Here is a 283,954-nt window from a genome sequence, read left to right as displayed (position 1 = left end):
TAGAAATGTGCGCAGGATATTGAGGAGATGTAGAGGAAAGGGGGTTTCCAGCCTGAGTCATGAACCACATCCTGAAGGGGTGTACCTGTACAGTGTGTCAAAATCTTAGGAGTTAGTTCCATTGAGAAAGAAAAAGATTAGGAACTATAACTTTCTTCCTAGAGGTTTTTATCAATGAGATGAAAATTCAAAAGGGCACTTAAAAGTACAATACTTTTTTATAATTCCTGCTTTCCTCTGATGTCTGGCTTTATTTAGGACTTTGGTTTCAAGTCCTGCTTACCACATATTAATTGTATGATTTCGGGCAAGTTGCTTAATTTCTCTTCTCTGACTTTGTTTCCTTAGTGGTAAAACAGAATCACTAATATCTACCTTACAAGTTGTTGAAAGACTTAACATTCCATTAAGTCTGTTACTCTCTTCCCTGTCTTATTTACCATTGTACCTCCAGCACCTAGCTTAGTGCATGTTATTTAATAGATGCTTAATAGCTATTAATTAATTGAACAAATGAGTGAATGATGTACATACAGTGCTTAGCACAGTCCTCACCCGTAGTAAGCACTCAATAAATGGCAACTGTCCTCATCATCCTTGTCCCTGGTGGGTTGAGTACTACTTGGCTAATATAGAGAGGTCCTTTGCCCTTCGCATTGCACACATTCTGAATTTCTGGGTAAAGAACCATTAAATGCTGAGGTCAAAGATTTTCTGTGAGTATTTTTTTAGTCCAGTAAGCATCTCTGAGTCACCATGTTCTAATCTAACTGTGCAAATGTGAATTATATGGAGAGGCCTGGCTTTTGCCACTTTGTATACATAAAAATTATTTATTTTATTGCATGAGTAAAATAAGAATCATAAAGTTAGAATTGTAATAAAAGCAATTAGAAAAGAATGATTTTTAACAAGTTTAAATTTGCTCTGAAAATGAATTCAGAAATGTTTATGTGCTTAGTAAAGTGATGTTATCTAATATTTGCCAAAGTCTGGATTTGGGTGGCATCTAAGTAGCACAGGTCAGAGAATGGGTTTATTGTGTACAAACTCAAGGTCGAATTTTCCTCCTTGGATTGTGATGACTTGCCAGCCAAGTATCTGTGCCACTCTGACAGCATTATGCCCACATCTCCTCAAAAAGCCCAGGGGCCCCAAGGACTCCTCCCGAGAATTTGGTATAGTTCATATGATTCTTCAGGGATGTACAAGAAAGTCCATTCAGCTTGCTTTCCTTGCAGGCAGAGCCTGGGCCTTGTCTTTTTATCCCTTTCTTAGGCCTGGCGCAGAAGAGAGTTCAACCAGTGTTTGAAGAATGACTCTCAGTGAGTGGATGGGTCCATTGCCATTCTTCTCAGAGCTTCCTGATGACCACATTCTCCCTTGTGGATTGAGTGAGCCACTGGATTAAATATGCAATTCAGATACTGAGATTCTGTTTAGCAGGTACAGGGAGAGAAAAAAATGAGGCATCGTGGATGTAATATGGGTGGGAGAGAAGTAAGCGGAGGAGAAGGAGTAGGGATGACAGTCGGAGTGTTGCTGTCCATAAGCAGAACCGTGCCCCACGCCTGATGACTCGAGAAGACCGCGTTGTCAAGGTTTCTAAAGATGGATTCACAGTATTTTTCTTTGTTTTGTTTTGTTGTGTTTTTTGTTTGTTTGTTTTTTGAGATGGAGTCTCACTCTATCACCCAGGCTGGAGTGCAGTGGCATGATCTCAGCTCACTGCAACCTCCGCCTCCTGGATTCAAGTGATCCTCCTGCCTCAGCCTCCCTAGTAGCTGGGATTACAGGCGCGTGCCACCACGCCCGGCTAATTTTTTGTATTTTTAGTAGAGACGGGGTTTCACCATGTTGGCCAGGATGGTCTCGATCTCCTGACCTCAGGTGATCCACCCGCCTCAGCCTCCCAAAGTGCTGGGATTACAGGCGTGAGCCACCGTGCCTGGCCAATTCACAGTATTTTTCTGAATAATACTTACTGTAGTGTGTCAACACACAATTCTCCATCCTTTTAACTTACCACAGCCTTGCTGTACCAAGTGCACTTCTTCCTGAGGTGAGCAAAGACGTAAGTCAGTGGTAGAAACAACCAGTTTGGAGTTTAGATCACCCTTCCAACAGCAATCAGGTTACCTTTTCATTAATTATTTCTTCCTTTCCTGTTAGCACATCAGTCAATTATTCATTCATTAAACTGTCAGTCTCCTACTGTATGTACATAACTTCCTGCCCAGAGGACACTTGCAGTATAGGAGGAAAGGCAGCCATGGATGTGAACTCCTTGACTATAGCAAAGTAAATTATGTTTTATAGGATGTCACCTGCTTTGTTTTTTTTGTTTTGTTTGTTTTTGAGACAGAGTTTCCTTCTTTCGCCCAGTGGAGTGCAGTGGCGCGATCTCTGCTTACTGCAACCTCTGCCTCCTGGGTTCAAGCGATTCTCCTGCCTCAGCCTCCTGAGTAGCTAGGATTACAGGCACATGCCACCACGGCTAATTTTTGTATTTTTAGTAGAGACGGGGTTTCACCATCTTGGTCAGGCTAGTCTCAAACTCCTGACCTCGTGATCTGCCCGCCTCAGCCTCCCAAAGTGCTGGGATTACAGGCGTGAGCCACCGTGCATAGCCCAGATACCACATACTTTTTGAGCAGAGGATCTTATTAATTCTAACTTGAAAAGTCAGAGAAGACTTCAGAAATGAGGATGGCATCTGAGCTGGACCTAGAAGGATTAGTCTGATTTCAGCAGGCAAAACAATCAGGCAGGCAGCAAAGGAGGTGGCAGGTCCCAGCAGAAGGGACAGCTGGGGCATGGAGAGCTAGACATGCCTATGGAGAACCACGGATATTTTCATATAACAGGTGTTCCAAGTATAAGAAGTGACATGGTAGGAGACAAGCTTTATAGCTTTAGTCAAGACCAGTGGTGGGCAAAATTCCTATAGAGGGACAGATAGTAAATATTGTAGGCTTTTCAGGCTAAGATGCAAAATTAAGGTTATTAAGTAGGTACTTATATAACAAGCAAGAAAACAAATTTCCACCAAAATTTTATTGCTAAAGTTCAAAATATAATAATAATTATTGAATATAATCTTTTATAATACTGCTCTGCTAATGAGAATAATTTTTGGGGGGCAATAACATTTGCTGAATTGGGGTTCAAAGTTAGTGTTCCTTTTCATCAGGTTGATTGCAAACATTCATCAACAAAAACCATTCTTAGCTCACGGCGGAACAAAACAGACAGAGGGCTGGATCTGGCCGGTAGGCAATAGTTTGCCAACCTCTGATCTAGGTTATTGAGGACAGAATACTGTGTTACCAAGTTTCAGACTCTGTATTGAAGTAGCAGGTAACCCCCTGAGCAGAGTGCATAAGAATACTTGGTTCAACTGTACCTTAGTAAGCACATCACTCATTCTTCCAAAGTGACATAGCCATTCTCTTGTTTCCTTACAACTGAAGAGCAACAGGAAGCTGATGTACATGTAAGAGTCTCTTTGTCTTTATATATAATGGATAACCAACCAATCTCTCATAGCAACCAAGAATGCAAGGTACAGGAGTCACCATTGTGAAATACTGTTAGTCTCTGGCTACTATGACCATTTTTGTGTGGGGTTCCCTTCAGGGCTACAACATGGAATTTTTTAAAAAATAGACGAGAGATAAATGGTATTAAAAGGTGTACAGTGAGATAATCAACATACCAGGATCTAGCACCCAAAAATAGCACAGAAGAGAGAGCTCTACCATGAGGGACTGTTATGACACCTCACTGAAGCCCTGGTCCAGCATTTCTTCAGAGAGGGCCAAAGACAGGCTGTGAATTGGAGAAAGGCTTGGTAATTCTAAAAATCTACTCTAACAACACCGTTCTCTGGGGAGCCTTTTAGCACGTCATAGTAGTCCCAATTCAGACTGCATTTGTGAGAATGAGATTCTCTGCAAGCCCTTGGTAGAATGCATTACTTTAGTCATTTGTTCATTCAATTCATATTTGTTGAGCTCTTCCTACAAATAAGACTCTGAGCTAGGCTCTGGGGATATGACTATGAAATCCAGGCATTGGGACGTGCTGATTGAAGTAGGAGTGTCAGCTCCTACTTCAATAGTAGAGAGAAATGTGATGATGAAGATGGTGATGATGATGGGGATTATGGTACTGGTGGGTGAGGAAGAGAGGACAGAGCAGCAGAAGCATGAATGCTCTTAAATAAGTAAGGTCTTTAGGGTTAGGAGTGTGTGATTTAGGGGAGAAGTGTTCTGAAGAAAAGGTGAGGAACACAGGAGAAATTAGTAATCACAGCTACTCATCTGGTAGCCATGGTGCAGTGGACCCACCAAATGGCTTGGGATCAGAAGACCTCAGCTTAAATTCCAGCCTCTCCATTTACTATTTGTGTGACCTTGGTAAAGTTATTTCAAGTCTCTGAGCCTCAAGTTCCTCCTTCAGAAAACAGGGCAGTATGATACATGTCATAGGATACAGGATATGAACATGTGTAAACTCTTAGATCCTTGCAGTTGTAATTCCTAAATATTAATACTCAGAGGCGAGCGTGGAATCTGAATGCACACTAGTCTGGACACCAATAGAGCAGTCACTCAGGGAACAGACCCTGAACTAAGTTACTGGATTACAGCCATGAACAAGACAAAGTTCATCATGGAATGAGCAGTGTAATGACAGATAAGGTGTCAAGTGTGCATTTCAATAACTAATGATTAAATTCAGCTGTGATAAATGCTTGGCAGGGAAGGTACAAGGTGCTAACAGGGCATTTAATGGGAGCTGACAGGCTAACCTAGATGAGGAGCTGGAGCTGTCATCTGAGGAAGTGGTGTTGGAGCAGAGCTTAAAAGTTAAAGATGAACCTTGAGGCCAGCTTTGCCTCCTGTGTGATCCTGGACAAGTCTCTCCTTCCTGCTTCATTGTCCTCATCTGTTACTAGGGGTTGGCCCAATTTTTTGGGGAGTCCTTTCCAGCACTACAGTGCCACACTCAGAGATCCCTTTAAAGGCCTGGGTGCGTGATGCCGAAGAATGGTCTCGCGTTGGAGTGGGGAACACAGGAAGGAGCACGACTGATCTGAAAATCCGATGACATTGAAGAGGGAGGGAGCTCATGGCCAAAGAATCAATTCCATCCATTTGATACTGCTCTCATTCCCGCCTAAGTATCTGATGGTGCCTGCTCCAATAAATCCTCAAAGCATTTTCTGGTTGGTTTTTTTTTTTTGGGAGAACTTTAAAAAATACACCACTAAGAAGGGTAAAACACACATATAACATTTTATTATATTTGCGCTGGGTGCGGTGGCTCACACCTATAATCCCAGCACTTTGGGAGGCCGAGATGGGTGGATCACGAGGTCAGGAGTTGAAGACCAGCCTGGCCAAGATGCTGAAACCCTGTCTCTACTAAAAACACAAAAATTAGCTGGGCGTGATAGTGCACGTGCCTATAATCCCAGCTACTTGGGAGGCTGAGGCAGGAAAATTGCTTGAGCCCAGGCAGCAGAGGTTGCAGTGAGCCGAGATTGTGCCGCTGTACTCCAGCCTGGGCAATAGAGCAAGACTCCATCTCAAAATCAATCAATCAATCAATCAATCAATCAATCATATTTGCTTCTAGTCTTTTTTGTATTAAAAAATATTTTTTCAGATAAAGTTTTTGTGTGTTTTTTTTTTTCCCCACTAGGCCCAGACCCATTCTGCTTCTTCCTTTGCCCCCTGGGCAGTCACCACTGTTATAAAGAGGTATACTTTTTTGTATACCTCTTCATCCATGAGCTGTATAAGGCCTTGCAGTTATGTGTGCTTTCTGACATGGCATCCTATACTGTGTATCATTCTGTCACTTTGTTTTTTTCACCCAACATCACGTGTCTTGAGAAAATGCAAACACACACATATACGTAAATACCCATACATATACAGATCATTCTTTTTAATGGCTCTATAATCTGCCATCATATGAAAATATCACATATTATTTATTTCCCTATTTACTTTTAGGTTTTTGTACGTTTTTACTATCACAAATAATGTTGCAGTGAATATCCTTATACATGTCTAGCTGTGAATATATTAAAGGGTTAGAAGAGAAATTGTTGGGTGTTGGGTTATGCACATTTTGTATTTTATTAAATGTTGAAAAATTGTTCTTTTTACTGGCTGGACCCATTTATACTTCAACTAATAGCATATAAAAGTATCCCCTTTGTCTTATAATGTCAGACTTAAAAATTCTTGCCAATTTCATAATATGAAAATGTTGTTTTGTTTACATCATATTTCCCTGATTTTGAGTCAAATTAAGAAATTTTCCATGTGTTTATACACAATTTGCATTTCTTCTTCTGTGAATTGCATATTCCTACCCTTTCCCATTGTCCTATTCAGGTGTTATCTTTTTCCTGCTTGTCTACATTGATTCTGATTACTAATCTTTTTTTCTGTGGCTTGTCTTTTACCTTTGTAGTGTCTTTTGTCATGCATAAATTTTTCATTTTAATGTATTGAGTGGACTTAGTCCTTGCCTTTATCATTTATTTTTTATTGCTAATGTAAGAAATGCTTCACTATCCCAGAGTTATAAAGGCACTATTTTCTTCTGATAGTTTTCTGTTTATTTGTTTGTTTTTAGACAGGATCTCACTGTGTTGCCCAGGCTGGAGTACAGTGGTGGGATCACAGCTCATTTGTGTCTCGACCTTCCAGGGTCAAGCAATCCTCCCACCTCAGCCTCCTGAGTAGCTGGGACCACAGGCATGCACCACTCCACCTGGCTAGTTTTTAAAATTATTTTTGCTAGAGATGGGGTCTCACTATGTTGCTCAGGCTGGTCTTGAACTCCTGGGCTCAAGCGATCCACCTGCCTTGGCCTCCCAAAGTGTTGGGATTACAAGCTTGAGCCACTGCGCCCAGCCACTTCTAATAGTTTTAAAATTTGTTTTTCACATCTAGATGTGTAATACATCTGGAGTTCATTTTTGTATATAGTGTGAAATAGGGTACAATTTCCTGTTCTTATATGTAGGAAGTCAAGTATCCCAAATCCGTTATTTGTCTGACAGGTAATTCTTTTTTCCTTGATTAAAAAAGCTCCCACTATTATATAGCAAGTTTCCTCATTAGTTTCTGGATCTGTTTCTGGGCTCTCTATTTTGTTGGATTAATCTGTTTGTCTTTTTCTAAAAAAATGCCACACTTATTTGTCATAGCTTTATAATACGCTTTGATTTTTAACAGGACAGATCTCTCTTGGTTGTTTTTTTTTTTTTCAGGATTGTCTTGGCCTTTCTCAGATATTTATCCTTTCATATTTATGTTGGACTCAGTTTTCAAGTACTGCAAAAAATACTGTTGGGATTTTGATTGGCCTCAGGTTAAATTTATAGATTAATCTAAGGATTAACATCTCTATAATACTGAGTCTTTCTATGTGTAAACAAGATGTCATTCCCTTTACTCAAGTCGTCCTTTATATTCTTCAAAAAGGTCTCTTTTCCTTGGGATTTTTCCTATACGTTTTCTAGATTTTGTTGCTATTATGAATGAGTTTTTTTCTGTTATCGTTTCTAATTGGTTGTTGTGGTATATAGGAACAGCGTTGTTATGTCTTCTACCTGTGAACTTGCTAATTCTTTTATTCTAATGTTTTCTCCTTTGATTCTTTTTCTTTACTCCTTTTCGATGCATTTCTGTCTTCTATTGAACTACATTTTTCTGTATTCCCTTCTACGTGGCAGTTACATATTCATTTTTGTGGGGTTTTGTTTTTCTGGTCAGGTGGTTTTTTTTTTTTTAGTAGCTATTCTTATTTTTAAATAAGAATTAAAAAATAAGTTTCAGCCGGGCACGGTAGTTCATGCCTGTAATCCTAACACTTTGGGAGGCCAAGGCGGGGATTCCTTGAGGTCAGGAGTTCAAGGCCAGCCTGGCCAACATGGTAAAACATCGTCTCTACTAAAAATACAAAAATTAGCCGGGCCTGGTGGTACATGCCTGTAATCCCAGCTACTTCGGAGGCTGTGGCAGAAAAATCACTTGAACCTGGGAGGCGGAGGGTGCAGTGAGCTGAGATCATATCACTGTACTCCAGCCTGGGTGACAGAGCAAGACTCTGTCTCAAAAAAAAAAAAGAAAAAAAAGTTTCAAATCAATCAAGATCTACTGCTCCCAATTTCCATGTTTTTCTTGTCTTATATTTTACCTCATCTTTGCTTTATAAATCCTTGATTTAGAAACAATTAGTAATACAATTTTTAAACCCAATGCTTATTAGATTTGCCCGCATGTCTACTAATATTTTACTCACCATTGCTTCTTCTTTTTTTTTTTTTCTTTTCCGAGATGGAGTTTTGCTCTTGTTGCCCATGCTGGAGTGCAGTGGCGCGATCTTGGCTCACCTCAACTTCCACTTCCTGGGTTCAAGTGATTCTTCTGCCTCAGCCTCCAGAATAGCTGGGATTACAGGCGTGTGCCACCACACCTGGCTAATTTTGTATTTTTAGTAGAGATGGGATTTCTCCATGTCAGGCTGGCCTCGAACTCCTGACCTCAGGTGATCTGCCCACCTCAGCCTCCCAGAGTGCTGAGATTACAGGCATGAGCCACCACTCTTGGCCTTTTTTTTTTTTTTTTTTTTTTTTTTTTAATAGAGGGGTTTTCACCATGTTGCTCAAGCTGGTCTTGAACTCCTGGGCTCAAGTGATCTGCCTGCCTCCCAAAGTGCTGGGATTACAGGCGTGAACCACCAAGCCCAGCCAGCCATTGCTTCTTGAATCCCACTCTTTTGTGCTGAAAATTTGGCCTTTGCCTGAAGGATCTTTATCTCACTCTCCCGCTTTAGAGATAGTGTCACTGAGCGAAGGATCCTGGAAAGGCAATAATGTTTTCTTAGCACTTTGAAGATACCATTCTGTGGTATGCTGGCCTCTGCTGTTGCCTGTGAGAAGTCTGCTATCACTCTCATTGTTCTTCCTTCCAATGGAATCTTTCCTCTTTGTTTTAAGATTTCTGTCTGTGTTTGCTGTTTTGCAGTTCAGTATTATGCATCTAAGTATGGACTTGCTTTTATGGATCATCCTTGAGACTAGTTATTTTCCTGAATTTGAAGACATGTAACTTTTTCCATTCCATGAATTTCTCATCCAGTATCCCTGAATAATGCCTCTCTTTGTTTCTCTATTCTTTTCCCTAGAACTTGTATTACACATATTTTATTTCTTCTCAATATATCCTCCTTGTCTTTAAACCACTCCTTATTTTTCATATATCTTGTCTATTTGTGCTTCATTCTGGGAAATTTTCTCAGTCTTTCACTAATTTTCTCAAATAGGATATTTACCTCATTCAGTAAAATTGTAATTTCTATGATACTTCATTTCTAGAAGTTCTGTTTGATCTTTCAAATGTGCGTATTCTTTTTTCATCATGTCCTATTGTTTCACTATGCTTTCTTTTTTAAGTCTTTAAATGTTTTAAACACATTTATTTTATAGTCTCTTTTAGGTTAGATGTTATCTCAAGTTTTTTGGATGTTAATCCTCATGGCAGATCATTTCCTCATATGGTTTTAAGTTTTTATTGTGGATTGGGAAAATGGCCCTCTGGAGCAATTGTGCTTTTGTTCCTGAGAAATATTTCAGGGTTTCACTGGTCTGGGGTTCATTTTTACCTTAATTCCTCAGCTTGGAAATTCTGTACTCTGGGTACTGCAAATAGGGATTCCACACCCATGCATGACTCTCACTTAGGGTTCTGATGGATAGTGGCAGCTTCCCTGACTCCATCCCACCCCTACCCAGAACCCTAAACAGAAAGGGACATCCTTAGACTTCCCTGGGCCAGTGACTCCATTACACAGTGGGGCAACCTTTGTGGCCCTGCTTCATGCATGAGTTTCAGTTCCCACTCTCCATTCTACAGAAGGCCAGGTCTCTTCTCCTTGCCTTGCCATTAGAGCTGACACTGGGGTCCAGAGTGCCCTCTCGGCAGCAATGCAGTCACTTCTTACGTTTGCTGCTCTGACTCAGGGGTGCCTTCACTGAAATCCTTGAGATGAACTGGATGCTGCAATAGCTGCGCTCTTGGGTTTAGGTGTTGTTCCTTTATGGAATCCATGCCTAGGTCTGTGGCATACAATTTTTAGGTGTCTCATTCAACCAGTTCCAGAGGTATTTCAGCTTTTAGCCTTGATATTCCAGTTATACTGCCTTTACTGCTCTGATTCAGGGTTTCCTGCATCTGAAGATTCTCTTTCTTTGGAGCTCATCTATGAATGTAAGAAAGATTTTTATTATATTTTACTATATTTTATGCAGCATTTCTATGCATTTTGTGGGGGGAGAGGGGAGCTTAACTCAGTCAACCAAATTTTCTTTCTTGGATTTTCTATATAAATAATTGTATTATCTGCAAATGATGACACTGTTGTCTCTGCCTTTACAATCTTTCTTCCTCTTATTTCTTCGATTTTGTCTTATATCACTGTCTAGGAATACCAGTACAATATTGCAAAGTTTTTGTCATAGTCACAAAATAGACTATGAATATAGGCTTGATTACATTTGATTTAGGAAGGAAGTCACTCACATTATTGACAAACAAGTGTATTCTGACATGAATTTTTTTTTAACCAGAACATTTGTTGTGCTGACTAATCACTGAAATACTTGAGATGAACTGGATGCTGCAACAGCTGCCCTCTTAGGTTTAGGTGTGTTGTTCCTTTATGGAATCCATGCCTAGGTCTGCGGTGCACAATTTTTAGGTGTCTCATTCGACCAGTTGCAGTAGTATTTCAGCTTTTAGCCTTTGCATTCCAGCTATACTTTCTCTTGCGCTTTGTAGGGTAGCAACATATGCCACAGTTCAACTTCTAAAAGTGGAAGGCCTTAGCGCCACCACAGAAGCACAATGTGTGTCTTATGGCAAGGGTTTCCAAACAATGATGAATGGGATGTTCTCTTCATCGTCTTGCTTCTGTGCCAAGACCAGAGAGCCTGATGTGTATGTTGACTGATATTTCTGTTTGTATTAAGGGGAAGGTGAGAGAGAAACAATGAAGATGTATAAGGACATATACCAGAACTAGTTAGTCAATGTTGTGGATATCTTTGTTCAATCAGATAATAGTTTTGAATCTTAGAAATGTGGTTCCTTAATTTTTTATGCTATTTACAATGTAACAATTACAAATACAACCCCTTTTTAAGCCTAATCTACATTATTAACATTTACTCCATTACTTTCTTAAATCTAGACAGTCAACAGAGTGATAGACCTAGTGCTGATCTGTAACATTTGCTGATTTCCAGGGTGTCAGTATGCCCACTTTGGCAAATTTCAATCAGCCAACATGACCCTGAAGACCACAGAGTTGGGAAGAGCTGTACAGAAGCACATCATTGTGTAGCATTTCCACCCTAAGGCTACAGTAGATGCAAATCACCTCAAGAGCGTAGCTAATAGCAAATGTGCTAAAAGAATTAGGAAATGATGAGTTTTGAATATTTGTTTTTTTAGTTTTAATGTAATTTATTTAATTGCATATTTATATAAATTTTACATAATGGTTGTGCTTAATAACTGGCTCATAAAATTCCAGAAAATTTAGCTGTGGCTCTCTCGAGCCATTGTGAACTGGCTCCAGCACACTACTGACCTCTGAAATAGACTTGCAGACCAGAGGAAGCTTCCTGAAAGACTGACGTTTGAGTGGGACTCTGGGGGTTGAGTAGAATTCTGCTAGATGAAGTAGAGGGTGGCATCTCAGGCAGAGGAAATGAAGAGAACGAGGAAAGATACCCACAAGGTTACAGCATTAGCTTCACCTGGAAGCTTAACAGAAGTGCAGAATCCCAAGTCCTGCCCTGGAAATACTGGATCAGACTGAATTTTAGCCAAACCCTTATCAGCATTTTAAAGTCTGAGAATCCCCAAGCCAGAGCAGGCTTTCTCTCAAGTGGTCCAGACCACTTACGTTGGAATCACATGAAATGGTTGTTTACAGTGCAGATCCTGGGCCCCACTCAGGCTCCTGACCTTCTAAATTGGAATTTCTAAGGTTGGGCCCAGTAACCTGAAATTTCAGTGTGCTTCTGAGATTGTTATTAGGCATGTCAGCAGTCCACACTAAAAGACTTGGCCCCAAACAGTCATATTTGAATTGGGTCAGAAAAATGAAACTCCTTAAGCCCTCCTAGTAAACTATTCCCTTCCCTTTGTATGCAAAGCATATAGGTCATTGTCTGGCAGACAACAGGTGCTGTACCAATGGTAGCAATTGTTCTTGCAGTATTTGTGATATTTGAAACATCATGAGTTTCTTGTCAAGGCCAGAATTAAGCATGATCTAGGGAAAGACGTGTGTGTGTGTGTGTGTGTGTGAATGTGTGTAGGGGGGGTGGGGGTTGGTTGGGAAGGAGGGTATGCAAGGGACTGGATAATTCAGATTGTCCCCTCAGCCTGTTCCCCACTCTCAGTGCCGGCAACCATCTGCTCTAGGAGCCGCCTGTCTGGGAGTGGAGGGTATCCATGGTTACCAGTGTGGAGGTTGCCAAGAGGACTCTGTGGCCGCCAGCCAGAGGGGAGAGTGGAAATTAAGTGGAACCGAAAGTGACAGACTCGTGTGTGTTCAGTGGAGTAGGAGGCAGTCAGCTGTGAGAGCCACGGTGGGGCATGGGCACAGCAAAGCTAGCGCTTGGGCACCCAGAGGAAGCCTCTAGACAACAGTGACTGCACAGCTGTGCCCAGGAGGATCACTTTAGGCAGTCTGAACAGTAATCTCTCTCTGTGTGTGTCTGTCTCTCTCTCCTGCACACAAACCGCCTCCCTCCCTTGTTTTCTCCCTCCACTCCTAAGCAGATGCTTTAATTGTGGTGTTGGTTCATCTGTCTTTCTATATTTTTATAGGGTTGAAATCATGCACTTCCAATTCTGGATTCTTTACAAAAAGTTCCTTTGAGTCAGGCATTTAGCTTTGAGAAGAAATTATAGAATTTAGAGTGAGATGTCTCCTGTGTTTGCATCCCGCATCAGCCTGGTCAAAAATTAATGCTTGAGGCCAAAATGACAAGTTGGCCCAAAATGGATGTTCCTAAGTGAATGCTATTGTACATCTCAACCATTTTACTCATTTCACCAGTTTTCAAGTTGGGGTTTTTTTGTGTGTGTATTTAGCAGCTTTGGTAAAGCCTTCCGCATAAAGAAAAAAACACTTCCAACAGGAAGAAAGGAATGGGGGATTGTTTTACTTAGATATATATTTTTTAACTTTTGTTTTTATAGATTTAGGGGGTGTAAGTGCGGCTTGATTACATGGATATATTATGTAGTGGTGAAATCTAGGCTTTTACTGTACCCATCACCCAAATAGCGTATATTGTAGTTATTAAGTAATCCTTCATCCTTTACCTGCCTCCCACCCTACTACCCTTCTGAGTTTCCAAAGTTGTTATTCTACTCTCTGTCCATGTGTACACATTATTTAGCTCCCACTTACAAGTTAGAATATGTGGTATTTGACTTTCTGTTTGAGTTATTTTACTTAAGGTAATGACTTCCAATTCTATCTGTGTTACTGCAAAAGATATGATTTCATTGTCTTCTGTGGCTGAATAGTATTCCGTGGTATATATACCGTATTTTCTTTATCTACTCATCCATTGATGGACACAGATTGATTCTATATCTTTGTTATTGTGAACAGAGCTGTGATAAACAGCAGCAGCTATCTTTTTTATATCATGGTTTCTTTTGTTTTGGGGTAGACACCCGGTAGTGGGATTGCTGGATTGTATGATAGTTCTATTTTTAGTTCTTTGAGAAATCTCCATACTGTTTTCCGTAGAGATTGTACTAATTTACATTCCCAGCAACAATATATAAGCGTTCCCTTTTCTCCGCATCCTTGCCAGCATCTGTTATTTTTTGACTTTTTAGTAAATAGCCATTCTGACTGGTGTACGGTGGTGTCTCATTGTTTTGTTTCAGATATTTTTGAAAAGAGCATTCAGATGTAAAATGCTGTATTGATCTTGGAGCGTGACATTAATAGAGTGAGAAACATGTAAGTGGATCATTTCTCCTCATTTAGTGGTACAACAACAACCAGAGGCCTCATTATTCCTGTTACCCCAAGAGCACTAGAGATGACAGTTGGAGAAGTTGGCAGGAGCACCCCAAGGGCAGTGCCGAATCCTTAGTGACCAACCATGTTTCAGGGGAAAATGGGCGTTACCTGCCAGGGAGATCAAGATACCATTTCAAGCAGAATGTTTCTCAGATTCATCCATTGTCTAGATGAGTTCTGTTTCTGATCAGTTCATCTGGTTGTATATTATCTTGAGCAGGATACTTCATGGGAGTGGAAACAACCGCTAGGACTGCTGTAAGCCAGGCCTGAGGGGCCTGTGAGGAGAGCTCAGCAGAGCACCGGGCAGATCCAGGCCCAGTCAAGCCACCCTGGTGTTCTTGAATTTTCCCCAAGGCAATGAAACTCTTTATTTACATCATTTAAATGATTACATACTATTCTAGCATGTAGACATAGCACATCTTATTTAACCATTCCCCTATTATTGGACATTTCACTTGTTTTCAGGTTTTCACTCCTGTTAATTCAAAACATTACAGTGAAGGTAGTTTTGTCTGTCCTTCCTTCTTTCCCTTCCTCCCTCCCTCCCTCCCTCCTTTCTTCCTTCCTTCCTTCCCTCCTTCCTTCTTCCTTCCCTCCCTCCCTTCCTCCTTCCTTCCTTCCTTCCCTCCTTCCTTCTTCCCTCCCTCCCTCCCTCTCTTCCTTTCTTCCTATCTTTCTTTCTTTCTTCCTTAAGAAACAACTCCATTTCAAGGCAATAATTTTGATCCACTGATAGTTTCTTGACCAGAAGGAGTTTTATAAGTAATCTGTCCTGCCCTCCCATTTTAGAGATGTGACATCTGAGGCTGACAGCAGGGTTTGTGATTTATTCAGTGGCAAATCTACGGTGGGGTTCAGAGTAGAGAATTGGATCCAAGTCTTTTTGGACTCCTACTCTAGTGCTGTCTTCTCTCTCACCAAGCAGCCTCCAGCTCCACCTTTTCGTTTTGCCTGATCATGTATTTCACACCCCATCACCCAGAAATACTACAAAATTAGTCCATTCAAGACCCTATAAATAGCTGAGTTTATTTTATTGGATGTGTTTCTGCCCTTTTAAATGTTTATTTATGAGTCAATACTGTTTTCACGGCAAACTAGAAAGCAGGGACTGTATCTTTTTCAACTTAGTGTCAGTAAATGCTTTTCTTGCATGATTGAAAGGAGCGTGTGAATAATTCAACCACTCCATATATACAGTCTGCCATTAACTTTTATATTTTTGCTTGAGAAAAACATCAGTTTGGCAGCGGCTTGAAAATTGATTTAAAATTCTAACCTCGGCCGGGCGCGGTGGCTCAAGCCTGTAATCCCAGCACTTTAGGAGGCCGAGATGGGCGAATCACGAGGTCAGGAGATTGAGACCATCCTGGCTAACATGGTGAAACCCCGTCTCTACTAAAAAAAATACAAAAAAAACTAGCCGGGCGTGGTGGCGGGCGCCTGTAGTCCCAGCTACTCGGGAGGCTGAGGCAGGAGAATGGTGTAAACCCGGGAGGCGGAGCTTGCAGTGAGCTGAGATCCGGCCACTGCACTCCAGTCTGGGCGACAGAGGGAGACTGTCTCAAAAAAAAAAAAAAAAAAATTCTAACCCCAAAGATGAGCAAGATCACCAATAGAAGGCTTCGCTTAAGCTTCTTGACTCTTTAAATTAACTCAACAAATAGTTTTGGAACATCTGCAGTGAACAAAACACCAAGTTAATCTAATTAATAGCTGTTGAAAAGGGAGAAGGGCTTTATCCTCAGATTGCTTCCAGTTTAGTATGGGAGGCTGTTTTCAAATGCAAACTTCATTATTACTCATATATGATGAGGCCAGTGGATCAGGAGACAACTGCCATTGAAAGAGATAGTTCACTCCCAGGAGGAATATTGCGCCATGCAAGGCCACACAGGGAAGCACCAAGTTGGTTCAGGGGGCAAGAAGTATTGAGGGGGAATATGAATGAAAGGCTTCTTTGTAGTTTTTGCAGGAAGGAATGGATACGCTGGGGTAAGCAGGCTAAGTGGGCTTAGGATTGGCTAGTTTGAATAGTTTCGGCGGGTTCTGGGGCACAGGGGCTGTCCACAGTGGTCTGGTACCTGGCCCTGGGGTGATTAGGGCAGGGGAATAGTCGTCCAGGTGTGAGAGCCTGCTAAAGGAGGTGGTTGGGGAATGGTTATTGGGTCGGTTGGTTTGCATATAAAAGCACCCTCATAGACAAGTTGTTTACTATCTCTAAAAATTGTCTAGTCCTGGGGTGTATGTGGGGGCTGGGGAGCGAGGGACAGTTTTCAGAGCATCTCTAAGGCCCCAGATGCCAAAATATCAGAATAAAAAAGATGCACTTAATACAGAGGCAAAGTAGGTGCTTCATGCTAGCATTGTATAAGATGAAAAGCTGTAAGTAACAAAAGAGAAGCACTCTTTGGTTAAGAGGAAGAGATTATTTCAAGTATACTTGTTCTGGCACAGGCTTAATAGAAGAAATGGCTTTTCAGCAGGGCAGGTGAGGGGAAGGAGCCCAGTTCCCATCACTCATTGGCAAGTCACCCACCTTGAGTAAATTACTTGAACCCTCTGAACCATGTTTATTCTGTTTATATCCCAAGGTTGTTGGGCAGATTCAGTAAATATCTTAGAGTTTCTCTCAATGTGCAGCATCTGTGGACCTGCATTGGAATCACCTGGAGTGCTCATTTCAAGTGCAGCTTCCTGGGACCCAGAAGCGGACTATGGGGATGGGGCCCAGGACTCTGCATTCTGACAAGCCCCTCACTCCCACCCTAGGTGATTCTTAGGAGCACTAAAGTTGGGAACCAGCATGGAGAAAACAATGCCAGATGCATTCTAGGATCTAAAGGGTAAAACATTACGCTTGGGTAAAGAGGTTTTGTGTACTTACTATAAAACAACCGTAGCCTTTCCCGTGCTTCAGTATCTCATGCCTGGCAGCTCCTTACACGAGCGTAGGATCCGCTGAGCTAGATGTTAAACACACAGACACAATGAAGATACCTCCCCAAAGCCCTACCTCCTGCAGCTCTGGCCGGCTTGGGCCAGCTGCACGGGGAGGCTAACATTACAGATGTTCTGATATGGCTCAGAAAAGAATTAAGCCAAGGAACCAAGTCCTCAGACTGCAAGAAGGCTTGAGTCACAGCTTGGCTGCCAATGCAGCTGTGTGGTTTCAAACGCCATGTTTATCCCCATGAGTTTCTATTTTTACCTCAAAAATTTAAAAATATGAACCGACAAACTAATTGAAAGTGTTTTAGCAGTTTCAAGTAAACTTGAGTAAAAATTATTGAAAAATTGCTAAGTCTTTTGGCCTTGCCTAATTGGGCTTTTGGAAGCGAGACGCTGCCTGGCCTGGTGCTGATGGAAGGGGCTTAAGGAGATGAACACTTTGTAAGCACCAGATGCTGCTCATTTATCTTGGTGTTGATGTGTTTAACCCTCACAGCAGACCTAGGAGTTACATTTTTCCCTTTTCACTTTAATAAAATGAGGCTCAGACATGCAGGCCCCAGATTTCACAGGAAGTGAGGTGTGAACGAGGACTTCAGGCCAGCTCTGTTTGCTTTCAGAAGCTCCTTTATGTCCCAGGCAGGCTGCCTCCAAGAAGAGCAGAGTCCCCAGGGGAACCCAGAGGCTGCTCCTGCACCTCCTATTGATTGCTTTACAATACCTGAGTGCCATTGCTTCCATTTTATGAGCCTTAAACTTTTGGTTCACTGACTTTCACAGAGATAATTATTATCAAATCTCTGACAGAACAACCAAAATCCTGGCCGCCTATTTTGCTCCACATTTTCCTTCCCACTCCCCTAGTAATTATACAGTAATTACAACGTTGGTAATTACCTCATTAGTAATTTGGTGTGAGAAAGCTCAATGAAAGAATAATAAAAGGGCATCTCTTTATAGCTGCCAGATTACAGATGACAAACACAGTTTTAATAGCCCTTAAACACTCATTAATAGAAAAATAAATTTTCCTGCACAATATTTTGAAAAGTGTCAGCATCTCTCTTAACCCATGCATGGCTTTCTAAAGAGGCTGAGGCTTTCTCGTCTGAAGAGCCCATTTCCAAGCAAGCGAAGGTACTCTGAAAGTTCTAGTAAGAGCCGTCTCTGTGGAATTTGCTTTCACCATCCTTTGGCCATGAAAAGCCATGTGTCTCCCATCTTTGGTGAATTCATATCATAAAGATGAGACTTGGCCGGGTGCTGTGGCTCACACCTGTAATCTCAGCACTTTGGGAGGCCGAGGTGGGTGGATCACTTGGGGTCAAGACCAGCCTGGTCAACATAGTGAAACCCTGTCTCTACCAAAAATACAAAAATTAGCTGGATGTGGTGGCACACACCTCTAATCCCAGCTACTCAGAAGGCTGAGGCAGGAGAATTGCTTGAACCCAGGAGGCGGAGGTTGCAGTGAGCCAAGATCGTGCCACTGCACTCCAGCGTGGGTGACAGAGACTTTGTCTCAAAAACAAAAAAGAATAAAAAGATTAGACTCGTGTCTTCTTTGACATTTTTGTCACTGCTTCCACTTCCATAAAGTAGAATAAATCTTCTCATTTATGTGCTCTTAACACTGTTTGCATACTTCCTGTGTAAGATTCTTCATTCATTCAACAAGTTTCAGCAAGTATCTCTACTCAAGAGTCTCTTCTGCTGAGCCTGGGGATGGGGACGCAGCTACTCTCGCCCACCCATCATAATCTTTTGTCTGGACTATCGAAGGAGTCTCCTAACAGGTCTCCCTGCTTCTGCCTTGCCCAGCTAGTGTCTGTTCTGAATGCAGCAGCTGAAGTAAACATAAACCGAGAGTCAAATCATGCCACTCGGAGCTAGATCAGGTCTGTTCAAATCCTCCAGCCGCTCCCCATCGCACAGAGGATTAAACCAAATCCCTCTCTCTGCTATCCAAGGCCCTCCCGCTTCTGCTCGCCCTTCTCTGATCTCTGCTACTCCTTGTTAGCTCCCACTCAGCCTCACTGGCCTGTTCAGCATCCCTCAGACACATCCTCCTGCCTTAGGGTCTTTGCACTCTTCCCGCAGAAGCTCCACAAGGCTCACTTCCTCCAGGTGTTCAAATGTCACTTGTCAGAGAGGCTGTTGTTGACCCCAGGTAAGCACACATATACACACACAGCACATGTGACTTTCTGTCACCTTTATTACTCTTGTTGGAACTTCCCACCGCCTGACATACCAGCTTACTGGCTTGTGGTCCCTCTCCCTTCCCTGGAATGTAAGTCACTGCTCTCCGAGAGGGCAGGGACTTTGTATCCTCTGTCCTCTGTTGTATCCCAATGTCTTCGCACAGCACCTAAGTTAATATATGTTAAACAAAGGAATGAGTGAATTTTTGAGCATCTCTCACTATCATTCCTTATGAAATACTTACCCACAGAAAAATCCTAAGTTTACCCAGAGTATCTGTCAGAGGAGTGAGATTTAATTTCAAGTTATATGAGGATCAGCCTAAAGAACAAAAGGCACATGGACCTTTTGGGAAGATCATTTGCCTTCATAAGTCCTGTGGGATGGGGATTTATGAGCAAACCCAAGCAATTCAGAGGACATACTTAATGGAATAATTTCTAATGCCCTGTACATGGTAACTCGCATGAAATACTTAAGTAAAGGTATGTTACAAACAGTCAGGTTTTGTGGAGACATTGTCTATTGTTGTTTTTAATAACAATATACTATTAGTACCTTTAAAATACTGTCTCTTCTGGTGCAAAACAACAACAACAGCAACAACAACAACAAAACTAGACCAGGAAATGAGAAACTGGAATGCTGGTTCCAGCTCTGCCATCAGTTGCTATGTGACTTTAATGGAGTTATTTCCTCTCTCTCCATCTAATTTTTTCAATCTGTGAAAATTAACATATTGAATTAAATTATCTCTATGATGTCTGCCAGCTCTAAAATTCTAGGGTTCTAGGAATTACTGACTGGCTGACTGGATGGATAGATGACTCTAATTTCCACATTACACAGTCATAACAATAGTGATTAGTTCTAATCTCTTCTTATCACTCTCTTCCCACAATTCCCTAGTCCAGAGAATACTACCCTTTATCTGAGGTTATGTACATCTCTTACCCTTAGGTCCTTGTATCTATCTTCTTTGAATAGTGAACAGTTAGAAGCCAGTAGATTATAGAATCACACAAAACAAAAGTGGTGGTAACTGAAGGGTATTTATTCTGTGAGAAAGGAAAGAGGAAGATGGATGTATTAACTTACAACCAAGAATCAGGAAGGCATACAAAGTAGTTCATGCAGTCCACTTCACCATGCCTGTCTGTTTGTGAGAGACATTTCTTTACACACTTTTGCACAAATTATTACAGAGACTATACAGACATTGAATCTTCCCTTTGGTGGATTATAAACTCTGATGGCTGAACATGGAAAAACCTAGAATAACATCTGAAAAAGTGATCTTTTCCCCCTAATTTGCTGTCCCTGTGCAAGTCCCCAGAGTTGGAATGGAACACAGAGGAAGCCTGCCCTGAGCTCAGATCTACTTCTTACTAGCTGGGTGACCTTGGGTAAGGCACCCGCTACCCCCATGTTCCTGGAAATAGAATAGAGCTAATAGGGTTGAAGTGAGGATTAAACAAGAAGGCTCAGTGAGGTAAAGTAACTTGCCCCGAATGTCACAGAGCTAATCATTTGAATCCCAAAGCCATAGTAGGAAATGAATGTAAAAGGAATCAAAAGAGACTCCTATAATTTTACACTCTCTGTTGATTAAATTGATGGATTTAAAGTAAGGAATGCCTGTATGGGGCTCGCAGAGATAATTTCCCCATTGCTAGAAATTCACTTATTCACAAACTTAGTGTCCATTCAGCAAAATATACCAGAAATGTGTTCACTGGTGGTACTTGCTGGATGAAATTGGATAATTCCATCTAAGTGAAATAATTGTATACCCAGTGCCTATCTCCTGCGACAGCAGAAATGATCACTTTTCATTGATCTCCTTTTAGACCTGACCTTGATATTCCCTCATTTCCTCCTAAATATATCAAAGCACCCGAGGATATAAGTGTGCTCTGCTTCAGTTGAATTTCACTGGTCTCAGGTTGAGATTTGTGTTCTGAAGCAAGCACTTGATCATCTCATCACCAGCCTTTGAATCTGCTTCCTTTTCTTCTCTTTTTATGTTTGAGCTTCCTTAGCTAAGACAGCCACTTGACAGCCATCCATCACTGTAGCTGTGAAAGTGCATTTGTGCCATCTCCTGCTGGCCCTGTGTTACATGAGCCCATCTGGAGGAGGGGAGTGGGAGAGGGTTGGGCAAAGGGCAAAGGGCAATTAAGAAAAAAAAATTACACTGTATTTTATTAAATCTGCACACCACCACAGCAAGGTAGATGACATTATCGCTGTTTACAGATGAGGAAGCTGAGGCTCAGTGATAGTAGTTCTTGAAGTTCCACAGCTGATACACAGCATAATTGGGATTCCAAACACAAGCCCTTTCTCATAGTCCATGCTTTTTATTGCTGAGAATGAGTGGAGATTGTGGGAGAGTGACCAAGAATACCTAGATAAGCCTGCAGTCCTATCAACAATTTTTACCTAGCTGTAGCCCTGTTTAAGGTAATTTGCATTATGCTTCTTAAACCAGTCACATTGGCACCCACAGCATGCCACCTTGAGCCAAGTGGTGTGCCAGGCACTTTATTATAGACACAAATTACTTTATTCATCATCTTTATCCACAAAGTCCTGATAACTTTAAAGTGGTGTTTTTCAAAGTATGCTCCTCTGACCAACTGCATTAGAATCACCCAAGGAACTTGTTAAAATACAGATTCTAGGGCTTCAACCACAAGGGTAAGAACAGTGGAATTTTCATTATTAACAAATTCTATGATATATTTGGACAGTTCTTAAAAGGTAATAAGTCCTTGTTATTAACAAAATGCTTGAATCATTACCTTTTAACAAGCCTTTGTAAGTTAAGCATTTTGTATTTAAAATGTAGCGGTGGCTTCTTTTAATTAGTTATGAGTTTAGGGAGATACAGACAGGAAGCTGGAACTCAGTGCAGGGCTTAGTTGAATGACTGTTACCTGGTACCCAGAGACATTTGAAGGAATCTATTTTTGGGAGTGACTAGTCGGTCACATCTATGAAATTCAAGATCTGGTATAAATAGTCTGAAATTTGTACTTCAGTCTGGACTTTTGTAGTATTCTATGATATATCAGATAGAAGCCTCTTTTAAAAATTTACGTTAAATATTCATCATTAAATTATATCAGGTAAAATACAAAATTATAGAAACAGATTCATTACCTTTAATAAACATCAACTGTGAACTAGGTGCAATGGTTTACAAAAACAGTTAAGCCGGTGATTCCTGCCGAACATGCAAAGAAAAATTAATACCAATTTTCACAAACTCTTCCAAAAAATAGAAAAAGAGAGAACACTTCATAACTTGTTCTATAAGGTCAGTATTACCCTGACACCAAAACCAGACAAAGACACAAGAATTCACCAGTGAAGATGGGAGGATTTTAAGCCCAGGTTCCATGCTGGTTCTTTAACTGGGCGGGGTGGATTTCCGGGAGAGGGTAGAGTCGGAAAGCTCAGAAGACCGCAACAAAGACAATGGTGTGAAGGTGGTGGTGATGATAGTTACAGCAGCACATGCACACACACTCGCATCACTCATATGAACACAGATTTGAAATCCAGTAGTGTGTTTTATCAAGCATTCTTCTGTAAGGTAGGCCCTGGCCTTATCTTTGCTGTAGTTACTAATTGTGGTGGATATTAGAAGACATGAGAATTCAGTGTGTTGCTGATGAACAAGAACCAAGACTTTTGTTCCTGTGTCAATAAGACTTCCTCTCACTGCCTTCTTATTTTCTCTTCTCCTCTTCATCTCCCTCAGCCCACTCCCCTCCCGGCAATGCCCTCACTGTCCTTCAGTAAGAGCTCCCTCCACACACCACCACCCCTGTCAACATATCTATAGCCCTGTGTACAAACTTGCATCCAGACCTAGATCTAGTTATTTGGTTATGACACTGCAGTTTTTGTTAACCCTTTGACAAACAAGCAGGTGATAGCAGCTGTGGAATAAACTTTTTCCAATCCCTTTGACCTCAAAATAAAAGAATATAAGAATATAAAGTCAGTCTTTTGAGCAAAAAAAAAAAAAAAAATGTACTTCATATGCAGGATGCCAAAAAACTCCCACCCTGAGCACCACTTTTACTGGCGCAAGTTGACCTGTGAAGTCCCAAGCAGAGACACGGTAGAAAGACCCAGGCTTGGCAGGGGGTGGTGGCTCATGCCTATAATCCCAGCACTTTGGGAGGCCGAAGTAGGAGGATCACTTGAGACCAGGAGTTGGAGACCAGCCTGGCCAACATGGTGAAACCCCATGTCTACTAAAAATACAAAAATCAGCCAGATGTTGTGGCACATGCATGTAATCCCAGCTACTTGGGAGGCTGAGGCAGGAAAATCACTTGAACTCAGGAGGCGGAAGTTGCAGTGAGCCAAGATCGCACCACTGCACTCCAGCCTGAGTAACAGAGCAAGACTTTGTCTCAAAAAATAAAAACAAAAAAATGAGAGATGCAGGCTTTTTGTCCTCATGAGCCTGAGTCCCACTTGTCGACTCTGTGACTTTAGGCAGATCTCTTTACGTCTCTGAGCCTCTGTGTTCCAACCTGTAAAACAGGAGTAGTAACTTCTATCTTGCAGGGTTGATTTAAGATTACATTAGATCAAGTGTGCAAATCTATTATTAAAGCATCTGGCACATAGTAACTTTTCGTTCATTGTAAGTGTAACTTTCACTTTCAACAAATGCATCTCATCAGACATAATTGCAAGGTGATTTTACTTTTGCCTCCCACTATCCCTTTAAATTTATTCTCCAGGTCAAGTTCTTCCCCTCCCCTTTCACAAAATTTTGGATGAGTCTCATAATTTGTACAATATTTAGGGAAGTCTTGTAACTTGGCAAATGTCAGCAAATAAAAGTCCTCCAGTAATTTAAATGTTCAGTCCCGTGTAATAGTCCAAGTAGTCAGTCTATTTTTAAAGTGAATGTTTTTCTCCCTCCTGCCGTTCTGGCCTGCTGCAGAGGAGATGCCTACAGTGGGCTTCTACTGCCCTGTCTTCTCCTCCCCTAGCTCCTCACCTTTCCAGGGTTGGTATTCAGGGAGCAAGGGCAGGGAGGAGGCGAGCTCTCGCTTGGACCCGTGTGGCCACGGTGACTGCTCTCCCCCAGCAGGTGTTTAAGATAGGATCTTTCTCTTGCGGGTGCTTTGCTGGGTTCTTTGGAGGCCCCCACCCATCACTTTGGATCTCATCCCACAGTCCCTTGATAAATGTGAATCTCTCCAGCTGCTTCCATACTCCTTTTTCACCCCCAACATCCTGCAGTCCCTCCAGCTTCTTTCTGGTGGGATCTGTTTGCCACTTCAGCTGGCCCTCTTGACCCCATCTGCTCCAGGAAAACAGCACCGTGCATTCTTTGCTCCAGCAAACAGAGTACAAGCCACCCCCAACACAACCATTTCTCTCTCCCTCTGCTCCAGGACCAGCTAGCCAGCTGTCTCCTGGGCCTTTAGGTCTCTCAGATGAGTCAGCTATGGCTCCAGCACAGCCCCTGAGATGTGGGTGTCCTTGAGCCTCTCTCTTGTTTTCAGTAGAGGAGAGAAGTAGCCCCATCACAGCACATAGAACTCTTGCCAGTGTCCTCTCCCTCCACCATTCTCAGCCTTTCCTTTGAGGATCCTGCATTGTGACCTTGTGCCCACTTTGGTATTGTCTCAGTTCCTCAGCTGAATGTTCCATTTCAGTTCTGGGACATGGCTCTTAATTGTAGTATTTTTGTTTAATCCTGACATCTCTACTTATTGCTGTCCAAGGTCAAGACACAGAACCCCCTCAGATCCTGTTTCCTCATCTGTAAAACAAGGATGATAATAACAGTGTCTACTCCATAGGGTCTCCATGACGATTAAATGAGATAGTGAAAAAGTGTGCCTCATACAGTTTCTGGAACCAAGAAGTTTCTCTGTCATCTACCTTCACAGTCATCACCATTACCATCAGTAGTCTCAAAGCAAATGAGTTTCTCACTGGGACGGACCCCTTGTTTTCAGGTCCTTTTGTTACCAACCCTCCCTCCTCCTACTGTTTGGCCAGAGCACACACACACAAAGACACATACAGACACGGACGTACGTGCAAGCACAGCCGCATGTGCAGAGCAGAGGCCGTTTAGGCATGTCTTTGCAGCTGACGCTTCCACATCCAGCACTCTGGTGCCCCTTACTAACTGGTTTATCTCTGCACACTGCCCTCCTAGGAACCTAATTAAGTTGTGGGCCTGTGTGAGGCCAGCTGCTGCTGGACCATCAGCATCTCTCTCCCAGGACCCCTAGGTCTCCCCAGATGGCACAGAGTTCCCTGGGGCAGAAAGACAGGCTAATCCCATTGTTGGGAAGTCAGGTGCGGAGTGTCTGTGTTGAATGATTACAAGCATGAAGATGATTTTTGAATCTCACAGAGGGGTGCTCTGCATATTTCCTCTCTGCTTTCAGCCATTTCCTGGGTTATACACAGTTTGGCTCTGCTCCAAAAAGAGAAAATGTAAGTAATAGGACAGTAGGCCTGTTTTCAATTTGTAATGCATTTTTTTTCTGCCACCATCACAATTAGACTTCACTCATTGCCTCATGCTAGTGGTTACAGCCCTGCTCTGGGCCTCCTCAGCTCCCTCTGTTTCCCTGGGTTATAGCATCTCTGATATCAGATGACTCAAATAATTTGTTTTCTTTTTCTGCCCTTCACTAGCTTGTGGGCTTCTTGTCTTTTCTTCCCAGGGCCTGGATCATAGTCTCTCTGAGGCCCTAGATGAGTAACTTCACCTCTCTGAGCTTAGTTTCCTCATCCACAAAACAGAAAGTAATAGTGCCTACCTCAAAAGGTGGCTCTGAGGTTTAAATTAAATAATGAATGCAAAGCACCTGGTACACAGTGGGCCCTCAGTAAAGGGTGCCCATGTTATAATTGCTGCAGGCACTTAATAAATGCATTAAATAATTTATTAACAGAAGTGACACTAAGTTTGTAATTAAGATTATTATTAAATAAAACATACGTGAATCTGCAGCCTCTAGTCTCTCCCTATCCCAGCCTCTTATTGTCCCAAAGTGGCCTGAGTCACCAAAACAAAATATCTCCCAGGCCACATCATCACGTCACTCCTCTGCTCTGAGCTCTTGAGTGGCTCCTGCTGCTTCCAGAGTCAAGCCTGAGCTCCAGTGTGTGGTCCCTCCTCACCTCTCCACCTTCTTTGCCTCTATTGGCCTTCATATAATTCTTAGCTATTAAATGAAAGTGTTCAGATGTCTGTCCAGCTCTGCTACTCCGTGATTCTTAGGCAGTCATATTCACTCAGCAAGCCTTTTCTCAGTGCCTGCTCTGTGCTGGGCTAGGCTCAGATACGCTCCCATCCTCTAGGGCATCCAGTTCAGAGAGGATATATGCTTGTCAAGAGATGACTGCAGCAGACTGGGATGCCGTGTGGGAGCTGGAGTGAGAGTTTTCATTCCGTCTTGGGGGTCAGTGATGGCTCACAGAGGTGACACGTGTGAGGTGAAGCAAAGAGCATGGGGCCTGGGAGAGCATTCTAGAAACAGAGCAATATAAGCAAGTGTGGTTAAGCTGCTCAGAGGACGAGAGTGGGAGGCAATGGGCCTACAGAAGTGGGCTGTGCTGGACTGGATCCGTGGTCTGGCTGCAGAGTCTGGCCTTAATCCTCCAGAGGCGGAATTAGCAAAGGTCTTTTAATCAGGCCAAGCCTATTTTCAACCGTGGCAGAAGTGTGCCTCCCTTTTGGTAGTGTAATTTGTGCATGTGATTGGTACTAAGTTTTATTTTGATATTTAAGTAAGAGAAAAAAGTTGTGGGATTCTTTTTTTGTTTTTCGTTTGTTTGTTTGTTTGTTTTCTGTACAGAAACTGATTACTGTAGAAAAGTAGGAAAGTGTCAGATCTGAAGTTAATGGTTCATGCTTGAATTTGAGTTCTGGTCCTCCTGTTTGTTAGCTGTGTGCCCTTGAGCAAATCGCTCACCTCTCTGGGCTTTGGTTTTCTCATTAGAATGAGGGGAAGTCCCCGCCTGGTGGCACTGTGTGGGGATTGAGGGCATGTTTGTGGAGCATCTGGTGCACACTGTAGGCCCCAACATCCTCTTCTCTTCTGTCCCCCTCAGTCCCAGGATGCCAGCCTGACGACCTGCACAGCTGACAGATAAAGAATGCAGGGTGCTGAAGCGAAGGAGGCTTCCTTTGAAATATTAATTCCTTCCCCCAAAGACTAGGTGTTTTCAAGGGCTTTGTTTGCCCAGCTGAATGCACATGACATGACGGGCTTGGACCTGCCATCCCAGGCTGCCTGGAAAATGCCTCTAAAGATGACTCCAAGCACTGTGGCTGTGTTAATGAGTTTGTGGGGATGATCTTCCTGTGAATGCTGGGAGGGAAGGATTGCAGAAATGTCAGTGCCTCCCCTTCCCTGCCTGAAAATTCCTACTCTTCTAAAACTGCCCTGAGATTCCTTGGCGAGGCCCTTGAACTCCCAGAGCACCTGCTCTCCCTGGGTCCTGGTGTGCACTTTTGTTTTCTTTGTGTTGAGGGAGTCTTACTGCCCCACTCAGCTGAACATGGTTAGAGGCCAGTTCACATCTTCGTATTACTCTAGGATGCATCCTCAATGCGTGTTGAACAGAATCGCCGGCAGAGACCCAGCGGCATGAAACAATGCTTACTATGTAGACTGAGCACCTGCTATGTGCAAGGTGTGTTCAGTAGGCACTTGTTGTCCATTGGAATACAGACGTGTTGTGCAGGTGATCATGCTTTTCGAAAGAACATGGCTATTCTCCTGATGGGTCCATGCTTTACACTGACTTGTGCCCTTAGCCTCTTTCTCTCTACTCCTTTTTTTGGGCTATATTTAAGTTGCATCTCGGGTAGAAAAGGGAAGCAGAAAATTCAAGGCAGGGGCAGTTCATGCAGACACAGACTAATGAACATGCTTCAAGCATCTACAGGGGAGCTCGTGGAGCTTGAGATATGGAGTTGGATGGGCCTGGGTTCTAGTCAGGCCCTCACTGGCCGTGACACTTCAGGGAAGACCTTGAACGTCTCTAGGAGCCAGGGGGCCTCCAGCCTTACTGGGCTGTGCTGAAGGTGAGAGAATGAGTGCATGTAAGTGCTGCCCACCCCTCTGGCATGGAGAGGAATTAAGGAAGTCGTGCAGCCGCCCTGAGCAATTGGCCTCTGAAGTGCTGGCCACAGCACATCCCTGTCACCCTGGGTCCCGGCCCAGGCAAGTTTTATGCTGCAGCTTCATGATGAAATTCCACATCCCATTTTTGAGGAAGCCCTTCTGGATTTCATGGCCTGAAAAACAAGTCTTACATTTTCTCAGACACTGACACCTCTGAGTATGTCTATTACTTCTAGAGTTAGCAGGTTGCTGAAAAGCTTGCTGAAAGTAAAATTACAATGTGAAAAGAAAGAAATATATCGAAGCCAGGGAAGGTTAGTTGGACCTGGGTAAATGAAGTCCATGATTCACTCACCAGACTGCCTACCCACAGCTGGCCCAGCTGCCCATCCCTGACGCACTCCAGAGCTCTGGCCACTGCAGGTGAGACAGTGTGGGCAGCTGAGGGTCTCAGTGTGGGCAACCGGGCTTCATCGGCATCACTTCCAGGGAATCAGCAGCAACAAGAATCAAAAGCAGCACAAAATGCAATAGAAGTGGTATTTCATGCCACTTTCATCATGGATGAATTGCTTGAACCCAGGAGGCAGAGGTTGCGGTGAGCCGAGATAGCGCCACTACACTCCAGCCTGGGTGACAGAGCGAGACTCTGTCTCAAAAAAAAAAGGAAGACAAAGGTGTTTATTCATTGGTTAAGTAACACTGACTTGAGTGCACGCTGAAACGTGCCAACCTCCAAACCAGACACCAGGGATGCACAGATGGGTCAGATGCCACCTCTGCTCTCCTAGGCCCCACAGATGAGCTTGGAAACAAATAACAAAGATCACAGTATAAGTCAGACAAAGAAGGTGGGCATCAGAGGAGGCAGGGATCACCCCCTTGCAAAGGGAGGGGTGTCAGGAAAGGGGATGCTCCAGCTGGATTTTTAAACAGCTTTATTGAGGTATCATTTATATAACATAAAATGCACCCCTTTTAAGTGTATATTTTCATGAGATTTAGTAAAATTATACGTTGGTGCAATTGTCTCTGAAAGACAGTTTTAGCATCCTCCCTTTCACTCACAGGCCTCGGCAACCACTGATCTTTCTGTTTCTACAGTTTGCCTTTTCTAGAATTTTCATATAGTTGGAATCATACAATATGTGTTATATTCTGTTGGCCTTCTTTCATTTAGCATGTTTTTAAGAGTCATCCATATTGGTTCATTTCTTTTTGTTGCTAAGTAGTATTCCATTATATGGATACACTCATTTTGTCTATTCATTAGTTGATGGACATTTAGGCTGTTTCTATCTTTTTGTCAAAAATAAATTGACTATATATGTGAGCCAATGGTATGATGATAAATGTTTAATAACTTTTTCCCACTTTCTGGAAAAAAAAAAAGAAGGGCCTTATTTGTCTTATTTATAGTGTTAGCCAATTTCCTGATATGAATACTGTCACATGGCTGCTTTCAAGCTACCAATAGTTTAACAATCAGTTCATCGAATTCCTGAAAATTTAACAATTATTACTGTAAGCCAGTGTGAGCCAGCTTTAGCACACTTCTGTATGCAAAGATCTATTTCTGAACACTCTATTCCGTTCATAGATCTATGTGTCTATCCTTATGCGAGTAACACACTGACTGATTACAGTAGCTTTATAAGTTTTGAAATCAGGTAGTGTAAATCCTCACACTTTTTTTCTCCTATTCAAAATTGTTTTGGCAATTCTAGATCTTTTGCATTTCCCTGTAAATTTTAAGATCAGCTTGTCATTTTCTACAAAGAGTCCTGCTGGGATTTTGATATTAGTTGCTTCGAATTTATAGATCAATTTCTAGAGTGTTGCCATCTTAACAATGTTGAATCTTGCAGTTTATGAATATGGTGTATCTATTTATAGTATTTCTTCAATCTCTCTCAGCAGCATTATGTAGTTTTCAGTGTACAGCCATTGCATTTCTTTTTTTACATTTGTTACTGGCTGAGTGCAGTGGCTCACATGTAATCTCAGAACTTTGGGAGGCCGAGGTGGGAGGATTGCTTGAGACCAGGAATTTGTGGCTGCAATGAGCCATGATCACACCCCTGTACTCCAGCCTGGCTGACAGAGTGAGACCTTGTCTCTTTAAATTAAAAAATAAATTAAAAATTAAAAAAAAACCTTATTCCTGTTGTATTCTGATTGATATTATTGTGAATGAAATTCTAAAATTTTATTTTCCCATTGTCTGTTACTAGTATGTAGACATACAATTAATTTTTGTGTATTGATCTAGCATCCAGCAATCTTGCTAAACTCACTCAATTTTTCTAGTAGCCTTCGTTGTTTTGTTTTTGTTTTTGTTTTTGTTGAGATGGAGTCTTGCTCTATGCCCAGGCTGGAGTGCAGTGGCACTATCTCGGATCACTACAACCTCCACCTCCTGGGTTCAAGTGATTCTACTGCCTCACCCTCCCAAGTAGCTAGGATTACAGGCACCCTCCACACCACCTAGCTAATTTTTGTATTTTTAGTAAAGATGGGGTTTCACCATGTTGGCCAGGCTGGTCTCGAACCCGTGACCCCAAGTGATCCACCCACCTTGGCCTTCCAAAGTGCTGGGATTACCCGGCCAATTCCCAAATATTTTCTAAATGCAAGATTATGTTACATGCAAATAATGACAGTTTTGTGTCTTCTTTTCTAATCTGTATGCCTTTAACTTCTTTTCTTGTTTTATTTTACTGACTATGGCTGTCAATACAATATTGAATAGAAGGGTTGAAAGTGGGCATCCTTACTTTGTTCCTGATCTTAGAGGGAAAGCATTTGGTCTTTTACCATTGAGTATTATGTTAGTTGTAGGGTTTTTTGTAGATTTCCTCTAGTAAGTTGAGGGAGTTCCCCACTATTTCTAGACTGATGATATTTCTCCTTCCTTCTTTCCTTCCTTCCTTCCTTCCTTTCTCTCTCTCTCTCTCTCTCTCTCTCTCTCTCTCTCTTTCTTTCTTTCTTTCTTTCAAGTACAGATAGGGTTTCATCATGTTGGCAAGGTTGGTCTTGAACTCCTGGCCTCAAGTGATCTGCCTGCCTTGGCCTTCCAACATGCTGGAATTACAAGAGTGAGCCATCACGCCCAGCAATATTTCTTTTTATCATGAAAGGGTGTTAGATTTTGTCACATGCTTTTTCTAAGAATATTGAGATGATCATATGGTTTCTGTTCTTTATTCTGTTACTATATGATATATTACCCTAATTGATTTGGAATGTTAAACTGACCTTGTACTCCTGGGATAAACTTTACTTGGTCATGGTGTTTAAATCTTTTTATGTTGCTGGATTTGATTTGCTAATATTTTGTTAAGAGTTTTCACATATGTGTTCATGAGGAATATTAGCCTATAGTTTTCTTTTCTTGTGATGTCTTTGACTGGCTTGGTATCAAGGTATCAGGGAAATGCTGTCCTCTTAAAATGAGGTGAGAAGCATTCTCTTTTCCTCTACTTTCTTTTTTTTCTTTCTTTCTTTCTTTTTTTTTTTTTCTCTTTTGAGTCAGAGTCTTGCTCTGTCACACAGGCTGGAGTGCAGTGGCACCATCTCTGCTCACTGCAACCTCCACCTCCTGGGCGCAAACCATCCTACCACTTCAGCCTCCCAAGTAGCTGGGACTACAGGCATGCGCCACCACACCCAGCTAATTTGTATGTATTTTTGTAGAAATGGGATTTCACCATGTTGATCAGGCTGGTCTCAAACTCCTGGGCTCAGGTGATCCACCCACCTCGGCCTACCAAAGTACTAGGATTACAAGCTTGAAACAATATGCCCAGCCTCTTTTTCTCTATTTTCTAAAAGAAGTTGTTAGGATTGGTATTTATTTTTTCCTTAACGTTTGATAGAATTCACCAGTAAAACCATCAAGCATCGGACTTTCTTTGTGTAAAGATTTTAAGTTACTAAGAGATATGCACATCAAAACCACAATGGGATACCATCTCATGGCAGTCAGAATGGCAGTTATTAAAAAGTCAAAAAATAACAGATGCTGGTAAGGTTGTGGAGAAAAAGGAATGCCCATACACTGTTGGTGGGAATGTAAATTAGTTCAACCATTGTGGAAGACAATTCCTCAGAGATCTAAAGACAGAAATACCATTCAACCCAGCAATCCCATTACTGGATATATACCCCAATGAATACAAATCATTCTGTTATAAAGACACATACACGTATAAAGACACAGCACTATTCACAATAGCAAAGGCATGGAACCAACCTAAATGCCCATCAATGACAGACTGGATAAAGAAAATGTTGTCCATATTTCTTTTTTTATGTCCTTTGCAGAGACATGGAAGGAACTGGAGGCCATTATCCTTAGCAAACTAACGTAGGAACAGAAAACCAAATACTGCATATTCTCACTTATAAGTGGAAGCTAAATTATGAGAACATATGAAACCATAGAGAGGTACAACACACACTGGGGCCTGTCAGAAGGTGGAAGGTGGGAAGAGGGAGAGGATCAGGAAAAATAACCAGTGAGTTCTAAGCTTAATACATGGGTGATGAAATAGTCTGTACAACAAACCCCTGTGACAAGTTTACCTATGTAACAAACCTATACATGTACCCTTGAACTTAAAAGTTAAAAAATAAATAACAAATAAAAAAGATATGTACAGATTTAAAAAAAGATTTAAAATTATGAATTTAATTTCTGTACCTGATATAGGTTTATTCAGGTTTTCTATTTCTTCTTGAGTCAATTTTTTTTAAAGCAAATAAAACATTCAGATTTTTCTCTTTTTTACAAAAACGTCCATACATACACAGGGTATGGTGTGTCCTAGGAAAGACACACACTAACACGCACGCCTCACTCACGGACACACTTGTGCACACTCCTCACGCACACACTTTCCTGCTTGGCCCCAGGCCTGGACCTCCAAAAGCCTTAAAGACTTTGCCAGAGCAGCCTCCCCTCCTCTATGTTTGTATCTTCTCTCCCACCCTCTCCCCCTCAGCCTGCTTAGTCCTTTGTGAGGCAAGAGTCAGAGCTGTGGTGGGGGAGGCCCCAGAAACAGAGAAGGCTCACGAATCGGGCAGTGGCCGAGGGGTCCCAGGGATATGCTCTGCTTCTGGGGGAGATGAAGGATTTGGCACTATTGGATCAGGAAGCACAGGACTCCTAGAGCACCTGTCGGCTCCACCAGGTCATCAACGGGAGGTCAATGTAGGGGGGCCTCTGGCCAGGGCAGGAGCCAGATAGAGGTCTGCCGGTCTCGACTGTCAGGGAGCTTTGTCTCAGTACCCAGTGGTGTGGGGAAGCTTCCAGAGTCATCTGGGGAAGCAGGTGAGAGGGACTCCCCCTGCACTCAGGGATAAGAGTCAATTTTTTTTTTATTATTTTTTAACAATCTCACTGTGTCGCCCAGGTTGGAGTGCAGTGGTATGATCTTGGCTCACTGCAACTCTGCCTCTCAGCTTCAAGCAACTCTCCTGACTCAGCCTCCCAAGTACCTGAGATTACAGGCGCCCACGACCATGCCTGGCTAATTTTTGTATTTTTAGTAGAGATGGAGTTTCACCATGTTGGTCAGACTGGTCCCAAACTCCTGACCTCAAGTGATCCTCCCACCTCAGCCTCCCAAAGTGCTGGGATTATAGGCGTGAGCCACCACGCCCAGCCAAGAGTCAATTTTATAATTTGCATCTTTCTAAGAATTTGCCTACTTCATGTGTATTGTCAAACTTATTGACATTGAGTTGTTCCCAGTATTCCCTTATAAAACATTTTAAGGTGTAAATTAGCATGGTTCTCAAGAATTCATAAAATGATGTTATTTTTAGTGCCAGCTTTGTTTAAAACACATTAAGTACTTTTTTCAAAAAAAAAAAAAAAAACAGAAACAGGTTTATGGAGTACTTCGCTAGATGTACCATACTGTGTCCTTGGCAGTTTTTACAGAGTTTACTCTCAGAACTCTAGGTTACCCCACTGAAGGAGCAGCACTCCCTCCCACCTTTCAGGGCTTATCTCCCTTCAACATTTCCATTTCCAGTCTAGGGAACCATCTTTCTGCAAGGACGGACACAGATCGTTGGGGACCCAGCTAACCAAAAGAGCGTAGCCTTCTCTCCTCAATCTCAACTGATAACTCTATGGCTTTGTGGCACAACCACCTCAGCATTCCTAGGACTGATAAACCCTGACAGTGATGGGGAAATGGTTATGGGGAAGTTTTCTTACAACCTATCACTTCTCATCTATCTCTTATTTTTTTCTACTTGAGGTTTATTTGTAAGTGTACTTGTCTTAACTCTCACACTCCCCATTCTTATCCTCCACCTCGGACAACTGTAGGTTTTCTCATTCTGCACCATTTTTCTTCCTAGAGTTTCTAATAAATACTGCAATTGAAATTAATTTGTGTAGAATCAAACTGACTCCTAATTTGAGTTTTTGGGGTTTTTTGTTTGTTTGTTTGTTTGTTTTTGGAGACAGAGTCTTGTTCTGTTGCCCAGACTGCAGTGCAGGGGCATGATCTCGGCTCACTGCAACCTCTGCCTCCGAGGTTCAAGCCATTCTCCTGCCTCAGCCTCCTGAGTAGCTGGGATTACAAGCACCCACCATCACACCTGGCTAATTTTTGTATTTTAGTAGAGAGGGGGTTTTACCATGTTGGCCAGGCTGATCTTGAACTCCTGGCCTCAAGATATCCGCCGGCCTCGGCCTCCCAGGGTGCTAGGATCATAGGCATGAGCCACCGTGCCCAGCCTAGTTTAAGCAGTTTTCATTTTTAATTGTCCATCCTCATGGTTTTATATACATTGTTCCTGTGGACTTTCTTTGAATGAGACACTGTTTCCCAGATGTACAAGGGCCTCTAAGCTGCAGGTCACCCGTAACTAGACTTAGATGGCAGCTATATGCAGAATGAGCCATTTACCTAGTACAGGGGCCCAAACCTTGACACCTATCATTGCCAGATGTTACTAATCTTTCTATGTAAGAGAGAGGGAACATTCTTTTCTATTAATTATCTACTCAGATTAGCTTCAAACTTTTCTTTATATACTTGACCATTTTTTGTCTAAGTATGTGCTTTCTCATTTTATGAAATCATCATCCATGGTATACCTGTACTTACTGGATATTAATGGATGAGAAAAATGATCCTAAATAATTAGAATACTGTCATTCTCTATGCAATACTTTTTTCTCCCCTTCACACAAAAGAAACTGAGAACTGTGCACGAGCATGTACACATACATAGATCTTCAAGCTCCTCTCTTGGCCAGGTCATCTCTGGCCGGGAAAAAGCAATCTTCCACTACATTCTAAAAGGAGACAGAAGCTCTCTACACCACTTGCAGCCCTCTAGGCCCCAGGATGTTCTTTGTTTTTAATCTATAGATCCTGCTTCCGTTAACCACCTCCTGACGATAGCTTGGCAACCGACAGCATTCAGCAACTGCCTCCATCAGAGTGCCCAAAGGAGACGGCTTCCCTTCTTCAGGAACACTTTACAATAACAAATGTAGACAAGATTTTTGAACAGAGACTTAACATGTTTCCATGGCAACATAAATTACCTACAAAAATCTGTAGGAAAACTAGACCCTTAAGACTTAAAAGCACTGTCTTCTTCCTTTGTAAAGCAGTCGAGGAATGTCAAAAAATTTTTATGAAGAAGATGGGGAAAGAATTTTATTTTCCCAGGATTTAGATACATAATAAATAATAAATACTTAGACACATAATAAATAAATTCCTCTTCCCTTATGAACAGAGAAATGGGATTTTTGTATGGCCATAGTTGGCAGCAATCCATTATTTATCAAGAAGTGATTTGTACCAATTAACACATGTAGATGTTCTTCACAGCAGTAAAACTTGTTCCTCATATAATTATATTTCCTTGTTTCTTGTAAATGTCAGTGTTTTTCACATTAGCAATGAAAGCACAGGCTCCCCTCTGTTCTTTTACAATACTTTCCAGGGCCAAACCCGCCCACCCCGCTCACTCCTGTTGCCTCCCTCCCTCCCTCTTCTGGGGCCTGGCCTCATCAGTGACAGGCTGTCTTCGGGCTCTCCGTCTATAATTGCTCTTTCAGTATCTCCCCTTGAATGACTGCAAGCAACTATGCTTAAATGGAACAAGGTCTTAAAAAGGGAACATCTGTTTATAGTAGGTACTCAGTATTGGAGATTCAATTAATCAGGCATTTATTGAATGCTACTTTGTTCAAGTCTAACTTGAAATGCACTCAGAAATAAGCCTGGCACTGGAAGCTGCTGCCCAAATTTTGCCCACTCTGGGCACCAGAACGTTGACTGCAGCATTCAGAAGTGTAACAATAGCTGTCACAGATATTTGATTATGTAATTGTTGATCTCTCCCCACCTGACAACAAGGTCTGTGGAGGCAGGGGCTTCATCTGTCTGTACACATTGCATTTCTAGCTCCACGTCTGGAGCACAGAAGAAATGCAGTAATTTTTCTTGAATAAATGACTCTGTAATGAAAGCCAAATACATTTATTATGTGCGTGTCTACCATGGGCTTTGTAATTCTGATATGAATGTCCAGGTCCTCTTCAACTAAAGAACTGCTTTACATTCTTTCTCATTTAACCCCTGCATCAATTCTATGAGTAGGCCGTGTATAAATCCTTTACAAATGAGTTCACCAATGTTCAGAGCAGGCAAGACCTGGCCCATGGGTTAGAGCTAGGATGGATGTATCTCACTCCAGAGCCAGTTCTCTTTCTAGTAACTCATCATCATCATCTGGCCCAGGTTCCATGCTTCTTCTCACCCTGTTAACCTCTGTCTGCACTTCTGAGAAGCTTGCATGTGCTGTGTGCTCTGAGACATCATTTTCTTCTGTGATGGCCTATGTTTCTTTTTTCTGCTTATGACCTCGATCCAAGGCAGTTGCATTGTTATCAGCTTTGCTGCACTGGAGGCTTTGCTATCTTCTAAAGAAGGCTGCAGACCATTCACCCTGTTTCTTACAACAGAGCATGACTTCTCTCCATTAAGGTCATGCTGCAGCTCTGCTGGAAACTTGAACTTCTGTGCTCCACTTACACCAGTATTTTCTGCCTTGCTAAGATGACACAAGTGTTTTAAACCCTTTTTGATGAGAAGAGAAAATTTTCTGATTGGGGTTTGTATTAGAATTTGTTGCTTGTAACAAATTACTCCAAAACTTAGCCACATAAATGGCAATAAATATTTTTGACCTCATAAAGTTTCTAAGGATCAGTAATCCAGGATGGCTTAGCTGGATGGTTCGAGCCCAGGGTCTCTCAGGAAATCATGTCAAGGGTGGTTTGGGTCTTCTAGGACTTTTCACTCCCATGACTTTCGGTAGGAAGCCTCAGTTCCTCCTGACACGGGCCTTTCCACAAGGGCTACTTGAATGTCCTTATGACATGGCAGCTTGCTGCCCCAGAGAGAGTAATCCTGGAGAGGGTACAAGGAGGAGGCGGCAAAGCCTTTAATGATCCACTCTCAGAAGTTATGCACCACCACTCCCACCATCTTCTGTTTGTCAGAAGTGAGTCCCCAAGTCCAACCACACTGAAGAGGAAGGAATTAAGCTCTATGTAAGGTAGAAGTATCAAAGAACTTGTGGGCATATTGTAGGAAGTTATATGGATGCCATGAGATGTTGCATAGCAACTTTAGACCCCCTCCCTGGCTGGAGCAGCCACGGGGAGGTGGGAGCTGCATTCCACATCCCTGTCATAGACATGATGAGACTTACATGGATGCAAAAGGACCGTCTTTACTCTCAGGGATGGCACAGTCTGGAAGGGAAGAAAGTCATCTACACAGGTAGCTTGAGGTAACATATAGCACATTGCATGCTACAGAGAGGTGCAGGTCACAGAAGGAACAGAGAGACCAGATAGGAGGAGTTGAAGGTTGAATGTTGACTCTTCTGAAAACTTTGCCTGATCAGCAAGATCCCAAAGTCCTGCTTTGGCAGCTGCTCTGAATGTGACTATATGGCTGTCCAAAGGTTCTGGAGGAGCAGCCCAAAAAAATCATGCCCACTAAGTCTCCATGAGATGGCTCAAACTGGGCCTGGCTCTGCCATCCCTTAGTAGGGGGTTGAGGGCTGGCCCAGCCTTCTCTCCATAAATTTTCCCAGCACAAATAAGCCATCAAAGAGTCATTTAAACCCAGATCTGAATATATCGATTGAGCCCACTCATCTGCAGTTCACCCACCCACTGGGGGATATCATAGCCCCAGACCCTCCTTCTGCCACTGCAGGATTGTATATGAGATAGGTCATGTTTCAAGGCTCAAATAACAGGGTCCACCAGAGGCTCTGTTGTGGAGGGGACAGCAGGCCTTTGGTGATGCACTTACAGAGCACCCTGTCCCTGTGACTTCTACACATCACAATACTAGAGAAGCTGTGGCATGAGGAGCATCTCTGGGATGTCAGGAGTAGAAACTCACAGATATGGGACCCTCCCAGTGTGCCCAGGGCCTCACTGTGGTGTACACCCAGGCTGACTGAAGGGAATGGCTTTCTTGTGATTACTTCCAGGAGCCAAAGTGGCCATGAGCTTGAAGGACACCAATACAAGCTTGGGTTACACATCCACCCCCAGGTGTGAGCTTTGGAGTCAGGCATTCCCACGCCACCGAGAAGCAAGTGTCTGCCCCATGTAGGGCAGGGAAGGAAGGGCTCAGGAGGAAGTGACATCAGCTGACCAGAAATAAATCTAACAATAGTTACTAACATTAACTGCCCACTGAATGTCAAGCCTTAAATCCTGTGAAGAATGTAAAGAAGATACGGAGTGTGGCCCTGTGTGGCAGCCTAGGGTATGGGAAACAGGCAGGGATTGGAGTCCTAGCCCTGCTCGACCCTAACCTGCAGCCTGACATAGTATACCCCTTTGCAGCCATGCAAATGAGACTGGACTCAAGAGTAGGATTCTGTCATAAAATCCCTTGTCTTATCTTATCCCTTAAGAGAGACAAAATGGACTCATGAAAGAACGGAAGAATGGCATGAAACTGCCTGGTAACCACAAAGATGGCCAGTAAAGTAAATGGACCAGGAGCTGAGAGATGGGAAATTTTGGGTTGAGTAACCCAGGAGAGGTTCCTGGAAGAGGAGACCCCTGAGCTGAGCCTTAAAGAATAGGTAGAATCGGGGCAGGCTGATAGTAGGAGAACACCATCAATGGAGAAACAGTGCTGCCTTGCTCAGAAACTTTCAGCATCTTCCCAGGCATAGCACATGCTTCCAAACATGGCATCCAGGCTCTGTTCTGCCTGGCCTCAGCTCCTATCCAGCCTGGGCACTTTGCACAGTTTCCAAGACCCCACCCTGCACCCTGAACAGCCACCCTGATCAGTTCACCTGCTCTCTGAACCTGCCATACAGACTCAGACTAGTGCCTGAATTCCCTTCATCTGCTTCTCTGCTGACATCCTTCAGTACCCCTTTCCCCAGTCCTCACTCGCCTTCAGAGTTAAGCATTTCTTTCCCTCTTGCCCTCTGAACCCTGTCCCATTTGATTCATTCTGTCTTTTCTTAGGATCACACATGGTCAAGTCTAGATACCTGAACTCTAGACACCTCATCCATGGCTTATACATCCCTGTGGGGCACATTCCATGCCCTTGGCTGGTGTGTGGCAGATGCCAAATGAATGGATGAGTGGATAGATAAATGAATGAATGAATGATCAAGAAAAAATATAGTTGCATAGGAAGGGGAGATCATGTTACAGGGGACCATGAATTTGTCAAGAGGCATTGGGCATGACAGGGCAAGAGTGTGGCCCATATTGCTGTCAGTCTAGCATCTCAGGGCTGGAGGAGCTTAGGTGCCATCTAGCCTGGTCTGTGTCACGTAACTCCTCTACAGCATTGCAGGCAGCAGGCCAGGCGCTGCACAGACACCTCCAGTGAGGGCAGGCCAAGCACACTGCAGCTCTGGCACATTGCCGAAGTGTAGTGGGAAGGCTGTGGGCTGTGGAGCCTGACTGACCTGAGCTCAGACCCCAGTTCTGCTATTTGCTAGTTGCATTGTCTTATTCTAGCCACTTAATCTCTCTGAGCCTTGGTTACCCTCCTTTATAAAAGGGGCATAATAGTACCTGTTCTCAAAGTTGTTACAAGAACTATAGAGAATATACCAATAAAACAAAATCCTCCAGCTTATAAAAGGCAACTGATGAATGGTAGCTAATTTTCTTTCTATGACATAATATTAGTTGCTGCATGTGACTGGAGGTTTTATGGAGAGTTCAAAGAAAGTTCTTTTTTCTTTCTTTTATTTTTTATTTTTTCATTTTTTATTATTTGGCTCATTTTCACACCTTGACAAAGAAGTTTCTAGGAAATGGAATTTGGGCTTAAACCTAACCATCTGTCATAATTACAGTGAACCTGTTCTGCAACTCATTAAAAAGGTCTCATGTGAAGATGACGTACCAGAGTTGTTCAAGATCAGGGGTTACCAAACTTTCCCACAGGGACGTGTCCCACTGATAGTGCTCACAGGTGAGATGCTCCCCAGCCCACAGGGGCCACTGCAGGGATGCAGGAGGTTGCAGAGGCTGGTCTGCAAGAGGTGACCCAGAAGCAGTGCTTAGGAATAGGGTACACATATCTCAGTGCTAGTTCTGGAAGTGGGCAGGGGTGTGACAGAGAATCCAAGTTTCTGCTGTCACATGTTCGAGAGCAAGGTTGTTACTGAATTGGTCCTGGGAGGCCCAGGCCCAAATACCAGGAGCCCATCTAACAGGCAAGGCTTCAGCTCTGAAGGTTAGAGGGAAGGAGGGAGAGACTGTAGCCTATGGCAGGTAATGTTGGCCACAGCCCCAAAGCCCCTAGGCCTGTGTGTAGGGCCAAAATGGTTCAGAAGTCAGGTCAGGAAGGAGGATTGAACCTGGAGAAGTGAGGAGGAGGGATGAGGAAGGGATCCAAGAACAGCCTCATTACTGGGGTAAGTGGGATGCCGTGAACAGAATCAGGAGGGCCTCAACCTCTTTCCAAAGCCCATTTTCCTCCCAATTTCCACGTCTCAGTGGGGGACTACTGCCCCCCAGCCAGAGTCCTGGCATCTCCCCAGATGCCCCCTTGACCTCACCTCCCACCGCTCATGAGTTTCCAAGTCCTGCTCATTCTCTCTCTTGACCCAGCACCCTCTTCTCTGTCCCCTGCTTCCGCCACTTCCTAACTGCACAGTCTCCTGTCTGGCCTCTTGCCTCCACTCTTCCCTTCTGTCTGCTGTTAACACTGCTCTCAAAATTCTCTTTCCAAAACTAACCTGGCCACACTCATCCTTGGCTTGAAATCATTTGGCAACTCTTAGTTACAGTGGAGACTGTCCCCTTAACATGGCTGGCAGGGCCTCATGGCCTGTCTAGCCTCTTATGCCCTTCCCCACTAAATGTGAGCCCAGCCACCCACACTGCCTGCAGGTCCTCACAGGGCCTTTTCCTACTCGCTTGGGTTCCATAGCACCCAGTATCCTGTTAGGCAGACCATAAGCACTCAGTACATATTTTGTGAATAAAGGAATGAATGAATGAATGAGTGAATGAATGAATGAATGCATGAATGGGTGAAAATGAATGATGAGGGAATCCAGGAGGAGAAAATAATTTTTGGCAGGGAAAACAAGATGATTTCGGTCTAGGGACATTGAGTATGAGTTGTTGGTAGGTGTCTTTTTCCATTTTCTGTTGCCTATAACAGAATATCTGAAACTGGGTAATTTATAAGAAATAAAATGTATTCCTTACAGTTCTGGAGCCTGGGAAGTCCAAGGCCAAGGAGACATATCTGGTGAGGACCTTTTTGTTGGTGGGGACTCTGCAGAGTCCTGAGGCAGCACAGGGTGACACATGGCAAGGGGGCCAAGTGTGCCAGCTCAAGTCTCTCTTCCTCTTCTTATAAAAGCCACCAGTCCCACTCCAATGGCAACTCATTGATCAATTACCTATTAATACATTAATCTAGGAATTGGTTAATTAATTCACAAGGGCAGAGCCCTCATTACCCAGTCACCTCTTACAGACCCCACCTTTCAATACTGCCACACTGGGGATGAAGTTTGAACATGAGTTTTAGAGGGGACAAACATTCGAACCATAACAACGGGGCATCTAGGTGGAGGCGCAGGCTGCACTGGAAAGGACAGTCTGAAGCTCAGGGAAGGGTCTCTTAAAAGCCAGTGGTCTCTCTTCACATATGAGCCAGTTCCCCTAGAGAAATACAGAGATCAGGAGGTCAAATAACCAGCAAGCTCAGTATTACCAAATCAGCTTTATCAACTAAGACAGCCTCAGAGCTAGAAGGACATTATAAGGACCTTGTTTGGCCTAATTCTTTCATTTTACAAATGAGAAAACGAATGCTTAGAGCAGGGAAAGGCCTGCCAGCATAAGGCAGTGCTAGCGCGAGAGCCTGCGTGTCTCCATCGCAGTCCAAGCTCTTTCTTCTGCCTCCTGCAGACTCCTTGTTCCTGGTAGTCCTCTCTGAGCCCTGAAGGAGGGAGTCATCAGTGAGGGAGACAGTGGGCCTTGGAAGAACCTAACTCCGCAGATATTCATGCCCTAACTTTTCCTTTCCCACAATGCAGCTTTTTGTACCCCCAAAGGAGAACAGACCCAATAAAGACCCCAGAAGTCACAGAGCTCATGCATTGACTGTCGTGCACTTAACAAACAAGATAGACCCTCGTGACCTCCATCAGGAGCTACATTTTTTAACTCTGTTTTGAACATTGTCAGCCATCTACTCTCCAGCCCTATAACAGATCATAAACAGCTGATTAGAAACCACGAGAGGATTGCAGAGAACAAGAAAACTAACACACTGACTCAAAAAGCAACAGATGAGGATCATTTAGGATAAGGACCAATAGCCATTTATACCAGAGCACATGAAGACGCTCTCACACACACAGACAGCCCAATACAAGTTGTAGTTGTGAACTCCAAATTATGTTCAGTCTGTGTTGCTTACTAAAGATCTGCAAATATTTAGACATTTCACAAGGATGTTCATCTAAAGTAATTAAGATTATTGAAGTTCTGGCACTCCAAGAAGCCAGTCCTCTGCTATTAAAATGGGGGAATTATCCTCAAGGAATCTGGGCAACAAAAGTTCTTCATTATGAAAAAGGGGGGAAGGGAACTGGCATTCATTGATTTCACAACTCTTTAACTTTGCACATAGCAAACACTCAATATTTTTTTACTTCATGAATGACTGAATGGGTTGAGTTTCTTCAGTCTCATTTTCAAGATTGGGAAAAAGAGCCCTGAAGATTAGAATTGCCTCCCCATGGTCACACAGTGTGGAGCTGGGAGCCTGATCTCTTTCTCCAAGGCACAACTGCTATTGCCACAACCTGACCTGGGTCAACTTTGCAAGAAGGGAGATTTGCACTCTTCCTTATGAAAGAGTGAGGCTCACCCTCCAGCCACACTTCAGTCAATACTGCAAGCACTGATGGAGAGCTTGCTGTGTTTGCAGCCCTGTTTCAGGAGCTCTGCTTCCAGCCAGATGATGCTTCATATCACATATGCTTTCTTTGACTAACAGGAATGAATTCAGGGCATGGACGGACATCAAGCCTGTGAAACCAATAAAGGCCAAGCCCCAGTACAAGCCCCCAGATGATAAGATGGTTCATGAGACCAGCTACAGTGCTCAGTTCAAAGGAGAGGCCAGCAAGCCAACAGCAGCTGACAATAAGGTCATTGATCGCAGAAGAATACGCAGCCTCTACAGTGAACCCTTCAAGGAACCCCCAAAGGTGAGACAGAACTTGTAGGAACCCATCAGCACAGCCTGGACCGTAAGGGTTAACTGCAGCAGAGCATGGGGTGGGCTGCTGTCGAATCTGGCCCAGCCCCTATGGACACCTTTGAAATCCCTGCTTCCTCTAAAGCACAGTGAAGACCAGGGCCATCTTCAACAGGAACCTTTGTTAAACTCAAAGGGAATATTTAAGAGGGACATCACCTAAAATAAAGACAGCTTAAAGGCTGGCAGATTTTCAGGGAATTAACTTTCGATTTTGAGAAATCCAGATAAACAGTAGCAGAAAACCTCACCTGAGCCCTAAATCCCCTTGTCTTAAAATAGATGTGCTTGGGCCCCGGAAGGGCTGGCCCAGTATTGCAGGCCCCCATGCCCGGCTCCCCTCCCGCTAGACCATGCCCTGCCTCATCCTTGGCTCCAATCACTGGATCCTTTCTTCCCACCCTAGTCCCTGAAAAGCACCTGCCGTCTCTCATCTTCTCGGGCTAAGCACCATCCACTATGCCTTCTCAGTCTCTCACAATGCACCTGTAGCATCAGCTATAAGATATGTTCCCAGCAATTTGTTACCAAAATGAATGGCTTGTGAAAGTGGACTCAGGGATTTTCCTAAGGTAACATTCCTCCACCTTACGTAGGAGTTTGTGAGCAAAAGAAGCATGTTGGAGATATAGCTGGTGAAGCAGGACTCATACAAGCCATGCAACCTAGCATCTTCTGATGCCAGGCCCCGTGGAATTGTACAAATATCCACTGTCCTCTGTATCATAGCAGAAAATGTCTGAGAACCTAAATAGCTCTGGAACCTAATTAGCCTTTTCTCTGCTTTTGTCTAAAAGTCTTACACTTAAGTGGAGTTTCCTATTTGGTCCAGGACCCGTTTATGGGTAAGGTAACTAACCGACCCAGTTTGCCTGGGATTCTTCCATCTTAGCACTGAAAGTTCTGTGTTCCAGGAAACCTCTCAGTTCCAGACAAACCAGGACGACTGGTTCCTTTCCTTACAGGTCAGGAGTGACTGAAAGCCATTGCACCTCAGTGAGTGAATGATCCAGCCTGTGAGGCCCAGCATCAGCTCTGTCCATCCAGAGATGGGGTGGAACCCAGGGCATGAGATCGGCATTGGACAAAAGAGGACGTAGAGGAGAAAGGAAGGAAAATGAGGGAAACTAAATCTAGAGATAGATGAGGGCTGTGGCCTATTGAAGGGTCACTTTTGGTGACTCCAAAGTTTCCTGAGAAAGAGCAAGCAAGGCCATCTTCTCCAGATGAAGGGGACAGAGTTAGAGGAGGGAGGCTGGGGAGAGTGGAGTGAACTTAGAACAGCTGCTCTGGGGAAAATGGTAGGGGAGCCAGGCAGAGAAGAGGAGCAGAGGGCTGGTGACAGAAAGCCTAGCTGAGACTGGAGACCCCCCTGCCCAAAGCATCTCAGCAAGGACGCTTCTCCATATGGGTGAGCCAGCCTAGAGACAGAAACGGGAAGCCAGTGAGTGCCGCAGTGACCCACCGCCCCAGAACCTCTGCATCTTACATCAACAAAGGTTTATTTCTTATTAATGTCCATTGTGGGTTGGCTGCCACTCTAACCCTCTTCATCTGGGTCTCGGGTGGCAAAGCAGTCTCTCTCTGCTGCAGAGGAAAAGAGAGCACTGGGCAGCACAGGCTGACTCTCAAATCTTCCGCCTGAAGGTGACCCAAGTCACTGCTCACATTTCATTGACTGAAGCAAAATCCTATGCCTGTGGGCGAGTTGAGCAACGTGATGAGGTGTAACTTCCTGCAGGGAGGGGCTCAAATATTGCCCAACAGTGGTATGGCCCACTGCCTGGGGTGGTCGGGGGAAGGCTGGCAGGACAAGGGCGCCCACGTGGCCAGTGAGTGCTGCCAAAGCAACGGAACAGGGAGTTCAGACGGGAGATGCCGAGTGCCCTAATGTCCCTGGGAACACCTTATACACTGTGCTCCACCTGGGCCAACCTCTGTCATTACCGTTATTCCTTAATTAACCATATCTTCTCTCTAAATTCTCTCCCACTCCCCCCCTTTTTGTGTTTCTGTATTTGCCGTCTGTCTCTCCGTGCAGGTGGAGAAACCTAGTGTTCAGAGTTCCAAACCAAAAAAGACCTCAGCGAGCCATAAGCCCACGAGGAAGGCCAAAGACAAGCAGGCGGTGTCAGGCCAGGCTGCCAAGAAAAAGAGCGTGGAGGGCCCGAGTACCACCAAGCCAGACGACAAGGAGCAAAGCAAAGAGATGAACAATAAACTGGCTGAGGCGAAAGAGTAAATTTCCCTGCACTTTCCTTTTACTCTTCTCTCTCTCTCCCTCCCCCCAACTTTTTTTTAAACCAACAAACCAAAAAAGGCCACAAAATTAATTAGAGGCTTCTCATCTGCCTTGGTCCTGAGTGTTCCAGGAGCTCTTTGGTTTGGCTTCTTTTGATGGAAGAATCCTGCTTCACAGACTGAGTGGCAGGCCTCCTCCTGAGGGCAGCCCCTGGAGCACCAGGAAGCATTGCCGCTGGCTGTGCCCTCCCCTGGCACTCCGACTGCATGCTGATGGGCAAGGCAGGCATGTCGGAGAGGCAAAACTAATCTCCCGGCAGTGCTTGGAAGTGTCTGTGGGGTCTCCTCCTCCCAGATCCCCAAGATCTGTGTCACTGGTCGATTTTGAACTTTAGGTACATGTGTCCTTTTCCAGAATTCAGAGGATCGCCACGTGCCACAGAAGCTCAGCCTGGGCTTCAGCAATTGACAAAATTTGAGAAAATGTTAAACAAAAACAACAAAGAAAGAAACAACCTTGGCCTTAACGTCAATAAAAGGGAATTGTGTCTGTTAAGTGGTCTTTTCATAGAATCATCCATTAGACATGTGTGCCTGTGTTTAGTTTCCTATCAGTGGGCTTTAAATTGTATACCAAGTCATAGATATGCCACTGATAACTAAAACTAGGCCAGGGCTGGTGAAACAGGTTAGGTGCTTTAGGTACATTCTAGCTGTCATAGGAAGATCACAGAAATGAGGAGGCTGTTTTCCTCTGATTCCCCTCAGCCGACCACCTGTCCAATGCTGCTGGTTTCCCAGAGCGACTGGTTGGAGATGTCTGAGGAAGAAAGTTCAAGGTGTAGGGATAGTCTATTTGGAATTTGACTTTCCGTTTCTGAGAGACCCAAGGGGGCATAGATGTAGTGGCAAGTGTGGCGATGTTTACTCTCCCTTCCTGAACCGCTCTGGTCTGCTCCCCAGAAAGGGCAGCAGTGCCAGGCCTCAGGTCAGGGAGAATGTCTGTGACTTAGCTGCAGACTAGGAGACTGCTCTGCTAACTAATTAGCAAGCAGCTTTGACCTCATTAATATATAAAAGCAGCTCTCAGTATATTCCGTGTCGTGTGTGTGTGTGTGTGTGTGTGTGTGTGGCCAAAGCCCCCAGGGGTGGCAAGTGCCACCTTAGCTGTGCTAGAGTTGTGTTGTAGGAATTAGGGAGTTGTTGTGGAAAAAAAAAAAAACCCAGTGCTTGTGAGGGAACGCAAAATAGTTACCAGAAAAATAAAATTTGCCAATGTGATGTGTATATTGCTCAGCACACTCTATATCTCCTGTCCTTAAAATTCTCTCGTCCCTGGCATTCTGACATGCTGGGCTGCCATCCAGTGTCAAGCCCTGGCGCAGGCTTGCTCTTCTTTTATAATGAAAGGGGTAAAGAGTGAGGGTCTCACAGTTCCTTACCTCAAAGTCCCTTTAGGTCATTCTGGTTTGGAGGAAGTGGAACCTCCACAAACTCTCTCTTATTCTGACCATTCAGGCAGCAAAGTCTCTGCTTACATCATTTTGGTTGTCACCTTGGGTCTGAGTGAGAAGTCTTTTGCAAATTAATTTGGCATGTGCTACGTGAGCCGTAATTATGAACAGAATAGGAATACCAGAAATGAAGTCATTGGTGAGGCCCACTGCGACCTTCCTTTCTATCTCAGGGTTTGAAACTGTGAGGAAGGAGAAGTATGAAAAAAGGTAGAAAATGCCGGTGGGTTTCCGTGTTTATGAGTCACAGATTTTGAAAGCTATCAGGAAATGACTGGAGTGGATCTCAGTACTGATTCCAACTCTTTGCCAGCTAATCTTAACATTTACCAGAAAGCTCTAGCAACATGATCTTAATTGTATCCAGAGAATTTGCCAATGTATGTTCAGTCTCTCAAGATTTGGCATTAGTCAGACATGTTGATGCTAGCCACAGTTTGGATTTCTCCATAGAATAATCTTTTATTTTTGCAGATCAAGTAAATCAGAGTTTACAATGCACAGAGGATCATTCATTTAGCATTCTCTTGCTAGAAGCCTGTGTGCCAGGCACTGTGCTGGGCGTGGTGGGCAGTATAAAGAAATCTGTCTCCACAGCCACACAACCAGAGGGTGCACATGACTTGATCCCTGTGACCAAGTCAAGTTGGTGTTGCCCAAATCGCAGTCTGCCCTAAGGGTCCCACAGGCTTCCCCACCCCCCAACCCCCACTCACTGCCCCAGGGACCAACTTCCTACCCTGCCCACCCGAGGCTTTAGAGGACCTGTAGAATGTCTTTTTCAACCTGTCAGTATCCCCTTCTGTTTAACACACCCACTGAGAAAACCCTGTTTGTAGTTCACTTTGACTCTTGAATGTGTCGCTTCAATGGCAAGAAACTTCCTTTGATTTCTACTGTTTACAAATAAAACTCAGCCAGTCTCATTCTATATCCCAAACATACTGAATGAAACTGATTTTGGTTCCACAAGCAGTGTTTGGGTGTTGCCTTCCTGAAGGTGACCAAGCTTCCAATGCTTGTCCCACTGGTCTCTGTACATTTCCCTGTGGTTCCCCGTCCTTCCCTGGCGAGGGAGCAGGGACTGAAGCTTTCCTGCTGTTTTCCTGCCTGCAAAAGCAGCCCCAAGAGCTGTGCATTGGCTTCCCTCAGCAATCCGTCCTCTGTCCGTGCTCCCATTTGGTCCACATAGCTTTGCCTCTCTGAGGCAGACAGGAAGTGTCTAATTATGATTTTGTGGCCTGGGTTTTGTTGCATACCACAGATTGTCTATGTAACGTGTAGCGCACACCTCTCTTGGTGCTATTTCATTCCCGCTGTAAAAGAATGACAAAAATATTCATGTATAGCCAATTGATTGTGACGTGCTTGTGGTCTGTGCTTGCTCAGAAAAACAAACAGACAAACAAACAGTTTTTCCAATTATAAATAAATGCTAAAGACGAACACCACTTTCTTGATCTTATTTCCTTGATGAGGCCCACCTGAGTAGGTGAAGGAACGAACCTTTTCCATTTGAGCCATTCTCTGCAAGATGAGCTGTGCCCTGCAGTCTTCCTGGGGCTCTCCATAATGCAGCTTGACTCTTTTAGATTGCCTCTCAGATACTATTTGCAAGCAGTCAGAGCTAAGTGTTGGGAAAGCGAAGATGGACCGGGAGACGCACTGGCCAACAAGGTAGTGTAACGTTCTGATCCCATGTTGCCGGGAAGAGTGACTGCCTGCCCCCAGCACCACCTTGCCATGCTGGGAGGCTGGGCTCTGACTCTTTGCCTCCTTCCTGTTGACTGGCAGGACTGTCGTTTCTGGCTTTTTCTCCTCCCAAGGGATGGCAGAGATGCCTTCACTTGCTCAGTTAATCTATGGTCATTATGGATGTTCCACCCTTAGGGGGCTGGCTCACTGTGGGTTGTGCAGGTGACAATCACGTGTGTGCCTTATGTGGGGGTGCTGAAACAGCCACCAGAGAGGCAACCAAGTAAAGTAACAACAGATCAGGTAGTTGGGAACTCAAATGAAGGACAGGCTTCTTCCAACAAGGGCTGGGGAGTTGCGGAAGGCTTTGTGGCAGAGGGAGGCCTGGAAAGCAGCTGGGGTGTGGATATGTAAGGGCAAGGCCGCCGCAGGGAGCAAAGCTGGGTGGGAACCTGAAAGCTAGGGCCAAGTTTGCCCACTTTGTTATCCTTCTGGTAAAGTGGAAGACAAAAGATTTTATACTCTTCATTTTTCCAACATATGTTGATTGAATACCTATTATGTGCCAGGCACTGTGCTGGGCACTAGGGAAACCAGGATGACTGAGACCCTGCCTCTGATCACAGTGGGGCACGAAGGAGGAGGCCATTCTAGCTGGTTCCATGGATCAGGGAGGACTTCAGCGATGGGTAGGTGTTGACCAGGTGAACAGAGCTGGGGGTGACCAAGGCATGCCAGACAGAGGGGTCTGCCCAAGCAAAGGTTGGAGGGTGGGGGCTGTCAAACGCCAGATGAACTTAAGTTCTGGGGGGTAGTTCCCTTGGGGGGGTCATGGCCCAGGCTGGAGAGTGGCAGAGCTCGGTGGTGGAGAGGCCTGGTGCACGTGAGTGGGCGGTTGCTAACTGGGATCTCCATTTCCATTTGCCCAGATTGCACCCACACCTCTGCATGCTCCCCTGTCATGTTTCTCTCGCTTGCTTACGCGTCAGGCGACACCACAGATCCTCTCTTGCTCTAAGCTAGGAGCCCTAGGGTGGACTTTTATTGCTGGACCTGATTGCTGAGTTTTGGGGGAGGCAGGGGTAGAAATCAATCAAGGGTGGTATAAATGAAAAGTCGTATGTATTTGTTTTCCACATGAATAGAAAACATCCCACCCACCTGTCTACTTTTGTATGAGGCAGAAAACACAAAAGCTGCTCAAGAAATAAAACAAATACATAAAAGCATATTATTAAGCTCTATTTTGACGAGTTAAGGGAGAGAGACAAAACGGGGATTGACAGAGGTGGTAAGAAAGACAGGCGAGACGTGAGAGGTAGAAATAGTGGCACAGAGAGAAAAAGACACGGGAAGGCACACATATGAAGACACCTAGAGTAACCTAAGAGAGTGCGAGAAGGTGAGACATACTCAGAGTCAGAGAAAGGACAAGCATTGGGCAATGGAGGAGGCAGGAAGGCAAGGGCCTTGCCAGCTTTGTCAGTGCTGCCCATGCACTCAGGGCTCCCCCAGAGGCTCTTCTACCTGTGGTTCCCACCATGCTCCCCTCTGCTGCCCAGAGCCCCAGGAGGCGAATCTGTAACCCATCGCTCACATTGCCTCCCCCAACAGCAAACAAACAAAATTCAAACCAGCCCCCTATTTTCAATGAAAATAGGTCATTGTTGCTAAGTTAGCTATAAATGTATTTCAATTCTTCCTTAGAGTTTGTGTGTTCTTTGTGAAATTCTTCCCTCTTTTGTTTCACTAAGGTTTAAGAATTTACAACCTGCTTCTCATAGATTTGAGGAGTGTCAAGTCCCATTTCACAAAGTCTATGGACTCCTTTAGTGTGTCACTGTGGTTTAAGGCTCCTTTTACTGCTAAAATGCCTTAAAGCAGTTCACATTTTTAGGACCATAGGCAGAGAAGTTTCTTTCAGGATGTAACCAGTGGACCATCTGCGTTAAAGCAAGGCTCCAGCCCTAGCACCACCTGAGACCAGTAGGGCTAGAAAGTGGCTAGGGCAGCCAAGGCCACTGAAAAGGAAAGACAGCTATTTCAAACAAATGGAGCCCAAACTCTGCTCTCACAGAACCAGGCAAGTGATCCAGGCCCCACTTCCACCACACTGCCATTTGCTGCATATATCCTCATAACACCTAGACCATCCTAGAATTCCTACACCAGGGAGAAGTAGAATTAACACCGTTACGTACTGTGTTATTTACCCTGTGAATACTGGTTAACATGGACAGTGCTCTTAGGTGTTTACAAGGTTCATGGGTGGAAATCAGTGCTGCTGTGCAAACCTGTGTCTCTCACTAACCTCCTGGAGCATTAGTGTCCTCCTCTGAAAATGGGGATACTAATACCCCCTCAGAGGAGCACAGTGAGGATGAAATGACATGAGGGCTGTAGGGAACCCATGGAGGACACTAAACATATCACTTCATGCCCTTCTCCTCCCTATAGAGTACTTGAAAGTACATGTCCACTTTCTGATAGATATATACTTAGCTGTGAGTAATACATGAGGTTGATTGAGGCAAACATTCTTAAGAAGATTGCTTTTAAAGAATTACAGCTATTGAATTACCTTGAGTCCACAGACCTAAATGATAATATTCTAACAATTTATATGTATGCATTGCTTACGAAGCATTTCTTTCTGTGACATTCCACTGAACCCTCCCAATGTTATGGGGCAGGTGTTGGACTCAGGTAACAGAGGAGAAAGGGAAGCTCAAAGAGGAGGGGGCACCTGCCAGCTTGATCAGGCTTGGAAGATGGAGGAAGCACTGGAATCTAGGCTTCCAGCTTCATAGCCTGCTGTCTCTCCCTCTCACCTGAAGGAGGCTGGGCTGGCCTGAAAAGAATCAGGTTTCAGACAAGTGGGACTCCCAGTAAAAACTAAGCCCATACCCCACAGTGCCACACTCTGGCTGGGCCATTCCAGGTCCTCCAGCAGGCTTGCCTAGTACCCTTTTTAAATCTTGGGACCCAGATATTAACTGAGGGAAAATAAGAATGGGGTTAGGTCTTTACACATCTGACTGAGACATCCTGGCTGTACTGACCAGTCATCACAGCCAATACACAGTTTTTCTCCTTTTGGTACTAGCTTGCCTGGGTGACTGCAATGTAGGTTACTAAATGCAGAATGGTCCAGCAGATTCTTCATTCATAAGAAATATACTCAGTCCTGGAGGTACCAAGATAAAACTGGTATCCATTATTATCTGCAGTATGTGGGTATTGGATCTGAGACTGCCATTTTGAGCATTTGATTTCAGTCAGTGGAATTGAACTTAAATTTCTGTCCCTTGTCCTCATGTAATGGGTCTTGATTACTTGTTAACCTGGCATTGTATATAGTGATCTCAACAGATGGTCCCAGAACTCTTACCTGGGGCCAAGAGAGCTTCAGATGCTGAGATTTAAAAGTTACTGCCACTGCTTGCTACTGGTTTAAGCTGCTAGAGGGATCTTTATGCAAATCTGACCATGTCACCCCGTGCTTTAAACCATCCGTGGGCTCCTCGTGGCGCAGAAGCTTCTTGTTCCCTCGGTGCACCATGCTGCTTCTCACCTCCATGCCTTTACCCTCGCTGTCCACCTGCCCGGAATGCCCTTCTCCTGCTTCTCCACCTGGCTAACTCATCCTTCAAGACTCCGCTCAGGGGACAGCTCCAGGAAGCGTTTCCCGCACCTCCCAAGCTGGGTAAGCTGCTCCCTGTGTGTCTTCATGATGGAACTTGCCACATGTACTGTGTCATCTGCTCATGTGTATGTCCCCCCATTAGACCGTGCTCCTCCAGGGCAAGGGCCAGGTCTCTCTGTTCACCTTTGTAGCCCTAGCTCCTGGCCCAAAGCCTACCACAGAGAGTGTCTTCTAAAGTGCTCGTTGAATGAAAAATGAGTGAGTGAATGAATGATAAGATTCACTATCTGCCTCCACATTCACCATGGTGCCTCCACAAGGCTCTTCTCTGACTAATAACTGTCTCTGCTCCCATGAAAGGGGCAGTTTTGTGAGAGGTCACGGCAACTGTGGAGCAAAGAGCAGTCAATGGCTGGTTTTATACTGGCTGGCCTCTGTTCAGGCCTGCATACCTCTGTACTTTAGATAGCCACTTTTTCTAAACAGTCTTGATTGCATAAAATCATGGGCCCTTGGTTACAGGGTAATCTAAGAGGTTGGCCAATCCCACTCCCTGCTCAGTTCAGGGCTCCTAACTCTAGGGTGACAGGACCCTCCCCATCACCACACATTTCATAGGCATGTCTAATTCCAAGCAAGGATTACAACCAATAGGCCTGGTTCTAAATCCAAGCTCTACTATTTACTAGCTATGTGACCTTAACTGAGTCTCTTAATTTCTTTAAGCCTCCAATAGATAGCAATAATACAAATATCAATCACTCTCTGAATATATTTGGTTCCCAAATTCAGGAAGTAAAAATTTGGCCAGCAAGGGATAACATGTTATTTCAATTTGTTTGTTTCCAGAGTTCAGGATAGCAGGTGGCCAGAGCTCTGATAGCAAGGAATACCTGATTCCCAGGCCTGCAGTGAGGGCCCTGTGGGGAGGCATGCAAAAGTCCTCTGCAAACTGGAATGTGCAACGCCCTTGCCAATAGCTCATGTTATGGGTAGTTTTGCTGACCACAGCTTCCCAGTTAATTACTGCCCTGATCCCCCGCAGTATGGCAGCTGGAGCTACACAAGGTGAATCCACTCCTTCTGCCACACAATGGCCTGAGATTAAGGCCATCTAGTGTTGGCTCTTGCTGCCTCTTCCCGTCCCCCAGCCCTTCATCTGGCCCTTGCTCTCTAAGCACACCCTATAAATCACCTGGTGCAGATCCATTTCTGCAATTCCACGTTCATTTGGAGTGATCCCCTCTGGACACAGGAAACCAATTTTGATTAATTGCTCAAGATCTGATCCTTTGCTTTAGATGGGGGTTGGGGGAAGACAATGATTGATTTGCAAGTTCCCAGGAGCATAGTGTTAGACAAGAATTGAGCGCTGCCTTAGTCCAACACTTTACATTTTAAAAAGGGTCATTAGCAGAATTATTAGATTCCTGGCAGCCCACTGGGACAATCTACTGTGCCTTTGACTTTGCCTTCTTGGTGCTAAAACAATCGAGAATGCTTTTAAAAATATTTCTCATACAATTGGAAATTTATTTAGTTCTTGTTAGCAGGCCAAATCTAGAAAAGGTATTTAACAATGACAAAAATAAATAGGTAAATAACCACAAAGAAAACATAACCACCTAGCCACCTACCCACCTAGTGCAACCATTTCCCTGAATTTCAGAAGAACATGTCTGCCTGGAGGGAAGCCGGAGTGGCAGGGAAAGACCTGAACTAGGAACTCGCCCCAGATCTTGATTCAACTTTTGTAATATGCAGAGTTGCCACAGCCTAGGGAGAGGGAATGAACCCTTACTTGGCCTTTACACACTTCCTCTCATTAAATCCTCACAGTAAGGTTAGAGTCTGCAGGTGTCACTCCCATTTACAGATAAAGAAATCAGACCTCGATGATTAAGGAACAAAGTCACACAACTTGTAAGTGGTGAGCCAGGATATGAACCTAGGTTTGGGTGACCCTAAAACCCATTCCTTGTCCAGGACTTGGGACTATCTGTAGGATTCCCATCGTAAACATGTGCATCCCCCTGAAACAGCAGCCTCCTCCTCTGTCCCTCGCCTGCTCTGAAACGTTCGATGACTCTCCATCCTCTAGTCTATGGCAAATGAGTCACAAGAAGGTCACAGATGCTGTTGATCTACACAGTTCTCTCCTTCCACCCCTGACCCAGAATTAAGTCTTGTGGAGGCAGCATTTCTCCTAACTGTGGTCCTAGCCGGTGTTTCCGTGTGATGAGCCACATCTGGCGGACTCAGTGTGACCCTGGGCTGGTAGACTGATTGGCAGCTGCACAAGTAGGGCTTCCAGGTGTGAATGTGGATGGGCACTCTTAGGCAGGACGCCACTGCTTTCTGGGGCTAAGGTCTTCTTTTTCAGGGTTGGCTGAATGCTAGGAAGTAAATGTGGCGGGTAGGGGGCGCTGTGCAGTGGGAGTAGCCAGCCAGGTTGTTGGGGGCCTGGGCCCAGAGGGGGCAACTCTCTAAGGAGATGCAGTTGGGAGCTCTGAGCTGGGACCTGCAAAAGTCATTGGCTCCAGCCAGAGCCAGTCAGAGTCATCTCAAGCCGAACCCAGTCCAGACATCTGCAGACAAATTTGGAATCTCTGTATCTGTATATCCCACCAGGAGGGATATTATAGAGGGGAAAGAGCTCCTCCATTAAGGTCATGACTTTGCCCGAACTCACTACGTGACTTTGGGCAACTTACTTCTGCTTTCTGCACCATGTTTTCGCTTCTGGAAGGCAAGGTGAGGACTTTCTGTCTGCCTGGCTGACACCGTTGTTGTGAGAATCAAATGCCTTGTATGTGAAGTTATCTCAGAAACCTTAAAGAGATGTTATCATTTGGAGGGACAAAAAAGGTGCTGAGTTAAAAATAGGAAAACATTTTTATGTTATGTAAATGCGGTTGTTAGAATTTGATTTTGCATGAGCTATTTTAAAGCTCCTCATTGGACAGTGAATAAAGAGAAGTGAATAAAGAGAAGAACCTGGAACTGATTCCTCAGTCATGGAGGAGGGGTTTGGACGGCAAGGGATGGTGTTTGGGCAGCCTGCACTGATAAAGCTGGAGCTGCTTGGGCTGATCATTGGAGGTGTAGACTCCAGGGCAGAGGAGGTGTGGCCTGTGTGGAGACCACACCTACAATATGGCTTTCAGTTCTGGAGTTGCACTTTCCAAGGGACAGAGCCAACTGAGACACGTTGTAAGGAGGGCAGTTGAGATGTGAGGGCTGTGAGAACCAAGTCTGAACTGTTGTGGGGCATATGTTACTTGGAGAAGCCAGGGATACAGACCCAATTGCTGCCCCATTCAAATACCTGAAGGGCTGTCCTGGGGCAGCCAGCAGGGCATTCACTAAAAGGGTGGCTCCAGAGTGCAAAACAGGGATCAGTGCAGAGATAGGAAGGAGTGGAGCTGACTGTAATGCAGACTTCTGCTCAGGTCTAACCAGTGGCCACTGAGGAGGAGGCTGCCTCACCAGGCATGTGCAGCCCCCACCAGGCAGTGCGAGCAGCAACTGGGCAGCCACCTGCCAGGGAGACTGCAGCAGTGGCTCAGGAGACCCGTGGCCCAGCAGTCTGTCCTTCCAGCCCTGGGCGCCTTTGATTTGGCTTGTGGAGTTGTGCTTTTATGGAATAGAGAGGGAAGACTTCTCCAACAGAGTGACAGCTTGGCCCCTAATAAGACCTTTGAGCCTCTCTGGTTTGACGAGATACAGGCCGATAAAGTTTAGGGCCCAGCTTGGAGGTGGTGCCTGTACCCGGGTGGTGGCGTCATGTTTGTGGTGTGTGTTGACAGGTCTATCTCCTGCCTCACTCTAGGAGCTCAAGTCAGGGGTTGGCTCTCATTCACTTCTGTGTCCCCAGTGAGGGCCTGACACAGAGCAGGGTCTCAGTAGATTTGTTCAGTGAATGGATAAAAGAGAAGAAATTAAAAGTGAATAAAGAGAAGAAGCTACAGCAGCCATGTGTTTTTCCCACAAATATCTGCCAGGTACTACAATGAGCCAGACCCTGTGCTAGATACTCGTGATGCAAAGACGAAGAAAACACAGTCCCACGGGCTAGCAGGAGAGGCAAATAATTACCAAGCAACAGGATAATTACTAAAAGAGGAGCTCCCACAGAGTCCTGTTGAGGAGAGAGGCGGAGCGAGAGTTGTTTTGAGAACTCCTGTCTCCTGCAGATTCTTCATAAGAATAATGAGCCTTTCAAAGATAGTTTCCTTGGCAATCCCCCTTGGCAGCTGTGTTTCCATCACGTGTTAGGAGCTTTGTTTGTGTCTAAGAATTATGAGCACGTGTATGGGGCCCATGGAGGCAGGCAGCAAGGGAACAGAGCCCTGGAATCACCCTGTCTCTGTCCATGTCCTGCCAGGGGCCCTGTGGTGCCATTGGCCTGGGCCTCGCTGTTCCCCTCCTGCCCATCTTTTCTCCAAGTGAGTTTGCTCCATCTCTTCCACCTGCCTGCTGAGATGTTGAGAGGCCCATGTTTTAGTGCTGGACCTGGAGAGTCACTTGCCCATTCTGGGCCAAGTTTCCATCTGTGGAGCAACACAATTGGACCAGATCGCCAAGTTGCCCTTTGGAATTAACATTTGCTAAACGTCACCTGTATTCCAGAGGCCATGCCATGAGCATTCATATAACCTAATCCTCCCTAGAAGGTGGACCTGCTAATCCTCCTTTTATAGATTAGGAAACTGAGGCCTGGAGATGTGAGCCCCTGATGCCATCCTATGGCTAGGAAGGGGTTGAATTCACATTCAAACCCAGCTCTTCTGGCCTCAAGCCCAGTCAATGCACTGTCTCTTTAGCAGGTTACTTTTTACATCATGAGAAATAATATATGTTAAAACGTCTGGCACCAAGCCTGGCCCATAGTTATTGCTCAGTTTCTTTCTTCCTCAAGGCTTTTCCACACTGCCCCACACTCCCACACTTCCCTGGGAAGGCAGGGGATTCAAGGACAGGGTCCATAGGCTCCCTGCTTTCTGAATGGAGCCCTATGCCAGGAGCATTGCCGCAGCTGTTGGCTGCTTTGATGGTGCAACAGGAGACAATCTGGGAAGAAAAAAACACATGGATGGACTATAAGACTGGAATTGTGTGCAAGGGCAGGAATCAGTGGGAGGGAGTGAAGTCCTTTCTCCATCCAGTGGAGGGCAGGGCTCAGTAATCCTGCTTCTAGACTCTGGAAAGTATGGATCCAATGTCAGTGTGTGTGCACTCAGGAGGCATTGCCTGTCTCCATGGAAACAGGAAGAAGGGCAGACAATGAAGTGTCTAAGACAAGATGTCTCATATAACCTTGGAACATTAAGTTTTGCAAATAGGACAGAGCCTGGCACAGAACAGTCTCTTTATTCATTCACTCAAGTGTTGAGTCAGAACCCACCTGGGCTCCGGTACTGTTCATTTAAGGTACAGAGGATACAATGATGTGCAAAACTGACATGGTCCCCACCCTCTGGACACTTCAGTCTAATGGTAGAAACATTAATCCAAAAGAATACAAGGAATTCACTGAGATAAGAGAGGAAAACAAGTGCCAGGGACTAGGAGAGCCTGTAGCAGGGGGCTGGCCATGACTGTGGGGTCAGGGAAGGCTTCCCAGGGCAGTGCTTCAGTGAGCTGAGAGAGGACAGCTGAGTAGACACTAGCCAGGTGAAGAGGGAACAAGAGAATATTCCAGGAGGACACAACTGCATGTGCAAGAGCTGTAAAATGGGAAGGAGCAGGGCTTGTTGAAGGAACAGAATGCTGGGCACAGAGAGCCAGGAAAGGCAGGAAGGAGAGGGGTGAAGGGGTAAGGAAGCAGGTAGATTGGCCAGCTAGGTGGGGCTGTGTAACAGATTTTCTTCTTTATTCTTGGTATAAGGAGGAGGTATTGAAGGGTTGTGAGCAAGGAAGGGACAAGATAGGGTTTGCTCTCTTAAAAGATCATTCTGATTTCTGTATGAAGAATGGATTGGAGGAGAGCAAGAATAGATGGAACAGGGGACAGCAGTTAGGAGGCTGTGACAGTGGTCCAGGGAGATGATGGCATAGCAGGTAGTAGGGGAAGGGAAGGAGGGAAAGAAGTGGGAATATTCAAGAGATAAATGTTAGGAGCTGAAATCAGTGGGAACTAATGGATGGGGTGAGGGTTTTGAGGGAGAGGGAGTTATCAAGGATGAATCTGAGTTTCTGGCAGGGGCTAGGGAATAGAGGATGAACCAGTTTTCAGCAACAATAATTTTTAAAACTTTCCATTTTGCCTTCTTTGTTTCAGATACTGTGCTGAGCATTGGGGCTGCAGGCAAGGAGGTTGGCCCCTGCCTTCAGGGCGCTCACTGTCTAGCAGGGGAGGCTGGCCTGCAGTGGGGATATGTGAGAAAGTGCAGGGAGAGACTGTGAGATGGTGCTGCAGCAGGGATGCAAATGAAACTAATCTGGAGAGACACAGGCAGGAAGACCTGGGAGGAGGTGGGAGCTGAGCTGAGCCTTCAAGGACAGGCAGGGCCCTGACAAAGAAAAGTGGGTGAGGCAGAAACAAAGACACAGCCCTTGCTGGCAGTGTGCAAAACAGCATGAGAGGATGATGCAGGGAAAGTGGGGTTCCCCCAGGACTGCTGTGAGAGTTGAATGACATAAGGTAACAGACGCATGAGCATTTTAGTAAACTGCTATCACAGTTATTACAGAAGTGGACTTATTTGTGCACTATCCAAGCACTCCGAAAATATCAAGAATTATTATTCCAGATGCCCACCTAGCAAAGTCTTCTGTTGTAATAATCCCTGACATTTACATCGTTATCCCCACTTGACAGGTGGGGAAACTGAGGTCTATTGTGGTTAAGCAATTGCCCAAGACCTTTCAGGCAATAAGCAGCACAGAAGCCAAGGTCAGCCCAGCAGGTCGTTGTACTTTCTGAGAGGTTAGTGCTTTCAGGGCGCACAGGCTGGGAGAACGCACCTGTGGCATATGCTGTCTTGAGAATATGTGCTGCTGACCAAGGGCACAAGATTTGGTTGTGCAGGTTGAGCCATGCCCAAGGACAGCTGCCTGTGGCCTGAGTGGGCTGAATGCAGCCTGCTTCTGCTCCCCAAGCCATGAACCAGCTTCCACCCTGAGGGGATGGCTTTGCCTCATTCATACCAGCCTCACTAGAGGAGGTGAGGCACTTTACAGATGGGCGTCTGGCAGGCAACTGGAACCACGTGAGGACCAGTCAGTGTCAGTGAGGATTTCATGGCGCCCTTGAGTGCAGTTTCGTGCATAGAAAAACTGCCCAGGCAGCTTGGATTTTAAAAATAAATGCTTAATAAAAAGTAACAAAAATCAAAAACTTAGTAAAATGTAACAATCTCTTTTAAGGAGGATGTTATAGTTTACTTCAATTGCCCTAAATATAAATTAAATTATAAATAATTTTAAATAAATTAAGATTAAAAATATGGTGACCATTGGCTTGTCATAAAAGTTCCATCATTGTTTAAAAATGTGTAAAACTGTCGTATCTTTCAGCTTTAAATTATACATCTAATTTAATTATTCCATTACACATTTTATATTGGGATTACAAAACTAATCTGTTAGACATTCTAATATACTAAATTATCTTAAACATTACAAATACCTTTGAAGTAAATCTATGCATATTTTTCCTAAACTTTCTTCTTTGTTTTTTTTTTTTTTCCTGGAGCCAGTGTCTTACTGTGTCACCCAGGTTAGAGTGCAGTGGTGTGATCTCACCTCACTTCCACCTCCACCTCCTGGGCTCAAACGATTCTCCCACCTCAACCCCCTGAGTAGCTGGGACTACAGGCACCTGCCACCACACCCAGCTAATTTTTGTATTTTTAGTAGAGATGGGGTTTCACCATGTTACCCAGGCTGATCTCGAACTCCTGACCTCAAGTGATCTGCCCGCCTCGGCCTCCCAAAGTGCTGGGATTACAGGGTTTTTTAAAAACTTAACTCAAAAAAAGTAATATTGGGGACTTGATTTAATTCATCATTTTTAATCTTAATTATAACCTTCCCATGATTAAAGATACCTACTAAAGAAAAAAGTTTTCTAACCTAAGCAATATGGGGTTATGTATCCATGCAAAGTTGAGGTTAGCTCACAGCTGGCTCATTAAACAGAAGAGCCCATTAAACAGAAATTTGGTACATGGCTCAGGAGCCAATGCTGTAAATATCCAGGGAAACGTACTTCCTGGCCCAGGCTGCAGGGCTGGCCTTCTTTGTGACCTCCATGCCAGTAGGAGACTCCAGGCCGATGGCCTACCCTTGGGATAGGTTCTGCAGCCCAAGCCCCTGAGATGGAGTTAAGCTCCCTTTTTTTTCTTTTGTCCCTTCTCAGTTTCCTCACCCTGTTGGGAGGACACCACCCAGGTCGCTTCACAATCTAAGAGAATACCCCTAATCAATTTCCTGCTTGGCTCTATTCTGAATTCGGTTTTTCTTTTTCCTCTCTGACCAGCCACCAGTGACTGGAGGTATTTTAATGCCACTTTTGGATTCCACATGTTTCTCACGGCCTTGCCTGGCTCTCTTCTCAAACACTGAGGTCCTACTGATAGCAGCCAGCTGTGTCCATCTGGCCAGAGCCAACTGTGTTCCATGTCGTACTGAGCCAGAGAGCCGCCCTGGCCCCTTCCATTGTGATGCTCAGGGACAGCAAGGGGAACTGGATGGAGAGGTTGCCTGTGCTGCGTGGACTCTGCTGAGAAATACCAGTCCCGGGGTGACTCAGGATGCTAAATACAGTAAAAAGCTTCTGCATCAGGACAACATAGAAGAATAAAAGTAGTCCAAATACACATAATTTTACTTCCAAGTACATAGAAAAACAACCATAATACTACCTAATAATACTATAGTACAGGGTGCTCTAGGTACTGACCTCTATAGATTTCTGAGTAAATATCATTATACCCAATAAATAGGGTAATAGTAATAGCCACCTTGCATTGAGCACCTACTATGTGCTAGGCGCGCTAAGGGAAAGAGCACAGGCTCCAGGAGTGGAAGGACCCAGGTGCTAGTCCATGGGGGGCCCCTCACTTTCCCCATCACTTGTCCTCTCACGACCTCATTTTCTTCTTCAGACAAGTAAGGGTAAGAAAATCCTTCCTGTGTGCTTCACAGGGCTGCTCTGTTGCTGAAATGAGCTATAAAAGGGAGTCATTTGGAAAGCTGGATGTGTTGTAGGCATGCAAGGGCCTGTGACGCTTGCTGAGCAATGCCACTGTCAAGTGGCAACTTCCAACGTGGCCTGCAAGGAAGGAGTGTGCACTCTAAACCAGAGGGCTCCAGGCTGGCCAGGTCTAAGTGTGGCAACCGCTGTCTTTGAGAGTTAGTGTTGTCACACGCTCTCCACAGTGTGGATGGGCCAGAGGATGAGGCAGACGGCCACAGTGAGGCAGAGGGAACAGTGCCTGAGAATCCTGATGAAAGACTGGGACTTTTGGCTGCAGGGAAATAAGCCCAGGAGCCTTGGAGTTGGTGAGGGCAAGGGTCTCAGGAGAGCAGAGAGAGTCAGAAATGGGAATGGAGTGAGGGGATCAGGGCCTCATCCCTACCTGAATGCGGAGTCCCAGTGAGTCACCTACCAAAGGTTGGGGGTAGTGGGAATGGTGCAGGCAATCACAGGGTGCACTGTCTGTGGAGAATTTAAAGCAATAAAGCTAAAAGCTGCCTGTAGTCCAGCTATTCAGGAGGCTGAGGTGGGAGGATCATTTGAGGTCAGGAGCTGGAGAACAGCCTAGGTGACATAGTGAGACCCCATCTCTACAAAAACAAATAACAAAAAAACTAAGCTGTCCTGCTTTTTGTTATCACCATATGCTGCTCATTCTATACAATGTCAGTGATAAAATACTTTTCCCCTTGCAGGAGGCGGGGAGGGGCATTCCCACTGCTTCCTTTCCTAGTATGCCATGGACCCCTTGCCCCTTCCTGCAGCCAGTGGTTAACAAGGGGGCAGGGAGTCAGGGAGGGAAAAGAACTTGGAAGGCCCTGAGAACAAGGAAAGAGCACCCTGGCCTGTGGGGGCATCTGGTGGGCAGCTAAGATGGGGCTCCCAGGATGGGCCCAATAATCCCAGAAGAAAAAGTAGGAATCTGGATGGAGTGTGGGGTGGACGGGCTGCTGGGATGCCTACTGGATGACTCCGAGTTCAGCTATAGTACTGCCATTGTCACCAGGGTGCTACCCCCTGTGCCACGTGCAGGTTATAATCAATTGGCAAGCACATTGAATGACTGATCCCTGAGCCTTCCCCTCACCCCCCTCTCTCACCCCCACCCACATTCTGTACTGAGAACACAGAAATCAGATTCTCCTGGCTCTCCAGCAAGAGCTGCCCGGCCCAGGCTCCACTAGGCCAAGACTTCTTAGGCAATCTGTACTCTGCCCTGTCCCTGCCTGAGCTCTACTCTCACAGTGATCACCTCTCTCTCCTTTGCAGGAGCCTGGCTCAGCCCGTCAGTGATTCAAGTAAGAATCGAGGTCCTGTAGCCACAGAGCCAGACAAGGATCAAGGTTCTGTGGTCCCAGGCCTTCTGAAAGGTCAAGGTCCTATGGTCCAAGAGCCTCTGAAGAAGCAAGGTTCTGTGGTCCCAGGGCCTCCAAAGGATCTAGGTCCCATGATCCTGTTACCAGTCAAGGATCAAGATCACGTGGTCCCTGAGCCTTTAAAGAATGAAAGCCCTGTTACCTCAGCACCAGTCAAGGACCAAGATCCCTCGGTCCCAGTTCCTCCAAAGAATGAAAGTCCTATGATTCCAGCAAGAGCTAAGGATCAAGGTTCTGTGGTACCAGAGTCTCCAAAGGATCAAGGTCCTAGGATTCCTGAGCCTGTGAAGAATCAAGCTCCTATGGTCCCAGCACCTGTCAAGGATGAAGGTCCCATGGTCTCAGCATCTGTCAAGGATCAAGGTCCCATGGTCCCAGCACCTGTAAAGGACCAAGGTCCCATGGTCCCAGCACCTGTCAAGGATCAAGGTCCCATGGTCCCAGCACCTGTCAAGGATCAAGGTCCCATGGTCCCAGCACCTGTAAAGGACCAAGGTCCCATGGTCCCAGAGCATCCGAAGGATGAAAGTGCCATGGCCACAGCACCCATAAAGAATCAAGGTTCCATGGTCTCTGAGCCTGTAAAGAATCAAGGTTTAGTGATCTCAGGGCCAGTTAAGGATCAAGATGTTGTAGTCCCAGAGCATCCAAAGGTTCACGATTCTGCAGTTGTGGCACCTGTAAAGAATCAAGGTCCTGTGGCCCCTGAGTCTGTGAAGAATCAAGACCCCATTCTCCCAGTACTAGTGAAGGATCAACGCCCCATGGTCCTGCAGCCTCCAAAGAATCAAAGTCCTATAGTCCCTGAACCTCTGAAGAATAAAGTTCCTATAATCCCAGTGCCTCTGAAGGATCAAGATTCTCTGGTGCCAGCACCAGCAAAGGACCAAGGTCCTGCAGTCCCTGAACCTCTGAAGACTCAAGGTCCCAGGGACCCTCAGCTGCCTACTGTCTCACCTCTACCCCGAGTCATGATCCCAACTGCCCCCCATACGGAATACATTGAGAGCTCCCCTTGACACTCACCCCTTGACACACCAATGAAGGAGCTGACAGTGAGAGTGCTCCCCTCCCAGGGGCAGTGAAGACACATATTTAACTGCATGAAACATGTACAGTAGCCTTGCTGGAATCTAATAAAAATGGTCCCTCTGACTCAGCAATGTTTCTGTCTGTCTCTGTTGGGCAGGGGTGCATATGTGTGTACAGGTGAGCCTGTCAGGCTCTGCATTCACCCATCTGGACCAGAGGGGACTGAGAAGCACCAGTTCCTGTGAGTTGTCAGCATGAGACGGGAGTGAGCAGGCGATGCTAGGTTGAAACAGGACCCCATCACGGAGGTGGGCAGAATAAGGCAAGGGTCAGATGCCATGACAGCCTCACAAGTGGTGCCAAATCCCAGCACGCTGAGTCCTGGGTGGCTGAGTTGAAGCCTGCAGATGAAACAGGAGCAAGGACCCACCTGGCACACGGGAATTCTGGATGACAGTTGTTTGCCAAGAGCTCAGCCTTAAAGCTCATCCAGGAGTCAAACTTCTTGAGGAAACCAGGCCTCTGATCATAAGTTTCAGGACACTGTAGAACCTAACACCTGTTACTCCTCATTCAATATTCATGACAGCTCAACCAAGAGCTTCTAAAAAATATACCTAGAGCCGGGAACAGTGGCTCATGCCTGTAATCCCAGCATTTCGGGAGGCCAAGTTGGGTGGATCATCTGAGGTCAGGAGTTCAAGACTAGCCTGGCCAACATGGTAAAACCCTGTCTCTACTAAAAATAGAAAAATTAGCCAGGTGTAGTGGCGGGCGCCTGTAATCCCAGCTACTCAGGAGGCTGAGGCAGGAGAATCACTTGAACCTGGGATGCAGAGGTTGCAGTGAGCCAAGATTGTGCCACTACACTCTAGCCTGGGCAACAGAGTGAGATTCGGTCTCAAAAAAAAAAAAGTGTGAGTGTGTGTGTGTGTGTGTGTGTGTATATCTGAAGTCCCCATTCATTTCTCCATGCAGCAAGCTTGTCCTTAGCATGCACTTTGTGCCAGACTATGCTGAGCACTGGGGTCACTATGGGAAAGAATATTATGACAATAAAACATGGTATGGGATGAGGCCCTAGGACAAGTCAAGGCCTGGCTTTAAGAGGCCAGTGAAGGGAGAACACCTGGCGAGGGCGGCCAGGAAGGCTTTCCAGAGAAAGTAGCTGTGGAGTTCTGATGGAGTCTAGGTAGACAGGGCGGCATGGGTGTGGCTGAGAACTGGGTAACGCTCCCTCTGGAAGTCCCTGAATAAAAGGAATCTGGTTTGCATGAGGACTTGACCAAGGGTATGGCAGGTCTCTGGAGTGGAAAACTAGGACGAGGCAGGGGTGATCCATTTTCTGAATTCCAGGAAATCAGGGAGGGAGTGGGATCGAGTCCTGTAGGCTGTAAGTGTGGTGCTGGCAGGCTGAGGAACAGCCACAGCCAGGCTGTGGGGAGGAAGGCTGGGAGCTGCCAGCGGGCCTGGGGCTCAGCCTCAGTCAGAGGTGGGTCCTGCCGGGATGCCACTGGCATGGGCCACAAGGCTGTACTGCAGCCTCCCTTTCAAAGTCCAGAGCCCCTAAGGAGCTAGGATGGAGGCTTCACCGGTTGCCCCCCCCAAAGCTGGCTCCCAAGGAATACTGCTACTCCTTTCAAAGGAGCTCAGCTCAGTTCTTACAGGAAAATCATCAGAGTAAGTACAGTACGGAGGACACCGAAATCGTCTAGTTTTCTAAGCAAGCCTTCCCCATCCAACTGGCCCCAAGCCTGCCTCCTCACACGTTCCCAACAGCACTAGGGTTTTCTCTACACACACACACAAACACACACATACACAGAGGTTTCTTCACAGCGAGGCTGGCTTTTTTGGCCCAACACAAAAGTAGCCCTCAGAGCTTGCTGCCATATGAGCTCCAATAGTCAGGGACCTGAAGATAAGACAAGGCCACATTGAGGCTAAAGAATTGCATGTGAAGGCCAGGCTCGATGGCTCACGGCTGTAATCCCAGCACTTTAGGAGGCCGAGGCGGGTGGATTATTTGAGGTCAGCCTGTCCAACATGGTGAAACCCCGTCTCTACTAAATATACAAAAATTAGCTGGGTGTAGTGGCAGGCACCTGTAACCCCAGGTACTTGAGAGGCTAAGACACGACAATCGCTTGAACCTGGGAGGCAGAGATTGCAGTGAGCCGAGATCTAGCCACTGCACTCCAGCCTGGGCAATAGAGGAGACTCATTCTCAAAAAAAAAAAAAAAAAAAAAAAAAAAAAAAAACCTTGAGTGTGGACACCCTCCTCCTCCTCCCACTCCTTCCTCTGACCCACACACCAGGTCTCATGACACACACGTTTCCACAGGCCAGGCGGACCGTGGTGCCACCTCTGAGAAGCAAAACAAGGTTTCCCTGAGGGCCTCCGAGACACCCAGGGGCAGATGTCCAGGCCACTGGCTACCAGGGCTTGACCTCTGAAGAGACGTCTGGAAACAGGGCCTGGGAGTCAGCTGCCCCGGGGCTGGGGGGAGGATGGTCACAAGTCCCACATGAAGGACACTGCGCTTCCTCAGAGAGTATCAGAATGGAAAGAGATGTGGGTCCAGTTCCAAGAGGGGCTGGCCCATAGCTGTAAGGAGGAACCAGGGGCCTGTGGTGCCCGGAGTGATTCAATCAGGAGACAGTGAGGCCGGGTCGAAAGCTGGGAGGGCCGGCGCAGATGAGGACTGCGGGGTGGCCGCTAGATCTGGCAGCTTCTACTATGAGCCCAGAGTCAGCCCCTCAACATCTTCATTTGCAAGCCGGTCCCGACTTAGAGCAGCGCCTCTGAGCTGCAGGCATTCCCAGCTCAGTCCAGTCCAGCTCTCCACTACCGAGAAAGAAGGCCCAGTGGGGGAGGGGCTCTGGATCCCCATCCTGGGCTGGGGCAGCGAGGGCGGGGGCGCACCCGACTCCCCTGGCCCTTCTTACAAGCAGGCTTCACTCCAGGCCTAGCTCCTCCCTGCGGCAGACACCTCCCCGTCTCCCGCGGCGTCCCCGTCCCCACCTCTCCCTCCTCCCGCCTCTCCTTCCTCCTCCCTGCTACAGGGCCTCACAAAGCAGAGGCTACCGCAACCCCCGCAGTCCGCGGGCTCCGGCGCCCCTACTGCAGCAGCCCGGGGAGGGGAGAGCACAGCCCCGCGGCAGCGCAGAAAAGGCGCCCCTACGCCGCGAGGGGCTGGGAGTTGGGGGTGGTCTCTGGAATGGGAGTTTCCCCGCCTGGCCCAGGGGCAAAGGCGACCTGCTGAAACCGGATGGGCCGGCGGAGGAACTCCTACCCGAGAGTCCCACCCCGAAGATGCCCAGGCTCGGGAGGGCGTCTCCGCCCACAGAGCCCTGCTACCCGGGCTCTCGGCTTGGAAACAGCAGCCCCCTAGCCCCGCGCACTCGCACAGCCCCCAGCCTGCAGGCTCGTCTCCGGCCCCGCCCCGGGCTCTGGGTTCCGCCGCCCGGGCAGCCTGGCCCCGCGAGATCTCGGGACGCGGGATCGGGCCGGTGGGAAGCACAGTGCCCTGGCGAGGGTGGGCGAAAGAGGCCCCAGGATCTGCGCTCCGCCTACCCGCCTAGGGCCGCTAGAGGGCCTGGCTGGGAGACCCTTTCCGGGAGCTGGGCTGAGGCCTCGCTGGAGCCCCCGGTGGCTGGTCTGGGGAAAGGCCGCGATGTTACTCCTCACACAATGGACCCCACCCGTGATACCTGCCGACGCCCCGCACGGCCTGGGCACCTTGTGCCATATTGGGGGAGCGGGGAGACGGTCTTTGTGGACAAGGGACAGGAGCCAGGTCGGCCTGGAGCGACACTTTCGGGAGTCTGTGCCGCTGGGTGGGTGGATGGCCTAGAGGAAGTGGGTGGGAATGTACTCGGGTTGACCCAGTTCTCAGCCAGAAGCCGGGAAATCCTTTTTAGTACCGGTCTCTGACCCTCCGCTTCCAATCTATCGCTAAGACCTGCCTGGTCTTCCTGCTAAATAGCAAATTTGCCCACTTTTCACTATCGCTATGGCTACCCCTTCTTCCTTCACACATCCCACAATTTGTAATTCTGTCTATGCATCACAGCATGGCACTCAGGTGTAAGAAATGCCCCGTCTTTATTTTGGTAAATCTCATTAAATACACTGGGAGCCCCCTCCTCTCGTTGCCAGGGTTGACAGGAAATCTGATATTAGTCATTTTCCTGGAGCCTTATCCTGTCTTTGGGGCTTATCACAATTCCAGGAGGCTCAGGCCATCCTGAGAAGAATCACTATGGCTTTCCTGAGCCCAAGCCAGCAGGGGCTGGCAGCCCCGCTCCCTCTCCCTCTCCCTCTCCCTCTCCCTAGGGCTTGGCTTGGGGGCTCCCAAAGCCTGCCCAGGTTGTGGTATTTCTGCCCAGTTTGCCCAGGCATTCCTATAGCCTCCACATCTGAGCCCATCATCCCTCAGAGGCCCTGCAACGCAGCCCGCAGGCGCCTGGCCCTTTCTGCACACCTTCATTCCCGGAGGCAAGCCACTCCATCCGTCATCCATCAAAGCACCTGCACTTTCATTCCCTCTCCACCTTGGTCCATCAGTTCAACATCCTCTGCTGGGTGTGGTGGTGCATGCCTGTAGGCTTGATGAAGGCTGCCGTGAGCTCTGATCATTCTACTGTGCTCAAGAGCCCATCTCTTGAAGCGTGGGGAAGGGGGGAAAACCCTCTATGGGGTTGATTCTGGTTCTGGGTGGGCCAGGGCTCCACTATTTTACATTCCTACCCACAATGTAGGAGGGTTCCAGTTTCTCCACATCCTCACCAACACTTGTGTCCATCTTTTTCATGTAGCAGTAATTTCTTTGGCTTGTTCCAGAATCTTATATTTTTTTTTCTTACACACGAATTAGTATCTAATAAATATGAGTAGACCTTTATTGTTGTGTGGATTAATGGGAATCCAGGAAATAGCTTGTTTTGGCAGGAGGATGGACTCAATTTGGTGTCCAGGAGACTTCTGGACACGGTGGTCTGAGCCTGGGAAAGGGGTCTGAGCTGAAGGCGGAGATGCAGACCTCATTGAAATGTGAGCCTCACCAACCCACAGAAGGTAAAAAGGCTATGAGAGAGGGTGAGTTTACCTAGCAAGAGGGTGGAAAGTGAGAGATGGATGGGGTCAGGACAGAGTGCTGGGAAACACCCACATTCAGGGGACAGGCAGAGGAAGGAGCCCCCAAGTGGAGGCTGCCCTAAAGCAGAGGAGTCAGAGGAAAACTAGAAAGGAATGTCACCTTGGGAAAGACATCAAGGATGAAGAGTCAACAGGGTTAGAGACCATAACGGCTTCTCTACAATACAGATTTAGAATCTGTTGAACGAAATGGGCAAAATGTCGTTACATATTGAAGTTTTGTGATGGGTACTATTATTTATTTATTTTGAGATGGAGTCTTACTCTGTCGGCCAGGATGGAATGTAGTAGTGAGATCTCTGCTCCCTGCAACCTCCACTTCCTGGGTTCAAGTGATTCTCCTGTCTCAGCCTCCTGAGTAGCTGGGACTACAGGCACACACTACCATGCCCAGGTAACTTTTGTATTTTTAGTAGAGACAGAGTTTCACCATGTTGGTCAGGCTGGTCTCGAACTCCTGACCTCATGATCCACCCACCTCAGCCTCCCAAAGTGCTGGGATTACAGGCATGAGCCACCGCGCCCAGCTATGGGTACTATTATTTAATTGTCATGTATGTTGGAATTTTTTTCATAGGCATGAAATTAGTTGTTTTTTTTTGTTTTGTTTTTTGAGATGGAGTCTCACTCTGTTGCCAGGCTGGAGTGCAGTGGCATGATCTCGGCTCACTGCAATCTCCACCTCCCAGGTTCAAGGGATTCTCCTGTCTCAGCCTCCCAAGTAGCTGGGACTACAGGTGCACACCACCATGCCCAGCTAAGTTTTTGTATTTTTAGTAGAGACGGGGTTTCACCATGTTGGCCAGGATGGTCTCAATCTCTTGACCTCGTGATCTGCCTGCCTCGGCCTCCCAAAGTGCTGGGATTACAGGCATGAGCCACTGTGTCCGGCCGAAATTAGTTTTTTTAAAGTAGCAATAAAGAGATCACTGACCTTGGCAATTGCAGACTCTCTGGAGTAGAAGAAACAGAAGCCCGATTTCAGTGAAGGGGGATAAGAAAGGAGAGAAGTCAAGTGTGTTTTCATACCTGATGCATAATTTACTGACATCTCATGTAGCAACCACTGAGCACATATAACCCAAGTATCCCTGAGAAAACACAGTGTGTGTAATAGTCATTAATTACTTTCACAATCCCTTGGTGCCTCCCACATTGAGACCACTGTCAGCTAAGCCCAGCCAGCAGTGAGCAGTCCTTCCCCAAAAGGAGGAAAACTGCTTGCTAAGGAGCACCAGGCTTCACTCCTAAACTGTAGATACTCCATTGTGATTCTTCTGTCGGAGTCTGCCATGGGTTCAAATACCATCCCATCTGCTGCAGACACTTGAGCCACCTTGGGATTGGCTGGGCTATCAGGGCCATGTGGCAGAGTTGCTTGCCTTTCATTCTGGACCACCTGGAAATTTTCCTTTTCTCTGGGCCCCACTCCAACCCTGCAGCCTTATAGTTTACTCAGTAAGCTTATAAGGATCAGAAAAACACACCAATATATGTTGCCTCTAAAATACACAGAAGCCCAAGAAGTGTACTTATTAGCAGTAAGAGGCAGAAAGCCCAGCAAGTTGTCTTTCACTTTGCAGGGTCTTTCCTGGCATGATCCAGATCACTGAACACCTGGGAACTTCACATGGGTGGCAGGCCCCTATGTTCTCACGAGATTTACTTCCATTCTCAGGCACACTTGTGTCTTATTGATGCATCTGAAGTACCCACTGCTTCTCCTTCTCCCAATCCTAGCAACGTAGTATAATCAATGTAGTGGACAAATATAATGGCCTGTGATATGGGAGGATGATCAAAATCCACATAGACAGAAAATCAGAGACTTGAGGAGTTTTAAGACAAGATGAGAAAGGTGTACTTCAAGACAAGATGAGAAAGGTGTACCGCTATCCCTGCCAAGAGAAAGAAAACCACTAAGGGGACAGTCTACAGAGGACAAGAAAACATAATTCATCAGATAGTTTTACATCGTGGCAGAATAAAATTATTATTTCCATAAAAAGACCACACCTGGAATAATAGCATCTGCAACTGAACTCACCACCTGAGTAAGCTTACGGTAATGCCCTGTCATTCTCCGAGACCCGTGCCTTCTGCACAGACCAAATAGATGAGTTAAATGAAATGTGACAGAAACCACCGTTGCATGCCTATGTCCTGAATGGTACTACCTAGGTTTTCCTCTAGGATTTTTATGGTATTAGGTCTAACATTTAAGTCTCTAATCCATCTTGAATTAATTTTCGTATAAGGAGTAAGGAAAGGATCCAGTTTCAGCTTTCTACTTATGGCTAACCAGTTTTCCCAGCACCATTTATTAAATAGGGAATCCTTTCCCCATTTCTTGTTTCTCTCAGGTTTGTCAAAGATCAGATGGCTGTAGATGTGTGGTATTATTTCTGAGGACTCTGTTCTGTTCCATTGGTCTATCTCTCTGTTTTGGTACCAGTACCATGCTGTTTTGGTTACTGTAGCCTTGTAGTATAGTTTGAAGTCAGGTAGCGTGATGCCTCCAGCTTTGTTCTTTTGACTTAGGATTGTCTTGGAGATGCGGGCTCTTTTTTGGTTCCATATGAACTTTAAAGCAGTTTTTTCCAATTCTGTGAAGAAGCTCATTGGTAGCTTGATGGGGATGGCATTGAATCTATAAATTACCTTGGGCAGTATGGCCATTTTCACGATATTGATTCTTCCTATCCATGAGCATGGTATGTTCTTCCATTTGTTTGTGTCCTCTTTGATTTCACTGAGCAGTGGTTTGTAGTTCTCCTTGAAGAGGTCCTTTACATCCCTTGTAAGTTGGATTCCTAGGTATTTTATTCTCTTTGAAGCAATTGTGAATGGAAGTTCATTCCTGATTTGGCTCTCTGTTTGACTGTCACTGGTGTATAAGAATGCTTGTGATTTTTGCACATTAATTTTGTATCCTGAGACTTTGCTGAAGTTGCTGATCAGCTTAAGGAGATTTTGGGCTGAGACAATGGGGTTTTCTAAATATACAATCATGTCGTCTGCAAACAGGGACAATTTGACTTCTTCTTTTCCTAACTGAATCCCCTTGATTTCTTTCTCTTGCCTGATTGCCCTAGCCAGAACTTCCAACACTATGTTGAATAGGAGTGGTGAGAGAGGGTATCCCTGTCTTGTGCCAGTTTTCAAAGGGAATTTTTCCAGTTTTTGCCCATTCAGTATGATATTGGCTGTGGGTTTGTCATAAATAGCTCTTATTATTTTGAGGTACGTTCCATCAATACCGAATTTATTGAGCGTTTTTAGCATGAAGGGCTGTTGAATTTTGTCAAAAGCCTTTTCTGCATCTATTGAGATAATGATGTGGTTCTTGTCTTTGGTTCTGTTTATATGCTGGATTATGTTTATTGATTTGCGAATGTTGAACCAGCCTTGCATCCCAGGGATGAAGCCCACTTGATCATGGTGGATAAGCTTTTTGATGTGCTGCTGAATCCGGTTTGCCAGTATTTTATTGAGGATTTTTGCATCGATGTTCATCAGGGATATTGGTCTAAAATTCTCTTTTTTTGTTGTGTCTCTGCCAGGCTTTGGTATCAGGATGATGTTGGCCTCATAAAATGAGTTAGGGAGGATTCCCTCTTTTTCTATTGATTGGAATAGTTTCAGAAGGAATGGTACCAGCTCCTCCTTGTACCTCTGGTAGAATTCAGCTGTGAATCCATCTGGTCCTGGACTTTTTTTGGTTGGTAGGCTATTAATTATTGCCTCAATTTCAGAGCCTACTATTGGTCTATTCAGGGATTCAACTTCTTCCTGGTTTAGTCTTGGAAGAGTGTAAGTGTCCAGGAAATTATCCATTTCTTCTAGATTTTCCAGTTTATTTGCGTAGAGTGTTATAGTCATAGGCATGGGCAAAGACTTCATGTCTAAAACACCAAAAGCAACGGCAGCAAAAGCCAAAATTGACAAATGGGATCTCATCAAACTAAAGAGCTTCTGCACAGCAAAAGAAACTACCATCAGAGTGAGCAGGCAACCTACAGAATGGGAGAAAATTTTTGCAATCTACTCATCTGACAAAGGGCTAATATCCAGAACCTACAAAGAACTCAAACAAATTTACAAGAAAAAAACAAACAATCCCATCCAAAAGTGGGCAAAGGATATGAACAGACATTTCTCAAAAGAAGACATTCATACAGCCAACAGACACATGAAAAAATGCTCATCATCACTGGCCATCAGAGAAATGCAAATCAAAACCACAATGAGATACCATCTCACACCAGTTAGAATGGCAATCATTAAAAAGTCAGGAAACAACAGGTGCTGGAGAGGATGTGGAGAAATAGGAACTCTTTTACACTGTTGGTGGGATTGTAAACTAGTTCAACCATTATGGAAAACAGTATGGCGATTCCTCAAGGATCTAGAACTAGATGTACCATATGACCCAGCCATCCCATTACTGGGTATATACCCAAAGGATTATAAATTATGCTGCTATAAGGACACATGCACACGTATGTTTATTGCAGCACTTTTCACAATAGCAAAGACTTGGAATCAACCCAAATGTCCATCAGTGACAGATTGGATTAAGAAAATGTGGCACATATACACCATGGAATACTATGCAGCCATAAAAAAGGATGAGTTTGTGTCCTTTGTAGGGACATGGATGCAGCTGGAAACCATCATTCTTAGCAAACTATCACAAGAACAGAAAACCAAACACCACATGTTCTCACTCATAGGCGGGAACTGAACAATGAGATCACTTGGACTCGGGAAGGGGAACATCACACACCGGGGCCTATCATGGGGAGGGGGGAGGGGGAAGGGATTGCATTGGGAGTTATACCTGATGTAAATGACGAGTTGATGGGTGCAGCACACCAACATGGCACAAGTATACATATGTAGCAAACCTGCACGTTGTGCACATGTACCCTACAACTTGAAGTTTAATAATAATAAATAAATTAAAAAAAAAAAAAAAAAAGAAACCACCGTTGCATCTTTCAAGTCTTGTGGCACAAGTTCCTGTGACTCCCCAGAGTTTATTATTGGTGTATTATTTTGGTAAGAAGGGGAAGATTGAGGGGTTTCCACTTCCTCATTTTGCCATAATGATGCTTATTCCACAGGTCTGGAGGCTCATGTGTGAATTCTACCTGTAATTCCAATTATATATCATGAAAGTAAAAAATAATCATCATAATTGCAGAATGGGTTCAGGGTCCCACTGCACTTGGGTCAAAACTCCAATTATTACCTGACCCACCTGAGCCTCTACACAGCAGCTTTCTGTGTCCTCAGGAATTAACATTAAATAGACTTAACATCCACTAATCCCTGAAAAATTTTCCTTTCACAGAGCGCAATTCTCTGGCAAATGGCCCACGACCTTTTGCAGAAGGCTGAAGGAATGATTTACAGTATGTATCTCTGGTGCTATTAAAGGGGATTTTCTGAAGGGTACCGGCCTCTCTTTCATTCTAGGGACTTGGGGTGAGAGGTTGAGATTCTTTTTTAGTGGGTCAAGTCAAGCTTCCACTTGCCAGCTCTGGAGGGTTTGTGTTTGTCTGTTGGTTGTTTTGTTTTGTTGTTCTGTTATAGAGATTGAGGAGGGCCAGGTGCAGTGTCTCATGCCTGTAATCCCAGCACTTTGGGAGTCCGAGGTGGGTGGATCATCTGAGGTCAGGAGTTTAAGACCAGCCTGGCCAACATGGTGAAACCCCGTCTCTACTAATAATACAAAAATTCACTGGGCCTAGTGGCACATGCCTGTAATCCCAGCTACTTGGGAGGCTGAGGCAGGAGAATCGCTGGAACCCAGGAGGTGGAGGTTGCAGTGAGCCAAGATCGCACCACTGCACTCCCATCTAAAAAAAAAAAAGAGAGAGAGAGAGAGATTAAAGAGGACCTTAAGAGCTGCCCATCTGTTTGGTCTCCTGGGTCCTATTTGGCCCTTGATTAATCAGACTTTGCTGAAGACATCTGTGGTCAGAACATGCTGATTGCCACCTGAGGTCTGATGTTCTGGGCAGTCGAGTGCTGTTCGCCCTCTGCTCCCCTGGGGTCCCATTATTTCCACTGAAATCACGGAGTCCATTTTCATGGCAGCATCTCCCACCAGTATGGCCACGCCACAGAGAGCAAGTGCTGCATCATGCTTCAAAGATGCTCCCCTCACTCATGTGTTTCTGAGTGCCTTGGTGAAGGGAGTCTTCCAGGCTGTACAGGAGGAAATTAGGCATATGGAACTTAGCCAAGGAGAGGGAGTGGGTCACACGGGCAACAGTCACCTCAACATTCCTCCCTCCCTTGGTCTTTGAATTGCATCTTCTATATTAAAACAAGGAACTTCTGGCATCTCGATTTCAGTGAGCACAGGCCTTGATTGAATCCAGGAGTCAGTCAACCGGCTAAGCAAACAGAACCACTCCTAGCTGCTCACACTGGCACATTGAATCTAGAATCTCAGCTACATGTACCTGTATTAATCAGTTCAGCCCAGCGAAAATCATATTCCTCCCTCCCTGGATTAGCACCCACAGAAAACATTCTCATATATGCTATCCAGACTTTTGCTGATGTAAGTTAGCAAAATCTTGCAATTCTTTTCATGTGTGTGCTACGTCCTCCCAGATTTGACTCAGGAATTAGGCAGGCAAGGATCTAACCCATGATGGGGCTGGAGACAACGTGAGTGTGGCATGAAGAGAACTAGCCTCCCCTCAGGTGACATATGCCCACCATATTTTGCTCCAGAAGTGGAGTCTAGTTTTCACGCCTTGAATTTGGGCTGGCCTCATGACTAGCTTTAACCAGGAGAATGTATGATAAGTGACATGATGCAAGAAGCCCAGGCCTCAGATGCTTAGCTCCTGCCTCCATTCTCCCGGAATCCTGAGGTCACCGTGCCATGAAGAAACTGAGAAGAAGAACCCTGTGGACAGAGAGGCCCAGCATCAGCCATCCCAACTATCCCAGCTGAGCCCAGCATCCAGTGATTGCAGTCATCTGAGCAAACCCAATTAAGTCACTACCTGTGGAGTGGCCTGTTACTCAGCAATAAATAACTAAAACACTGCAGGGTAACTTCAAGGCAAGGTCATTGCAACATCTTCAGGCAAGGCGGCAGGAGCCTCCGCAGGCAGAGGAGCAGGGACTGCTTCTGCCACTAGGAGGCGCTGTGGAGTAGGGGTTGTTGGGGCGAGGGCAGGGGGGCCTCTAAATTGTCTGTATCTTCCCACATGACCACTATCTCATTCTCATCGAGGTCTGGGCCCTAAGTTTCACCTGAGACAGAGCAGTACTATGAATTCAGTCGATAAATTGACAATGTAATTTGGCAACAGCAGCCTCAAATTCATGACTTAAGAAATCAGAAGGCCGGGCGCAGTGGCTCACACCTGTAATCCCAGCACTTTCAGAGGCCGAGGCAGGTGGATCACGAGGTCAAGAGATTGAGACCATCCTGGCCAATGTGGTGAAACCCCATATCTACTAAATATACAAAAATTAGCTGTGTGTGGTGCTGCGTGCCTGTATTCCCAGCTACTTGGGAAGCTGAGGCAGAAGAATCTCTTGAACCGGGGAGGCGGAGGTCGCAGTGAGCCGAGATTATGCCACTGCACTCTAGCCTGGCAACAGAGTGAAAAAGAAGAAGTCAGAAAATGTGGCTCAGTGCACTCTCCTCTGCCTGGAGTTTCCCCTGCTGAGCTTGGGACCTCTGCTTACACCAAAAGTGGGTAAATGGAGAAATGACATGGAAAAAAAACAAAGAAAAAGAGCTGTCCATTCCTCAGCGTGTGTCTTTTAAATACAAAGCCACTTCCTCATTCTTGCTGGAGCAGCCAGGTGGGTCAGTGTGAACTGGGTGCGCCCAGAGGGATGGGGCACTGGAGACCACGTGGTGGAGCTGAGCAGACGGAGAAAAGTCACACTGAGAAAACGGAAGAAAAACGGCAGCAAGATGCACGAAGGATGATGTGTCTCCAGGGCACCTGAAGGGATACTGCTGTGCATGTGTCATGCTTCTGTCTAGGGGCCTAGAAGATTCCCTGGGGGTCATGCTACCCTTTGAAATAGGCCTCTAAGGATGAGGGGGGCTCAACAGGCAGAGATGGGAGAGGCCTGGCACCAGGTAGAGGAGACAGCATGGACAAACAGGAAGGGGAGATGGTGATAACTGAGTGGGGCAGTAGAGGTAGCAGGAGTGACAGGACAAAGGATTGGGAAACTTGGAGGGGCTGAGTGGCAAAGGCCATCTGTCCTGCCTCTAAGAACACTCACTGACCTGCTGTGTGCCTTATCCAGGGGGCTCCCATCACATAGCAGTTCGATCCTCCATCTCCCACTTCCACCCTCCTCACCGCCCCCCTCCCCGTGTTCCAGGGTCACCCTGCCTACTCCAACTGCTGCACCCCTGTTCCAGCTGTTCCTCACATCTGGAAGGCCTCTTTCCTTCTTGTCATCCAGCTCTAGCCCCTTCTTCCAGGAGTCTCCCCTGACACTTCAGCCCAGCCTGAATCCAAGGCACTGTGGCATAATGGAAAGGATCAGACTTTTTACTGTTGCAGAGAGGTAGGCTCAAATCCCAGCTCTGCTGTATGATTTCTTTTTTTTTTTTTTTTTGACGGAATCTCACTCTGTCGCCCAGGCTTTCACTCTGTCTTCCAGGCTGGAGTGCAGTGGCACGATCTTGGCTTACTGCAACCTCCACCTCCTAGGTTCAGCGATACTCCTGCCTCAGCCTCCCGAGTAGCCAGGACTACAGGCAAGCACCCCCATGCCCAGCTAATTTTTGTATTTTTAGTAGAGACGGGGTTTCACCATATTGGCCAGGCTGGTCTTGAACTCCTGACCTCGTGATCCACCCACCTCGGCCTCCCAAATTGCTGAGATTACAGGTGTGAGCCACCACGCCCGGCCTGCTGTATGATTTTGAATCACTACCTTCTCTTATTAGTAACTATTAATAATATTTATTGGCTATGTATTTGCCAAGTACCAGGGATTACCTCATTTAACTTTCACCACAACCTTATGAGGTAAGTACTATTATCATTTCCACCTTACTACTGAGGAAACTGAAGCTCAGAGAAGGTAAGTAACTGACCCAAGGTCACACAGCTAGGGAGTGGCAGAGCTGGGATGCCCATCAGACCTGTCAGGCTCCAACGCCTCTGCTGCTAAACACCATAGCTCCCACTGGACAGCTTCCTTAGAATGGGCATTTATTAGGCACCTCCTGTGTGCTGGGCATTCTGCTAGGTGCGGTGATGCAGCAGGACACAGGCAGACAAGGGCATGCTCTCTCGGAGGCCACAGCTGGAGTGTCAGGAGGACAATGAGCCCCGTGCTGCAGGGACTGGGGAAAAGTCCCTGCAAGCTGTGACTGCCCCCTGCAAGCTGTGGAGCACGGAGCTCACACATGTCAGTAACTTCTCCTTCCTCTACAGCCAGGAAACCTGGGTTCCCAATGGGCCAAGCTCTGTCATTGACCTGCTGGGTGGCCTTGAGCTGGTCACTTCACCTCTCTGAGCCCCAGTTTTCTTGTTCATAATGTGGGGCAGTAATAGCTACTCCGGAGGGAAATCTGAAAATTAAATAAAATCATACATGGCAGTGCAGGGCACACAGTAGGCACTCAGAAGAAGGCTAATCCACATCTCCCCCACTTGCATCCACATCTGGGACCCACACAATCCAACAGGCTCATTATCTCCCGAGACTTTAACAAGCACCAGGGTGAGAATAACAGGGTGATCCCTCCAATGGCCTCCAGGCGGCAGGAAAGCTCCACACAGGGCAGTGATGGGCCACTGGGGACAGCACAACTGGCTGGACCAACCTCTAGAACCCACCCCACCCCTAACTCACCCACCTCTGCCACCTGCACTGCCACTCCCACACCAGCAACTCCAGTCATCACAGACTGGTGTTTGAGATGCAACAGCACAGACCTCTTACCACCCTCCCCACCTGAGTCAGGATGGAGGAGCGTGGCCTCAAGATCCCCTTTGGGTCCTCTGGGTGGCTCCACACCCATGCCTGGCTTATTTTACTGCCCATTCCCACTTGGTGGGGGAGCTGTCACGGGCTGAACTTCAGGGCCAGGAAACCTAGGTTCCAGTCCAGTCTCTATCTTCTCTGAGCTGCACCTTGTAAAGTTAGGATGACTTCCCACCTAACAGGGCTATTGCGGGGATTAAGTGAGATGGATACAGATTGTATGCAAGTTAACGCACCTTCTTTACTAGAATCTGTACTCAGTGCTGGGTTCCAGGCACTGTGTTAGGGGCCTCTCCTGCCCTTCCTATGTGGCAAAGCAACTACCCTACCGACTAGGATCGAGTCCCAGTTCGGCCCCCACTGACTGTGGGGCCTCAGGCAGCTCACTTAACCGCTCAGCCTGTTATCTCACCTGTAAAATGGGAAAAATCCCTTACTAGCCAAGCTGTTAGGAAGCTTGGATAAAATTGTACATATCAAGTATTTGGCACATAGGAGGAGCAAAACACAAAGCAGTACCAGCTGGTTTCACTCAAAGCATTATTCTGATCCAGAAATGCCTACTCACCCTTTAAAGCAGCCCACATGTCACCTCCTCCTGGAAGTCTTCCTCGATATGTGCATGATGCTAAATTAGGTGCAGGACTTACAGCAATAGACAACCAACCACGGACCCTCTCTTCATGGAGCTTCCATTCTAGGAGGGGAGGCATGCAGGGAAGTCTTAAGTGGGTAATTTCATAGTGCTAAGGAGTCAGTAAAGTGAGAAATCATGGTAGAGAAACTGAGGTGGGAGAGGGACTGGTTATGTAGGGTGGTCAGTGAAGGCCTCTCTGAGCAGACGTTTACGCTGAATCCTGGATGACAAAAAGCAACCCTGTAAACATCTACAAAAACCGCCTGCCAGGCAGAAAGGACAGCTAGTGCAAAGGCCCTGAGGCAGGGGGACAAGCGTGGCACACAGAACAGAATGATCCAGGTGCCTGGAACACAGTGAGCCCTGAGCACCCTGGTCACTGTCCAAGTCTCCACCTCTAGACAAAGCCCCTTGAGGATAGAGATCTAAATGATTGAGCTGAAGCACAGGACGGCCCTGGGACTCTGAGCAGTCTTGCTGAAACTCTGTTGTGGCAATGACGGGAATGAATCAGCTAGCCCTTCTGCAGACCCATGTACATCTTGGTGGCTACTGCTGGATTGCTCAGCCAGGAAAGGGGTCCCTTCCTGAATCAACAATCCCCAGGTCACAATCTTTGGCAGAGGAAAGCTGGAGGTGCCCAGAGAGAAAAATGACCTGTCCAAGGTTAAATGGCTAGCAGGCAGCAGAGATGGGGCTCCAGCCCAATATCCTCTGCTCCTCTGCCTCCCTGGCCACTGGCTCCATCCTGTGCATCCCTCTCTCTCCCTGAGTTATGGTGTCAGGAGCCCTAAGGACCATGAGGCATCCAACCGGAGGACTGTGTCAAAAGGGACTGTGTTGGGTACCTACTCCTCGCCTGCTACAAATCCAACACTTCGGGCCACCTAAGGGCAAGGATCCCCACAAGCTCCTTCCAAAGCCCAGCCTAAAGCCAAGCAACTTACTAAATGTGTGCCTCAGTTTGTACCTGTGGCCCTGGATGCAGCATGAGGTCAGTTTGCAATGAAAGGCTAGGGGAGCTAGGCATAGTGGCTCATGCCCATAGTCCTCCCTGTAGTCCACTACTCTGGAGGTTGAGTAAGGAGGTTCGCTCCAGCCCAGGAGTTTGAGTCCAGCCCGGGCAACATAGTAAGACCCACTTCTTTAAAAAGGGTAACGAAAGAAAGGCGAAGAGGTTGAAGACTGGCTCCAGTTCCAGTGCTCTCATTCAGGCCCTGCAGCTGCAACTTCTCCAGGGCTGCCAGAGCCAGAACCATTTCCCGGGTCAGCATGGAGTGCACCTGCCACTTGGCGCAGTCTGCACAGTGATCTGCCAGCATTCCAGGGCCTGATATAAGCCATCAGTAGCAAGTCTGCCTTAACAGGAGACCTTGTCCCCTGGGAAGAATGGTGTAAAAATCTCCTGATCCAATCTTCTTCCACGCTTCAACAGAATTTCATTTGAAAAGTTTTATTGAAAAAAAAATTGTACAAATAAGTTCTTGGATTGATAGCAACAAAGGCTCATGTTCCCCCTTCCCTCCCCATCTTTGAAGAACTAAAAAAGGAAGAAACAAAAACAAAAAGTTCATCCCCACAACGCCAGACACGATGCTTCTTGACCAGAGTCTGCCCAGAAGCCCCTCCTGGGAGCTCTTTCTCCATCCGCCTCACTGCGGCCAGGTCTTCTGGGGGTGCCTGGTCCCAGGGGCTGCAGCACCTAGTTTTATAGTTGGGAGAGGTTGGGATAGAGCTAGGGAGGCGGCTGAGGTGTTTTGGTGTCAGGAGAAGAGGGCTGGCTGACCCCGCTAGCTCAATTTGGTCTCACAGGTGAGAAGGTACCTGGCTATAAATATGAACACTGATTGAGGCAGGCTTGATCTGGGACTTTGAGGGCAGGCAGGATGACTGTGGCCCAGGTCCCACAGGATGTGGAGTTTCCAAGCTCAGCATCATGGAATCTGGGGCCCATGTCCAAGTGGAGTGAATTCTAGCTAGGAAGGTCCGCTCAGGCACACGGGAACCCTGGTCTGTTTTTCCACCCCCACCCCATGGAGTATCCAAGGCTGGTACCTCACCTACCCCCAAACCCCAATAGCACCCATGTGTCTCAGGAGCCTTTGGCTGCCTCCTGCCATCCTGTGTGCACCCGGAAGCCCTATAACTCGTCTCGCATCTTGTCACCCTTAGGCCGGACCAGGCGCCCAATGAACAGCAGGGAACCGCTCTGGGTGTCCCGCACCAGGAAGATGAAGGGGTGGTCGGCGTAGAACAGCTTGGGACTGCGCAGCTCCTCGCGCCCATAGATGTCCTGGTCAAAGGGGTTGCCATCTGTGTCCAACTCAAAGGCGGTGGCGTGGAATACGCTGGCCAGGTACAGGTCCTTCTTGCCTGACATGCGTGACAAGTCGGCCTTGTTCTTGTCAATGGCCTCAGTCAGGCCCAGCCCAGCCAGGTGTTTCTGTGGGAACAAGGAGGTGTGCCAGGTGAGGCCATGGCATGCCAGGCTCCTCCACCCTCAAACCCTCCACCCCATACTACCTTGACTGCTCCTCAGAGAGAAGAGAACTGCTCCCTGGCCACCTTCTGTATGCCAGGCATGGCACTGGGCACTTCAAACCACAGCTTTCTCAATTCTCACTGCAACCCTACAAGGGCTTCTAATCCCCACTTCACAGATGAGGAAGCTGAGACTCAGAAAACAAGTGAGAAACTATCCCAGCACTGCCCAGCCGCAGTTCAGGGACAGGCAGCATGGGCACCACCCAGGAGCTTATCTGAAATGCTCATGTCCTGACCCCAGCCCAGACCCCCTGAATCAGAATCTCTGGGATTGGGCATGGATTCCTTTTCACAAACTCCCCGAGTGCTTTCTTAGCATACTCAAGTTTGAGAAAGACTGATCTAAGGACAACTATGTCCACATCACTCTGGGGCTTAACACCTGTCCAGAGTGATAGGATGCCTGGAATTTGCTTCAGAATAATCGGATGCAGGCGGGAATTGGTGGGTAGAGATGGCTCACTATTGGCCGTGAGCTGATAATGCTTGAAGCTGGGTGATAGACACTTGAGGGTTCGTTACACTAATCTACTTTTAATTTATTTTTCCAATGTTCCATAGTAAAAAGTTAAAACACATACACAAACACACACACGCATCTTTCCACCGCCCTGCACAGCTCTTGGAAGCCAACCATAAGCTCTTTAACATATGACCTGTGCCTCTGTGGCAGCCTCCAGCCACATCCCTTGGCACGACCCCCCCACCCTCCAGACAGCCTCACTGGACAGCTGATACCCTGGATGGCCATCCTGTCTCCCATTTGGGCTCTTTAGAAACCCCTTCTTTCAGGAAGGCTTCCCGAGCCCACAAGACAAGTGGTGTCTCCCTGGACCTTCCTGGTATCAGTCTGGTGCTGCCTGTCTCTCTCACCTGGCTTGGAGTTCCCTGAGGGCAGGGCCCACGTCCAGGGCTCTCCCTGGCTCTCAATGCAGGAGAGAGGACAGTAAAGGGCTATGGGCTGAGTAAATGGCAGGGCCCAGGATTCTGCAGGATAACCTCCACCTCCCTGGCAAGGCCACACAGGAATTAGGCCTGAGGTCCTGAGACTCAGGGGGTCCTGAGACAGGCATTCGAGGTAGGCCCAGCTCTTCCCACCCTGACGACCTCGCACACGTCATCCACCTCAAATTTCCCAACTCAATCTACCCAATGAACTGGGGGGTGGGGTCTCCACTGAGGGTTCCAGGAAGACACCAGAGGAACAAGGGGAGAAGGGCGTGGGATAACAGTCACTGGAGAAGGGGCTAGGGAAGGATCAGGCCCAGGACCAGGAGAGAGGCAGTGACCCCTCTCCAGGAACTCCCAGGGTCTACAGCACAAACCAGTACAAGCTCCACTTGTCCCTGGTGTGGAGGCTAAGCCCCACTTCATCTCCAGCTTTCTCTCTCCAAGCTGTCTGGGCAGCAAGTCTGGATCAACTCTGCAGGTGAGAACCATTTTTGGCATCCAAGGAAAAAAGGACACAAAAGTTTCCTTTTTTGGGTAAGTCAAAAATCTCTCTCTTGATGACAAAAAGGCCGCTATTATGTTTTTACCTTGAGGTCTAATTGCAACTCCACCACTTACGAGCCTGGGGAACCTTAGTGAGTCATTGCTTCTCTCTGAGCCTCTGCCCACTGCCCAGGGTGGCTGCAAGGGAGAATCTTGAGCATGTGTGTTAAGTTTCTGGCCACCCTAGATGACCCATAGCTACCAGTCTGATTATTGCATGGTAGATAATCCTCCAGCTTAAACAATCTATAACTGGGGGCACTTCAGACCTCAGAGGCAGTGCTGTGACCAAAGGTGAGCTCTGGTGCAAGATGTCTGAATTACTAGCTGTGTGACTTTGCACAGGTTACTTAACTTTTCTGAGCCTCAGTTTCCTCATCTCTAAGATGAAATTTATAGTCCTACCTAATAAAGTTGTTTTGAGGATTAAAAGAGTTTAATACATACAAAGGCTGGGTATGGTGGCTCACACCTGTAATTCCAGCACTTTGGGAGACGGAGGCAGGCAAATCACTTGAGGTCAGGAGTTCAAGACCAGCCTGGCCAACATGGTGAAATCCCGTCTCTATTAAAAATACAAAAATTAGCTGGGGGTGGTGGCTCATGCCTGTAATCCCAGCTACTCGGGAGGCTGAGGCAGGAGAACTGCCTGAATCCGGGAGGTGGAGGTTGCAGTGAGCCGAGATGGCACCATTGCACTCCAGCCTGGGCAACAGAGTGAGACTCCATCTCAAAACAAAAACAAAAACAAAAACAAAAACGTATAAAGTGCTGAGAAAGAACGTCTAGCATACAGGAAGTGTTCCGTTATATTTAGCCACTGGTATTATCATCATCTTCCCAAGGGCAGGGCCCACACCTCCTGTCCCAACTTCCCCTATCACAGAGCCCAGCACTGCCTGGACATCCAGAGGGTCTTGGGACAGACCTGCTGAATTGGTGAGTGGACCCCCAACACCTCCCCCTGACTCCAAGCCCTGCAGGCCCCTGGGCTGGGCCACCCCTTACCTGCAGGTCATGGGTCACCTCCACCACACCCTTGGGCAAGGAGATGGCGACAGCCTTCTTCTGCATCTTCCCCATCCAGACCTTCAGCTGCTCTTTGGTCAGCAGCTTTTCAAGGCGCTCAAGAGGCTCCACGTGATGGGGCATGAGGATGATGAGGCTGGAGAGCTTGTGGGCCAGGGGCATCTCCACGATTTGCAGCTTTTCCTTCTCGTCGTCATAGTAGTTGTAGAGGCCTGGGAGAGGAGCAGAGAGGACACTGGGTACCCTGTGTGCAGGGGTGGGTCAGACCCTAACTACCCTTAGATCTCCACCCACCTTGACACCCTGCTCCTCACAGCACCTACCTGTCCGGTGCATCATCATGACACCCACGGTATAGGACCGAGTCACCATGAAGCCACGGTTGTCCACCATCTTGTGGTGGAATTTCTCATCCCAGTGTGCTGTAGTTGGGGCAAAACACAGGGTCAGAGACACATGGCCGCCCCCAGACACAATCACAGCCCACAGCCACCCCCAATTGCAGACCCTTGATTTGTCCCTGCCACAGGTCTTTGCTCCATTCTTCAGAGCCCAGCTGTAGAGCACCCAGCCCACAGAGTCCGTGTTCCCAGCTTTGGGAAGGGGTCTTGGCCCCAGGACATGCCATCTGAGGATGCGGTTCCCTACAGTCAGTGCCTGGCTGCTCCCACATGAAACAGAATTTATTCCACCCTCAGTTCAGCCACCTACCTCTATGGCCACCCCCAGCTCTGGCACTTGTCAGATATTTTGGAAACATGCTCTGAGGTGGGCTTTCTACCCTACCTGGTACCTGAGGGACAGCTGTGCCCTGGGCAGGGAGTGCCCCATGACCACCCTTCATTTTTTTTTTTTATTTTTCTTTTTGAGATAAGGTCCGTCCTACTCCGTCCCCCAGCTGGAGTGCTGTGGTGCAATCACGACGCACTGCAGTCTTGAATTCCCGGGCTCCAGCAATCCTCACACCTCAGCCTCCAGAGTAGCTGGGACTACCAACATGTGCCACCACGCCTGGCTAATTTTTTGTAGAGATGGGGTCTCGCCATCTTACCCAGGCTGGTCTCGAATTCCTGGGCTCATGTGATCCACCTACCTTGACCTCCCAAAGTGCTAGGATTACAGGTATGAGCTACTGTGCTCGGCCCACCCTTCATTTTTCTCTGCAAGTTCTGTCTCCATGACCAGAAAATCACAACAAAAAATATCTGAGAGTGGCCTGAACCCTGCCCTTGCTTACAGCCAGACCTGTGTTCCAATTCAAGCTCAGTCACTGACTCGGGGAGACCTCACCTCTCCTAGCTTGCCCTCATTTGTAAAACAAGGGTTACTTCATTCTCACAGCAAACTGTGAGAATAGTATTGTCTATGTAGGTACTCAAAAATATTTATTAACCCTACATCTAATCTTCAACTGAAGACAGAGACATCTGGGCCTGAGTCCTGGCTTTGCTTCCCCCTCGCTGAGCCTGTTTCCTCACTGTGAAATGAAGGTAACACTGCCTGTCCCCAAGGTTGCTTTAAGGATTCGGGGTCTTGGTCGGTTGTGGTGGCTCACACCTGTAATCCCAGCACTTTGGGAGGCCGAGGTGGGCAGATCACTTGAGGCCAGAAGTTTGAGACCAGCCTGGCCAACATGCCAAAACCCTGTCTCTACTAAAAATACAAAAATTAGCTGGGTGTGGTGGTAGGTGCCTGTAATCCCAGTTACTCGGGAGGCTAAAGCAGGAGAATTGCTTGAACCTGGGAGGCCAAGGTTGCAGTGAGCTGAGATCGTGCCATTGCACTCCAGCCTGGGTGACAGAGTGAGACTATCTCAAAATAAAAATAAGTTTAAAAAAAGGATTCGGGTTTTTTCTCTAGCTCACTACTGAGGCAGAATGGATTATTAAATTTTATTCATTCCAAGATATAAAGGAGGAGCACTTTGACGAAGTTCGGTCGGATATATTCCATGGAGTCCCTCTGGGGCCTCGGCTCCCTGAACCATTCCTTTACACGCTACCTGTCTCTGAATCTAGTTTCCAGTCTGTACAAAACGCTCAGTGACAGTCCTGCCTCCCTGGATTGTCACAGCATAAATGAGAGGCAGTTAAGAATGGAGCGCATGGAATGTCGTCCTAACTCTTGTAGGGGGTCCTGGCAGGAGGAGGAAGAGGACCCCTGAGCGCGCCCCCGACTCACGCTTGAAGAACATGGCGTTGACTAGCAGGGCGCCGTCCGTGCGCTCCACGTCCTTGGTGACCTCGGGCAGCTTGCCGTCTGTGGTCTGCGCAGCCCACTCGTTGATGGACTGCAGCGCGCTGCGCTTGTCGCGGAAGTTGATCTTGGAGTGCTCGCAGTTGTAGTGCTGCTTGCTGCTGCGCACGAAGTCATCAGCGAAGCTCACGGAGCTGGGTCCGTATAGGCGGCTGCCCAGCTTCCAAGTCACGTTGCGCGCCGTGGAGTTGCTGAGTGAGCGCAGCAGCTCGCCCAGGCCAGTGTGCACCTCCTCATCGCGCAGCTGCTCAGCGCTCAGCACTGCCTTGGCCTGCGACGCCGTGGTCGCCTTGCCACCCAGAGACACGAGCCCCAGCGACGAGGCCACCACCACGGGCGACACCAGGATGTTCTCCACTGCCTGGTCCTTGGCCATGGCCTGGTACAGGCTGAAGGCCAGGCCGGCACTGCGCTCAGCAAGCGTGGCCGCCTTGGGACTCAACTTCTCTGCGGTTCCAGGAGCTGCTGCAGCTGCAGGTTTCTTCACCTCGGCGGTCAGAGCCACCGCAAGAAGGCAGAAGGCGCTGAGGAGCAGGAGGGAGTGCATGGCTGGGAGGTGGTTTTCGTGCACCACGGTGGGCCTGTGAGGGTTGCACAGACAGGGTGGTCTTGAAGCCCAAGGCCTTCCTCCCCCAACAACCACCCCCAGCCCTCTGGCTACCACAAGTCCCCTGGAGATGGGGGCAAGAGAGCCCACAGTCCAGGAATCCCAGACCTGACTCAGGGTTGCCAGCCTCTCAGAGGCTTCTGTGACCTCCCTACTCAAAGCAGCATTCCCAGCAAGTCACCACCAGACCACCTTATTGATTTCCTGCATTGGCCAGCCAACACTTCCACTTATTTGTGTGTTTATTACATATCTATTTCTGCTCCTAAATAGGCTGTGGCCTCCAGAAGGACAGAAAACCTAGCCAATCTGGTTGCCACTATATCCCCGGTGCCTAGTACACAGTAGGCCTCAGCTCTTCCTGAATGAAGGTAAAACAGGGTCACGTGGCCAGACCTGGGGTCTTCATCAGTTTTATAGGGTGGTCAGCCCTGATCTCACATAACCCTGGGGGCCCTTTTCCAGTGAGAAAAAGCAGCAGCTGAGCTGAGAATCTACAGGAAGCCCAGATGCCTGGGCAAGGGATGAGGGACAGAGCTGGAGGGCTGCCCCGCCCCCATGCCTTTCATTCTGCTCTGGGATGTTAATGAGTCACCAATTGGGTCACTCATTAAATGGGGAGCCCAGATGCTTCACTCTGCTGCCCCAAGGGTGACCCTGAGAGTGTGTGTGTGTCCTGTGTCCACTCAGCCTCAGTCTCCCTTTTCCAGGCTGAAGGGTCCAGGTCTCCATGCCCAAGGCTTCTGTCTGGGCAGGAACTTGGAATGTCCATCTGCCCACGGTGCTCCTGGTGCGGATGGGAAATCCCCAGGACAAAAGCTCCTGAGGGACCAACTCCTTTGAAGACTCAGTGGGGGTGGGGAGGAAGCTTCCTGACATAGCACAAGGACACGATACTAGGGAAAAGGGTGAGTCACACACAGCTCGATAGAGCAGTGATCCCCTCCCCCATCACCAGCAGCTGGCCAGATGTGCACTCAGCCTCCAAGGAAGCTGGAGCCATGTCAGATTCCATTCTGCCCTCCCATCTGACAGCCTCTGCCACACAGGCCATTTGCTCCAAGGCTTCAGGGTTGCCCTCAGGCCTCCTCCCCAAGCCCCAGCAGTAGCAGTGGCCCCCAGGACAAGCCCCTGTCCCCTCTCTGGGGCCTCCAGTTGGGACAGTCTCTGTTCCTGGGATACTTCCACACTCCGTCTCTCCCTTCAGGCCATTATCCTCCTCTACGTCATGCAACAGCACAGGAGAGATGACAGCGCAAAGGGAAGGATAGAAGGAACCCTGATGGAGGCTGCAATACCACTGCTCTGGTAGATCCCAACTTGTGGTCATCCTTGAAGAAGACCGAAATTTGAGATCCTGGTGGAAGACCCTCAGGACTCTGGCTGCCTGGGGACCACTGTATTTCTGGGAAGACTCTACTGCTGCCATCCCAAAAACCTGGACAGGTTCCCCATCTCCCGGGACTGCCACCCTCCTCGAAGCCTTGAAGGTGCAGTATAAGAGAAGCAAAGGGTCCAAGGGGAGGGAGGTGGGAAGAAGAGGGAAGGCCCAGAGATCTACAAATGTCTGGCAGGAGCTGGGAGATCTGAGACTCACCCTAAAATGAAGGGGGGATCTTGGGGCCTAGAATAAACCCCAAGACACCTTCCTCCCAGCCCTGGCTCCTTCCCTGCCAGAACTGGAGCCTCAAAGGCAGAGCAACCATATAATTTATTGTACAAACAAGGACACTTATAAAAGTAAAATGGGCACTACTAATTATTACACCACGATAATAGGCATATGGCCACCCTACTCAAAAGCCACCTCTGATCCGGACCAGTGATGCTGGAGCTCAGACCGCAACAGAGGCCACCAGCCTCCCTTCCCAGAGGAGGCAGCTATAGAGCCCGCTCCCAGCCATGCAACGTGGCAGGTACCATCTTGACAGCCCCCACCCCCACCAGCCAGAACCTCAAAGGACTGGGAGGGGCTTCTCAAGCAAGCTCCAAATAACTGGTTTGGGATTCCTCAGGCAGCTCGCTAGGCCCGCAGCAGCTTAGCGCCTGCTCCTGGTGGTGACGTGGCAGGCAGGAAGCTGAACTGTCTCCACCGGCCGGCAGAGGGGGGCTTCCAGCCTGGGAAGCAGGTCTGATTCAGGTCCCTCGGGGTGCCACGTATTTACCCGGGGACTCCAGGAGCCTTCTTGGCCTTAGTTCCCTTCCCATCTGTACATGGATCTCTGAAGGGTGATGCGCTACTGGGGAGAAGGGCAGCCCCATTAAAACCAGCAGCAGGAACGGGGAAAGGCAAGTTACTGCAAGCAGGCCAGCCTCTCACAGCCCAGCCCATCTCGCCACAGAGAAATGCCGGCCCTCAGGCCAAGGGTAGCTGAGTTACAGTCCCACAAAGAAAATACAAGATCACCTAGCCAGGACTGTGCCCACAGCTAGTCGGACTGAGCAGGGTCTGGAAGGGAAAGGGAGGAGATGAAGGGGGCCACCAGAGGGTCCCAAACACTTGAGAGGTCTAAAGTACCTGGAAACTGCCTCAGAGGGAGGTCAATGCCTGCCTTTTTCATTCTGAAAGAAAACAGAAGAGTGAAGAGGACGGGAGAGGGCAGAGGACAGATGGTGAGGAGGCCCCTGGCGCAGAGGGCACAACCAGTTCCCAATCTACAAGGCCCTTGGAGGTCGACCACCTCACTGTACAATGGGAGAAACGAGGCCAGGGCAGGGTGCCACCCCAGGTCCCTCGGGATAAACAGGGGTCCGCCTTCCTAGCACAGGGGTTCTTCCTCACAGAAGCACAGATCCCCTCCTGAGGGCTGCATGCGGTGTCCTGTTACACAGCCAGTACAAAAAAATCTCTGCTGGGAGTCCCGGTGACAGAGGAGATAAAGGAGAGGACGGAAAGGGGGGATGGGTACATGAACCATCTGAAGACAGTAGGGTGTGGCCCCGGTCAGAATTCCGGAGAACCAAAGCCCCCCTCATTTTCCCCAGGCCTCCATCTGGGCCCTACAGCCCAGAGGGACCAGCCGGAAAAAAAGGAAGAGGAGGGGCTAAGACTCTGGGCCAGTCTGGAAGTGCATTCATTGTCCCTCCTGCTCTCCAGCCACCTCCGGAATGTTTCTAAGCTGGGGGGCAGGGAACCCCAGCCTCTGGAAGTTAGACTCTGCAGTTTAACTAAACCCTGCAGTTACTCCAAGAACCCCGTGGCAGTGGACAGAAGGACAAACTCAAATCCTTCTAGTCAGCCCCTTCATCCCCAAAGCAGAGCAGACCCTGCTGACCCCTACTCCCTTTTTCGGAGGGTAGGGAGCCTCGCTGGCCAAGTGTTTCCCTTGACTGCCATCATCCAGGCTGCAAGCTGCTGATGAGAAATTGAGCCACTGTCGCCCACTTCTATCAGAGCACATGGACCCCAGGAGTCAAGACTATTTCACCTCCTTTCCCACCACCCTACTACCTTCAGGAGGCTAAGATTCCCTCAGCAAGCCTGTGAGGAGGCTGGGCCACCAATCACTGCTGCCCCTGGGTCTCAACCATAGAACGGAAGTGACCTGGAACTGCGAGGCCGGCCTGTCCTCCCTACCCCTGCGGGAAGAGGCACCGGACCCCATCTCCTTCCTCCTCTGTTTCTTTCCGCAGAAGCTCTGCTCTCCGCCGCCAGGCCCCTTTACACAGCACCTAGTCTCATCTCTGCCACCACCACCTTCTAGGGATCCCTGCACTATTTCCCAGTCCTCCGAGTGTACGGACTCCCACCCTGGCTCCTATCTCCGCCCTAGCCCTCAGCTGGCTCCATCACCGGCTAGCCCTGGGCTCTCGATTCCAAACCCTCCAGCGGCCCACAAAGTGCCGGGGGCTCCAGTTTGCAGGCTCTGGCTTGGCCCCCAACGCTTCGCAGGGTCGCCTCGCCCTTCTCACTCACTCGCGCACCCCCAGATTGCTCGGCGCTCCCCCGGGCGACACGCAGGCGTCTCCCGCGCCTCACCTGGGTCGGGCTGGGCTGGCGCCGGGACGTGACTCTCGCTCTCGAGCCACAACACGATTCTGCTCTTCGCCCGCTCCCCGGCTCCTGGGATCTATATATGGCAGTCCCCACCCCCTCCTGCCCGTCCCGAGAAACTTCTGGAAAGTTGGAAACGCTTCCGGAGGGCGCCCCAGCTCCGCCAAAAAAAGCCAAAGACCTCCCTCAAACCTCCCCAGCCCCCGGCCCCTCCCTCTGCCGGCGCCTCCCGGTCCCTGGGTCCTACTGCCCCCCTCGGCGGCCCGGGCTGCGGGGCGCCGGGAGTCCCCACGGGGACCAGCGTGTCCTTCAGAGTGCGAGACTCCTCCCACCCCCAGGCTCTCTGCACAAGCTAGCCCACTCCTAATTGCACATTCCTTCAGCCACCCTTTTCCCCTCAGGGGCTCTGCTCCAAGCAGAGCCATCTCCCCTTCTCCCCGCTCTCCCCCATTTTCAAGTGGAAACATAATTGAGCCCTATGCACCCCTCTCCCTCTCAGGGGAGACGGTCAGGCTTCTGAAGGCAGTGCCCTTCTCCATGCTTGTTCATTCAAAAAACCTCAACCTCAGAGATGGCCAGAGGGAGAGGGAGCCGACCGGACCAAGTACCTGCCTGGCACCCGGAAAGTTCAAGTCTTGGAGTAATAGAAGCAGAGATGCCTGGGGAACTTCAGGTGGTCTGGCTGGGCTTGGAGGAGTGCAGAGGAAGGAAAACCTGGCTCTCCACTGAGCAAGGTGCTGTGTGACCCTAAGCAGGTTACTTACCCTTTCTGGGCCTCTGTTCCCTTGGCTGTGAAATGTGGCGCTCCCTTGCTTTTTTCCCCCTCTCTCTCCCTTTCTCAATCCTTGTCACCCCAGGCCCTCTCCCTATTGCATCCCCTCCCTGTCTGGGTCCCCTCCCACAGGCCTCAGGTCTCACTGTCAATTCCTACCCCACCCTCGAAAACTGATAGCTCCTTGACCTCCGAGTTAAGCTAGGGTATTCATTACTGTTCTAGGTGCTGAAGATACAGCTCAGAGCTAAACAAAGTCCTTTCCCTGTGCAATGTCCATCTGAGGGGTATGCGCATGTTAGTAGGGAATTCAGTGAGGCAGATTGTTTAGGAAACCCTAAATAATCTGGGCGACGGTGGCTCAATTTCTGGTCAGCAGCTTGCAGCTTAGATGATGGCAGCCAAAGGAAAGACTTGGCCAGTGAGGCTCCTCCCTTTTCCCTACCCTCCGAAAAGTCCTCTTTAGTAGTTTAATGATACCTATTGGATGGACACAGTATGGAGAGAAAGGGACAGGGTAGGGACTCTTCATTCATTCATTCATTCATTCATTCAATCAACAAACTGTGTTGAGTGTCTTCTTTCTTCTAGGTGCTTGCCTGGATCCTGAGGAGCAAAAAACTACCAGCACCCAGCAAATGAGTCAATCACCTGGGTCCCTGCCCTCCGTTATGGTTGTGGGGAAGCCTGCTGCTGGTGACAAACCTCTCTGTCTGAGTAGGCTTCTGCTGCTCAGAGTCTTTTGAGTACAAAGACTGTGGGAAATCTCAGATCCCAAAAGCTTCAGACTCTGTGGTTCAGGGTCAAGGAATCAGAGATTACTTTCACTCAAAGCCCCCAAGGAGTCTTTGAATTCAGCTAAGGAATCTTAACATATCAAAATCTCAGAGTCGAAGGATGCTGGAATAAATGTATTAAAGACTCTGAGCTGCAAGGCATCTCAGAGGTCAGGGGTTCCTGTCTGCAGCCCCAAGCAGAAGCCCTCTCTTCAGTATCCCAAAAAGGCAAGCACCCAGCACCTCTAAGAAGAGAGGGCTTACCTCCTTCAGAGGCAGCCCCACATTCTTTTTTAGGACAGGTCTGATTATTAACAAAACCTTCCGCCTGTAATCCCAGCACTTTGGGACGCTGAGGCGGGTGGATCACCTGAGGTCAGGAGTTCAAGATTAGCCTGGCCAAAATAGTGAAACCCCATCTCTCTAATAAAAAGTATGAAAATTAGCCAGCTGTGGTGTCATGTGCCTGTAATCCCAGCTACCCAGGAGGCTGAGGTGGGAGAATCGCTTGAACCTGGGAGGTGGAGGTTGTAGTGAACTGAGATGTTGCCACTGCACTCCAGCATGGGTGACAGATGGAGACTCCATCTCAAAAAAAAAAGATAAATTCTTGTTTATCCAAGGAGAACTCTCGGGTCCCAGGCCAGACCCCACTCTCTACTCCCACCCTCACATTGGCCCTCAGGCTTCCTTGTGACTTGGTCAGCAAGCTGAGGGCAGGGCAGAAACAAAGAGTGCCCATCAATGCTGGCAGAACAGAGAGGGTCGCCTGGGTTTTCAGCAGGTTCAGACGTCAAAATCCCGACAAGACTTCCTTCCTCTACACTCTTACATCTCTTAGCTCTTTTAAGCTTCACCAACACCTGAGGGGGAGGCTGAGAGTGCTGTGACTGTCCCATTTTGAGGGATAAACCAAGGCTCATGCTGTTAAATAGACCCAGTATCATGAGAGGTCACAGGAGAGAGGATCTGCCTTTACAGACAGCAAAGCTGAGGCCTAAGGTGGGCTGGGTCTGAAGGCCCGACCCCCACTAACCTCACAGAAGCCTCCTCTGGGGCCTATCCCGCTGCTGCATTCTCTCTGTTATCACCCTGTATTGTCAGTGAACCGTCACTGGAGACTTTGGAAGGGCAGGGTCTTTTCCTTGTCACTCTGAGTTCCCGGCTCCAGCAAAGGGACAGTATGGAAGAGGCACTGGGTAAGCACGGCCGGCCGGGGGATGAGAAGTGGCTGCCCTGAGTCTGCTGTGCCCCTAGCACAGCCTCCCTGAAGAAGGAAAAGCAACCGGCTCCTTTAAATTTCCAAGATCAGCCAAAAAAAAAAAAAAAAAAAAAAAAAAAGTCAAGAGCCTTTGCCACAATATTCTTAGCTCTGAGCCCAGCCCAGACTGACTGTGGCCCTTCCCCCACATTCCGGGCAGAGCTTTCTGGAAAAAGCACTCTTTTAGCGGGTGGGGGAGAAGAGTCTGATAAGCAGAGAAACTCTCAAGCATTTTGTCTCTGGACTCCTCCAGTGCCTCGCTTACCTGCAGGAAGTGGTCCTGGTGCCTGGCACGTGGAGGCCGGCTGGAAATCCTCTGGGTCCCTAGGTCCCAGGAGGTGTGGAGAGCAGGAAGTAGAAAACCATCAAATCCAGTGGCATCCACACTATATAGAGAGGAAAACGGAGGCCCAGAGAGGGCAGGAATTTACCCAAGGTCACACAGCAAATCAGAGGTGGAGCTGGACTCCCAGCCCTCTTTCTCCCACAGTACCCTCTAATGACCCAGGGGGTATGTAGGCCCAGTTCTGCCAGGTGCTGCGGAAACAGCTTTCTTTGGCCCCAGTGGCTAGATTCACTCAGTCTTCACCCCATAGAATCCTAGGAGAAAAACTAGCATGTCCTTTAAATGTGCAACATATTCACATTTATTATCATATTTATTCCTTTCAGGTAAGGAAGAATGTTCCCATTTTCAGCATGAAGAAACTGAGGATCAGGGAGACTAAGCAATAGCGTCAAGGGCACACAACAAGCCAGAGTCAGAGCTGGGTTTTGAATCAGGTCTGTTTATGCCATATCCATGGGAAGGCAGGGAGTGGACGAGAAGGAAGTGACATTTATGGGCCATTTTGCCACTGCCAGGCCCTGTGCTGGGCACCATCAACTGTGTCTCACTTTTAATTATAGAACGTTAATCAGAAGGAAGTTTAATCCCCTTCTTTTTACATTGGTATAAAACTGGAGCCCAGAAAGCTCCAACTGCCAGTCCAGGGTCGGCCCCCTCCCTCAGGGAGCCAGGCTGCTGTAGGCAGCTCTTCTTTGAGATGCTGTCCAGGAGCCAAGAATGTGCTCTCAGCCCAAGGCATGAGTCAGGAAAACACGATTTCTGTAATCTCGGATTCTCTCTCTTGGAGCGTGGGGCCTTCCATCCAAAAAGGGCTGTCCTGCATGCTGCCACGTTGGAGGGTGGGCAGCCGGTCCATGTGGGGACGGGTGGGCACATGATTCCTCCTCTCCTCCTCCTCCCAGGGCAGGCCCGCCCCCACCCCTCTGCAATCCTGGTGCTGAGCAAAGCCACATAGGAACTCCAGCGCCTTCACCCACATGCCTGGCACAATACCCAGCAGACACAATCCCACTGCCACGCTATATATACACAGGCGTGTGTGCACCCACACACATGTTGCACACACGGCACTTAAGCAGTCTCTTCACACAATCCATGTACACACATTCTGTGTAACTCCAGTAACCCAAATGCACCCCACCCACCTACACAGGTGTTTGCTGGGTATTGACATATGCACAGGCTCATGTTCCCTGCCCCCTCTCCCAGCCTCCCTCTCTCAGGCTTCCTCTGGCAACCCATGCAACCAGCTCCAGTGCCTGTAAGACCAGGCCTGAAGGGCTGGTGGGATGGAGGATGCCTTTCCCTACAGTCCTGCCTTTCCCTTCCTTTCTTGTTCTCCTGTCCCTTAGGTGCTGCTGAGCCTGTAATAATAGCGATGCCCAGGTGGGCTACAGGGCTGTCCTCCCTTGTCTTAGCATCCCTGACACTCAGAAAAGGGACTCCTGAGCTCTGACCACCCTCCACACCCTGCCAAACCAACTATAATCTGCTTCAGCCCAGTGCAGCCTTGCTGTGCTATGGAGTGCAAAATGCCCTCACTTGGGGGTTAGGAGACCCTGCCCCAGCTCTGCCACTCCTTGGCTATGCGCCCATGATTTAAGTTCCCCCTTTGTAAAATAGGACTGATACTCTGCAGGATGATGAGACACACAGATAAAATAATGAATAGGAGCGGATGTTATGAACACTAAGTGATGTTAGGATCTCCACTCCGCACCTCTGCTCACATCTTCACCAACTGGTCAAATCTTACACAGCCCGTAGACGCGAGCTCTGAGCATTCCTGCTCTGTCCTCTGACCATGCCTGCTCTGTCCTCTAAGCGCTATCCCATCAGTTCCTCTCACACCTCACCTTGCACATACACACGACGCTAACAAAGGGCTGTGACTGGAGTGGGGACTTCTCTGAGGAGGAACAGGCAGAGGATAGTAGTCTGGCAAAGCAGGAGAAGCCCAGCCTGGGAGTCAGGAAGTCTGTGTTGGGATCTGTCCCTGCCACTGTTCATTGGTGACCTTGGAAAGTCACTGCACCTCTCTGCACCTCAATTTCCTCATCTGTAACATGGGATATGAGCAGGGTCTGGAAGAGTTTGAAGGATTCCATTTTAAACAGGAAAAAGGATGTGTACACATGCCTGGCAGGAGTAGAAATTGGCACATGCTTTCTAGAAGGTAGTTGGCACTTTTAAATAAAAATATGTTATTGAATAATTCCCTGAAACATTGTTTATAACAGCAAAAATTGGAAGCAACCTAATTGTCCAACCATAGGGGGTGGGAATACCATGAAGCTGGGGAAAAAAAAAAAAAAAACGCCAGGAAGTTCTTTATGTCCTGATACTGAATTTGGTGTTAGACTGGAAAAGCAGCGTGCAGAGCATACGTTACCTATTCACACATTTTCACAATTTAAAATTATTCATGTTCTTTTGGAAAAAAAATCAATTTTTAGAAACTTCACTAAAGGAAATGATGTTTTAAAATATGAGCATCGATGTATGTAGAAGAATGTTCTTCAGAACCTTGTGTGTAATAACAAAAAATTAGAGAGAAGGTCAATAAGGGATGAAGTATTTGCAGATGTCAAAAAGGGGAAAGCTTGTTGTAATCCCCAGGCACAGAAAGATCGCTTGGTGGATTGTTGGATAAAAAATAAAGCCGTTTATGAAACAACCTGTTTATGAAAATTCCATGGGAGAGCTGCAGATATCTGGAAGAATGTTCACATTTCACCAAAAAGTTAATGCTGGTTTTGGGGTGATTTTCACTTAATTTTTTAAACGTTTCTGCTATTAAAAGATTTGGGGTTATTTATTTAGAAACAGAATCTCACTCTGTTGCCCAGGCTGGAGTGCAGTGGTGCAAACACAGCTCACTGCAGCCTAGATGTCATGGGCTCAAGTGATCCTCCCACCTCAGACTCCCAAGTAGCTGGGACCACAGGTGTATGCCACCAAGCCTGGCTAATGTTTTGATTTTGTAGAGACAGGGTCTCATCATGTTGCCCAGGCTGGTCTTGAACTCCAAAGACTGAAGCAATCCTCCCGCCTTGGCCTCCCAAAGTGCTAGGATGACAGGTGTGAGCCACTGCACCCGGCATTGGATTTTTATTGAATGAATGTGTATTATATGTAATTAATACAAAATATATAGGTATACAAAATATTCTTAGAGAAAGGCTACAAAGAAATACTCTTACATCGTTTAATAGTGTTTATCTTTGGAGATAGAAATATATATCATCTTTATTTTCTTTTATCTGCTTCTCTGAACTGTTTTCAATAGCATATATTACTTTTATAGTTAGCCAAAAAAAAAAAAAAAAATCAACCAAGTTGAAACACACAGAAGGGTATCAAGCTCCAGGCTGAAGGGGGCTTGTCCGAAGGTGGCTGGGGAAGTGGTGGTGCTGAGCCTGGGGCTCAGAGCTACTGCACTGCAACCCTGGGGAAGGTGGGAGGCTGGGGCTGCGGCTCCTCTGGCCAGGTCTGGCAATTCCCACCAGCCCAGACCTGCTGGCTTTAGGCCTCAGGCTAAAGAGCCAAATCATGGCAAGATTTCATGGGATGCAGCCAGGGGAGGGTAGGCATGAGATCCCACAGAGGCCACCATGGGAGGGGGTACGTGTGAGTAAAGCTGTGGAAGCTGGTGACAGGTCATCCTGCGTTTTTGCTTCTCTGCTGCTGCATGGAGAGTGAGAGAAGGAGGCCAGAGGAGAGAATGGCTCGGTAACCTGGAGAGAGATGCTGGTGCCCGGACCAGGCAGGGGACTCAGGCTGGAGAGGGCCCAGTGGTGGTGGGTTGGGCACGGAGGGCCTGGGAGAAGGGGGAAGGAGGACTCTCTGGTGCCTGGCCTGGAGAACAAGTGGCAAATGGTCCCTTTCCTGCAATGAAGACTCTGGGGGAAGGCAGTGAGTTCTGGGGGGAGCTGGTGGGCTCCATAGACTGGAGACATCGGGAGGCTATAGTGTCTGTGAGTCTGGTACTTGGGAGAGAAGGCCCGTCCGGAGATGACAATTTGCAAATCATGGTTATAGGGGAGTAACTGAAAGATGCCACAGGTGAAAGATGCGGATCAGAGCAAGCACAGAGAGCCTAAGGAGAAGAGAGGCTGTGGAGAAATAGGCCCACGCCAGGCCAAGGGGTGACCCTGCCACCTCCCAGAAGGGAAACCAAGGCTGAACTGGCAGAGCCACTAGTGGGGGCAGAGGCACAGAGGGAGGGCCATGCCCCAGGCGATGGAGCAGCAGTCCCCTCCTCCTAGCTGAGAGCTGAGGGAGGACCAGGCAGCCGCAGGGTGATGGTAGTGGGGTGGGCTGGACCAGTGCTGGGCTCTGTACACTCGGCCGGGCCCCATTGGCTGTTGGGACCAGAGCAGGCCCAGGGACAGGCCGAGCTGATGCAATGTGGGCCTATCGTTGCAGGCCTTGTTGAGGGGATGCAGCTGTGCTGGCTGCTGCCCAGAGGTTCCAGCAGTGAGGGGGTTGGCTCTCAGGGCTGCCTAGAGCTCTGGGACTGCAGCCCAGCCAGGCCCAAAGGCTGTCTGTTCTGGGTGTGCTCTGACTCAGGAGGGAAACACGCCTTTCATGGAAGCACCCAGCGCTGTTGGCTGGGTCTGTGTGTGTCTGTGCCCATGTGTGTGTGATGGGGGAGGAGCCCATAGCTGATGCTATATACACAGCTGTGCTTCACAGGCTCAGCATTCCCAGGGCCAGATGGGGAAACAGGGGAGGGGAGCAGCTGGCCACCTGCCAAGCCCAGGCCTCTGGCTGAGCCCCAGCTCCTGGATTCCAGTCTGTGCTCAGCCTCTGACTCTACACCTGACGTTCAGCAAGTCCCTGATCCCTCTGAGCCTCAGTTTCCCCATCTCTTGAGTTGGCACAGAGTTGTGAAAAAAAACTCAGAGGCTGGGAGCTAGAGTGGGAAGGGAGTCCCCAGGGAGCACAGCTGCCTGGTCTTCACACCAAAAGCAAGCACAGGAGAAAGGGAACGAGCGTTTCCTAATGCCCGCAGTGTGCCAGGAGCTCTTGCGTTTTCTGTTAATTCCCATCACCCTGCTATGAGGTAGGCATTTTCTCCCCATTTTGCAGATGATGAAACTGAGCCCCAAACAAGCAGAAATTATAGAGTTGGGTTTGAAGCTAGCTCTCCTTGCTTGGGGTCTGGGATTCTGTCCACAGCAGCCACTGGGCCATCCCTGCAAGGGTGTCAGAAGGTTTGTGCTGGCGTCAGTGTCGCCAAGGACTCCAGGAGCCACCCACATTTTGGGCACTGCCTAAAGTTGATTACTTTGTTAACCTTCCCCAGGCCCCAGGCAGAGGCTTTAAATTGTTAGAACAATGAAGAAGGGAGAGCTGGATAAACACTGGCCAGGGTTGAGGGAGTCCTGGGACATAATTGGGGTAAAGGACTCATCAGAGCATAGGCTAAAGTTCAGGAATTCATAGGCAGCTTCCTCCAGCTCCCTGACACAGGGTCCCTAGAAGACTAATGATGGTGGTGCTGAGTGCTAGAAAGGGTCTGTCCCAGATGCAAATCTAGACACCAAGTCTGGTCCCCCGAACAAGGCAGGGAGCGAGGTTATTGGAGCAAGGCTATGAGTCCCTGAGGTGAGGAACTACAGAGCTTGGCCTGAAGATGGAGCTTGGCACGGTTTGTGCAGGAGCAAGCAGGTCAACAATAGGCCATCATCACAGGTCCACAGGACTGACCCAGCCCCACGCCAATGCCAGGTGTCTGCCCTGCCACCTAGGGTGAGGCTGGCTCTGCCATGGTGCCCATGGGTGGTGGGATGGGGGATGAGGATGTCTAGTGCCTACAGAGCTGGCTCTGCCACTGCTGGGCATTTTCTGAGATGGAGTCTTGCCCAAGGATTACCCCATAGAAGTTTTACCAAGCAACTTCTGGAGACAGAAGGGCTTGACCCAAAGACATCGTGTTGACAGAAAATTCCAAGCACTGGGAGACCATTCATTTTCTCTCAAAACCCACTTTTCCTGAGCAACTGTTCCAAGCCAGGCCCTATTCTGGAATACAGAAGCAAAACTAAATCTACTTCCTTAAACAACGGGACTCACTCACACCAGGTGCTCAGGAATGTGACGGAGGGGAGGAAGCAGAAGAGCTCTGGACTGTAGCCCACCCAGAAGAAGCCCAGAAGTACCCAATCCAATGTGGGAACAGGGGTCAGGGAAGGCTTCCTGGAGGAGGCTGCCTAAGGTTGAGAAGTGCACACCAAGCAGAGAAGACTGGGAATAGGGTGAGGCAAGTGAGGCACCTGCCTTGGGGGTGCAATTAATGAGAGCACCAAAAACCTCAGTCATCAAAGTAAATCACGTTTCATGCAATATTTCAAAAAATCTAAATCAATGCAAAAATTCTATGAGTAACAAAATATCACAATTTTTTTTTTTTTTTTGAGACAGAGTCTCGCTCTGTCGCCCAGGTTGGAGTGCAGTGGCGAGATCTCCGCTCCCAGGTTCATGCCATTCTCCTGCCTCAGCCTCCCTAGAAGCTGGGATTACAGGCGCCCGCCACCACGCCCAGCTAATTTTTTTGTATTTTTAGTAGAGATGGGGTTTCATCGTGTTCGCCAGGATGGTCTCGATCTCCTGACCTCATGATCCCCCCGCCTCAGCCTCCCCAAGTGCTGGGATTACAGGCGTGAACCACTGCACCCAGCCTAAAATATCACAATTTTAAATAAAGACAGGATCAGGGCCAACCTCATGGGTGTTCAGCCTGTGCAGTCTCACAGACCCTCCCACGTGGTTCAACGTTTTACTATTGTCATCCTGCAATTCTTTTTTTATTTTTGTATTTTTTTGTAGAGCTGGGGTCTCTCTATTGCCCAGGCTGGTCTTGAACTCCTGGGCTCAAGAGATCCTTTGGGCTCAAGTTATCCTCCCACGTCGGCCTCTCTAAGTGCCAGGGTTACAGACTTGAGCCGCTACCCAGCCGCTGCAATTTTTTTTTTTTTTTTTTTGAGACAGAGTCTCACTGTGTTGCCCAGGCTGGAGTGCACACTGCAACCTCCAACTCCTGGGTTCAAGTGATTCTCCTGCCTCAGCCTTCCGAGTAGCTGGGATTACAGGAGCCCGCCACCACACCCAGCTAATTGTCGCTGCAATTCTTAATAATTTTTGAGGCTAGGCACGGTGGTTCATGCCTATAATCCCAGCACTTTGGGAGGCCAAGGCAGGTGGATCATTTGAGGTCAGGAGTTCGAGACCAGCCTGGCCAACATGGTGAAATCCCATCTCTACTTAAAATACAAAAGTTAGCTGGGTGTGGTAGCACGTGCCTGTAATCTCAGCTATTTGGGAGGCTGAGGCAGAATTGCTTGAACCCAAGAAGTGGAGGTTGCAGTGAGCCGAGATCACACCACTATACTCCAGCCTGGGCAACAAATAATAATAATAATAATAATTTTTGAAGAAGGGGCCTCACAAATTACATTGCCAGTTTCAGACAGGATTAGTAGCATGGATGATGTCAAGCCATATTGGAGCCTGAGACAAAAGGAAAAATTAAAAAGTCCTTATTTAAAATGTGATATTTTGTTCATCATGGATTTTTTGCATTTGTTTTGATTTTTAAAAAATATTATGTGAGGCTGGGCACAGTGGCTCACGCCTGTAATCCCAGCACTTTGGGAGGCCGAGGAGGGCGGATCACGAGGTCAGGAGTTCAAGACCAGCCTGGCTAATATGGTGAAACTCCATCTCTACTAAAAATACAAAAAATTAGCCGGGCTTGCTGGCGGGCGCTTGTGGTCCCAGCTACTTGGGAGGCTGAGGCAGGAGAATGGCATGAACCCGGGAGGTGGAGCTTACAGTGAGCCAAGATCATGCCACTGTACAGAGTAAGACTCCGTCTCAAAAAAAAAAAAAAAATTACATGAAAATATGATTAATCCTGATTACTGAGATTTCTGTGCTCCTTTTAGTTTGCACTTGTCTCACCCTAGTTCCAGCCCTGGAAGAAGGCGAGGAGAGGAAAGACACCGTGGCAGGGGGAAGAGCAGGGGCAAAGGTTAGCAGCCCAAGTGCCAAGGAGAACTGGCACGTGAGGTGCCAGGAAGGCTCTGGGGAGCAGGCAGGGCCTTCAGGCCCCTCTCAGGTCCCACTGACACTTGCTGGAGAGGCAGTGTCTCCCTACCCCTCAAATCACCATCCAGAACCTCGATGCCCATCTGCAAAGTGAGAGCCATGGTTCCTTTCAAGCCTGTCTTCCTCTTCCAGGTAGTTCCGAGGAACGACGACAACAAAAAGACCGTGGGTTGGAAGTGGCCTGTAAACTGGACAGCATGTGCCCAAATTCTGTGCCAGGTGTCACAGCAGTTCCCACAGATCTCTGCAGCCCTCTAGGCCTCGCTCCATTCTCACGGTTCTGAGGCCTCCTCCACCAGCCAAGGCACCCCCTTCCCTGCCCTCAGTGCACATAAGAGAAAGTCAGAGGAAGGAGCCTTTCTCCTTCAGGAGCCTTTACTCCTTCACTCTTCCTTTCATGCAACAAAGATTTTTTTTTTTTTTTTTTTTTTTTTGAGATAGAATCTCCCTCTGTCGCCCAGGCTGGAGTGCCGTGGCATGATCTAGGCTCACTGCAACCTCTGCCTCCCGGGTTCAAGCAATTCTCTGCCTCAGCCTCCTGAGTAGCTGGGATTACAAGTGCCCACCACCACGCCAAGCTAATTTTTGTGTTTTTAGTAGAGACAGGGTTTCACCATATTGGCCAGGCTGGTTTTGAACTCCTGACCTCGTGATCCACCCACCTCGGCCTCCCAAAGTGCTGGGATTACAGGCGTGAGCCACCGCGCCCGGCAGAGATTTGTTGTTGTTGAGACGGAGTCTCACTCTGTAGTGCAGCGGTGGGATCTTGGCTCACTGCAACCTCTGGCTGCTGGGCTTAAGTGATTCTCCTGCCTCAGCCTCCTGAGTAGCTGGCATTACAGGTACGCACCACCACGCCCGGCTAATTTTTGTATTTTTAGTAGAGACAAGGTTTCACCATGTTGGTCAGGCTGGTCTCAAACTCCTGACCTCAGGTGATCTGCCTGCCTCAGTCTCCCAAAGTGCTGGGATTACAGGCATGAGCTACCGTTCCTAGCCTCATGTAGCAAAGATTTATCGAGAACCCACAATTTACCAGGCACTGTTCTAGGTACTGGGATAAAAAAGTGGGCAAAACCAGACCTTTGCCCTCCAGGAGCCTGGTGTGCCGGCGAGTGGAGACAGGCAATAAACTAAGAAAGAAATGTGATCATTTCCGATAATAATGAGGGCTAGTAAGAAACAGAAACAGTTGTTGTGGGTAAGACTACTTTACACCAGGCAGCCTGAAATCTGAATAAAAAGCTGTAGTCATTTCCTGTGGCTGCTGTATCTAGTACCACACACTTAGTGGCTTCAAATGATACAAATTTATTATTTTATGGTTTTGAGGTCAGAAGACTTAAATGGGCTAGCAACTCCTTCTAAAGACTCGGGATGAATCTGCTTCCTTGCCCTTTCCAGCTTCTAGAAGCCACCCACATTCCTTGACTTGTGGCCCCTGCCTCTACCTTCAAAGCCAGCAGCATGGCAGTTGCCAGTCTCCCTCTCTCTCTGATTTCTCCTTCCCTTATCACATCTGTTTCTCTGACTCCTCCCTCTTGAGATGGACCTCCCTGATGACACTGGGCCACCAGTAAAGTCTCCCTATTTCAAGATCCGTAATTTAATCTCATGTGCAAAGTCCCTTGTACCATGCAAGGTAATGCACTCACAGGTTCCAGGGCGTCAGACATGGATGTCTTCGGGGAGCCATTCTACCTCCAACCAAAGGAGAAGGGAGACCTTTATGGTGGGAGGGGGGATCCCAAGCAGAGGGAGCTGCATGGGCAAAGGCCCCACAGTTAGAATGAACTAGGCATGCTCTAGGAATAGCAAGAAGGTCAGCCTTCTAGAAAGTAATGCCCCAGTTAGCTTGATTTGCATCAACAACATTCGTGAGGCCAATCCCATCTCTGTCGACAAATGTTCTACAGTGTGCGCCCAGGAGCCCTGCAAGTCCAGGGCATCCCCTTGGCATTTCAGGTCATCTCCTGCATCCTTCTGCTTCTAGCTGCCAGACTCTTCACACACTTAGAGCAAGAGCCCTGGACACTTGAGGAAGGTGCCTGCCTGGGCACTCAGCTGGGCTGGGGCCAGGCCGACTCTGGTGGAGGAGTGGGCCCAGCCTCCAGTACCTGAGTATAATTCTGCTCTTTCTTCCCCACTGAAGGCCAGGATTGTGTGGCTAAGGATGGATGGGGGCAGGAAAGCTAGACCTCAGGCAGTGGCAAGAGCTGTCAATGGCCATATTGTTAGCTCTGGGCTGTGGCATGGAGGCACCAGGGTAGGGCTGAATGAGGCATCTGTTTGCTAGGTCAGGATGCCCAGGTCAGGGTCTCTCTTGGGAGATGCCTCCTAACCCCAACTCTGTCCAGACCCTGCCATGTGGCTCCCTTGACATCTCTGGTACCCATCCCTCAGGGACCACAACTGTAACTGGCTGGCTCACTGTGAGGTTGGCTGTCAGATGGTGGTCTTCTCAGTTAAAATGTGAGCTCTCCACATAAGCCAGGAACTGTCTTCATCACCGCCAAGTCCCAGCAGCCAGCAGCCAGCACCCAACCCAGGGCCTGGCTCAGAGAATTTGCTCCATGCACACGTGCAACGAACGGAGGAATGGAGAAATGGATGAGAGAGACTGGGCCACCCTTGCTTCCCCTGGTCACCTCCTCCATTGACCACTGCACCCTCCTGCTCACTAGGCCTCCCTGCCTCTGGTCTCTCTTCCCAGACACTCTTCATTTTAACACATCATCTAGTTAAAACCCTCCTGGGGCTCCCTGAGACCCCCAGGATCTGCCAAGCCCCAGCGTCACCAGGCTACCTGCCCACCGATTCTGTCCTCTACCTCTGCACTCCTCCTCAAGCAGTCCCTGGCACTGTCCAGTGTGTGCCCTTGTACTTGTGTATTCTTATGCCCAGAAAGCCCCTCCTCCCCTTCTCCTGGTATGGATGGCTCCTACACTCGGTTCAGGCTCCTCCAGGAAGCGGCCCGGACCAGCCCCGGCCTCCCCTGGGCTCCCACAGCCCGTGCTTCCCCCATCTCAGCACCAATTGTAATTCTCAGTTAGTACATCTGTCTCCCTTTCCACACCCTGAGCCCCTCAGGGCAGAGACTAATGCTGACCCATATCTTTCTTTGTCCGCTTCAGGGCCCTGGACGAGGTCAGGCACTGAACAAATGTTCAGCAAAGGTGTAAGCCCAGCCCCAGGCCAGTGGGCGGGTCCTATAGCCTGACGAGTGGGCGCTTCTGCCCTCTGGTGTCCATTTTGGGTCACTACGCTTTTCTATCTCTTTCAGGGGCTTCCTAGGGTGATATACCCCAACAGTGGTTCTCAGAGTGTGGTCCCAGGACCAATTGTATCAGCATCACCTTGGAACCTGTCAGAAAATTCTTGGGCTGTACTCTGGGCATGAATCAGAAACTCTGGCTGGGGGAAAGCAATCTGGATTTTACCAAGCCCTCCAGATGTTTCTGATGCAGGCTAAAGTTTGAAAACCATTCTCCTGGAAGAACCCTAAGCCTGAGCCACTCCCAGGAGCTCCAGGTAAGGGAGGAGACAGGACCCACCTGGTGGAGTTGCCAGGTACAATACAGGATTCCCAGTTAAATTTGAATTTCAGATAAACAGAAACGTGTTATTGCAAGTATTGCACAAGACATACAAACTAAAAAAAAAAAAAAAAAAAAAAATCATTGTTTACGTGAAATTCAACTTCAACTGGATGTCCTATGTTCTCTTTCTGTATCAGCAGCCCTATGCAAAGGACCTTGTTCTTATTTCAGTACGCTGCTGTTGCCATCTTGAAATTCTTAGTAATCTTTTCTACTAGGAGCCCTGAATTTTCTTTCTTTTTTTTTTTTTTTGAGACCGAGTCTTGCTCTGTCGCCCAAGCTGGAGTGCAGTAGCATGATCTCGGCTCATGCCGAGATCTAGACCATCCTGGCTAACATGGTGAAAACCCATCTCTACTAAAAATAAAAAAAAATCAGCCAGGTGTGGTGGCACGCGCCTGTAGTCCCAGCTACTCAGGAGGGCGAGACAGAAGAATCGCTTGAACCCTGCACTTTTCCACGCAGTCATCCCAGACACCCCTAATCATCTGCTCTCCTGCTGCCCCCTGCCCTCCAATCTCCCAGACCTCTTCGCCACTCTCACTGCAGCTGACGGCCTTGCTTCCTGATTCACTGAGAGAGTGGACGCGATCAGCAATGAACTCCAGAGGCTCCACGACCACACCAGCCAACCTCCCTGCATCTGCCTTCTCTCAATGGATAAAGCCATGCGCTCCTCAGAAGGTCGGGCCCTGCTCGTGTGGCTGAATTCCAACCCCTCAGCTACTCAAGGCCATGGCTGCAGCAGTCCCTCCATCTCTCCCATATCGTCCACTGTTCTTTCATCTAGACCTTGCCCATCAGCATACACACATTCTATCTCATAAAAACATTCTCGATTTTTCTCTTCACCCCCTTTCCTTCCTTCCCTTTCCATCAGAACTCCTAAAAAAGGTGGTCTAGGCCAGGCATGGTAGCTCACGCTTGTAATCCCAGCACTTTAGGAGGGCGAGGTGGGAGGATCACTTGAGCCCAGGAGTTTGAGACCACCCTGGGCAACATGGTGAGACCCCCATGTCTAAAAATAATTTTTAAAAAATTAGCTGGGCATGGTGGCATGTGCCTGTGATCCCAGGCACCCAGAAGGCCTGAGGCGGGAGAATCACCTGAGCCCAGGAGGTTGAGGCTGCAGTGAGCCGTGATTGTGCTGCTGCACTCCAATCTGGGTGACAGCAAGACCCTGTCTCAAAATAAAAAGAGTGGTCCATATCTCTGTCTCCAGTTCCTTCCTCCCGTTCTCTCTCAAGCCCGCATGAACCAGCATCCCACGTTTATCACTCCACTGAAACTCTTCAAGCTTACCAAGACCTCCACATTGCTAAATCCGATAGCCAGTCCTCAATCCTGCTCTCCCTTACCAGCAGCAGCAGCAGGGAACCTGCCGACAGCCCCTCTTTGGTTTCACTTTCCTCACCTGCCTTCCAGGACACCACACAACTGTGCTCTTCCTCCCACCTCCCCGGAGGATCCTCCTGCCCTGATATGGGAGCCCCAGAGCTCAGTCCTTGGTCCTCTTGCTTCTCCCTCAACCACCATTTCCTTGACAATGTCATCCAAGTTCAAGGCTTCAGATACCTTCTCTATACCTGTAACTCCTACATTTCCGGACCTCTACCAGACCCTAGACTTGTGTATCCAATGGTGTGCCTGACATCTTTACTTGGATGCCTAAGACATCTGAAAATGAATGTGTCCAATTCTGAATTCTGGTCTGCTCCCCAAAACCTACCCCTCTCATCTTCCTCATGTCAGACAAGGGCGATGTCATCCTTCTAGGTGATCAAGCCAAAACCTGGGGGTCATCCTTGACTCATCTCTTTGTCTCACAACCTACATGTAATTCATCAGAAAATCCTGTGGCTCTACCTCCAAAAGACACCCCAGAATCGGACTACCTGTTACACGGCTCCTGCTGTCACTGTGATCTAACCTGCCATTACCTCTCCTCGGATTGTGGCATTCTCCCCCTGCCTTTACCGTATCCCCCGGGTCTAACTTATAAGTCAAACAATGACACCCCTTTACTTAGAACTCTACAATGCCTTCCCATTTCAACTGGAGTAAAAGTCAAATTCCTACTGCAGGCTCTAGGCCCTCTGTGATTGAATCTCTGTGACCTTGTAGGCTCATCTTTTATCTCTCGCAAGCCCATCAGTCACTCCCTCCATTCCAGCCACATTGGCTTCCTAGTGTGAACACACCAGGGGCCTTCGCACCTGTAGTCTGCTTCAGGTTTTTACTCAAACGTCACCTTCCTTGACTCCTCTATTTAAGTGGCAAGTGCCCTCGCTGACGCCTCCTTGTCTCCTCTGTCTATGAGGCTCTTTCTTTTGCCCGTAGCATGTATCCCATCTAATACACCACTGCCCGGTATTTGTTTTGCTTATTGTCTACCTCCCTCTACTAGAAAGTAAATTTCATGAAGGCAAAATTTTTCACCGCTGTGTCCCCAGAACTGTATGAAGTAATCACTCAGTATACATTTATTTAAAGCAGGAAGAAAGGAAGGAAGCAACGAATAGCGGAACCAATTGTTCTTCTGTCCTGGAGGGCTGAGCTGCCGGAGAGGGCAGTAGAAACCAGAGGCGTGTACCTTCACATGTAGCACGATGCTCTGGGTCCCATGCTGGGAGCTGGGGACATGGCCGCATGGAAGCAGACACACAAGCTGACATTCACAGAACTGACTGGTAAAGGAGTGGACAGAGGCCTCAGGGAGCCCAGAGAAGAGCTTGAGGTCCAGGCAGCGCTTCTGTGAGGAAGTGACACCTAAGCCGCATCCTGAAGTCATACCTTGCCACTCTCCTCTGGCTGCCCTCTAGCCCCACTGTGACTCTGAGTCAGCAATGATTCAGAAGAGCGCAGACTTGGGAGTCAGAACCTGGGTTTGCGTGTTGGTTTACATGCTGGGTGGCTTTGGGCAAGTCACTTCCTCTGGCCAACCTCAGTTTTCTCATCTGTAAAATGTGACAGTGGCTGGCCTAGAGCATGTCTTAAATTCCTTCCAACTTTAACATCCATTAAGCCATGGAGGTTTCCCACTCAGATCTTCCTTTAAGAGAGTGTAGAGCAGGAGTGTCGTTAGCAACAGATCCCAGCAGCGACAACCCGGGATCTACTGCTGTGTTCCTGACAAGGCCACTTTCTCCTTGGGCAGCCCTAGCCAATGACTCAGCTCAGTGGGAGAAGGAGGCCTGGCCGTTTCTGCCCAGCAGATGTCTCCTCTAACTGGTTTTTATTTTATTTTATTTTTTTTGAGCCATGGTATCACTCTGTTGCCCAGGCTGGAGTACAATGGCACGATCTCAGCTCACTGCAACCTCCGCCTCTCAGGCTCAAGCGATCCTTCTGCCTCAGCCTCCTGAGTAGCTGGGACTATAGGTGTGAGCTACCACGCCCAGTCTCTAACAGCTAATTTGTGCTCTGGGCCTCCCCACTGGGCTGGCTGAGGCTTTCTCGGAGCTGCAGTGCAGTCTGAGGCTCTTTCTACTTAATCTCTCCTTCCCTTCCTCCTTTCCCAGATGGTAGGCCCACCTCATGGTCAGAGGGAAGCTTCCTGGAGGAGGAGACATGGGAGCTGTGCCTTCCAGGTTGACTTGGGTGTAGAGGGCCCAGCATGTGCTGCCAAGAGCCAGGAGAGGAGAGCCACTGAGGAGCTTCAATCAAGAGAATGTTGTGCTCAGATCTGAAATAGTGGGAAGTGGACAGGAGAGGGCAAGAGAGGAGGCAGGGAGAGCACTGAGAAGGCTGACATGATGGGCCCTGGCCTCGGAGGTGATTATGGGAGCCACAGGGTCAAGGAGTGGATGGAAAAATGTTTAGATGTTCAGGAGATAGAAACTCCAGAGTTGGGAGCATGGACACTCAAGTAGCTAGCTTGCTTTTCCTTTGCTTTGCTTTTCTTCTTTCTTTCTTTCTTTCTCTCTCTCTCCCTTCCTCCCTTCCCTACCTCCCTTTCCTTCTTTCCTTCCTTCTTTTCTTTCTTTCCTTCTCCTTCCTTCCTTCCTTTCCTTCTCCTTCCTTCCCTCCCTCCCTCCCTCCCTCCCTCCCTCCCTCCCTCCTTCCTTCCTTCCTTCCTTCCTTCCTTCCTTCCTTCCTTCCTTCCTTCCTTCCTTCCTTCTTTCTTTCCTTCCTCACTCCATCACATAGGCTGGAGTGCTGTGGTGCAATCTCAGCTCACCTCAACCTCTGCCTCCTGGATTCAAGTGATTCTCATACCTCAGCCTCCCGAGTGGCTGGAATTACAGGTATGCGCCGCCACCATGCCCAGCTAATTTTTGTATTTTTAGTAGAGATGGGGTTTCACCATGTTGGTCAGACTGGTCTTGAACTCTTGACCTCAAGTGATCCACCCACCTCGACCTCCCAAAGTGCTGGGATTATAGGCGTGAGCCACCATGCCCGGACTCCAGTAGCTTTAGAATTCCCTTCCTTGGCCAGGCGCGGTGGCTCACGCCTATAATTCCAGCACTTTGGCAGGCCGAGGCGGGTGGATCACAAGGCCAGGAGATCAGGACCATCCTGGCTAACACGGTGAAACCCCGTCTCTACTAAAAAACACAAAAAAAATTAGCTGGTCGTGGTGGTGGGCACCTGTAGTCCCAGCTACTCAGGAGGCTGAGGCAGGAGAATGGCACGAACTGGGAGGCGGGGCTTGCAGTGAGCCGAGATTGCACCACTGCACTCCAGCCTGGGCAACAGAGCGAGACTCCATCTAAATATATATATATATATATATATATATATATATATATATATATATATATATAAAATAAAAAATAAAAAAAGAATTCCCTTCCCTGCACCTCTGTGACTGACTGGCTATAAGGGATGATGTCTAGGATGTTGGGATCTGTCACAGAGATGGAGAATACAGGAGCTGCTTTAGGGGGAATCAATGATGCAGTTTTGGACAGCGTAGAAAAACAACGTGTTGTATAAGAGTGACACCATCTTGAAGTTAAACTACCATAATGACCAATGTTTTGCTTTAAGAGATGCTCTAGGCCAAGGCGTTCCTATACCAAGGCATTCAGCACCAAGGTGAAGAAACAATGCCGGCAGTATAGACAACCCCTTACAAAAATGCTTATCTAACTTCCCCAGTGGCAACGTGGTCTCAGGTTCTGCAGGGTCTGAGACAGGACCAGCTGCACATTTTACCCCAAAAGCTTGCTATATAAAGAATAGTTTGGCTGGGCACAGTGGCTCACGCCTGTAATCCCAGCACTTTGGGAGGCCGAGGTGGGTGGATCATGAGGTCAGGAGTTTGAGACCATCCTGGCTAACAAGGTGAAACCCCATCTCTACAAAAAATACAAAAAATTAGCTGAGCATGGTGGCGGGCACCTGTAGTCCCAGCTACTCAGGAGGCTGAAGCAGGAGAATTGCCTGAACCCGGGAGGCGGAGCTTGCAGTGAGCTGAGATTGCACCACTGCACTCCAGCCTGGGTGACAGAGCGAGACTCCATCTCAACAACAACAACAACAACAAAAAGAATAGCTTGTGGTAGGGCCAGTGCAGGGATCCAGCATCTCACAGCTGCCAGAGACATCACTCTGTTTGTGCGTCCCTACTAAATGTTGCTTTCTGAGAAACTGGATTTGCCCCCCTCTTTCTTCAGCCTCTCAGTGTCCTGGCCTCTGGAGGTAGGTTTGCACAGGGCTGCTCACTGTGGAACAGAAACAGTAAGTTTGAGAGGCCTATGGATCATCAGAAGGAAGCAGGAAATGTGGGTCTGGACCTTAGCGGGGAGGTCTGGGCTGGAGAAAGAGAGAAATTAAAGTTATGGCAGTAGAGGGTGGCACCCATGAGACCTAATGACTATTGACAATTTTTGATGTTTGTAGTTGAGGAAACTATGACCAAGTGTGGTGGGCTGTATTATTCCTCAGCTCTTCCTTCCACCACTGCCACGGTCCATGGTGGGAGGGTGCAGTGTATTTCCTTGCCCTACTGAGATTGGAAATGGGTTTGTGGCTTGCTTTGGCCAATGGAACATGGGCAAAAAGAGATAGTATAACTGTGCTGACCCCAGGCCTTAAGAGGTGTCATGAGTTTCTGCTTGCAGTTCCTGAGTTTCTGCTGTCACCAGGAGAAAAGCATGCTCTGGGGAGCCACTGATCCCAGAATGAGACACACGTGGGGCAGCCCTGAACCCAAGAAGCAGCCGGAAGCAGAGCTTCCCCTGCCACTTTAGCCTGCCTGCAAGCACGTGACAAGAAAAAATGTATATATTGTTTATTAGCCACCTAGATTTTTGAGTTGTTAGACAGCATTATCATTGCAGCTAACCAATACACCAAGGTAGGGGATGTAATCACAGAAGGTTACGTTAAGTCATAAGTAAGTGAATGTATATTGCTTGGAAATACGTATGAAATAATGTTGAGTAAAATAAGGAAAGTCTACAATATTACAAACAAACCTCGCTACGACTATACAGAAGGCATGTGTGTGCACTGATCAGAGGGGAGGACACTGGGTAGACTGTCTGCAAGCAGCTCTCCGAGGGATCGCCTCTGCCCCTCCCTCCCTATGTCTGCAGATACAGGTAGCACGGACTTCCTTCTTGGCCCCTGTGAGGGTGGATGAGGACCACAGCCAACCTGGGCCAACCACCTTCTTCCTAGGAATTGGGAAGCAGGACAGAGATGGGAAGCTGTTTCTCTTGGGGTAGGTGAGCCATAATAATATTCATCTTGGCCAGACGCAGTGGCTCACATCTGTAATCCCGGCACTTTGGGAGGCTGAGGTGGGTGGATCACCTGAGGTCAGGAGTTCAAGACTGGCCTGGCCAACATGACGAAACCCCATCTCTACTAAAAATACAAAAATTAGCCAGGTGTGGTGGCGGGCGCCTGTAATCCCAGCTACTCAGGAAGCTGAGGCAGGGAGAACTGCTTGAATCCAGGACGTGAAGGTTTCAGTGAGTCGAGATCATGCCACTGCACTCCAGCATGGGAGACAGCGAGACTCCATCTCAAATAAATAAATAAATAAATAAATAAATAAATAATATTCATCTTGGTCCTGTTTGATGACCCTGTTTTGTTCTCATCTCAAGGTTGTTCATCCCTGTCCTTGGAACTTGGGAGACTCCCTCATATCCTTGCAGTCACTTCTGCTTTATGCTGAAACTCATTCAACTCAGGTTTCTACCACCAACCAAAGAGAACTGACTAAACAGAATCAGAAGAGAACCTGGTGTTGGGGGGCAGAGGTGCTGGGGGAAAGAAGAGAACCTGGGAGGAAGCAGTAGATGGCATTTTGAATTTATGAAATTTCCTTTGGTAAAGTTAACACAAATAAGGGGGTCTGTTTTTGTTACTAATGTGGCACCCCTCTCTCCCCCACTAAACTGAACACTCCTCAAGGGCAGAGGGCAGGGTCTGATTGCATTTTGCATCTCTAGTGCCAGCTTCAGGTCTGGCATGGACTTGGCCCTCAGCACACGTTCCTGGAACTGAGTTATTCTAGGAAGCCAGGGTTCCTATCACCACCCCATGGTACTGGCTGGTTGGGGTATTTCTTTTTTTATTTATTTATTTATTTTTTTTGAGACAGAGTTTCACTCTTGTTGCCCAGGCTGGAGTGCAATGGTGCGATCTCGGCTCACTGCAACTTCCACTTCCCGGGTTCAAGCGATTCTCCTGCTTCAGCCTCCCGTGTAGCTGGGATTACAGGCGCCCGCCACTACACCCAGCTAATTTTTTTGTATTTTTAGTAGAGATGGGGTTTCATCATGCTGGCCAGAGTGGTCTTGAACTCCTGACCTCAGGTAATCCACCCGCCTCGGCCTCCCAAAGTGCTGGGATTACAGGCGTGAGCCACAGCGCCCGGCCTGGTTGGGGTATTTCTAAGTTTTGGCCCTGAACAGTGCCCATGGGCGCCTCTTAAGCACGTGATGAGACTGGTGTCTTCTCTCAACTCTCCTCTTCCTTCCCCCTCCCCTGCTGCTCCTGGAGATAAGGAGGCCCCTCTGTTCTGAGAGGGTGTCATAGGGCTATGTTTTGAAGGAAACTCTATCAACTTAACTGGTAGCTACTCTTCCCAGCAGCAGAGGGGCCCAGAAAAAAAGAGCACGAGCAGGGAGGGGACCCACCTGCATGGGTCCTTCGGTGGCCTCACTTTCAGGGGACAAAACCACTGTGTGAAAGTGTAAGAGCGTCTAGTACTTACAGACCCTGGAGGGCACACCAGAGGTCTCTCTGTCTCTCTCTCACACACAGGAACACACACACACATACACACGCACACACAGGTCAGGGAGTACAGCCAGAAAGAGATGAGACTCATGGGCCACCACCTATATTGGGTCGCGAGTGTCCAGTTTTCCCTCAGGGAGCTTTAACTGGTAGGTTTAAAGCAAGCAGGCACTAGTTCCAGTTGGTCACACTGTGACTGAGAGGTGGTCACTTCCAGTTGACAAGCCCATGTCCGAATGGTCCATTTAAAGGAGGCAACAGGAAAGCCAGGAACCGGCCTGCTAGGTGGGAGAGAAGCCTCTAAGTTTTATCACCAGCCACTAGCTGGAGCTATTCGGGTGGGGCATAGTATTGATTGGAAACTGTGTCAAGGGTGACTGAGCCCTGCTTCTGGTATGAGAACGTTAAATTTAAAAATGAATGCCGAGTACAGACCCTGCTGGGGAAGTCTGCAAGGTCAAAACTCTTTTCATAATGAGACTAAGGCATCATTTGCCTTTTTTGCTGGGTTGACATTTCCCTGATGGTGCAAAAGCCACGGTGGCGGCCTCCAGTGCGATGTACAGGAAGTCATCGCATTTTTCACTGCCACGCCCTCGCAGGGAAACACTGCCAACATCGACCAGGAAAGTCTTTGATGCAGCAATAAAAATGATCCCATTCACAATATATTGGTCCTTGAATATACATCTTTTTAATATTCTGGGAAGCAACATAGAGCACTTCTGCCATATCCGATGCAGCACAATGGCTGTCTCCAGGAAAAGCATTTGCACTTGTTTGAACTGTGAGCTTAACTAGCCACTTTTTTTTCATGGAACACCGTTTTGACTTGAAAGAAATACTGACAGATAAATTATGCTTATGCAGACTTGGGTCTCTGGCAGACATTTTCTCAAGAATGAATAAAATGAATCTGTCATTTCATGGCAAACTGACAGTATTTACTGCTAATGATGAAATCCAAGCTCTAGTGAAACTTAGAATTTTAGAAACCTTGTGTTCACCACTGTGACCTTGGCAGCTTCCCAATACTTAAAGACTTCTCTGATGAGATCGGTGCTGATATTAACTAATGTGATTTTTAAAACATAGTATACTAATATTTGTCAATATTTGGAAGACCTGCATAACTTGGTGAACCATTTTTTTCCAAACAGCCAGTGCACTAAGTTATAACAGCATGCTTGGGCAAAAGATACATCCAAAATGCAAAAGAGTCTAATGTATTTTAATGTAACTGAACATAAAAATTTCTTTGATAGGATTTCAGATTCTTTTTTTTTTTTTTTGAGATGGAGTGCAGTGGCAGAATCTTGGCTTACTGCAACCTCTGCCTCCCGGGTTCAAGTGATTCTCCTGCCTCAACCTCCCGAACAGCTGAGACTACAGGCAGGCGCCACCATGCCCAGCTAATTTTTGTATTTTTAGTAGAGACAGGGTTTCACTATATTGACCAGGCTGATCTCGAACTGCTGACCTCGTGATCTACCCACCTCAGCCTCCCAAAGTGCTGGGATTACAGGCATGAGACACTATGCCTGGCAGGATTTCAGATTCTAATCACAACTAACCTTCAAAAAAAAAACAGCACTTGTCAAGTTTTGGCTACTATCAAAAAAGAATAGCCAGGCTCAGTAGTTCACACCTGTAATCCCAACACTTAAGGAAGCTGAGGCAGGAAGATTGCTTGAGGCCAGGAAAACACCAACCTGGGCAACATAGTGAGAGCCCATCTGTACCAAAAAAAGAAAAAAAAAAAAGAAAAATTAGCTGAGTGTGGTGGTAAGTACCTCTAGTACCAGCTACTTGGGAGGCTGAGGTGAAAGGATCACTTGAGTCCAAGAGTTTGAGGTTACAGTGAGCTATGATCATGCCACTGCACTCCAGCCTGGGCGACAGAGCAAGATCCTGCCTCTACAAAATAAAAAAAAGAATAGTCACAATTATTTGAAAGGGTTGTTAACATACCCCTTTTCCAACTATGTATTTGCATAAGCCTGTATTTTCTTCATAAACTTCACTTAAAACAACATATTGGCTGGGCGCGGTGGCTCACGCCTGTAATCCCAGCACTTTGGGAGGCCGAGGTGGGCGGATCACGAGGTCAGGAGAACGAGACCATCCTGGCTAACACGGTGATACCCCGTCTCTACTAAAAATGCAAAAAATTAGCCGGGTGTGGCAGTGGGCGCCTGTAGTCCCAGCTACTTGGGAGGCTGAGGCAGGCGAATGGTGTGAACCCGGGAGGTGGAGCTTGCAGTGAGCCCAGATCGCACCACTGCACTCCAGCCTGGGTGACTGAGCGAGATTCCATCTCAAAAAAAAAAACAAAAACAACCCCAACATATTGCATCAGATTAAATGCAGAAGTGTATTTGAAAATCCAGCTGTCAGGCCGGGCGCAGTGGCTCAAGCCTGTAATCCCAGCACTTTGGGAGGCCGAGACGGGCGGATCACGAGGTCAGGAGATCGAGACCAACCCGGTGAAACCTCGTCTCTACTAAAAAAATACAAAAAACTAGCCAGGCGAGATGGCGGGCGCCTGTAGTCCCAGCTACTCGGGAGGCTGAGGCAGGAGAATGGCGTAAACCCAGGAGGCACAGCTTGCAGTGAGCTGAGATCCGGCCACTGCACTCCAGCCTGGGCCACAGAGCCAGACTCCGTCTCAAAAAAAAAAAAAGAAAATCCAGCTGTCAGGCCAGGCGCGGTGGCTCAACCCTGTAATCCCAGCACTTTGGGAGGCCGAGACAGGCGGATCACGAGGTCAGGAGATCAAGACCATCCTGGCTAACACGGTGAAACCCCGTCTCTACTAAAAAATACAAAAACTAGCCGGGCTTGGTGGCGCCACCTGTAGTCCCAGCTACTCGGGAGGCTGAGGCAGGAGAATGGCCTGAACCCGGGAGGCGGAGCTTGCAGTGAGCCAAAATCGTGCCACTGCACTCCAGCCTGGGCGACAGAGCGAGACTCCGTCTCAAAAAAAAAAAAAAAAAAGAAAAGAAAATCCAGCTGTCTTCTATCAAGACATTAAAGAAATTTGTAAGCATATAAAATAGTGCCAGTCTTCTCATTAATTTTTTATTTTGGTAAATATATTTTTTCTAAAAATATTGTTACACTACATTTATTATTTTAATTATATAATATGAACATTTTTAAAACATATCAATTTAAATTTATATTAATGTAAACACTAATAGACATAAGACATACAAACAGATGTTCTTTGGGGTCTTCAGTAATTTTTAGGCAAGAAAAGGGGTCCTGAAACCATTAAGTTCCAGAACCAGCCCTCTAACGTTGTACCAACCAGTGTTAGACAGCAGGCGGCAGCAGAAGCAACCAAATGAAGGCATCCCCTCTGCATTTCCACAGTTAAAGGTATTGAGTGCCTACTGGGTGTGGCAACACCCTGTGCTGGGACACAGAAATCAATCTGGCAAGTTCATAGTGGGGGTTGGAGGGAAGCAGACCCTGGCGACTGACAATGGTGGGGACAAGGTAGATAGCTCCTCTAGTGAGCATCCAAAGGCTCTGGGGAAGGGTCAGCATGGCATTATGGTGACCTCAGTTATTCCCACTGGCTGGCGACAAGACCTGGTGGGAGAGGAAGTTTCCAGGATCTGGGATCAGAAAGGAATGTGAAGCTCCTCGGCTTTGCAAGACTGGAGCCTGGGCAGTGACCCAGGAGATTGAGAAAGGGGGTCAGGAACCTTTTTTTTTTTTTTTTTTACATAGGGTCTCCCAGGCTGGAGTGCAGTGGCATGATCTCGGCTCACTGCAGCCTCCACCTCAAGCCTCATGCTTACCGAGTAGCTGGGACTATAGGCATGAGCCACCACACATGGCTAATTTTTGTAGTTTTAGTAGAGACAGGGTTTTACTATGTTGCCCAGGCTGGTCTTGAACTCCTGGCCTCAAGTGATCTATCCGCCTTGGCCTCTCAAAGTGCTGGGATTACAGGCATGAGCTACCCTGCCCAGCCATGATATCATTTTTTATTAACTTGACACAGACATTTCCCAAAGCCCCCTCTACCAAGTGAGAAGGGGCCGCTTCAGATCTTTCTTTCCTGTCCCCACTGTGCTCCTCACCCCCAACCCCCAAGTACAGCCTCTCTTTAGTCCCAGGTCAGCCTCCTGCCCCTTCCTTATTCACAAAGCTTTAACTGAAGCCGTCTTCCAGAAACCAACACCAAAACCAAAACCCTCCTCTGCCTCTGCCTTCCCGGCTAGCTGCCATCCAACCATGTTGCCCTGTCAGCTGCCCTGGAAGGGGCTGTCCACCATGTCACCAAGTAAGCCTCTGCTCCTGCCTCCCAGCCCACCCACACCACTCTTTCCAAGTCACCCACAGTCCCAACGGCCCACCCCAGAGGACACCTCCGTCCTGGCCCTCCCGGCCCTGGCTAACCTCTCCCTGTACTCTCTCCTCTCAGTGTCTGCTCCCCACTGTCCTCTTTTCCTCAGAGGAAGAGGGAAAGAGGAAGCCCTCAGAGGGCTCCTCCTCAGGCCCCAGCCCCTGCCTATCCTCTCCATGGTGAGCCACACTTCCCTCCCAGGGGCCACTCCCCCTCTCCTCCCAAAGGCTGTCCACTCCCAAGAGGTGGGCTCAAGCCTGGCCCTGCCCCCCAGAGCTCCACCACAGCATAGCCCATGTATCTCCCAATGGTCCCTCAAACTCACTGTGTCCCCAAACCACATCATAACCTTTCCTCATACTTGCATCTCCAGGATCCTCGCCACAGGAAATGGTACTACCAGCTGGGCCCCTGGAGTCACCCAGGCATTTCTAGCTCACTATTGCCCTATGTGGACACAAATCAGTAGCTCGTGCCTCTTTCCCTGTAAATGTTCTTGGACGCCTCCCACCCACTTGGGCCACAGCCGGGGCCCAGGCTCAGACCTGCACCTCTCCTTGTCACCTTGACTCTTAAAACAGGCCCCATTCTGTCTCTCTGACTCAGTGATCTCTGAGAAGCACATACGACCTTGTTGTCCCTATGAAATCCTCCCACGGCTCCCCTCACCCTCAGCACAGAGGCCAACTCTTGACTAAGATCTTGTGTGGCACGCCTCCCCCCCCACCCCCCGGCCTAGCTCTCCAGCCACGGGCTCTCTTAACCTTTCGGCCTTGGTACTACAGAATTGATTTTGGTCTCCCAGATATACATCTTGTACCTCAGGCCTCACTGAACATTTGATCTTTTCATCCTCACCACCTTTGAAGGAGCCACTATTTTCTTGTTCTTTTTTTTTCCCAACTGAGCTAAACAGCCTGAAGGAGTTACTATTTTCATCTCCCTTTTACCCACAGGAATCTCAGGCACAAAGAGGGAAGGTGACTGGGCCAGGATGTGCACCTGGCTCCCAAGCCCACAGCGTCACAACCCACAGTGCCCTACATCCAACCAGCTCTCCGGGCCAGACAAGTGCCTCCAGCCCCTCGCCACTCCCCATTCCACATACACATTCTTACCAAATCCACTACACATTAAGCCATGCTACAGCTCAGATGCTCACCCTGCACAGGTGTCCTGGATCCCCTTGGGACCCCTAGTTGACCTCCTTTGGCAATAATCTGGAACATAAAGTTTCCCCCAGGTGTACTGGGGTAGGTGTGGCCCCAGCTCCTACAGCACTACTATACATCAGTTGAAGTCAGTTGGGGCCACAGGGTCACTGAGGGCAGTGGAAGGCCAGAGAGGAGGAGGGGCAGGCAGGTGGGGTCCCAGGGATGCCCTCTGGATGTGCATGAGTGGGTAGAGCAGGCTGGGTCCAAGCCAAGCCTCCCACTCCCCTTCACACTCTCTCCTTGCTAATACTCCAGCATCCTCCCAATAAATTCCAAACATGAACCCCATCTAACATGGCCTCTCTGGCTCCCCCTCATTTACCTGACACTCAGTGGGAACTTATGTGTGTCATCAGCACTACCCTAGGTTTCTTACAAAAATTAACTCACTTAATCCTTATAAATATCCTACAAGGTAAGTACTGGGATTATCCCCACTCTACAGATAAGGAAAATGAGGCACCGAGTAACAACAGAGCTAGTACTTGGTAGTGTCAGGATTTGAACCTAGGCCATGCAGCTCCAGAGTCTGTGCTCTAACTGCTCTGTTGTGCAACCCACTTCTCCCTCCGTCATTTCTGTTGCCTTAAATGCACCTAACTTCTCACCCCCCACCTGCCCATTCCCACTTTCATGCCTTTGCGCTCAATGTTCCCTCTGCCTAGAAGACACTTCCCTCCTTATCTTGACAAGTTCTGCTTCTTAGATACCCAAGCCTCACCCTCCCTGTGAAGCTGCCCTTGGCCCAGCTTGCCCTCCTCCAGCTGAATCAGGCAGCCTCCTCTGTTCACAAAGTACTTGGTACACATTTCCATGCAGACAGCTCTGGGACTGGAGGCCCCTTGATGATGAGGGCAGGTTCTCATCTGATTGTCCCACCCCTAGATACCCAATGTTTGGTATAGGACTTGGTCCAACTCAGGAAACGTTGGTGAATGAGGGACTGGAGCAGAGAGAAATCAGACTCCACCCCTTGCCCTCCAAAAGCTCATAATCTGGTGGGAAAATTGACCCATCAACAGCAGCCCAGATCCAAAGGAATTAGAGTTCCAAGGAGGCACAAAGGGCCTTCAGTGCCACAGGCTCCAAAGGAAGAGGCTGTGCTTGCAACTGGGAGAAGTGGGCAGGGTTCTCAGAGGCATCAGCTTGTGAGAAGGGCCTTGAAGGATGGAGAAAATCCCCACTAGGCAAGCAGGACACATGCAGGAAGGAGAGACAGGGAAAGGACTCCAGGCTGGCAGGGATGGAGACAGAGGAGTAGGAAGGCACGAAGCATTTTAAGGGCTCAATGAGTTCAATGGAGCCCAACCACCCCACCAGACAGGGAGCTGCAGGAGGGCAGAGCGTCCCTGCCAATGCCTCACACAGGACCTGCATATATGGATGCAGTGTAAGGATTTGTTGGAAGCAGATCTCCAGGGGTGTGAAGCCTCATACAATTCAGTGGCCCTATCTAAGAAAAACTGAAAAATGACTAATATAAATGTAGGTGTGAAAGTGAATGTCTGTCTGCCATAAGAATGGGAGGTGCTGTGTTTAACAGCCCTGGGGCCTGAAGCTGAAGCTGCTGCCTCTGTGTAAGGAAGGTAGAAGGTTCTTAGAGGCAGTAGGGCATCAGGCAGAAAAGACTAATATTTCCGTGCAGCCTTGCCCTCGACCACCACCCAGACCAGCCACCATGACCACCTCTGTCGTGCTTCATGGAACTCATTTGCCACCAAAAGGCCAGATTCCCCAGCTCACAAGACTCCCTTCCCTTTGGAAGAGTGGCCAGATGGAAAATGTGGGTGTCTGAGACCTGTTTGCTGGTCACCTCCTGATGACCTTGGGTATGTCTCCCTCCACACACCCCCAGCACCTTAGAGGTCATGGAAGTCTATTCTGAAAAGCTCCTTTTCATTCTGACATCCTGCTCATCTGACCCGGCTGAGGAGGCTCTCGCAGCAGGGGCAGCCAGAGAACTCTCTGAGAGCCTCATTCATCTCCCAGCGCTGAGATCTCACAAGGGCAGGCCATGTACCAGGTTGGGTGGTGGTGGGTGGGAGGGAAACCAGACATGGATCAATCATTACAGAACCTTCAAGCTGAGGGAGCCCAGACCAAAGGCAGGCAGCCTGGGGGAGTTCAGGAAGGCTTCTCGGAGGTGGTGATAAATCTTGGAGTAGGTGCCAAGTAAATAATTGTTGAATAAATGACCCATCTCATGTCCCACCTCTCATGAGAGATGGGGCATTTATTCAATAATTATTTATTTGGCACCTACTATGTGCCAGGCTCCGTGTTAGGCTCTAGGGATACAGCAGTGAAGAGAACAGGTGGGCATTTGGCCACCTTCAGCCCAGCAGAGAAATGGGAATTAACTCCAGAGAGAAGGGGAACAGCAGGGCAACACATGGAGGAGACAACTGCATGGAGACAGGAAGCATTCTGCTTGCTGATGGAGCTGAGAGAAGTTGGCGCAAGCAGAAAGGGAAGTAAGCAATGGGGAGATGAGGTTGGTGGGGTCAGCAGGCAGACAGCAATAACAAAGGGGCTGGAATGCCAGGCTAGGGATGTAGGGCTTGGTCATGCTGGCAATCGGGAGCCAGAGAAGGCTCTGGACAGAGGGAAGGGTCACAAGGTTTCTTAGCGTCAAGTTCAACAGATAAAGGCAAAACTGCCTTCTCCCGGCCCTCAGGCTGGAGAGACCAGTCCCAGCTTCCTGGAGCCAACTTGCCTACTCCCAATCCCTGGGCCTAGAGAAGAGAGGGCACCCTCAAGTCCGCAGCCTGAACTTCAGCCTCCAGCTCGCCCTCTTCCTTGTTCTTCCAACCAGTCTCTCAGCCATAGTCTGATGCCATTTCTTTTGCAGGGAATGCCCATGCTTCACCCACTGAAGCCTGCTGCCTGCCCAGTGCCTCACCTGGTTCCCTGCCAGGTAGCACCTTTATTCTTCTTTTATAGATGAGGAAACAGAGGCTCAGAGAGGGAGAGTAATCTGTTAAAGTCACAGAGCTTTACCCTAGAATTTGATAGTGATGGGTGGATCGAACTCTGTGCCAGCTGTGTGGTCTTGGGAATGTCACTTAGCCTCTCTGTGCTGAGTCCTCATCTGTGAAATGGAGTACCTATCACAACATAAGGTTGGTGTGAGGCTTACAAAGAGGCTGTCCTGTGCCACCAACATCCCTTAGCTCCCCAGGGCAGTTAGCTGCTTTCACTTGGCCCCTACCCCACTCCCCCGGGGCACACATTCAACTTTCATTCATACATCAATTCCCTCCAAGGCCTTCTCTGCTCCTGTCCCTGTGCAGACACACTGAAGACCGCTCCGTGGCCAAGCACCAGGCTCACACAGCACTTTGGGAGTCGGAGGCAGGAGGATCGCTGGAACACAGGAGATCGAGACCAGCCTAGAAAACATTGTGAGACTCTGTCTCTACAAAAAAATTTAAAAATTAGCCGGATGTGGTGGTGCACGCCTGTAGTCACAGCTACTCCGGAGGCACAGGGTGGGAGGATGTCCTGAGTCTGGAAGTTCGAGGCTGCAGTGAGCCGTGATAGTGCCACTGCACTCCACCCTGGGCCACAGAGCGGGACCCTGTCTCAAAATAAAATAAAATAAAATAATAGAAAAAGAAAGACGGCTCTTGCACCCAATGTGCAGGGTGGGATAGGGCGAGAGCAGACTGCAGATGCATCAGGATTCGAAGTGTGTGTCCTCACACAACTCTCCTCTTGAGTTCATATTTTTAAAAATTGACCACGACGCTCTCCTCCCCGGGGATGGGCGCAGGGAAGGGAGGCTTGTGGAAGACAAATTCGTTCCTTATTTCCAAAAACTTGTTTTTCACCATTTCGTGAAATCTGAACACTTCCCAGACCAACTCTCACCTCGGAGTGCCGAGCACTAGAAGCTGGGCAGGAGCAAGCTGTCGGCGGCATCCCACCACCCAGGAGGGTTGGCTCCAGCGTCCCTGGGATCCCTGACCCCGGATATCCCCCCACGCCTCCACCTTGCCTCGCCCCGGCTTCTTTTCCTACCCTGGCCCCTGCTGCTTCCCCGTGACCCCCGCAATCCCCGCACAGCAGTCCCCATGCCCCTGTCCCAAACAAGCCAGCCCTCTCGCCTCTCCCTCCATCCGGGTCCCAAGACCAACCCCCTCCCCGACTCGGCCCTTTCTGAACTCCCAGCCCCGCCATTGTCCTCTTGCAGCCGCACCTCTCCATTGTGCGCCCCGCCCTCTCCGAGGTAGAGTCCGCGTTCCGCAGGGCGCCGCTCCGCTCCCACTCTCGGATTGGCTCCTGCGGCCCCATGCGCGGGGCCCGGGAAGGGGAGCCGACGCGCGCCCCGCCCCTGCCCGCTGCCGGCCGGGGGCGGGGTCCCTGCTGACTCCGCCCCGTCCGGGCGGGGCAGCGCTGGCTGGCGCTCTGGCGCTGGGCGGCGCTGCCTCGGCTGAGATCGGGCTGCGGCTCCGGTGGGGGTGGGCGGCGGGGATGACAGCGGAGGTGGCAGCGGCGCGGCGCTGAGCGAGCGGTGAGCGAGCGGGGGAAGAGGAGGAAGTGGAGCCGCAGCCGGGAGCTCGGGAGTCGGCTGCCGCGCCGAGGTCCGCCCCGTTTTACAGAGCGAGCTGAGTCGGGACCTGGAAAGACTTCCCCGCGGGGCTCTGGCCGCCGCACCTCCCCGCCGGCGCCTGCACTGCCCTGCCCTGCCCTGCCCGTCCCAGCCCCGCGGTCCGGGGCGTGCGGCCGGGACGCGCGGAGCCCCGGCCCTGACCCGCTGCGCCCGGGCGGCACGCTCCTAACCCGGCAGTACGGGTCCGTGGTTGCAGGGTCGCTCCGCGCCTTTCCATCAGTGAGGGTCGGAGCCCCTACTCCGGAGCTAGCGCATTGTGGCCCCAGGCTCTCGACTCCGGTGCACGGGACCCCGGACGCCCCCAGCCTCTGGCTCCACGAGACCCCAACCTTCAGTTGCCTCCACCCGAGTGCTTCGGACTTGGAACAGCGCGAGTGCCCAGGAAGCTCCGGCCGGGTCGTGCGCTCCGTGAGGGGTCCTAGGCAGGCAGGACAGTCGGACCGAACCGCCGGGCTGGTGCCACGAACCCAGGCTGCCACCTTCCTCCCGCCTTAGGCGAAGGGCTTAGTGCCTGCCCCGAAGATAACACAGGGGTCCCCTTCTGTCCCGTCGGCCCACGAGAGCCAAGGCTGCAGGTGAGAGCCCCGGATGCGGGGCAGAAGCGGTCCCCGACCCCATCGCAGCAGCGCGGGGGCCAGCGGAGGGAGTCTCGGGGGGGAACAAGCAGAGGCTGGAACTGGCGGGGAGGGGGCGCGGGAAGGGGAGGGGAAAGAAAGAAAAGGGGCTCTTATTGAGCGCCCATTGTGTGCGGGTCCGCGCCCCGCCACGCCCCGCCTAAGGCTCACTGCTACTCCTGAAATAGGTGTTGTGTATTATTATCGGCGCTTGCAGATGGAGAAACTGAGGCTTAACGGGGCTGAGTGATCTTCTCCTTTCACTGCGGGGAGGAGACTGGAGAAGCGGGAGAGGATAGAAGGGGAAGAAGCAGAGCACCTGAGCGCTGATCCTAAAGCTGAGGAAGTGGCTTTTTTTTTTCTTGCCTCCTGCTCCCTGGCCATGTCACCCCCCAGGAAAGGTGACTCAGAGTTGAGGGCAGAGGTGAGAAGCTTCCTAGTTCCAAAGCTTCTCTCCCTGTGGGCCCAGGATGTGAGAGCAGCAGCTCCTGGCCGTTGTGTGTCAGACTCCAGGGTCACTAAGACACTCTGGAGATCCTGAGATGTGCTTATCTGTTGGTGAGTTCACTGCAGAGATCCCCAAGTAAGGGTCCATCAGAGCTGGAGATGTGACCCCTCTGGGGTGGCTGGAGACGTGGCTCACGTGGCTCACCTCCCTCACATTACTAATGGGGACACTGAGGCCCACCCGAAGGGCGTGTCAGTTATCCGGTCCTAAAGACAGTGAATCCTTGATCCAGAAGTAGACTTGAGAAAACCTTCGTGAGCATCCTTCAAAGTATCCACACTCCTCCCCAGTTAGGATCTCCCGGATAGGTGGCTGGGGCTTTCCCTATCCCTGATGTGAGATCTGGGCGACCATGTATGAGGCTGTGGTGAGAATCAGTGTGGTTGGTGCAGGGGCCCCGAGGAGTGCCCGCAGCCCCATAGCCTTTGGCCCAAATGGAAGGTCCAACCTAATTCTCTTCTGGGCAGGGGAACCTGCAGGACACCTCTGCCCAGGAAGGAAGGGACCTGCTCAAGGTCTCAAGGCTGGGGGCTCCCAGGGCTGGGGCACAGTCCCAGGTGTCTTGATTCCCAGGCAGGGGATGCTTCTGCTGCCCCCGAGGCATGTAGGGAGAGGGGTGTTGTGAAAGAGCCCTTGCCATGACTCTGTGGGCTCTTGTTCTGTGTGGGGAAGGGGAGGGGATCTGGCCCTGGTCTGGGCCCTGTGGCCTTGGCTAGGACTGGTTAACCCTGGATGTGCCCAACTCCCTGGAGTCAAGGGGAAACCTCCTTGGAAAGCCCCTGGAAGGTGGAGGAGGGTGGTGAGAGGTCAGTGGAAGTCTGAAGCTCAATCCCTGGGGGTGGAAGGGTTAGAGGAACCCAAAAGAAAAGGTGACTGAGGGGCTTGGGATTCCCTCTACCCACTACCTCCATCCAGGGATTCAAATCCTCCCTCACAATAATCTCTGCATCTAAACAAAGCTCTTTGATGAAATAATTTCACACCTGTGGTCTCCTTTCATGATGTGGAGAGAGCCTGGAACCTGGAGTGAAGCAGAAGAGGGTTGCGGAGTCACTTGAGACCTCTTGATGCATCCATGGTTCCAAGTGCCACCTTAAAATTGATTATGGCAGGCTGTGTGTTACCTGCTCAGTTAGTGGGGCCATCACATCGGACAGTTAAGTGCTAAGGGGTATGTCGTACTTGCCAAGGCTGGGGTAGTTATTAACGGCCCAGTCTTGTGTGGGAAACTGAAGCTCAGATAGGTAAAACCACTTCCCCAGGGCCTTTGAGTTTGCTTGTAGAACTGTTTAAGTGCCAACTGCATACCAGGTGCCCTGGAAGTTACCCAGACGGGCTAAGCGGCAGCCTCGAGCCACAGTAACTGGTGAGCCCCAGATAGTGGTGAATCAGATAGACCAGGTGGGCGTGAGTCTACTCTGCCTCCCACTAGCTGAGTGGCACTGAGCAAATCACTTCATCCCTCTGAGCCTATAAAATTAGAATACCTCCTTTAGCAGGTTGTTGTGAGGATTAAATGAGCTACAAAGATGTAGTGCCTGGCCAAATATCTGTTTCTATCCCTATGAAGAAAAGAAAGCTTGAAGTTTGACCAGGAAGTCTAGGGAAATTATCAGACTTGTTTTAGATTAGAACGCAGGATATTGTTGCAGGCTCAGAGACCTGAATTTGCTCAGGTCAGGCTGCTAGTCTCATAGCCTCTAGAATCAGTCTGCTTGGGGACACTGGCAAGGGGCTCTGGATTCTTACCTCCTCCCTTGGCTTCCTGCTGGCAGGGCTGTGGTGCCTGGAGCTGGTGTCCATTCCCTCAGGTCCATTGTCTGACCTCCCTAGGCACCTAGGTGCAGTGAATAATGTATTACTCCCCTCAGCTGGGGGCAGACTCAGGGAAATAGCTCTGTGCTCAGTAAGCTTCTGAACCCTACCAGAGGAGGTGGGGGCTCCTGTCTGTGCTGTTAGCAGTCTTGGATATGGAGGGGCAGGCAGGATAGGACAGGGAGAAAGTATCATCTGGCCCCCAACAGAAGAGAGCTGGGGTTGATGATGTCCTATCTCTCGTGGTGGGGGCTAGATGGTCCCATAGGCAACACTGGGAACCAAGCTAGCTGAGTTAGGATCAAGTGGGCCTCTGATTCCAGAGAGGTGGTGAAGGGGAGGAGTAAGGGGGAGGGTATAGGGCAGAAAGGGGGTGGAGGGGAGGCCCTTGAGGACTGGAGTAACCAGAAAGGCTTTGTCAGGGAGGTGGCTGTCTGGACAACTTGCTGCAGAGATGGGGGGTCCTGACATCCCTCCAAGAATGAATCCTGGCTGTGCCACCATCTCACTGAGAGCATGGGCAAGACACATGATCCCACCAGGCCTCCATTTCCTCTTCTGTGAAATGAGGGTCGTGATGTCCACTTCTCAAGGCTGTTACGGATGATCTTGAGGTCCCATGTGTGAAACACACGGCACTATAGGCACTCAACACGGGGGTGCCTCATCATGAGTGTGAACCATCGGTGGGCTAGTGGCGGGGCAGGTGGGATAGTGTGGTAAGCCGAGAGATGGAGAGAACTTGGGGCGAGGAGGCTGGCTTGGTGGGGTTAGTGAGGGATGAATGCCCATATGGGAGAGGGCCTTGAATGTTGGACAGAACTCACATTTCAGAAAGCTTAATGGAGCCCCCATTTAGAAGCCTCTGTGGCTCCTTACAGCCTGTAAGATGAAGACCAGGCCCTAGTTATGGCATTCAGGTCCTTGGTCGCCGTAGCCTCTGCCCAGCCCTCTGGCTCATTGCTCTACACTGTCTCCTAAACACACCACATGTGGCCCCATCGCAGCCCCTTTGCTTGTTCCTCCCATCACAACCGCCATCTCTGCCTCTTCTCCATTTATCTCCCCACCTGTCAAGACCTGACTCAGGTCATAAATTCCCTCAGAAACATTCCTGGATTACCCAACCCTCTGGTCATGCCCCCTCTAAATCTTTAACGTTCGACAGTAATAGTAAAAAATAATACCTACCATCCATAACATTTTGCAGTTTGTAAAATATATCCACACAATACTACAGTGATGATATCAACAACAGCTGATACTCTTGAGTACTTACTATGAGCCAGACAATGTGCTAAATGCTTTATAGACACTCTTGTTCACCCAAACTCCCCGAGGTAGCTACTGTTATCCCCTAGAAACGGGCTCAGAGAGGTACCTTATCTTTCCCAAGGTCACACAGCTTGAAGGTGGGGAGCAGGGAGCCAAGCTGCATCTGTTTGAATTGTAAATCTGTGCTTAGAAGACGGACTGTCTCCTCACCTCCACCCAAGTACCTCGAAAGCATACTTTGTATGTAAAAAGCTTGGACAAGGCTTTTTCTCAAGGCTATGGAAGGGCAGTGTTGGACTGAGCATGGCACCCAGGAAGGACCTGGGCCCTAGGCTGTGCGCAGGCTGGCTGACTGGCTGGCTGGCTGGGGTGAGTCGGCCCCTCTCTGGGGTCCTGTGTGTCCATGTCTATGGGGAGCAGGGTGGGGTCTGAGCTCCCCTGTAGCTCCAGCTTTCTACAGTGTCTTTCGTGACCCTGGAAGGAGGAAGAGGAGACTACAGCACCAGGGCCAGAGGATGTGGTGTGACAGGCAGCTGTGATTTTTGGCCTGGCCACTGTCTGGGCCAGCAGGCTCTGTGGGTAGCTGCCTCGCCCAAAGGAGGGTGGTGGCCTGAGCTGCAGGCAGCATGGTCATTAGCTGGCAGAGGAGACCCTGTGATTGAGAGCTGGCTGGGCCAGGCCAGGCCAGGTTGGCGGGACTGGAGGCAGGCTGGCCGGGCCACAGTGGGGTCACTGGCAGGGCAGCCAACTTCTCCTCCCTTTGCCCCCTTTGGGGTGGTGGCAAACCCACACTGGGCACCAGAGCTTTGTAGGCCAAGGCTTACCCTTTCTCCTGCTGTGACCATGGGAAAGAGCAGTAAGGAGTTCAGCCAGGCCCAAAGATGCTGCCTCCTATAAGCTTCCAGGACTCCTCCCATGCAGGTGGGATCCAAGCCGCCTCTGCTGCTGATTCATGGCCATCTGCACACTGACTGTGGTCTGTGGATTGGGGTTCTGCTTGGTCTGCTTCCCTTGCTGGCTTGTCAAAACTAGATTCTATGTGCCCCCCCCCATCCTCCCCTCCCTCTGAGTGCCTAGAAGTGTGCCTGGCACAGAACCACACCCTCCGGACCAGGGGAAGCAGTGTGAGCTGCCCTGTGGACAGCTTGCTCAACTTTTGCACCTCTGTTTTTTCCCTGTAAATTGGGGCTGATAATAACTGTTATTAAATGAGATGAAGGAAGTGGGGTGCCTGTCCAGGCCTGGCACACAGGTGGGTACTCCATCAGCATGAGTCCTCTTGCCCATCCCCTCAATGGCTTTGGCAACTCAGTAAGAAATTGATGGAAGAGTCCAGTGAGAGATGGCAGGAGGGAGGGCATGCCAGGTAGCAGGGAGGCCTTCTCTTAGGGGGATTTAGCTGGGGTTTGCAGAGACACAGTTCCTACCACCTTCCATGTGAACACTGGTGTGTAAGCAGGTGCTGTTGGCCTGGAAGGGTCCCGAGCTAGGTTCAGGGCAGGGGGCAGGACTGGGATATCTGGGGACTTGGGTTTTCTTCTCAGGCCTACGCAGAAGAAATGACCCAGGTGGGAGAAGCCGTCTGGTGTCCAGCTAGCACATGCTGGGCGAAGAGTGTGAGTTCTTCCTTAAAGGGAAGCAGCATTTATTTGGTGCTGCTCACACATGCATCCAACCAAAATGTAACATGGTTGGAGATTCTGATCTGTGGGGGAAACAACATTAGACAAAGAAATACACAGATGCAAAACTTCCAAATTGTGAGAAGCGGGCTCCTGAGGCAGGGGCCGGTCCCATCTGTATCTGTGGCTGGTGGAACAGGGTAGGGCTAAATGACTTGGGCAAGTGATTTAACCTCTTTGGGTTTTAGTTTCCCCATATGTAAAGTGGGGATAATTATAGCATCTTCATCATAGAGTTGTGAGGGTGAAATGAATTATACATGTAAAGCACTCAGAAAAATACCCAGCGCATTATGAGCACTCAGTGCAGGTTAGCTGTTATGATCTGTATCTCCAGCACCTCACAGAGGATCTTAGAGAAAACAGGTGCTCAGGAAAGGCGTTTGGAGTGAATCCCAGGCAAAGGGCAGCTGCTCTGTGGAATGAATGAATGAACAGCCTGCTAGGGACGGGAGGACACAGAAGCAGTGACAACATAGAATGTGACAGGGAAGGCCAGGGGCCTGAGGTTGCCCAGCGCTGGGTGGGGAGGGGAGTCAGGGAAGGCTTCCTGGAGGTGCTGCCCGTGTTGCTGACTTTGGACCTCTGTGAGGTCAGCACTGAACGAGCTGAGAGAGAAGTAGCTCCTCTCCAAAGGTAGCTGGCAAGGGGGAGTTCTTGGGCAGACCCCAGGACCAGAGGACTCCACAGGCCTCTCACTTCCCACCACCCCACACCGTCTCTCCATCTGTGACATTCTGCTTTCAGGGCATGAGGAAGGCGAACAGGCAGGTGGGGAGGAAGTGTGGGCTGCTGGTCTGACAGGCCCAGCTCTTCCCAGGCTTGTGACCAAATCTCCTACAGAAAAGGATAAACAGGCCTGCTTTGAGTTCTTTTATCTTCCTGCTCCCAAGGCACGCCAGCAAGCAGAGGGGGTCTTCCAGCATTAATCCTGCAGCTGTTTAGCTTTTGAACGAGTGGGCTCTTTAAAAAAATGCCACGAAGAATGTGTCTCACTCTCTCACCCAGAAGCCTCAAAGAGAAACTTCTCTCCCACTGACAAGGGAGCCAGGACCCCCCAAGTGTCTTAAAGAAGCTCACCCCAGGGGCAGTCGGATATCAGGGGACCCCTCATGCTGCCTCGACTTGTTGCTGGCTGTGGGGCCTTGAGGACACCCTTATATTTTGCGTGGCTTCTGCCCGTTTTGTAAAATGGGGTCAGGGTAATAAATCCCTTCTTTCCTTAGAGAGGTGTGGGGTAGGGGAGTTTCAGAGGTGGGAAGGGCAGCAGTGGGCATCCAAGCCCATGCCTTTCAAACTTTGTTTCACATTAGAATCATCTGGGAAACTTTTGAAAGTCCTGCAGGCCCCACAATCTCTGGGGCAAGACCCAGGCGTCAGTAGTTGTTGGAGCTCCCCTGGTGATTTCAGTTTGAGAGCCACCTGGCTGCCCTCTGCAGCCTGCCTCCCACAGTGTCCCAAGACAATACTTGCACATCCCCAGGACAAGGAGCTCATCCTTCTGAGGCTACTTCCTCCCCGCAGGACCTCCCTGCCTGGAGAGATGAGGGGAGTGGAAAGACTTGGTAATCCAGTTAACCTGGGGTCCAGCTGCTCCCTGCATGTCTTCTCAGAGCCTTGGTTTCCTCATCTGAAAAATGACAATAACAATCTCTCTGAAAGTGCCACAGAGGCCAGACGAGGCCACACATGGCAAACGTAACCTGACACCGGGCTGGACTGAGACCCTGAACTCCCTGCCCCAGCCACCTGAGGCCAAGTCTCTGAGATTTGTACTGGTTGGGGTGGGATCGACACCCAGCCCTGGGGCCCTTCCCACTGTTCCCTTTGTCTCTAAGAGATAAGACAAGGCGGTAAGCATTTTGTTTTGCTCAGTTTTGCTTTAATGGTCAAAGTGTCAGACTCTCCTTAACAATGAAGCCTTGTCTGAATCTGCTTGTTTTTCCAACCTGGACACCCAACTGCACTACCCGCTTGGGGCCCCTGTCCCACCTGGGAGAACTGCAGAATGTCAGAGGATTTTTTTTTTTTAATCTAGGAAGGGGTGTCCAGGGAACATTGGAGGCCTCTGGGCAAATTCTCGCCATTAACTGACCACAGTTAAGTCATCCAACTCTGCTGTGATTGTGAGCCAGTTCACTAAAATTATTTCAAGGCAGTTACTAGGTGTTGTGCCAAACCCCTATCAGTGCCAGTGAGGATGGCACCAGGCTCAAGAGACCAAAGAGGAGACCCAGAGCCAGCGAATGAAACATGGAGTTTTACTAGGGGCTCACACACAGGGGAGAGAGTCCAGTGGCTGCTGACTGGACCGAAGAACCACAACCACTTGCAGGAAGTGTGCAGTTTTGTTTTGTTTTTGTTTTTGTTTTTGTTGAGATGGAGTTTCGCTCTTATTGTCCAGGCTGGAGTGCAATGGCACGATCTTCACTCACTGCAGCCTCTGCCTCCCAGGTTCAAGCGATTCTCCTGCCTCAGCCTCTCGAGTAGCTGGGATTGCAGACATGTGCCACCACACTCAGCTGATTTTGTATTTTTAGTAGAGATAGAGTTTCACTATGTTGGTCAGGCTGGTCTCAAACTCCTGACTTCAGGTGATCTGCCCACCTCCGCCTCTCAAAGTGCTGGGATTACAGCCGTGAGTCACAGCCCCACTGGCCTAAAAGCATGCAATTTCTATAGCATTTTCACTTAGCACCTCCCCCAACAACTTCCACCTAGCAACCTGCATTTACCCCAAAACAACAGGCCTCAATCCTGTTTGGCCCGCAGGTTCCATAGGATGGGCCGGGAGCTCAGATGTTCCTCATAGATAAGGAATGGATCTCCGGGTTGGCTACTCCCAGATCCCTTAGCTTAGAACCAAACTGCATTCAGGTGCATCTGCCATACAAGGTCATTCTCAGGACTTGCTCAAGTCCAGTTATCTCTGTCCAATATGTCTACCATACAGAAGACAGAAAACTTACGTTGATCCTGGCTTTGTCACTTACTGGCAGGATGACCCTGGAAGAATCATTTTATCTCTTTGAGCACGAGTTGTCTCTCCTGTAAAATGCATTAGTAGGAAGGAATTCCTGGGATTGCCTGAGAAGCAAATAAAATTCTTGGTATGTGGAGCGCAGTGCCTACCGTATACTAAGCACTCAAAAGCTGTTGGTGCATGCACTCACTGGGGAGCTGACCTCTGCCTCCTGCCCCTTCCTTCACTGGCTGGTCCATGCTCCCTATCTTCCAACCTGCTCCCCTTGCCCCACCAGGCCCAGGCTGAGACAGAGGACAGAGGAGGCCTGCACATGTAATTATGGGCATTCCTTCAAACTGCTCTTCTTTAAGAGCAGAGGAGGCTCTGAGGGCTGGACAGAGGAAGACTACAAAAGGGGCCATTGGTGGCAGTGCTTGGTCTCCTTGCCTTGGCACAGCCAGAGAGGGTGCATCAACACAGAGTGACTGGCTCAGGCATTAGGCGTGTGACAAATCAACACAGGATAGTGCAGCACTGAGGGACTAGTAGTGGCTGGGAGCAGTTACCACTCAGGGCTGAAGGAGCAAGGGAAGTGGGCACCTATAGGGACAGGGGCTGTGGGCCATCAGTACAGGGACCCAGTCAACCCACGAGACCTCACAGGGGATAAACCTCAACTGTCTTTTCTCTTTCCTTCAGTCCCCCATCTGTGCTTCCTGTTGGGTGAACCTCTCTGGAAGCCAGCAGCACGGAGCCCACTACAGTCCACAGAGGTCAGTTCCCAGGGCCCCAGAGAAGGTGGAGAGTGGCTCTGGAGAGGCAAACTAAAGACACTTCATCAATCTGTCCCTCGAAAGCCCGGGAGTCCACTGAATACACTGTCCTTAGGACACAGTTTAAAGATCATCTGTTTTTACCATGCCCCTTAATGAAGGAGCTCTCAGCTCTCACCCCAAAGATGAATCAGCAGCCCAGCTGCCACAGACACTTTGGCGAGAGGAGTTTTAGAGTTACCCATCTCTCCATCTCTGCCTTCTCCCCCAAAGCAAGTTACAGGTGGCTTCTGGGGTGACCCTGCCAGGGACAGGGGATCCTCTGGAGTGGAGCAGAAGTCACAGGTAGGCTAGTGTCAGGCAAGCTCAGGTGTACAGAGCAGCAGCCCCAGCCCTGCTGCAACTCGCCCAGCCTGGAGCTGGCCCTGATGTGGCCACTTTATACACCTTCCTTAGAGCTGGGTAGTTATTGCCACAGTTCTGGGGATAGTCCTGAACCCAGAACATGTTGCCCATATCCCGGGTGCCATGAACCATACCACTCTGAGTTCAGAGGGTCTCCCAGGAGCCTGTGAATGTCAGGTAAGAGGAGTGTGGGGCTGAACAGGCCTGGGACAGGCCATGCAGCAAGTGCCACCAAATGCTGCCGGGCCCTGTGATGGGGAGTCTGGGTGTAGAGTTGGGTGGGGGTTGGGGTTCCTGCCAAGTAGGGAGCAGGAGGCATAATGGTGCCAGAGACTAATCCTTGCCCAAGAGGAGGCATGGGCAGGGAAAGGACGGAAGATATGGCACTTTGCATGGAAACCACGTGGGAGGCCCCCACGGGGTGTTGTCTGCAGAGGCACAGCTGGCAGTCCTAGGACACAGAGCCCTTTACAGCTGGCCACCAGTGAGCACTCCCTCTCCTTCCTGAAAGGAACGCCTCTGGCATCTCCTAGCTTACACCTGGGCATCTGAGGTGGCACAGTGAGATGCCCATGGCAGGTGTGGTAACAACACCTGGATCCTCAGAGACTTCCTGAGAAGGGAGGTATGTGGGCCTCAGAGTCAGAGTTCTGGCTTTAAATCCTGGCTCTGCCTCTCTTGAGTGGAACTTAGAAGACATGGGCAAGTAACTTAGCCTCTCTGAGCCTCAGTTGCTCACTTATAAAATTAGAGCAGCAACACTTACCTTCCAGGCTGGTTTGAAAGTAAAATGACATAATGAATGAGACAGCATCCTGTATTTCAGAGGAGATGTTACAGTTGCCCTCATCGTGCCCCCCTTCTCTGTGTTCATGCTTAATGCCTCAGCAGGAAGTTCTTTCTTGAGACTAATTGAAGTCCATTTTACTGCTATTGGAGCCTTCTTCCTCTTGCTGGGGACTCTGCAGAGGCAGACTGAGCCCCTTCTCCATCCAGATGTACCCTGTCAGTGCCTGCAGTGAGTGAAGCAGGGAATTGGGTGACCAGGTGTTGATTTTCACTTGGGGCTTGTGGGCCCAGCCGTCAATGGCCAGAGCCTCTTGACCAGGGCAGGGTAGGGGGTGCATCATCCTAACTCTTCACACTGTTCTTCCTCTCTGTGCTTAATCCATGCTCCAAAAGGGGTGACTTTGGGCCAGTGCAGAGAGCCCTGGGCTGGGCCAGAGCCTGGGTCCTGGCACCTCTGTCTCACTGTGTGGCCCGAGACCAGTTAGCAACCATTTCGGGCCACCGTGGGCCTGCAAGAATATCTGTGCTCTGGGGCCCAGGTCCCTTCAGTGAAGACATATGTAGTTCTGCCTGAAGTCCCTTCTCCTGCCTCTCCCCTGCTGGGACCCTAGCCAACCTGGGAAGGCAGCAAATAGGGTCCTGCTGGTGGCTGGCAGTGGTAACAGCTGAGTCCACCTCTCAGACCAGGACTGCCAAGGGCAGGCTGAGAAATCAAGGTTAGTTGGGTGATTCCTGGTAGGTAGGGTTGTGCCTCCCTCCAAAACAGGGATTTTGAGAGCCTGGTGCTCCCCTTCCTAGCCACTCAGCTGAACTCACCCAGCTCAAGGGCAGTCATGTTTGAGTCTCTCCTTGGAGTGGATCCTTTCCCACATGAGACCCACTTTCATCCCTCATTTTGCAGGTGAGAAACCTCAGGCTCAGAGGGGTGAGGTGACTGGCCTGAGGTCCCACAGCCTGTCGGTGGGGAGTGGTGAGGGTCCCTGGGGCAGCTCCCATGGCACCTGGGCCAGGCCGTGCCCTCTAGGTCCTTGACAGGAGTGGAGCACGGGAGAGTCAGGAGGCTACTAGCCAGGTGGTCTCCTGGTCTAGGAGGGGGCCCCATGGGTTCCAGGGGAACCCTGCTCTGTGGGCCTTGAGGGGTCATCTGGGGCTCCTGGGATTGCTGGATCTCTTTCCCTGGGAGGAAGTTAGCCAAGGAATGCCAGAGGTTGAGAGTGAGGAGCCTAGGAGTTCTAGGCTGTGGCCAGTTCTGAGTGCCCCTGTGAACTTCAGTGTTTAGTTTCACAGAGAGTCAAGACTACTTGTTGCCTTTGGACACATAACAGTTTAACTTTATGAAGCATTCTGACATCTATTGCATCCTCACAGCAGTCTGTGAGAAGGAAGTGTGGGTCTTGTTTGGGAGGGTGGGAGAGTGTGGGCTCTGGAATCAGACACACCAGAGCTTACACCGTGACTCCCATCAACTCTCTGACCTCAGGCAAGTTGGTAACCAGCCGAGTCTCAGTTTGTGAAAGGGACAATTTACCCCACAACAAATTGTTAGCAACACCTGCCTTGCTGACTGTGTGCATTAAGAGAACATCTGTAACTGCTGGGTTAGTGTCTAGTGCCATGTAATAGTTTTCATGATTTTTATCATACCCACTTTATAGATGGGAAGATGGAGGCTCAGAGAAGGAACGTGACTTGTCTGAGGTCATGTAATGACTTAAATCAGTCCTCCAGACTTCTTATCTGTGAATTTTTTTTTCTACAAAACCTCCCTCTCTATCCTCAAGTGACCCAATACCTCATTTATCCAGAACCTTCCATATGTGATGCTGTCTGGATGTGACGTTGTGTCCCCAGTGCCCAACAGCACTTGCCTGGTACACAGTATGTCCTGTGCTTACATGTGTTGATGAATTCATATAAACTGTAAGAAACATTTTTCCAGAAGCAGCAGCTAAGACCTGTGTCTTGCCTTAAAGACTTCCTTCCTTCCTTCCTTCCTTCCTTCCTTCCTTCCTCCCTCCCTCCCTCCCTCCCTCCCTTCCTTCCTTCCTTCCTTTTTGAGACAGAGTTTTGCTCTTGTTGCCCAGGCTGCAACCTCTGCCTCCCAGGTTCAAGTGATTCTCCTGCCTCAGCCTCCCACATAGCTGGGATTACAGATGCCCACCACCATGCCCGACTAATTTTGTATTTTTAGTAGAGACAGGGTTTCACCATGTTGGTCAGGCTGGTCTCGAACTCCTGACCTCAGGTGATCCACCCAACTTGGCCTCCCAAAGTGCTGGTATTACAGGCGTGAGCCAGCACCACCAGTCCTAAAGACTTCTTTGTGCTCTCTATCCCATTAAGAACAACTCTTAACAGTTTTGGTTGGAAACCTTTGCAAAAGAGATTGATCATTTTCTTCCCCTGAACAATGGCAACATGGATGACTCGAGGGACAGGACTTAGGAACCCCAACTGCCTTGCTGAGAATGCTGACACGGCTTGACCCCTGTGCCAGATGACTGTGGGCTGCTGCATGTGTTCAACTCTGGTTTCTGGCTCTTCCCACCCTGTCAGTTCCTTTATTCTGCTGCCCACAGACTTGCCTCCAGAGTGCTGCATCTCTTTCCTCTCCCCTCATGCTTGTGTGTGTGTGTGTGTGTGTGTGTGTGTGTGTGTGTGTGTCTCCTTCCCAATTTGCTGCTTCTACCAGTTTGGGACTAAGAAGTGGAACAGTTGACCTTATTAGAATTGGTTCATGTATTCATTCATACCTATTCAACCAGCCAGCCATTGGTAAGCCTGGGTCACACTGGGGATTCTGTCTGTCCATTCTTCCATGCATCCATGTATCCATCCATCCATCTGTCCTGATTGAGGACCTCTGCAGTGGCTTGTGATCAATCAAGACATTACCACACCCTCCTGGCCATGTATGCAGTGAAATAATGATGCACATAGCAAATGCTGGCACAGGACTTGACAGTTTATAATCTGCCCCTGCTGGCATTACCACGCTGAATCTTCACAACAGCCCTGAGAATAGCATTATCCCTATTTTGCAGATGATGAATGCAAAGCTAAGCAGGATGGGGTCCCCCGCCCAATGGCCAGCAGTGAGCACAAAATCACAGCTGGAACTCACTCAGGTCTCTGGCCCACCCTGTTACTTTCTCTCTCCTTCGTGCTGCATTTGGAAGCTGTCTGATGCCATGTTCATTATCTGTCTCTGTCATGAGCTATTGGTAGTTGTGGCTGAGGTTGAACCTTCTGCCTTTGTCAAATGGTCAGTGCAGGGAAGTGAAGGAAGACACTTCAACCTGCAGACCTTGTCCCACCTGGACCCAGGCACACTATCTAGTCCACACTTCCCAAACTGTCCCCTGAGGAACCCTAGTCCCATGGCATGGGAATGGATTTGAGGATGCATGAGCATACAGATTTGGGAAACACTAGGTCACATAAATCTAAACAGGCCTTCTCAGGGTCTTTAATGTATTAATATGAATTGGGGACCCCAATGGGTGGCACAGTGTGCAGCCAGCCTTTCCTAAGCTCATTTTAACATGCAACTCCTTGGTCAAAGAACAGGGTCTGGACACATCATCTTGAGAAAGTACTGTGAGAAGATCTCATGGGCAAACCCTGACCTTGCTGTTTTGTACAAGGAAGGCTCCAGCTAGAGCTAGTTTCCTGGCCCAGGACTGCATTTTGAGAGAGCATCACAGGGAATACTCTTTAGCCCCAGAAAAGGTTCAGTGGTAATGGTGGAACTTCAGGCAGCAGGGGCAAGTGGCAGGTGGAGATATTTTTATTCTTTCATCCACTAAACGAACATATCTCAGACATCTACTGTGTGCCAGGAACAGAGCCCGCACTTGGAAATGCCAAGACAATCTGACTAAGACTCTTCCATTTCATTTTCCCGTGCCCACCAAGGATTTTTAAAGAAAGACAAGCCTTAAATACATGCTTTAAAAGGAGGAAGTGATTTGTTAATTGCTCTGGGTCATTGCTTTGGGTGGGTGACACATTTACTCAATTCAGTGGAGCTGCACCTTCTTAGTCCCAGGTCCTGAGGGGCAGAGAGTGAGGCAATTCCAGGACCCATTACCCTGGGCAGAGTGCACAGATGTTGCAAGGGAGGTCAAGAGCATGGGGAGGCCGGGAGGAGGAGGGGACGGGGAGGGGAAAAAGTGAGTGAGCTTCCTCCTGGAGTCCATCAGTTTCAGCTTGGGGTTGGGGGGCACTTAAGTGAGGCTCTGCGAAGAAGAGATTGGGGAGTGGGGATGGGCGGGCTCCAAGTGGCTGGGAAGGGCGCTCTTCCAACAGCTGGAGCAGAGGTGAAAGGAGGCAGCACATGACACTGCGTCATGAGGACCCTGTAAGGAGCCCGTGGCTGTGGGAGCAGAGGGAGGAAAAGGAGGTCAGATGGGGCTGAAGAAGTTCCTGGGGAGGATTGTGAGGGTCTGAGCTCCAGCCAAGTGGGTACTCACCTGATGAGCCTCTTCAGAGCTGGTCACATTCATCCCAGTGTCCCCCGCACCTGGCTGGTTCCCAGTGGGTGTTTGTGGACTGGCTGGACGCTCCCTCTGTAGGCCTCGGATTCCTCACACTAGTGGTCAAGCGAGGTCACCTAGCACCTCCCTTCCTACCCTGAAGAGCTCTCAGGAGTTCTGGATGCTTGTGCAGGGGAAGGCCTGACCACTCCCCCGTCCCCTGCCTCAGGGTCCTCTGGGTTGCCCCAGCCAGGCAGGGGCCATGGTGCCCTCAGTGGGGGACAGCCCTCCTGCTGCCAGGGAACTTTGCCCCTCGTGCTTTCTCCCTTCAGCAGTTGACCCCCTGAGCCCAGAAAGACATTCCCAGAAGGACATCCTGTGACTGGGAGTGGTGGTGGAGTTGAGCGCATGCTGCAGCTTAGCACAGGGAGGAAGCTCTGCTTCCATCTATATGAATATGGGCAGCCAGGCACGGTAGCTCACACCTGTAATCCCAACATTTTGGGAGGCCGAGGCGGGCAGATCACTTGAGGTCAGGAGTTCGAGACCAGCCTGGCCAACATGGTAAAACCCTGTTTCTACTGAAAATACAAAAATTAGCTGGGCGTGGTGGTGTGTGCCTGTAATCCCAGCTCCTCGGGAGGCTGAGGCAGGATAATCGCTTGAACCTGGGAGGCGGAGGTTGCAGCGAGCTGAGATCGTGCCACTGCACTCCAGCCTGGGTGACAGAGCGAGACTCCATCTCAAAAAAGAAAAAGAAAATGGGCAAGTGACTCAGCCTCTGAGCCTCTGCCTTCTTGTCTGTTAGTAACTTCCACACTGGACTTTTATGAAGGTTCAACGGGATAAAGTTTATGAACATGGATTGTAAACTGACTTACTCCATAAACAAGTAAACAGTTCTTGCCATTAACAATACTCATTTGTCCAATTTCTATTAATCCCCCAAACCTCTGGACCACTCACCTCTTTTCAGGAAGTGCTCCCTGGCATCAGCTCACTGTTCTCTGTGCAAGCTGCCCCTGCTGGTACATTTTATCCAGGCCAGAGCAATAGGAGCCTCTGAATTATGTACAAGTCGCACACACAGGCCAAAACTGTGTGTCTGCAGCCCTGTCTGTGTTTGAACAGAGAGAAAGATGGTGCTGTCCTTCCTATCTGCTGGGCCCAGGGGCCAGATCCCGCCCCTTCCCTGGCTGCAACCCGGGGGTCTTGGTCTCTGGGGAAGGCGGGTCTTGGTCTCTGGGGAAGGCTGGGAGCACATGTCAAGAACACCCCCCACACCCAACTTGTCTGTCCTGTTTACAGTCTGGGTCTAACATGGCCTGCCCACATGCAGGAGCCTCTCTGTGTCCTGCATCCCTGGGTGGCTGGTGGGCATAGCGCTTGAGGGGCAAAACAAGACAGTCATTCCACATCCCTTTCACTTCCCTGTTCGTGCCAGGAGGTGTCAGTCGGGATGACCAAGATCTTCAATGTGGACACTGCTTTATTTCAGCAGGGCCTCGGGTACCCTCTCTGGGAGGCCTACAGCCTGTCACAGCATGCTGAGTCAAAGCCACCTGCCCAGGGTAGGTGCTGGACGGACAAGGCTAGGTTGTGCCCAGCATCCCTTCTCCTGGAATTCTGGGGGTCCCTCTCAGTGCCCTTGTTCCTGAGCAGCTCCAGATGGTCCTGGCCCTATGTGGGGGGAGCAGGGGCAGACAGCTGGTGAGGCTGGCACCCAGAGGCATCACAGATCCTCCCTCTGCTTAGACTGGCGTGGGGGCCACAGTGGGGGAGGCAGAGTGGCACGCAGGGAGAAAGATATACTGGGATATTGATGTAAACCTAAGCGGATTATTTTTAGAAGATCCCAGTGAACAAACATCAATTTACCCCTCCTCCAACTCTCCCCCTGTCTTAAAAAGACGGAGCAGGAACACACCTGGCTTCCTGTCGTGGTTCCATCCCTGCGCCTGTGCAACCTTGAATTTGTGCCTGGGCCTCTCTTAGCCTTAGCTGGCCTCATTTTAAGATGCCGATGATAAGGCCAACGTCACAAGGCTGGTGCGAGATCAAATCAACCCAGTAGGTGGCATACCCAAGAGGGCACCGGGTGGATGGCAGGCCACCAGTTTGCAGGGCAGATCTAATGCTAGGCCAGAGCAAAGTAATTGGATGTTTTTAGATAGTTGATCTGTGGTCTCTGTAAGCAGGAGAGAGGAAATTTTTGTCAACTTCCTCAAAATGGTCAGTGCAGCTTAGACACATTTTTGTACCTTGTGACTCCACCAAAAGGGCTTCAAAATCACCCAGGTATTTGTTGACCTTTCCTCTGGGACCAGGTAAAGTCACTGGGTGTGAGTCCTGAGTCTGTCATATTAGCCAGGTGACCTGGGCGAGTCCCTTGTCCTCCCTGTCCTATAAAATGGAGGGAACAAGTACCTAATTCTCAGGATCCTTGTGAGCTTCAGATGAGAAATAATCTAAAATCCTATTGGAGGGAAAAAAAAAAAAAAAAAAAGCTACTGATAGATAGTGGGTGTTGGGGGATGACGGCCCAGAGTGCAGGTCAAGGGCTCAGGCAGCCGAGGCTGAGTGTCCCGTCCTGAGGACTGGCAGGCTCTGTGATGGTCAATGTGTGTGTGGAGCCTGATTTGCTTTCCTTAATGGGACAGCTGTTTAATTAGCCTCTGAGTGTTCCTGACAAGTGTCCCTGTGATTGTCCCCAGCATCTAACAGGGTCAACTCTCTCCAGACCATGTGTGTGCTGAGCTGGCCAGCCTTGGGTGTGAGGCATTGACCCACTGTCCCATCCTCTGATTCTTGGCTTGTCACTCAGATGGCCTCGTGGGGCAACCACTGTACTGGGGACTAAGGGAACAGGAGACAGCCCTGCCTTAAGAATCCTGGTCTGGGCTGAAAAGGAGGAATGCAGAAAAGGCTCGGTGGCTGTGACCCAGTGGGGCTTGGAGGCAGCCAGTGCCCCCCAGCCTGGGAATGATTCTGCCTGGCTCTGCCACCAATTCTCTGTGTGACCTTGATCATAGGCCCTTTCTCCCTCTGGGCCTGTTTTCCCCTCTAAATGATGTTGGAAGAAGTGGTCCCAGGAAGCTGCGGCCTACAGCATAGCAGGGTGAGGGGAGCAGTGATCTGTGAAGCCAGCCCCTGGGGTTCTCAGCCCGGCTCCTGCACTTTCCGGCCTGTGACCCTGGGTAGCCCACCCAGCCTCTCCATGCCTCCCTGACAAGGGTATGCTGGCCCTGCTGGCACAGAGCAGACACTGAACACCCTGCCCAGCAGTATCTGGCATTGGTGGGCCCCAGGGCAGCTTTGACCCTTCCCCTCTTTCTTTCCCTGTTTGTCTCTGCAGTACCCAGAAGTTCCCCAGGGAGTCTTGCCCCAGTGGATGAGGGGTGGCATAAAACAAGTGTTGCTGACCTCAGTGCCGAGTCCACCATGCTGTCTGTGCCACTCCCCTGCCTCGGGACCCCAGGATTGGGTTAGAGCTGGCCATTCTCTGCCTCTTAAGGGCTGGACGGAGAAGGGGAGGGGGGCAGGGGCAGGGTACCCACTCTAGAGCCCAGCATCCTGTCTTTGTTGGCATCTTGGAACCTTGGTCCTTAGAACCGTGGACTCTTTCAGTTCCCAAATCTTGGAAGCACTGGATCATGGAACCATAGAATCTTGGTGATATGAAATCCAGACTTGGAGGTGGCCTTAGTGGTCACAATCCAAACCTTCATCCAGCCCAGGCAGCCCCTCTGCAGGCTCCGTGAACACTCTGGCAACTGGGGAGTCATCTGTAGTCCCCTCAGGTAGGTCTTGGACTTCAGTCAGATCACAGAGCTGCCCCTGCCCTTCCTTGTGGTCTTGACTGACCACTGTGATGGCGTGCCTGGGGCTGGTTAGTGCTAATGGACAGCTGGGATGGAACCAGGCGCCTGCTCAGCTAAGAATAGAAGGCTTTGTGTGATTTAAGTAGCAGCCAGATCATATCAGGCCTCCCAGCCAGGCCCCAGGGAGCTTATTAGGCGGGATCTGGGGCCACCCTGGGTCCTCCTAGGTGGAGGGGAAAGCCACTGGACTTCCCCAGGGTTGCTGTCTTGTGTTTACCTGATGATGAATTTTCCTTTTCCCATCAAGTAAGTTCATCCCTCCTCCTTCCTCCTCCCTGGGGCTGGCTGAGGAGCATCACCCAGTGTTCCTGGGGGGAGTGTCTTCTGGGAAGAGCTCAAACAAAACAAAGCGTCCCTGAGAGGAACAAACAGATCGATGAAAATGTCTTTGGAAGGGAGAGAACAGATGATGGCGACCTTTTATTGAGTGCCTACTGTGTGCCAAGCCCTTGGCTCAGCATTTTGTTCTCTTGCTGTATCTGACCCTCCCAAGGGGCTCTGGAAAGGGTCCTTATCCCCATGATGCAGATGAGAACACAAAGGTCCAGCTGGTACTTGGTGGAACTGATACTGGAACCAAGGACTGCCCTGCCCCGTTCCTTCTGGGGGAGAAACGGAGTTCCTGAGAGCTAGGGGAAAGAGGCAAGAGTCAGAATTCTTGGAGAGAGCCCTAGGCATGGAGGATTTTGTCTGTCTGACTGCAATGATTCATGCTTTACCTTATGTTAGAGTCTTTTCCACTTTTGGCAGCATGGAATAGGAGAAACGGTGCTGGACTGAGGGAGGAATTACGGCGCTATCACAAATATAGTAGGTGCAGGCACACGTTGGTTAGGTTTGAATTAAACCAAATCCATGTCGGTCTCAGATTTCCCTTCTGTGAAGTGAGTAGAGGCTGCCTGGGGCAGGATCGTGAGGCTGCAGCTCCAGATTCCCGGTCTTTTGACCAGAGAGTGTCCTGTTCCCTGCTCTCTGCAGGTCTCTGGTGCGTCTTGCCTCCCCTTGAGAGATTATGCCCAGTGTGAGAATTGGAAGGACACCTAGGAATCGCAGGTCACTCTCTGATGGTACGGACAGGAAAACAGGAGCCCCACAAGGACAAGGACTGGCCCAAGGTCATGCAGTGAGTGGGCCTCAGAGCACATAGTAGTTGTTCAGGAAATCCCTTCTTCCAAGCCAATGCTTACTCTCCTGTGGGGCACTGCTTTTCGGTGGTGATCTGGAGAGCCAGGTGTGGGGCGGCGGGCTGAGGCAGCTGGATCCTGAGAGGGAGGCAGGGGCCAAAGGTCCAAGCCTCTATCTGTAGTGCCCCAGGCCCATCTGTGCTTGCCCAAATCCTGCCCAGCTCAAATGCCCCCTCTTCTGTGAAGCCTTCCTGGACTCCCCTTCCTAATACCCTTTCTAATCTCCCTATCTACCTCAAGAGTGAGAGTATTTTTTTTTAATTGTATTATTTTATGTTAACAAACATAAAATGTACCATAGTAACCATGTTAAATACAGTTCCATATGTTAACTATATTCGCATTCTTGTGCAACAGATCTCCAGAGCTTTTTCATCTTGCAAAACTGAGACTCTACCTATTACACAACTACTCCCCATTTCCCCCTCTTTCTCTGGCCCCTGGCACCCACCATTCCACTTTCTGTTTCTGAGTTTGACTATTTTAGATACCACATATAAGTGGAAACATACAGTATTTGGCTTATTTCACCTAGCACAGTGTCCTCACGGTTCGTCCATGCTGTAGCATGTGGCGGGATCCCCTTCTTTGTTCGGCAGAGCGCTGCTCCATTGTGTGGCTAGACCACATTTTTCTGTACGTTCACCTGTCGATGGACCTTTGGGTTGCTTCCACTTCTTGGCTCTTGTGACAAGAGTGGGGAGTTTTGAAGTTGGATGGGCCTAGGTTGGACCCTGGCTTTTAGCCTCCCTTTAGCTGGGTCTAAGGCCATCCTCACCTGCCACTGTGCCCAGTGGGATTGCTGCAAGGAGTAGAAATTGTTCATGTTGAAACACTTGGCATGCAGCAGGTTTGCAGTGAATAGTAGGTGGGATTCATTCTTGTTATCCACTTTCTCTCTAGGGACAGGTCCCTTTTGCCCATGGCTATAGGACCCACAGCTCACCTGCACCCCATCCATGGGGCCAGCTGAGCACCTGATGAGTCTCAGAATATTGGAGCTGGAGAGCACCTGTACACAGAGAGGGGCATGGACTGGACTCATCCAAGTTCACACAGCCAGTCAATGGCCATGCCAGGATTCAACTTGGCTCTCCAGCCTGGGGACCTTCCCTCTGTAGTCCCTGAGATCCGCAAGCCTTGTCCTTAGGAGGGATCAGCTCACTAGGGGCCTGTGTCTAATCCTGCAGCATTCAGGGCTGGGCGAGGCAGGGGGCTGGGAGATGAACATCTCAGGAGGCTCAAGAGATGAGCGTCCGTAGTGGGCGGAGGCCAATGGCACCTGCTAGTCTCCTCTGATCACCTGACTTTCCCCAGGGCTGTGGACAGCAGAACTGCTTCAGCAACAAGGGGGCTCACTTCAGACTCATTTGCATGGTACAGGCTCTCTAAGGTCCTTGCCTCGCACCTGGGAGTTCATCTGGTTTTGCTCACTTTCATTCATTCATTTGCCTATTCCTTCCTTTGCTCATTTATTCAGCAACCACTCCCTGAGAGACCAATCAGACCTTGCAGGCACTCAGTATGGCATAGCAGTGAATGGTGTGGATTCTGAGGCTAAACTGCCTGGGTTCAAATCCCAGTTCTGCCAGTTACTACCCCTGTGACCTTGGACAAGTTGCTTAGCCTCTCTGCCTCAGATCCTTCTCTGAAGTGGGGAGAATGATAGTTCATAATTTATATTTGTTAGTTATTGTTGTCACATAACAAATCACCCCAAAACTTAGTGACTTTATATAAGAACAGTCATGGCCAGGCATGGTGGCTCATGCCTGTAATCCCAGCACTTTGGGAGGCTGAGGCAGGTGGATCACCTGTGACCAGGAGTTTGAGACCAGCCTGGCCAACATGATGAAACCCCATCTCTATTAGAAATACAAACATTAGCTGGGCATGGTGGAGCGCACCTGTAATCCCAGCTACTCACGAGTCTGAGGCAGGAGAATCGCTTGAACCTGGGAAGCAGAGGTTGCAGTGAGCTGAGATGTCCCACTGTACTCCTACCTGGGCGATACAGCGAGACTCTGTCTCAGGAAAAAAAAAAAAAAAAAAGCAATCATTGTCTCACAGTTTCTATAGGCCAGGAATTTAAGTTGGACTCAGCCTTGGTCTAAGCCCAGTGGCTCTGGCTCAGGGTCTCACATGGTTTCTGTCAGATGGCATCTAGAGTGAGGAGGAGCTGGGGCACTCGGAGGTTGGCCCGGCTTCTCTTGCTCTTTGCATAGTCTCAGGCCTTCCTTTCTCTCTCTGCGGGCTTGTTTGAGCTTTCCCACAGCAAGGCAGCCTCAGAGCAATCACGGTGTCTACATGGTGGTGCAGGACTTTAGCAGGAGTGTCCCAGTGAAGGAGGTAGAAACTGCTTCACACTGGATGACCGGTCCCTGAAAGTGCCATAGTGTCACCTCAGCCATTACTCCCAAGCCCTCTCACATTCAAGTGGGGGTGACAGAGACCCCACCTCTCTCTATGGGACTGGTGTCAGCATCACTCTGTAAGAAGACGGTGTAGGATGGGAGACATTGCTGCAGATGTCTTTGGAAATACAATCTGTTACAATTGTGAGAGTTAGATGAGTAAACGCAGGAAATGCCTAGAACAATGCCTAGGCATCGTATATAAATGGTAGCTAGATAAAACCAAGGGTGATTTTGACCATATGCAACTTGTTCATGATGTGCTGACTGTAGGATGTGACTGCCACTATGGAAGCCAATCCACTGAATAGCAGCATTTCCCATTTGGGTATTGAGGGATCTATAGGAGTTCACCAGACTGAGGCAAGCAGAAAGGCATTCTACACAGAGAAATTAACTTTGCAAAGGTGTCAAGCTGGAGAGAGGAGTCCCTGGAGCAGGAACTTAGCTGCAGGTGGCAGGGCTGGCCTGAGGTGAGGAGTGAAGGAAGTGACTGGAAAGCCCAGGTTGAGAAAAGTTTTGCATGTAGGGTTTGTACTTAATCCTGAAGGTTCCAGGATGTCCGTCTGTTTCTCAGGCAGCAATATGAGAGGCGTGAGTGTCATCATGAGGAAGCCATTTCTGAGACCGAATCAACAGGATCTTGGGAGATACTGGACTTGGGCGTGTAGGGAGAGGTCAGGACTGATGGGGCCCACTCCCAGGTGTTTGGCACGGGTCGTTTACATCGGTTTTGAATGTGATGTGCATACCTACCCTGGTTTGCTTTCTCTCCTTTTCCAGTATATTAGAAACTCTGTGATTGTTCTCTGCTCAGATTGGCTCTTTGGTAGGGGAGGGCGGAAGTGTAACTCCCTTGGCAGAGGGGTCTGGAGGAGCCTGGCAGGGCCAGTGGCCTCTTCCTCTGCCCCCAGCCCCATCTGTGGAGAGTGACTCCTGCTCCCTCACTCTTTCCTCTCCCAGCACCCCTCCCCCTCTGATCACAGCCTCAGAGTCCAAATGAAACCAGCCAGACTGTTCAGGGGACTGTTGCCACGTCTTCCTGAGCCCCTGCTCTGGAGCCCCAAGCACCAGCCTGGAACCCTGGCTGAGCCAAAGGCGTCACCCCTGGAGCAGGTGACTCTGAGCGAGGCCATGGCCCGGGTCTGTGTTTCCAGGATGTTTACGTTCCTGTGGACCTGTCTTTGCACGGCTCCATTACTTCCGGGAGCCTGTGTGCTCACGCCAGTGTGCCCACTCGTGTCACCCGTGTCTGTCCGTGAATATGTGCCCTCTGTCTTTTTGGATGTCTCTGTGTGTTCGCGTGTGTTTGCACAAGTATGAGGTGGGCCTCTTAGGCTCTCTCCAGGGCCCCCATGGTATCTCCTCATAAATGGCAGGCAGGTTAGGGTGCTCTGAAGGGGGCTAAGTGCGAGGAGGGGCTGAGCCAGGGGATAGTCCTTGCCCCTGGGGGCCTGTGGTCTGAGGGAAAATCCAGACCTCACCAATGTGGCACACTCAGCAGAAAAATACAAATTTCTAGATTTGAGAAACCTCTTTGGGAGCGCTCGTGCTGCACTTGGCCTGGATGTTGGGCACCCAGGGTTAGACAGACCCTGCCCCTACCTTCCAGAGCCAGCCCAGGCAGTCAGCTGTGCAGTTGGACACTAGTGTGGCTGCTGAATGGATGGCTGTACAGGGCACATGAAAACAGGTGAAGGCATGCCCGGGCCTGCTGGAGAGTCAGGGAGGGCTTCCTGCAGGAGGAGTTTGAGTGGCGACTCCAGGGCTGTTTGGGGGATGAGAGGAAGGAGATGGAGAACAGAGCTGGGCTTGGCGTCAGATGGCACTGGAGGATTTGAAGAGGGAGATGGGGAGGGTGATTCTCATCTTCCAGGCCTGGAGGTTGGAGGGAATGGAGGTGCCTTGAAATGCGTGGAAAGGGAGAGGAGTTCCCATTTGGCCACTGTGGGTGTGAGCTTCCTGTGGGGTGTCCAGGTGCAGGTGACCAGAGGGTTGCAGGATACTTGAGTCTTGAGCTTGGTCCAGGCAGAGACGGGTGGTTGAAGCCATGGGGTGGATGATACTGCCAAGAAGGATATGGTGGGCAAGGGAGGGAAAGGGGGCTTAGGATTGAGAGCAGCAGCATTCAGGTGTGGGCAGAGAGACAAGCCAGCAAGGGGCTGGTGAGGTGGGGCCAGAAAGGGGGACGAACAACCGGGCAATCAATGTCCTGGAATCCAAGGAAGGAGACTGGTTTTAGGAGGGCGAGTTCTGCAGTGTCAGCTGAGGATGGAGAAGTGCCCCGTGGATTTACCCACACAGGAGCCATTGTTGAACTTGGTGGTAGCAGAGGGTATAATGGGTTTTGCAGTGGGTGGGAGGAAGTGGAGATATGGGTGTAGACAACTCTCAAGTTTGAATGAGAAGGAAGGAGAGAAAGGGAGGAGAGCTGGGAAGGGGTGCCGGGGATGAACTGCATGAGCCCCAGGCTGCTCATTGCTGACTGGAAGGAGCCAGAAGAGGAGAGAGGAGAGGCCAGAGGGAGGAGAGAGGGTAAACTGGTCATCTGTAGACACTCGCCTAGTCCTCTGCCTGCGGCAGGGAGGGTGCCTGGAGGGGGTGGTGCTTTCTGGAGGAATGGTTGTGGAGGGCTGAGGGTGGAGGAGGTGCAGTGCTGGGCGGGTAGCCTTCAGTCCTGCCCTGACCTCTGCCAGTCTTCGCATCTGCAGAGTAGGGTGGTAGCAGCCACCCTGGGGCGTGGGGAGGATCCCAGGAGGCAGAAGCCCCACTAGCTCAGAGCATCCTCATAAACCAGGTTCAGGTCAGGAGTTGAAGCTCAGGGCTGGGCGGGGTTGGCCTCTGGTGGTTTTTGTATCTTCAGTGCTCACCAAAGCTGTTTCGTAGACACTGCAAACAAGAAAGGCCTGGGAAGGTCAGGATGTGGATGGCCTGCTTCCAAAGAGGCCACACCCAACCCCATCTCTGGGCCCAGCTCCCAATTACAGGGAAATTCTTCCTTTGGGTCTAGCCTAAGTTTTTCCCGCTGTGCATTCCCTTCTGGTGAACTTGTTCAACCCTGCTCCATGGAGCCAAGCCTATCAGCCGACCACTTGGAGTGGTGGCCAGTGTTTTTACAACTTGTTTTCATGAGGATTATTTGAAGTCTCCTTACATTCCCAGAATGTCAGACCCGCCCTGATTCACAAGGATTGACCAAAACAGGGTCTGAGCCAACCAGAGGAATCTGAGGACTTAGTCATCCCCGTTGGATCATCTGCACATTCCTTTCTTTCCTTCCAGTTAAAAAAAAAAAAAAAAAAAAAGGAAAAGAAGAAAGAAGGAAAGTTAGCCTAGATGACCAGAAAGGGACAGCGGCATTTGGGGATGTAAACAAACTCAGATGATGCTGGCTGTGGATGAAGGGGTGGGGCCTGAGGGGTCAGTGCTTGGCTTTGCACCTGGCAGACATCAATTCGCGTGCATGTTCTGCTGCTTGCAAGATGGGGATCTTTCACAGGATACTCTTCATGTCTCTGAGCTTCGGTTTCCTCATCTCTGAAATGGAAACATTGATGGCACCCACCTCAGACACCTGAAGCAGACCTAGAAGCAGACCCTGAGGCAAGGATTCGTGTGACAGTGATTCATTAGGAAGCTTCCCTGCTAAGGGAAGCCTGCTAAGGGAATAGGAAATGTAGAAGCAGAAAGAGAAAGAGGAGAAGCAAGAGGCTATTTCCAGCCAAGCTCCATAGAAGAACTTTGACTTTGTCTTCCAGAGGAACTCTCATGGGGACACTGTAGGTCATACCCTAGGGCTGGCCCTCCAGGGGCAAAGATGCTGGAGAATTCATATAATCCTGAGTCAATGGATTATATGAGATAAAGCATGTAAGGTGCTGATTGCCCAGGACCTGGCACCAGCAAGTGACAGCTATGAGAAAGGGGTGTGCAGAAGGGGAAATCCCAGGCTGTGTGGTCAGCAAGGGGCAGTGCCTTCTGAGAGCCTGCCTGTGCTCCACTGCTCCTGTAGCCCCAGGTCTTTGTCTGTCAGCTTTTAGAGGCAAAATCCCACAGAGCTCCCGCCCCCATTGTTCTCCCAGATGACTTGGCTTTGGGCAATCTCTCCAGTCAGTCCAGGTCCCTCCCAGCCCTAGAGGCCGGCCCTGGTGCCCTGCTGTAGTTCTCCCTTCCAGCCCACCCACCCAGCCTGAAGGGCATCAGTGATGATTACGAGGTGGGACAAGGCTTAAGGACAGAGATTAGTTCAAGGCCATGGAAGCACCAAATGCCCATAGAGGAAATCGAGGCCATTGTGGCCCATCCCCGCCTGAGTCGAATTTGGATTTGACTTTTCTTCGCAGCCCACCCACTCTGTGTTTCCATAGAAGGTACTCAGGGATCGATCGCTTGGGGGAACTTGCGTGGGTCAACACATTCCAGGAACAAACAGGTTGCCCTTCCTGGCTGTACTGACTAAATCCTAAGACTCCGACTATGTGACTCTCACTTTCACTGGTGATATCGGGCTGGGTTAGCCCTCATGGGACCCACTCTTACCCTTCTCCTGTCCCCTGTGATATCACAAGAGATGTTACCCATGATCTGGCCTCCCTACTCAGGCCTCTGGGAGTCAACCTCCCCCTCCACTCCCCCCACCCCCAACAGTCCATGACAGGCCTGGGTGCTAGTCCACACTCTGTCACCTGCTGTGTGACCTTAGCCAAGTCACCTCCCATCTCTGAGCCTCGTGAGGTACCCTATGTTTGTAACCAGTTTTGTATGTGCTCACCTAGAAATCAGGTGATTGTAACATGGTATTAATCCCTGCTTGACGCAGTGGATGCCCAGAAAGGTGAAGTGATTTGCCGGTGATCACACAGCAAAAGGGCAGAGAGGACTAGGACCTGCTTCCAACCCCACGGCCAGTTAAGTGAGCATCCTACTCTTTTATCAGCTCTGCTCTGGCCCCCCAGCCCCTCTTTGATTCTGAACTTGAATTAAGCCCCTAGTGGTCAGGATCAACTGAGCCAGGCACCGAAGTGGTCAGTCACTGCTGTAAACTCATTAACTCATTTGATTCCCATGTATTGAGTACCTATTGTATAAGGGGTTCTGTGCTCAGATAAGTACAGTTTAACTTTCACCAGGTTTAACATAGAATCCACTGCAAAGGCTTGGGGCACCTGCAGGTGCCAAGAGTGAGGGTGTCCTTAGGGTGGTGGTCCCAGAGGAGAAAGTGGTCTAGAAAGTCTAGAGCCCCCTCACTGTCCAGGAGGCAGGCAGGGAGTGGCTAGGTTGGGGAGGTGGATGTCAGGGAAACAAGTTTGTTCACTCCTGGGTATTCACTGCTGTCTGTGGTGGGTCCAGCACTGTGCCAGGCTGGGGGTGAGGCTGGGAGACAGCTTTGATTCACCATCAAGGCCTCCACCCCTTACGTGTCCTGCCGTCTTTGTTCACACGATGCGCTTGGTATGTTTGTCTACACCATTAGCTCATGGGCTCGTCCAGCAGGGGCTCTGTCTGTCTGCTGGGCATACAGGAGAGCTTAGGAAATGTGTGTTGGTGACTAGATTTTTGGTGTCTAGACTGGCTTGGTAGTAAGAGTATGAATCCAGGAGACCCTAAATCCCCTCGAGCCTCTGTTTACCACCTATAAAAAGTATCTACTGCAGCCAGGCATGGTGGCTCATTCCTGGAATCCTAGCACTTTGGGAGGCCGAGGTGGGCAGATCACTTGAGCTCAGGAGTTCAAGACCAGCCTGGGCAACATGGCAAAACCCCCTCTCTACAAAAAAATGCAAAAATTAGCCGGGTGTGATGGCACATACCTATAGTACTAGAGACTCAGGAGGCTGAGGCGGGAGGATTGTTTGAGCCTGGGATGTAGAGGTTGCAGTGAGCTGTGATTGCACCACTGCACTCCAGCCTGAATAACAGAGCGAGACTCCATCTCCAGAAAAAAAAAAAAGTCTGCAGTGGGAGGCTAAGAGGAGTAAGATAGCACACATAGAAACCTTGGCCTCGTACAGAGAGTGTGTCCAGCCCTTGTAAATGTTGGGCAGTATTAACAATAGGTGGGGCTGGGCGCGGTGGCTCAAGCCTGTAATCCCAGCACTTTGGGAGGCCGAGACGGGCGGATCACGAGGTCAGGAGATCAAGACCATCCTGGCTAACACGATGAAACCCCGTCTCTACTAAAAAAAAAAATACAAAACACTAGCCGGGCGAGTTGGCGGGCCCCTGTAGTCCCAGCTACTTGGGAGGCTGAGGCAGGAGAATGGCGTAAACCCGGGAGGCGGAGCTTGCAGTGAGCTGAGATCTGGCCACTGCACTCCAGCCCGGGCGACAGAGCGAGACTCCGTCTCAAAAAAAAAAAAAAAACAATAGATGGGCCCTCGGCACTGTGCCAGACTGAGCAGGAAACATGAGGGAGATGGGGTCTGGCCCCTGTTACAGCCACTACACACTGTACAGTTTACACAGCCCTGTTACGTCCTGCTCACTGGTTCTCCCTGTCATCCCAAGATGGGATCTGAGCAGGTGCCAGTATCCCTATATGACACCGGAAGATGTTGACCTGCCTTCCAGTGGCCAAGCCAGGAAGAAAAGCCAGGTCTCCTGGCTCTCAGTCTCCTGCTCACTCCTCTACTCCCCCACCTCCTGAACTTGCTTCCTGCTCTCTGGAAGCTCTTTGTGAAAGATGCTAGGCAGGGCAGTGGGCAAGGAATGTGGAGATTTGCCAGCCCAGGTGTTGGGGGCTGAGGGTACATTGTGGTGGCTTTAGCCCAAAGTAGGTTACTGTGGCTAGTAGGTCCAGAGTAAGGGGGCAAGAGGAGAGGTGAGGGAGGGGGACTGAGTGGGGATGCAGAGGAGGAGGAAAATAGCTGTGGACTATAGGTCACCAGGACCACTGCCCAGCTGGATGGCAGGGGGCTACTAGCCTGGTGCAGCAGAGGCTTCTGGGCCCTCCCAGCCTAGCCAGCTCCCTTTCCAGGGGGATGGTATAACAAGAACTGGGGATGGAAGACCCTGGGCACCCTGGCTCCCCTGCAAGGTGGTGTTGGAGCTGAAGGGACTTTAAGGAGTACAGGGTCTGTGGGGGAGGCCAGTCAAGTTGTGGTCACTGCCCCTGAGGAAATTTGAGTGCTTACTGCCCTGGAAATACAGCCGCACGCACAAGGCATAAGCATAAGGACCTTCCATGTGGAAAGCACTTGTGAAAGGCGGACTGGGGAAGGCAGGGCTGGCTGGCAGACACGCAGTTGCTCACAGATGTGAAGTCACCAGCACGGGTGACCTGGGCCCCGCAACATAAGAGGTGGTGGGTGGGGAGTGGACGGGCCCCTCCTAAATTCGGAGAACTGAGAGCAAAAATACAAATAGAGAGCCATGTATCTTTGTCAGATATTTGAAGGTTGTAAAGCAAGCCAGGAGACTGTTAAATAAAATAGGTTTGATTTTCCCACCTTGACAAATATACCTTCACAATGTACATTGAAATACGTACATTGTGTACTTATTTACATTGTGTAAAGTTTAGTTTTATTTGAGAGTGATAAAATATCAAGAATGTCTGAATTTAATTATTGCACATCTCGGGTATATTGTTGTTAAGCTGATGATGTTCAGATATAAAAAATAAGACTTAACAATTCTTTTTTTTCTTTTTTTGAGAGAATCTCACTCTGTCACCCAGGCTGGAGTGCAGTGTGGTGTGATCTCAGCTCACTGCAACCTCTGCTTCCCAGGTTCAAGTGATTCTCCTGCCTCAGCCTCCTGAGTAGCTGGGATTATATTGAATATATATTTGAATTATATATATATATATAGTGTATGTGTGTGTGTGACAGAGTCTCGCTCTGTTGCTCAGGCTGGAGTGCAGTGGGCATGATCTTGGTTCACTGCAACCTCTGTCTTCCGGGTTCAAGCGATGCTCCTGGCTCAGCCTCCTAAGTAGCTGAGACTACAGGCACGTGCCACCACACCCAGCTAATTTTTTGCATTTTTAGTAAAGACAGGGTTTCACCATGTTAGCCAGGATGGTGTTGATCTCCTGACCTTGTGATCTGCCCGCCTCGGCCTCCCAAAGTGCTGGGATTACAGACGTGAGCCACCGTGCCCAGCCTTTATATGTATTTTGTTATTGTTGTTGAGATGGAGTCTCACTCTGTTGCCCAGGCTGGAGTGCAGTGGCATGATGGTAGTGCACTGCAACCTCTGCCTCCCTGATTCAAGTGATTCTCCTGCCTCAGCCTCCTGAATGGCTGGGACTACAGGCGTGTGCCACCACACCCGGCTAATTTTTTTTTGTTTAGTAGAGACGGGATTTCACCATGTTGGCCAGGCTGGTCTTGAACTCCTGACCTCAGGTGATCTGCCTGCCTAGGCCCTCAGAGTGCTGGGATTATAAGCGTGAGCCACAGCAACTGGCCATCAAATTTTGTGTACTTTAAATACAAACACATTTTATTTTTAGTAGTTTGGATTATTGCCATCAACAGAACACAAGTGATGAAAATCTTGATTATAACAATATAATTAGTGATCTTGCTAAAATAAAGATTTTATGAAATAAATAAAAATGAACTGTGGCCAGTTGCAGTGGCTCACACCTGTAATCTCAGCACTGAGGCTGAGGCAAGCAGATCACTGAGGTCAGGAGTTCAAGACCAGCCTGGCCAACATGGTAAAAACCCATCTCTTCTAAAAATATAAAAATTAGTTGGGCATGGTGGCACATGCCTGTAATCCCAGCCACTTGAGAGGCTGAGGCAGGAAAATAACTTGAACCTGGGAGGCGGAGGTTGCAGTGAACCAAGATCTTACCTCTGCACTCCAGCCTTCTAGCCTGGGTGATAGAGCGAGATTCTGTCTCAAAATAAATAAATAAATAAATAAATAAATAGTAAACGAATGTAAATATAAACATAGGCAAATTTATTTTATGTTTTCAAGAGGGTTTTTATTCCATAAAATGATCTATTAAAATGAAAACAATACCCATCACAATGAATGAAGATCAGATTTTTAAATAAAATCTTTAAATAGACATGAAATATTAATTCAATTTTTGAAAATTTTATAGAAATGAAACTATTCACAGTTCTAGTATTCAATGTCCATCTAGTTGCAAATTTAAAGAATTAATACCAGACTCGTGTTACATTAATGTGAGTTGCAGAATATTATAAGATGTTCCTCAGCCACCATGTGCATTTTTGTGAATATCACACTAATTCATGAGTACTTTTAGAACCACAAATTGGAGCAGGAAGAAATGCCAAAATAAAGGATGCACAGCAGGACTGGAATAGAGATGCTTGCTTATGCAAGAAACTCGTGCTCGCTGCTGTCTGGGAGGAAGGCTTTGACAAGCTAACTTGTGTCTCCCTTGTATATTTTTGCCATTCAGGCCCCCCCTGCTGCACCCCTCCCCCAAGCAGCATCCATCTCCCCCCTCAGCAGCAACACGACCCATAGACCTTTACAGCATCTTAACAGAATCACCTTTTGTTCTTCAAGTTCAAGAAATGGAAAGGCCTGGCATGGTAGCGTGCCTGTAGTCCCAGCTACTCAGGAGGCTGAGGCCAGAGGGTTGCTTGAGCCCGGGAGTTCAAGCCTGTAGTGTGTTATGATTGTGCCTGAGAATAGCCACTGCACTCCAGCCTGGGCAGCATAGTGAGACCCAGTCCCCAACTCATGCCTTAAAAAAAAAAAGAGAAAAGAAACAGAAGAGTTTAACTGGAGCCTTACAGGTGTTAATCAGGAGCGAATGTTTAGGATTACAGGTCACATGAGTGTAATGTGACAGAGGCTCCTGTGTACTCTAATGAATTTATTTGTGAGTGAGTGTGTGTGTGTGTGATGTGTGGGGGCCCCTTTTCCCTGTGTAAGGGTGTTCGGAGGGTGAATCTTCTTGCCAATAAAGAGTTCTCTATCATACAGTGAACAATAGACAAATGATAGATCTTATGCTATAGCTAGAGTTTTACATCTAGGTATCTTTTTTTTTTTTCCGAGACGGAGTCTCGCTCTGTCGCCCAGGCTGGAGTGCAGTGGCCGGATCTCAGCTCACTGCAAGTTCCGCCTCCTGGGTTCACGCCATTCTCCTGCCTCAGCCTCCCGAGTAGCTGGGACTACAGGCGCCCCCCACCTCGCCCAGCTAGTTTTTTTTTTTTTGTATTTTTTAGTAGAGACGGGGTTTCACCGTGTTAGCCAGGATGGTCTCGATCTCCTGACCTCGTGATCCACCCATCTCGGCCTCCCAAAGTGCTGGGATTACAGGCTTGAGCCACCGCGCCCGGCCACATCTAGGTATCTTAATTCACTCATTCATTTCACTCATGTGCATTTGTTCATTCACTTAAAACCCTATATTTGCAAGGTGCAGTGGCTCACGCCTATAATCCCAGCACTTTGGGAGGCCAAGGCGGGTGGATCACCTGAGGTCAGAAGTTCAAGACCAGCCTGGCCAACATGGTGAAACCCTGTCTCTAGTAAAGATACAAAAATTAGCTGGGTGTGGTGTGTGCCTGTAATCGCAGCTATTCAGCAGGCTGAGGCAAGGGAATCACTTGAACCCGAGAGGCAGAGGTTGCAGTGAGCCGAGATTGCACCATTGCATTCTAACCTGGGCAACAAGAGCGAAAGTCTGTCTCAGAAATAAAATAAAACCCTATATTCACTTGCTCCAACCCTTCATTTCATGTAGATTACCAGGCTATAGCAGTCTTTTAGTGCAGTCCATGATCCTGTGAATGAGGATCAGAGAGGGTACTGATACTGATGTACCTAAGACGCACAGCCGGTCCACAGCAGAAAAGTCCTCAGGCCAGGCAGCAAAAAGTGGAGGGTGAGTGCCAAGTTTGAATGTCAGGTAAAATCTGAGCAGATGTTGCTGTGTCCCAATCAGCTTCCCTTCCTTCACCAGCTTCCACTACTAAGCCATCTGCCCCAGGGCACTGGGGGATCCTGCAGGGAGTTTCTGCTTGAAGAGCCTCTTCCTGTTTGGGGCCGAGCACTTCCTTCAGTGACTCACAGGCTCCCATTGGCCCCGTGCTGGGAAGGCAAGGTGGGAGTGGAGCCAGACCCGGGCGTGTCACCCTCAGCCTGAGACCCCAGCTGGGTGACCTGACACAGAGTAGTGGGCACAGGCTGGAGGGAGGAGGAGGGGAATGGCAGGAGGATGTGAGACCATTCTGCCTCACCCAGCCTGGTGGGCAGGATGGAGAGAAGACAGAGTGGGAATGGGGACGGCCTGCACGTCCAGCCAACCCCACAGGTAGTTTCCAGGGCAGCTGTGGGACCAGGGAAGGCTGACAGCAGAGCTGAGAGCCCTGAGGAGACTCTGCGGTACTTTCTTTTCTGACAGGCCGTAAGGTGTGGTAGAAGGAGCACTGGGACGGAGTCATGGACTTGTATTTCTCACACCAACTTTCTGGTGGTCGTTTCAGTTTTCTGCCCCTATCTGGGCCTCAATATCCATGTCTGTCTGATGGGGGAGCGGTTTGATGGCTGTGACGTTTTGTGCAGCTTATAGGTTTGAGCTTGAATTCTGGCTCTGCTGCCTTGCTGGGTGTGTTCACTTCTCAGAACCTCCATTTCAAAATCTGAAATAATAGTCACTTTAAGTGTTTTATGTATGGTAACTAATTTAATCCCCACATTGACCCTATAGGGTAGGTTTTATTATTCGTAGTATTTTATACCTAAGGAGATTGAGGCACAGAAAGGTTAAGTAATTTGCCCAGGGTCACACAGTAAGAGCCAAGATTCTAACTTGTGTAGTTTGACTCCAGGTCCCATGCTCTTGACTCATTCTGGCCTTGCTCCTCAAATTGTGGTCCAGGGACCTGCAGCATCAGCATCACCTGGGAGCTTATCAGAAATGCAGAATCTCAGGCCCCAGCCTAGACTTACTGAGTCAGACTGCATTTTAACAAGTTCCCTAGGTTTCTAAGGTCCAAGGCCCCAGGAAATATAAATAGAGCATGGCTTCTCAAACATTAAAGTTTAGAGGAGAAGCCACTGGTCTATTTTTATTTTCTCTGCCACTTAGGCCTTAGGATCATTGTAGGGGGTAGAGGAAATAAGTATGTTTTATAAACTGTAAAGTGCTGTATGTTCAGGGCACTGTGAGAAACCTGGGGACTGGAGGTGGAGAGGGGCAGGCCTGGTAGTGTCCCAGGTGCTGATCTCTCAGTGGCTGTCATTTCCCAGCTGTCTCTGAGTCCAGCTGTGTCCACCTCTGGTTCACACACAGAGATGTGTGTTTGACTGTGTGTTTCTTGCCAGTGTGTGGCTCTAGAGTCCAGTTGGGTTGGGGAGAGTTGTCATATTGGCACCAGGAGGCTCAGGTCCCAGCCCCGGCTCTGCCTCTGTGTGATGTAGGTAGGCCTCCGTCCCTGCAGCCTCAGTGTCCCTAGTAGACAAGGTGTTAGTATCCGCTGAAGCCTGCAATGCTGACCTGCAGTCTCCTCCTCACCTCTCCTGGCCCCTCTGCTTCCCGTGGCCTGTCAATACCATCTCTTTTCCCAGTTCCTGGGCGGGGGGTTGCCCTGCTGGCTGCAGGAGCTGGTGATGGGGGAGGTGGTGCATGAGTCAGAGCTCAGGCACGTAATTGTGGTGCCCCAGATCCCACCTCCGGGCTACCGTCCTTCCCTTAGCGGCTGCTTTAGAAGAACAGCTGGTTTGGCAGCTACCTCAGAGAAACAGGTCCCTGGGCAGCGTGAAAGGGCCTCTGCCCCCAGGGTGGCTGAGCTTTGGATCCTGGGTCCGTGGGTCCTGGAGGGGCAGGAGTGGTTCAGGGAACGGGTTGTATGGGCTGGGCCTAGGGCTGGTTTGTGGGCAGCATGCGTGGAGGTGGATTGCATGTGCCGGGTTTCATGGCCGGGGATTAGATCACATATGTCCTGTCAGCCCTCCCACCAGCTTTGTGGCTTCCCCAGGGCAGGGACTTGGTGTCACCCATCACTGGGCCCCACACTCAGCATGGGATGGGCACTCACTAAGGGTCAAGTGGGACAGTAGAAGGCAGGATGAACTGATGAATGAACTCACTGGGTTTATCCCCTTTTCCTCTCAGCTCTCCCAGTGAAGTGATATCACTGCCTCTGTGGACAGGACACCCCCAGGAGCCCAGCTCACAGCCACTGGTACCTTCTTCCAGGTAAAGAGAAAAGGAGGGAGGGAGAAAGGAGTTCAAGACAGGCTGCAGAGGGCAGCTGTCTGGGTTCTTACACAATGTCCACCTCCCCCACGGGGGCAGCACTCTACGGTTTATGAAAAGGCATAAATGGGATTATTGTCCCATTTTATGGACAGGAAAAACTGAAGCTCTGAGTAGACTTGTCTCTTGCTTAGTACAGTGTTCCAGGTACTTGTCTGAGAGCCCATGAGGCTGATACCATGGTTATCCCCACTTTATAGATAAGGAAGCTGAGGTATAAAGGCATTTAGAAACTTGCTCCATTAAATACATGGTAGAGCTGGGTTTCAAACCCAGCCGGGTCGCCAGGCACGGTGGCACGCACCTGTAGTCCCAACTACTTGGGAAGCTGAGGCAGGAAGATCGCTTGAGCCCAGGAGTTCGAGTTGCAGTGAGCTATGATTGTGCCACTACACTCCAGCCTGGGTGACAGAGTGAGACTGTCTCTAAAAAAAAAATTAAAATAAATAAAAACCCAGGCAGGCTGACCTCTTCACAAACCCTGTGATTTACTGCCCCTCAAGAGCCCAGCATTAAACTAAGTTTCCTTGACCTCCAATCTGAGGGTTGAATGGGCTCCCAACTCCAGAGAAGATTTATATTTTAAAAGAGAATCCTAGAGAAAGTGATGCTTCCTCCAAAGGAATAAATGACAAATAGTGGATTTGGAGGCCTTATATCATGGAACTGGCATGAACCTTCAAGGTGGGCCAGCCAACTCCTGGGACTTTCTTCCTCAGCATTCAAGTAAGCTCGGTTTTCATTGGTCACCAAGGTGAAACCTGGCCATTTGAAGGAAGAGAGGAAAAGTTTAGGCCCCAGGTTCTCCGACATGCCTGGAAGCAGGGAGACTGCTGCTCTTTGCAGAAGACTGTGAAGAGTAGCAGTGTTCATGACAGTGATGAAATTAGTATCCTGTGCTAGATCTGAGGTCATCTTACACTAGGTATGGTATAGAAATGTGCAAATGGATATCAGAGGTTTAAGAAAAATTTGTGAGAGAAAAGTACCTAATTTAGTTTTCTTTTTTTTTTTTTTTAGTAACTTAATTTTTTTCTGTAAATTGGGAAAAGGCTAATTATTATTCAGAGGCAGAATTCAGGCTTTCAGAAGTGGCTCTGCAGTTGTGTGGTGTAAGATGCTTTGATTGGTTCTTTTTTTCCTTCCGTCTTGCATTTAACCAGCTTTTTGACTGACAACTAATTAGGTACCTCCTTGGTGCCAGGCCCAGTGCAGGGGACATAGGTCCCCTATACAGTGACTCTTCCAGTAAGGACAGGGCCTGGCATATCTTATGTCCCCATCACCAGGTGTGGGGCTGCAGACACTATAGGTCTTCAGAAAAGCTTGGCCAAGTGGATCAGAAGTCTGAACCTGGGGAAGCTCTCAGTCTGGCGGGTGAGGCAGCCACGGAAGCAGATAATTACAGCACACTGAGGCCTGTGATCATTCTCAGGAGCTCTGCCAGATGATGTGAGCACAAAAAGGAGGAGGCAGTGGGCTTTTGTTGGGGGGAATTAGCCCAAGCTTTGCACGGGGTCTGTTTGTTAAGGTGGATGGGATTTGGATTGGGATTTGGGGAGGGCTTTCCTGGCAGAGGGCCCAACCTGAGTGAGGCATGGAGGTGGGAAAGCTGGGTAGGTGTTGTCTTTGGAGCACAGTGGTACAAGGAGGGGCAGGAGAGGACAGAGACAAGATTGCTCTGTACAAGTCTCCACTGTACTCACGCTCCTCCTCCTCCTCCCCCGCCCTTTCATTTACTTGGTGTGCCCCACTTTCCCACTCCCCCTTCCCTGGGACTGAGGAAGAGCCATCAGAAAAAGCCAGCCTGGCCCCTGTGGCTGAGCCACTGGGCTCCTGGAAGGGGCTTGCACAAGTCAAACTGAGGGTGGGGGATGCTGAAAGTCTCTACTGCCCCCGAGTAGTTGTCCCAGGGCCCTTCACTCTCTCTGCCTGCTCCCCAGAGAACTTGTCAGTGTCACTGGGGGAGAAGGGGGTGGGGGCAGGATCTCTTCTTAGGATGGCCTTCCTACAGTCCTGTTGGCTTGGAGAAAACTACTCAGCCCTCCAGGGAGGGAGGGGCCTGTCACTAGGAGTATGCCAGCCTAGGGAAGCCACCGGCTGGTCTGGAGAGACTGGGGAACCACCAGCAGGAGCGGCACAGGGGATTTCTGAATGGAAGGGGAGGCTGATGGAGTACCTCCGGGACTTTGGCGCTGATACTGTGTGACTTAGCAGTCTGAAATCCAGGGATAGTTTGAAGATGCCAGTTGAATTGTTCAATGAGGATTCCATGACACCGTGAGTCTTGGGTGAAGTGATTCTAGAGCTCCAATTTGGGGCATTTGGAGCCTGAGATTTTGAGTTCTGAGATGCTAAGCTGTGCCCTCTGGGAAAGGCCAGGTCACTTTTGGTGACTACTCAGCCCAAGCTCATAGCCCTGACCTGGGAAAGAGAAGTCCTTTCTGTACCAAGAGAACCCAAGGCCCCCGGGCAGGCTCCTGAGCTGGGGAAGAACTAATCTACCTTCACCTCTGGGCCCTGCCAGCCTCCTCGCGAGAGGAATGGCAATCAGAGGTCTCTTGGGACAGAAGTGTTGGGTAAACAGGAGGCCCTGGCATCACCGTGGAAAGAGATTAATAGTGACCCTAATTATGGCATGACTGATTCTTGGAGGCTCCGGTTGAGCCCCAGCCTTGGCCACTGAGTAACATTTCCCCAGAATGAGCAGGCTTGCAGGGCCTGGGTGGCCCAGACCCCACCTGCCTCTTCACCTCAAGGCCTCTCTCCCTGCCTCCTTCCAGGCACCTCTTCCCCAAGCCTCTCCCAACTGGAAGCTGCCCCTGTGACTTAGACTTCCTTCCTGCCCCTAGGTCTGGTTACCTTCTCTGCAGATTCCGTTAGAATCTAGGGCTTCTCCGAGGCCCAGAGAGGTAGAGCGACTTCCCCAAGGCTGTACAGTGAGATGGTGGCAGCTGGGATCTCTCTGTTCAAGCCATCAAATGAGGCTATGCAATGGGAAATAGACTGAGTCGTGAGCTACCTGCAGGAGGCTGGGGCTGTAGAGCATAGGGCAGGGCCGAGGATGAGTGGGTTCCACATTTCACTGGTTGGGCTCTTTCCGGAATCTTTCCTGTCTCCCCCACCTCCAGCCCTTGTCCTGGGGCCAGAAATTCATTTTGTAGGTTTGGGTTTGGTTGTTTTGTTTTGGGAAACGGTCCACTTGGTGAGCTGTTTGGGGTGCCCTCTGCCCTGGGAAGAAGCCCCAATCACTGCCCTCCCTGCCACCTAGGCTTCTGCTGTGCTGTCTCCTTACCTAAAATGCCCTTCCTTCTACCCTTTGTGCTGCAAATCTTTTCTCATTTCTGAATTCTGCATAGATCTCATCATCTCCCAGAAGCCTCTACACAGTGGTCAGGAATCACAGAGTTGTGGCATCCAGAAGAGATCGTGACCCAGTCAGGAAGGGCTTCCCGGAGGAGGGGCTACCTGAACTGAGATGAGCAGGAGTTCGCCAGGCATTGAGGATAGGCAGAGGGGCTCCAGGGCTAAGGTGGTTTCACAGGCACAGCTGGGTTGGGAGCAGGGATGGATGAAGTGGTAAGGAAGGACCGCAGAAAGGCCCTGGTCCTGCTCCAAGGCCATGATCCTGGAGCCCTATGGAAACAAGTCACCATGGCCCTGCACCTTTCATGCCTGGCATTTCACTGTAAGGGAAGTTTCGGGTCATCATGATTTGTGAGTCATCTAGGCCACAATGTACCTACACCTTGATCCCTATCAAAGATGGTGGAGGCTCTTGGGCAGGGCCAGAGCTCTGCCCTGATGCTCAGGATGACCAGGTGCCTAACTTTGTTATGGGCCTTCCTGCCACTTTCATCCAAGTTTTGAACTGCGTCCTAGGAGGGTGACTGTCAGGATGCCCAGTGATTAGCCATGGGAGCAGAGGGGAGCTCTTCCCCAGTCAGACCAGGGAGGGATCAGGAGTTGGCCTTCCCTTTTCCTCAAGCAGCCCCCTCTCTGCTTTGCTACTGGGGGTGAGGAAAGAGTGGGTAGATAAAGGGTTTTAGAAGTTGAGTGCTGGAAAGGCCCTTGGAGATCAGCCGAGGGTGCTCAAACCCTCCCATGATACAGATGGGAAAACTGAGGCCAGGGGCTTGGGGCGGTCACTCAGCCCACTGGTGTTCGAGCTAAGCCTCAGACCATCATCCCAGGGCTGGGCTGGGGTTGAGGCCCAGCAAGGACAGCCATGGCCGAGGAGAAGAGGGGTTTCTCTCCATCTGCTTGCTTGCCCCCTTCCCAGGGCCCTAGCACAATGCCAAAGGTCGGCCTCCCATCCATCCCCACCAATCCTGGCACTGTTGGGGGTTTTTCCTTTCCTCCCCAATGTTCCTAGACTCATTCTGCCTATGCTTTCCTGATACCAACCAAAATATTGAGCTTGGTCCTTTGAGGTACAATTTTCAGTTATACAGGTGCTGCAGCTGGCATTGACGTGGAAGGTGATAGAAATGTGAACAGGCCCGCCCTGTGAGGCTGCAACTATGGAGAGTCTGGACTTTAGAGTCAACAGCCCCAGGTTCAAATCCTCCCTCCTCTGTGATTAGCTGTTTGGCCTTGGGTGAATTATCTAACCTCTTGGGTGCACGCGTGTGTGTGTGTGTGTCTGTGTATTTAATACACTTTTTCAAAAGCAGTTTTAGGTTTGCAGTAAAATTGATTGGAAAGTACAGAGAGTTTCCATGTACCCTCCTCCACATTCTCCCTCCCCACAGTCTGGCTTATTCTTTTACATCTTATGTTAATAAGGAACATTTATTACAATTGATGAACTAATATTGGTTAATTATGATTGACTAAAGTTCATAGTTTGCGCTATGGTTCACTCCTTGTGTTGCACACTGTATGGGGTTTGACACATGTCAATCATTACTGTGTCATACAGAAGGGCTTTGTGGCCTCAAAATTCCTTGAGCACCACTTATTTTTCCCTTCCTCCTGAGTCCCTGACAGCCACTGATCTCTGTACTGCCTCCACAGTTTTGCCTTTTCTAGAACGTCGCTTAGTTGGAATCATGCAGTATATAGCTTTCCAGATTGGTTTCTGTCACTTAGCAATATGCTTTCAAGGTCTCTCCATTGCTTTTTGTGGCTGGGTAGCTGACTCCTTTTTATTGCCAAATAATGTTCCTCATTGTGTGGAATGCACTGCAGTTGGTTTGCCCATTCTTTCAGGCCCACGTTTGCAATCTGTTAGGTAAGACCATTGGTCTTCACTCAGAAAGGTTGTCAAGGGGAGGGGATGCCTATGCAGTGCTCAGCACGGTACCCAGCAATGACCTGGAGTGCCCACACCACCCAGCAGCAAGTGCTAGCACATCAAACAGTAACCATTGTTGCTGGTAGTCCTCACACTGTACATATGTTAGCTCAGCCAATTCTTTTTATTATTATTATTTTTTTTTTTTTAGAGATAGAGGTGTCACCATGTTGCCCATGCTGGTCTTGAACTCCTGGCCTCAAGTGATCCTCCTGCCTCACCTTCCTCAAAGTGCTGGGATTACAGGCATGAGCCACGGCACCTGACCTCATTCAGTTCTTGAACACATTTATTGAGTGCTTAAAACCTGTTAAAAGCTGGCAACACAGTGAATATCCTCATACCAATCAAGGTTTGGAATTGCAAACAACAGAAACAATTCAGGTTAATTTGGCAGAAGAGTTCCTTGGAAGGAACTAGAGTTGTTTCCAGAATCTGAGGGGTCTGGAGACCCATGCCTGGGTAGGAGTGGAGGGGGCCCAGGTACAGCTGTCGGTTTCCAGGCTGTCGTTCCCTCTGGTGCAGCTGCCGCTGACCTCGCAGCACCTCACAACTAGTGCAGACATTCATGTGACTTCCAGACCTGAGCACTTAAACAAAAAAAAGTTTTATTGAGATAAAGTTCCCAACCATCACCACTAATTCCAGGACATTTTCTTTCTTTTTTTGGGGGTTGGGTGGTGGCGTGCAGGGTCTCACTCTGTTGCCCAGGCTGGAGTGTATGGCACCATCTCAGCTCACTGCAACCGCCACCTCCTGGGTTCAAGTGATTCTCCTGCCTCAGCTTCCCAAGTAGCTGAGAGTACAGGCGCGTACCACTACCGCCCAGCTAATTTTTGTATTTTTAGTAGAGACAGGGTTTCACCATGTTGGCCAGGCTGGTCTTGAACTCCTGACCTCAAGTGATCTACCCGCCTCGGCCTCCCAAAGTGCTGGGATTATAGGCATGAGCCACCGCGCCCGGCCAGGGACATTTCCACCAGCCCCAAAAGAAACTCCACACTTATTAGCAGTCACTCTGCCTTTCCTCCCCAATCCTCCCAGACCCTGGCATTCACTGAGCTGCTTTCTGTCTCGGTATTTGCCCATTTTGGTCATTTCTTATACATGGAATCATACGATATGTGGCCTTTTGTGAACTTGGCATGACGTCTTCAGGATTCATGTTGTCGCATGCCTCAATTCCTTTTTATTGCAGACCTGGCACTTCCATGTATTACCCCATTTAGTCCCCATTCCCCAGATGAGTAAAGTAAGGCTCAGGGAGAGGTACTGACCTGTCCAAGGTCACATAGCAAGTCAGTTGAGGGTGACCAGGCTGGAATCCAGGCACTTCATGATCAGAAAGGGGCTGGGAGCAGTGCAGTGTAGTCTGGGGGGCACAGCATGGGCCTGGCAGTTATGGAAGGGAGAAAAGGCAGGGGAGCAGGCAGGTGCGTCCCGAGATGTGAGGATGGGACAGGACGCCGGAGGTGCACGCCCATCCCCAGCATCCCGTCTCTGCTCCATAGTGGGTGTTTACTCTATCTCAGGCATGGACTCTTGGAAGGCTTTTCCCTGTGCAAGCAGGAGGCTGTGCAAGTTCAGGGATTCTGACAGAAAACAGGACTTTGGGCTGGGGAGGGGCCTTGGACATTAGGCTCAGAGGTGAGAGTGTTCTCTTGTCCCAGAGCCAGCAGTAGCTCTTGGCAAGGGATTTCTTGGGAACTTGGCTGGTATCAGCAACCCTGGGAGGTAGCTTGGAGAAATTGATTGGACCTAAGTAATGCCATTATCCCTGGCAGGAAAGGGAGGGAAGGTGATGGGCTGGTGAGGGATGGCGGAGAGAGTCCCGTCTCAGAGCTTGTCCCTGCTGCCAAGTGTGGTATGAGCAGCATGCCTCCGTTAGCAGAACTTCTGGGCACTTGTCTGAAGTATGGTCCAAGAAGTCCCTAGTGCTTCCTGCTCTGGCTGCCCTGTGTTGCTCCCTGGGGACATGAGGTTAACGCAGACCAGCCCATGGGGGAGGCAGGCATGTCCACAGTGCTCTCACAGTGTGCCCGGTTAAGAGGTAGGGACATGCCAGGGATATGGGAAGCTGGGGAGACGGGCCTCCATGAAGGAGGGAACATCTGACACTTGAAGGATCAGGAGGAGTTCACCAGCTGAAGGGAGGCAAGGCTGGAAGAGCAGTAGGGGTCAGATCCTGGTCACTGCCTGTTAAGAAGTTCAGTCCAGCTGCAGGTGAGAGCTTGGATTGGAGGGATGGGGCTGACAGCAAGGAATCTGGAGGAGTCCCCAGCCAGGGGAGATGAAGCCTTGGACAGGGGGAGTGGCTGTGGGGATGGCGAGGAAAGGGCCTTTAAAAAAGGGTGGTAGAGGGCAGTGTGGCTGAACTGGGTTTGCAAGGCCTGGGTGACAACCCTGGAGACATCCAGGAGCTGCTGGCTGTCTTGATCAGAGGCAGAGCCTGGGTGGCCTTGGCAGCACCTGGGAACCGAAGCCGTGGGAGTGGACGAGATGGCCGTAGCCAGGAGAGCATACAGAAGAAAGAGAAGAGGTTTGCCTCCCAGAGAATCCCCTACAGTTATGAACAGGATGAAAATGCACCTTGGGGAGAGGAGACTCTGAGAGCCAGAATCAGTGAAGTTCTGGGCCGAGGCATGACGCACACACTTCTACTTCCCTCTTTTCCAGGTTTGAAGTGGAATTTCCATTCCTGGATGGGTTGTAATGTGCAGGCGTGGGGACAGGGGAGGGGCAGGCAGAGGACATGTGGGAATTAGTCCCGGGGCAGGGGAGTCCTGGGAAAGGAGTGTGAAGGCAGGGGAACCTGGGGTGGGATCCCACATGCATTGCAGGATGTCCACCTGTTGTACCTCAGCGTTGCAGTACCTGCTGGCACCTTTCCCTCACACTGCCCCCAATTGTGTGTCCTATAGAAGTCAAGGCAGAAGCTGTTACTCGCTTTTACAGATTCAGAAACCAAGGCTCAGGGAAGAGCCTGAGTGGCCTCAGCCACAGAGCAAGTCAGTGCGAGGCAGCATAAAGCTAGGCTTCTTTCCACATTGCACCTGCCTCCTCCCTTCCTGGGGAGGCGGGGGCAGATGTAGTGGCTGACATGACAGTAGAGACCCCCGTCTGGGGAGTGCACAGGGTGAGATCTGGCTCCCCTGGCTGTGGACCCTGGCCTCCCACCCCTGCGGGAAGGCTGGGAATGTGGGGGTGCCTATGTGGGCACGCAACACTCCCCAAATCTTCTGGAGTATAGTAAAGCTGAGAGCACCCCACACCAGCCCCCACCCACGGTCTCCCCAGCCCCATGGGAGCCAAGCTGTATCCCCACCCCAGCCTGCCCCAAGCCCTGGCTCAGGGCAGCCCCGGCAGCTGCACCATAGTCCACATGCCTCCCCAGGGCCCCCCCAGACAGAGGCTGCAGCAGTCCATTCCCAGCACTCAGGAGTCTCCAGGTCATTCAGTATTCCCAGCAAGCCCCTAATGCATCTTCCCCCTCAGACTGCAGGCTGTAATGTCATCACTGAGGTGAGGTCAGCATTGGGTGTTGGTGTTGGAGGGATAGGCAGAGGCCCTGAGTGAGGCCTGGTAGTGGAAGTAGTGAGTGGGACTGAAGCCCAGTGTGCTCCTACAGTGCAGCCCCTGGGGCTTTGGAGAGTGGCATCTTAGGAGCTCATGTTCCAGGCCTCAGCTCAGTGCTGACTCCAGGGAGCATACTCTGACCCTCCCTGCACCATGGTCAGTGCCCACAGGCTCCCTTCCCTCCCTTCATCATACACTGCACTTACCATACGGCTCGTGGGCCATTAGAGTCCAGTGACTTCAGGAGTCTGCAAACTTTCCCTCTGAAGGGCCAGACAGTCAGTATTTTAGGCTTTGCAAGCCATATGGTCTCTGTGGTAACTACTCAACACTGCAGTTACAGTTAAAACAGCCATAGACAATACATAAATGAATGAGCATGGCTGCGTCCAATGAAACTTTATTTATGGACGCTGAAATTTGACTTTCATGTAATTTTCATGCGTCACAAGATATTTTTGTTTTGACTCTCACAACCATTTAAAAACATAAAGACTATTCTTAGCTTTTGGGCTGTACAAAAATAGGCAGCGGATCAGATTTGGCAGGCCCATGGGTTAGAGCAAGGTTCCTGGAGCCAGCCTGCCTGGGTATGAATCTTGGCTCTGCTGAGTGACCTTTGGTGAGTGGCTCAACCTTTCTGTGCTTCAGAGTTCTCATCTGTAAAATGGAGATGATGATAATGATACTTTGGGGATGTAACATGGTGCAGTCACATTGGAAAACGGTTTGGCATTTCCTCAAAAGGTTAAACATAAAAGTTACCGTATGATCCAGATGTGGTGGCACACCCCTGTAGTCCCAGCAACTCAGGTGGATCACTTGAGCCCTGAAGTCTGAGGTTTCCATGAGCTATGATCGCACTACTGCACACCAGCTTGGGCAACAGAGCAAGACCTTATCTCAAAAACAAAAGTTAACATATAGCACAGCAATTCTTTTTTTTTTTTTTTTTTTTTTTTTTTTGAGACGGAGTCTTGCTCTGTAGCCCGGGCTGGACTGCAGTGGCCGGATCTCAGCTCACTGCAAGCTCTGCCTCCCGGGTTTACGCCATTCTCCTGCCTCAGCCTCCGGAGTAGCTGGGACTACAGGCGCCCGCCACCTCGCCCGGCTAGTTTTTTGTATTTTTAGTAGAGACGGGGTTTCACCGTGTTAGCCAGGATGGTCTCGATCTCCTGACCTCGTGATCCGCCCGTCTCGGCCTCCCAAAGTGCTGGGATTACAGGCTTGAGCCACCGCGCCCGGCCATTTTTTTTTTTTTTTTTTTTTTTTTTTTTTGAGATGGAGATTCGCCCTGTCACCCTGGCTGGAGTGCAGTGGTGCGATCTTGACAACCTCTGCCTCCTTAAAATCGCTCCTTAAGTGATTTTCCTGCCTCAGCCTCCCGAGTAGCTGGGATTACAGGCGCCCACCACCACGCCCAGCTAATTTTTGCATTTTTAGTAGATGGGGTTTCACCAAGTTGGCCAGGCTGGTCTCGAACTCCTGACCTAAGGTGATCCGCCCGCCTCAGCCTCCCAAAGTGCTGTGACCAGCAATTCTATCCCAAAAGAAATGTGTACCCAAAAGAAATGAAAACAAACATTCACACAAAAAACTCATTCACAGAAGCATTATGTATAACAACCCAAAAGTGATAACAACCCATATGTCCTTCAGCTGATCAATGGGTAAACAAAATGTGGTAGATCCGTACAATGGAATGTTAGACATAAAAAGGAATGACATGCTGATCCGTGCTACAACACGGATGAGCCTTGAAAACATTACGCTGCGTGAAAGAAGCAAGACACAAAAGGCCACATATTGTATAATTCCATTTATATGAAGTCTCTAGAATAGGCAAGTCCATAGAGACAGAAAGTGGATGAGCAGTTGCCAGGGCCAGAGGAGTGAGGCCGGGGTAAATAGGGAGTGACAGTGCATGAGAAGGGTGCGGGGGCGGGGTGGGGGTTGTTAGGATGGTGAAACTGTTTTGGGATTAGATAGTGGTGATGGTTGTACAACTTGTGAATATACCAAAAATTGAATACTGTATATTAAATACTGAATTGTATACTTTAAAAGGGTAAATTTTATGGTATGTGAATTATATCTCCATTTTTTAAATGTGAATACTTCCTTCCTTCCTTCCTAGGGCTGCTGTTACAGTTTTTGCATGGAAAGCATTTGGAACAATGCCTAGCTGTTCTCCTCTCTGGCCCTCTCAGGGCCCTAGGAGTCTTTGTGTGTCCTGCTCACATTGTCTCCAGGGCCTCGGATAGGGCCTGGTACAGAACATATGACTGAGTTTCTGGAGTCCCACAGGCCAGGGTTGGAGTCCTGACACCTCAGTATAGCTGTGTACCTCTGGGCAAATAGTTTCTCTGTTCTGAGTCCTGGGTTTGTCATCAGCAAAATGGAATAAGAATAACTCACAGTGATGTGGAGGACTGGATGACACCTGATACTCAGGGTGTGTGAGGTGCCCCAAGCTCATTGCCACGTGGTCACACTTGACCAACACTGGCCCCCGGAGGCTGTGGCTCCCACAGATATTTCCAGGGTGCCAAGCAGGGCTGAGGCAGTAGCTCCTGGCAGCCACAGTTCAACCCTTAAGACACCTCTTGCTGCTATACCATCTTCCCATGGGCCCCACCTGGCTAGGAGGCTCCCTGTGTCTGGAGAATGAATACTTTGGGGCACTAGAGCAGTTCCTAGATTGACTACGGTCCAGTTATGGGACAGCAGCCAGGCATTGCTCCTTGTTCTCTGAGCCTCAGTTTGTTGAACTGTCAAATGGGTTTAGGACACAGAACCTGCCATTTCATATGGTTGTGCTGAGATGGAACAATGAATGTAAAGTCGTTACACGGTGCCTGGTATATTTTAAGTGCTCAACACATCTCAGCTTGTATGATAATTTCTTCTAAAATGTTTATTTTGAAAGTCTGCTATGTGCTAGACACTGTTCCAGTTACTGGGAATACAGCAGAAAATACAACAGACAAAAGTCCTTGCCTTCATGAAAACTGCATTATAGTAGGGTAGATAGACAGGAAAAATAAACAAGTTATATTTAAGGACATGATTGAGAAAACAAAGCTGAGAATGTGAGAAGGAGCTTGGGGAATGTGGGAAGGGGCTACAGTTTTACAGAAGGTGATGTGGGACAGTCTCATTGAGAAAAGGACATGTGACCTGGTGCCATGGCTCATGCCTGTCATCTCAGCACTTTGGGAGGCCGAGGCAGGCAGATAACCTGAGGTCAGGAGTTCGAGACCAGCCGGGCCTACATGGCAGAACCCCATCTCTACAAAAATACAAAAATTAGCCAGATGTGGTGGGCACCTGTAATCCAAGTTACTTGGGAGGCTGAGTGAGGCAAGAGAATTGCTTGAACCTGGGAGGCAGAGGTTGCAGTGAGCTGAGATCGCGCCACTGCACTCCAGCCTGGGTGATAGAGCAAGACTCTATCTCAAAAAGAAAAGAAAAGGACATTTGAAGACCTGAAGAGAGGAGGGAAAAGAGGAGGAAGCCGTGCAGGTTTCTAAGGGAAGAGCATTCCAGACAGAGGGGACAGCAGCATGCCAGGCCAGTGAAGAACGTGGAAGAGGTCAGGAATGACTGGAGGAGAAGGAGTAGGGAGGAGGAGGGCCTGGGTGGGAGGCAGAGGACAGGTCCTTGGGGACCTGCAAGGGTGGGCCTGTGACTCCAAGTGAGACGGAGCCCCACTGCAGTGCTTTGAGCAGGGGTGACCCTCCCTGACCTAGGCTACAATGACTTGCTATGTGGTGCCTGACTCTTCACCCTTCCCCTGCCTCACCGCCCTGTGCTTCCTCCTGCAGGACCAGCTGGGGGCCTCCATGGGCGCCTGAGGGCCAGGCGCCAGGGCTGCAGGCACGAGTATGGTGAGACACCAGCCCCTGCAGTACTACGAGCCACAGCTGTGCCTCTCCTGCCTCACGGGCATCTACGGCTGCCGTTGGAAGCGCTACCAGCGCTCCCATGATGATACCACGCCGGTGAGCCACCCTGGAACAGGGTCAGAGGGACCCAGTGAGCCCCAGCAAGCCTGAGGGGCTGGGGGAGGGGTCTTACCTCTGTCTCTGCTGACTCGCTCTGGACAGGCCAATGGCCTTTCTGGGTTTCAGTTTCTCCCTCTGTAAAATGGGCCAATAGTAATTCCTGAATCTGCTGACCAGGAGGGCCAGAAGGAGTTCGTCCCGTTGACAAGTTGTTAACTCTCCTCTGACATTGTTGAGGTTAGGCTGCTCCAGAAGGGAAGAGTCACCCCAAGGTAAGCAGAAGTCCTCAGCTTTCTGGCAGACCCTGACAGGCAGGCAAGCAGGCAAACAGGTGGGTGCTGGAGGAGAGAGTGAGGAGGTGGCCCGGCCATCCTGGAGCCTGAGAGCTGGCAGGGCCACGGTCTGGCACCGGGGCTCAGTCACCTGAGCCACAGGCTTGCCAGAGCTGGCAGCAGGTGCACAGTCAGATAAAGAAAGCCTCCTTCAGTGCTGGGCTCCCCAGGCCAGACCTAAGCTGCACTCTTGTCCCTGGGGCGCTGTCAGCCGGTGGATCTAGTTTCTTCTCTGAAGGAACCCAATTCCTGTGTAGTGTTTATCTAAAAGCTTTACTGTCTGGAGAACAACTTTCCTCCTCCTTCCTGCTTGTCTGAACAAAGAAGCCAGCCTCAAAATTCAGCCAGCCCCAGAAGAGGCTGGAGTGGCCAGGGGGTGGCAGGGTGTGGGCGGCGGGGGAGGTGGGGGGTGGGGGGGGTGTTGGCTGCCACTGATGTCCAAGGCCCAGTACGCCTGGCTGTCTCTCTGGGGAGGTTGATGAAGCTTATCCACCTGTCTGCCCTCCTCTGCCTGTGCTGAGGAGGGATAGAGCCCTAGACTGAGGAGCCTGGGTTCATGACCCCCAAACAGTAAAAAGCAGGAACTGCCAGGGTGGGCACCAGGCCTGATTCACTGCCATCTCCCCACTCCCGGCCACAGAGGAGTTAAGTGGCCAAACTGAGGCAAAGGAGAGGGCAGGACCTGCCCAAAGCAGGCCCCTGGCAACGTCAATACTAGAGCCCCGGTCTCTCCACTCCAGGCCCCTGCTGGGAAGCCCTCTGAGATACCATATGTCACAGCTTTCCCTCTTACGTGGAGGGGCACAGGCCGTGGGCTCTGGATTCAGATGGATTCAGGTTTTAGTGGTGCATCCTCTACTTGAATCTAGTTGCCTGTGAGCTCCCTCACCTGTGAACTGGAGGTGAGACACACCCCTCTCAAGGAGCCACTGGGCCATGACATGTGATGAGGGCTGTGATGTGACCAGCACAGTGCCAGCTATGACTAGCCATTGAGACAGGTCATTCCAGATGCCCAAGCCTCAGCCTCTCCATCTCTGAAATGGGAGATAGGTTGTGATCATGGCTTCAGAATCCCGTGGACACTCTGCCGTGCTCCACACTCTGTTCCGGATCTGGACCTAGGCAATGGAGGTCCAGCAGCCACTGGTGTGAATGGGGTGGGGAGACAGCTGAGGCTAAGGGGAGAAGAAGGATGGCTGAGCTCCCAGGCAGGAAGCCCCTTGGCCATAGGGGCAGACGCTGGGGAAGGTGTATCTCCCAGGAGTCTCATCCCCTTGATGGGACCAAGGCTGGCCAGTCATAGGCATGGAGTCAGGAAGTGATGGTCTTGGCTGCGGCCAGCACAGGGCCCAGAGTGGAGGAGGTGGGCCGAGGCTGGTTTTGAGCTGACTGAGAACCAGAACAGAACGTGCCCTGCAAGGCTAGGGTCTGGGTCACCAATCTGGGGCAGGGGTCTGGGCCCAAGGCTGGAGGGGCAGCAGGGGGCCATGAGCTAGGCAAGGAGAGGGTATAGGGTTTAGCAGCAGCTCTGGGTGGCAGCGCCTCTGCAGAAAGGGCTGAGCTCACCTCAGGTGACCCCAAACTCATAGCTGAAGATGAGCATCCTCTGCTCCCCCGCCCCTTTCTCCCTGCAGTTGCTCACTTTGCTCCACCCCCTGTCTCCTCCTATTTCCTGGTTCCAAGCCTCTACCCCTCATCCTTTCTCTCTCTCCCTGTTTCTCTTTTCTGTCCCTATTCCTCCCTGAGGCAACTGGGTGAGGGCAGCGATGGGGCTGGACTCTCACAACGAAGGAATAGCAATCTGGTTTCTCAAAGACATGGCTGGTGCAGGGTAGGGGCTCCAGAAATTTTGCTGAACAAATAGAGGCCTTGCGTGAGCTCCATGGGGGCTGGCAGGGAGAGGAGAGCTGCCTGGGCTGAGGGGTGGTAGAGAGGGCTCTGCCAGTGAGCCTGGTGTCTCTCCTTATTCTCACCATTGCCGCCCCAGGGGGGATTCTCCTGTATCTCCCAACTCAGAGAAGCCTGGGTTCAACTCTTGTGAAACCAGATCTCCCTGGGTCTCATCTGCGAAATGGGCTGAAAGGTGGGAGAGTCACAAGGCATTTTATTCTCATTCTTAGGCTGGAAAATGAAGTATGAAAGTAATAGTATCTGTTAACATTTATTGAGTACCTACTGTATGCAGGGAGCAAACGGTTTACATGCATTGTCCTGGTCATTGTTGTAACATCTCCATGGGCCATGTTTAATTATGTACCCATTTTACACATGGAGAAATCAGCCACACAGGCTGACGATAGATTTGCAGCCTAAACTGCTGGAGACTAGGGAAGATAGCGTGTGTTGAAGATGTGGGTTTAAGTGACAGTTTGCTGGAAGAAGAAAGGCAGGGGGACTTGGGAAGTTGCCTGATGGAGGAGAAAGAGCACTGCACCAGGAGCATTTGGGACAAGATGGGGAGTAGCCTTGAATGCCAGGCTTGGAAGCCTCAGTGTTTCCCTGGTTAGGATCCAACCCTGGGCCCTGAAGTGGATCCTGGGAAGTGGAGAGTGTGCATGGAGAGAGCCTGGGAAGGGCCCCTTCCTCTCCCTCCTTCCTGCCCCCAGCCTGACACATTCCCACCTCTTCCAAGCCTTTGCCCCCCAGCCCCCCAGGACACACACTTAACAAATAAAGAAGCAGGAAACCAAGGACCAGAGAGGTGAAATGGCCTCTTCTCTTGCCCCCAGTTCTGAGGAGTAGAGGAGCCTGGCAGCAGGAGGCCGGGCTCACTCAACAGCCAGGAAGGGGAAGCAGAGCTTTTTATAACTGGGGATAATTAATTGGTTGTTGTCTGTGACTCATTACTCTAATACTGCCAATTAAGGACTTGGTAGGACGGAAGACTGTTCTCAGGCCATCCCCACAGGGTCCCCTGAAGACTGTGTCTGCAAAAGGCAGTGTCAAAACCAGCTTCTCTTTAGAGACGGATATAGGTCAGATGCCTGGAGGAACTTCCCAGCCAGAGACATTGAAAGAGACAGACCATGATAGCCAATTCTTGCACTTCCGTAGTACATTTACCTTTTGAAGGCTGCTATAATCTTAATTGATTTCCTCCAGGAAGAGCAAGGGAGTTACTCAGGCCAAGCGGCTGAGGGCACAGCCTGCACTGACCCCGCTCACACCCCCAGGCCTGTGCCCTCTCATCTGTTCCACACCAAACAGTCTTGTCTGGGGTGCCCTGATTACTTATACAATCAACAAACCTGTCCTGCTACCTGCTCTGGGGTCATAAGTGTATCAGACCTGGTTCTCCCCTCCCTTGAAGGGCCCCCAGGCTTGTGGCGGAACAGACAAGAACAGACACACCTGGACCACCCAGGGTGATCATTTTGGAGGCCTGGGGAAACCCTGGGGGCAGGGAAGGCTTGCCTGAGCTGGCCTCTGGGAGGATCAGCCCCATCTCCCCATACTGGGGAAATGTTCGGGGTAGGGGGAACTGTGTGCACAAGTGTCTTCTGTTCAGGAACTGAAAGGAATTCAGTCCACCGGCTCAGGTGCAGGGAGGGGGAAGGGTGCTGCTCAGTAGGCCTGAGCCTGAAGCTGTACTGAAGAGCCTGGGCTTCATCCTGGGCAAGTGGGGGCCTGAGTCAGGCTCAGGCTGTGTGAGGAGCACTGTGGTCAAATTGTGGAGAATGCTCTGAGGGCCCTCAGGTGGAGGTGGGAGGGCCAGTGAGGCCTCAGGTGTCTGTGTGGGGAGTGAGGAGGTATACACAGGGATGCAGGCCAGGGGAGGCATTCCAGAGACACCTAGAAGTTATCATCCGTGGACTGGCTGTGGACTGAGCTGCAGAGGAAGGAGTGTCTGACAGTGAATCCTATCCTTCCGTGATGCCCAGCGTGGGTGGATGGAGGCCAGTCCTGGAGATGGGAACCCATGCTGTGCCACAGGAGCAAGTGAGAGAAGAGCGGTCTCAGTAGAGTCCAGGAATAGCACAGGAGGGGTGGGTAGAACAGACAAATAAGCCTCCCCAACCCCAGTTGCCTGTCTCCTATGATGGGATATGATGAGAGCCCCCCATCACCCTCCCTTGGCAGGAAGACACTCGCTCTAGGCAAATCCATCCCCAGCTCCTCTGCCCCTTCCCCTCCATGCTCGTCCATGCCAGCCACCCTGAGCTTCTCTGCATCCCCAGGATAACCTCACCCTTCGTAGCACTGGGCCTTTGCTCCTGCCATTCCCTCTGCTTGGAATACCCTTTCTCCTCTCTGCCCCTTAAGACTCATTGCAAATCCCCCTCCATGCCCCCAACTTCTGCCAAAAAATAGCCCTCCTCTTCCTTTCTCTCCTCACTGCTCTCTCTCCCCGCCTTCCTCGCTCCCCTGGGGTCCGACAGCACGTTGACCTGTGCTGGCCATGTGGATTGTGATTTTTTGTTTCCCACTGAACTCTTTTTAGGAAAGGGCCTGGGCCTGCACACTCCAGGGACCTGACTCAGAGGAGGTCCTCGGACAAGATTTGCTGAATGAACGACTGGAAGGAGGATTGAGCGTATGTGTTCATAAGCGAGTGAGGAAGTAGTTAGGGGATGTGACTGCCATCTTGCTGACCAGGTCGGGTGGCTGAACCCCTAGTGAGCTGGTGGAGAATGTAGGCATACATGTGCGGACAGGTGCGTGCTGCGTTCTTGGTGCTGCCTCCTGTGCTCCTGGCGGTGGTTGGCAGTGGAGGGTGCTGCCTCAGCCAGAGGGACCTCCCAGATCACCCTTGGAGCTGGAATTGGGCTCTGCCAGTGCACAAGAGGGAGGAAGAGATGAGGTTCCCAGCTGGTCCCCACTTTTTGTCCTGTCAGCCATGTGGATTTGTGTCTAGGATATGGAGCTGGAAAGAATGGATCCCACTTAGGAAATCAGGGCAGGCTTCAGGGATGAAGCAGCCTTTGAGATGGGCTCCAGGGTGTGGCTGGATAGAGCCAGATGCCACTGGGCATTCCTGGCAAGGGAGCTGCAGTCTGAACTTGACCCTGCCTTCCAGTGACTGAGTGTGTGATGTCAGGTCAGGCCCAGACCCTCTCTGGGCCTGAGCTTGCTTGTGGGTTAAGTGGAGGTATGAATCTCTGTCCTGCAGATACAATTAGATCGTGGATAGGAATGTGCCTCCTGCCTTGTACCAAAGAGACCATTGTTCCAACCCTGCAGAAAACGTGCCCTCCCTACAAACTTTCAAAGTGATGGCTTTCTCTCCTCCAGTGCTTTGAGGAAAAGAGGCCCGGCAGGGGTAAGAGAGAGGCCCTCTGAGCTTTATTTTTCCCACTTCTAAAATTGCAGGATTCCTATAAGGATAAGAAACTAGGAGATGATATTATTACATCCACGAGAGAGAAAGAGGAGGGGCTGGTTTGTTGCAGCACAAGGAGGTGGGGATTTATCACTGCGATAAAGCCATCCAGTCTCTTGCCTTCGGAAACCTCCACACCCTGCCTAGCTCCTCGCAGAATAGCACCAAGGGCACCTGGCATGACCATGCCACGCTCCAGGGGAAGTGGCTAAGTCTTGTTGATGACACTCTGTGAACACCTTGAGTGTTGGGTTATGGAGCAAGGGTGGGGCAGGAGATGGGGCATTACCAGGGGACTATGGCCACCCATCCCTGAGAAGAGATCTGGGATGGTCCTTCCTAAGGGCCCCTCAGCCTTTCTGCTCATGTCTCCCCAAGGGGCTGATGCCAGCAAAGGGATAGGCTGGGAGAGACAGGGTGCTCCAGGCAGGACTTAATTGCATTCTTCTGCCTAATGAAGCACTCTGAGTGCACCCCAGCAGAAGCAAGGACAGAGGCCTGATTGCCCAGCTCTCTGTAGTCCAGAAAAATAAATCCAGCCTCTTAGGCTGTCAGGAGCCAGCTGGGGGTGGGGATTCTAATCCCTTTCCCTGCTTGGCCCTAATGCTGCAATATCTCTCCAACCTCCCCAGGCCGCCACCTCCCCCAAATCTCCCGGATCAGGGCCAGGGTAATCCTGCATAGCCTGCCCATCTCTCCCTTTTGGGAGCTCCCTGCACCCTTTCCAGCTGACATTTCCTAGGCTTTCCCATGCATCAGTCCCCCCATTTGGAACTTGGTGAAGGTGGAACAGGCTGACCATTGGAAGAGCTGAGATGCCCAAGATTTGGCTTGCAGGTGGCAGATTCAAGGGTAGGCACTCCTCAATCTCTCCCTCTTGGTCTCTGTAGGACCACGTGCTGAGGGCGCAGCTGGGCTCTGGGACCTCAAAGAAGAGCTGGAACCACTGGGGAGATGGCTTGGCCAAGCAGGAAGGAGCTGTGCCAGGCAAAGCCCACACAAGGGGGAAGGGGCTGCCTTGGGCCAGGTTGGAAAACCTGGAAACACAACCACAGGCATTTGAGAACTCACTGTGTGGTGAACGAATGTAGAAATTACTACCAGTATCACAAATAATGTAGGGACAGCTGAAGCATCCATTTGGTGAAAGTAAAATTAGAACCCTGCCTCTTACTTCACACCAAAATAAATTGCAGATGGATTAAGATGTATTTTTTTCTATTTTTAAACTTTTTTCCCATTTTGAAGGCATACATTTGTTGAAAAAATTTAAACAACTTGGAAAGATGTAAAAGAGATTCTAGTCTTCATGCTTTAGAGATAAGGCTTTTAAACCTCTCTCCGCACATGTGACATCCATATGGAACTATATATAGATGGATGTCGGAAATCGTGGGTGTAAAATATTACTTAAATATATAATATTGGGCCACCCTTCTTAAATACAATACCAGAGGCAAAATGTATAAAGGAAAAGAGGGATAGATTTGACTATATAAAAATTTAAATTTCTGTGCAGAAAGCATGATAAATAAAATTAATTCAAATGATACATGAGAAAAAATATACAGCGTGTGTGAAGGCTGATTCTCTTATATAGGGAAAGCTTTTATAAGCCCATAAAGAACCAGTTCCCCAAAACAAAGCCTGCTTTGCCCTGTGCCTTCAGGCCCTCTGCTCCTTTTCTCTGTCTGGATTGAGGCTCCCCAACCTTGTCCTCTCAACAAGCCCTTTCCTTCCACTTTGCTGCAGGTGTCTCCTCCTCCAGGAAGGCTTCTAGCTCACCCCTCCTCCTATAACTAACAGTGTTAAGGATCTGGGCTCTGAGCTCCTAAGCAACCTGTGTTTTCCCTGCTGACCACACCAATTCCCAGGATTGGAGCTGTTTGCTGCCAGTCTTGGCTCAGGGTGGCCTGATTTATCTCTGAGTGTCTAAGGGCTCAATACATGTATGTAGATGACTGGAAGAGAAGGGTGGTAAGGATGTGGAGGAGAGACACTGAGATTTAGTTTGGTATGGGGTGTGAGGTGGGGGTCTAATTATAGTTGTTACCAAATGAATATCCAGATGTCCCAACACCGTAAGTTGAATTCCCCATGATTTTTGCACTAATATACTAATGTCCTAATCTCTTGCCCACATTTCCAGGCCATTCTTCTTTAGATCGTGGTTTCTCCATTTCTTAGTTGGATCTTTAGGAGATGAGGCGAGATAATCTCTGCCATCTTAGTTAACTCTGAAATCCTAGGGTCCCTGCTCTGGCGCTGCCTGTGACTCAAAGTGTGACCTTGGGCAAGGCCCTGTTCCTCTGAGCCTGTTTCCTCCTTGGTCAGGCAAGGATAATTTACATGTCCTGCCCCTTGTTGCCCCGAGACGGCTGGGGACACTGGAGGTACACAGACCTGGTTGTGAATTGTGGTTCCACCATTATGTGTGCCCTTTGTAACCTTGGGCAAGTCTCTTCCCTCCTCTGAGACTTGGTTTCCTCTGCTTCGAAGAACTGTGGGGATGATGAGATGCAGCAAGTAAAGGGCTCTTAGGAGTACCATCCCCACCCAGCCCCAGTCCCCCAGTGCCATGGTGAGCTCACACAGGGCTCTGTTCCCGACAGCCCAGGATGCAGCCTGTGAGTGAGATCAGGCAGCTGTCGTGCCAGGGTCTTCTTCCTCCATTGGTGCTGGCTTCCATGGCCACAGCCTACAGAGCCAGGCCTGGCCTCTGCATCTGGCTGACCATGGCACCCACTCTGGGTTGGGGGCAGGCAATCAACCTGGCTGTCCTCAGCAGCTGGAGAGATGTGGTGTAGAGCAGGGAGGAAAGGCTTGATCACTGTCTTCACATAATTAAAGGTCTGTCAGATACGAAATGATAATTACAGGAATGATCCTGGATTTGGCGACTTACAGCTTACATCTGTAATCGTGCTGGGGCCTGGCAGTCTTCCTGTGAGGTGGTGGTGATGTCATTCTGTGAACAGAAGAGGAATCTGAGGTCAGAGGTCCTGAGCGATTGACCTACAGCCACACAGCCAGTGGGGAGAAGGGCCCGTGTGAAAATCCAGCTCTTTTGTGTATTCTCCACTCTGTAGTCATTTGACCCCAATATTTCTTACCCTTTGGTTGGCCTTGTTCTGTGTGGTATCAGAGAACCAGCTGCAGGGGAGCAGTGGAGGAGGCAGATTTCAGCTCCACCTCCCGGGGAGGCAGGGGGAGGGCAATGACTCCCCTGCCCAGAAGGTCAGCCTCACCAGACACTGTGCATGGGAGGCTTCAGTGGTCTGTGCAGCATGCCGATACTGTCCCCATTTTACAGAGCAGGAAGCTGGGGCACAGAGAAGGTAAATGTCTTCCCCAAGGTCACTCAGTCATGGCCAGTCTGGGATTCAAACCCAATATTGCTAGACTCCCTCAACCCAGCCTCCCATTGTCAGGCTCCATGTCTTGGAAGGAAGAATTTTGAGTCCACAGAAGGACCAGGCAGCATCTGGAAGGAGAGACCGCTTCCCAGGAGCCAGTGGAGTAGAGCAGGGTAAGCTCCTGTCCCGGAGGCTGCAGACACACTCTCTGCCCCAGGGCAAGGGGACAGGCAGGGGAGCTCTGCGATTCTGAAAGTCTGTAACATTCAGAGAGATGTGTGCAGACTTTAGACCCCAGGTTCTGTTAAGGGACCCAGGGGAGGTGCTCCATAACCTTCAGGGTCCCTAGTAGTGGGAGGGGCAGCTGTGTGCATTTTGGCCTGGGGCTGCAGTCTACAGTGGCAGGGGCCTGTAACCGTGGCAAAAGGCAGCAGCAGAGCCATCCCACCCCAGCGGCCATGTCCGTGTGTCCTGTGTGGGGCCAGGGCTGCGGCTGCAGTTGTGCTCTGTGACTCTACGAGCTCCCGCTGCTAATGAGGTCTTTCTCTGTGTTCTTCTCTGAACATGGAGGGCTCTGGGGTGGGTGGGACAGGACAGAGACAAGGAGGGGTGAAGAGAAGACATGACCATCCTCAGGAGACAGTGAGGAGAAGGACTGCCCTGAGGGAGCCCACAGCCCAGTGAGCCAGCCTTCATTATGCGCCTACTGTGTGCCACTTGAAGCCCTTCGGCTTATTTAACAGCCTCCCTCCGAGGGAAGGGCTGTTATTCCCATTTACAGCAAGGAGACCAAGGCTCAGAGGGGCCAAGTGAAATTGACCCACAATTGCCCAGATTGCTACAGAGGGGCTCCTGTTCCTGGAGGGTTAGGGTAAGAATGGAAGGAGATGCAGCAACCTCTGGGATGGAGCCTCCAGGATTCTCCATCGCAGCATCCCCGACCTCAGCCTCCATCCCCTGGGGCAGGAATCAGCATCCTACCCCATCCACAACCAGGGGCCACTCCTGCCCCAGCTGCTCGCCCTGTCTGGTCCCTCCTTGGGCAGCCTCCAGCACACTCCTCCTGATGCCTACCCTAGGAGCCAGCTGCTCCCCAAGCCCCAGCCCACTCAGCTTTTCTCCTGCTCCCTGAGGGTAAGTCTGGGGCTTACACGATGGTCCTGCCCACTGGTGGCCCTGAGCACCCCTCTGTCACCCTGTCTCACATCCATACCTCCTTCTGTCCCTCACGCCATAGGTGACCACCACCTTGTGGCCAGTGTGATGCTAGGACCAGGGGACATAGAGACAGCTCAGGTTATTCCTGCCCTGAGGGAGCCCACAGCCCAGTGAGCCAGCCCTCATTATGCACCTACTGTGTGCCACTTGAAGCCCTTCGGCTCATTTAACAGCCTCCCTCCGAGGGAAGGGCTGTTATTCCCATTTATAGCAAGGAGACCAAGGCTCAGAGGGGCCAAGTGACATGTTGAGTGGCAGAACCAGCTCTTTAGAGCCCGTGCTCTTTCCATCTCCACAATTTACAATTTGATTGAGGGTCACAGTGGTGGGTGCCAAGAGTCTGTGCAGGATGGTCAGGGAGGGGAGGCCTTTGAGGCCTGGAGGGATGGAAAGGCTTCCTGAAGGAGCATCAGGTCTGGCCTAGGGGTCAGAGAGATGGAGGAGAGAAATCCAGGGAACCAGGCTGGACCCAGGATCACCATACTGGGTCCCAGAGGGCAAGGTGGGTTTTGAGGGGAGCTGTTCAGGCTGCCTCCCAAGGGGGGCCTGTAGAGTCCAGTCAGTATACCTGGGTTCAAATCTTATCCCCACTCCTCCCCTACCTGCTGACCCCTCTGACTCCCCTCCACTCACCCGTGTTGAGCCTTTATGCAAATTAGCAAAAAGCGCCCCTTTCTTAGGACACGACTGCCATGTGCCAGCAAATCATCATCATAAATATACACATCGATGGTCACCATGATGTGAGTGGCACTTCTTAGGGGGCAGTGCAAAACTTGCTCAGCCATATGTGGTGGCCCTTCTCTGAGCCTCTGTGCAATGGGGGTAGATACCCCTAAATAAACAATCCCTAGTGTTATGCAGACTATGAGAGATGAAGGAGGCCGTGGCCAGGGCATTGAGGCAGCGATCACCGCTCTGTGTCTCTGGGAGCAGGGCCAGATTGGCTTGCTAATGGGTGGAGCGGGCAGGCCTCTCTCTGCTGTAATGTGCCCTGACGAGGACCATTAGTGCCATTGGGGCCTCTTTATCAGTGAAGCTGCTCCCCAGGCCACTTCCTCCAGCTACTTCCTCACTTCCCCTTCCCTTCCTTCCAGCCCCTGCCATTCAGTGTTTTCCTCTGATTGTTCTTAGAGTGACCCCCGCTGCCTGCCTCCCTCTGTGCTAGGGCCTCTTCGTCCCCATCTACAGGCTCCCTGTGGCCTCCGGCTTCAGCTCCCAGGGCTTTAATCCCTAGGTTGACCCAACCCCAGCTCATGCCCTAGTTCTGATCATGGGGTTCCTGACGCCTTGTTGCTTGGGCCCTGCCTGCATTCCTTCCATGCCTGGATGCCTCACCCCCCCATCACCGCCAGCTCTAGTTTTGGCTGGTTCCCAGGAGTGGGAGGTGCAGCCCCTCATTCTTGCCCTGCCTTGCTCCACTGTAAGGATTTGGACACGTGAGGACAATGGCCTTTGGGGCATAGGACCCTGGCTGCCATGGGCCCTCCCAGCCCCTGTGGTCTTCCCGGCCCCCTGTCAGCCTTGCCTCTGGGCCCTGCATCACCCTGGCCACAGGACGTCTTCCTAGCGCCTATGGCAGGTTCTCTACCTTCCCGCCTCTAGACCAGACCCATCCTAGGCCGAGGCTCACCCCTCACCTAGGTCCCTCTCAGAATCTTCTCTGCTGGTCAGAGGCACACAGGCCTTGCCCCTGAGGAGGCAAAGTGGTCTCTGTGGACAGACAGCCATCTAGCACTGCCAGCGTGGGCTCTGTAGAAGACTAGGCACTTCTTTGTGGGGATTGGGTGTTAAGCCTGAGGGAAATCTCTTACCCTGGTGAAATGCCAGGGTAGGAGAAAGGGTGTTTCCTCACCTATCATTTCATTATCAAATCTTTCTCAAGTTCCTGTGCCATCTGGAACACAAAGACTGCCTAGATCTCAAGGCACTTATGTACAGCAGGGAGACTGACATGTGTAGAGTTCTAGAACTGTGAGGTCTGAGCCATAAGAGAGATGGCTGCATGGGTTACAGAGCTCTGCGGAGATGGGATTCACCCTGCGAGACAGGGCAGTCTTCAGGGAGGAAGCACTCTGGAAGGAGTAGGGATTTACCTAATGGAGCAGAGACAGGTTGCTTTCTAGATGGAGGCTCCGGTTGTGTGAAGGCTTGGGGTCTGGAGAGCCTGTTTGGGGAACCATATGTAATTCTGTGCATGGGGCATAAAGCACAGAGCTGGCCTGGGCCAGACAGAGTAGGCCCTGATATACTGAGAAGCTCTGGCCAGTGGGACTCTCAAGCTGGGGCATGACATGACCAGATGGGTGTCAGTCTAAAGACATGGTTCACCCTTTGCGAGACTCAGATGTTTAAGCTGGTGTGGGACTCACCAGCTGCACTCTGCAGGAAATGAAGGCTGTTATGAGCAAAAAAGAATTTGAGGTGGCAAGAGGGATTCTGAGAAAGACTAGTCCTGGGGTGCTGGCTGGAGGATGGTGGAGGGACGGTCATGTGCAGACCCAGACTGCCTCCATGGGAGGCAGGACTGAGTCTAGGGACTCAGTCATTCTCTGGGTGGTGGCTCCTACGGTTCGATTGATCTAGAAGGGCACAAGTCCTGCCCTGCTCCTAGCCAGGGTTTCCCTATTCTTGACCAAGGCTGGGCTTTGCTGTGCCTGGAACTGGAGCTTGTGCCATTCTTGTATCCAGCTGGGGCAGACACAAGTGGCCTACTCTCTGAGAAGCCACCTCCCCAAACCTAAACCTGCTAGAAATACTGGGCCTCAGGGTGTCGTCACCTTTGCCTCTCTGTTTCTGTACAAAGTGAGGCTAAGCAAGGCAGTCGGGCTCTGCACATGACAAGGAGTGGTGGCAGCTGCTCACCCAAGCACAAGTCGCCCAGCTGGAGTGACCCACCTGGGCAGGAGGGTCACCCAGGCACCAGTCCTCTTGCCGAAGGTGAGGCATGGAGCAGGCCTTTAGTGGGTATGGAGTCATGGACCATTAGGGTGTGAAGGCCTTTCCTACATTCTGGAGAAGCAGAGGATGTCACAGATACGCTGGTAGTGTGCTGAGTGCTTGCCAAGCCACCTGACTTATATTATCTCATGTAATTCTCCATCAATCCCATGGCATAAGTACTAGTATTGCCCTCATTTCACAGAGGTGAAAACTGAGTTACAGAAAGGATGAGTACTTTGCCCAAGGTTACACAGCTTGTAAGTGGTGACAGGGATCTGAGGTTCCCGGGTAGACTGATGGTATCTGCATGGTGTGGGGATGGAGGGATTCTGGACAGTGAGAGGACTTTCCCTCCTTCCTGCCCAATCCTGCATGTGGTCATAAAGTACTAGTGGAGTGGAAGTCGGCTCAGTCTCCGTCCTTGCAGAACCCACACTTGTCTGGGGGACACAGTGAGCAGGTCATGGTGTGCAGAGCGTGAGTTTAGACAGACGGATGCTGATGCTGCAGGAGCAGTGCAGCAGGCACGAGGGTGGCAGGGTGGATCCAGGGAGGCTTCACAGAGGCAGTGATATTTGAGCTGACTTGAAAGGTGAGTGGGAATGTTCAGGGAACAAGCCCACAGACAGTGGCCCTTCCAGGTTGTAGGAACTGGTTGTGGACGTCGAAACTGGAGAGATCAGGGGGCCACACTCCAGGTCGGCTATCAGTAAGGAGCCATGAAGAGGTTAAACTGGGATGGTTTAGAAACATAGCAGGGAGCCCAGAGGTAGGGCTGCCTCTGGGACTTCACACCCTCAAGGGAAGGGTAGTCTTGGTTCTTCCTCACACTGACCTCTCCTCAAGGGCTGTTGACTTGTTCTGATGATCTCAGCAGTTTCCCGGGATGCAGGATATTCCAAGCTTTTTGTGCTTCCAAGATAAGGGGACGGATGAAAGCAGGGAGAAACCAGAGGTCCAGGAGGAAGTGCCTGCAGACGCCTGAGCTGGCCCCTCAGGAAACAGCAGTGGTGGTGTCAGTGTCCCCCGCCACCCCACTTCCACCTGACTGGAGACAGGGGTATCTGGCCCAGTGGAGGCAGCAGAACACAGCACTTCTGTACTTCTTCCAGTCCAGAGACCAGGGTGCTGGTCCTTAATCCTCTGCTAACTTGCTGTGTGACTGGGCAAGTCACTTGGCCTCTCTGGGCCTCAGTGTTTTTCTCGGTAGCAGGGGGTAGAGGTGGAGAAGAACAGTGCCGCCTTTGTAGGCATGTGTGTGAGGGATGTGACTTCACAGACTGCCGATCACTGCCTGCACCAAGGGAGCCATCGCCAGAACAGGGAGAGCAGTACATGATGGAAAGGCTGCAGGCCACAGTGAAAAGAGCACAGCCCCGGCGGGGAGGCCCTGACTGCCCCTGGCTCTCCACCTCTCTGTGACTTTGGGCTTGGTGATGGTGGACAGGTCACTTCCCCTCTCTGAACCTCAGTTTCTCCCAGGGTAAAGAGGGCAGGAATTCCTGCCTGGCAGATTTGGCTACAAAGTGGGAGGGAGGGGGACTCATTCTGTTGGGAGGCAGCCTAAGGGGCTGGCCCCTGACCCGCTTAACCCCCTCCTCCTCTGCTCTTCCAGTGGGAGCGCCTCTGGTTCCTGCTCCTCACCTTCACCTTCGGCCTCACGCTCACCTGGCTCTACTTCTGGTGGGAAGTCCACAATGACTATGATGAATTCAACTGGTGAGTGGGGGCAGTGGGTGGGGGAGGAAGGGCCCAGAGCCGGGTATCCAGTAGCTGGGACCTGGGGGCTGGAGTTAGAGCCTGTCTCCCAGGCTGGCCCTCTGAGCTCTGCCACCAGCTCTCTGTGTGGCCCTGGGCAGGGCCTACTCTCTGGGAGCCTCTGTCCTGCCCGCCTCCAGGGCTTTGGTGAGGAGGCTGCTGTGGGACTATAGTGGGAAGTGCCTGAGGTGTGGGTGGGGATTGTATCACAGACTGGCAAGAAAGAAGAGGAGGACACAAAGAGAGATCCATGCCCTGAGGGGAGTCCCTGGGAATTTAGGGAAGGCTTCCTGGAGGAAGAGGCATGGGAACTGGGCCTTAAAGAATGGCTGGGATTGAAACCTGGGGAACTTTAGGGGCTGGTCTTGGAGACCCCTTGGTGCTTGCATTGATGATTCAGCCTGCATTCCTGGCCTCCTGAAGAGGTGGAGGGGAACCTAAAAGAACAGAGGCTTACAGGAGCCAAAGCCCACTGGGGAGACACAGGACGCTCCTTCCTGGTGCCGTGACCATGGAAAATAGGGACATAAGGCTGGGCCAGGGCTCAGTCGGGGCTGGGGCCTCTGGTCACCCCCTTTGTAGACAAGAAATCTACAGCTCAGAGGTCTCTGCAGAGGAGATAGCCCCAGATCCTAGGCCTCCTAACTCCCTTAGCTAGGCCCTGGGCAGGGCTGGCAGATGAGCTTGGGGACAGCTGAAAGTCCTTTGTGGGTACCTCAGATCCAAAGGCAGGGCTGTCTGAGCCACTTGCCTGGGTACAGGAGGGGCACCTGTTTTTTTCCTCTTCCCTATTCCATCGCCTGCCTTTTGTTAAGCAGTGGGAGGTCATGGGAGGAGAGCAAGGACCCAGGGTTCCATTGACAGATAAGGAAACAGGCCCAGGTCACACAGCCAGCTGGGGACAGAGCTGGGGCTTGGAAGCCTGGCTCCTCACTCCCCATCCATTGCTGTTCCTTCCTTTTTTTTTTTTTTTTTGGAGATGGAGTCTTGCTCTGTTGCCCAGGCTGGAGTGCAGTGGCACAATCTCAGCTCACTGCAAGCTCCGCATTCCGGGTTCATGCCATTCTCCTGCCTCAGCCTCCTGAGTTGCTGGAACTACAGGTGCCCGCCACCACGCCCAGCTAAGTTTTTGTATTTTTAGTAGAGACGGGGTTCACCGTGTTAGCCAGGATCGTCTCAATCTCCTGACCTTGTGATCCGCCTGCCTCGGCCTTTCGAAGTGCCGGGATTACAGGTGTGAGCCACCGCGCCTGGCCTATTCCTTCCTTTTGATCAGATGTTCAGGTCAGCGTGGCCGTGAGCAAGTCCCCCGTGCTCTCTGAGCCTCTCCTTCTGTAAATGGAATAACTCCAACCTCATCAAGTCTTTCTGAGGATGAACTGAGATGATGGACACAACAGGGCTCAAAGCTCTACCTAAACATGAGGGCTGCTTCCTGGAAGACCACATCTCTAGCTGGGAGGCAGCATGTTAGTATTTGGGATTTTCAGGACCCTGGGCTTCTGACAGGCTGTGGTTTAGGATTCTGTGATGATCCTAGGACTCTGTTCATAGAGCTGGGTGTCCACTTTTCCCCACATGGCACCAGGCTGTGCCTCTGTTATTAATGAACATAATCAAGAATATGCTGCGGTCCCACCCCTGCTCTGCGGCAGCCAAGCAAAATGAGCCGGAGCCCCGGCAGAGTCCCAGAGGTGGCCTCTGGCCTTTATTAAATGCCATAAATCAATTATTCATCTTTGCAGATGTCCAAAGCATGGGCACCATCATGAGTAAATGGGAACGTTCCCTATTGGTCCTCAACTGCAACCCGGACAGTTCTTCCAAACTGGAAGTCTGCTGCCTAGAAGATCATCAAGTCTACCCCCATCATGTACAGATGGGGAAATGGAGGCCCAGAGAGGGGCAAGACTCACTCATGGTCACACAACCAGTTAGTGCCAAAAACATGAATTGAGGACAGACTGAAGAGACTAAGGCTTAGAGAGGTTAAGTAACCTTTCCAATGTCACACAGCAAGAAGCAGACAGATCTGGGACAGGAACTTCAGCCTGCCTGACTGTATCATGTCCATGGAGCCACCCACTCTACCCAGAAAGTGAACTCCCTGTCACTGGAAGATTTAGGCGGAGGATGGGTTCCTGCTCTGTCGGGGAGGTGGCAAGGGGAGGCCTGCCTGGCACTTAGGGATGCCTGGAGACCTGCAGCTTCTTCAGCCTGTCACCTCAGTTTCTTGGAGTCAGTGCTGGGGTTCAGGATGCCCTGGCCCAGTCCTGATGGTCTCAAGAGTCTCTGGGAACCAGGCACAATGACTCATGCCTGTAATCTCAGCACGTTGGGAGGCCCGGCAGGCAGGTCACATGAGTCCAAGGTGTTCAAGATCAGCCTGGGCAACATGAAAAAACCCCACCTCTACAAAAACTACAAAAAATTAGCCAGGTGTGGTGGCATATGCCTGTGGTCCCAGCTACTCGGGAGGCTGAGGTGGGAGGATTGCTTGAGCCTGGGAGGTGGAGGTTGCAGTGCAGTGAGCCGAGATCGCATTTTACCGCATTCTGTAAAATGGGAGTAACACTGACCTCATCAGATCTCTCTGAGGATGAAATGAGATGATGAACATGAGAAGACTCAAAGCTCTACCTAAGCATGAGGGCTGCTTCCTGGACACCACATCTGTAGCTGGGAGACCACTGCACTCCAGGCTGGGCAACAGAGTGATACTTTGTCTCAAAAAAAAAAAAAAAAAATCTCAGAATAATTCAATTCATATAGTAAGAGGGTGTGAGTGACAGCCGGGAATCAGCACTAGCCAGGAAGGCCAGGGAGGGCCGTCTGGGCTGTTGCTGTCCTGAAGGACCTCCCTGCCAAAAGGGGTCACACTTGAGAGACAAATGGGACCAGAACATCTTTCAGGAATAGTTATCAGGAGCAAGTCTTGCCCCTCTTCAGGCCTCAGTTTCCCAACTGTATGGTAAGGTGAGTGCCTTCAGTGATCTGCCAGGCAGTAGATTTTCCCCTGGACTCTGAGCGTGAGGGCCAGGGAGGGCAAATGCCCCATGGGGTCTTCCTGGTGTCCCTTCCCAGCTCTCTGGCAAGGTCCCAGATGACAGCAGGCTGAAGCTGCCTGGTGCTCACTCGGATTTTCTAATGACCTTGAACAAGTTGCTGCCTCTTTCAAGCCTCAGTTTCCCCCTTTGTACAAGGAGGATGTAGGTGGTTCATTCTTTGCGGAGAGCATCTAAGCACTATCTATCAGGCCCCTTAAAAAGTTCATTCCCACCAGGCACAGTGGTGTGTGCCTATAGTCCCAGGCACCAGGGAGGCTGAGACGGGAGGATCGCTTGAGCCCAGGAATTCAAGTTCACCCTGGGCAACATAGCAAGACCCTATCTCAAAAAGAAATTCATTCTCTTTGACCCTATAATTGTATCTGTAGGAATCTATCCTCAGGAAGTAATCAAAAATACAGAAAGATATGTATAAAAATTTCATTTTTATGTTAATTTATAATAGTGAAGAATTAGAAACTATTTCATGCCAGTAGTAGGAAGCTGGTTACATGTGGTACATTAATTCAGTGGAAAGCCACGTGGCTGTTTTAAAAATCACATTTTCTCAGGATTTTTACTGGCATAAGTAAATGCTTGTGTTGAGAAGACAGTTGGCCAGGCATGGTGTCTCACGCCTATAATCCCAGCACTTTGAGAGGCTGAGGTAGGAGGATCACTTGAGCTCAAGAGTTTGAGATCAGCCTGGGCAACATGGCAAAACCCTGCCTCAACAAAAAATACAAAAAAAAAAATTAGCCAGATGTGGTGGTGGGTGCCTGTGGTTCCAGCTGAGGTAGGAGGATCGCTTGAGCCCAGGAGGTCAAAGCTTCAGTGAGCCATGTCCACATCCCTACATTCCAGCCTCAGTGACAGAGACCCTGTCTCAAACAAACAAACAAAAACCAGGAGAGTTTAGAGTACTTACCATGTGTCTCACCTCACTTTATCCTCATGAGACCCCATAAAAGGCACTTTCTTATCCCCATCCTATAGGTGAGGAAACTAAGTCTCAGAGAAGTCAAGTATTACATTTGGTCAATTCTAAGACCCCCAATTTTCACATTTTAACATTGAAGTTGAGATGACAGTCACAATTGATGGCATCTTAGACTCAGTGAAGCCTGTCCTCCACAAGTTCCTGCAAGACAGTGAAAAGCAGAGAAGAGAGGGGGTTTGAATCCAGCCTGCGTGCCTCACTTCAAAGCCCGTGCTCCTGACTGTGTTGCTTTGTGCAATGGGGTCCTGGCTTTGCTGTTTATACAAACATATAGGCACAGAGGCGGGGGAACCCACAGGAGGAAGATCCAGCACAGTCTTGGGAATGATTGCTTCTGACCAATAGGATTATGGGACATTATTTTCTCCTTTACATTTCTTGGTCCCCGGGTGGCTGCCATGAGCAGGCATGGTACAGCATCAAGCAAACGCTGAGTCTTATTGCTGGGTGAGCAGGGCCTGGTCATTGAGCCCAGCCTGTGGTCTGTGTGGAGGCTCAGACCATCTTGATTCCTGGGCCAGGCAGTGGCCTGGTGGAGGTCTGACCCCTGCCCCCTCTCCTCCTGGCAGGTACCTCTACAACCGCATGGGCTACTGGAGCGACTGGCCCGTGCCCATCCTTGTGACCACAGCTGCTGCCTTTGCGTACATCGCTGGCCTCCTGGTACGTGGGGCTGTTTCGGAGGGCAGGTGGCCCTGCTCCCAGGGGAAGGGAGACTGGGCCTGTGCTAGGCTGATGGAGGGTGCCACCCTAGTATAAAGGGGAAAGTTGTATTTGTAGGAATGTTGTATTTATAGGAATCTATCCTAAGGAAGTAATCAAAAATACAGAAAGATATGTATAAAATTTTTATTTTTATGTTAATTTGTAATAGCAACTAATCAGAAGCTATTTTATGCCACTAGTAGGAAGTTGGCTACATATGGCACATGAATTCAGATTTTGCCCAGGGCCTCTAGGGCTGCTGCACCTCTGAGGCCTGGGTCCCCCAGGGGAGGAAGTCCTCTTGCTTTTGCCCATCTCTCTAGGCTGCCCCTTCCTGGAATGTTTGCCCTGGACCCAGTGAGAGCTGTCCTGGCTGAGAGGGCCCACTGCAGGCTTCCTCTTACAGGAGCCTCTGCTTTGGATTCTTGCTCCCAATATTCCACTCACTGAGATGCAGGTGGATCCCCCATGCTGGACTGGGGGCTCCTTGGGGACATGCTCAAGTCTGTTTCAGAATCCCAGGGACTGGAAATCCCAAAATGTTTGATGAATGAAGTTGCGTAGTCCAAGTACAGCAGCTCCCAGTGACCTCTTAATGGGGAATCCCACAAAGGAAGAACCTAGAGGCCTGGAATCATCTGGGAGGAGGCCAGGCTCAGGCTGGCTAGTCTGGGCTGGGCTGGGGAGGGCAGGGCATTCCCATCGCCTGAAGGGAGGTTTGCTACCTCTGCCCAGGGTCAGACCCAGAGCAGCAGTGGGGAGCAGGGTGTCTGAGAAACTGGCAGAGTCTTCCCGCCCACACGGGTCTAACAATCACCCTGTGGGCCCCTCCTCAGGTCCTGGCACTATGTCACATTGCCGTGGGGCAGCAGATGAACCTGCACTGGCTGCACAAGGTAAGGGCCGCCTCGGCCGGGGCGGGGAGAGGGCAGGGGAAGCTGGAGGTGGCAGCAGCAGAGGAAGGGCCTGGCCACCGTATCCCTCCCCGGATCACTGTTAGAATTGTTCTCATAGCTAATACTGAGCACTCACTATGTGCCAAGCACGTTTCTCACAACCTCGCCCGTCTTCACTCACTTAACGCTCACGGCAACCTTGTGATGTAGGTACTGCTATCATTCCATTTTGTGGTTGGGGAAACTGAAGTACAAAGAGGTTAATTAACTTGCCTAAGGTTCCCGGTTTAAACATGGAAGATCCAGGTTCCTGGTCCCGTAGTCATGCGATTAACCAGCAGAGCTCCACAGCTCATACGGTAGCACCCACCCTCGGGGGCCCTGCCTCGGGTCTCACCTGCCTCTTTCTTCTTTGGTGAGCTCTTTTGAAAACTGTGATCTGGCGATGGCATTCCCCAACTTAAAGCCTTTTCACCACTCCCAGGATGACCCAAACTTCCCTACCTGGCATGATCTGGCCCCTGCTCATCTCCCAACCCGTCATGGGACAGTCACCCTCAGCTTCTGCTACATGAGACATCCCATGCTCTCCCAGCATGTCTGCCTCCCTCCCCTGTTTAGCACTTTGCTCTTGTCCTCCCTTTCTCTCTCAGACCCCTTCCTCAGTACCTCTCCTACATACACAGGCTTCTCTCCCGGGACTTCCTCAGCCCCTGCAGCCCCCACTGCTACATGTCTGAAGAGCTGTGCTTTTGTGTTTTTAGTATTCGTCTGGCTCCTGACCCTGACCCATCCAGTCGAGGTGCTCCTTGCAGGCCAGAGTTAACCTCCATCTCCCTGTTCCCAGTAACCCCCTCAGGGCAGGGCCCAAAGCAGACAGGCTTCACACAATTCTGGAGCCTTAACTCTCTGCCTTACATCCGTTGCAGGCATAGTGCTGAAGTGTGTTTCTGATGCCTGGCCTTCTTGAGGCCCTGGTGGGCACAGAGTGGTACCCAGCTTAACAAGGCAGAGCGCCTCCCTCTCAGGAACATTTGGACCATCTCCCTTTCCCCAGAGCCTGGCTCCCTGTGGGCCTGCCATTTAGGAAAGGGCAGAAATGTTCAGAAACTACCATGAGCCCATGAGATGGGGCCAGAGTGACTCCAAGGGTAGGGGCTCACTTCTAGCTGGAAGACAGATGTGAACAGGAAAGGAAGAGGGGATGGCATGAGCCTGGGTTGGGCTGTGTGGAGTGGGAGGTGCCTGTGAGCATCCAGGAAGGCACTGAGGGTGGTTTGTTACACAGGCCTGGAGCTTGGGAGTCAGACCCCAGAGACTGAAGTCTTAGAGTGGTAGGAGCCGTGAGCAGCTCCTGGTCCCTCCACCTTCCTCCTGCCCCTCACTCTACTCACAGGCCTCCTCTGGGCTTCCACTGTCCCCTCTGTGAGGGACTTTCTTCTCCTGGCCACAAAGCTGGCATTTGAAAGAACTGCACCAGCTGGCACCCTAGGTGCAGCTGGCACATGCTGTGGTCACCTTCTGGGGCCATGCCTGGCTCTCAGCAGGTAAGGTCACACCTGCTTGATCCTAGTGGAGAGACCTATAGAGCCGCTGAGCCAGCTGGAGCTGGCAGATCAATGTAGGGAAGCAGATCCCATTGTCCATGCTGGTGCCAGCTGCCAAGGTGCCTTCCTCTGCCCTCTGCCCCTCTGTGAGATCGCAGCGTGAGCAGGGTCCTTCCAGGTGGAGCTGACCCAGAGCTAGGCCCACCCCACCAGGAGGGAGTTCCCCAGAGCTCCGAGTGTTCCAGCAGGGCCTGGAAATTCTCTTGTTTCCAAGATGCTGTGATTTGGTTCTAAAATTCTAAGGACAATTTATTCTTTTTTGCTTGTTTTGTTTTAATTAATTTTTGACCATGTAATACATTGACATGATTCAAAATACAGAAAGCACAAAAAAGTATGCAAAGAAAGTCTCCTCACTATCTTTCCAGACAGATTGTAAGCACATGCACATGTACATATGCATTTCTTTTTTCTTTGAACACAAACAGTCGCCTACTCCACCCTCTGTTCTGCACCTTAACAGAATTCTTGAAGCTTGTTCTTCCCTGCATTAAAGCATCCCTGTTGGTGTCCATCCCTTTCTCCTGCTCCCTGGTCTGGATATTCCCTGATTCCCTAGGCATCTAGCCAGTTCCCTGTTGATAGACCAGATCAACATCCTAGCTGCTTTCTGTCTTTTGCCAGGACAATGTGGCGGTGACCTGGGAGAGGAATTTCTGGGTGAAGAATGTGTACTTTCATCATTTTGATCTTGCCAAATGGCCTCCTTGCCAAGTGCCACCGATTCATGCTCTCTTAGCAATGGATGGTTGTTCTATAGAAACACCCTTGCCCATAAAGCATCAGCTGATTTATTGGCTTTTGTCAGCCTGATGGGTGAAAAATGGTATCTTGCTGTAGTTTTCATTTGCATTTCCCTTCGGGTGAGTTAGATTCAGCATTTTTCACGTTTGGTTTGAGTAACTTGTGTTTTCTTTTCTATAAAACTGTCTCTTCATATCTTTTGCCATTTTTGCCATTGCTTTTTGCTTATTCATTTGCAGGAACTCTTTATAGATGTGGGAAATTAGCCATTTGGCTAACAAACTGCAAATAATTCTTCCTAGTTTGTCATTCATCCTTTGACTTTGTTCATTGTGTTTTTACCAGGGGGATATTTTTTTCTTTATTGTTACACACTTGAATCTGTCATCTCTTGATAACTCCTTGGTTTTGTGTCAGACTCAGAAAGGTCTTTCCCACTCCAAGATTATAAAAATTTCTCTATGGTGTCACTTGGTAATTATGTATTTCCACGTTTTTAACATTTAATTTTTTCTCTTTTTGGAAGCTATTTTGGGGTATAGTATGATCTTACTCTGTTCTTTTTAGATGGCTTCCCAATGTTCCCAACTCTCTCTACTGAGAATTTGTCCTTTACTCATTTGAGATGCTATTTTTATCATATACTAAATTTTCTTTATGTATTCAGATCTATTTCTGAACTTTTTGCTTATTTTCATTTATCTATCTGGTCTTATATCAGTATCACAGCACTCTAAAGACCACAGTTTTATAGTATGTTTTAATCATGAACTTTATTTTGAGAGTCTCTGGTTCCCCTGGGTCCTGAGGAGGGGAGGACAGAGATGCTCAGGACAGGGTAAGAGGGAGCCATTCACAGCAGGCTAGGTGCTGAGTAGATCTGGTGCCCATATGGGGACCAGATCTCCTGCCTCCTCCTCCCCACTCTGCCAAAATCTCCTGTTTCCCAGAAATCTCTCCCAGGTGAGTGTTCAAGAGAAATTGATGTACCCAGGAGGTGAGGGAGCAGGCTAAAGAGTTCTTGGGAGCTTTACAGTAAACAGGAGGCCCTTTCACTGAGATGCCCTGCTTCCTGTCCCACCTACCACCCTCTATGAGGTGCTTTGGTTACAGCTCACACCTCCCCAGCCTGCCCTGAGCACACTGCACTGCTCTTGTGTCCTCGCCTGACTCCCCTGCCTCAGTGGCAACAGCCCCCAACCCAGGACCTGCACAGAGGAGGTGTCTGTCAGGGACCCAACCTGAACCCCAGAGAGGAGCACTGGGTACCACACGGCCCCAAGGCAAGTTACTAGCTGGGCTGGGGCTGGGGCTTCTGCCTCCTACCAAGCCTCCATCAGCCTCTACCTGCCATCTGCTGTGTCTACTTCATCACCTCTCCTGGTGAATTCAGACTTCTCTCCATGCACTGGCCCCAGCTTTATGGTTTTTGCTGGTGTCCAACCTCTGTCCCTCCAGCAGCAGCTTAAGGTAGGCACATTCACTGAGTGCCTCCTGCGTGTGCCAGGCACTGTGTTCACCATAACAGCAGTAACCATCATTTATCGGGTGCTGACCACATGTGTCGGGCACCTTTCACTCAGAAAATCACAATCATTTCACTCCTTACGACAACCCTTTTCCCATGATATGCTTACTTTTTTAAATGATACCACTGATACTTAGTAAGCATTTTCTTCTGATCAGCCATTGTACTAATCATTTCACTTGCATTTCCTCATTGATCTTCCCCAACCGCCTTCCAGGTAGGTACTCACTATCCCTATTTCACAGCTCTGGAAAGGTTCCTGGAGAGGATGTGGAAAGATCCCCAATAGGTAGCAGAGCCAGGATTTGACTGAAGACCGTGACTCAAGTGAGGCTCTTAACCCTGGGCCAACTGTCTGCCATTTGGACTGCAAATCCCAGAGGTCAGGTACCCCTAAGAGGCCAGCCATTGCACCTCTGCAAGGCAGGATTCCACCTTCTCTTGAGTCCCAGCACCCTGGCCAGACTCATCGAGTGAATGAAAGACTCTGTTGTATCCCCTGTTCCCACCATTGCCATCACAAGCCACAGTCCCACGAGGACAGAGAACTCAAGGCCACTTTCTCAGAGGAGGACGGTGGTCTGTCTCTAGGCCTCTAGGGTGGGATTCATCCTTCTCAGTCAGATTTCAGGAGCGATGGTGGTTGCATTGTTGGGTGTCAGTGCTATTGCTGTGACTTAATGATGCAAGGTAGGGGGAGTCCCACAGACACTGAACATGCAGTGATGTTGCTGAGCGTGATGATTACCGCCAAAGCAACTGCGGAACCCAGAGATAATAACATTTTTAATTGTATTAGGGTTTGGGGAATCAGTTTTATTGCAAGTCATTTCCATTAACAGTTAGGTATTGTGATGAGACGCTCCCAGAAACCGCCCTTAACTCGCTGTGTGCAGGGCCTCCTCCCACGATGGCCACAAGGGGGCAGCTGCGCGCCGGGGTCAGCCGGGAGGAGGGGCCTGAGTGCCGAGGGCGGGGTTCTCAGGGGTTCGGAGGCGCGGCTGGGCCTCCCTGAGACTGCACAGCCCAGCGTGCTGTCAGAGAAAGCGCACACCCCCTCACCCCCTGAGATGGGCAGAAGGTGTTCGCTTCTGGTTCTGCCCCTTCGAAGCTCCGTGACCCAGCCAGCTGTTCCGCTCCCCGAACCTCGCTTCCTGTGTGTGAGATGAGGATGCCCATACCTCTGCTGAACCAACCTGGGGACCACGCGAAGCACCCCCACAGGCCCAGGCACGCTTGTGCCTCTTCCCGCCCTGAGCCCTGAGCCCTGAGCCCGCATGTCGCAGCCCCTCCAGCTGCTCACCTGTCTCGGCCTCACTCGCGTCTCTTGGGGGAACATTCATTTCCAGGCTGATGGGCTGGAATGAAAAGCCCCCAAAGGGAAACTTCATCCCAGGCGAGACTCAGCCTTTCCCGCCAGCGAGTGAAGGTCCCTGGGCAGGGAGCGGAGATGCTGGCCACCACCCCACGCTCATCGTCTAGAAATGCCACTGTCCCTGCTCAGCGTCAGAGGGTTCTTGGCCGCTACTGCCTCTGGGAAAAGTTGCCTCGGGAGAAAGGGAGTGAGGGCCCTGCCAGCAGCGAGAATGGCTCCAGGGAGGCAGGGCATCCGGCAGTGCTGTGGAAGGACAGGCGTTTGGAGGGAGGTGGGAGACGAGTCTAGAGAAACCAGGGAGACGGAGGTGGCGGCTTTGACCCTTGCAGAGACTAGGAGCTGCGGGAGGCTTTGGAGGAGAGCCACAACCTCGGCTTTAGAGAGACAGGCCTCGGGGTGGGGAGGGTGGTGGGTGGAGTGAGATCCACGGCCAGGGGCGAGGAGCCGGCGGCTGAGGAGCCGAAAACCTCTGCTGAGCTTCGCGTGGTTGAAGATTTCAGGTCTCCCCTGTCCCTAGAGATCTCTGTCCCTTGGAGGTGCCACCTCATCCTCCATGAGAGCTGTGCTTTGCTTTCTTCTGGAGGCTGCAAGGAGGGTGGCCCCCATCATGGTGGACCTGGATGCTGGGAGTCTGGGAGAGGGCAGACTGTGGAGATGGGGCAAGTGGAGCTGTGTTTCACCACCCACCCCTGCCTGAAGTGCCACTGTGAGCCCAGCCCAGGTTGCCAGGCTGGGCTACACTCCAGGCTCCTGCAGTAGACCCAGGTCCTCAGCCTCCTTCCCCTAAGGCCTGGGCATGGCCTTGGCAAGTGGGTTGCCTCCTCTACTGTGCCATGCTGAGGTGACAGGGAGGCTGGGCAGGACCTTGGGTGTGACTAATCTGCCAGGCCCAGGGAGGTATCCCTACTGAATGTTCTTCCTCCTCACAGCTCCCTCCTCCTCCTGTCCTCATCCTCCCTTTCATTTCTCGCTGTCCCTTCCTCGTTGGGTCTGCCGGCCTCCTCCTGCCTCAGTCTCTCCCTGCCGTGTCTGTCTGCCAGTCTCTGGTTTCCTGGCAGCCCATGCCTGTCTCTTTCCTCCCTCACCTCTGCCCTGCTCCATCGGCCTCTCCTGCTCTCTCTGTCTCTCCCTTTGGTGCCTCTCTCAGACACACTGGGAACCCTCCCACCCACTCTGAGCCTCTGTCTGGTGTCTCTTCCCCCTCCAGATCGGGCTGGTAGTCATCCTGGCGTCCACGGTGGTGGCCATGTCGGCCGTGGCCCAGCTGTGGGAGGATGAGTGGGAGGTGCTGCTGATCTCCCTGCAGGTGAGTGGGGAGGGGGCCTGGGTGGCTGCTCCCCCAGGACCCTCACAACAACAGCCTTTCTGTCATTTCCCTTCCTCTAGACCAAGGCCCAAAGAGGGGCAGGGAGGGGCCCAGAGTCACAGAGCAGGTCAAAACTAGGGAGGATGCCAGGGTCCTGAGGCTCCCAGTGTCCTCAGTTGGCAGATGGAGACAGGGTTGCCTGCCCATGGGTAGAAGTAGGAGGCTGGTGACACATGGTCTGGGCAGAACTGGGCGTCATTTGTCTCCCTTCCCTCTCCCTGCACGCAGGGCACAGCGCCATTCCTGCACGTGGGGGCCCTGGCAGCAGTCACCGTGCTCTCCTGGATTGTGGCAGGACAGTTTGCCCGCGCAGAGCGGACCTGTGAGTAGAACTGTGAAGGGCCTGCCCCTCCAATCCCTGCAGGTGCCAAGACCAGCTGGCGCTGCCATGACCTGGGCTTTCCCTGGGTGGCCTGGGGATGGGGTGGGGTCCCTGCACTCAGTGAGGGGGATCCTGGCTCAGAGTGGCCCACAGAGTCCATGGGGGGATCGCAGCTTCGGTCGGCCTCACACTGTATTCCTCCTCCATGCCTCTCTCTGCCTGCATGCACGTGTGTCTGTGTGAGTTAGAGGCGGGGTTCACCTTCCCAGCAAGAATAAAGGCTGCCTCCAAGAGCACCTGGATCCTGACAGGCCGGGGGTAGAGGAGTCCAGCATTGCACCCCAACCTGCCCAGGGCTCACCAGGCAGCACTAACGGCCCCTTACCTGCAGCCTCCCAGGTGACCATTCTCTGTACCTTCTTCACCGTGGTGTTTGCCCTCTACCTGGCCCCTCTCACCATCTCTTCTCCCTGCATCATGGAGAAGAAGGACCTTGGCCCCAAGCCCGCCCTCATTGGCCACCGTGGGGCCCCCATGGTGAGTGCCACCTCAGGGTCCTAACAGCCCCATGGGGGTGGGGTGTGATGGGGGAGACCTTCTTGGGAAATTGATATATGTAACAGTAGCAACCATCTGTAGCTTTTTGAGGGGAGGTGCATGGGAAGGATTGGTAAAAAGGCCGGGAGTGCTGGGGTGGAAGCACATCTTGAAGCATCCTGAAGGCGTCTTCCGAAAAAGATCTCACTGTTGTCTTAAGTGCCCTGCAAAGATGCAGGAGGCTTTTAGGCCCAGGCTAGACCCAGGTGCAGGTTAGGAAGGCCCAGGAGACGGATGCTGAGTGTGGGGCCTGGGGGCTGCCACCAGGCATCAGGAGAACCCTCCAGGAGAGCTGGGAGGCCGCTCAGAGCCCACTGTGACAGTGAGTATGGCTGAACCGGCTTGAGTTGGAGAGAGAGGAAGGGGTCAAAGTCAGTGCCGCATTCTGCCACTGGGGCACCCCATGGCCCTGCAGGAGAGCTTCGGTGAGAGGGCAGGCTCCAGAGCCGTGCTGCCTGAGTTAGCATCCCGGCACAGCCCCTCACCAGCTGTGAGAGGCCCAACAGTTTCCATCTCTGTGCCTGGTTCCCTCGTCTTGTACCATGGGATTAGAGAGAGCACCTGCCGTGGGACTATGAGGAGCAGGAGGTAGCATGTGTGCAGTGCCCAGATATGCATGTGGCGCACAGAAAGTAAGAGGTAGACACTGCTGTTACCTTGGGCAGGGCCATCTCTCTGGACCAGGGTCTCTTCCTCCATGAAAGCCTTGAACCCTGGGCTTCTCAACAGAGGCAGTACCACTCCCACCCTGCTGAGGAGGCAGGGGTGTGGGCACTTCCTGAGGGCTTGGCTTCCCAGTGTTTCAGGCTGTTGTGGGACCTCAGGGTAGTAAGGGGGCCTCACATAACTGCTTTAGAAGGAGGTGCTGGGTCTGCCAGGCTGCCACTCGCTCTGGAAGTCTGGCCCCCTGCGTGTGGTGGGTGTTATTATCTCAATAAGACTCCAGGCCCTGAGCCAGACTCCCGTGCTGACCTCAGCCCCTCCCAGAGGCAGCCAGTGGGGATCTGGATCTGGGGTCCAGTTTGGCCACATGCTGCCTGTGCATCTTGGAGGGGGTCACCAGTCCACTCTATGCCTCAAAGGTATGGATGCCCCTGCTGCTGGTTATTGTGAGGATCAGTTGGAGCCCAGCCTTCCCAGCAGGATCAGGGGAACTCTTCTGAGGGGCTCAGAATGACGGCCTCTCCTGTCTCCATGACTCAGATTACCATCTCCCGGGCTCCCTCCAGCGGCCAGGGGACACAAGTGGTATGCTGAAGCAGGAAGGTGGGTGTGTGAGGTGGCCCCAGTGAAGATGGTTTTCTTTAGTAGAAAAAGGTCAAATATATGTAGAAGTGGAGAAAAGCGTATAACGACTCACATAATGAAGAAGGATGTAATGAATCCAATCCCATACTTACCAACATTTGGCCATTCTTGCTTCATCTGTCTGCTACTTTTTTTCTGGGGTAGTAAAGCAAATCTTAGGCATCACATCGTCTTACCCATAGGCACTTCAGGATATATCTGTACACATGAGGACTTTAGAAAGATTCATAATCACAATGCTGTTATTACACCCAGCCAATATTAAGGATAATGATTCCTTAATATTATCTAAAATAGAATCCATGTTCAATTTCCCTTTATTGTCTCAAAAATATCTTTTTACAGTTTAGTTGTTAAAAATCAGGATCCAAATGCGGTCCACAGCATGCATCTGGTTGGTGTGTCTCCGGAGTGCCTTTTGGTCTGTAACAATCCCCCCGCCGGGCTCCGTGGCTCATGCCTATAATCCCAGCACTTTGGGAGGCCGAGGCAGGCAGATCACCTGAGGTCAGGAGTTCGAGACCAGCCTGACCAACATGGAAAAACCCCATCTCTACTAAAAATAGAACATTAGCTGGTGTGGTGGCACATGCCTGTAATCCCAGCTACTTAGGACACTGAGACAGGAGAATCACCTGAACCCGGGAAATGGAAGTTGCAGTGAGCTGAGATTGCACCATTGCACTCCAGCCTGGGCAATAAGAGTGAAACTCTGTCTCAAAAATAAATAAATAAATAAAAATCCTCCTCCCTTTTTTCCCTTAGGCTGTTTATTTGTCCTGAGAAACTGAGTCATTTGTCCTGTGGGATTTTTCACATTCTGCAACTGGCTGATCATGCCCTGGTGGTAGTTTTTGAGGGGCTGGCAAGGGTCCTCTCTGTGTGTCCCTGTGCATTGCCTTGGGGGTCTCTGACTCTGGGTCCACATGTCTGTGTGTGGTGGGCCCAAGTGTACATCTCTGTCTTGGAGACTGTGTGCCCCTGGACGTGTTGTTCCTATGCAGATGCGGCCTGTCCCTCTGTGCGTAGGTGTACATGTACTTTAATATTCGATTGCACTAACTCTGAAGCTAGGACTCCTTTTTAATAGTACTTTGAGTTGCTGTTTTATAAATCCAGGTCTCTTAACCATAGTGTCCTGCCCACCTGAGTAACTACCCCCCACCCCCATGCACAACCTCCTGACAACAGAACCCCACTTGGACAGGCCTGAGGCAGGTGCAAGCTCTGAGATGGAGACTAAGAATTCACCCCAGCAACATGTATGCTTCTGGGGCCTTCCTGGAGTCCTGAGTCTGGCCAGGGAGGGCCAGGTTTCCACATCTTTCTCCAGGAGGCCAGCACCTAACCCAGAGAGACCTTAACTGTGTCTAAAAGCTTCCAAAAAAAGACTTTCCCCTTCCCAAACGCTTCCTCTGTCCTGAGGGTCTTCGTAACCCTTCCCAAGCTTCTGCTTTCTGCAGCCCCAGCCCATGCAGCAGGGAGCAGGGACCCCTGTCAAGTGGTCACTGGTGGAAGGCCCGGCCACAGGAGATTTAGAGATGGGTGGGATTCCACTGAGTCTGTGCCTCTCTCTTCATGCCTTTATAGTCCTGCTCCCCCTGGGAGTGCCTCATACAGCCCACTGGTCTGGGAGACAGGTAACATGTCCTCCAAGAGTGCTGTGTGCCAGGGACAGGGGAAGAAAGAAACTCATTACAGAGACCCTGCTGTGCGCCCGGTCCTGGACTAGGGTCTCTGACATTTGTTATCTCACCTATGAGGTTGATAGTGTTAGCCCATTTTATAGCTAAAGAAACTGATGCCCCGGCTCTGTGTCTGGGAAGTGGAATTGCACCTTTTCAGTCTGTTCCAAAGCCCTCACCACTCCCTGGCTCCCCAGTGCTTGGCTGTGTCACAGAAGAGGGGAGTGGCTGGGGAACATCGTGGCCAGAGGGAGAGAAGGTAGGAGTAGGATTGTCTTCAGTGGGAATGAATGAGATCAGCCATGGGAATCCTTCCCACCTCACCCCTTCACTGACAGGGGTGGGGTGTCCTCCCTCCCTTCTTCCCTGGGACCATCCCTCATGGGCCTGGGCTTAGCCCAATCCTTGGTTTGGTGCTGACCCCCAGTGGCAGCAAAGGGCATGACCAAGTCCTCAGATGAGATGGAATTAGGGAGGCTTAGAGCCCCAACTCTCCTAATTAGGCATAAGGACCCTCATGAATACACATCTCTCAGGGCACATGGGGAAACTGAGATCCACAGAGAAATATACCCAAAGTCGGAACAATAGCTAAAGGCAGAGTCAAGGCTAGAACCAGAGCCGGGTTGAGGAAGCTGAACTTCAGAGAAGCTGAGTGGGTGCCCAGGGTCATATAGCTACTCTGTGGAGGAACCAGAATTAGAACCAGGCCTCGCCCAGCCTCCTAACATGGAAGACTTCCCATTGGCTGGGGAGAGTACATCAGCTGAATCTTGGCTCTCCCTTCACCACCCCTTCTTCCCCAGCTGGCTCCAGAGCACACGCTCATGTCCTTCCGGAAGGCCCTCGAGCAGAAGTTGTATGGGCTCCAGGCTGACATTACCATCAGGTAGGTGTAGCGGAGGGGATATAGCTCCTCTAACCCCTCCCACACACATCAGCATCCACCTGGGTCTCTGCTGGGGAACCTCTGGTCTCAGAGCCTCTGAGATGGGAGGAGGGGGGCTTAGATTATCCACAGCAGGGCAGGCACCCCGTTCCTGCAGACTCCAGGATGTAAAATAGAGGAAAGAACAAATGCTCTTGGTGCAAGCAGGAGCCCTGCCACAGAGCCACTTGAAGGGAAAAATAGATCTATATGGCTGTGTATGATAGAGCTCCAACACTCTCATGAGGGAAACAAAGCAAGTTGCAGAGTGATACAGTCACTGTGACCCCAGTTACGTTTTAAAAGACCACAAAAAAGTGACATATACACTTTCTCCCTGTACATATATAAGTAGATACTAGTATAAATGGCAGGAAGAATCCATACTAATCTCATAACAGGTTATCTGAGAAGAGAAGACGGGCAGGACTGTCATATATAGTTGTACAGGTTGTGTACTGAACAAGGGCATCACATATATGAGGACATTGTTCCCAGTATAGACATAGAATTGTGTATTTATCACAACTTTCTAGCAGATGGTGGTAAAATGCCTTGAGGAACAGAGGGCACGGGTGCCTTTTACTTTTTCACACTAAGGCACCATATGAGCTATTGGCAACCCTGGTAGAGTAGACAAGGATTGGGGTCGGATGGAATTTGCCAAAGAGGTCTACATTTGCACTGTTCCCATCATAGCATCACAGGGATTTGGTTCCAAACCAGGTTCCACCACTTACAGGCTGTGGACCTTGAGCTACATACTTCCCTCTCTTAGCCTCAGTTTCTCCATTATCAAATGAGGCAGCACCTACCTTCCAAGGCTGCTAAGAGAGTAGGTCCAGCTTTTTTCCCAGCCCTCCCTCCTTGGCAGTCCCCACCCCCATCTGACCCTCACAGAGAGCCAGAAGGCGTTGGCCCTTCAGGGTCACCCACCAGCCCACTGTCTTCCCTGTGCAGATGGGGAGACTGAGGCCCAGAGAGCGGCAGCCCAGCTGGGATCCTGTGCTGGGTGGGGAGGACTGTGTGGGGTGACGATCACTGGTGGGCAGGTGAGGGATCTGGGGGGTCAGTGACTCGACGGCCCCACCCTCCCTGCAGCCTGGACGGCGTGCCCTTCCTCATGCACGATGCCACCCTGCGGCGCACCACCAACGTGGAGGAAGAGTTCCCAGAGCTGGCCCGCAGGCCTGCCTCCATGCTCAACTGGACCACCCTGCAGAGACTCAATGCTGGCCAGTGGTTCCTGAAGGTCTGGCTGCACCTGATCCCAATCTTAGGCATGGAAAACACCAGCAGGGACTGCAAGGAGTGAGATGCAAGGGTGGCCATCAGCTCCGAGACCCCCACTCACAGGGCTTTCCCGACCTCCACCCAAGCTGCTTAGTGGCCTCCTGGGCTCCTGCTACTGCTGCCAGATCTCGTGGTTGTCACTGCTTGTTCTGGGTCCGTTTCCCTTACTATAAAAGGTTGACAGGGATGAGAGCAGTAAATAGAATTGTTAACTCTGTAAAACTCTAGAGAGGGGTTGGCTTTCTGGTCTGAAATGCTCTAGAAGGAGAAATGCCGTGGGTCTGGGCACGATTCCAAGTAAGCTGTCCTCCATCCTCTTGCTAAGCAGGGTGTGGGGAAGAAAGGTGAGGGCTGGGGCCTCCTACAGCCTCCACATGGCCACAGCCATCAATCTGCTGACCCCAGCAGCCTCTGGCAGCCCAGGGGTCTCCACACTCGGTTGCCAGAAGGGTATGTGGGGGCCCCCAAAGGGCTGATGATGCAGCCATGTGTGTGTCCCTATCCCTGCCAGACTGACCCCTTCTGGACAGCCAGCTCCCTGTCACCCTCCGATCACAGAGAGGCCCAGAACCAGTCCATCTGCAGCCTGGCAGAGCTCCTGGAGCTGGCCAAGGGCAATGCCACACTGCTGCTCAACCTGCGTGACCCGCCCCGGGAGCACCCGTACCGCAACAGTTTCCTCAACGTGACTCTGGAGGCCGTGCTGCACTCTGGCTTCCCCCAGCACCAGGTGAGGCCCTGCAGCGCAGCTCTGCTCCCGGGAGCTCTGGCCTGGCTAGAGCCCTGCTGCTGCATAGCCTCTCCCTGTTGCACTCCGGACTTCAGCTTTCTCATTTGTAAAATGGGGATCACACACCCCTTACTTCCCTGGCAGGGTCATCATGGGACAAGAGGAGAACAAGAAAACACCTTAAAATGTATAAAGGTCCAGGCTGTCAAGTTATTTCAGTGAAGTGTTGCCCTGTTGTCTGGTATAATAATTTGGGACCAGAGAAATCTGACATCAGTTTAGGACAGCACACTAAGTGCTAGTGGCCATGTGCAGAGTAGTGGCTGTTTGGGTTTTCCCTCCCGTACTAGCAGCGGGCCAGAAGGGAAGCTTCCTGAGTTGCTCCCAGTGCGCTTTGCAGCCTTGGCTGGGACTGAGTCCTGCCCTGCTAGTGACTGCATCTAAGCTTTCACTGCCTGCCAGGTCCCGTCTCTTAACCCCACGGGTGCTCTAGGAGGGGTAGCTACTCTTACCCATTGTGAAGAAGAGAAGTCCAGGCTGCTTCTCTCCTGCCTGCAGGTCATGTGGCTGCCTAGCAGGCAGAGGCCCCTGGTGCGGAAGGTGGCTCCCGGCTTCCAGCAGACATCGGGCTCCAAGGAGGCGGTCACCAGCCTGCGGAGAGGCCACATCCAACGGCTGAACTTGCGCTACACTCAGGTGTCCCGCCAGGAGCTCAGGTGCCTGCCTTGACCCAGGCTCCTCCAGGAGAGGGTGGGACTGAGTCTCTCTCAGTCCTGCCACCACCGCCCCACAAAACACACACACAGTTGGGCAGAGGGATGGGCACACAGAGGAATCGGGCACACATGGTTGAAAGACGACAGGGTATGTCAGGCAGACCCGGGCTTGTCCCCGAGCTTGGCCCTCTGGAGCCGACGTTCCTTCCCCCGGGCATGGCTGTGAAGTGGTGAAGAGGACATGCTTTACCAGCCCTCACACTGGGCCCGGAGCTGCCAGAGTCCACATGCTGACCCGCCTCTCCCCTGCCTCACAGGGACTACGCGTCCTGGAACCTGAGCGTGAACCTCTACACAGTCAATGCACCGTGGCTCTTCTCCCTGCTGTGGTGTGCGGGGGTCCCGTCCGTCACCTCTGACAACTCCCACACCCTGTCCCAGGTGCCTTCCCCTCTCTGGATCATGGTGAGTTGGGGGGCAGAGGGCACCTGGGGGGCAGTGCTGGAGCTGCCTATGGCCTGCCCTGACCACTCAGCAAGCTCTGTGCTTGGGGCTGTCCCTGGGAGGTCTCTGGCGTGGTGGGATGTCTGTGGTGGGGGTGCAGGCTTGAGGCATGAGGATTTCATGGCATCTGGGATCTGCGCTAAGGTATTGGGACGACCCTGGGCCTGATCCACAGGGAGAAAAGCATCACTAAGGGCTCTAGAGAAGTAAAGAGCTGCTTGGGTTTCTTTGGTTTGAAGGGTAACAACAGGACCGGAATAGGAAGCATTGACTGGGCGCGGGGCTCACGCCTATAATCCCAGCATTTTGGGAAGCAGAGGCAGGATGATGACTGCAGCCCGGGAGTACAAGACTAGCCTGGGCAACATAGTGAGACCCTGTCTCTACAAAATAATAATAATAATAATAATTTGCTGGCCATGGTGGCACACACCTGTAGTCCTAGCTACTTGGTAGGCTGCAATGGGAGGATTGCCTGAGCCCAGGAGGTCGAGGCTGCAGTGAGCTGTGATCACTCCAGCCTGGGTGACAAAGTGAGACCCTGTCTCAGAAAATAAAAATAAAAAAGAATAGGAAACATTAAAATTTGCTCAGAGAACAGCAAGTAAAACAATATTTTAGCTGGTTGACTGCGCACCTGCAGATAGGTGGTGGCTCCACTGCCACCTCCCTGAGCATGCAGAAGGCAGACGGAGGGTATCCTTATGGCTGAGAGAATGCAGTGCCAATGAATCAGACCTAAGATGTGGATGGTTCTGTGGGAGAGGAGGGTGAAGGGAAGGCAGCCTGGGGAAAGGGGCAAAACCGATGGGATGAGAGTCAGGAGGGAGGGAGGAGCAGGGTCACTGTCTTTCAGTATCTGGCTCCTGCTTTGAGGCCGCTGGACACACAGACCCTGCAGGCCTAGCACATGCCCCCTCTGCCCTTAGCACCATACAATCGCCTCCTGCCCTGAGAGTGCACACACGTACACATACACGCCCCGGCCCCCAGGCCCATACAGCCCGGAGCCCACACCTGCAAAATGTAATCTTCAGCCCCCAGACCCCCTCAGAGTCCTCCCTTGCCCTTCGCCAGTGGCCATGTGGGGTCCTCTGGTCCACGGACCCTCAGTCTGGAGCCTCAGTCTGGACTGGCCGTGACTGGAAGTTGGCCTCGGGCCGTCTGTCCACAGCCCCCGGACGAGTACTGTCTCATGTGGGTCACTGCCGACCTGGTCTCCTTCACCCTCATCGTGGGCATCTTCGTGCTCCAGAAGTGAGTAGGATCTGACCACTTCCGTGGCCATCCCTACCCTACAGCAGGCCCAGCCCCTACCCCAGCCAGGTGAACCTGCTCCTGAGCCCTGGGCCCTCAGCCAGGAGCGGGCCTGACCAAGGGAGGAGGAAGGACCCTGGTGGCCCCATCCTGCCTCAGACAGAGGCTGGGTGGCTTCTGGAATGAACTTGCAGCTGGGAGCCCAGAGCCAAGCTCCACCTTGAGTGGCTGTGTGGGCTTAGGTGAATTTCAGTTCCTCTCCAGGCTGGCCTGCTCATCCGTTAGCCAGGGCATGGGTTCCCACCAGCCCTCAGCAAGATAGCTGGGGTGTGCTCGAAGTGGGGAGGTGTGGTTGGTCCCAGGGAGGGTCTAGGGCCAGCCCGGGGCCCCCACCCAGCCAGGAACCAAGGGGCTGGGATTTTATTCTTTACTGATGTTCTCTCTCTGTCCCATCCTGCTCTGATCGGCGCATGTCCCTCCTCTCTCCCCCTCCCCCTCTCTCTGCTGCACTCTGGCATCTCACAGCTATCACTTGATCAGGTAATTCTGGTGTGGTCTTCCTCCTCCTCCTCCTGTTCCTCTTTCTCCCTCTTGCCATCCCCTTCTCCAGTTCTGTCTAAAAACCCGCCGTGCACCAAACCCTGTGCCTGGGTCACCTCGCAGACACCGCCCTTGCCTGAAGCCTCCCTTACCCCTGCAATCCTCTTTTCTGCTCCTGCCGTCCCACTGCCTTGTGTGTCCCTCTGCTCCCTGTTCCTACGGCCGTTTCTGCAGGTGGGGACCAGTGTTTCCTTGACAGCTTCCTGACCTGGCCTCTCTGTGCACCAAAGTGTCTCCCTCTGGAGGAGGGGACCCTACCTGGGCACCGGCATCCCCCTGCCTCTGGCCCACTCACCGGGGTCTTCACCACTTGTCCAGGGCAGACCCTACCAAGTTTCTGCCTCTCTCTTCCCATCTTCTCCCTCCCTGGCTCTGCCTCTCCCACTGTTCACTTTTCCTGTTTACCTTTCTCTGCCTCTCCCATCTCTTTCTCTCTCTTCTTTACATTCTATCTGTGACACCCATCCCTGCTTTGCTCCCCCCACACACAGCCTTTTCCTTGTTCCCCCGAGAGGACCCCACAGTGGCTGAGCTTCCTGTTCTGGATGTGCCTGGCCAAGAGACCCTGGCCTGACACTGTCCTGGGTTTTGACGTGAATTTCCAGGATGAGACCTAGAGCTCAGGGACCCAAGTCTCCCTTCGTCTAGTGCCTTAGCCCCTTCTGGGTCAGGCAGCTTCACCAACCAGCTTCTAGGAGGAGACGCTGTCCCTGGCTATGGGACACTCCCTGAGTCATTCCTCTGTCCGCCCAGTTGACCAGCATCCACACACACCGGCTGCTGCTGCTGGTGCTGTGTCTGCAGCAGGAGTTGGGCCTTCTCACGCGGAGCCGAGCGTGTCGGGGAGGCTGCCCCATGGTGATTCAGCTGCTGGCACAGACATGCTGGGTTTGCTCAGACACAGCCAGGGCAGTGTCATTGTCTCCTGGGGATCTGGAGAGGCCTGATGGAGGAAGGGACCCTGGGGGACAAGGCCAGGGGAGGATACCATTTCCCTGCGGACCTTATTCTTCCATTCATTCGCTCAACAAGTACAGGTCAGGCGGCCAGGACACGGCAGGCGCTGATGGTGCTGGGGCACAGCGATGAACAGAGAGAGATTTGCTCACTGCCCTCAACGATTCATAGGGCAGCCAGCCTCGCCAGGGTGTCTGTGCCACCCCCCGCCTCCTGCTTTCCCCTTGTCTGCCTGCTCTGTTCATCCATCCATCCACCTGTCCATCTGTCTGTCCGCTTCTGCTTCGCTGACCCCATCTAGTAACTCACAATTGGTTTCTTGTGGAGTCTTGACTCCCTCCATCCCCCAAGCAGGGTTCAGTCCCTGAGACAGTTGGGTTCTTGTTCCCAAGCTGATCACCCACTCCTCTTGGTGGGGACAGGGGTGAGAGTTCAGTGATCCTTCTGCCTAGATCCCAGGAAAGGTCTAAGTTCAGAGGTCAGGAAACTGGGGCTAGTTCAGAGGAATGACAATAGTGAAGACAGTGGCCTGGGCTGGGCTCAGAAACATGAGTCCTTTCCACCTAGTGCCTGGTCCCTGTATGCCCTGTGCATGCTCCACCTCCCAGCCCACTCTTGAGTAATTTTACCCCTACCTTGCACCTGTCTCAGCCATCAGGGGGATTCATGACCTCCCTCCCCAATAGGACTGTCAGGACAGAGCAGCAGCTGGCCCCACTCCAAGTCACTCTAACCCCCTTGCCTTGGGAACCTGTGCAGACCAGCTCTGGGCAAAGCCCCCTACCACCTGGCCCCACCCCCCTGCTTTCCTTCCCTCCCTTTCAGGGGGTCTCCCCAGTAGCTTCGCTTAGCCTGGTCATGGTGGTAGAGTTAGTTGTAAGAGACATCAGCTGGACTCCCTGAGATTGGTGTGTGCCCCAGCTTAGGTCAACAGTCATGCCTACTAAGCTCCTCCTGCTCCCAAATCTGTCCCATTCAAAGAGAGCCAGGTGCATTACTGGGGACACCTGAGACAGAACTAACCAACTCTAGTCCTGGGCCAGGGCTGCTGACTGACGGCTCTGGAGGTAAAAGGGAGGCCGGGGAGCCCTGGCCGAGAGTCAGTAGGCTCTGATTTGAGCCCCAACTCTGCTCTCTCTCTGGGCTTATTTCCCCCTTGTACAGTGGGACAAGAGTCCTGCTGGTCTCTCAGGCCACATCCAGAGAGGCTCTGGAAGTAGGCAGGGTCCCTGCTCCAAGGCAGGAGTGAAGAGGGACCTGATGCCCATGGGGCCATCTCTGCAGGTGGCGCCTGGGTGGCATACGAAGCTACAACCCTGAGCAGATCATGCTGAGCGCTGCAGTGCGCCGAACCAGCCGGGACGTCAGCATCATGAAGGAGAAGCTCATTTTCTCAGGTACACAGCCCTGCAGACAGGTGGCGGCAGGCCCTGGGCCCAGCTTTCTGCACCCCCACATGCAAACAGATGTGTATGCGCACACATTCACGTGCGGCACATACGGGTAGGAACAAGGGCACAGATACGCATAAACCCACCGGGATGATACTCACACACACACAAAGGCATAAGTACATGTGTGAAAACACACACCCCCACACACAGTCATCCACTCCGTCATCCACCATGGCTCGGTGTCAGTGCCATGGTTGGTGGGCAGGGGTGGGGTAGGGAGAGGAGTCTGTTTTGAAGGCCCGTCCCCCTTTGCCTGATTCATACTTGGATCCTACAATATTGGCCTCACCCTCGCTCTTTGCCAGTCCCTGTCAACATTCCCAGTCTGATGGAAGCAGCAGCTACGTAAACAGAGGCATGGAAAGTCGAGTTCCTGCGATGGGAGTGCTGTGGGGGAGGGCGTGGTCAGAGCTGCCTGGGCAGTGAGGAAGGCTTTGGGTGCCTGATACACTGAGATGGGGAGGATGCAGAGGAGGTGCCTGGCTTCAAGTTGAGGGCCGAGCGAGCTGAGGGAAGGAAGGGCATTCCAGGTGGGCATGGCATGTGCGCAGAGGTGGCCAGGGAGCACTGCTTGCCTGGGCACCAAGAATGAAGTGTCCCTCTATTGGGCCGAACTCCACTCAGCAGAGCTTTCTTGAGCCTCAGATCCGTGCCCAGCACTCTACCAGGCCCTAGGGACATAGATGCCCAGAACCCACCCTGGTCCTTGAGGTATTTTGGGGGCCCAGGCAGCAACCATACAGAATGTGGCCAGGGCAGAGGGAAGCAGGGGCTGGGGTTGCCATGAGGAGGCCCCAACCCGGCCCAGGGCTCTGATGAGGCTCCCAGGAGGCTGAGTGACAGATGAGAAGACTTGAGCCAGACTGTAGGAAAAGGAGGTGGTGTTGGGGCAGCCACTCCTAAGAGAGGGACCAACACACGCAAAGGCCCTGAGGAGAGTGGACACATGGGTGCCAAGCTCAGGGACACAGGTGGTTTTCTGTGACTGCAAAGTGAAGTCCCAGGGGACAGCAGATGAAGGTGAAGCTAGAGTGCTCAGCAGATACCAAAGGGGCCTTGAGTGCCAGGCTCAATGTCAACCTGAGACCAGTGGTTTCATCAGCCTCCAAGTGTCCAGCTGGGTGGTACAGCCTTCCCGCCCCATCTGTCACCCATCCTTATGACTGCCTCCTCCCCGACTCACATTCTGTCTCCCTCTGGCCCAGCAGAAATCAGCGATGGTGTAGAGGTCTCCGATGTGCTCTCCGTATGTTCAGACAACAGTTATGACACATATGCCAACAGGACCGCCACCCCTGTGGGCCCCCGAGGGGGTGGCAGTCGCACCAAGACCCTCACAGAGCGGAGTGGGCGTTAGCTGAAGACATGTCTGTCCCACCTGTACCTGACACAGAAGCCAGGGGAGCCTAGGAGAGCTGATGGAAGCATGTCGGAACTCGGAGTGCTCTGGAAGCTGGCTCCACAGCCTCCTTGTGGGCTCCAGCCCCTTGTCAGCCGCAGCCTCTCTTGAGGGGGGACTCCCGTGTCCCCCTGAGGCCCAGCTGGACCAGGACTCCAGCCTCTCAGATGCCCCTGCAGGCCTGGGGCTCCTTCTGGGTGGTGTGGGGCCTAGGGCTTGGGCCCCTCTTCTGAGGCCCTCTCCTATATCCTGACTTGGAAGCTTTGATGGGTCATGGGCCATGCCATGCCCCCTGTGGCAATGGAGGGTGCAGATGCTCACCTGTGCCGTCTGTCCTCCTATCTGTGCCCCGAGGCACTTGAATTATCTGTTTTTATCCTGCCCCAAGGGCCTGGGCCGGGCCTCTACCCAAAGCAACTCTGCTCTTCCTGTCAGTCTCAAAGCACAAGGAGGTTCGGCCCAGGAGGAAGCCAGCTGCAGTGTGGAGACACGTCCTCCTCCCCAGTCCACCTCATGCCACCACCAACCCCCTGTCCCAGGAGCAGACCTGAGCCACATTCCCTAGGAGCAGCTGGAGATGGCCAGAAGAGTGAGCTCAGGGCTACTGGATCCTATGCCGAAGTGTCCAGCAGACCTCAGGGCAGAAGAGTCCCCTAACCCAGGAGTCCACAGACTGATTTAACCTCAGGTTCCCACATCAGTGGCCACAGGGCAGGGCCCACCTGGTAAAAGTGTTCTGGACATGGTCAGGGTGGGTGTGTGGCTAAGTAGGCCTGCACAGAGGGAACCCAAGGGGCTCGGCCAATGTGATTAAAGCTGCCATCTTGATGTGTGTTGTCTCTGAATTGCCAGCAGGAGGGTGGGGACAAGTGCACTGGGTTTAGGTTTCAGTTCTGACCCTATGATTTGAGGAGGAACCATTCTCAGGAATGAATGGGAAAGTGGCAGGATGGTGCCTCCCCTTCTCTGGGTCCACCACGGTGCCAGTGGCTGGGAGCCGGTATCCTCACAGGGTGGATGGGGAGACAGTCTTGGAGAGGTAAAAGTGACCTCCAAAGGCCACACAGCTTAGAACAGGCCAAGCCAGAATCCCACCCAGAGTCTGACCCCAGCGCATATGTTATGTCTCCCGTGAGCTAGGAATGACACGCAGAGGGGGAGGGCTCCTGGGTCCATTGTGGGGCTGGGAGTGGGACTGGCAGGTGCCCTCACAGCCACACGAAGGCATTCTGAGCCTCCCGGCTGTGTTGGGACAGGCCTTCAGCACAGGGAGGCCTTTTCTCCATGTGAGGAGTTTGGCTTTGACTTCTCTGAGCTTTGGACCTGCCTGAGGAGGGCCCATGCCCATGCCCAGGACTGGGGGCACCTGGGCTGAAAGCCAAAGTACAGCCCTGGGACCACAGGTGTCCTTTCCTTCCAGTCCTTGGGACCTCTGCTGTCTGTGAGCAGGAGTCAGTGGTGGCGTCAGAGCAGGCCTGTAACTCCCCTCTTTGTTCTGAGAGTCTGCCTGGTCATGGGTGTGTCCTGAGGGAAAAGGGGGAAGCTGAGCCCCAGCTCCAGCCTGCATCAAATTAACTCCATGCTTCCTGGGAGCCAAGGGACGTGTGTCTTCCAAACAGGAATCTTCTGGATAGAATTCTTGGGGTCTAGGAGATTCTGGCATGCAAATGTTGGAAGCTCCACTGGGCCCCCACAGTAGCCTCGAGGAGCGGCCCTCCTGCCCCTGCTACTGAATGTCTGGCAAGTGCTCCTCTTCTTGGGGCAGAGGTCAGCTCCCGCCTCTCCCTGGGCTCAAGGGAGTGAGACTCAGAGCCACTGTGCCCCCTGCCCCACACATGCTTAGTCACATTGGCATCTACATGGTCACAAAGCCACATGTCCACACGCAGCCCAGTGCTACAGAGTCACTGCATTCCATGTACTTCCACAATCACACATAGTCACCCTGGAACCTACATGCCCACAACTGCACGATGACACCCCTCCCACACCCCAACTCCAGCACCATATACCTTCAAACCCTTGTCCTCATTCAGGGACAAGGCCAGCACCAGGTCACCCCCAACCCCAGGCACGAATCCAAATCCAAACCCTGGAGTTGCACGCAGTCAATCCACTCTTACGCCGCTTCTTTCTTTCCCTCCCTCCCAGGGCTAGTCCAAGAGTAGAACAAAAGCCCAGGATCCCCTCCCCACTCGTTTCTCCCTTCCTCTCCCTCCCCCTCCCTCCTGGCGTCCAGCCCCTTTGTCCTCCCGCAGCTGAGCCTGAGCAAACAGCGAACGGGGGTCTGGGCAGAGCAGCACGAACATTGGAGCTTGGGCTGCCAGGGGTGCGAGCAGCAGGCACAGACGGGAGTGATACCTGTGAGAGCAGCAGCTGCGGAGCACTTGGGAGAGGGTGTGGCCAGGTAAGCGCCAGGTGCATGGGGCAAGGCTTAGGCTGCAGGGCTGCCCCAGCTGTGTGGTGTCCACAAGTCTGAGATGGGGAGGATGCGGAGGAGGTGCTTGGGTGATGGCTTCAAGTGGATGTGGGTGTAAAAAAGAGTGATGGTGGCATGTTCGAGTCAGCTTCTACAGGCTGAGCCCTTCAGTCTGCATCATGACCCATGGCTTGAAGTGCCTAGACTCAGCCGAGAAGGGAGGATACTCATTGAGCCCTACCTGGGAATTTTTACCTTCTGTGTTCCAACTGGGTGTCCTTCGGCCCCCAGACTGGGGATCCCAGAGTGAATGCTGGATCTGATGTCACTGTGTGTCCAGAGCGCCCAGTGCAGTAGACAGTAAAATGAAAAAGTACTGACACACTTCCTAGGAGGGAACTCTTTCTCCCCCAGGGAGCTGCTTGTGCTGTGGGACACCTTTGCAAGAAGTCCATCCTTATGCTAATGAGACCGGCCCTCTTGGGTTTCAACTCAGAGTGTAGTTGCTTTCTGGGCTAGTGGAGGACAGACTGGTTGCAGCGTGCTGTGATGACTGGTCTCACTTCTTTCCACCTCCTGGCTGCTCCTTGGGACACACCCCCACCCTGGCAAGTGTGGCATGCAAACCCTGGAGCCAGGTGGATTCAGGATCCAGGCTCTCCATTTGGGCAAAAGTAGTTAACTTTCTTGCCCACCAGGGAGTTCATTTCTCACGATGCTGACCAGGGGATCCATGGCCCGGAATGACCAGGGCATGAAAGCCAGACTGACGCTGGGCAGGATCTGACTTCCAGAAGCAGCAGAGCAGCTGGGAGCAGGAGGATGGAAGGAGAGACAGGGCGCAGAGGGTGGACCTGAGCCCCCTAGAGTAAGCTGATGGAAAGGAGGGAACTCCCTGTCCCTGGAGGTGTGCAAGCAGAGGCTGTGTGTTCATAATGGCCAAATCATAACCAGCATGGCCCAGCCCCTCAGTCTGCAGAGCGCCTTCACAAACACCCCTCTGCTGAGCCTCGCCGCAAACCTCTGAAGGGCAGGTGTCCTGTGTGTGCTTGTTTCCCTTATGACAAACTAAAGGGGCAGGGGTGGGCTAAAGAAACTTCTCAGGTTGTGAGGATGAAATTAAATTATGTCTATAAAAGTAACTGGCGCACACAGTGTCCTCCCTTCCTCTCGAGTAAAAACAATACAGGGAAACACCCATGTAGCTCGTACTGTGTACCAGCACTTTTCATAAAGCCCATGTAATAGTCATGAAGCCACAGCCCTGTGAGGTAGGGATCCCATTTCAGATGAGATAACTGAGGCCAGGACCGGCAGGTGAGAGGAGTGACTTGCCCCCGGCCATACCGTGAGCCAGTGGCAGGGACTGGGTTAGTTTGTCCCTAGAGTTCTTTCCACTTCCAGACGGTGCTACCTGGAGAACACCAAGAGAACTCACTAGAGAGAGGGCCAGCTTCCCTCAGCCTGGGCTCTAACCTTTCACCCTCTGAGAATTCGCCCATCCTTCTCAGCTGGAAGGTTCCCCTCAAGGACGCCCTCCCTGACTCCCCTCCACCTGGGTCCAGCGCCCCTTCTATGAACTCCCCTAACACCCGGTGCCTCCCCATGGCACCCCCGCCAGACTGGGAGCTCCGGGCACACTGAAACTATGGTTGTCTTGCTCACTGCCAGGCACAGAAAAGGCTCCCAATAAATACTTGTCGAATCTGTTTGCGCGAATGCTGTGTGTATGATGCTGTCTATCGGGGGAGTGCTCAGGGTGTGGTCAGTGCTCAGCACCTACTGGAGATCGGCAGGAGACAGGCAGGATTGAGCAGAGGACAGTCGAGTTATTGTACCCTCTCTCTCCTGCACACGCACACACTGGGTCTCTGTGGGGCGGCCTTAGTCCCTTGACCCAGGGCTTCAACTCCTGTCACGGGACCCTCCTTACACAGATACATTTCCAGGTTCCAGTAACTCCCCTGCTCCCCCACTTTAGACCCCGGGGCGGCCAAGGTGCCTTGCTGTTAGTAGCCCGGGGAACAGCGCTCCTCCTGCTGGAGTCCCTAACGCCGACTCCGCTGTTGAAAATAGTTCCTTTATTAGACCCTCCTCCGATTATCCTATTTGAGAGTGTGCCATCTGTCTTCTGCAGATATCGATAGGAAAACGCTCAGCGAGTTTTAAGAACCGAAAGGGGCACTGAGTGTCTGAGTGGGTAGGCAGGGCAGAATGTCGTGCTGGTGAGGCGGGGCTGAGGCACTGTAGCCATAAGGAACCTGAACGGAGGGGACAGTCGCTTAACAAGTGGTCAAGGGAGGAAATAAACGGATGAGGGCGGTCGCCTCTCCCAGGCGCAGCCAGGTGACTTCCCCGACCCTGTTTGTGTTCTCTCCCCGGCAGGATGCGGCAAGGCCCTGGGCCGGAGGAGTCGGAGCCGGGCTGCGAGGTGCCGTGCGCGGGTCGGTGCCACGCGCAGCGCGTGCTGCAGACCCTGAACACGTACCGGCGGAGCGGTACCCTCACCGACGTGGTGCTGCGCGCCGGCGGCCGCGACTTTCCATGCCACCGCGCGGCGCTCAGCGCGGCCAGCGCCTACTTCCACAGCTTGTTCGCGGCCGGGCGGCCCGAGCGCGGCCCGGCAGTGGTGCCGGTGGTTGCCGAGGCGCCAGGCACAAGCCCGGCCGGCGCGGCGGCGGCGCTGGCCGTGGTGCTCGACTACGTGTACGGAGCGGGCGTGCGGCTGCGCGAGGAGGACGAGGCGGCGGCAGTGCTAGCGCTGGCGGAGCGGCTGGGCGTGGCGGGCCTGCGTGAGGCCTGCGTGCGCTTCCTCGAGGGCAGCCTGCGCGCCGCCAACAGCCTAGCGCTGCGCCGCGTGGCCGTCGCCTTCTCGCTGGCTCCGCTGGCCGAGCGCTGCGGCCGCGTCCTGCGCCAGGCCTTCGCCGAGGTGGCGCGCCACGCCGACTTCCTGGAGCTGGCGCCCGACGAGGTGGCGGCGCTGCTGGCGGACCCTGCGCTGGGCGTGGCGCGCGAGGAGGCCGTGTTTGAGGCCGCCATGCGCTGGGTGCGCCACGACGCGCCGGCCCGCCGCGGGCAGCTGCGACGCCTGCTGGAGCACGTGCGCCTGCCGCTACTGGCGCCCGCCTACTTCCTGGAGAAGGTGGAGGCGGACGAGCTGCTGCAGGCCTGCGGCGAGTGCCGCCCGCTGCTGCTGGAGGCCCGCGCCTGCTTCATCCTGGGCCGCGAGGCCGGTGCGCTGCGGACCCGGCCGCGGAGGTACGGCCGCCGTCCCCTAGCCTCCCGCCCTCCGTTCTTCCCACCTTCTTCCACCGCCCATTCATTCCTTCATCATCCTTTAGTACTGCCTCTTGATGATATGCAGACATTCGTTAAACATTTTAGAGGCTCGGTGCTCATAATTCTGCCCTTGAAGAGTTAACAAGCCAGTGAGGGAGATGCAGAGACCCCACTCCTGCGCACACTGTTTCTTTCGCCCATGCAACCGTAATTCCGAGTACTTACTACTCTACGCAAGTTCTGTGCAGGGTGCCTGGGTGTGGAAGTGATTTGAAAACACTGTTTGCCCTCTGGGAGCTCGCAGTCTAATGAGGGATAGAAATAGGCAGGAGCATGGGGAAAGGGTGAAAGCGGACTGCCCCACCCCTGGAAAGCCAGACTGAGAGGCTCTGAGCAGAGTAGCCCTTAATCATGCCCCCAGAGACTACACTATCTCTAACACTAAGCACAGGGCCTGGGACAGAGATCCTCAAATATGTGCCAAAGGAATTAGAAAACCAGTGGCTAAAGGGTATGGTAATTCTGGTGGGGTCAGATGCTTGAGGGGTCAATGAGAGGAAAGAATGATTGGCTGAAAGGGCGAGTTATCCGGCTTAATGGAATTAGGGATAAGGGGATGTCATAGGAGGAGGGAGGCAGCAGAATCAGCAGTTGGAGGTGAGAAAAGAGTGTTGAAGATGAGTTAGCGACAGACAAACCTGGGCTTGAATTCCAGCTCGTCATGACGCTTAATGGCTGCATGACTTTGAGCACGCCATGGTATGTCAGCCTCAGTTTCCTCCGTGTGAAAGCGGTAATAATCCCTACTAATATAATTGCCATACGGATTAAACGAGGTTATTTTTCTAGGTGAGGGCAAGGGCTCTGTAAAGATTGGGTTTTTTTCCTGTAGTTTAGAGGTCAGCAGAATGCGGTAAGAATGAGCGATTCTCTTCCCAATACCCACAGGGAAAGTTGGAAGTGGCGGAGTCTAGCGGGAGTGGGGCCGGGGGGTCTGGTGGGCGGGGGGTGATGGCAAAAGCGCATGAAAGGGTCGAGAGGGTAAGAGAGGGCCGAACTTGGGTGCGGCCCAACAGGCAGTGGGCTTATCCGCACGCCAGATTCATGGACCTAGCTGAAGTGATCGTAGTCATCGGCGGTTGCGACCGCAAAGGTCTCCTGAAGCTGCCCTTCGCCGATGCCTACCACCCAGAGAGCCAGCGGTGGACCCCACTGCCCAGCCTGCCCGGCTACACTCGCTCAGAATTCGCCGCCTGTGCTCTCCGCAATGACGTCTACGTCTCCGGTGAGGGCGGAGCCGCAACGGGAGCTCACACGGGATTGGCTAATAGCCTCCGCGTTCCGCCCCCTTTGCTTTTTCCTCCAATTGGGAGAGGGGGGTGGGATGTTTACTGATAACCTACAGTTATTGGCTGAAGTGAGCAGAGCTAACTACGGGTGTGACCCCCTTCTCCCCCCCCCCCCCCCCCCCCCGTTATTCAGCAATGGTAACTTCAATTCATATGATTACTTTTTGTTCTCAGCAGGTTTCCTAGGGAATTCAATTCGTATTAGTATTAATAATCACTTCATCTAGCCTACTATGTGCCGAACATCATTATGCTAAGAAGCTTACATTCCTTATCATTAAATCCCCCTACAATGCTGTTTTACAGATAAGAAAGGATCAGAGAGGCTCAGAATTTCCCCCATTGTCTCAAAAATGGCAAAGCTAGGAGGAACACACATCTGTTTGATAGCAACAAACTGAGTCCTCCCTGAGGCTCAGGCCCTTGAAGACTCAGAGAAGCATAAAACACAGTCCTTGCTCCCCTGGAGTGTCCTGGAGACGAGAGAGAGACTTCACTTTTACCGCCAGGCAGAATGTGATCGGAATTCTCAGAGACCCCAGATGATCTGGAATGCCACTCAGGGAATCTAGCCAGGGTTCATAGAAGAGATGGTTTTTCAGTTGGACCTTGAAAGTTGGAGGGAACAGTATAGGCAAAGGCACAAGGGCAGGGACATGCAGAAAGGAACCCTGGGGACTCAGGGCTCTGAAGTGCAGGTTGAGTAACACAGGTGAGGCAGGAGTCAGATCACGGAGGCTTTTGAGTCTGGTGCTAGGTGGATTGACCTTAACGTTGTAAAGAACTATGGGTGCCTGCAAAGGGTAAGGAGCAGGAGAATAAGCCAGGGAGGCCTCACAGACCATCCAGGCCACAGATTACCACTGGACAATTTATCCAAGGCCATTGATGGTTCTGAGCAACATGTGGGGCCTCTGTTGGGTGCCACTAGGAATAAACAAAGATGGGGGCTACCAAACAGATGTGGCTCTGGTCACAGGCTCAGGCTGAAGGGTGCAGTTAGGGTTGTCCCCAAAGAGGCTCCCATTGAGAGGTGAATCCCCGACCAAGATCCCCAGGGTGGCCAGACATGGGAAGGGAGAGCCCACATCCTGCGTCCCCAGTGCCTGGCCCCATAGGGCATACCATGTCCTCCAACAGCACCAGTGCTGGGCCTGGAGCCAGAAGCTCTGGTTCTGGCTCTGACAAAAGGCCATGTAGTCTTCAGCAGGTCATTGTTGGTCTCTAAGCCTCATCTGAGTTTCTTATATGTAAACTGGGTGTAATATTCCCAACACCTCATGGAGGGATGAGATCAGAAATGAAATTGTGTGGGTGAAGGTGGGAGGGAGGGTTATTGGGTCACCCTCTACCCCTCCTGGCTCCTAGTGCAGCTGACTCTGCTTTTCCTGGGTCCCTAGTACATTCCAGATGCTTGCCTTGGGTACCCTTTGTACTCTTACCTTTCGTACAGCGGCCCCCTCTTTGCTTCCCTGAGCACAGAGCCTGGCACACCACCAGCACCACCATAAGGTGCCCAGTGAAAACCAGCCACTTCTTCCTGAATCTGTCAGGCTTCTCCCCTCAAGGGTCATAACTCAAGACATTCTCACCACTTATTCAAAGCACACTGTCTGGGTCACAGGCCCAGAGTCTTACACCAGCTCAAGAAGTCCTCTTGCTGCCTTCCCTTAACCTTTCCTTTGGATCTGGGGGCCCTAGTTTCTAGCTCTTTGCGGGTGCTTGGGATAGCAAGAGAGCCTGTGGGCAACAGCTGCTTCTCTCTCCCTAGGAGGCCACATCAACAGTCATGATGTGTGGATGTTTAGCTCCCATCTACACACCTGGATCAAGGTAGCCTCTCTGCACAAGGGCAGGTGGAGGCACAAGATGGCAGTTGTGCAGGGGCAGGTAGGCACGAGCTGCAGCGGCTGCCCTGGGACCCAAGGTACAGATCTGTGGATGTCCTGGAGGGAGGTTATCTAAAACCCTCTTTGTAAGAAGGGGTCTGAGGCCCCCCAAAAAAGAGACTTGTCCAAGGTCACATAATAATGGCTGATGTTAATAATAATAGCAATTACTGTAATAGTAACAGCCTGATGGTCAAGGGTGTGGGCTCTGGGGCCATACAATCTAGGTTTGAATCTTGATTGTGCCACTCAAGACTAAAAGAATCTGTCGGCCAGGCACAGTGGCTCACACCTGTAATCCCAGCACTTTGGGAGGCTGAGGTGGGCGGATCATGGGTCAGGAGATCGAGGCCATCCTGGCTAACACGGTGAAACCCCGTCTGTACTAAAACTACAAAAAATTAGCCTGGCGTGGTGGCAGGTGCCCGTAGTCCCAGCTACTCAGGAGGCTGAGGCAGGAGAATGGCGTGAACCCAGAAGGCAGAGCTTGCAGTGAGCCGAGATCATGCTACTGCACTCCAGCCTGGGAGACAAGACTCCGTCTCAAAAAAAAAGAATCTCTCAACTATCTTCGTAAGCTACATCCTGAATTCAGAAACAAAAATCCTTCTTAGAATCAATTAAGTGGGGTGGTAAAGTCTCAAAACTAACTATATAGCTATTATTATTATTTTTTTTTTTTTTAATTTTTTCTGAGACAGAGTCTCGCTCTGTGGCCCAGGCTGGAATGCAGTGGTGCAATCTTGGCTCACTGCAAGCTCCGCCTCCCAGGTCGACGCCACTCTTCTGCCTCAGCCTCCAGAGTAGCTAGGACTACAGGCACCCGCCACCAGGTCAGCTAATTTTTCTTGTATTTTTGGTAGAGATGGGGTTTCACCGTGTTAACCAGGATGGTCTCTATCTCCTGACCTCGTGATCTGCCCGCCTCGGCCTCCCAATGTGCTGGGATTACAGGCATGAGCCACCATGCCCGGCCTAGCTATTATTATTAAGCATCAGCTTGGTGCCAGGTGTTTTACAGCTGTAACCCACATTCAGTACCCATCCTAAAGACAGGTCGCATTATCCCCCCTAAAGGAGAGGAAACCAGCTCAGGGAGGTACAGCAAGTGGGTGGAGGCCGCCCAGGTGGTGGCAGCACTGGGCTCTGGGGTCAGTTTGGTCTTGAAGCCGGGTTGGGGACAGGGAAAATTTGCAGCTCAAAGACTGTAAAACTGAAGCGGTGAGGCCGAGGGGCCTAAGGCCCTGGCACCCGGCGCCCCGGCCCATGTCCTCACTTGCAGCTGTTCGCGGTGGGTGGTTTCGACGGCCTGAGGCGCCTGCACAGCGTGGAGCGCTATGACCCCTTCTCCAACACCTGGGCGGCCGCCGCGCCCCTCCCGGAGGCCGTGAGCTCAGCGGCGGTGGCATCCTGCGCGGGCCAGCTCTTCGTGATCGGGGGCGCCAGGCAGGGCGGCGTCAACACGGACAAGGTGGGCGTGGACCTCGGGCGCAAGAGGGCGTTGAAGGCTGCGGCGACCACTGTGTGCCAGGCGCAGAGCTGGGCGTTTCCGTGCCCTTGTCTATTTCTTCACTTAATCCCATCAACAGCCCAGACCAGTCACCTCCATGTTTCAGGGAAGGAAATGAGCATAAAAATGACCCCAAGGTCACAGTGGGTCAGCAGCACACTGGGACTCAAATGTATGGGCTGGCACCACATAAGTTTCATACATTTTAAAAATTGAGGGCAAGATAGTTAAAATGCTTTTGTTACATTCCAAAAATAATACATTACTGAAAATTTAGAAAACAGAAAAATAGGGAAAAAACCCCATAATCCCACCATCCAGGCAGAGCTGCTATTTATATTTTGGTGCATCGCCTTACAGGCTTCCACTGAATTGATTTTTGTTTTTCTTATAGTTCTGTTTTCTCACTGTTAGAATTTTGCATTCTGCATTTTATTCTAATTTAGGTATAAGCACTTTCCACGTGATTAGCAACTTTACAGCCATCATTTCAATGCCTGTACTATTCCACTTGGTGGATGAACTAGAGTCTACTCATCTTTTATTGTTGGACATGTAGGCTTTTTGCAAATAAAAATATTTATCATAGCAGTTCCTTCCCTTCCCTGATGGCCTCATAAGCCTGTGGTCCTGGGACTTGACTCTTTCCCAAATTTGGGTGCCCACTCTTCCTTATTCCCTGACCACATTCTTTCAGCAAACCCTCCTGGAGCTGAGTGATGGGCACTCATGGTAGGAGGCCCCATTTAACACCATCCATGCAGCACTGATTTGTTATAGGCTGCTGTGGTGGAAGGGGGGGTCTCAAAGGAAACAGTTGAGGAAACAGAGAGTGAGGTAAGCAGGCAGCTAAGTACAGAAACTGTTAAGGGCATCAGAAACACCCATGGGCATGTGGACAGCTGTAGAAATAGGGCTGCAAGACACCTCAGCTGGAATTGTATGACCTGAGAGCACCAGGGAAAAAACAAGTTGACAGTGTATGCGGCCAGGAACACATCCCTATGGGGGGTCTGCTATGAGAACCCTCTATAACCCTAAAGTAGACGGTACCTCTTCTCACTCGGTATGATGTGCTCTATGATTAATCTTACATGAGGCGACTGTGTTCTTCATCAAAGGAGAGACTGTTCCTATGTGTGTGTTTTGGGGGGTAGGGAGGGGGAACACCAGGGAAGCCTTTAAGGATGGGGTGGCATTTGAGCAGGACCTTGAAAGATGGGGAGGCTTTTGACAAAGGAAGTCCAGAAGCAGAGGACAGAACATATAACTAGATGAAGAGCCCTTGAGGACAGGGACAGTGGATCTCCCCCTCCCTCCCAGATGCTTGCTCGGGCCAGGTGTCATCGTTTTGAATGAGTGCCCCCAGGGAGAGAGGTGGCAGCATGTGGGCAGTGGGGCATTTGGGATGGGGCAGTGAGTCTTCATCACCGCTGCTCCTCTTGCCCCTCAGGTGCAGTGCTTTGACCCCAAGGAGGACCGGTGGAGCCTGCGGTCACCAGCACCCTTCTCACAGCGGTGTCTCGAGGCCATCTCCTTTGAGGACACCATCTATGTCATGGGGGGTCTCATGAGCAAAATCTTCACCTATGATCCAGGCACAGATGTGTGGGGGGAGGCAGCTGTCCTCCCTAGTCCTGTGGTAAGTGGAGGCTTCAAGGCAGGAGAGCGGAACCCACTTCTAAGGCTCTGGATCTTGGAGCTTGTGAATCTTGTGTGACTCCATGCTAGGTGGTTTTATTATACATTGCTCTCTAGCTTTGTCCTCACAGTGATAGTGAACCATGCATTTCACAGATGAGAAGACTGGCCTTAGAGAGGTTCAGCACCTGGCCCAGGCCAACTAGGCCCTGTTAAGGCAGAGTCTAGAACCCTGCAGTCCCAAGTGCTATAGCTTTGAGTGGGGATTTGGTCCAAATGACCCTGTGGTCTCTCCTGCCCTGAAGGCCACTGCTAGTAACCAATCATGGGGTAAGAGGTGGGGAAGGGAGTTGCTAAGTTCTGCTCTAGTGATATCACAGCAGGGAGGCCCAAGTCTTGGAAGCTCTGGCCCCTGCAGTTCCTTGCCTCCCCTACCTTCGTCTCCATCCCCTGAAACTCCAGAGATTACACAGGTATGGTTGGACTGGTGGTCTCTGCCAGTTCTGACCTTTGGTGACCTTAAGTGGTGAGAATTCAGGTTTCCCTGAGTCTGCGATTCTAAGATGGCGGCAGTCGAGATTATTGTTATTGGTGTGCTTACCATATTCCAGGCTCTATATAAAATGCTTTACATACTTAACTTCCATTAACTGTTAAGGGAACCCTGTGAAGAAGGCACTCTGGTTCTTCTCCCTTTGCAGATAAGGAAACTGAGGTCCAGAGAGGTTAAGCAACTTGCCTAAGGCCATTCACTGAATAAGGATCAAGCTAGAGCTGGAACTCAGATCCATCCAGTTTCCTGCCTCTCTACAATCCAGATTGCCTGTTCACAGTCTGTGGGTCAGTTATCTGGCCTGGCCAGGCAGGGACAGAAGGAGCCCCAGGCTGAACCTCATAGTTAATTGTCTTTCTGTTTGTCCACTCAGGAAAGCTGTGGAGTCACTGTGTGTGACGGGAAGGTCCACATCCTTGGTGGGCGGGATGATCACGGAGAAAGCACCGATAAGGTCTTCACCTTTGACCCCAGCAATGGGCAGGTGGAGGCCCAGCCATCCCTGCAGCGCTGCACCAGCTCCCACGGCTGTGTCACCATCATCCAGAGCTTGGGCAGGTGACTCAGATTTGGACAGCCTGAGCCAGGAGGCGGAGAGGCACGCGGAGCTCAGGTGCACACTCTGCTCCCTTGTGGCACCTCCACACAAACAGCCATTCACTTAACAGTCTCTTTTCTTGTAGAAATAAAACCTTGTTGGGTCTGTGTTCCAGCTGCAGTCTGCCCTGACTGAGATGGAATGTCCAATATTTGCTCTCTGTGTTTACTCTTGGTGAAGCACTTTTATACCACTGCATTTATACCACTGTGTTTACTCTTGATGAAGCACTTTTATATCTGTTTGGGCTACTATCACAAAACACCTTAGACTGGGTGATTTATAGAAAACAGAAATTTATTTCTCATACTTCTCAAGGCTGGGAAGTGCAAGATCAGGTGGCCAGCAGATCTGGTGTTTGGTGAGGGCTCTCTGCTTCCTAAATAATATTTTCTTGCTGAGTCTCCACATGTGAGAGGGAGGCCAGGCAGCTCCTTCCGACCTCTTCTATAAGGCTTTAATCCCATTCATGAGGGTTCCACCCTCATTCCCTAAGCAATTTAATGCCTTCCCAAAGGCCCCACCTCTTACTATGATCACTTTGGGTATTAGGTTTTGACACATGCATTACCTCATTTACTTTCAAAATAGTAGTGTAAGCATTTTAAAAAACTATATTTCATGCATAAAAAACACATTATATATATAAACAGTTAAAGAATAATAAAATGTCTGTTTCCCACCACTTAGAAAGAGATGGTTACAAACACCTCTGTAGGCCTGTGTCTGTTCCCAAACACATCCTTTCCCACGCTCCTCCGAGACGAAGTTACCATCCTTAAATTTGAGATTATCAGCACTCACAGCTAGGAGTGGGAGACAGGCAGGGCCCCCCCCCCCATTCATGGAAGAGGCTGAAACAAAACAAAAACAGTTATGGATCCCTGAACAACCACGGAGTGGAGGCTCACAGCAAACTGCAGGCCCAGGGTGGGGGCACCATAGCCATGGGCCTCTGAGAAGTCAGTCACCCTGGCTCTGCACCTGAACCTGTTAGGTGTCCAACGTCAATGGGGGCACAAGCCCCTGATGTCATAAGCCTGGGGCTCTAGGGGCAGCAACAAACTGCTGGGTAGGGAGGGGTGAGCTCAGAGAGGGAGAGAAAGGGAACAAAAGATGCAATAGACAGATTCTGTGAGGCTCTGTGCGTATTGCTGTGAGGCCTGGAGGAGCTGGCCAGGCCCCAGCTGCAGGCTCCCCCTCATTTGTACTCAGATTGCCTTTGGAAGAAGAGTGATCATCTGCTTCTTGCGTCTCCCTCCAGCACAGAGCCAGCCCCATGTCCCACCCCATCTTCCAAAGCCCCAGGGCCCTGTCTACAGGGTCTCTCCAGCTGGGACCAGCCCATCACAGCAGGCATAAAGGCCCGGGTCCCAGCTGAGCTCTGACCCACTGATTATCCCAGATTAGGGAGCCTGTGACCATCTGGACACAGCTGATAATGGCAGCAGAGGGAGGGGAGTGGGGACACTGAGTCTGCCTGTGCCCACCCCAAGGGGAATGCTCAGGACAAAGCAAAGAAGGCACCGTATCACTGGCCCACCCAGGGAAAAAGTAGGGGCAGATCCAGGGCACACTCCTCCCAAACATATGGGCATCATAGCTGACTGGACCCTTCCCACATGCCAGGCAGGGCGCCCCATTTCCCCCCAGCTGACTGTGCCTCCAGTGCACTTTCGTGCACATACCTTCTCCTGCTTTGTCTGCCCAGGCCCACCTTATAACCTCAACCCCAGAGTTGCCCTCCTCTATCACCAGGTACATGGCAGGTCTTTTATGTGACCTGTGTAGTCTCCCCTGACACACCCATAGGATGGCCCTTGAGGCAGGAAAGGTGTCAGTTTCACCTGTGTCCTCCAGTGCCTGGAACAAGGCTTCCCACTGACTACACCAAATCGTGTAATAGTGTAAGGCAGGCACTACTGCCGCCCACCTGCCCCCTCACAAATAAGGAAACAGAGACTCAGCCTTGTGAGGTGAAGTGACTAAAGTCATTGGGCTGGAGAGTGGTGGCAGAGCCAGGATTCAGACCTGGGCCCAGCTATCTCTGAAGCCAGCTCTCTCTCCATGCTGCCTCCCCCAGCATGGAGACTAGTCATTTTATGACTATTCTTAATGTTCTTCCAAAGAACAAGATTTAAAAAATAAAATAAAACAACAATATAAACCCAGCACTTTGGGAGGCCGAGGGGGGTGCATCACCTGAGATTAGGAGTTCAAGACTAGCCTGGCAAAGCAAAACCTCATCTTTACTAAAAATACAGAAATTAGCTGGGCATGGTGGTGCATGCCTGTAGTCCCAGCTACTGGGCAGACTGAGGCAGGAGAATTGCTTGAACCTAGGAGGTGGAGGTTGCAGTGAGCCTAGGTTGTGTCACTGTACTCCAGCCTGGGCAAAGAGTGAGACTCCATCTCAAAAATAAAAAATAAAAATAAAAACAAAATAAAAGGAAACATTCATTACCATATGGATATATTAGACTTTCATTTTTTGTTTGTTTGTTTGAGAAAGAGTCTCACTCTGTTGCCCAGGCTGGAGTGCAGTGGTGCAATCTCAGCTCACCACAACCTCCACCTCCTGGGTTCAAGCGATTCTTCCGCCTCAGCCTCCCTAGTAGCTGGGATTACAGGTGCGCACCACCATGCCTAGCTAATTTTTGTATTTTTAGTAGAGACGGGGTTTCACCATGTTGGTCAGGCTAGTCTCGAACTCCTGACCTCAGGTGATCCACCCACCTTGACCTCCCACCCAAAGTGCTGGAATTACAGGCATAAGCCACCACGCCGAGTCAGAGTAACCACCAAACAGTGGTTACTTATCACACAATACTGTGTGATAAAAACCTGAACCAAACAGTGAATCAGGATGACTATTCTTCCTGGTATGTTGAGGGTAAACCAGTGAGCAAAAGATCCACCTCCTCTGGCACCCACCCCCTCTGGCAGGAAAGTGGCCCTATTGCTGTGCTATGCTTCCCTGGAAGCTCCCTCTAAAAAGCAAAAAAGTCCTTAATTAAAGGCCAGCTCTACCTTCTCTCCAGGCAATTGAGGGCTCAAAGCGCCGAGCTCTCCTGCTCACCACATTAAGGGCTGTTGAGAATCGGCTGGCTGCAGTTGTAGTCAATGGCCTGCCAGTGAGGGCAGGATGCATACATCACAGTGGACTCCCTGCTCGGTGGACAGAGACCCAGTTGTACCTGGGCAGGCTGAGTGGTTAGCACAGCACTGGACTAGGCAGCAGAGGCATGGCTTCGTTCGAATTTCAAAGCTACTGGGCCTCCATCTACTTCTTTGTGAAAATGAGGGTTTGGGATCACATAAGTCATTCCCAATCCACAGACTCATGTTACTTGTTCTCAAATTGGAAGTTAGGATCTTGACATTCTAAATTTTTTTTTTTTAATTCGAGGCCAATTTATTCTCAAATTTTGCAGACACAAATATTATCCTTGAAGTACATTAAACAAATCTTTTAATTCACTTCATCCTGTATTTTATTTTTTATTTAAAAAAATTTTTTAACCTTTTTTTCCCCTACCACCACTGCTGCCACTCATCGTGTATTTTAAAATAACTTTTTTCCATATTGATTTTTCTCCACTGGGGATAAAAACCAAAATAAAAGATAACCCAAATACGGTTAAAAAATGTTTAGGATCTTGGGTTCCAGGCAGTTCAAAAACTCTGTCAAAAGGTTATATTTACCACCAGATTGCCACAATGGCATAACAAAGAATTAGGACACTGAAATGGGTGGGGTGGTCCTGCCAGCTGGATCACATGGCCACTTACCCAGAGAGTCTGGGGCCAGGGGCAGCAGGTGGCCCAATGGCAGCCTGCCCATCCCTGGAATGAAAGCAAGAAAGCAGAGCCAAAGCTTCAGCTATGTGGCCTTAGGGGTGGGGCAGACTTGTGGAAAACCAGGCTGCAAACACCCTGGTTGCTGGTGGTCCTGGAGGGGTGGAGCCCATATCTCCACCTCATACCTGACCAGTTGCATGGCACAGTGGGGAGGTAGGCCCACTTCCTTCCTGGCCTCTAGATCTTGATCTGGGCCGAGGCTGGGCAGCAGGGTCATTTTGGCCAATGCTCATACAGTAAGCTGATCTCCATAGGTTAACAGTCACCTTCCTTCCCAAGACCCCAGCATCCCCTTACAGGTGTACTTTCTGGTGGCAATATCCTGCACCTGGGGCACACCATCAGCAGTTGAGTCCCCTGGGACAAGCAGCACCTCAGAAAGCAAGGGCCTGGGGCTGTGGCTCTGGGAAGGGGCCAGGAGACCAGCCAATGTTTCTCACCTCCCAGGCTCAAGTGATCCTCCCACCTCAGCCTCCCAGTAGCTGAGACTACAGGCATGTGCCACCAAGTCTGACTAGTCTTTAAATTTGTGTGTGTGTGTGTGTGATGGAGTCTCGCTCTGTCGCCAAGGCTGGAGTGCAGTGGCGCAATCTCGGCTCACCGTAACCTCTGCCTCCCGGGTTCACGCCATTCTCCTGCCTCAGTCCCCCAAGTAACTGGGACTACAGGCGCCCAGCTAATTTTTTTTGTATTTTTAGTAGAGACAGGGTTTCACCTTGTTAGCCAGGATGGTCTCAATCTCCTGACCTCGTGATCTGCCTGGCTCAGCCTCCCAAAGTACAGGGATTACAGGCGTGAGCAACCGTGCCTGGCCTAAATTTTTTTAGAGATGGAGTCTGGCTGTGTTGCCCAGGTTGATCTTGAACCCCTGAGCTCAAAGGATTCTCCCGTTTTGGCCTCCCAAAGTGCTGGGATAACAGATGTGAGCCACCATACCCTGCCAATATTTCTTAAAGCCTAAGAAAAATCACCAATTCCCCTTAAGATGTACTGCATGGGTTAAACTTGTAAAATGAAGTTAGTAATGAAATGTGTCCACTATAAGGGATGTAGGAGATTAAGTGTTTACAGAAAGCTCAGGGCATATAACAATTATCTTCTCACCATGGTCATGCTTACGCTATAAATGTAGCTTTGGTTAATAACAGAGAGTCATACCAATCTGGGTATTATAAGGACAAAAAAAAAAAAGAGAGAGAGAATGGTTTGGTAGATAAAACATTATCAAACTCTAATGTCCCTGAGGAGAACAGTAAGAAAAACAATCTCTGGGGTTGAAACTATTAACTCTCTACGATACTTCAATGTTTTCCTGTCTCATGTTGGCAGGCCCTACTTTGAAATACAACAGCTGCATTTATACACAGCAACATCAGATATCAGAAATAATCACTAGATGGATGCCTGTAATCCCAGCACTTTGGGAGCCCGAGGTGGGCGGATCACCAGAGGTTGGGAGTTCGAAACCAGCCTGGCCAACATGGTGAAACCCCGTCTCTACTAAAAATACAAAAATTAGCCAGGTGTGCTAGTGCACACCTGTAATCCCAGCTACTCGGGAGGCTGAGGCATGAGAATCACTTGAACCCAGAAGGCGAAGGTTGCAGTGAGCCGAGATCATGCCACTGCACTCCAGCCTAGGTGACAGAATGAGACTTCACCTCAAACAAACAAAAAAAATTAGAAATAATCAAGATGGAAAATGGAACAAGGCACACAGTAAAAGGCCAAATTCACCATTGTAAAATGGGGATGATTATCTGCCCAGCTATGCCCACCTTTCAGTAGAAGCAGAAAGCATGGCAATCCAATATCATGAATTTAGCTATTAAAATCCAAGAGGATATGCTTAAGTAGTGGTAATAGTAACAGCTAGCACTAATTGGGCACTTGCTGTGATAGGTCAGGCATTGTGTTAAGCACTCTACATGCAGATGACCAAAGGGAGGCACAGGGAGGTAACTGATGTGCTGGGGCCCATACTGCTAAGTTGTATACCTGGTGCTGAATCCAAACTGTCCAGCCTGAAGAGCTGGGCTCTTTTTTATTTTTCTCTTAGCCATGTTTTCCTTTGTTGTCCAAGTTTTCCACAATGAGTGTTGATGTCTTTTTTTTTTTTTTTTTTGACAAAGTATCGCTCTGTCACCCAGGCTGGAGTACAGTGGCACGATCTCGACTCACTGCAACCTCTGCCTCCTGGGTTCAAGCAATTCTCATGCCTCAGCCTCCCGAGTAGCTGGGATTACAGGCATATGCCACCACACCACTCCCAGCTAATTTTTTTTTTTTCTCTTAGTAAATTTTACTTTTAATACAGAGTGAAAGAAAATAAAAACTTAATAGGTTAAAACAAGTCAAACACCCATTCTACACAGATAAAAACCTTCACAAAGGTCAACGGAAGTAATCCAGAGCTGAAACTGAATTGTGCAGATTTTCAATGGTCATCAAAGTCATGTAACACAAACAAAAGTCAATTATATTTACACACTCAGCAAGCCCTCTAAGAAACGTGCCCCAAGAAGCATTAACCTTTGTTTTGTGCCATCCTGAAGACTTGCACATTTTATTTTTCAGATAGCTTAACATTTTTAAGAGTGTGCTCTCTACCATGCGGTAATGCTTTGGTACTATTCATATGGGGTCTTGCCTGTCCTAAAGACCTGCCATTTCCCAAAGAGGAGCTTTTGATTCTGCTTTAGAAGTTTTACATAAATTAAAATCTTTATCAAATATTAATATGAAGGGAGGCACAGGATGCAACATATATAGTCAAGTTACCTCTGTATATTTAGAAATTACTTTCTCCTCCAAGGTATTTGCAACAGAAAGCTCAATCTGTCCTGCTTAATAATCAGTAGTACAGGTTTGAATCATCAGAAGCTTGGCAAGACCTTAATATTTCAGAATTATCAACAACTACCTCTAGGGGCAAGTCCATGTTACTGAGTTATGACAAATTTATTATCGTGAGGGAAAACAAGAGTAGCCAGCCATCTTAAAAAATGCCCCAACCACTGCTTCTCAATACAGAAAGACTAAAAACTACATACAGTTTATCATACAACAAATCCCATCTCTGTCCCCTGAAATTCCCCTAGTTTCATTCATTAGAAGGGGATTAAAAGAAAAAAAAAAGACTTAAAGAGCACTTTACAGCAGCATTCAGCTTTCCTATGAAATACTCAGCATCTTAAATATTATGTATAACTCTTTTTTTAGTAAGCTAGACACTGGCTTCAGAGTTTGTGGGACTGGGGGAAATCAACCCATTCAGAACTACTCTAGAAATTGTCTTTTGGCAGAATAGCAGATATCCAAGTTAAAAATGGGAGGGTCATTTGAGACCAGCCTGGCCAACGTGGTGAAACCCCATCTCTACAAAAACTAAAAAATTAGCTGGGTCTGGTGGTGGGCACCTATAAACCCAGTTACTTGGGAGGCTGAGGCAGGAGAATCACTTGAACCCGGGAGGCGGAAGTTGTAGTGAGCTAAGATCACGCCACTGCACTCCAGCCTAGGCAACAAGAGCAAGATTCCATCTCAAAAAAAACAAACAAACAAAACAGAGGGTCAGTTTGTTGCTTTGTGGTCTTTTCAAAATTTAGATGTTTTTTTTTTGTTCCCCTTCTACATAAAAACCTCAGTCACCACTCCTGAGTGGAGATGGGCAGGGGCTCTGGCCCCTGCTCCTCTGGCTTCTTGGCAGCTGCTTTCTTATTGCTGTAGCAAGGCTTGAAGAGATGTCTGTCAATGAGGACTTCCCCAAAACGGCCTTTATAGATGATCCCACAACATATCTTCTGTCTTTTCCAGTATGTGAGATCTAAAAAGGAAAAAACTGGTGTTCTATTAGAACCAGAAGCCATCTCTGTATCTGAGCCGTCATCTGACTGGTTACTGTAACAAGGAGATTGAGCTGGGGAGGCACTTGAGGTGGTACTGTGAGCATCAGAATTATGACGTTTAAATTCCTTCTGCAGTTTACTGATCTGGTTGCTTTTTATCCTGTTCCCAGATAGAGTTTTCACTTTCTTTGGTTTCAATGTAGTCTTTAGACTGGGTCCAGCCCTTACATCTACCACATGATTCCAGTTTTTTTTTGATCCTGCTGGCAACTTCTTCCATCTTTTCACAAGCAGGACACAGGCATTGCAGATGTCTCCTGAACGAGTCTCATGCAATCCAAAACAGTTCTGGAAGTCCTTTTCATAGCGTTTACTGTCAGTGAATTGAGAACTGGTGGACTTAGCTCTGCAAATACAGTAGCCCTCTATACTTCGGTACATCTTTGGCTTGTGAAAACCAAACATCTTTTCTTCTGGGCAATAGTCTTCCAAAAGCAGCCGTTCCACACGCAATAACATCCCCGAGGTGCGGAGTGCATGCCAGGCCAGTCCCCCTCAAGCGCTCCCTCCTCCTCAACTGCCTTGTCTAGAAAGATTGTCTCCTGCAGTTCTGCAGTTGCTACCGCTGGCCGAGAAGGTGTAGATTCCGCTTTCCTTTTTGTTTTTTTTGAGACGGAGTCTCGCTCTGTCGCCCAGGCTGGAGTGCAGTGGCACAGTATCGGCTCACCACAAGCTCCGCCTCCCGGGTTCAAGAGATTCTCCCACCTCAGCCTTCCGAGTAGCTGGGATTACAGGCGCCCACCACCACACCCAGCTAATTTTTATATTTTTAGTAGAGATGGGGTTTCACCATCTTGGCCAGGCTGGTCTTGAACTCCTGACCTCATGATCCACCTGCCTCGGCCTCCCAACGTGCTTGGATTACAGGCGTGAGCTACCGTGCCCAGTTAAATTTTGTATTTTTAGTAGAGATGGGGTTTCACCATGTTGGCCAGGCTGTTTTCGAACTTCTGGCCTCTACTGATCCACCAGCCTAGGCCTCCCAAAGTGCTGGTGTGAGCCACCACACTCCGCCAGAGCTGGGCTCTTAGCTGTTATAATGTCTCCAAACAGAGGGAATATACTAGATGATAAACACTAGAGAAGAAACACAGAAACACGTATTAATAATTACATCTCCTTTAACTCCCACAACAGCCCTATGAGATAACTGAGATCAGAAAGGTCCAAGGTCACCCACTCAATGAATCAGTGCTGGTGCCAGAATTTGATCCCAGGTCTCTGATTGCAATGCTCAGCTTCTCCCCACATCTCAAGTCTCCTTAGTAAAAGCACTGCAGAGGAAGGTGTTCCCACTCGCCTCACCACCACAGCAGCACTGAGATACTCATAGCCTTTGCGTCATTTCCCAGGTAACAGTGTAGAGCATGGCTGACTGGAGGTGGTGAGCTGGGTGGAGTCTGTGGCTGAAATTTCTTGGACCTCCCCTTCGGGGTGAGGTCACAGATGCAGGTAGCAGGCTCCAGATTATCACATTACGCTGTGGGCTTCAGCAGCCTTGCCAGCCCAGATTCTGTCTGGGAGTGGATCCCCCAAAAAACCCTTTATCCACTGTCCTCTCACATACATTGTGCTTCTCCTGGTTCTCTACGCTAACGGTGGTGGTTCCATCCCTGACTCTGGCTCACCCTTTGGGTCTATCTCCAAGAGCTCACATTACTAGCAGGTGTTCTCTTTGACTGATGGGCAAGCTCATCAGTTAAGCAGCTCCCAGTCTGTCACCAGCTGCCAGGAAACCTCAAGACTAGAGCCTAACTCCTCAGAGCCTGACAGTAACCTTTTTTTTTTTTTTGAGATGGCGATCTCAGCTCACTGCAAGCTCCACCTCCTGGCTTCACGCCATTCTCCTGCTTCAGCCTCTGGAGTAGCTGGGACTACAGGCGCCCACCACCACACCCGGCTAATTTTTTGTATTTTTAGTAGAGAAAGGGTTTCACTCTGTCAGCCAGGATGATCTCGATTTCCTGACCTCGTGATCCGCCCACCTCGGCCTCCTGAAATGCTGGGATTACAGACGTGAGCCACCGCGCCTAGCCAACAGTAACCTTTGATGAGAAATCAATGAAAGGCTTCAGCCCTTGTCTCCATGTTGCCAATAGCCATATTTCTACCAGTGGGTTCCAAGGACAATTTCACAACGCCACAAAGCATCAACACCTTACCTAGTTGGGGGAGAAGAGCATGGAGTAAGGCACTGGGTTGGGCCTCATTTCCGCTGTAGAAGCCAAAGCTATCTTTTTCAACAGCTGGGTCAGACACCAGGCTTGGCCAATCAGATGCTCTCACCCACAACTTTAAACCTCACAGTGACACAAAGAAAAAGGGACAGGTGAAAAATCATTCACTGGGAGAGTCTGGTGATGACATCCCAGACCAGACTGCTTTTCAGTCATAACCTTGGCTGTGTTCCCTGATGTCAGCTTCCCTAGATCTCATTTCAGAGCTGAGTTTTCCAGGCTTTCTCATAGATTCTGAGTTACCTGAGATCCTTCCAATAAAGTTCTGTGCTGCTTATGTTAGCCAGTTTCTCCTTTTGCTTGCAGATACAATACCTAACGTGCTGTGGACAGCATCCAGCTCAGAGGGTTCTTGCCTCCAATGTGGGAGTCTTCTCTAAAATCCTGTTGTGATGAGGTTACCCTGAGGGGGCAGGCCTCTTTCCAAAATGGCTTTGGAGTAGAAGCCTGTGAGGAATGGCATTCCTGTGAGTGCTAGGTTACCAATAAGTAGAGAAGTTGAGGTGAACAAATTGTGCATTAAGCTGCCAGTATTGTCATACTTAATAGCATCTGGGAAATGATAAAAATACACACACACTCAGTTGTGAATACATGGAGTGTATCGCTTTAAGAATATGTAAGAAAGGCCGGGCGCAGTCGCTCACGCCTGTTAATTCCAGCACTTTACAGCACTTTGGAAGGCCGATGGGCAGATCACAAGGTCAGGAGATTGAGACCATCCTGGCTAATATGGTGAAACCCCATCTCTACTAAAAATACAAAAAATTAGCCAGGCTTGGTGGCGGGCACCTGCAGTCCCAGCTACTCAAGAGGCTGAGGCAGGAGAATGGTGTGAAGCCGGGAGGCGGAGCCTATGGTGAGCTGAGATCACACCACTACACTCCTGCCTGGGTGACAGAGGGAGACTCCGTCTCAAAAAAATATATACAAGAAACAGCGGAGAGCGCCTCTGCAGAGGGTGAGCTCAGCAGTGCGAGAGGGGTTTTCTTTTCTGTACTCTTGAATTTTTACCATGTTTATGAATAGACTAACTTGTTTTAAAATATTATTTGGAACATATGTAATTTTCACAAGTTAAAATAAAAACAGGATGGGCATGGTGGCTCATGCCTGTAATCCCAGCACTCTGGGAGGCTGAGGCGGGCGGATCACTTGAGGCCAGGAGTTCAAGACCAGCCTAACATGGTGAAACCCCATCTCTACAAAAAATTACAAAAGCTAACTGGGTATGGTGGCGTGTGCCTCATACAGCCTCTTGAGGCTGAGGCACAAGAATCACTTGCCTGGGAGGCAGAGGTTGCAGTGAGCTGAGATCACGCCACTGCACTCCAGCCTGGGCAATAGCGTGAGACTCTGTCTCAGAAAAAATAAAATAAAAATAAAAACACATAGACTAGTGTCATCTTTATTTCACTGGTAATCAGATTTTATATCTGAAGCCCTGACAGAAAGAAAATGACTCTCGAGCTTTCCTGTGACCCCTGGCCCTCAGCCTTGGCTCCTTTGGTCTGACCCTCCTACTCTCCTGCAGAGAACATCCAATTACTTTGGGATCACTGATGGGGTGGAGGATGGGAGAGCTGGCAGTGTGATGGGTGGTGGCAGGAGTCCCTGCAGGCAGTATGTACCCCCATCTGCATGTTCAATGCCTCTTCTTGCCCTCTTCTTCCAAACCCTATTTTCAACTGGAAAGGAACAGAGGGAAGTAGCGATAGCCTTGGCTTGAAGAACATTCAGGAGAGCTATAAGTAAGCAAATCTCTCCTCATCAAGCCCCAACTGTGGAAGTAGGAAAGATGGAGCTGCAGAGAGGTCCAGCCAGGAAAGGCAATAGAGTCCATGACAAGAGCCAAGCCAGTGCCACAATACCTCCTTAAAGGCCCTATCTCCAAATAGTCGTGCTGGAGGTTAGGGCTTCAACATCACAATTTGGGGGGACATAAATCAGGCCATAACAGCAAAAGCCAGATCAGGGAAGACTTCACAAAGGCAAATTTCAACTGAGTTCTACTGGAGTCAGTCACAAGGGTGCAAGCAGTGTAAACAGCCAGGTACAAAAGCACAGAAGAAAAGGCGAGGCCGGGCGCGGTGGCTCAAGCCTGTAATCCCAGCACTTTGGGAGGCCGAGACGGGTGGATCACGAGGTCAGGAGATCGAGACCATCCTGGCTAATACGGCGAAACCCCGTCTCTACTAAAAATACAAAAAACTAGCCGGGTGAGTTGGCGGGCGCCTGTAATCCCAGCTACTCGGGAGGCTGAGGCAGGAGAATGGCGTAAACCCGGGAGGCGGAGCTTGCAGTGAGCTGAGATCCGGCCACTGCACTCCAGCCTGGGCGACAGAGCGAGACTCCATCTCAAAAAAAAAAAAAAAGAAAAAAAAAGAAAAGGCGAGTCCTTGTTTGGCCTTTCCTTCAAGGGTGCGGTAGATGGGCTTGACCTGGATATTTAACTGGAAGCCTTTTGCAGCCCTGAGGGTGGGGCCATGACCACTACTGCAGCAGGATTCTATCTACTTGCACTACTTGCTACTTGTATCTACAGATTACAAGCTAAGATCTCTGGCTGTGTTCAGCACCACCTAAGGCTGAATGGTTGTTCCTACAGGACACTGACAATGTCAGACTGCTTCACCAAGAGCCACAAGGCCTTTAAGAATTACCTCAGAGGTCTTCCCACCTTCTCCAATAGCAGCTAAGTTCAGGGAACCACTAAACTCCCCTACTGAACAGCACTCCTGTGGCTGAGGCAGGAGAATTGCTTGAACCCAGGAGGCAGAGGTTGCAGTAAGCTGAGATTGCACCACTGCACTCCAGCCTAGGCAAGAGTGAGACTCCGTCTTAAAAAAAAAAAAAAAAAAGATATACCAAGTTTTGTTTTTGAGAGAGTCTTACTCTGTCCTCCAAGCTGGAAGATCTTGGCTCACTGCAACCTCTGCCTCCTGAGTTCAAGCACAATGTGTAGTGGCACAATCTTGGCTTGCTGCAACCTCAGCTCACTGCAACCTCAGCCTCACAAGTAGCTGCGATTACAGATGCCCGCCACCACGCCTGGCCGATTTTTATATTTTTAGTAGAGATGGGGTTTCACCATATTGGCCAGGCTGGTCTCAAACTCCTGGATTACAGGCATGAGCCACCACGCCCGGCCAAGACGTACTAAGTTTTAAAAATACAGGCCAGGCGCGGTGGCTCACGCCTGTAATCCCAGCACTTTGGAGGAGGCCAAGACAGATCACGAGGTCAGGATATCGAGACCACCCTGGCTAACACAGTGAAACTCTGTCTTTACTAAAAATACAAAAAAATTAGCCAGGCGTGGTGGCGGGCGCCTGTAGTCCCAGCTACTCCGGAGTCTGAGGCAGGAGAATGGCGTGAACCCGGGAGGCGGAGCTTGTAGTAAGCTGAGCTCATGCCGCTGCACTCCAGCCTGGGTGATAGAACGAGACTCAAAAATAAATAAAAATACTTGCTAGTACTTTTTATTATACTGTCTAGGGAGGCAATTACTTTAAAAATCAAGGTAAATGCCAAGCACAGAGGCTCATACCTGTATTCCCAGCACTTTGGGAGGCCAAGGCAGGCAGATCACTCGAGGTCAAGAGTTTGAAACCAGACTGGGCAACATGGTGAAATCCCATCTCTACTAAAAATATATAAATGAGCCAGAGGTGGTGGCACATGCATGTAGTCCCAGCTACCTGGGAGGTTGAAGTGGGAGGATGGCTTGAGCTCAGGAGGTAGTTTGCAGTGAAACTGTGCCACTGCCACTGCACTCCAGCCTGGGCAACAGAGCCAGACCCTGTCTCAAATACTCTAGTTACCAAGTGCTCACCTGAGCTCTACGTTTGTCTTATGTCGTTTTCTGAAAAAGATGTAAAAGACTAGGCTGGGTACAGTGGCTCATGCCTGTAATCCCAGTACTTTGGGAGGCGGATCACTTGAGGTCAGGAGTTCGAGAGCAGCCTGGCCAACATGGTGAAACCCCGCCACTACTAAAAATACAAAAATTGGCCAGGCATGATGGCGGGCATCTATAATCACAGCTACTTGGGAGGCTGAGGTTGCAGTTAGCCAAGATTGTGCCACTGCACTCCAGCCTGGGTGACAGAGTAAGACTGTCTCAAAAAGAAAAAAAAAAACCCTCCCATTCAGCCTCCTAAAGATTACAAGTATGAGCAACTGCACCTGGCCTCCCATACCTTCTTAGATACAAGGGAGGGGGCAAATCTGGGGGTCTTTTTTTTTTTTAGACAGGGATGGAGTGTGGTGGCACAATTATGGCTCACTGCCAACCTCCACCTCCCAGGATCAAGCCATCCTCTCACCTCAGCCTCCATATCTGGCAAATTTTTAAAATCTCTTCATAGAGACAGGGTTTCACCATGTTGTCCAGGCTGGCCTGGAACTTCTGGGCTCAAGTGATCCACCTGCCGTGGCCTCCCAATGTGCTGGGATTACAGGTGTGAGTCACCACAGCCAGACACATTTTGGTATTTTTAAATGGTTACATAGGGGTGTTCACTTTGATAATTCAGTAATCTATACACTAATAATCTTCATATTTTTCTGTCACAATTTTTATTTCTTTCTGTTACTCCTACTGCACATTGCCTTTATCACAGCACCACCTAGTGGTAATTAACAGCACTTTCTCCTAATAATTCAGTAATCTATATGCTAATAAGCTGCGTACTTTTCTGTCACAATTCATTACGTTTCTTTCTCCTTAAGCTATTACTCTTACTGCACATTTCCTTTGTTAACAGCAACACCTAGTGGGAATTAACAGCACTACCTTCTCCTACCGGCTGAACTTCCAAGTGGACTCAAGAAAACTCGGGCCGGACGCCGTGGCTCACGCCTGTAATCCCAGCACTTTAGGAGGCCGAGGCGGGCGGATCACAAGGTCAGGAGATCGAGACCACGGTGAAACCCCGTCTCTACTAAAAATACAAAAAATTAGCGGGGCGCGGCAGCGGGCGCCTGTAGTCCCAGCTACTCGGGAGGCTTAGGCAGGAGAATGGCGTGAACCCGGGAGGCGCAGCTTGCAGTGAGCTGAGATCGCGCCACTGCACTCCAGCTCGGGGGACAGAGCGAGACTCCATCTCAAAAAAAAAAAAAAAAAAAGCTCACGAGGAATTTAAAAGATCACCTAAAGTACAGCACAGTACAGTCTTAACCTGTTCCCAGCACTTAATGATTTGCAGATGTTCAAATAAGTTCAACTGGCTGTGCAGTGGCTCATGCCTAAAATTCCAGCACTCTGGAAGGCCGAGGTGCTCGGCCTCACTTGAGGTGAGTTGAGACCAGTCTGGCCAACATGGGGAAACCCCGTCTCTACTAAAAATACAAAAATTGGCTGGACATGGTGACGGGTGCCTGTAATGCCAGCTAGTCAGGAGGCTGAGGCTGGAGAATCACTTGAACCTGGGAGGCAGAGGTTGCAGTAAGCTGACATAGCACCATTGCATTCCAGCCTGGTAGACGAGAAAAACACCTCAAAAAAAACAAAAACAAAAACAAAAAAAACACAGGAATCTGTATAACCATCAAAGTCTCTTTCAAAAAGGTGAGGGAGGGTCAGCACATCTGCAAGATGAAGTTCTGGAGATTGATGCACAATGAGAATATACAGCAGTCTTCCTGCAGTACCAATGATTGGTTCCATGACCCCCTTCAAATACCAAAATCCCCAGATGCTCAAATTCCTTATACAAAATGGTAGAGAATTTACACCTAAGATAACCTAGGCACATCCTTAAGACTTTAAATCTTCACTGGATTACTTTTAATATCTAATGTACGTGCTACAGACAGCTGTTACACTGCAGTGTACAAGAAAGTGACAATATAAGAAAATATTTTGAAAATAAGTCTACACGTTCAGTAGACACAACCATCCTTTGATTATTTTTGATCCAAAGTTGGTTGAATCCACAGATGCAAAACCCTTGGACAGAGGGCTATCACTATAGAAGTGTACACTTAAATTGTTAAGATGACCCATTTATGAGTCAAAAAGGGAAGGGGGCAGATAACTTGTCAGTGTGCGTCCTACATAATTACCTCAAATATTAAGCCCTTACCATGTGCAGCTCAGTCTAATTGAGAAGACAACCAAATAATCACAGCACCTGCTAAGCGGTCTATGGAGCCAGGGTTATCTCACCCGCGAGGCTGCATCACCAGGAAGCAGCCACCGGATTTGGCCTTCCAGGACTATAATAGCTGTCCCTGGAATTCCCCTCTGTGATCAACCAGACTGTGATTTATCATCAGTCTTTTTGATTTTCAAGCCAACCTGTCCCTCACTAGTTTTGCCTGAGAAAATAGTGCCCAATTTCTTGTAAAATACAGACACTGGCAGAAAATACTTCAAAATACTGACAGATAAAATCAGAGACAATTTAAATGTTCTTTACAGGTCTCTAGAACATAATGGCCTGTAGTACCAATGACTGGTTCCATGATCCCCTAAGAGAACACAACTTAGGAATGTGGATCCTAATGATAGCTTTATACTGCTTAGGCAAATTTACTTCTGAATCTTAAGTTCAGTGGCACAAGCAAATTTCCTTTTTACTTTAGAGAGGTTGATTAACGAGTACATATGTAAAGAATACTTAGAGCACAGCATGACACAAAATATAACGACCATTTATGTTCACTTTCTATATGCAACGTGGATCACCTTATGCATACGAAAAACTCAGATATAGCCCTCTTCTAAACCTATAACCCTGAACTACAGGACAACGAATCAAGGTGCTGCCTTGCTTGCTATCAGTCTTCACTATCACACAAAGATATCTCTCTGGTTAGCTCTGCTTGGGTCTTACAGTTCTGGCCCTTGCAAATACTTCAAGTATGGTACCAAGAAGATATGTAATGCTCCAGAGGCCAACGTGCCCCTCAGTCTGAATACTAAACAGTCTATTCAGGCCTTGCGTCTTTGTACCAGATTTTATTAAAGATCTTTACAGAGCAACATCCAGACTCCAGAATACAGCTGCCAAGGAGACCCTGAAACCAAATAAAGCACAAGAGTAAGAAACTTTACCAGAGTTATTAAGTTCCTTATTTACCAAATGGATACACACTCCCATTGAGGGTTTGCAACAACATTAATAAAATACATAAGGGTTTGTCCTTTTTTATATATAAAAAAAATACAAGGCGGCCGGGCGCGGTGGCTCAAGCCTGTAATCTCAGCACTTTGGGAGGCCGAGACAGGCAGATCACGAGGTGAGGAGATCGAGACCATCCTGGCTAACACGGTGAAACTCCGTCTCTACTAAAAAATACAAAAAACTAGCCGGGCGAGGTGGCGGGCACCTGTAGCCCCAGCTGCTCGGGAGGCTGAGGCAGGAGAAAGGCATAAACCCGGGAGGCGGAGCTTGCAGTGAGCTGAGATCCAGCCACTGCACTCCAGCCCCTGCGACACAGCAAGACTCCGTCTCAAAAAAAAAAAAAAAAAAAAAAAAATACAAGGCACCTAGAGACACAACACCCATAAACAAAAAAACCCCAGGTGTTGACCATAGCAGCTGAGCACAGTGGTTCACCTGAGGTCAGGAGTTCGAGACCAGCCTGGCCAACATGGTGAAACCCTGTCTCTACTAAAAATAGAAAAATTAGCTGGGCTTGGTGGCAGATGCCTATAATTCCAGCTACTCGGGAAGCTGAGACAGGAGAATTGCTTGAACCCGGGAGGCAGAGGTTGCAGTGAGCCAATATCGTGCCACTGCACTTTGGCCTGGGTGACAGAACAAGACTATGTCTCAAAAAACAAACAAACAAACAACAACAACAACAAAAAAAACAAATCTTGAGCAAATAAGGGAAGATAAGGGAAAACTATTTCATTTCATACACACGAATAAAGGCAAACACCTGTCCCAGTGGAACTGAGGGTTAAATAGACCCCAGGTTTCAACTTGTATTCTCCCACATAAATAAATGCAATTTTTATTCACCAAATGCTTACCAGAATGTGGGACACAAGTACTAACAGAAAGACTAGGAAGGACCCTATTCTGCCCCAAGAGGCCCCTGCCCCTGCAGACATACCTGTTATGCTGTGGGGACTGGCTGGGGCATGGCAGGCGGCTCTGGCTTCCCACCCTTCTGTTCTGAGATGGGAGTGGTAGGCAGTATTTCATCTTTGGGTTCCACGATGCTCACGTGGTCAGGCAGGGGCTTCTTAGGGCCAATCTTACCAGTTGGGTCCCAGGGCAGCATGATCTTCACCTTGATGCCCAGCACACCTAGAGGACACCACAGTTGTTAGCACAAAGCTGGGATCTCACCGGCCCCCATCACACAAGACCAAAGAGAGCAAGCAGTTTACTCAAGCACTCCTGGGTCTGGTCCCTTCTCAGACAAATGCCTCTAAATCAATCAATGAATAGGACACTTCTGCAGAAGGAACTCACGCACAGCACCACAGAACATGGTACTGACAAGGACCAAGAGCAGGAAGTGACCTTTCTGACTCGTCATCATGTCATCACTGAAGGGTACACAGATGGCTAAAAAAGACAAACCAACTCTTGGATCTGACAGGTCTCAGCAATTTGATTCTTACAGATCAATGTGGTAATCGATATACCAAGGAAGATGAACATACCCAGCTACTTCCATGATAAACTCTCCCAAATTTTTAGATGTCTGTGGAAAACCAAATCTATCCACAAATGCCCTTTGACAAGCACTCTCAGCTGCTCACCCTGTCTGAGCAACACATGGCGCACAGCAGTGTCAACGTAGTAGTTAACAGGGTCTCCGCTGTGGATCATCAGGCCATCCACAAACTTCATGGATTTAGCCCTCTGTCCTCGGAGTTTCCCAGACACCACGACCTCGCAGCCTTTGGCTCCGCTCTCCATGATGAACCGCAGCACACCATAGCAGGCCCTTTAGAAGAAAAGAAGAGATCCACTTGTGTTATTATCAAGGACCTCCACCAAGTTTAAAAAACAAAATAAAAACTTAGTATTCAATGTTCCTTTAATGGAGAATAAATTTGACCAGAGTCTGGCCCCAATGATACCAATTCTCTTCCACACCTATCACACGGAATCTTAGGGTAATATTCATCAAGTATGTCAAGCTCCTAAACATGTACTTTCCAACTCTGGCTGCATACTGGAATCACCTCGGAAGGCTAAAATAAAAAACAAAAGAAACCCTGATGTCTAGGCCCTACTCTAGGCCAATTAAATGGGCAAAGTACAGGCACATGTATTTAAAAAGGCTCCCTGGTGATTCTCATGTATAATCAAAATTGAGAACCACATTTTTAAACTCCAATTACCCACTTTGTGGTCCCTTGTAATACTCTGCAACCTCCGAAGTCTCATTCACTAGGAAAGCTAACCCACCTAGGATCCTGGCTACCTTGCTATTAGAATGCTGATAAAACATTTTAAAATATGCCCTAGCCCCCAACTCATTCAGTAGTTCACACTCTGCGAGATACTAACTGGAGAGCTAGCCACCTCCAGGCCCTTTCACATTATCTTACTTAATATTCCACAACTGAGAGGTGGTATGATGGTCCACCTTAGAAGATAGTAGATCCCAGGCTCAGAAGTACATTAGCTTGCTTCAGTGTGTGCAACTAGCATGTGGAGGGGTTACTAAGACAGACTGCTGAGTCACACATCCAGTTTCCTATTTGGTGGGTGTAGGACTGGCACTAATCTTCTGAGAACCATTGTTCTAAGCGCCTAGCGGGCACTTGAACCAGGTAAGCAGTCTTTTCTAGGTCCTTACCTATGGCCTTGTCTACACTACCCATCCCTACCAGTCAACCTTCCTACAGCACAGTTTTCCTATAATTCCTCTAGGCAAGGCATTTCAATGCCTTTACATACAGTCAAACTGCAGAACTTCCTGTTGAAATCTTACCAGTACACCCTCACATTACTATCTGCATGCAACTCAGAGGTTAAGTGTCTAGATTTTAAGCTCTCTCACATCAGGTCTATCTTATCTCTTCAGAGTACCATTTTAAGAGTGAACACATTAAGTAGATCCAAATGATTCCTACTGAAGTTTCATGGTATCCCACAAGTACTAAGGCACTTCTACCTAGGGATACATAACACACACCCAGTAACAGGCCTAATTATTCTTCATTGCCCACCGCACTCCCTGACAGGGCTCTTTGTAAAGCCTCCTCGAGAAGACCAACAGGAGTTGGTCCCCTCCTTGGACAGTTCTATTTGTGTTGAACATCCAAAGCACCCAGAACATTTCTCCATTACAGCACTGACCACCCTTTATGGTTCTCGCTGCTTTCATAGTCTTGCTAGTCTGCCAGTTCAGTGAGGGCATGGTTTAGTATCTTACTATAATCCTGGGAGACTAGCAGATCCTGTCACTTTATAACAGTTCATCTGCTAATCAACAAACAGGAGACATATATTTTGATACACACAAAAGGTCATGACCATTAGGTCTCAGGACACTCACCTCCGCACAGCAAGCCCTCCTAGGAGTTTGTAACGCAGAGACTCTGCCTGGGCAATGGCACACAGACCTCTAGTGGCCACCTTTTCAGCATAAAGCTTTAAAGGAAGGAAGGGACATCCTGTTACCATCACCACTGTTTTCAACTGAAAGTTGAAAATTTGGCATTTGTCACACAAGCATCACTTTCTAGACCAAGCTTGCCCGACCCACAGGCCGCATGCTGCCCAGGAGATGGCTTTGATTGTGGCCCAACAAAAATTGAACATCGTGATTTTTTGTGCTACCAGTAGTGTGGCCCAAGATAATTCTTCCAATGTGGCCTACGGAGGCCAAAAGACTGCACGACACCATCACAAGCAGCATATAATTTCAGTATCCCTCAATTCCTAAAGCACTTCTACCACCTACACACAGTGCAGGTTCCTTGCCCTCCCACCCTGGCTCCTTTGGCCATACCAAGTACACCAATGGGGATAGTCAATCCATCATATGCATCATTTCTATACCCAAGTTGAATGTAAAACCCTTTAACCATCAGCCATTAGCAGAACAGGCTTACAAAGTTAAGCCCATTATTCATTAAGAGAATTTCAACAAAGTTATATCAGTCCACTTGTAATGAACAAAGTCTCCCAGTTTTTAGAAGTTATCATTCTGAAGAGCCATTATCTCTGGCATACGCCAGAATCACTCACCTCTACACTGCCCTCTGGAAAGCCAAACCTCTTCTGAACTACAGCAGTCAGTTCCCGAATCCGCCGGCCCTTCTCACCAAGAACATTCTGTGTTCTGGGCGGGGAAAAAGTAACAATTCATGACTCTCACAAATGCTAGATTTAACTTTAAATCTTGCATATATATGTGGTAGCAAAATCTCTGCCACAAAGCATATAATTTTCATTGACAAAAACTGAAGTTAAATTTTCAAAATGCAGCTTTTTTTGAGACAGGGTCTCTCTCTGTCACCCAGGCTGGATCACACCAATGGCTCACTGCAGCCTGGACCTCTTGGGCTCAAGCCATCGCCTGCTTCAGCCTCTGGAATAGCTGGGACCACAGGTATGCACCACCACACCCTTTTTTATCTTTTTTAGAGAGGGGGTTTCCGCATGTTGCCCAGGCTGGTCTTGAACTCCTGAGCTCAAGCGATCCTATGCCTAGCCTTAAAATCCAGCTTTTAAGAAGCAATTACATTGACTAAGCCCAGATTCACTGGCTGTCTATCCCCTTAAGTTCACAAAGGACAAACCGGCCGTAAGTTCACAAAGGACAAACTGGCCCAGCGCGGTGGCTCATGCCTGTAATCTCAGCACTTTGGGAGGCTGAGGTGGGCGGATCCCGAGGTCAGGAGATGGAGACCATCCTGGTTAACACAGTGAAACCCCGAATCTACTAAAAATACAAAAAATTAGCCGGGCATGGTGGTTGGCCCCTGTAGTCCCAGCTACTCAGGAGGCTGAGGCAGGAGAATGGCAGGAAGCTGGGAGGTGGAGCTTGCAGTGAGCAGAGATCTCACCACTGCACTCCAGCCTTGGGGACAGAGCAAGACTCTGTCTCACAAAAAAAAAAAAAAAAAAAGGAATAAATCAACTTAGCATTTACAACAATTATAGGTGATGGCCAGTCAAGTGAGTTTTACCTGGTGGCTAAAATAATGATTTCTGTCCTAGTTGGTGTAACTCGCACCTCAACTCCAGAGTAGCCATCTTCAGCCAGCTCCCGAGTAAGAAACTCATTCAGTTCAGCTTTGAAGATGCCATCAGCGACAAACTAATCCAAAAAAAGCGAAGTTCAAAATTAGGACATTGGTGTAGGCTCACTTTCGCCTGAGCCAGTGTCTTATTAGTCAATGCATCCCTCCCCAAAACTAAATACCTCCAACCAATGGTTCCAAACCCTTGTTCCAACAGGAGTGCAGCAACCCTTCTCAGACAAATGCCTCTAGGTCATCTTTAGGCAGTTACTTCAACCAGGGCCCTTTAAACTGTGCCACAGAATGCAGCACAGAGTAGGCCACCTGGGCGAAGGTAACACCCCCAAGTCAGACTCGTCATCATCTCTTCATCGAAGGGTTTAAAACAGTTCCACATGCAAAACAAGAAACTGCTCTAAAATAGCCTATTTACACTTCACTCAGCACAGCAAAGACACTGTACTTGTCACTGTGAAGGAATAGAATAGATAGTGGACTTAACATATAAGCTCTCTCGCTTGCAGACACAACCTGGACCGTCTAAAGAATCCCAGCCATGTTATCTGGCCTTACGGTACCTGTGGTTTTAACTGTAAACAGAGCTGGAAAATCCTAACTCACAAGAGTTGTGGATTTAATTTTAACATCGAAGTGTAGGTATACGAAATGACAAACTGTCTATTTTTAAAGCTAATGATTTTTACACAGTTCTTTCCCATGGAATAACAAAGCGTTAAATCCGAGGCAGCTTCCTCCCGGGGTCCTCAGACGGAGCAAGCAATCGTCAGTAACCCTTCATGTTGAGGTCGTGGGACCAGCAGACCGTACCCAGACTCGACCAGTAAGAAGACAAGTATACACTGCTGCCTCCCCTTCCCAAAACCATGGGATAAGACATGAGGGAAATGACACACGCCCTCAAAATACCACGTTTACTAATTCCGTTGACCAAAAAATGCTCATAAACGCCTTCTCCGGGACAGAAGGGGCGCCTGGTCCCCATCTCTCTGCGCTTCACTCGGAACCAGAGAAAAACCTGTCTCTCCCTTACCCGGTCACACAGCGCCCGCCTGGCTTGGGCCTCTCACACAATCCACCGCCATCCGCGGCCCGTGGGAATGCCAGGAAGCCTAAGCCGCTTCCCAGGGCAGGGCACGGAGCTGCAGGCCTCGCGGTGGCACCCGAGAAGCCCCTGACCCGCGCGGCGCAGTCGTTCCCCGAACCCAGTCCCCAGAGGCTCACCTTCCTCTTCTTGGAAATTTGCACGGCCATCTTGCCGCCGCACTCCGCCGAAAGAAAAAGAAGTGGCTTGCGGGCGGAAGTGAGTATAAATGGCGCGAGCGACGACGAAGGGCTGCGCTACGTGGACGCCTATGGGTGCTCATGGGAAATGTAGTTTTTACGTAAAGAAGGCGTCAAGGGAAAGAAGAGTGTAGGCAGGAACAGCAAAGGGGGTTCAACCAGCAGGACTGCTAGACTTCAGAGGATCTTAGAGTTCAATTCTCTTTTTTTTTTTTTTTTTTTTTGAGACGGAGTCTTGCTCTGTCGCCCAGGCTGGAGTGCAGTGGCCGGATCTCAGCTCACTGCAAGCTCCGCCTCCCGGGTTTACGCCATTCTCCTGCCTCAGCCTTCGGAGTAGCTGGGGCCACAGGCGCCCGCCACATCACCCGGCTAGTTTTTTGTATTTTTTAATAGAGACAGGGTTTCACCGTGTTAGCCAGGATGGTCTCGATTTCCCGACCTCGTGATCCGCTTGTCTCGGCCTCCCAAAGTGCTGGGATTACAGGCTTGAGCCACCGCGCCCGGCCGCGAGTTCAATTCTCATAGTTTAAAAACAAGCAATGTGAGGTGCAGAGGTGGAAATTACAGGTATAAGTTCACACAGCAACAGAGTTTAACCAGCGTGGAACTCTGGCCCCTACACTTTCAGGGTGGACACTGTAATGAAAATCTGCTGAAATCCCTCAGTGAAATTCATTTAAGACTCCTCTTTGGGAGGCCACGGCGGGCGGATTACTTGAGGTCAGGAGTTCAAGACTAGCCTGGCGAACATGGTGAAACCCCGTCTCTACTAAAAATAGAAAAAGTAGCTGGGCGTGGTGGCAGGCACCTGTAATCCCAGCTACTCAGGAGGCTGAGGTGGGAGGATTGCTTGGACCCGGGAGGTGGAGGTTGCAGTGAGTGGAGATCCCGCCACTGCACTCTAGCCTGGGCGACAGAGTGAGACTCTGTCTCAAAAAAAAAAAAAAAAAAGAATGTCCCCCAGTCTGTGCCCATTTCCTCCAATCCAAATGATAATAAAACCTGATATTCACTAAGTGTCCTAGGGACTGTGTTCTGTGCCCTTTATGTTGTTTTCATTTACTCCACCTTACTTTCATCAAGTCCATTACAATTTGTAACAGAAGTCCCAGAGAGTGGCTTGTGTGCCCGCCCGCCCTCCCTCCCTCCAGCCCTCCCTCTCTTCCTTCCTTCCTTCTTTCTTTCTTTCCTTCCTTCCTTCCTTCCTTCCTTCCTTCCCTCCTTTCTCTCTCTTTCTCTCTCTTTCTCTCCTTTCTTTCTTTTCTCTCCCGTTGCCCAAGCTGGAGTGCAGTACGATCTCAGCTCCCTGCAACCTCCACCTCCCAGGTTCAAGCGATTCTTCTGCCTTGGCCTCCTGAGTAGCTGGGATTACAGGTGCACACCACCAAACCCGGCTAATTTTTGTCTTTTTAGTAGAAATGAAGTTTCACCACGTTGGCCAGGCTGATCTTGAACTCCTGACCTCAAGTGATCCACCTGCCTCACCCTCCCAGAGTGCTGGGATTACAGGCATGAGCCAATGCGCCTGGCCTTCTTTTTTCAATTAAAAAAAAATTCTAGCCAGGTGCAGTGGCTCAGGCCTGTAATCCCAGCACTTTGGGAGGCCAAGGCAAGTGGATTGCTTGAGGCCAGAAGTTTGAAACCAACCTGGGCAACAGAATGAGACACTCTCATCTCTACAAAAAGTGTAAAAAGAAAATTAGCCGGGTGTGGTGGTGTGTGCCTGTAGTCCCAGCTACTCTGGAGGCAGAGGTGAGAGGACTGCTTGAGTACAGGAAGTCTAGGCTGCAGTGAACCGCGATTGTGCCACTGCACTCAGCCCGGACAGCAGAGTGAGACTCAGTCTAAAAAAAAAATTTTTTTTTAAATGTCTGTTCATTTTATTATGAAGCTTACAGAACAGTTGGAAAAACTGTACATGTATGCATCACCAAGCTGAGGGGGAATTGAGAATGATGCTACAACTAATATTTTGCTGTTGCTTTATCATATATCTACTCATCCCTGTAGCCACCCACCAATACATCTTTTGAGGCATTTCAAAGTAAGTTGCAGACATTGGTAAACTTTACCCCTAAACACTTCAATAACAGTTTTAAGTTTGAATAGTTTTCTTCATGTAAAAGTCAGGGTATTTCTCTCTAAAACTATTTCAGGTTTTTCTTAAGAATATAGAAAGATCGCCGGGCACGGTGGCTCACGCCTGTAATCCCAGCACTTTGGGAGGCTAAGGTGGGCGGATCACAAGGTCAGGAGATTGAGACCATCCAGGTTAACTCGGTGAAACCCCGTCTCTACTAAAAATACAAAAAAAAAAAAAAAAAAAAAAAAATTAGCCGGGCATGGTGGCGGGCACCTATAGTCCCAGCTACTCAGGAGGCTGAGGCAGGAGAATGGCATGAACCTGGGAGGCGGAGCTTGCAGTGAGGTGAGATGGCGCCACTGCGCTCCAGCCTGGGTGACAGAGCGAGACTCCATCTCAAAAAAAAAAAAAAAAAGAATATAGAAATATCTAGCAAAATAGTGAACCCACATTTCTTCATGGGCAGTGCTCTCCTTCCCCGTTATACCAAAAGAGGCTTTCCAATGTGCCACACTCCCTGGCAGCATCACTCAGTTATTTTCTGGTCCTAGAAGCCATTGGAGTGTTTAACTCCAGCACTAAAACAACTCTGATGTAAAGTGACCTGTCCTATAATCATGGAATTAACAGAGTTCTACAGAAGCTGAGCAGAGGGACCAGGGAAGACAACAAAAAGTGGCCAGGTGCGTTGGCTCACGCCTGTAATCCCAGCACTTTGGGAGGCTGAGGTGGGTGGATCACCTGAGGTCATGAGTTTGAGACCAGCCTGGCCAACATAGTGAAACCCCATCTCTACTAAAAATACAAAAATTAGCCAAGTGTGGTGGTGCACGCCTGTAATCCCAGCTACTTGGGAGGCTGAGGCATGAGAATCTCTTGAACCCGGGAGGTGGAATTGCAGTAAGCCATGGTCAGAACTACTGCCCTCCAGCCTGGGTGACAGAGTGAGACTCCATCAAAAAGAAAAGAAAAGAAAAAAGAAAAGAAAAGAGAAGTGGACGAACCAAAGAACCAAAGAGATGGTAGCTGTGGATCTATCTTTTTTTTTTTTTTAGGAAAAAGTTTCCCTCTGTCGCCCAGGCTGGAGTGCAGTGGCGCAATCTCAACTCACTGCAACCTCTGCCTCCCGAGTTCAAGCGATTCTCCTGCCTCAACCTCCCGAGTAGGTGGGATTACAGGCACGCACCACCACTAGCTAATTTTTGTGGTTTTAGTAGAGACAGGGTCTCACTATGTTGGCCAGGCTGGTCTCGAACTCCTGGCCTCAGATGATCCACCCGCCTCGGCCTCCCAAAGTGCTGGGATTACAGACATGAACCACTGCACCCAGCAGATGCCGTAGTTTCTGACTTCAGTCGTGAATGCTTGGCGACAACCCTTACCAAGATGAGGAACCTAGGAATAGGTTGTTTTTCTTCCCACTGCCCCCCCCCCACCCTGCTCCCCGTCCATCTGTTCTCTCTCTCTGCTCTTCATGCGCCTCTTCATCCAGTTCCTTGGTCTGTCTATAGAGTGGTGCCAGGTTGCTGAAAACGTGAGCCTGGTAAATCCACCTGCCTGACTTCCCTATGTCTTCACTAGAGATGTGGGCGCTGAAGGAGAGCACCCGCCGTTGTGTGCTGGGATGAGAGTAAAATCACAGCAGGCTCCTAGACCCTCTCAGTGAATCACTTCTATTTCCTCATTCCCATATGCCTCACATTCTCCCATAGTCCCTATTATAATATTTGACAAAGCTTTAACCCCAGAACCTCCTCACTTTCAGAAGTCAACCTCCCTCCTAGCCCCTTGGCCCCCTAATAGATTGTACAGCCAGAAACTGCCTCCTGCCCATCCTATAATCCTGTGTATCCCTGGCTATCCTTTCCTCCTTCCTTCCCGGCTTAGCAAAGAGACCATCTTTCTTCCCAAGGCCAGCCTTCCCATTGTGTTCTGGTCCCAGTTTAGTTCTGTTTCCTTGAGACCTTGCTCTAGCAATCATTCTCCCCCTTGCTCATGGTCATCTCACTTCATACTGACTCTTTCCTTTCCCTGCTGCCCGCATGTTAAATACACCACTTCTTCAGGGTTGTGCCTCCTCTCGTTGCTTCAATAGTGTTCTGTGCATCCCCTCCTATAACACTCATCTCACTGGGTTGGAATGGTCTATGTGTTTCTCTCAGTAGACTGTAGGTTCTGTAAGAGCCTGGACTGAACCTATTTTATTCATTCTATTCAGAGCTTGGATCTGGACAGGCTCAGGCCCAGTGTCAGTCAAAGTTTGAAGAGCAAACAAATAAATGCATGGATTCTAGTTTTTAGATAGTTCCTTGTAGCACGGAACTAATATGAATTTGCCTGCACATGCTGTATCTTATCTGGGATGTTCAGAAAACCAAATTCTGGAGGCTCAAAGCTGAGGATCAGACAGTGGCAAGTTCTCTGAGGTAAATGCCACCTCTTGATGATGTGCTAGCTCATCTGCTGCCCTTCCCCAGGGATGCCAGGAGGCTGCCTGCCTGAGTGTCACCCCCCAGTCCCAGGAGAACGTCCATGAAGGAAGCCTTTGTCTTGATCATACTGCCCTTCCTCTGTCTAAGACTATTATAAGAAAAAGGCAATATAGTACTCAATGCTGTGGAAACAATAGTAGTTGTAATACATTGAGTTGTTACTAAGAGCAAGGACAGTGAGAGTGCCTTAATCTCTCCCTGGGTATCCAAAAAGAAAGCAAAACTCTATCTGTTTAGCCCACAGAGTCACAGAATTGTCCCTTGGATTGTGAAGAGAGGACTGTGAGTGTCTGAGAAACATATGGCTTTGTGGCCACACTTGGGCCATGCATGGGCCCTTGGAGCGTCACAAAGGACTTTCCTGAAATTCCTGAAAACCAAAGGTGAGATTTGCCCTGGTCAAATGAATACAGCCCACAGTTTCTGGGAACAGTTTGAAAACAGTAGAACCTCATAGAAAGCATTGAATTTACCTGAATTTACCTGAATCCAAAGGCTGGGCATGGTGGCTCACGCCTGTAATCCCAGCACTTTGGGAGGCCAAGGCAGATCACTTGAGGCCAGGAGTTTGAGACCAGCCTGGCCAACATGGTGAGACCCCCATCTCTACTAAAAGTACAAAAATTATTTGGGCATGGTGGCAGGCCTATAGTCCCAGCTACTCAGGAGGCTGAGGCACAAGACTCGCTGGAGCCCAGGAGGTGGAGGTTGCACTGAGCCAAGATTGCGCCACTGCACTCCAACCTGGGCAACAGAGTGAGACTGTCTCAGGAAAAAAATAAAAAAGAGAGAGAGAGAGAGAGAAAGAAAGAAAGAAAGAAAGAAGGAAAAACTTACCTGAATCCCGCTTGAGGAGCTTGACAGAGAGAGAACTGAAGTTGTGGGAATAAGGGTGGGTGTCTCTGCCTTGCGAAAGAAAGAAAGAGAGAGAGAGAGAGAGAAGAAAGAAAGAAAGAAAGAAAGAAAGAAAGAAAGAAAGAAAGAAAGAAAGAAAGAAAGAAAGAAAGAAAGAAAGAAAGAAAGAAAAGGAAGGAAGGAAGGAAGGAAGGAAGGAAGGAAGGAAGGAAGGAAGGAAGGAAGGAAGGAAGGAAGGAAAGAAAGAGAAAGAAAAACTTACCTGAATCCCGCTTGAGGAGCTTGACAGAGAGAGAACTGAAGTTGTGGGAATAAGGATGGGTGTCCCTGCCTTGCTGCTCCAGAGTGGCTCAGAGGGAGGTGGGAGGACAGAGGAGCTTCTTCTGTTCACAGAGAGAGGGTAAATGGGTCTCCACTATGGCACCTGTTAAGGGATTGCTGTTCTAGGGCAATAGCGACCATATTCAGTTGTCACTTACTTTAGAGTCTGACACCCCCAGAGAGAGACAATGATGTCATTGGATTCTCAGTGATTTGGTTAAAATAGATCGGTGACTCACTCTGGGCCTCAAATTGAGTCTCTGCATATTCATAAAATAATGCTGTCAAATAAATTTGAACAGATCTTTTTTTTCTGCTTTTGTATCATTGCTTAAAAGACTCACACTTCTGAATACCCATACTTAAAATAAAAATAAGATTCAGTGTATGGAAGGGTGTGTTAAAACAAGCATCCTCACTCTGTAGGTGAGGTGTGAACTGGTTCTTCCTTTTTGGAGGGCAGCTTGGCAGTATCCACTAAAATTGAAGGTGTAGATTCCCTTTGGCCTAGAAAATGTATTTCTTTTTATCTACTTCAGAAAAACACTCACACAATGTACATGGGGTGATTGCAAGAATGCTTATTAGAACATTGTTAGTAATAGTGAAAAACTAAATTATAAACAGCCAAAAAGCCCTGCAGTAGGAAAATGGTTGTGGAATATTATGTAATAACTAAAAAAAAGAAAAAAAAAAAAAAAAAAAAAAGAAATAGGCCGGGTACAATGGCTCACGTCTGTAATCCCAACACTTTGGGAGGCCGAGGCGGGCAGATCACGAGGTTAGGAGACCAAGACCATCCTGGCTAACACGGTGAAACCACATCTCTACTAAAAATACAAAAAAAAATTAGCCGGGTGTGGCGGCGGGCGCCTGTAGTCCCAGCTACTCCGGAGGCTGAGGCAGGAGAATGGTGTGAAGCCGGGAGGCGGAGCTTGCAATGAGCCGAGATGGCGCCACTGCACTCCAGCCTGGGCAACAGAGCAAGACTCTTTAAAAAAAAAAAGAAAAGAAAAGAAAAAAAGAAATAGATCTATGTATTTGCATGAAAAAAGCACCAAGTGACACTGCTATGTGAAAAAAAGCAAGTTGCAGAACAATATTACTCTATAATATGTATGTAAAATATAATAAAACATATCTATGCATGTAAATGAATGGAAGGATTTATACTCAACTGATAGAGAACTAAGGTTACCTCTGGGGAATGCAGCAGTGTTAGGGGAGGTTAAGGAGCAATTATGGCTTGAATTTTCTTTTCTTTTTTTTTTTTTTTTTCTGAGACAGAGTCTCACTCTGTCGCCCAGGCTGGAGTGCAGTGGCGCCATCTTGCTGCAAGCTCTGCCTCCCGGGTTCATGCCATTCTCCTGCCTCAGCCTCCCGAGTAGCTGGGACTACAGGCGCCTGCCACCACGCCCGGCTAATTTTTTTTTGTATTTTCAGTAGAGACAGGGTTTCACCGTGTTAGCCAGGATTGTCTCTATCTCCAGACCTCGTGATCCGCCCGTCTCGGCCTTCCAAAGCGCTGGGATTACAGGAGTGAGCACCACTGCGCCCGACCGGCTTGACTTTTCTTGAAATATATTGGCTGGGTGCAGTGGCTAACGCCTGTAATCCCTGGACTTGGGGAGGCTGAGGTGAGCAGATTGCTTGAACTCAGGAGTTCCAGACGGGCCTGGGCGAAACTCCATCTCTACAAAAAGATACAAAAATTAGCTGGGCGCGTGGATCTGTAGTCCCAGCTACTCGGGAGACCGAGGTAGGAGGATGGCTTGAACCTGGGAGGCAGAGGTTGCAGTGAGCCCAGATCGAGCCTCTGCACTCCAGTCTGGGTGACAGAGCGAGACTCTCTCAAAACACAAAAAAGAAAAAAAAAGTATATTCACGTGTTACTTGTGAAATGAAAACAAAGAAAAAATGTAAGGAAACACGAACATATATGGATTTCTGATAATGTGGCCACTTGTGAAACAATGGGGATGTCTTTGTCTACAACACAAAATGTCATAATCCTTTCCTCTGAAAACTCAGTCTTTTTTTTTTAATTTTTCTTTTCACCTACAACGTGTTCTATGATAGAAAACTGAGAGTCTTAGGGCCAGGAGCCGTGGCTCATGCCTGTAATGCCAGCACTTTGGAAGGCTGAGGCAGGTGGATCACCAAAAGTCAGGAGCTCAAGGCCAGCCTGGCCAACATGGTGAAACCCCATCTCTACTAAAAATAACAAAATTAGCCGGGTGTGGTGGCACACACCTGTAATCTCAGCTACTCAGGAGGCTGAGGCTGGATAACTGCTTGAACCTGGGAGGCGGAGGTCGCAGTGAGCTGAGGTCACACCACTGCACTACAGCCTGGGCAACAGAGCAAGACTCTGTCTTGGAAACAAAACAAAACAAAAAACTCAGAGTCTTTTAATAAGACTATAAATTTGTACCATCTTATACCATAGCCACTGGCCTCATGGGGCTTTTGAGCACTTAAAACTGGCTAGTCTGGATGGAAAAGTGCTGTAAGAGTAAAATACACATCAGATTTGGAAATATAAAAAAGAATATAATGTCTCATTAACATTTTTATATTGATTACATGTTGAAACAATAACACTTTAGATATAATGGGTTAAATAAAATGCTATTACAATTAAGTTCATCTGTTTTTTGCTACTAGGACATTTAAAATTACAGGCATATCTCAGAGATGTTGCAAGTTTGGCTCCAGACACATCACAACAAAGAATTTGCTTTGTTTCCCAGTGCATATCAAAGTTATACTTATACTATAGTGCATGTAAAAGTTATATTTGCACTATTGCACACTTAACTGTAGTCTATTAAGTGTGCAGTAGCATTATTTCTAAAATAAAAATGTACATATCTTTTTTTTTTTTTTTTTTTTTTTTTTTGAGATGGAGTCTTGCTGTGTCACCCAGGCTGGAGTGCAGTGGCCGGATCTCAGCTCACTGCAAGCTCCTCCTCTCGGGTTCACGCCATTCTCCTGCCTCAGCCTCCCGAGTAGCTGGGACTACAGGCACCCACCACTTCGCCCGGCTAGTTTTTTTGTATGGTTAGTAGAGACGGGTTTCACCGTGTTAGCCAGGATGGTCTCGATCTCCTGACCTCATGATCCGCCCGTCTCGGCCTCCCAAAGTGCTGGGATTACAGGCTTGAGCCACCGCGCCCGGCCAAATGTACATATCTTAATTAAAAATACTTTATAGATAAAAAATGCTAATGATAATCTGAGACTTCAGTGAGTCGTAATCTTTTTGCTGGTGGAATGTCTTGCCTTGATGTTGATGGCTGCGGACTGATCAGGGTGGTGGTTGTTGAAGGCTGGAGTGACTGTGGCAATTCCTTTTTCTTTTTTAGAGACAGTTGATAGCAAACTCACAGTTAAGTTTCATAGTCAGGTGAGTTTCTGGGACCCCACCCTGACCTAGAAGATTAGTTTTATAAGGATGGAAGAGGCAGATTAAGGGAAGTCCAGGATTGTTCCTGGAGGCCTGGAGCCTTGGAGCCAGGGAAGTGAGACCACCACAGCCCCTCGCCCACATATACGTGTTCTTTCTCTTCTATAAACTGAGGTCCAAATGGTTTAGTAAATGAGGAGAGGTGAACTCAGTGAGTGCAACCACTTAACCTTGTTCAGGTTTTCCTGAACAAACTGGCTGTGTAGCCACTGGATCCGCACAGTGGGCTGGGATGTGGATTTGAATTCCTGCCTTTGGGACTATTCAACACTCCCCATGACCAATTTTATGTCTTTATTTCTTTATTTTAGAGACAGGGTTTTGCTATGTTGCCCAGGCTGCTCTCAAACTCCCGGCCTCACGCCATCCTCATACCTCAGCCTCCCAAATAGTTGTGATTACAGGTGTGGTCACTGCTCCCAGCTGTATTCAAAACACTTTTCAGATTGAATGATACTTTGGAAACACTCTAGGTTTTTTCATTTAGCGAAGCGTTACAAATCACCTCTTCAGTGTGGCGTATGTTTGAGCCCGACAGCCTGGTCTCGCATTCCTGCTCTGGGTTTTTATAGTTACCGGCTAGGCGACCTCAGGTGCGTTATCTCTGCATCAGTTTCTTCATCTCTAAAATGGGATGAAAATAATAGTAAACTCATCCCCTGGAATAGTTGTAAGAGTAAATGAATTAATACAGGCAAAGTGCTTAGCACATAGTAAAGCACCTGGGATGCAGTGTATTCAATTGGCATTAGCTATTTTTGCTTGGAACGAGTGCCAATGCCAGATCCTAGGGTCACTGAAGAATCTGACTCTGCTCCTGCCTTCTAGGAGCTCAGAGCTGGGAGTGGGGATACAGATAAATGAGTGTGATAGGCATCATAAGGGGCATTACAGTGAGAAGGCGTTGGGGAAGGCAGGGTGTTGGAAAAGATGTCGCAGAGTTCCAGTTCAGTGGAGGTTCACAAGAGGCTCAGGTGTTTACCAGGGTAGTGGACACACCAGGCAGCGTAAATGGGTTGAACACTTTGGGAGCAAGAGAATACCCCTGAGTTATGAAAATAGTTTTCTGATTTAAGCAATAAAATGCTTTCATTTAAAAATATTGAAAAGAGCAAAGAAGGAAATAAAAATGACCCAGGAAAGGCTGGAGATGGTGACTCCCGCCTGTAATTCCAGCATTTTGGGAGGCTGAGGCAGGCAGATCACTTGAGGTCAAGAGTTTGAGACCAGCCTGGCCAACATGGCGAAACCTCATGCTATTCAGGAGGCTGAGACAGGACAATCACTTGAACCCAGGAGGTGGAGGTTGCAGAGAGCTGAGATTGCACCACTGCACTCCAGTCTGGGCGACAGAGTGAGACTCCTTTTCAAAAAAAGAAAAAAGACCCGGGAAAATAAAAATGACACTGTTCTGGTAAGGCACTGTAAACTCCAGGGGCACACGTTTCCAGATCTCTCCCTAGGTGTCGATACCCACCGTGAGGAGTCAATGTGCACCTGCAATATCACACGAACGGGGCGCACAATACACCCACTGGCCGGTGAGGGACGCTGGCGCCGTGCCTGGAGGGTGGAAAGGGAGTCGCCGTGCCTGGAGGGTGGAAAGGGAGTGGGCAGCTCAGGGGGAGGCAGACAGTGGGCAAACTGGAAACCAACTCAGTCTGTTTGCTACCCCAGTACTGCCACTTGCAAGCTTTGTGATCTCAGGCAAGTCACTTAACCTTTCTGAGTCTAAGAGTCTTCATGCATAATGTGGAGGAATTATCATTAATTTCATAGAATTTCTATGATTGAATTAAATGGTATCTGTAAAGCATTTAGCTTAGTGCTTAGCACATGGAAAATCCTTGTTGGGTGGAATGGGTTACCATTGCTTTTAATGCAGACAAACAATTTGGCATTTAGGTTTACATTAATCTTCAGTGTTTTTGTTTAGTGAGTCAGTTTCAACATGTCCTACCCAACACGAACATGTGGTTCACATCTCAGCTCTTAGCGGAAGACCACAAGACACCAGTGCCTTTCATTCTCACACACACCAGGCACTATTTCGTTACAGGCAAAAGGACCACACTACCAAGACGTAGAGGACAGAGAAAGCTCCTTTGAAGGAAAAATGTGGGAAGCAGTTGGCCAGAGATCAGACTGCTGGAACAGAAAGGCCAAGGATGTCCCAGCCCCATCAGGTATCGTGCAGGGGCAAGGGACCAGCATCTGTTCTAGAGAGATGGAGCCCAAGGGCAGCTGCATCAAGGGTCTTCCCAGGGCCAATAAGGGCCAGGAGCAGGAGGGCAGTTTCACTGGTCAGCCAGGTAAGAAAGACCAGCTGAATCCTTCTTGAGGGGCTGTTACTGAGCCCAGGTTGAAGACAGGGAACACAGATGGAATACCCAGAGGCAGTAGGTTTATCCAGTTTAATTTTATTTTCATTTTTTTCTTCATAATCAGTTCCGTCTTTGCTATCACTTAATTTTACATTTAAAATGCCACCCTAGGGCTCACGCCTGTAATCCCAGCACTTTGGGAGGCCGAGACGGGCAGATCACGAGGTCAGGAGATCGAGACCATCCTGGCTAACACGGTGAAATCCCGTCTCTACTAAAAATACAAAAAAGTAGCCGGGTGTGGTGGTGGGCGCCTGTAGTCCCAGCTACTTGGGAGGCTGAGGCAGAAGAATGGCGTGAACCCGGGAGGCGGAGCTTGCAGTGAGCCGAGATCGCGCCACCCGTACTCCAGTCTGCGCGACAGAGCAAGACTCGGTCTCAAAAAAAAAAAAAAAAAAAAAAAGCCACCCTTCCAAAGTGGCTCTCTCAAAACTGTGCATACTGCGCCCTCTGGTGGCCATAACAACCAACTACAGCAACGTGGTCAATTTGTTTCCCAGAAAGGGTTGGGGCTGCTGCTCTCCGCATCCTACCGCCATTACAAACCTGGCCCCCAGCCAAGTGGACACCATTGGTAATCCCATTCAAACTCCATTCAAAGGCCTGAGCACGTAGAACAGTACATAGCGGGTGGTGGGCATGCCTCACAGAAACCACAGGCAGGAGGCTGACTTCCCAGGATTTGACTAGTGAAATCCACACATATAGGTCTGAATATACTGTGTGACTCCACCAAGGTAGCTGGAGGACAGGAATTTCCCAGCTTCCTGTGCAGAATAAGGCTGTGTGAACAGGCAGCTGGTTAGCTTGGAGGCAAGTGGGGAGGGAAAGAGCCAAGGACTGGCAAGCAGTCAAGCTGACCAGGGAGGGACAGGAGCCAGGTATGACAGGGAAGAGAGAGCTTTAACTTAGAGGTGAGTGCTGAGGGCTTTCGTAAAGAGAAGCTATTAGAACCATCTAATCTAGTTCAGACCTTGACTCTTGGCCAGGCACGGTGGCTCACACCTATAATCCCAGAACTTTGGGAGGTCGAGGTAGGAGGATCGCTTTAGGCCAGGAGTTCAAGACTAGCCTGGGCAACATTGGTGAGATTCTATCTCTGCAAAAAATAATAATAATAAAAATTGGCCGGACGCGGTGGCTCAAGCTTGTAATCCCAGCACTTTGGGAGGCCGAGATGGGCGGATCATGAGGTCAGGAGATCGAGACCATCCTGGCTAACACGGTGAAACCCCGTCTCTACTAAAAAATAAAAAAAACTAGCCGGGCGAGGTGGCGAGTGCCTGTAGTCCCAGCTACTTGGGAGGCTGAGGCAGGAGAATGGCATAAACCTGGGAGGCGGAGCTTGCAGTGAGCTGAGATCCGGCCACTGCACTCCAGCCTGGGCGACAGAGCAAGACTCCGTCTCAAAAAAATAAATAAAAAATAAAAAAATACAATAAAAATCAGCCAGGCATTGTGGCCCATGCCTGTAGTCCCAGCTACTCAGGAGGCTGAGGTGGGAGATTGCTTGAGCCCAGGAGTTTGAGGATGCAGTGAGCCAAGTTTGTTTTTCAAGACTCTGTCTTGAAAAAAAAAACAAAACAAAAAGCAAGACACACACATACAAAAACCCTAAAACCTGACTCACCAGACTTGGGAGTCTGAGGTCCTGGCTCCAAGTAACCTCTGCTTAGTTTGAACTTCCCCAGAGAGATGATGGATGTGTTTGCCTCACGAATGCTGCAGACCCCCACCCAGTCATCAAGTTTATGAAGTGTCAGGGAGCCAGAGGTCACCTCTAACTCCTTCTTTTAACTCTTAGTGAGCTCTTCCCCTGGATCTAGAAATGAAATCACCAACAGGCAGATTAACAAGAGAAAAGTACACAAATTTCACTAATTTTACATGCATATGGGGATGTTCATAAGAGGGTGAAGCATGAAGAAGTGGCCAAAGCAAGACACTTTTATACTTTTTAGAGTGATACATGTGAGAAGAAATGACAGAACCAAGAAAATCTGGCTGTGGGGCAGTAGATTTTCTGGGGAAGTCACTTAGGAGATACATGGTGGTGGGGAGGTGTGAACCAAGTGGAAGATAAGGGTTACTGTTAAGTATGTTTATTCAGGTCCATTGTGACCTCCAATTCCCAGTCTCCGGTGATAAGGGCTATTTTCTCTCTATGGTGTGGAGAAGGGACTCCTCCCATAGGAATCTTTATTGCTTGCTGCATGTAGCAAGAGACAGGTCAGTTCACCCTTTCAGAAACTACAATTTCTCAGTGTTTTCATCTTGCAATAGTCAATATACCAATCTGGCATATTTCGGGATGGCGCGTCTTTTACCCGTTCACAGGGATGTGGAACAATGGATCTTGCCAAGCCTGCTCGGGGGGAAGTACACCAGCACAGGTGCTTTGTGGAGTCTGGTATATCCTTAAGGAATGTTGATCCTGCAGTCCTACAACTCAGACGAACCACTCCCAGGTATACAGCCTGAGTCCTGGGATTCAGGATGTGCTCACATTCCCCCTCCAAGAATTTGAAGGATGTGTTTTTCTTTTGTGTGTTTAAAGTCATGTAGAACTTTGGGTAGGGTGCGGTGGCTCATGCCTGTAATCCCAGCACTTTGGGAGGCCAAGGTGCATGGATCACTTGAGGTCAGGAGTTCCAGACCAGCCTGGCCAACATGGCGAAACCCCATCTCTACTAAAAATACAAAAATTAGCCAGGCATGGTGGCATGCGCCTGTAATTCCAGCTACTCAAGAAGTTGAGGCAGGAGAATCGCTTGAACCTGAGAGGCGGAGGTTGCAGTGAGCCAAGATAACACCACTGCACTCTGGCTTGGGTGACAAAGTGAGACCCCACCTCAACATAAATAAATAAATTTTTAAAAAGTTATGTAGAACCTTGACATAAGTAGAACTTTTCACTGTAAGTTTAAATAAACTTACAAAATCTATCATTTCCAGCACTATTCTAATGTTGACACTTTAAAGCAGTTAGTCTCTTGTTAATATGTATCCATGGGGCCGGGCGCGGTGGCTCAAGCCTATAATCCCAGCACTTTGGGAGGCCGAGATGGGCGGATCACAAGGTCAGGAGATTGAGACCACCGGGTTCGGTGAAACCCCCTCTCTACTAAAAAATGTTAAAAAACTAGCCGGGTGAGGTGGCGGGCGCCTGTAGTCCCAGCTACTGGGGAGGCTGAGGCAGAAGAATGGCATAAACCTGGGAGGCGCAGCTTGCAGTGAGCTGAGATCTGGCCACTGCACTCCAACCTGGGTGACTGAGCGAGACTCCGTCTCAAAGAAAAAATAAATAAATAAATAAATAAATAAATAAATAAATAAAATAAAATGTATCCATGGGAATAATATAAATGTCGCCGTGATTTGATACCCATAATCATCCACTTTAAAAAATACACAAATAAGCTTTTTTTTTTGAGACGGAGTCTCGCTCTGTCACCCAGGCTGGAGTGCAGTGGGGCATCTCAGCTCACTGCAAACTCTGCCTCCCGGGTTCACGCCATTCTCCTGCCTCAGCCTCCCGTGTAGCTGGGACTACAGGCGCCCGCCACCACGCCCGGCTAATTTTTTGTATTTTTTTAGTAGAGACAGAGTTTCACCGTGTTAGCCAGGATGGTCTCGATCTCCTGGCCTCGTGATCTGCCCGCCTCAGCCTCCCAAAGTGCTGGGATTACAGGCTTGAGCCACCGCGCCCGGCCACAAATAAGCTTTTCTTGAACAGTTGAACATTTTTTATTGTTTCATTTCCTTCTCGAACTTATATTTCCATTCCGCACAACCCTGGGAATGTCTTCATGCACCCTGGAAATCCAGAGTTCTCTGTGGAGTTGATCCATGACCTCTTCCCCACTCGCTCCCCTTGCCCAGGGTGGCCGAGTTGACTTCGGTTTGTTCTCACTGGGTAATTTTCCAGGAAAAGCCTGTCCAGCGGGATGTTTTCCCAGCCCAGTGACCCATTGAAATTTACTTCCTGGCCGGGCACGATGGCTCATGCCTGTAATCCCAGCACTTTGGGAGGCCAAGGAGGGCAGGTCACATGAGGTCAGGAGTTCGAGACCAACCTGGCCAACATGGTGAAACCCTGTCTCTACTAAAAATACAAAATTAGCTAGGTGTGGTGGCATACACCTGTAATCCCAGCTACTCAGGAGGCTGAGGCAGGAGAATCACTTGAGCCCGGGAGGCAGAGGTTGCAGTGAGCCGAGCTTGTGCCACTGCACTCCAGCCTGGGCAATGGAGTGAGACTCCAGCTCAAAAAAAAAAAAAAAAAAAAAAAAGGAAATTTAGTTTCTTCCCACCCCCTCTGTTTACTCGTCAAAAAGGTTCTGAGCTAGGACCCTAGAATACATGCAGGGGCAAGTAACACTCCCCAAACCTACAAACAATTGTTTATATTATTTATTTATTTATTTTTGAGACAGCGTTTCACTCTGTCGCCCAGGCTGGAGTGCAGTGGCGTGATCTCAGCTAGCTGTAACCTCCGCCTTCCGGGTTCAAGCGACTCTCCTGCCTCAGTTTCCTGAGTAGCTGGAGCCAGCCCAGTCACATCAATCAAGGTGGGATGTCGCTGAAGAGCGGGAGGGCAGCTTGGAAGAGGCGCCGCCTGGGGGCGGCAGAGCACAGCGGAGCCGGCGGGTTGCAGGAGCCGCGCTGTGGTTCCGCAGCAGGAGCAAACCCAGAAAGAGCCTGGCCCCAGGAGGACGCCTCTGATGCCGAGCCCTCGCCGCTAAGCACCCAGCTTCTGTGAAAGGGAAAGAAGGCAGGTTCCCAGGAGGGATGTGTGGCTCTGTCCAACGTGAGCCATATGAGTAATTTCAAGTTTTCTAGTAGCCACTTAAAAAAAATCAATAAATGAAATAAAGTAGGCCGGGCCCGGTGGCTCACGCCTGTAATTCCAGAACTTTGGGAGGCCGAGGCGAAGGATCACTTGAGGTCAGGAGTTCGAGACTGGCTGGGGCAACATGGTGAAACTCCGACTCTACTAAAAATACAAAAATTAACCAGGCGTGGTGGTGCACGCCCATAGTCCCAGCTACTTGGGAGGTCGAGGCAGGAGAATCACTTGAACTCGGGAGGCAGAGGTTGCAGTGAGCCGAAATCACACCACTGCACTCCAGCCTGGGCAACAGAGCGAGACTCCATTTCAAAAAGAGAACCATAAAAAGAAAAAAAGAATGAAACAGGGCCCTGGCACAGTGGCTCACGCTGTAATCCCAGCACTTTGGGAGGCCGAGGCGGGTGGATCACCTGAGGTCAGGAATTCGAGACCAGCCTGACCAACATGGTGAAACCCCTTCTCTACTAAAAATACAAAAATTAGATGGGCGTGGTGGTGGACACCTGTAGTCTCAGCTGCTTGGGAGGCTGAGGCAGGAGAATTGCTTGAACCCGGGAAGTGGAGGTTGCAGTGAGCTGAGATCGTGCATTGCACTCCAGCCTGGGCAACAAGAGCAAAACTCTGTCTCAAAAAAATGAATGGAACAGGTGACTTGAATTGCAATAGTATTTCAATCTAACCCCATATATTCAAAAATGTTCTCATTTTGACATGCTATTAATCTAAAAATCATTCAGACACCTTACATTCTTTTTTTGATACTAAGTCTTTGAAATCTGATGGTTTTTGTTTCTTGCCCTTCTCAATTTGGACTAGTCACATTTCAAGGGCTCAGTAGCCACTTGTGGCTACTGATAATTTTAGTCAGGTAAGTACCTGCTTCGGCACAAGGGCTTAGGAGGATTTCAGAGCATCCCTGGGAGATGGCTAGGCTCAGGGTTTCTCCTGGCCCTGCCCACAGTCCTGCCAGCCCACACCTGCCCCACACACTTCCTGGACGCTTGCTGTCTCTCTCTTCACCCCTCAGGCCTCCTCCTTGCTACATCAGAGCTGCTTTCTATTTTTTTTTTTTTGAGACGGAGTTTCGCTCTGTCGCCCAGGCTGGAGTGCAGTGGCCAGATCTCAACTCACTGCAAGCTCCACCTTCCGGGTTCACGCCATTCTCCTGCCTCAGCCTCCTGAATAGCTGGGACTACAGGCACCCGCCACCTCGCCCGGCTAGTTTTTTAAAAATTTTTTTATTTTTTAGTAGAGACGGGGTTTCACCGTGTTAGCCAGGATGGTCTTGATCTCCTGACCTCATGATCCGCCCATCTCAGCCTCCCAAAGTGCTGGGATTACAGGCTTGAGCCTCTGCGCCCGGCCTCTCAGAGCTGCTTTCTAAAACAAAACTTCAGCCAGGCATGGTGGCTCATGTCTGTAGTCCCAGCTACTCTGGAGGCTGAGGTGAGAATATCACTTGAGCCTAGCAGTTTGAGACCAGCCTGTGCAACATAGTAAGACCCCTGTCTCTACAAAACAATTTTAAAATTAGCCAGGCATGGGCCTGGCATGGTGGCTCATGCCTGTAATCCTAACATTTTGAGAGGCTCAGGCGGGGGGGATTATTTGAGACACGCCTGGGCAACATGGTGACACCTTGTCTCTAAATTATGTTTTTTAAAAATTATATATATATATATATATATATAGAGAGAGAGAGAGAGTACCTGTGGCCTCACCTACTGGGGAGGTTGAGGCAGGGAAATCACTTGAACCCAGGAGTTTGAGGTTACAGTAAGCTATGATCACACCACTGCACTCCAACCTGGACAACATAGCAAGACCCTGTCTCAAAAAAATTACAACATATAATAAAATAACAAATGCAGCTTAGCCTGTCATGCCCCAGATTAGGAAACTTTTGTGGCTACCCCTGTCTCTCTGTTCCCCTCTGGTCTGAGAACAGAGCTGTTCAGGATTCAGGAGGTTGGAGAGTTTAGATAGCTCAACTTCAAAGACCACAGTGTTGGGAAGGCAACACCACCACCACCACCAACTGGATTCTTGATCCAGTTTCCCACTGGAAAGGCAGATCCAAAAAGAGGTGAGAGCACTTGGCACAGGGGCTCATGCCTGTAATCCCAGCACTTTGGGAGGCCGAGGCGGGAGGATCACTTGAGGTCAGGAGTTGAAGACCAGCTTGGCCATCATGGTGAAACCCCATCTTTACTAAAAATACAAAAATTAGCCAGGCATGGTGGTGTACGCCTGTAATCCCAGTTGCTTAGGAGGCTGAGGCAGGAGAATCACTTGAACCCAGGAGGTTGCAGTGAGCCAAGATCGTGCCACTGTACTCTAGCCTGGGAAACAGAGTGAGACTTTGTCTCTAATAAAAACCAAAAAACAAAAAACAAAAAAAGAGATGAGAACAAGCTCTGGACTCAAAAGCCTGGTGTGGACCCTAGTTGTGTTGTGTGGCCTTGGGAAAATGGCCTAAAGCTCTCTTTGGACCTCAGTTTTGTCATCTGTAAAATGGGGATAATAAGAGTACTTGTCCAATAAGGTTGGTGTGAGGATTAGATACTTTAATTATAATAGTAAGAGCTAAATAAATGCTAACTTTCTAAAATCTTCATTTGTGTAACAGCATTTCAAAACTTTGGAACAATTATTGCTTGGCAACACATATAAACTACTGAGAGCTGTCTCTGCAGCTGTGCTGCCCGGAGATGGGCCTGAGGTCATTCTGATCAAAACCCTTGTCAGTGGTGCCTGGACTGGGCCGTTATGATATCACCTCCTGTCATCTCCTGCCAAATGAAACCTATACTCTGCCAACTAAGGTTTTTTTTAACAATCTAAAAAAAAGTCATCCATTTAAAAAAACTTTTTAAAACAATTCAATTGTTGCCTAATAAATGGCTACCACTTCTTGAGTGCTTGTGAAGTGTCAGTTGTTTATTTATTTATTTATTTAGAGACAAAATCTTGCTCTGTTGCCCAGGGTGGAGTGCAGTGGTGCAATCTCAGCTCACTGCAAGCTCTGCCTCCTGGGTTCATGCCATTCTTTTGCCTCAGCCTCTTGAGTAGCTGGGACTACAGGCACCCACCACCACACCTGGCTAATTTTTTTGGTATTTTTAGTAGAGACGGGGTTTCACCATGTTAGCCAGAATGGTCTCGATCGCCTGCCTCGGCCTCCCAAAGTGCTGGGATTACAGGTGTGAGCCACTATGCACGGCCGGTGTTTTTTATTTTTTAAACGTGCTTTAACACATTTAATTCCTGCAACGTTATGAATTAGATTCTCTGTTTCACAGAGGAGGAGATAGTGCCCAGAGCCAGGAAGGGGTGGAGGTAAGATTAGCTCCAGAGTCTGAGCTCCACCCTGTGCCATGTGTCCGGTCCAGCCTCCCAGATGAGCAGCCTCCCGCTGGAAGGCCCGAACTCCATAGAGTGGCCTGCGAGGGGTTCTTCACCCTCTACCTGCACACCACCTTTCCAGCCTCAGCCCCAGACCAACCACTGCTCTGTGCACACCAGCTCTTCTTTCCCTAGTTGACTTTCAGGCCTCTATGTCTTTGTGGATCCCTCTCCCCTGAGCAGCCTTGTCTACTTTTCACTGGCAAAATCTGTTCCCTGAACCCTTAGGCCTCACCTTCAAGGCTCTTGCCTCTGTGAAGCTCTTTCAGCCACCCCACTGCCACCTGACCTGTCCTTGACTCTGGGTCTGTGTTCCAGCTCTTGGTTCAGGCCTCCATGCATACACCTGTCATGTGACATTACTGTGAGTTATGCTGGAATCCAGTTCCTCATACCAGGGTGTCAGCTTCTGCATGAGGACAAGGAGCAAGTCCAGGCCCCAGCTGAGGATCCCGACAGACCGTGGCTTGGTTTCTGGTTCTGCCACCTCCTTTGTGGGTGCCTTGAACAAAATACTTAATTCATTGTGCCTCAGAGGGGTCCTGAGTGGTTTTGGCAATATGTGTAAAGTTCCTGACACATAGTAGATGCTTCATAAATGTTGGTTTCTTATTATCAGCGACAATGACTGTGTTATATTTTTCTCTGAATTTAAAAAAAGATAGTTTCTGTATGATCATAAAATGACATAAACAGTTAATTGATGTGAAAGGCAATTTGGTAATAACCTTAAACATTTTAAATATGCTTGCCCTTTGACCCAACAGTTGCGCTTCTAGTGCTTCTAGGAAATTATCCTGCAAATACATTCTTATAGATGAGAGATATTGTATATGCACAAAAGTATTCACTATAGCAAAGTATTGGAAGCCACCAAAATGTCCAACACTAGGGAACTGTTCAAAAGTGTACTGTGTCCATCAGATGGGATACTATGAATCATGTACAATAATGAGATACCTCTATGTGTATTGGGATAAACCATTTTCCAAGATTTAAAAAAATTCCAGGTGCAGTGGCTCATGCCTGTAATGCTAGCACTTTCAGGAGGATCATATGAGCCCAGGAGTCCGAGACCAGCCTGGGCAATGTGGCGAAAACCCATCTCTACAAAAACTACAAAAAGAAAAAAAAAAAAAAATTAGCCAGGTATGGTGGTTCGTGCCTATAGTTCCAGCTACTTGGGGGGCTGAGGTAGGAGGATCGCTTGAACCCAGGAGGTTGTGGCTGCAGTGAGCCAAGATCACTGCATTCCAATCTGGACGACAGAATAAGACCCTGTCTCATTAAAAAAAAAAAAAAGAAGAAGAAGAAAAGAAAAAAGAAAAAAGAAAGAAAGAAAGAGAAAAGAAAAGAAAAGTGCAGAACAGTGTGGAAAAAGTTACAATTTGTTTATTTTATTTTATTTTTTGAGACGGAGTCTCAAAAGTCTTGTTCTGTTGCCCAGGCTGGAATGCAATGGCATGATCTCAGCTCACTGTAACTTCTACCTCCCACGTTCAAGTGATTCTCATGCCTCAGCTTCCTGAGTAGCTGGGATTACAGGCGCCCACCACCATGTCTGGCTAAGTTTTGCATTTTTAGCAGAGACAGAGACAGGGTTTCAACATGTTGGCCAGGCTGGTCTTAAACTCCTGAACTCAAGTGGTCCACCCGCCTCAGCCTCCCAAAATGCTGGGATTACAGGCATGAGCCACTATGCCTGGCCGACAATTTGTTTAAAAACCAAAAGTAGAAGTCTGCATATCCAAATGCTTATATACGCATTGAATATCTCTGGAAGGAAACACCAGAAACTTCTTTCAGACACAGTCTTTGAATGGGAACTGGATTCAGATCTATGGAAAGGAGATTTACTTTTTACTGGCTCTTTTTTTAATTTTTTTTGAGACAGGGTCTGGCTCTGTTGCTCAGGCTAGAGTGCACTGGTGCAATCACAGATCACTGCAGGCTTGACCTGCTGGGTTCAAGTGATCCTCCCACCTCAGCCTCCCAATTAGCTGGACTACAGGTATGTGCTACCACATTTGGCTAATTAAAAAAAAATTTTTAAGTGAAGATGAGATCTTATTATGTTGCCCAGGCTGGTCTTGAACTCCTGAGCTCGAGCAATCCTCCTGCCTCAGCCTCCCAGAGTGCTGATGTTACAGGCGTGAACCACTGTTCCTGGCTCACTGATGCTTTTTGACTGTTGTATGATGTGCAAGTATATGAGTTAATAAATTTTAAAAACATAAAAAATAAAAAATAAGGCCAGGTGCGGTGGCTCACGCCTGTAATCCCAGCACTTTCGGAGGCCGAGGCGGGCAGATCACCTGAGATCAGGAGTTCAAGATCAGCCTGGGCAACATGGTGACACCCCATCTCTACTGAAAATACAAAATTAGCCCGGCGTGGTGGCACATGCCTGTAATCCCAGCTACTTGGGAGGGTGAGGCAGTAGAATCGCTTGAACCTGGGAGGCAGAGGATACGGTAAGCCAAGATTGTGCTGTTGCACTCCAGCCTGAGCAACAAGAGTAAATCTCCGTCTCACCAAAATAAAATAATAAAATAAAATAAAAACGAACATCCAAAGATATTCAATCTCTACCACTGTAAGGGAAATGTAAATTAAAACAATAAGATGCTACTTTTCGCCTGTTAGATTGGCCAGCATTTGAAAGCCTGGTGTCAGTCCTGCCATACCTTGCTGGTGGCAGAGTATAATGGTACAGCTAATTTTTTTCTTTTTTGAGACGGGGTCTTGCTCTGTCACCCAGGCTGGAGTGCAGTGGTGTGATCTCGGCTTAGTGCAACCTCTGCCTCCTGAATTCAGGCGATTCTTCTGCCTCAGCCTCCCAAGTAGTGGGGACTATAGGCACTCGCCAACACACCTGGCTAATTTTTGTATTTTCAGTAGAGATGGGGTTTCACCATATTGGCCAGGCTGGTCTTAAACTCCTGACCTCGTGGTCCACTGGCCTCAGCCTCCCAAAGTTCTGGGATTACAAGCATGAGCCACTGTGCCCAGCCAGTACAGCTAATTTTAAAGCAACTTGGCAGTATCTCGTAGAATGCACTTGCCCCCATGACCAAAGGATCCCATTTTCCAGTGTCAGTTCCAAGCAGAAAGTAGAACTCTGTCTCTGCCACGCTCAACATCAGCCCAGCAGCAGCAGCTACTTCTGCATGGGCATGGGGACCAGGCTGCAGGAGCTGGTCCAGAAAGGACCCATCACCACGCCCAACTAATTTTTTGTGGTATTTTTTAGTTGAGATGGGATTTTATTATGTTGGCCAGGCTGGTCTCGAACTCCTGACCCCAAGTGATCCTCCTGCCTTGGCCTCCCAAAGTGCTGGGATTACAGGCATGAGCCACCGTGCCCGGCCAACATCTGTGGTAAGTCTATGAGTCTCTTGCCACAATGGCTTGGGGGTAGGAAGGCAGATGAGTCAAGGGTATGAAGTGGAGAGTTCTGGGTGCTCTAGTACCCAGAGGGCAGGGTTTCTCAACCTTAGCACCATTGACATTTTGGTCTGGAGAATTATGTGCTGTGGCAGGGGGTATCCTATGCACTACAGGATGTTTAGTAGCATCCTTCCCCTCTCTCACTAAATGCCAGTTAGCACTCTCCCGCCCCCCTACAGTTTGACAACCCTGTGCTGGGTGCTGGGGAGGCCTTAGCCAACAAACGGACCCTGCTCAGGGCAGATGGAGGAGGCAGGCAGGGGGTACCATCAGCACGGTCTGTGAGGGGAGGCATGCAAGGTGGGAGTCCAGAGGATGAGCCTTTCTGGTCTGGGGGGCAGAGGAGTGATCAGCGAGTGCTTTGGTCAGCTCTGGGCATATGTGGAGTCCAAGATGCTTGAGATGTCCGGGGCAGATGTCCAGGGACCAGGAGAACTGTGGGTCTGGGCTTGGGAGTGGACTCTGGGCAGAAGCCCCGGAGGAGGGTGGAATGGTAAGAGCCGGCAAGACAGCGAGGAGGGCAAGGGCAGAACCGGGAGCCTTGGGGCTTCGGGGCAGTGAGGGAGACTTAGAAGAGGCAGCCAGAGGGGCGGGGTGGCGCATGCCTGTTGTCCCAGCACTTTGGGAGGCTGAGGTTGGAGGATTACTTGAGCCCAGGAGACCAGCCTGGCGCAACATGGTGAAACTTCGTCTCTACAAAATACAAAAATTAACTGGGAGTGGTGACTTGCGCACCTGTAGTCCCAGCTACTTGTGGGGCTGAGGCGAGAGGATCGCTTGAGCGCAGAAGGTTGAGGCTGCAGTGAGCTGTGTTTGTTCTACTGCGCTCCAGTCTGGGTTACAAAGTGAGACCTTGTCTCAAAAAAGAAAAAAAAGAAAGAAAGAAAGGAAAGAAAGGAAGAGAAGAGGCAGCTAGAGGGAGACCTCAGGATTGGTGTCAGGTGGCCAATGGAGAAGAGAATTTCCAGGAGGAAGCCATCACTGCAAGCAGCACTAGGGGGTGGGCAGGGGAGCTGGAGGTGGTGGTGGTCCCCCTGGGCCATGAGTCTCCCAGCTGCAGGCCTTCAGCCTCCAGCAGCTGGGGGACAATGCTGGGACCCCCTCTCCCCACCACTAGGCCACTCCAGCTCACTCTAGCCTCCTTGCAGGGCCTTGGCCCTTGCTGTTCCCTCTGCCTGAAGGATGCCCGAGTATATCCTCATCTCCTTCAGATATTTACTCACTTGCGGGCCTTCTCCACTAGGCCTTCCCTAACAATCACTTTCAAATAGCAATGTCCCCTCTCATCATTCGCGAATCTCCTTCCCTACTTAATTTTTCTCCATGATACTTTATTGCCATCCAACAAAACCTATACTACAATTTTCTAAACTTTCCTTTTGATTTGAATGGATAGTATGTTTTGTGGTTCAAAATTCAAAGCTGTGCTCAGTCTTTTGCTGTTTCAAACAGTACTGCAATGAATAACCTTGTGCTTGTATCATTTTTACTGTGCCGATAAAGCTTTAGGTTAAAGCCTCAGAAATGAGGTTGCTAGGTCAAGGAGTAAGAGCATTTAGAATTGTATGTATTAATTTTTTCCTGCTCCCTGAATAGAATGCAAGTTCCATAGGAGGGCAGGGGTTCTTAAACTTTTACTTGTTGTTGTATCTCTAGTCCTTTGAACAAAGACCTGGCACAGAGTAGGTACTCAATAAATACATGTTGACATTGGGCGCAGTGGCTCACGCCTGTCATCCCAGCACTTCGGGAGGCCGAGGCCTGTGGATCACCCGAGGTCAGGAGCTTGAGACCAGCCTGGCCAACATGGTGAAATCCTGTCTCTACTAAAAATACAAAAAATTAGCTGGGCATGGTGGCAGGTGCCTGTAATCCCAGCTACTCAGGAGGCTGAGGCAGGAGAATCACTTGAATCCAGGAGGCAGAGGTTGCAGTGAGCTGAGAGCAAGCCATTGCCCTCCAGCCTGGGGGATAAGAGCGAGGCTTTGTCTCAAAAAATAATAAATAAGTAAATACATAAATACATAAATAAATAAATGCAGGTTGAATGAATGAATGGCCCCACTCCTGGATGCTTGAAGATTTACTTTTGACAGCCACTTCCAACTCTGTCTCCTTCACAGCCACAGGGCTGTGGATCCTTAGAGACCTTTGAATGCAACAGATGGTCCCATCTCCTATTCCAGAAGTCACAGCGCTTTTTCCTCAGCAGATACAGGGTGTCATTCTAAGGCCTGGCTGTTTTCTCCCTCTGCTTCCCTTACTTTACTCAGGAAGGCATTAAAAAAGTATGTCTTGGCCAGTTGTGATGGCTCACACCTTGAATCTCAGCACTTTGGGAGGCTGAGACGGGTGGATCACCCTAGGTCAGGAGTTCGAGACCAGCCTGGCCAACATGGCAAAACTCCGTCTCTACTAAAATTACAAAAATTGGCCAGGCGTGGTGGTGTGCACCCGTAGTCCCAGCTACTCAGGAGGCTGAGGCAGGAGAATCGCTTGAACCTGGGAGGCGGAGGCTGTAGTAAGTTGAGATTGCGCCACTGCACTCCAGCCTGGGTGACAGAGCCAGACTCCATCTCAAAAAAAAAAAAAAAAAAAGAAAAAAGTATGTGTTGGCTGGCACGGTGGCTGACACCTGTAATCTCAGGACTTTGGGAGACCGAGGCAGGAGGATCACATGAGCCCAGGGGTTCAAGACCAGCCTGGGCAACATAGCAAGACGTTGTCTCAAAAACAAAAACAACAACAACAACAACAAAGAAAATGTATATCTACCAAGCAGCATGCATCATTTCACCTCTAAATTCCCTTTCTTGACTACAGTTTCCTCTTTTTTTTTTTTTGGTGGAGTTTTGCTCTTATCACTCAGGCTGGAGTGCAGTGGTGTGATCTCGGCTCACTGCAACCTTGGCCTTCCAATGTGCTAGGATTACAGGTGTGAGCCACTGCGCCTGGCCCAGTTTCCTCTTGTCTAACAATTTACAAAATCACCAAATACTTGAAGAATTATCAGGTGTCAGAGAAAATGGGATAATTTTCAAAAGTGAAATTCATTCACAGAGTGAGTGGTAATTTTGTGCCAGACTGGCCTCATGCAGACAATGAGGATGGAGACAGGATGAAAAACTGTCCCTGCTGTCAAGGGAGCTCAGGAATAAAGCACCCAGGAACAGTTTCCTTGAGGGCAGGGACTGTGTCTTCTCATCTTGCTGTCCCAGTTTTCAGCAAAGTGTCTGGAACATTCCAAATGTCTACCCGCCTTTCCTCCCCCAACAAAAAATTAGCTGGTTAAGGTTTAAGTTCCCCAAGCATCTATAACAAGAGTGAAGAGGTTGACCTGAGTAATTATTTGATTTTTCCTCATCTGTCAAAAGGATCGTTTTTGTTAGCTGGTTTGTTGACTTTTGTTTTCATCTATCTGAGTGTGTCTGTTGATATTTGTCTGAGTCAACTGTTTAACTGCAAGGAACTTGGCCGTTCTGATTCTAGGTGTTTCTCTCTGAGTCCTTGAATGAGTGAATATCTAAGTCAGCATTAGGGCTTTTCCCTCCTGGTCTTCCAGATTCCATGGAAGTGAGGAGGCAGGAGAAGGGGTTAAAATCTGAAACCATACCAGTCTGGGTTCAAATCCTGGCCTGACAACTTACTAGCTAGGAGGTCTTGGGCAGCTGAGACTAAAGCTCCCTTCACATCGCTTCCAGCCCCATCTACCCTTCCTGCTCCCTACCCCTCATAACGAACCACCCCAATAAAGAGAGGAAAGGGGTAAAGTCCTGACCCCAGGACTCAGCGCTGGGCAGGCGGCAGAGCTTCCATGAGGCAGTCTGTGCCCAAAGCCAGCCACCTCATTCATGTTCATGGTCAAGGTCTCTTTATAGCAAAACCTGGGGTCCCTGGCTGAAGATTGTTTCTGAGGATCTTTTGTGGCTGTAGCTATAAACACCTTTTGGCTCCTAACCTAAACTTCCTGAACTCTCTGAGAGGTTCAGATATAAATTAGAGCACTGTTTGACTATCTTTAATCCCATCTGGCACTCAAGTATCCCTAGCCTGTGTAAACAGGGGAGCTCTTAACAAAGTTTGATAAACAGAAAAATACAGAAGATTTCTAGACCCTGGACACCTGCCTCAGTGTTTATGCAGGAACAGGGGATCCCAAATTTCTATATTGACTGGACCCCCAATAAAAAGTCCTTTAAGACCTAAAGAAACTGGAGATAATCTTTTGATTCTAAAAAAAACCTGAAGATTTGAGAGAGGTTGAAGCAGCCTGAACTTGAAGGCAATCCAAATGGTTATTTAAGAGGCAATAGTGATTAAGACAAGGGATCTGGCCTTCAAGCAGGAACAAAACAGTCACTGTAGATTTTGGATGCTGTTTGGATCAGTAGAGAAGGAAATGTAATTCCAGGTCCCTAAACTGAGGCTGTCCAAATGGGAGTATTCCACTGTAGCCTGGGAGAGATTTGAGAGACACATATAAACTAAATGCAACAAATATACTTTGGGTCCAGATTTAAACATACCAACTGTAAAAAGAAACCAAAATGAGATATTTATATTTGAGACTGATTTAATCTTGATAAGCATTGAAGTTGAGTGATGATGGGTACATGAAGTTCATTTTGCAATTTTTTTCTACTTCGGCATATGTTGAAATTTTTCTCAAAGTAAAATAAAATAAGGTCAATTTAAAAAATGAAATATTCCAAATGTTCAGATCAAGTTCTTCTCTTTCTTTACATATCATCAATTGCTTAAAATCATGCCACAGTTTCATATTTGAATCACAATTTTCTGGTATAATGTTGTGTTTTTCCTGGAGTTTCTTGACACTTTTCCTATTCCTTTTTGAGAGAAGAATTATGTGCTTTCTTTACCATATGACTAAGAGCTTCTAGCTTCTTAATTGTACTGTCTATGGACTGAAATACCCTTTTTTCTTAAAAACATTTTAAAGACCTGCCGGGTGTGGTGGCTCATGCCTGTAATCCCAGCACTTTGGGAGGCCGAGGCAGGCGGATCACCTGAGGTCCGGAGTTCAAGACCAGCCTGACCGGAGAAACCCCGTCTCTATTAAAAATACAAAATTAGCCAGGTGTGGTGGTGCATGCCTATAGTCCCGGCTACTCTGGAGGCTGAGGCAGGAGAATGGCTTGAACCCGGGAGGCGGAGGTTGCTGTGAGCCGAGATTGCGCCAAAATCTCAAAAAAAAGAAAACTCAAAAAAAAGAAAAGAAAAGAAAACAACATTTTAAAGACATTGTTATTGCAGCCTTCTGTTTCCATGTTCTAATTTAAACCAAATACTTCCTGGCAGTTATCAATTTGGGACTTATTTTTCAATGTGCATGTGAGTTAGTTCTGTTGTTTCTTGGTTACTATGTGACTTAGGTCAGGCCCCCTAGGAAGCAGAGGCTGGGACAGGGTTTTTGGTGACAGTGACCAACTGAGGGAGTGATCTCAGGAGAAGAGGAGGGAGGGAAGCAGGATAGGGCGGGGGAAGAAAGCTAAGCTAGGAAGTGTTCTTGGCTGAAGACCAGTCTCAGCCTGGTCCCACCTTGAGGCAGGGGGCATTTTGTACTGGGAAAATGGGAAGTTGGGAATGGGTGCAGCAGCCTGGTGAAGGGGATTTGAGTGGACTGACAGCATCATCCACAACTCTGGAGTCTGCAAATTTGAGCATGTACCACATCACTTGGAAGGCTGGTAAAGACACAGACTGCTGCCCTCAAACCCCAGAGTTTCTGACTCAACAGGTCAGGATGGGCCCTACATTTGCATTTTTAACATGTTCCCAGATGCTGCTTCTGGAACTATATATTGAGAATCAAAGTATTACATTATATCCGATTTTTTGTTTTTTCTGGATTACAATCTCAAGTAATTTTTTCAGCAAAAGCACGTGGCTGGTCAGGTATGGTGGCTCACGCCTATAATCCCAACACTTTGGGAGACCGGGATGGGAAGATCACTTGAGCCTCAGGAGATCAAGACCAGCCTGGGCAACATGGAGAAACCCCATCTCTACAAAAAATACAAATATTAGCCAGGTGTGGTGGTGTACACCTGTAGTCCCAGCTACTTGGGAGGCTGAGGTGGGAGGATCCGTTGAGCCCAGGACGTCAAGGCTGCACTGCATTCTAGCCTGGGTGACAGGGCAAGTCTAAAAAAAAGAAAAGAAAAGAATATGTGGGAGGTAAATTTTATTGGTTCTCAGAATTTTGCCCCTAGGCTTGTTTTGTGGCTTAACTGTTCAAAACCATTTCCCCTTAGAACTATGCAGACCATTGTTTTATAGCTTCTAGCTTCAGTAAAGCCCAGTGCTAATTTGATCTTTATTCCCTTACAGATAATGTTTGTTTGTTTCTAATTTCCAGAAGGTCTTGGACTTTCTGAAACCTCATGAATCCCTAGGATTCTGCTCAGTATTCAATGGACACTTTTAATCTAAAGACTCATTTTTTTGTTGTTACTGCTCTGGGAAATTTTCTTCTAGTATTTCTCTGATTATTTTCTTATCTCTATTTTCTTTTTTTTTTTTTTTTTTTTGAGACGGAGTCTCGCTCTGTCACTGGAGTGCAATGGAGTGATCTCGGCTCACTGCAACCCCTGCCTCCTGGGTTAAAGCGATTCTCCTGCCTCAGCCTCCTGAGTAGCTGGGATTACAGGCATGCACCACCATGCCCAGCTAATTGTTGTATTTTTAGTAGAGACAGGGTTTCACCGTGTTGGTCAGGCTGGTCTTGAACTCCTGACCTCATGATCCACCTGCCTTGGCCTCCTAAAGTGCTGGGATTACAGGAATGAGCCACCATGCCTGGCTCTTTTTTCTTTTTTCTTTTTTTTCTCTGGAATTCTCATTAAACAGATATCAGACCTCCTGAACTGATGCTTTATGACTTGATTTTTTTCTCCCTATTTAAAAAAATTGTGTCTGGGCAGGGTGGCTCACACTTGTAATTCCAGCACTTTGGGAGGCTGAGGCAAGGGGATTACTTGAGCCCAGGAGTTCAAGACCAGCCTGGACAACATAGTGAGACCCTGTCTCTATAAAAGGTAAAAAATTAGCCAGGTATGGTGGCATGCACCTGTAGTCCCAGCTACTTGGGAGGCTGAGGTGGAAAGATCATATGAGCCTAGGTGGTCAAGGCTGCCATGATAGTGCCACTGCCCTCCAGCCTGGGCAACAGAGTGAGACCTTGTCTTAAAAAAAAAAAAAAAAAAGGTAAAAAAAAAAAAAGGTAAAATAAAAAATTGTTTCTTGTCTCTATATTTTTGGAGAAGTATATGACTTTTCGTTTGTTTGTTTGTTTTTTGAGTCAGAGCCTTGTTCCGTTGCCCCAGGTTGGAGTGCAGTGGTGTGATCTTGACTCACTGCAACCTGCCCCCCGCCCCGACCCACCACTCAGGTTCAAACAATTCCCTCCTACCTCAGCCTCCTGAGTAGTTGGGATTACAGGCATGCGCCACTACATCCAGCTAGTTTTTGTATTTTTAGTGGAGAGATGGGGTTTCTCCATGTTGGCCCAGGTCTCAAACTCCTGACCTCAGGTGATCAGTCTGTCTCAGCCTCCCAAAGTTGTTGGGATTACAGGTATGAACCACTGTACCCGGCCACTTTTTTAAGTAAATTTTTTATTTTGGAATAATTTTAGATTTGTAGAAGGCTGGGTGCAGTGGCTCATGCTTGTAATCCCAGCACTTTGGGAGGCCAAAGCAGGTGGATCACTTGAGGTTAGGAGTTTGAAGCTAGCCTGGCCAACATGGTGAAACCCTATCTCTACTAAAAATACAAAAATTAGCTGGGAGTGGTGGCAGGTGCCTGTTGTCCCAGCTACTCAGGAGGCAGAGGCTGCAGTGAGCTGAGATTGCACCACTGTACTCTAGCCTGGGCGACAGAGTGAGGCTCTGTCTCAAAAAAAAAAAAAGATTTATAGAAAAGTTGCAAAGATAATATACAAAGTTCCCACATACCCTTCACCCACTTTCTTCTTTTTTTTTTTTTTTTGGAGACGGAGTCTCGCTCTGTCACCCAGGCTGGAGTGCAGTGGGCGGATCTCAGCTCACTGCAAGCTCCGCC

At 49.6% G+C, this 283,954-nt stretch overlaps 6 protein-coding genes and 2 non-coding genes across 14 annotated transcripts in view; 3 read left to right on the top strand and 5 right to left on the bottom strand.

Moving 5' to 3' along the window:
• Positions 1-65,144, top strand: part of MAP6 (microtubule associated protein 6) — an 80,988-nt gene extending 15,844 nt beyond the window's left edge. The window contains exons 2-4 of the mRNA XM_008020186.3: positions 44,045-44,258; positions 46,350-46,546; positions 63,879-65,144. Of these exons, the coding sequence (XP_008018377.2) occupies positions 44,045-44,258; positions 46,350-46,546; positions 63,879-65,004 (1,537 nt within the window). The 3' untranslated portion in view covers positions 65,005-65,144. The remainder of the gene's footprint in view (positions 1-44,044; positions 44,259-46,349; positions 46,547-63,878) is intronic.
• Positions 65,145-82,258: 17,114 nt separating this feature from the next.
• On the bottom strand, positions 82,259-92,961 carry SERPINH1 (serpin family H member 1). 2 transcript variants are annotated; one of them, XM_008020183.3, is made up of 6 exons: positions 92,731-92,798; positions 91,270-91,313; positions 88,070-88,725; positions 86,212-86,310; positions 85,868-86,100; positions 82,259-83,264 (listed from the first exon to the last, which is right to left on the bottom strand). In XM_008020183.3, exons 3-6 carry the CDS (start codon positions 88,689-88,691, stop codon positions 82,962-82,964), a joined length of 1,257 nt encoding a protein of 418 aa, XP_008018374.2. In that variant the 5' UTR covers positions 88,692-88,725; positions 91,270-91,313; positions 92,731-92,798; the 3' UTR covers positions 82,259-82,961. The 2 variants fall into 2 exon arrangements, with proteins under 2 accessions (XP_008018374.2, XP_008018373.3); XM_008020182.3 differs by lacking the exon at positions 91,270-91,313 and having other exon boundaries at positions 92,731-92,961.
• Positions 92,962-125,835: 32,874 nt separating this feature from the next.
• GDPD5 (glycerophosphodiester phosphodiesterase domain containing 5) lies at positions 125,836-216,668 on the top strand. 5 transcript variants are annotated; one of them, XM_008020178.3, is made up of 17 exons: positions 125,836-126,592; positions 161,867-161,950; positions 174,713-174,889; positions 189,680-189,783; positions 194,439-194,532; positions 195,411-195,470; positions 201,932-202,030; positions 202,319-202,412; positions 202,804-202,949; positions 206,809-206,891; positions 208,032-208,182; positions 208,735-208,953; positions 209,512-209,669; positions 209,987-210,134; positions 211,348-211,430; positions 214,272-214,384; positions 215,650-216,668. In XM_008020178.3, the coding sequence occupies exons 3-17, from the start codon at positions 174,773-174,775 to the stop codon at positions 215,796-215,798; spliced, it is 1,818 nt and encodes a 605-aa protein (XP_008018369.3). In that variant the 5' UTR covers positions 125,836-126,592; positions 161,867-161,950; positions 174,713-174,772; the 3' UTR covers positions 215,799-216,668. The 5 variants fall into 5 exon arrangements, with proteins under 5 accessions (XP_008018369.3, XP_072875636.1, XP_072875634.1 ...); XM_073019535.1 differs by lacking the exon at positions 125,836-126,592 and adding an exon at positions 135,577-135,649; XM_073019533.1 differs by lacking the exon at positions 125,836-126,592 and adding an exon at positions 161,446-161,554.
• A 92-nt stretch (positions 216,669-216,760) lies between these two features.
• On the top strand, positions 216,761-229,190 carry KLHL35 (kelch like family member 35). 2 transcript variants are annotated; one of them, XM_008020180.3, is made up of 7 exons: positions 216,761-218,247; positions 220,645-221,517; positions 222,639-222,823; positions 224,659-224,777; positions 226,059-226,247; positions 227,740-227,928; positions 228,854-229,190. In XM_008020180.3, the coding sequence occupies exons 2-7, from the start codon at positions 220,646-220,648 to the stop codon at positions 229,040-229,042; spliced, it is 1,743 nt and encodes a 580-aa protein (XP_008018371.3). In that variant the 5' UTR covers positions 216,761-218,247; position 220,645; the 3' UTR covers positions 229,043-229,190. The 2 variants fall into 2 exon arrangements, with proteins under 2 accessions (XP_008018371.3, XP_008018370.3); XM_008020179.3 differs by lacking the exon at positions 216,761-218,247 and having other exon boundaries at positions 220,546-221,517.
• A 5,998-nt stretch (positions 229,191-235,188) lies between these two features.
• LOC103248058 (SIN3-HDAC complex-associated factor) lies at positions 235,189-241,354 on the bottom strand. Its single transcript, XM_073019541.1, has one exon. The coding sequence runs from the start codon at positions 237,304-237,306 to the stop codon at positions 236,587-236,589; it is 720 nt and encodes a 239-aa protein (XP_072875642.1). The 5' UTR covers positions 237,307-241,354; the 3' UTR covers positions 235,189-236,586.
• Positions 241,355-246,035: 4,681 nt separating this feature from the next.
• Positions 246,036-252,629, bottom strand: RPS3 (ribosomal protein S3). The gene is made up of 7 exons (XM_008020170.3): positions 252,502-252,629; positions 251,206-251,336; positions 250,262-250,355; positions 249,567-249,661; positions 247,816-248,003; positions 247,158-247,354; positions 246,036-246,110 (listed from the first exon to the last, which is right to left on the bottom strand). The coding sequence occupies exons 1-6, from the start codon at positions 252,529-252,531 to the stop codon at positions 247,161-247,163; spliced, it is 732 nt and encodes a 243-aa protein (XP_008018361.1). The 5' UTR covers positions 252,532-252,629; the 3' UTR covers positions 246,036-246,110; positions 247,158-247,160.
• Positions 247,460-247,605, bottom strand: LOC119626702 (small nucleolar RNA SNORD15). The gene has a single exon (XR_005242842.1). It is a non-coding gene; the product is annotated as a small nucleolar RNA SNORD15 (small nucleolar RNA).
• On the bottom strand, positions 251,489-251,636 carry LOC119626703 (small nucleolar RNA SNORD15). The gene has a single exon (XR_005242843.2). It is a non-coding gene; the product is annotated as a small nucleolar RNA SNORD15 (small nucleolar RNA).
• Positions 252,630-283,954: the final 31,325 nt, after the last annotated feature.

Source organism: Chlorocebus sabaeus, chromosome 1 (genome assembly GCF_047675955.1).
Source record: "Chlorocebus sabaeus isolate Y175 chromosome 1, mChlSab1.0.hap1, whole genome shotgun sequence".
NCBI classification, from domain to species: Eukaryota; Metazoa; Chordata; class Mammalia; order Primates; family Cercopithecidae; genus Chlorocebus; species Chlorocebus sabaeus.
Note: the sequence above shows the minus strand (reverse complement) of the source record. Positions and strands in the feature narration are given on the sequence as shown.

Coding starts and splice junctions, on each gene's coding strand:
- SERPINH1 (XM_008020182.3), bottom strand. CDS start 88,691: ATGCACTCCCTCCTGCTCCTCAGCGCCTTCTGCCTTCTTGCGGTGGCT. Junction 86,311..88,069: donor CAACGCCATGTTCTTCAAGC/GTGAGTCGGGGG, acceptor CCCCAACTACAG/CACACTGGGATGAGAAATTC. Junction 83,265..85,867: donor AGGTGACCCATGACCTGCAG/GTAAGGGGTGGC, acceptor TTGTTCCCACAG/AAACACCTGGCTGGGCTGGG.
- GDPD5 (XM_008020178.3), top strand. CDS start 174,773: ATGGTGAGACACCAGCCCCTGCAGTACTACGAGCCACAGCTGTGCCTC. Junction 206,892..208,031: donor CAGGCTGACATTACCATCAG/GTAGGTGTAGCG, acceptor CCCTCCCTGCAG/CCTGGACGGCGTGCCCTTCC. Junction 211,431..214,271: donor GGCATCTTCGTGCTCCAGAA/GTGAGTAGGATC, acceptor CCATCTCTGCAG/GTGGCGCCTGGGTGGCATAC.
- KLHL35 (XM_008020180.3), top strand. CDS start 220,646: ATGCGGCAAGGCCCTGGGCCGGAGGAGTCGGAGCCGGGCTGCGAGGTG. Junction 221,518..222,638: donor CTGCGGACCCGGCCGCGGAG/GTACGGCCGCCG, acceptor TCCGCACGCCAG/ATTCATGGACCTAGCTGAAG. Junction 226,248..227,739: donor GCGGCGTCAACACGGACAAG/GTGGGCGTGGAC, acceptor CTTGCCCCTCAG/GTGCAGTGCTTTGACCCCAA.
- LOC103248058 (XM_073019541.1), bottom strand. CDS start 237,306: ATGTTATTGCGTGTGGAACGGCTGCTTTTGGAAGACTATTGCCCAGAA.
- RPS3 (XM_008020170.3), bottom strand. CDS start 252,531: ATGGCCGTGCAAATTTCCAAGAAGAGGAAG. Junction 250,356..251,205: donor ATCATTATTTTAGCCACCAG/GTAAAACTCACT, acceptor TTCCCCGCCCAG/AACACAGAATGTTCTTGGTG. Junction 249,662..250,261: donor TTCCAGAGGGCAGTGTAGAG/GTGAGTGATTCT, acceptor CTTCCTTTAAAG/CTTTATGCTGAAAAGGTGGC.